Genomic DNA, 236,743 nt, shown 5'->3' on the forward strand with positions numbered 1-236,743 from the left:
GGCCTAGGGCCCTTTTGAGAATATAGAGGGGGTGTGCCTTTAAAATATCTACATGGAGTTTCAAAGTAATCGATAGAGGTTTAAAACATCCTGATATAAAACTATGAAAGGAAATGATCTGAGATAAGAAAAGAAAAAGAACGAGTCCACTGATATATATCCTCAATATGCAAAAAATAATATTGGGTGGGAAACCTACAAATGTATCGAAATAATAATCCCACGACGTATCTATTAGTTCTCTACGAGGACTTCCTTTTACTTTTTTTTTGCATATCTCTGTGATCTTGAAGGGGTTTTTTTTCGGTTTTTGTTCGTGGCGTGACGTCTGGAAAATAAATAAAATAAATAAATAAATAAATCCGCAGCGCGAGAGAGTTCATTGGATGAGGGAGTCAAAAGTCGAAAAGTTATCATCTTATTTTGTTTCGGATTCAAAGTAGTTTGACCTGATTGCTCTAGATTTTCTTTTTTCCTTTCTTCCTAAATACGCAAACTTTGCGTGGGCAAGGGTAGGTGGATATCGGCGTTTATATACCTCACGGTGGTCACTCATCTGTTACACCGCTGACCAGCACTCATCTGCGATACATCGCTGTGACTGGTATACCATACCATACGTACCTGTTGTTCGGTAAGTCCAATTTTTTAGTAGTTTTATCTTACATTGAAAAGATGGCATTTTACAAATTCTATGTTTGTGTTGACTTATACGTAAATGTTGATAATTTAGTGGAACCTCCCCTAACGGACACTTCTCTGATCCCCGGTCCAGTGGAATTGGACTTTAATGTATTTCACTCCCCGTTAGCGGACAGTAATCAGGCAAACTCTAATTTATTAATTTTCGGTAAGAAAAACTAGAATTTATCGTATTCAACTAAGATTGTTCCTAGCTCTCTCTCTCGTGTTGGTAAATATGATAAATCGTCAATTAATTACTTAGTTAACTGAGCATAACTATTAACCATAGTTAATGGTCCAGGATAGTGAATTTGAACGGTAATGTTGGTTTTGGTTTTTTGATATGTATTCAGACAGCTAACGTTACAAGATTGATAATGTTGATATTAAAATTTTTATCTTTTTTTACACTTACTTTAAATTCAGTTCAATTTTCATTGAAAAATGTGTATGGTGCACGTATCATGTACGGGTAAAAATAATTAATTGGTTTAATGAACAGAAGAAAGTTTTTTTCTAACAAAAACAAATGGACAAATAGTATTTGTCCATATTTATCAGACTTTATTTGGGAATTATGCACAATCGCTGATAAAAGTGATAAATGTAGTGAAATTTGATCAAAATCAAACTTTTTCTTTATCGAGACGATTGGTGATTATGCATAACCACTGGCGTATCACTTTTACACACACACAGTAGCATATACGGTTTAACATTAAAATGTGTAGGAACCAGTTCGTACCGAAGCCACGCGTCGTATAATGCGAAAGTCGTATAAACGAGGTTATGTTATTTATCGTACCTCCCCATTAGCGGACACAATTTTTGGTCCTATGGGTGCCCGTTGTCGAGAGATCCTACTGTATACCATACTTTATAATTGACACAACTCTATTGTAAAATAGGACATCTGATCTGATAACCACGATGCGCTACAATAATTGACGTTAAAAACTGTATCATAATTAACATTACTCGTATGACAATTTTTTTCGTATTGTACTAAGTCGTCGGCTTAATTTAGGATGCAGTCTTTTTTATAGTTATTTGCCTATTTTATCAAAATCGATACGCTTTTATTTTCATAAACTTTAAATGTCCAAATGTTTGCTCCAAATGCTCAATTTAAGTAATAGTAGAAACTATCACATCAATGGAGGAAGTTTCAAATTAACCATTGAGGGGAATCAAAAGTTTGGAGATATCATGAGCGTTCATGCGATTTACCATATATGGCTTAGAGGGTGGGTCGCAATGAATTTATTAAAGATATATTTTGAGTTCATAGCCTTCAAATAGCATTGAAGTTAATAAATTGATTATAATAACATATAAAGGTATTTTCTTCCGAAATTTCAATTAAAAATGTATTTTTTGCATTAAAAAAATAAATTTTTGATCGTCGGGGGGTGGCACAAATCCCCCTATGCCCGCCCCCCCCCGTGTACGTCTCTGATCCCACCAATGTGCGTTAGGAGGTAAGGGGCAGTGCTGACGAAATTTCGCTGACAAGGGGGAGAGTCAAAAATGGCTAAAAATTTGCTGACGTAATACTTGAAGGGCCCCTTGAACGACTTTTTTTGTCCTCTGAAATACGGAACTGGTTTTTTCCGCACATATGATGTAACCTTGTACGTGAAGTGGTTAAATGCAAAGATTATACTCACCAAGCCGCGAGAATAAGAAAAAATGCACCATTTTCCACACCACCCAAGAGGTATGGTGCCAGGCGCGTTACCCCTTTGTATACGGCGGGTTCCCACGTAGGCATATTTCCGTCTTCATCCTGCGCAACCCATCGAAGATCTTCTCTCGACGGGCCCCAGAGCAGCAACCGTAAGTTGGTTGGGTGCCCTGGTAGAGGCCTCGCCCGTACACCACGTTTCGGCCGAGCCCCGGACCCGGTTAAGGTCGTATGGCTCGGCCCAACGATGGAAAGAAGCCTTTCGACATGGGCTGCTTCCTCTGCCCCGACTTCCTTGACAGTCGACCATCTCGCGCGCGATAAAAATGGCGACCGACCAGCTGCACACGGGGCAAACTGGGGATTGGTCATCCAAACTCGTCGTCTCCGAAGATGGGACGGGCAAAAGCCGTGGAGCGCTCCTCAGAGGGGATGGATAAGAATGAAGCAATTTGTGAAAACATCATGTTTCCAATCAAAACAATGGAATTACATTTTTTAAGAAATTCGCTCCAAAAGCTTCGACAATTAAACTTCATAGCTCATTGTTTGATTTCTAAACGCAGGAAATACTCTGAGGGGGGGCTTCAACATACCTACGCTAGGGTTTCTTAACCTTCGTATCATCGCGGGGCTTTCATATGGGTCGTAGAAATTCTCTTACAATGCCAAAGATTCTGAGCTACGGGTCGCGATTCAAACTTGACTAGCAGGGTCTTCCGACATTATCGTTCAAATCAACTAACGGCCTGTGTATCTTGACACGTATCGCGACCAGGGCCACAACTAAGGGGAGAGAAGGTGGGTCTGGTGCTCCAGGAGCCGGACCGGGAAAGGACTCAAATTTCATCCTTTAACCTCACCTTCAATATTACAAGGGGGCATCAGAATGCATGCTTCCCGCCAGCTGGCCAAGCATCTAGTTTCGGCCTGCCTACGGATAGCTTTTTAAAAGCAAATCGGATTATAACTCAATTAGTATGGCAGTAAAGGATTAAAAGCGACCAGTACAGTACAAAAATTCACAATTCTGTGAATATTGTTCAAATTACCGAAACTGAATATTTACAAACTCTAATATTAAATAACTAAAAAATATTACCTTCTGCAATTTGAAGGCATTCGTGTTAAGCTAAATCAATTGTTTCAATCCAACTTCAAGAAGAGTGCGGGCTACTTCATTGATTTGAAAAAGTGTCGCGGGCTAGACTTGAGCGATGTGTAGATGTGCCGCAGATCACTGCAATGATTGATCTGTAAATGTGCCGTGGAACGTTTAAGTGCTGCGGAACTGTGTGGTAGATCACTTAAATGATCTGTAAAACAGGGTCGCTTTTTTCAGTTTTACAAAATTTGGTTTGAGGTCTCGGGCATACTCAGGTGACCCCAAGAGCCGCAAATTTCCCGCGCTTCAGATATAAATAAAATTTACAAATTAGAACCATCAAATTTTTTGAGTTGCCCTCAATTGAGCTGGGAAGCTGGCCTAAAGTAGTAAATTAACTCGCTTCATGTATTGAGCGTATATGGCATAGACTAGTGGTTCTCAAAGTGTGGGTCGTGATCCCACAGGTGGTCGCATCAATGAACTGGGGGGTTCGCGAGCGATTCTCCAAAATAAAAATGTCCAAGAAATTCATTTTTATTTTAAAAATATGTAAAAACTAAAAAATTCCTTCACTCAGCTGAGCTAATCACTATGTATCATGCAATGTTATTTTATCGAATTCTACTTGGTTCAATAATCTCAATATATCAAGTTAATACTTATACAGAGTGATTCTTCAGAGAGAATCATCCGATTTCCAAATTGCATATTTCTTAAAAATTAAGAACACGGAATGATAAGTAATGTTTATGCATATAAGGGTGATAGTTGATATCACATTCTATGTAAAAAGCTTTAATGGCCGATTTCAAGCATAGAATCATTTTGAGATAGGATTATTCTTTCTTAACGACCTTGTGTACGAAAATCGAGAAGCGTTCACCTATAGCTACACTCCCACTTTGCATAAGGAACACAATGTGAATCAAAAAACAAAATAAATATTTATAAATATTTAAAAACGTTAAAAGTCGATATATCGTTTAATTAAAGCCGTCACCAGGAATTCCGAAAAATTCTTTCTGGACAACACATTTACAGACAACAAATCAGAATGTGCCGGTTTTCCGGGACATATGTCAGCATATGTAGGGGAGTCGCCGATAAATTTTTTCGTCAAATTGGGGTCCAGCTTCAAAAAGTGTAGGAACCACTGGTAGAGACTATTTTCTTTCGATGTAATTGATCTCACGCACGGGGGTTGAGAAACTATTTTAAGGCATCGCATTCAGCTAGTGGTATGAATATCTGTATGATCTGTCTTACTTCATATCGTATTCTGTCTATAGGGATTTTTTTTATGGATTTTGACATCGGAAAAAATCCAGCTTCGAAACACATGTTTGTGACAATGAAATTTATATTCCATTTGGGACACAGTGTGTGACCCAGGGTCGTAACTAAGATTTTTACCGTCCAGGGCAAACATTATTTTGCCGCCCCCACAACTTTAAAATTCGATAATTTTGTAATGGTGCTCTTTGTTCCCATCTAAAACTGCCGCCCAGGGCAGTTGCCCTCCCCTCTAGTTGTGGCTCTGGGCATGTCCGTATTCTTGATCAGAACCACATTTCCCATCTTCAAACAGTCTTCAGCTGCTGGAACTATAAAATAGGGACCAGTGCGTCAGAAGACTTCTCTGGATGCAGGTGTGCATTAGACTCTCAACCATTTGATTCCATAAGTTGAAGATTTGATTGGAACAGGGCCGTCTTTAGAGCACCATGGGCCCCGGGCTAAATGGTTTTTTCTGAGGCCCTACCAAAAAAATGTACACGCACACTCCTCGAAAATTTCAACTATATCTCTTTTTGTGAGTCTCCCTCTTCTCTTGAGGCCCTCGGGCCATGCCCGTGTGGGCCCGGGATTAAGACGGCACTGGGTTTTCATCTTAATCTTTATGTAGAGAATTTTGATTTCTTAATATTAGTGGATGCTCAGACCCATGCCATAAATTACCGTGGGTGCTCGGGAACTCACGGCAACCCGGCACCAACGCTACGGCCAGGAACACATGATGGCTTTTCTAGAATAAATATATTCCTTGATCACGAATCTCTTTACTTTGATCACTGTTCCCGTAGCCGTAATCGTCTGAGGGCCATCTTAAGAACAACATGAGTTCCCCCCCCCCCCGGACTAAGTGATTTTTCTGAAGCCATACCTGACAAATTCTCGAAAATTTCAACCAGTTCCCATTTTTGCGAGGCACCCGGAAACGGCCCGGGTAGGTCCATGCGTTAAGATGGCAATTTCATTTGCTATCAAGATTTCGCCTATTTCGTCCAAGAAGTTGTATCAATTCTCATAAAACAAGCCGCACTCCTGAATTTCAGGATAACTTTAACTTTAATTTTTCAGGAGAAAAAAAAATGTGCATGTTACATTATAATGAGTTTTTGTTATAATTTATTTTCTAGGAGAACGAAACCTTCTGTTTCAAAGATGAATACGAGTATCCTCTTGCTTTTCCCGTGGCTGGTCGCCGCGTCTGCAATACTAGCTGTTACAGGTCAGAGAGGGTATCCGTATGCAGGATTCAAGCCACATCCGTCAACCGTCGGGCGACTGTCTTTCGGATTCGGCTCGAGCCCGTACCGAATATCGTCACCATTCAGCCTGCCACCATCACAACCGTTCGGTCCGCCTCTGATCAAGAGCCCGTCGTTTCCTTCGTTCACGTCTTCTGGGCCATCATCGTTCGGTGGATACCCTTACGGGGACCTCGGAAGCCTCGGTTCGTCTTTCGATACTTCTATCCACCATGGAGGAGACTCGCTGGAACATTTGCTCGACGTCGGGGATTTCGGCGGTGGTAGTTCTTATCCATCCGGGTTCTTAAAGGATTTCACTTTTGGTGGATCGCACAACAGCGAGTGAGTATTTTTGTCTCTTTTTATGTAGTGATGACTCTCAACTTGTCTTTGTGATTAATTAGTTCACTGTGTTATCTATTTTTCAAGCCGGTTTTGACATTGAAACGAGTAAGTGCTTGAATATATGTGAAAATATACATAAATTTCACTGCAGTCACGGTTTTTGTTTTCATAGACAGTATTTAATCCGGTACTAGTAGCAAACCTCCAAAGCTTAATTTATTAAGAATTATTTTTATGAATGCAAAGCTAATATAGTCATAGTATTATACATCGTACTGCCCTTTTGCATCGAAGATAAATAAATTTTCCATATATTGCAGTTCAATTTTCTATATAGTCAAAATATTTTAAAACGTCGTGTTTCGTGGGAGGGCACATTCTGAAACTGATCCTTCAGGCTGGGATCTTTTGCAGGTTTCAGGCCAGAATTTTTCATAGCCCTTTCCCGTCATCACCGCATCCAGGGTAAGGGGAGGCGATGGAGTGACTCCCCATTCAGTAAAAAAATTGGCTTTTCTTCGCATAGGTGATAGGGTGAAGGTGAACATTGGTTTCTCCTCCCCCCTTCCACTATACAAAAACTTGGTGATTTATTCCCCTTCTTCTCCGAAGAGCCTGTATCTGCTTATGCCCTCTGTAGTAAATTTATAATTAATAATAATAATGGAGTATACTAATTATATTGTTCATGTCGAGTGTAGTTCACTTTAGTCTAAATATTGTACAGTAAAATATACGTTATATAAGTTATACAGGTTGTTTCGAAAAAAATCACCTAAACGAAAGGGCAATTTAGGCATACGATAGCGATCCAAAATGACATAGAAACATAGGTGCGCAAACGCGATCTAGAAGGAGCAGACGTCATTTGGAATAATGCGTAATACAAGGAGGACGACGACTACAATAACTTATTTAGGAACAATACAACTACACAGCAAATGCTCAAATGTTTTGCCAGATGCACCGACACACGCATTACATCAACGCTGCGTGGACTGCCGCACCTTCTCAGAAATACCAGTTGTACGACGCAACCAGGTGTATTTACAAGTGTGTGACGCAACAACTCTGTAGCGGTTTCGGATGACGTTTGAGCGCCTATGTTCCTATATGGATTTGGATTGTCATCGTATATGCCCTTTCATTTAGACCAGTGATTCCCAACGTGGGCATTAACACCCCCTGGGGGGGGCGGTAGAAGCTACAGGTATATCATAGGATACTATGGGTTAGATTGCGTTGGAGGGCGATGGGAGAAAAAAAATTCTGAAGAGGGAGCGATGGGACGAAAAGGTTGGGAAACTATGATTTAGACCAGTGGTTCTCAACCTGGGCTCCGTGTGCACTTCCCAGGAGCTCCGCGGTGACTAGGGGAAAATAAAATAAATCAGTAAATTTGATAGATAAGTAAAAAAAAAGAGGTCTACACACACAAACAGGGGTCCGCCATAAACATTATATACAAAAAGGGCTCCGCCAGTCAAAAAAGGTTGAGAACCGCTGATTTAGACGATGTCTTTTAGAAACACCCTATATGAGATATTATATTGTATAATACAGTGTAATATTATTGTTATAGTCCATACTCTGAGCTAAAGCCCTGTCGGTATTTTCTTTACGAGGACCACGATTTATCAAATTTAACGAGTAAAGCAAAGTGTTTAAATGTTCTTGATACGCCGACTCAACGCATATTGATCAAAATATAGAAGAATAATTATTAAACAAATTTTTTGGATAAATATTCGAATTTTTATCTCTCATGCTCTCTCTCTCTCTCACATGCTCTGTCTTATGCTTTCTTATGCTCTCTCTCTCTCTCTCTCTCTCTCTCTCTCTCTCTCTCTCTCTCTCTCACATGCTCTGTCTTATGCTTTCTTTCTTATGCTCTCTCTCTCTCTCTCTCTCTCTCTCTCTCTCTCTCTCTCTCTCTCTCTCACATGCTTTGTCTTATGCTTTCTTTCTTATGCTCTCTCTCTCTCTCTCTCCCTCACATGCTCTGTCTTATGTTCTCTTTCTTATGCTCTCTCTCTCTCTCACATGCTCTGTCTTATGATTTCTTTCTTATGCTCTCTCTCTCTCTCACATGCTCTGTCTTATGCTCTCTTTCTTAATCTCTCTCTCTCTCTCTCACATGCTCTTTCTTATGCTCTTTCTCTCTCTCTCATGCTCTCTCTCTCTCTCTCACATGCTCTGTCTTATGCTCTCTCTCTCTCTCTCTCTCTCTCTCATGCTCTTTCTCTTGCTCTCTCAATGATTATATTTAAGTCGTATATATGAGTGATTTGGAATTATTTTATTATTTTATAGAAGCTGAAAGGGCATTAATCTCTAAGATATACGAATAATAATAATAAATGATGCAAAAAAAGTGGGTGTCCTCATGGGAGGGTCAACGGAGCCTATATATATATATATATATATATATATAGACCCAAGGTTCCCTAATCAAACAGGTCCAGGTTTCAATTTATATTGCATTTTACATGAACTAGAAACATTTACAATTTCTTCCCATATAAAAATTACGAAAATTTCTTCACAATAAGTTTTTCAAATGGATATCACGGTCCATGTCCGAAGTTTGATGCCTTCACGAAGTGGACAGTGAATTGAGTCTGTTCGGTGTGCCAGAAGACACCAGTTCAATGTGCCACACACTCATCCAGACTTAGGGGACTGTAACATACGCACATGCTTCATCTCAACCGTACATGCACTTTGTACACATTCCTCTGTGGAATTCCTAACGAATCGATGCATGCCGGAATATGCGTTCCGAGTGTATGTGCGGATTCTAACGTATTTGTGTTGTCAGAGTTGTGCTTGTTTCGTGCTCTGCTGAAAACAAGCATACGTACACCACTAATTCACTCATGAAATTGAATTTTAGGAGGTCCGACAAATGCTTGAGCTTCGTTCTCCCAAACCTTTTTAAGACGGCCCCGTACAGACGAGAAACGGTGATCAATGTCATTTACTTTGTTCCATGTCATTAGAGCGATCTTGTGAACGTTGTTTTTTCATAACATTAACTATTCATCTTCCTTCTGCGTTATTAGGTTGCTTCTCAGTCCAGTGTACGGTGACGAATACCAATACTTGAAACGCTCGGCCAGCGATTGAAAACGATTCACGCCATGTAAAATTGTGTAAATAGGATTCATGAATTCATTGTATTCATAAGGTTGTTGCCGACTTCAACGAAAGACTTCTTTCTTATTTGTATATATGAGGAAAAACATAAATAAATGTTGTTTATATACATCTAGGCTTTCTTATTTCATGATAGAGTGGAACATTCCTTAAAGAACACTCCCCGTTAGCGGACACCACCCGTTAACATACACTGATACACGGTCATTGGAATAGGGCTTTAATGTATTTCACTCCCCGTTAGCGGACACTCTCGATAGCGGACAGTAAAATCAGGCAAACTCTAAATCTTTTTCCAAACTCTTTGTGAATTTTGTGAAAAATTTTGTGAATTTTTATTTATAAATCCAGATTTTTATCATATTCAACGGTGATTATGTATAATCCCAAGCTCGTATTGGTAAATATGAAAATATCCGTCAATTAATTACTTGATTAACTGAACATAACTATGGTCCAGGATGTTGATTCCGAATGGTAATGTTGGTTTTGTTTGCACGTGTGAAGAAAGCCAACATAACTGATAATGTTCTTATGAACGTTTATTTCTTCTTCGCGCTTACTTTAATTTAATTTTTATTGCGAAATATGTGTAGTGAACGTATCATGTACGGGGAAAATAATTAATTGGTTTAATGAAGAGGAGAAAGGTTATAAATTTTTCTATATTTATCAGACTTTCCAACTTTATTTGGGAATTATGCATAATCGCCAGTAAAAGTGATAAATGTAGTGAAATTTAATGAAACTTAGTTTATCGAGACGATTGATAACTATGCATAACCACCGGTGTATCATTTTTACATAAAGTAACATATAGGAACCAATTGCAACCGTATGCAAATGTCGTATAAACGAGGTTCTACTGTACATCGTACCTTCCCAATAGCGGACACTCCCCGTTAGAGGACGAAAGTTTTGGTCCCATGGGTGTTCGTTATCGACAGGTTCTGCTGTATTTTTGTTAGCTGTTAATCTGTGATAGCTGAAGTAAAATCACGCCATCAATGAAATGATTTTCAGATACAAGCCGTTAACGATACCATCTTATTACCGTGAACCCATATTCCTCTTTCGCGACTGGGACATCTAGATTCATCAAGGCAGACAATTAAGAACAATAGCAATCGGTATATATTTCACATCTTCAGTGGGTTTTTCCGGATCGGTGAGAGCTCCAGGAATCAACGGCAATGGCTGACAAGGAGAAGAAAGACGGGAAGATGAGCGACGCGTACGCCGAAGAACTACCTCCGTCTTTCCCGGTCCAAGGTATCCGCTACATGCTGATGAGAGAAGGGGCCAAAGTAGACCCTTCGGCTGCGAGTTACCTGGCGGGAGTCGAAGAATACCTGGTGGCCGAGATCATCGAAGCCGTCTCGGGTGTCGCCAGTAGAGACAGGGAGATCTCAAAAGACGATATCATCAAGGGCATCGAGAAAGACCCGCAGTTGGTTGAAGTATTCGGCAAATCGATCGAAAGATGGAGGCGTGAGACACCTCCGTAGGTGCTCTGTCAAAGTCCCGAAAGCTCCAGAAAAAAAGCCATCTTCTTCTTCATCTCTCAGCTCAGATGCCATCGAAATTATTTTCATGTAAGAAAACAATATGTATTCGCTCCGCTAAATCCGCAAATCAGAATCAGTACCAGAATTCAAATTTTTTTTTGCTCCTTTTCTTATGATTGCTCAGTAAATACGGATTATAGAGATTAATATCTTCCGGTTCTTTCAATCATTATCCAGAGCAGGGGTTCACAACCCACGGCCGCGGGCCAAATGTAGCCCACCAAAGGGTTTCATCCGAATGCCGTTCCTGTAGAAAAGTATCAGTACACACAATACGATGTAATTATCCGTAGGCTGACCATATTACCCCTCATAAAATTACGGAAAGCCGATATCTATTCAGAACATCTCCAATTACAGCCAAATAACTGTCAAAGCTAATAAAAGTTTATGACTCAAAAAGATTGTCGAAGGCAAGTAAAGTTGCCAACTGTCGCTACACTTACTGAAAAATGGCAGAAAAATCTCAATGAAATTGAGAGCTACTGCAAGCATGGTCCTCGCATCCCACAGAACGACCCTTAAGATGAGATCTTTGGCTGGCCAGACTTATCACGTATCCACTCTATAGTGAATTTATACTGCGAAAAAAAATTGTCAGAATCACATTGGGCTGGAGCCCTGTCAGCCTCCCCCACCTTCGTGGGGGCCATTAACGGAAATACGGGAACAAATGGAGCATTTATAAAAATAAAAATAAATAATTAGGACGGCCAAAATAACAGGAATATGCCGTTAAATACGGGTCATATGGTCATCCTATATATTCCAGTTTCTGGCCCGTGAGCGGAAAAAATACCGCATATCTGTCCCGCGGACTGCAAAAGTTGTGTAACCCTGCTCCAGAACATTTTTATGCGTGAAACTCCTTTGCTGATTATTATCAATGTGCAGTTTGAATGAACGTCCTTTGAATAGACAGGGCCGTAAGTACCAGGCGAGTATGGTGCAGCAGGTACCGCAACAGAGGGGGGCTGCTATAACTGAAACTTTATCTACACAAGCACCTCCTAAAAATATCCATCTAAGGAACTTCAAGCGAATTGGTGCATGTCGGAATGTGTTGTGTATGTACGTATTCAGTCCCTGACGTGAAATTTGTTTCTGAAGAATGCCTGTTATATGACATGAATGTCGCTCTCCACTTGTTAATACAAGATATATAGAAGACTGGATGTTGTGAAGATATTTATTATTTGAGATGTTAATTTTTTTTTTTTAAGGAAGGAAAAAAAAAAAAAAAAAAAAAAAAAAGCTCTAGCGAAGGAAAATCTCTATCTCCTCTGTAGCTTAGTGGTCAGAGCACTCGTCCGGCAATCGAGGGACCCGGGTTCGACTCCCGGTAGAGGCAGAGATGAGTTTAAAAAAAAAAAAAATTAACATCTCAAATAATAAATATCTTCACAACATCCAGTCTTCTATATATCTTGAATGCCTGTTATGTTTGTATTACTGCCATCTGTCCTCCGCATTTGGAAGCAAACAACTCGGCAGGTTATTTTGCCTGTTGTGTTGTGTTTTAATTTTAAATGTTGTTGATCTGATCAGCTTTCTGTAGAGAGACTTTCAAATAGGCGATCGGGCTCACATTCGTACCCTGAGGTTGGAAAACCATAAGCAGAGGGACTACTAGATTAGAACCTCTTGATAACGGAAACCCTTGGGACGGAAGATTTTGTCCGCTAACAGAGTACGTTAGTGTACGTTAATTGACACACACACACATCGTAAACATTCTTCCAAGGACTTTCTAACGATTCGGCGAATGCCGGCACGTGTTGAATGCGTATATATGTGTGTAACCTTAACGTATTTATGCTGTCTCAATTATTTGTGTTCCAGTGGTACTGTCATCTGTCTTCAATATTAAAAGTGACAGTAGCAGATGCATGAATTTTCATGCCATGAAATTATTGTGTCGAACAATAATCTGCTTGCTCTCCGCGCAGAGACTTTTCAAATGGGAGACCAGCTAGCATTCGCTGGTCGTGCCAAAATACGTGAGAAGTTGCGCCAAAATACGTGCGAAATTGCGCCAAAATACGTGTTTACTCAGCTGACGAATTGCCTAGTTGAGACTGTCAGTTAATCACGCATGAGAAATAATTCTAATCTCACATCAGCATCAAAAATTCCTGGATAACGATCAAATCGAATAATAAATGATGGAACGTCGACTTTTCCCCCTTAGGCCTAAAGGCAATCGCTCTACAGAGGTAATTTTCTACCATTTATTCACAACAAAGCTGTGGCTGTGTCGGAACGAGATTAATTACTGTGTATTGCAGAACCTAACTGCGCGTTAATGAAATTTCCATTGATGTATGTGAGTGAAAAAATAATGAACATAATTAAAAACCTGATAAGGTTAGTATCTGTGCTGAAGAAGATGAGAAAAAGAAAAAAGAAGTGAATACTCTCGATGACAGACATCGTGAGACCAAAAGTTTTGTCCGCTAATGGGGGATTGTCAGTAAATACAGTGGAACCTTCCGTTACCGGACACTTTTTTTTTAATTTGCGTAGACGGAATTCACAGTGGATTTCAGTATCCATTAGCAGACCGCTCCTCGTTAGCGGACAAAATTTTTTGGTGTCATTGGTGCCCGTTATCGACAGCGTATAATGTATGTGGCGAAATACATTGAGGCCCTGTTTCAAAGATTTCAAAAATGTCGGGTTAACGACAGATGTGCGCTAACGTAGAGTGTCCATTATGGAGGTTCCACTCTATGTAAGGTTCGTGAATGAGTGTTTTTCCTGCCATCCATCTTCTAAAGACGAAAGTGACGATAAATGAATGTTATCAGTGAGATTCAAAAGTTCTAAGTGTCTATTACTCGGTATATATACACTACATGGCGATTTTTGTAGAAGAGGAGACCGGTTCCGATTTGCGCAATGAAAAACAACTTCAGCCGACCACCGCTCTGAACGCCTGGGGGATTAAATCTGGAATTGAGTCTATCACCATTGGGTAGGAGTTACCATATTTGATAGCTGAGAAAAGAGAACGTTTAATGGTGCACCCTGGATGACGTCACTTTCCCAAATTTCCACAACAGATGGATGGCCGCTATACCGACAAAAAAAAACTGGCCCAATAGAGCCGCTAAAAAAACAAAAAAGAACAACTAACCATCCATCTCCCCCCATTTATAAAGAATTTTGCACACAGCCTGGTCAGTTTTATTACTCTGCCTGGAGCAACGTCAGAGCTTTTCTTTCTTCTACCCTTCATAAGGGATTGTTTTCGTTTTAGTAGCGTTGCTTTTTTTTTTGCCGTAGTCAATTTCGCCATAGGAACTAGCATTGATTGTTGTTTGCATCCTATTTTCCTTTTTCCTGGTTGGAAGATTCCCCCCTCCCTACACATATGCAGTTCAGTACACGGCATTACCTGTTGGGGAAGCAAACAGTGGTATCCTTGAAATGGATGTTGCGGTTTTGTTCTTCCAGAGCTGTTTTTGGAGTTTTTCATACTACGTATCCTGGAGCAAGCTGGGCCGTGCTTAGAATGTAGTAGCGTCTGCCCTGCTTGGAAGCAACTTGGGTTCTGGTGTTCTGGGAATTTTTCGACGGCGATAGATGAAAGGGTGTAAAAATGCTTGGAAGAAGGAGAAAAAAAACAAGAGATATATATTTCACAATGAGAAAAAAAAAGTTCTCCAGGAAAAAAGTGAAAAATCATTCCGGAAAACTGAAAAGGAGGGCAAAAGGTCAATTTTTCTAAAACGTAGGATGAGACGCTTAAAATTACATCATAAAAGAGGACGTCTGGTAACCCTACCATTGGGTAATTTACTAAATTTTTATTTCTATTCAGTGGAAAGTGGGTATTCACGGAAGTGTGTGTGTTTGTAACAAAGCTCTCTCTCTCTCTCTATAGTGTAGTTCTAGTATAGTATGTGTGGTGCTGGCATCAATGTTTCAGTGAATGTAGTCTATACGTTATGTGAAGTGTAATGGCCAAATATTTGTTCCGTTGTACAGTTTGTTGCTATGTGGTCCTTCAATCATTAAGTCAGCATCGATGGGGGTGGGGGGGGGTCCAATTTGCTTTGATGACGGAGGGGAGGGGTTTGGATAATGCTTACGTCACCCTTTATGAAAATATGAAATATTCTAAATGGGATCTTAATGGGTGCGACAAAACCAAAAAAAAACCTTTTCCTAGTTTCTGGGCACCTGAACTAACGTTGCCCCTATCGATAAGTCCCCTATAGAGCCACTTTAGTGATCTCTAAATGATTCGCGGAAATGGCTAAAAATTTGCTGACGTAACACTTGCTGCGGTGAGACTTTTCATTAGGAGGGGATCAGCTCGCGATCGCACATTGAAGTTGGGAAATCACCTTTAATTGACCACCACTGTATCCCCCAACCGAGTCCGGACCTGAATCCTCGTGACCGTAATGTGGCCCGACATCCATCATGATGCCCACCCGACCGCATAGCAGCGAAATAACGACTATCTGATGAATTGGAAGACGTCGCAACGCGTGTTCTGAATGCATGAGTGATCCCTGTCATTGTCACAGCATGCGTGTTCTAATTTTTCTGCCGTCTGCCTTCCATATTTTGAAGTGAAAATGACAGGTAAATGAATTTGCGTGTTATGTAAATATCGTGTTGAAGATAATAGAAATAACCGACTGCTTCTAAAAACGCAAAGCTTGTCGTAAATATTCCTTTTAGGAAACTTCTAACAAATCATGGTGCATGTGAAATGTACTGCATATGTGTTGTATACATAACGGGAATTGCGTCTGATAAATGATTGTCACGTGTTCGATGAGTTCTGCCATCTGTCTTTCCGAAGAAGTGGTCGATTTCCTTATATGTCTTTCGAACCGAGAACATCTCCAGTTTGTCCCATGGACAATTTATTAATACACAATGACGTCTGCCATAAGTGTGTTACCTCCTGAATGCGTAGCCGGTTTTGTTTTTGATTTTCGGTGCTGCCATCTATGTTTCAAATCGTTAGCGGAGTGTGATGATTGAATATATTTGTACCATTTAGGCCAATTGCTCTCTCTATCTCTCTCTCTAGCGAGCCTTTTCAACAGGGAGATCGGTCAGTAATCGCGACTCGAAATTGGACCCATAGAAAACGAACTTCACCCGTCCACCAACTGTGTCGCCACTCGTTATAACGACTCTTCCCCCTCCCATCGTTCCGTCGATAACAGGTGTTATATCGAGTGATCGTCGTATCGAAAGAAAATCGTATAATCGTATACGTAAAAATTTGGGACTTATCCTTCCGTTCCTTGTAATGAAATAGTCGCTATAACGTGCTGTCGTAATAAAGCGAGCGTCTACTGTACTGCTAAAAAGGGTCAAAACTAGAGGGGGGGGGCAAGTACCGCAGGCGGGAAATATTTATGGGACGGCAATTTTAAGTTGTGGGGGCGGCAAAAACCTTAATTACGACCCTGCTACTAAACCGAACATGCAACCCGCCTAGTCGGAATGTGCGTGTATGTGCTCTGAACCTAACGTGAAGTACCGTTTCCCAGGAATGCTTATGATGTGTTGCTCATCAAGTGCTGCCATCTACCTTCTGGAGCACACAACTCAGCTTTTTTTTTTTTTGGTCGTTGTGCATGAATGAATGAACGCCAGGGGCTCTGCCACCGGACTTATCCCGTTGCCGAGATCTCTTCCAGCCCAGCTTCGTGGCAGAGTCTGGAACAAAGAGAGTGCACCTAACTAGTGAGTGTAGCTAGTATTGTGCTTAATATTTCAGTGCTGCCATCTATACTTCAAATTGTGAATGATGTGTAATGATTGAATATTTGTTACGTTGTAGGCCTGTTGCTCTCTGTGGCGAGACTTTTTAACGGGAAGATCGGCTCGCATTCGCGCCTTGAAGTTGGGAACCACAGAAAACTAACTTCAGCCGACCACCACTGTGGCGCCGGTGGTTCTCGAACCCGGATCCTCGCAATGCGAGTCCGTCACTATGACCACTCGACCACCACAGCGGCTTGCTCGTTGTGCAGGTGATCGACTGATTACTGTTCTCATTGTGAAGATGCCAGACATGGACTAAATACGCTGCAGCATGGCAATATGTATGCGTTGGTGAAAGTTGGCGAGGTGTGAAATTTTATTGGAAATCTTCACAGACCGGATTGTCTGCCGGAAATATGGTCCAGCAAAGCTCTTCTTGATACGGAATGATAGGTCAACGACGGAGCATTCCTTACTAGAAAATTATACATTCCCAACAACACGTCGCCTCTAGCTCAGCTATTTAAATTTTTCGCAAGTATGAGCAGAACTTCTACGGAAAGCAGACGGTGTGTCAATGTCGTGGCTGTGATGTAGAAGTCTCTACCGCTGATTGTGTGCGTGTGTTTGGCTCCATTTCATGGTCTCAGTTTCTCGTTGCAGACTCTTCGTGGTGTCGTGAAAAAAAACAAAACATGGACATTGTGTTGTTGTTATGATAACATGGCCGATTATTGTTTGTTGTTGTTGTTGTTTCTTCTTTCGGTCGTCGGCGTGTGTCACGTCGTCGTTGGAACGGATCCAGAATTCGTTTTGCCATCCGAGAGTCGAGTCAGGATCCAAATAAACTGGCCCGGGCCTACCTCGCTTCAAGAGAATGAGGTGAATCGCCGTTTAAATCATACTCAATGTAATGCATGTTTATCATCAGTTTGTGTGATTTTAACTGACAACAATTCGATAAGTATCTGAGCATCAATTGAAACTTGACATATATTTATGGACAATAATCAAATCACTCACGGAAGTTGCAATTGATGAAATACAATAACACGCTACACTTCCCACCCAGTATTATTAAAACATAGCTGATGCGAAGATAAACCCAAGAAAGAAAATTCAACTATCCTTGCGGGGGAAATCTTTCTTTCCCGGATTTATCTTTGTATCGGTCAACTGTCACAACCTTCGTAGTAACAGGCTCATCTTTAAATAAGTCTCCATCTGGTGGCAGTGTCAGGAATTCCTAGCTTTTTCCTGAGTTAGGTTTGACTGTCTGTGTATGGGCCATTCAGTGCACGTGAGCTCTAACGAAAGAGGATTCTGTAGTCTTCAGCGCTCATGTGGCAAGTAAGAGGACGTAGGTTTGATTCTCCGCAAGGCTTGTTGGATTTTTTAAAATTAAGAATATAACACTTGTGCCATGGAAACAAAGTCCTGTTAAGTATTTGTGTGCAATGCTTGAAGGAATTTTGGAATTTCCCTCCAATCTTTCCTCATAATTCTCGCCACAGAGACCAACTGGCCTACAATGGTGCAATTAATCAATCATTATACTCTTGGTGAGAAAAATTGATGACAGATGGCAGCATAAGCAGTACACAAAAACAAACTTCATATTAGGTTCGAAACACACATTTTGGCATGTACTAAATTGGCCCAAATTCTGTAGAGGAAGTGTACGAGGTACATGTATATGGTTAAGTAGTAATAGTAGTCTTTTGTCATATGAGTAAGCTGATAACTGGCACATTTGGGGAATGGATGTCCTGAAACCATATATGTTTCGGACAAATGTCCTGTAAAGACAGCTACTCCTGCATCTCGAAAATTTTAGAAATTCTAGTAGTTTTCCATGGGATCCTGTAACTGCTGTTTGAATTTGAAATTCCAACTTTATCCAATTTTTGTTTATCAAATTTTGAAATAATAGATTGAGATATGTCATATTTTGACACCACATTGTTTTTATTTAATCCAGCGGCAACTTGAAAATGATCTTGAGCTTTCCTTTTTTCAAAAACTGTTTCCTTTCGAAGCCGCTCATTTTGAAACAGAAGAAATATGAAACATTCTTAATGTGAAGCGGTGCCTTTTATGACCTCGAGTCCACCCCGAATTCTTTGGGTTCAATAAAAATATGATGGTGGGATCGAATCAAGGTACACCAGCTAGTATACAAAAAAGTAATGAAAATATCAAATGTAGACCACAGACAGACAGACATGACCACTGACCGCCCAGAGAGGCCATCTTGGGAATGTAGACCACATTTTTTTCACGCACTGTATTGTTTAAAATTTCATGCAGCAGGTGTGAAAATTCAGCTCACGAAGGGACTAATTTCTTACAAGACATTTTTCCTTCCTTAAAAAAAAGAAAAGAAATCAACATCTCAAATAATAAATATCTTCACAACGTATTGACAAGTGGAGAGCGACATTCATGTCATACTAATTTCATAGTTAACGTGTGCATTCATATCAATGGAAATAAAAATCACAAAAATGAAAAGATCGTAATTTGAGGCATTCATTAACCAAGGTATCACTGTAATAACAATATCTAAGTTATGAAGAAAACTGTGATTCAGGAGTTAAAAAACTCAAAAACATGATTCCAGAACAAAACACTGGGACTCTTACAAATATTACAATGACCCTTTTTTTTACGTTGAGTCCACCCAGAATTCTTTGGGTTCAATAAAAATAGTGATTGTGGGATTGAATCAAGGTACACCAGCTAGGATTCAAAAAAAGTAATAAAAATGAAAATATGAAATGTAGACCTACAACCTCAGAGAAAACGAGTTCAGAAATGTGGTATTCGAATGTGAGAAAAACGAAGGTAACATACTATGTATAAACAGTATAATGAAGACAAATAAAACAAGCTTTAAAATTCTAACCACATTTCAAACGGTACGCTCATCAGCACAAAAGCTGATTATTACTAGTGACCTCTAGTTATGACTTCACTTCAAGTTATACGACCTCTAGTTATGACTTCACGATTCCAAAGCAGAACAACTGTGAAAAAAAAGGGGGAAATGAAAATCTGCAGGCTTAAAGAACTAGTTGCCCAATGAAAAAAATACCAAACAAAGGTTAATTTAAGGTTTAATTAAAGGTTAAAGGTCCTTAAAAAATGGTTAATAGAAAAAAAATTTTAATGAAACTCATTTTATCATGATACCTCGCATTGATCTACCTCCCACATGAAATGCGAACATGTAAGGTCAAAAATGTCACTTTTTCCATATCTGAAGGTTTGCTTTCAGTCTGGTTTTGCTGTAGCAGGGCTGGCTTCATTGTATTTAATTGAATTCTTTTTTTCTTTTTCTAGGAGCAAGGAAATGTTTTATATTTGACATCAGTTGACCATGAGCGATATAAATGTTTTTTACCATCTTCAGAGGAAAAGGATGAAAGGAACGTAAGTAATATCTGTTACACTGTAAATGTGATAAATCCAGTCATTATGCATAATAAACAGTTATTATGCATAATCTCCAAGTATTTTGGTAAAATTGATAAATTTCCATAAATTTATCACTTTTATTGGCAATTATGAAGTGTACCCAAGTGTCGTTGGTGAATTAAGTAGGCCTACTAAAAAAATTATCACTTTTACTTTTGGTTATGCATAATACCCAAGTGTTGCATCATTTGTAAACATGATAAATCTTACTATATGATATACTAGTCATGCTAATTCATACATGTATTGTTACAATAATGGTACAATACTTTATATCGGAGTCCAACTCTATTCATCACACATCCTAAATTCATGTGGAATTCTTTCATATTTATAAAATTCACCAATTACACTAAGGCAGAGGTTCTCAAACTGTGCGCCCTGGTCTGCCTCGAACCTTTGTCAGAGGTGTTAGCGAGCAGTGACTCTGACAAAGGTTTTTCAAAAAGATTCTTTGTTAAATGGTTCTAAGGAGCCGGCGAAGCTCGCGGATGAGCATTGAATGGGAGAAAAAGGGCACTGGATGGAAAAAAATGTTTGAGAACCCCTGCACTAAGGTAATTATGCATAATCCGTAAATTTACCATAACATTGGGATGTTAAATTGACACCAGTGTTGTCACATTCATTTGTTATGGTTGATTAAATCATATTAAAAAATTTATCAGAATTTATTATAAATTTTCAGATATACATTGCGAAATACGTAATTTTGATACACTGTAAAATTCTAGAACAAACTTTTAAAATCATGCACCTCCTTCTACACGGGTTCTCAAACTTTTTCCACTTGCGGCACCCCCTTATCATAATCAACGCTTATCTGCAGCTCACCAGATTAGTTTAACAAAGGATCTCTTCAAAAAATCTTTCGACCACTGCTGCACAGTGCACATTTTCAGAACCCCTGCCCAGAGGTGGAGATAGATTTGGAAGTCTGGGGAGCATGTCAATCATCTGATGATGATGTCAATTCATATATACATTCGATCAGTCGACTCCACCTTTGATGCTGCCCCCCCCCGCATCTCTTCCCATGCCCTGCCTTAAAATACTATGCGCCACACAAATCATTGCCACCAGGTATGAAAAAATATAATTTTTCTAAAAAAAACCATTTATGTCTCAAAGTTATTTTCCCATTCATTCAAAGTACACCCCCAAATTACATTAGTGCTTTGTTCCAAGTCAGATGACGTAAGTGGAAAAAAGATGCAAAATTAAATTACACTTTCCACTGTAATGCTCCTAGGGGCAAGGGAAATAAATTTGCATATTTTAATAAATTTCAAATTCTCTATATTTGTCCTTTGTTTATGTGACTTTCTCTCCAAAAATGCAAAAAACCTTCAAGCTTTGTTGAAAATGCATCTAATCGAGAAAAAAACCATTGTTTGTATGAGACAATATAAATAGGGGTGACGCAAGTCTTAGTATTACTGTACTTAAAATTCCATATTTATTTTAAATCTTTTTTTGCTTTAAGCCTTTGTGCGTGTGTTAAATATCCCTTTCAGACCCTGGTGCTACAAATGTGAATTGCTTTTTCCTCACTGCAAAATGTTTTTCTTTTGACCTCAGGGATTTAAGCCCTGACTTAAAGGATTGTGTAAGCTGTCAGTCGGGAACATGTACTTTCATATAGGTGAGTATGAACTTTCAGGGGGGCTTTCATTAGAGGGCAGCACTTGAAATTAAACTTTCAGGGGGTTTTTAAGATGGATTCCAGGAGAAAGTGCCTCCCTGAAAAGTGTGAGGTATTGTATAAAATTTAGCAATAGAATTCTGGACAAAACTGTATGTGAAGATGAATATACCCTTCATCATCTTGGCTGAAAAAATTTGAACATAGTGAATTATTTCTTCACAAGAAAATGTAAATTTAAAAAATAAATGAAAAAATAATGATTTTTCTGACATTTTGTATTTTTAATGCATTTCTTGAGTATCAAAAAATGAATGCTTGGGTCTGAAAGGTATATAGTGCACCCCCTTCCCCCCAAAATAAACATGAATCTATTGTGGCCAATAACTTACCATATTTTTTGTTCCCATACAATTTCTTTTCTTTCTTTTGTGTATTTTTGTTTATGTATTATGCTAAAATCATGCACATTTCATTTTATTGAATTTTCTATCTATTTCTGTTGTCCCCCATAGGCATCATCTGACAAGTACAAAGGAGAATCTCCTCTTCAATTATTAAAACCAATTTTTTCTCAAATTGTGTGTGCACTCAAGGCAAGTTACTATTTCTCTAGTTCAATATCATGTTCAGGGACAATTTTATTTCTCACATTCTCTAATTGTTATCATTAATTCAAATGATTTCTTTCGTGTTTAAGGCCTGACATAAACATGCTACTTTTTCGTGCTGCTAAGTAGCGTGTATCGTGGGCCTAATTCGTAATGGAAAATGTTATTAAGTAGCATATTTTAGAATAAATGCTGAAATAGGTAGGCGTATAGAAGACACACAAAATGCATTAGGTACTATGCAAAGCTCATTATTCATGATTTTGAGTTCATTTGACTAGAATTTCTTTTAATGATAAACAGAAGAAAGAAAAAAGCACAACTTTTATATAATTATAGTTACGTGAGGATTTATTGATACTGATACAGCTTTATATGCTAAGATTTTTTTCTAATGTGCAAATTATAAATCCCAGGCTTGTAACTCCTCCTTCCCAATATTTGATTCCATGAAATAATACTAAAGCACAATAGAAAAAAAAACTAAATCCTACAAAAAAAGCTGGTTAAATTTTTAAGTTAAATGCTAATATTGCTGAATTACCATATTTTAATGCATATAAGAAAACCCCCCTAATTTTTTTCAGCTTAAAAATTTGCAAAAAAGCTTTTAAGATGCATGTGTAATACTGCTATGCATGTATAAGAAACCTCCTCCTATATTTTTGGGACCTAATTTTTGGGAAAAAGGGGTTGTACAAGTTAAAATATGATATATTGAGAACCTTATATTTTTCAAATGTATTTTCAATAAACAACAAAATGTTTATGCTGCTCCTTATATTTTTGATATTTAAAAAAAAATTCATGTAGAAATTTTTTTTTCAAGATTAGATTGAATCATTTTGGATTTATGAACTGTGCCATGGTCATTACATAACACAATTTCACGAAGAAAATTCGGGTAAAGGTGTAAGTAACTCTTATTATTCTATAACTAAGTAAACATTTATAGTACTGTTTGGAATCATTTCTCTTCTGAATTCAGAATTTTTTCAATTTTTAATTTTCAGAAAGTCAGGCTGGAGTACTTTTTAGGGAAATTTGATCTTGAAGCTGCTTTTGCAGAAGGTAAATTTTTGTTTATTTTGTATAAATAGATCATTTGCATGTATATACATTTTTTTGTTATGAATTTCATGAACATTTGTTATTGTAAAAATCTGTTAATGGTGGAACTCATTTGAAAAATCAAACTGTAACTATATATAATAACCCCTCCCCCCTTTCTTTCAGATCGCTTGAAAGATGAAAATGAACAACTAAATGTAAGAAAAGAAAATTTTGTTTTTCATGTTTTCACCTTGAATGCATTACATGTAGCGGTATCATTGGTGCATCATCTCAAACACATTTCTTGTATAGTCTTGATCAATCATTAACACTCTATCAATATGTAGATAAAAATGTCATTTCTACTGATTCATATACAGTAGAACCTTTCAAATTCCTTGAACTAGGTGTTTCCATAATATAGATCAAATTTAATTTTGAACCACAATTTCTAAATTAAAGTAGAACATCCCAAATCTGGACGGATCTATAATCTGGATATTTCAGCCAAATATTTTTTTTTTGCTGCAAACTGGAACTTTTGATTTTTTTCCCTAAATTCTGTTTTGGATTTTTCTAATACATTGGCTAATTTATTTCTTTTTTATACCACTTATTATTGGTGTCCACTGTGATTTTCAGGTTTCTGGGAAACAATGATGGCACCTGTGCATCTCAATAAATGTGATTAGTCAGAATTCAGTTTTGACCAAAAGAACTTTTTTCATTGCATTTCTCTGTGTTGTACAGTTAACCTTAGTGTGTTCTATTACTTTTCTAGCAATCTATTATTTTCTGTGATTATTTAAGCACATTTTCAAACGTGTCTCAAAACATCAGGTGATGTAGCAGGCACATGATACAAACGAAAACATGATGCTTTAAGTATACGTGAGAAAACTGAGCTTTTAAAAAAACTAGAACATGAAACACCAAGTACAATATTGTACACACAAGCACTGATATTCAGTTGGAAACATGGAATCTGGAAAATCTACTGTTTGCAATCTTCATAAGCAAAAAAGAAAAATATTCTTTCAGTTTTTTAGGATCCGAGCAATGACTGCAAAAAAGTGTTTAAGAAATAAGGATTTTCTTTTCTGTGAATAACTAGTAATGTGATATGTAATTTAGAAACTATGGTTTTTAAATTAAATTATCTGTTGCTATACCCATATATAGGCCTATTGCTTTATTTATTTTTTCAAGAAAAATAGGAATCAGTTCTCAGAGAGGCAGATTACTACTTTAGATATGAAACATGGGAAATGAATATATATGAAATTGATCCATAATCCAGAAGATTCCTTTATCTGGAATCACCTAGATCCAGAGAAGTCTGGATTTGTGAGGTCACACTGTACATAACACTACTAGTAAAAAATATATTTAGTATTGCATGCATCCAAATTTTTTTTTATTCTTCTGAAGATCATTAAAGGTAGATTTTCTGATTCCATATTTGTCACACAACATTTGCACTGGTTTTCTATGTTCTAGCTTTTTCAAAAATGTAACTTTCTCACATATACTCAAAAGCATTGTTTTTTCATTTGCATTTTGTATCTTCCACATCAATTTACATTTGCTGCATGTTTGGAAAGTCACTTAGATAATGACGGGAAATAATTAAACCCTATACAAGGTCTAAAACACTAAATGTAACTACTGTACAGCGCAGAGAAATGAAATGAGGAAAGAAAATTTCTTTTTACCAAATCTAACGTTGATTAAATCCCATTCATCGAGACATGGAGGTGTTATCATTGTTTCTCAGAAGCGTGCTACCTGCTGCCGACACAGTACATAAAGAAAATGTGTTACAAGAAAAAGTATAAATCAGCTGATATATAATTGAAAAAGCCTCAACAGAATTTTAAATAAAAAAAGTCATTCCCTGGTTGAGAAAACATTCTCAGCAGAAGTGTCCAACATTGGAGAGGTTATACTACTATACCACACATGCACCTCATCCATATTCCTCTGCTGGAGAGATTCTACTGTATGAGGTCTTGAATTTAATTTTTTTTAAATGCGTGTATGTATGTAACCCATATTATTTTGCTGTCTGAACCATGTTTTCCAAGTGAATAATTGATCATTTGTCATTATCCAGTTGGAAAACATTGTATGCTTTGTGTTTTATTAACAACTCATTTTTGCTGCTCCTCCAGTTTGTAACTGAATTGTGCAATATGCAGAGTTGCCAACTACTATGGATTGTCCATAGTTTCTACGAACAGCCGTAATGAACTACGGAGCTAGGGGAGACACTCTCTCCCCTAGCTCCTTCTTTATTTCCTAGTACATTCTTTGAGTTTCTTGTGGTGTTTTATTTATTTTTATAAAATTTCATCAATCTTTACTCTAACGATGAATTCCTATACGCATGTGAGAGTTCAAGAGAAGACAAACTCAAAGCCAATTCATTTTGTCGGTGCATGGAAGATAATACAACCTCTGACAATAAAGTTCGGTGAATGAAGTCAGAATGGCCGATCTGGCGATCACTGGCGAAGCAAAATGCTGCACATGCGTAGCGGCAGGTGTTGACCATCTGCCGCCACCGTTGTTCAGTTGAGCGTCATTTGTGTCCCATGAAAGACTTGTTTTACAAAGTGCTTGTTTAGTGCATTGGTTTTTAACTGATGTCTCAGGTACGACCCTGAAACGAAACGGCAAAGCATGGAATGGTGTTCTCCTGCATCACCTCGTCGGAAAAAGGTCAGAGCAGAAAAAACACTCATCAAAACGATGCTAATCGCCTTTTTTGATAGTCAAAGCATTATCCACAAGGAATTTCTACCTGAGATCGGAATTCATCGGGAACGACGATGAATGCTGCAAGGTACATTGAAATTTTGACCCGTTTCATGAAATGTCCACGCAGGGTACAACCTCAGTACGCACAACAAGGTTCATGGTTTCTTGTTCACGACAATGCTCGCCCTCACACAGCCAATATTGTCAAACAGTTCCTGGCAAAAAGGGGGGGGTGCAAATTGAGCATCCACCATACTCGCCAGATCTCAATCCTCCAGACTTCTTCCTATTTCCATGATCAAACTCGCTTTGAAAGAAAAGAGATTTGACGATATTCCTGACATCCAACGAAACGTGACGAGGCTTTTGAACTCCATCCCAAAAGAAGACTTCTTGCAAAGTTTCCAGGACATGTATAGGAGATCTCAGCTGTGCATAGTAATGGGAGGTGACTATTTCGAAGGACAGTAAGGTAAGTTTTGTTAACATTTCATCTACATTAATGTTACAGGACTATTCACCGAACTTTATTGTCAGAGGTTGTATGTAAAGCGGCATCTAAACCCGCCACTCAACCAACACCTTCTATGGCAGAAAGCCTCCTTGCGAAGCTTCAGTGCTGTCACTAAAGTCACCCATTTCACATAAGGTGCCTTCATATACATATATCATATATAGGCCTATAAAGGGCTTCTAATTTCTCTCTCTCACCTATAGTCATTGCATATACTGCAAAAAAAGGTTTAATTCTGGTGACGAACAAAAAGTAAAAATAATTCTTGATCAAAAATCAGGATAATTTTTTTTTTTTTAATTATAAATTTATGTTACGAATAAATTTTTAAAAATGCTGTGATACACACTCGTAAGACCTTTGTAATTTCCAAAACTGATTGTTCCATAGAAAAATATGAAAAAAATATTGAAAATTTGTTGAGCAAATGCAACATCATTCAAAATGGGTTAACTATGTATAATGAGAGTATATGTGATTACCTTCGAAAATGTTGAACATTTGATTCTAATATTAACATTGAAATGATTTTTTTGTTTCCAGCTGCCTACAGTGCAAGTAGAAGATGCTCAACTTCCTTATTTTGCCATTAATATGACAGATGGGACATTCTGTGAAATTAGTGGTAAAAAGAGATTTGCTCGAATACTGTATGTTTGTCACCAGAAGGGAAATAACATTATTTTCTCGCTGAAAGAGACATCCTCCTGTGAATATGAGATCATTGTACTGACCACAGTTCTATGTGTACATCCTGCATTCAGGTAATGATTTCACTGAGACAAATTATGGTTGTTTTAATCAAATGAACATTCATTGTTGAGTTTTATTTAGTATATTTTGTACTGTGAAACCTTTATATAATAATATCCAAGGGACCCGAGAAAAGAATAATTTAAACAGGATTTTTCATTATAAATGAAATGGAATACATAAATAGTTTGAGAAGTGTGCCATGATTGGAAAATGATAATTATGAATGGTGATTATCATTATAGATGGTATTGTTAAACATGATTTTTCTGTAATAGTATTTTACTTAGAATCATGAGATTAAGCCTTTCTTGGAATCATGTTAAAGTGATCTGTGCAAAATAAAATTAAACTATCATAATAGGAAGATGGGGGGGGGGGGGGAAATCAGTATCATAATGCACTGAAGATACCAAGATTACAGAATATACAGTACTAAGATTTCAGATTTATCTATGAAATGCAGTAAAACCCCCTCTTAATGATCACCCTGTTTTTTATAGTGAAATAACCATTTCCCTTCTATAATAAAAGTATGCATTTCAAACCCCCTAATTAGCTGTCACTTTTTTTATGGACAGTTTTTTTTCTGTCCCACGGGTGTTTGCAAAAGAGGAGTTTCATTGTATTGTAGTTCTGTAATCCAAATCTGATAGTGTTGAGTCTGTACAGTCAAAGATTATTGGAAAAAAAGAATAAAATATTTGTATGAAAAGGTAAATGAACATCATTTTATACCAAAATTTTTGTCATTATAAAATCATCTTATGAAAGAGTTATCGTCTAGGAAAAAGTACTTCTCTGAAACAGCAGTGTATTGTCATCCTGTTGATTCATCTCCAGCAAAGCCAAAACGTCTAGAAAAGATGGAGACTTCGATGAAACATGAAATGTTCAAACCATTATTGGTGAGTTTTTCTCAAGAAAGAATCTTATGGGCTTGACTCTACTTATCACTTGCTACATGATAAAGTGTGTGGATAATAATTTGCTATGCACAAAACATTATAAAGTGTCGTTAGTTTATACAACAAGAGTTTTTTGTGGGGAAGGAGTGGTTTTTGTAGGCAATTAATTTTTCTTATCTTGCAGGGAACTGCTATTCTGGAGGAGGAGGTTGAAACAAAACCAAAATCACAATCGTTGAAAGAGGATGCAAAAGTATTACAAGAAAGAGCCAAGGTAGCCAAAGTAAAAATGCAAGATATAGCTGCAGTCAAAGTGTCTGAAAAGACAGCTGAACCTCCACATGACGACCAGTTGATAGATGATTTACTTATGGGGAAATACTGTCTACGAGGTGTAAGGCTTTATTTTAATTTCACATAAGTCATAGTCTTGAATTTCAAGTGTTGTCTCTCATCACTGTGTTAAACACACCCAACAAATATTTTATGACTGTTTTAGCAAGTCTTTACTTTGATTGGGTTAGTGAATGGTAAATAATATATATATATTTATTATTGTGTCATTGTCAAAGTTATAAAATTAATGCTGATTGTGTATACTAATCCTGACACATGGTTCCTGTCAGACACTTCCTAGCTGTCCAGCAGACATAAATAGTGCCACTGTGCTGTCATGTAGATCCAGGTTCGAACCCCATTGGCGTCACGGTGTTGGTTGGATGAATTTTTTTTCCTGTGATTTCCCAACTTCAAGATCTGCATGCAAGCCTGTGTTTGATTTGAAAAGTCTCTCTCTCCAAAGAGCAAACAGAGCTCCCAACATGATTCTTACATAACACGAAAATTCATGTGTTTGTCATTTTCACTTATAAGTATGGAAGCTAGTAGGGTAGCCTCACTCTAACAAAACGCATATAATTCTGACCACATAAATGTGTTAGGGTCACACATACACACACAACTTGTTCCAGCATGTAACAGTTCATTAGAAATCCCCAGAGATGCGTGTGTAGGATTACACATAAGTAGTATTAGGTAAGAGAGAAAATACAGCATCTCATCTGATTGAGTTTAAAAAATTTAAATTTGAAAATTGATTGTTTTTTTAGTAATATGAATTCAATTGATTGAGAGCATGTTCTTTTGGGCTTGACTTAATATGTTTTTCAAACTTTCTGTACATTTATTTTTGAAAATTATCCACATCCATATGTTTAAAAAAACCTAGAATTTGTCAAATAAAACTGAAGTTTTCAATTCTCAAACTTATTTATCACATTTCATTGCCTTCCTCCCAGTAGTGAAAAATTATGTGGTTGATATATCTTTTACTATTGTTTCCTTGAATAGATGTTAAATGAGAGTAACTTTCATTGATCATCTAGTTTGTGCCATGTAACGATGAGAACAATAGTTGCAAGCAATATATCTATTTATATCCTATTAAATTTGAATTTATAAATGTTTAATTGGTTTTTTTTTTCATTTTGTCAACTCATCTTTTGATAATATAAGAGTTGAAATCAAAAGAAAAAATATGGTAAATTCAGTTTAGTTATTTATTACCTTGTTATTTAATGTACTAAATGCTTAAGGATATTAGATATACAGTTATTGTTAATCAAAAAGAAAAATTCATAAATTTGCAGAATGTAGCCTACAGGGTTCATAGCTTATGTTTTATGCATCTGTTTTTTTAACAGGGCGGTGGTTGGTGGCGTTATGAGTTCTGCTATGGAAAGCAAGTCAATCAGTATCACATAGTAAGTTATGTACTGGTCATGTGATTTTTCATGTAAAATTTGAGAATCATGGTTGTTACTTCAGTCACAAAATTGTATAATTTAAGTGAGGTTTCGTGCAAAATTAGCAACTCATTAAAACTGTAGTTGTCACTTCTGAATTGAACTCATTTGATTATAGTCATTTCATGAGAGAATTGCATTAGTCATGAGAAATCTCTATTGATAAGCACTTGGTTAGTTCCATCAAATAATATTATGCACATAATTTATGATCCTGCGAGAGCTTTGATCTTCAAGTTATTCATGTATTTCCTACAGTTATCTTGTTAAAATTTATTTTTTCCATCACGTAAATCTCAAAAGTTAGCCTCTCGAGAGATATAATCAACGAAATTCAAATATCAAAATAATTGCCCTAATTTTTGTGCTCAAGGGCACATTTATTTATTTTCTTAATATGCTGTCAAACCTTGTTAGGAAAGTTTTAGAAAAAAATACTTCATGCTAACTGAAAATATATCAATTTTTTATTATGCCTAAGGGGCCGTTCAAGTATTATGTAAGAAAATTTTTAACCATTTTTGACCCCCCCCCCCCCCGCAGCAAAACTCTGACCCCCTTGTCAGCAAAATTTTGTCATCACTGCCCCCCACCTCCTAACGCATGTTATTGGTGGAATCAGAAATGTACGAGGGAGGGGGCTCGTGTGCCTCCCACCCAGACGGAAATTTCTTTTTTTTAATTCAAAAAATATTTAAAAATCTCCGTCCATGTCTGTGTTATACTGAAAGTCTTGCTTCTTGCTCTGCTTGTGTTATAGTAGACCAACTCTTCCCTCTTGCAGTCTTCCTCTATTTTTGTCATATTCTTTCTAACCTTAAAGCAGAATTTCTCATTATAAATTATAATAATTGCTATGGCAAATACAGTGAAACTTGTCCATAATGATACTGTAGAGACCTAGAAAAAATATTGTTATAGACAGGCTATCATTGTATACAGTTTAAGTATTTGTGCTCTTTTCTATTGGATAGGAATTTTGCCAGGGCCAAAGAAAATATTGTTATATGCAGTATCATATTCACACACACATAGGTTTCATTGTAGTTCTAGCAATTTCTAGAATTGCATCTGTTCCTTTGGTTATGAATATTATTTAAAAGGTGTGTGTGCGCGCGCGTTTCCGTCCTATTCCAAGTTTTGCTCTGATTTATTTCACTGTCACACTTGTTTTTTCTTGAATATCATACGAACTTATTGAGTTCAGTCAGTGTTTTCCAAAACACATCTAGATGTGTGATTCACACATTGAAATATGATTTTACTGCACCAAATTTTGTTGAGCAGTCCTTTAAATTTAAGCTATTTTTTAATAGAATAATTTCTCTGTTTTTCATTAGAATAAATATGGCATTTTTTCTAATGAAAAACAAGTATCCCTCTTTTTGCAAAACTACCCTTCAAAATTTTGGGGAGGAGCAAGAATGTTCTTCAAAATTATTTTCTTCTCTGATAACAGTGTTTAGTGCAAGCAGTGTGAGTGTAACTGCTATGGCATTTATCTTTGAAACTAGTTTGCCCATTTCTAAAATGATTCACCTAGTCCCCAAATTCTAACCCATTCATTAATTTCCATATTATGGGTGGAGATACAGGAGGGGGGGGGGTTGCCACAGCATTGAAGTTAAAGCCGGCTGATCTAATGTATTTGCATATATATGAATTGACATCATCATCATGCCCTTCCCGCACACTTTCGAGTCTATTTCTGCCTATGCTCCATATGCATAGTGAAGTTTTCATGGATTTGTGCAGCAGTGATTTTCTATTTTGTATATTTTACAAAATTTAACACCATTTTATGTCATCCACTTTGTCATTTACAGAATGAGGGGCAAATATGGCATTGCAATACTTCACCATGAAGTATGAAGTCTGTACATTTTGAGATTTTAAAGCACTCTCTCACATTTAGTAAATTTTGAATAAAAAAACCTCTTGCTCATTAATTTCAGTGAGTTTTACATATATTTATGTTTCTGTGCTAAAACAAAATTTCCTTAAATAAAGTTAAAATAAGAAACTTCTTCCTTTTTAATGTTTCAGAATGATGATGGGAGCAAACTGACAGTAAATCTTGGTAAGTGGAATATGAAGAAGCATCTCAAATGGATAGAGGAGCATCCAACAAAGAAACCTAAAGTTGGAACAGATATCAAGTAAGTTGAGTTGCATCAAATATTTTCTTATGCATATATCTTTACCAAAACATACATGTTCTAGGCATCTCTTCACATTCACTTTTTCGTATTAAATTTCTCAAATATTTTATCTCATACTTTTTATTTAAAAATCATGCCTATAAAACTCCCAGTGTTCCACAGAATATGCTATTAAACCATCGCTATCTTTAAAACGAAAATTATTAAGTGATAAAAATTGTTTTTTCGGGTTCGAAGACCGTCGTCCGTTTGAGTTTGTTCTCAACGTTTCCCCAACACTAGTGGTTGGCATCATCAGGAGAATTGATAAACTGGATCAAAGTCAAGTTTTCCGGAGTCTCAGGTTGTATTTATGCACATAAGTGGCTTGAACTACACTATTGTTTTGTGATTGGTCAGTTGATTCTATGGCTGGCAGCGTATTGTAAACAGTTGTTATGCTGGTAGAACCTGATTGGCCGAGAGATGTGGAGTTATCTGATTGGCTGTTGTCATCATTCTGTTAAATTATTAACCTTAAAATTATTAACCCTTTAACATAAAGAGAAATGGGCTTGAAAGGCGAGGAGTGTATAGGATTATAAAGGTGTATCATATATACACACTACATCAGTGATACATTCCAAGATTAATGCCAGTGAAGGAAACAAAGTTGAGGTAAATTTTTCTACTGATAATAAGCTAAGTTCCTTGTCAAATGTTGCTACCAGGGTTGTTGATTTTTTTGATTATTTAAAAAAAAAATTGATTTAAATCAGATTTTTTTTTATTTTATTGATTTTTAAAATATATATATTACTAACACACTAGTCACTAATCTATGTTTTCTTTAAAGAATGTAACATTTAAGAAATTTAAACTTACAAAAATAATGGCTATTTAAAAAATATTTGCAAACTAAAGATAAAAAATCATACTTGTGAAATATTTCAGAACGTTTTATTAAGAAAAGGGGGAAAAAACACTTCTTGAATAGATATCTTACATCAAGTATTAAATAATTTTACCCTGTGTGAATTTCATTTGTTTTCCTGTGTGTTCATTTATTTCATTAGAAACACTAGTTTGGGATGCTTTGTCTACTCTTAATCTGTTTCGCTATTTGGAATGAACTGCACCCTTGAAAAAATCCTTTCAACACAGGCATCAGTGATTTGACTATAGTTAGCATGTTTACGAATATCATATTGCTCTCTGTAATTGTATTTTTACCCAAAACATTATAAAAACTATTCCACCACTCAAAATCAGACATTGTATCAACAACCTTAGGGTGAAAAAAATTATTTTTTTTTTAGCATGAAATGATTCTAACTTTCCCAAAAACTTTAGTGTAATTGCCAAGAACCCAGAGCCACATTTTTGTTTGATAAATTCAAGACCATTAATTCCCTATTAGAAATTAACACTGATGAACTTAGGATAAATCTGCAAAGTGTGCATCTGTTAATGATTGTTCATACATATTTTTATACTCTGATGACAAAACGTCTTTATTGTTTGATGTTGATGCTTCTTTTTATCTTCAATTCCAGCTTTTTCCATGCCAATACACATTCAGCTATGGAGCAGTTGTGTGTGTTCATTTGTACAAAATCGTTAATTTTGGCTATTGGTTTCAAAATTGCAATTATGTCCTTGACATTTCTTTTTGAATCAATATTTAAGATTTCACTAGAGATGTTACTGAGATCTGTGATCTTCACAAACTTTGGTAACAACTGACAAATTTTTAACATAAGATTCAAGAGAATCACAATAAGTATTCCGTCATACCTCTGCAGGAAGACCAATGCACTTCCACTTTACACACGATACCATGCTTTTGAGAGATGATTGCAGAAGTATCTAAATATACTTGTAAAATGCTTTGTTACATCAGTTTTAACCAAATCTTCAGCTAACAAGTTTAAAATGTGGGCAATGTACCAATATGCAAGTCCTAAAAGCTACACTTTTGAAACCATATTTGCAGTAACAAAACTTGGTATGTTACATTTGAAGTTTTGTTCTGTTTTCACTGAACTAAAAACCACATTTACTAAATAATTTCCAACATGTGATAAACCGGATGTGTCAATAGTATCAATATGGGTGGCTTTACCACACCATTTGATAATGAATAAGTTCTGTGTGTTATGTATATCTATCCATCGCTATGCAATTTTTGATTTTCTAAGTCTACTTTACATCCTCTAACTTCATTATTGTAAATCTTGGGTAACCATTTGTCAGCTAAATTGGTACGACTATGGTATCTCTGATATACATATTAATATATATATATTATAATATAAAAATATTTGAAAATATATTTAAATTAATTTTTTAAATAATTTAATAAAAATTTAAATCATTTTAGAGCTGCATAAATAATTTTATTCAATTACAAAAGATAATTTTTCATATCTGAAAAAAATTGATTTAAATCAATGGGATTTTTTTAAAAAATCAGTTGATTTAAATCACAAATCATCACTACAACCCTGGTTGCTACTTTAATGTATATTCTTGCTAAAAAGTTCACCGAAGATAGGTGAATATAATTTTGCCCACACACACACACAGAAGTTGGTTTTGTGTTTCCTGTTTCCCCTGAAATTTCTGCCATCTCAAGAGTCCTGCTGGGGGACAACTACTCCCACAAATACCGTATGCAGTATTATCTCAAGGAGGGAGGATTTTCACTCCTTTCTTCTCTTTTTAAAATGGGTCCATTTCTAATTCAACAAGGAGCTTAGTAAAACTGCTGAATGGCTTATTGATTTGTGACTTACTGTAAAAAGGGAGAAATTTTCCACCTTTTTGATTATTTGCACAGTTTAATGAAATGTTTTGAGTTTTACTTTTTTTTGAATTTGCTTTAGCAATTTCTTTTCTTAGTTTTCATTTACAAGTTTGTATTTATTATTTGCAGACAAGTTTCTCATTTCTACTTTGATGGGGAATTTTGCGAGGAGGCTGAGAAACCTAGAGAAGTTGAAGTCAAACTCAGGTTAATATGAAAATTCTTTTTGGCACGTAAAAATATACAAATGTCTTCTTTTATCTTTTTGATATATTTAAGAATTCATTTTAATCCATGTCTTTTTTTTTTTTGGTGTCTTCAGATGCAAAGAAGACCTTGGGCATCCCGATTCAGTGTCTATGTATTTGATGGAACCTAAAATATGTGAATACATATTGACTGTAAGTATATGCATTTTATGCCAGAGAGAAATGTATGCTTGAAGTTATTGATGTTATATTTAACAACATAAGTTGAGGTAAAGGTCTTCAATGATAATTGGTCCTTCTAAGGAGGAGGGGTAGATTTTCTTTATTCTTTCTAAATGTAGTTGTCATTTCAGTGTAACTGGAGTGTAGAAACAATTCCCTATTGGATATGCTTCTAGACCAGTGTTTCCCAATCTTTGGATGTTGTGGACCATCTATAGTGAAGGTCAATGCTCTGCTTACTCCCTTTAGCATTGGAATACTAATTTCAATGCCATCCCTCCCATAAAATGTTTTGTTTTTTTTAATGTATAATTTGCAGGTGATAAAAATTGAATAAGTTGCAATTTCATCATACAAAATGTGTCATTCATTGGAATGGTAACAAATGAAAATGAACCTGCAGACCCCATACTCACAAACCACAGGTTGGGAAAAAATGCTCTAGACATTTGCATGAATGCAAATTAACATAATTTTTTGTCTTTTAAGGGAAAGTTTATTCAATAAACTTCTTGAACTTGCGATGCACTTTTATATCATGCATGTTCTTCAGACAGGACTGTAAAAACCTGGCGAGAAAATTTGCGTTTGTATTTTGTGTCGTATTGAAACATGCTGGTTATGATCTATCGTAATAGAATTTGCATAACCTACTATGCCAGGGATGTCCAATTTTTTGGGTACTTTGCCACATTCAAAGAGGATAAAACCTGTTTGGACCTCATTGGGGAAAAAAAGTAAAATTTGCCTTGCCACAACACTCAAAATGCACGCAATAGCTGATGAAGCTGATTTTTCCAAGTCTAATAAAATAAGCATATGGTCTGTGCTTATCATTTCAGTGGCGGAATGTACTTAAAATCTTGAAACACAGGGCCATAACTAAAGGGAAGCAAGCAGGTTTGGTGCACCAGGCATTGGACTAGAGAGGGTGCCAAATTCACTCTATAACTGCTTCTACATTACACTGGGGCTAGCGGAGATAGACATGAGAGGCTGAGAGGCATGATGCCTATTCATATATATGTATATGTGGGCTTCCTAATTGACGATATCCCCCATATCTCAGTCTATTCACTGGGGTGCCAAAATGTATGCTTGCCCCAGCTGACAAAAAATCTAGTTGAAGCCCTGTTGAAAGTTTTAAAATATTTATTTATACAAATTCTATGTTAGGCCGTATGTTCTGGGTCACATATGTGCAGCAGGTTGAACATCCCTACCCTTTGCCATGTATGAATGGCAGATAACATGTAGAAACATTTTCAATATATACATGTATATACATATTTTTTTGTTCATGTTATAGATGTTGGCTGCTAATTTGTTTTATTTTTATCCGCAGGTTGAATCACCGGTTTTCTGTTATTTGTTGAAGGAAGTATACAAAACTGAGTGGCCCTGGCCCTCGCTTTGATCTTGTTGCCACATTTGTTCAAGGATTTGATTCATTTGCCTTGCGTTGGACCTTGAGCTTGACAATCTGTCAACAATACAGGAGGGAATTCTTGAATATTCTGTGATATAATAAGCTGAAGTCATTTTAATTTTTTTTTTTTGATATTTCGAGAATGTTACAGCTTTAACATTCCATAAAGAAATATTTCCTTAACGCACTTCCTTTTTTTTCCCTTCCAAGATTCAATTCCCGACATAGGATTTTCAAATATATAATTAATTACTTCAGGCTACTTAAGTAATCTAATTAAAGCAATTTTTCTCCGGTATATTTATCACAACTTGTATTTTTGATAGTCTGAGCTACTTTGCGTATCTACTACTTTGTATAGGATGAAATCGTTTGTACATAATCCACCTCCATGGATTCTAAAAAAGTGTTGCGATATTTCTTGTATCACACAGAAAAAATGTAAATTACCTAAGTGAAATACCACCAATGTTATTTTTTACATTAAAAGCACATATAAATCACTGGTCACCTTCTCATTGTGAATCTTATATGTATGTCTTGGTTGATGGGAAATAAAAACGAAGGTTTTTTCCAATTGATGGTTACACGAGGACAGGCTTGAATCCAAAGAGCGAGACGATGGGAAGGTGGGGAGGGGCGATTGCACAAGAGCTTGGAAGCAAAAATAAAACCTTATGATTTACCTGCCTTAGTTTTCAGTAAATAAGTTGCAATTAAAAAATGAGACAAAGTTGATATAGTAGTTGCTAAAAGCTTGTACCTTTGGCTTTATTGTGATGGCTGTAGACACAGGTTGTCACTGCAGCTAGGTGTGGTGTGATGATAAAAAGATGGTTTCTGACACTGAATAACTATACACTTGAATAACTATTTTGCATTAATTTACAGTTAACACATCTGTGTCACATGGTTAGAGGCAAAATATCAGGACGAGCGAGTGACAAATTGAAGAGAATGAGCAGGAAAACTGTTCTTTTTCCTTTTTTTTTTCATACTGACGTCATGTGTCAGGTGGGTGCATGGAAAAGGTTGAGTGACACCACAACTTCTCTTCCCATTCAATACAAGATTCAACCATAGGCATTTTTATAAGTGGACCAACTGAGTTGAAACTATTGAAGATGTTTTATCGATATTTGGATTTGCAACATTTTTGATACAATATTTTGAAATTAGTTTCGAAATTTTGTAATGAAAACTTGGTCCCCAATAATACTGCCCTTGGATTCAGTGATATATTATTCGTAATAGGCTATCAATATCTCCAGCCTATAAAAAGCCATTATAAAATAAACACTTTTGTTAAAATGACTGGACCGTTTATAGAATATACGGGGGGGAAATAATTCAGTCCCATGAAGACGAATGACTTACCTGACACACAGATCTGGAGGGTTTCCCTTAGTCGATCTCTGTTTTGTTTATTTTAATGTGATATTAAGGATTTTCTGCTGTCAGTAAGTGCAAAAATCATGTTGATTATATACAGGAGAGAGTTACCGTCTCTGAATAAATACTTAACAACCCCAAAATTTGGCCTTTAACCAGTATGCCTATTTCCACTGATCTGACTTATAAAGCCCTGTTCACATAGGGAAATAGAAAAATTGGGTTTAAAACCCACTTCAAGAATTTTCACCAATGACTGCTCTCCATTTCTTTCGTTAGGGATCATTCAAGTATTATGTCAGCATCAGGATAGGAGATTTCCAATTTGTTGATTGGGGTGGGGGGAGGTTGGATGATGCTTATGTCATCAACCACCGTTTATAAAAATATAAAATATTCTTAATGGAATCTTACTCGGTGCGCCAAAAACAAGAAAACTCTTTCACTAGTTTGTGGGCACCTATACTAACATTCTCCCTAATGATAAATACCTTATAGAGCCACTTCAGCGATATCTAAATGTTTCACGGATCCTTCCAGTGCTCAGGAAATGTCTGGGCCACTTAAGTGAACGAGAACTGTGCAATGCATCACTCAAGTAATCTGTAATTATGTATGTATTTAAGATCACTCAAAATAATCTGGGAATGTCCCATGGGTAACTTGAGTGATGTAAAACCGCACTGGGGGGATGCTTAAGTGCTCTAAAATTGTGCCACATGCCACTCAAGGGATCTCTAAATGTGCCACAGATTGTTTAAGTGTTCTGGAACTGTGTCGCTGGTTACTTAAGTGATTTGTAAATGTAGCGCTTAGTTCATTGTTATGAAATTGGGTTTGAGGAGGACAAGCCACATCAAAAAACCTTTACGGCCACATTTGGTCTGCGGGTCAAGGGTTTACCATATATGGCTGAAAGGGTGGGTTGCAATGAATTTTTGAAAGACAAATTTTGAGTTCTTACTCTTTGAATAGCATTGAAATTAACAGAAATTGATTATAATGACATATAAAAGAATTTTCTTTCGAAATTTTAATTTTTTTTTAAAAGTTTTTTACATTAAAAAATATTTTTTTATTCATTTGGGGGGAGGCTCACAAGCCCTCTATGCTTCCCTCAGGTACGTTTCTGATCCTACCAATATGTGTTAGGAGGTGGGGGCAGTGCTGACGAAATTTTGCTGACAAGGGTAAAAAATGGTTTAAAATTTGCTGACGCAATACTTGAACGACCCCTTATGAAGAAAAAAAGTCAAGTAGGTTTTAGAACTCCCAATGCACAATATTTACACATGTGAACAAGCTTTCGTGGCACATCTTTCTTCAAGAAGGTTCCCCCTCCAACTCTGGAAACAATAAACCCAGAAGAGAAATATGCATACAGAGAGGTATATCACTGATTACAGTGATACCTTGGCTATTGAATGCCTTTGTTTATGAACTTTTTGGCTAACAAAAGATTTTTTGTGATTTTTCTGCCTCGGCTAATGAACATTTTTGTTGATATGGATGCTTGCACTTACATACAATAGCCTCTTCGTGAGCTGAATTTCAATGGCAATCATCATCAAAATTATTATTACTGCCATTCAAGCCTGATTAACTCATGTTCGCCTTGGAATATTTTTCCACTTGTACCTCCACTTCTGTCTTTTCAATTCGTGCACAAGATTTAGCTAATAGAGAATGCATTTGATTAAGAAAAAGAAAGGAGCCTGTGTTTTTTCACCCGCTGTTTCAGTGCAACTCTTAGCTTAGAGTCTGCCATTCTGGTCTTAAACTGAGATTATCTTTCCATCCATATGTATCTGACAGAAATGAGCTGACCAAAACACAAACGGATGGGGACACCTACAAACTCGAGTGGGTTGTGTCAACAAGTTTTAATAGACTAAAGCTGGTGTTGGATGTGTACAAATACAATGTAAAATACAAGGATCTCTCTTCAGTAACTCATTTTCCTGTAAATCAGGAAAATGGAAGTCAGTTACCCAATTTTAAAGCAGTTCATATAGCCTTTAGTAAATTTCTATAATATATTGGCATTATCTGAAACGAATTAAGGAGTTTTCTCATAGGATCAGGCCCGTCTTGGACATTGGACCCTGGCCAAGTGATTTTTTTGAGGTCTTACCTGGAAAATTCTCAAAAAATTCAACTGCTCTTGAGGCCCAGATGAGCCCATGCGTTAAGACGGCACTGAATAGGAAAAAGGTATCAAGCTGGATCGACGGTACTTCATAATTTACTGCTCAATATTCAATAAAAAATAATTAACCCATAAAAACTTTTATTTAGAGAGAAGTTGTGAAATATTCAGGGAAAAGCCTATTATTGATCAATGCAACCAACTTAATTTGGTCACTCATTCGTGACAAACTTTTGTCAGTGATTTTTCTGTTGAATTGCAGTGGCAGTGAATTTTTTATGAATTTCCCATAAATCCCCAACAGCATAGCTCATCCCCCCACTTCCACAAATCAAGGTAGTAACGAGGGGGGACCTTGGGGGTCCAGTTCCCCACCCCGAAATGTGAGAAAATGACTGGAAAAAGATGGCCAAATCTATTGTTTTATCACTAGTCCCTGAATGAAATTTCTGCCTGCTACATATGGGAGTAATTTCATTGTTTAAAAGTGACAACATCTAATAGTCCACCTTCATCATCAGATAATTATCAGTACCACTAGGTTGATCGGTCGATTCTCTTTTGTCTCTGCAACAGAATGCAAATTATCTCAAACTTGAAGAATAATAATAGCAACACTAATTCAGATTAAAAGAATGCAAACGATATAAGATGGACAACATACTGTGTTATTTCGCATGAAAATTACAGACACATTTCGCACACACATATATATATATCATATTACGCACATCAATCGGCTCTCACAAAGCAATTATCAACATTTGATAAAGCATCTTATTTATATAATAAGTGAAACACACCATCACAACAATTCTTTCAAGAATGATATCGATTGGCATCAAACTAAATAATAATAAAATATGACACTTTCATATTTGTACACATCAGGTGGAAAATTGAAACAACACAAATTCTCTGCTGCTTAAAAAAAAACAGGTAGGCCTATTGCGAGCGAGCAGCTACTTTCAAAACATATCTTAAATTTTGCATATCTGGGCGCATGTATGTTTTTTTGGCCACCAAACACATGACGGATAGGAATGTTTTTGGACTCCAAGGAATGAATCTATATTGGGCATGTAAGAAAGAATGGAATGTTCATGGTATTCAAGACACTCTGGCAACGATTACAAGCGGGTCAAGAACCAGGCTTGACAAATCACAAAAATATCTAGGCACCAAACATTTTTTCTCACAAAGAACAGATAAATGTTTCCTCATGTGTGATTTTCTACGGCGCAGTTATGACTCTCGATATTGATGATAAATACACTAATATAAATTCCAAAAATCTTGTACTGCCCTCAGAATCCAAAATTTAATAACTACACACAGAAAATTTTAGGCGTCACTACTAATTTCTTAGTTGACTGAGATTTATCGAGTTCTGCTCAAAAGGCATGAGCTGTGTTCATTTAATGATTACTCTATTTCACTGATGCAAGAGTAGCAACCGTATTTTACTTTGCAAATAAAACATGAAATTATTTTACTTGAACTAGAGTGGCACATTCATTCCCAAGAATCCTTAACTAAAGGTATAACGAGAGATTCATGATATTGAACTTTTACACTTCCCACCGCCGAAAATTCAAGTATTTCATATGCTATTATTGCATGTTTGATGCAATCAAAAAGTTCTTGGGCTGACATTACAAAGCTTTCACTACAATGTTTAACTTATCGTAAAGATTTGTCTTTTGAACATTTAGTAACGGTACTAAGAGAATGCCAGCATTTCTGCCACTGATTAAAGGCTAGTTGGTGATGGGGCAGTTTGAACAGTATCATGAGGCTCGGAAGAAAGTGATATTCTGGCAGTGCTCTATCCTGCACTGAAAGGACTAGCTGGCCACCCATTAGCTATCCAAATTGATAGTTCCATGTCCCGTTACTGTGTTATAAGGTGCTACGGCGAGTCCATCAGGCACAGATCCGAAGTAGTACTGTAAAAGTAAAATTGATCTGTCCAATAAAATGCAGGACAGAGAGAGCCTACAATTACTCACCTATCCTGACACATTGCCCTGGATATGCATGTCTTTTGGCAGTGTTTAACCATAATAAAATCCCTGTGGTAATTTGATTTACAGTTAACCCCCCACTTATCAACCAACTCTCTTTTACTGTAATATTTCCCTTATACAACAATAATACACATTTCAAATTCCCCGACTAATGGTCATCCCCCTTATATTATGGACAAATTTTTATTTTTGTCTGTAAAAGAGAGGTTATCATTACACGTTGTGGAAAATGATTGCAACTGTGGTGAAAAGGCAAGTAAAGAATTAGATGCAGTACCGCTTGTTGGTTTGTGGGATAAATTAAACTCCTGTAGGTCCCGTTCCAAACTCTTTACACCTACAAAAAATGAAAACGGCAGTTTGCAAAAAATCGGAAATTACAGCGAATCCGTTCAAGATAAACAATGGCCCTATAGAGAATCACAAGCGGCAGAGATGAAATGCCTTCCAAACTGTGAGCTTTAGTTTTCTGCATGCACGTACACTAGGGTAAAATATGTTGTATAAACACTTGATAAATCTAAAAAATTTTCAGGCACCAAGAATAATTTTAACCTGAAGAAAAACTGTAGTAAATAATGTTTTTCGACTTTTCCCACGACTTTAATTTCTTTTCTTATAATAAAAGACACTGTCCTGAAGTCAGAAAATTTTGCGTCATTCAAAGATAAAGGTGACACATTTTTTTAGCAAATCACATTCAACAGAATGTAAAAATAAAAATCTAATTGATTTCTCTTATCCAAGCTCAAGGAACCCCCTTGGTTAACACCCACTAACATGTTATACACTATTTTACCAAACACCAACTCCAGTCTTATATCGCCATACAGTAATTTCCAACCAGTGGAGTTTGGATGAGAAATGAAGGTGGCATCTATCGATGGTCGCCTCAGGCTTGGTAGGTAAAGAACTTGTTTCTGATGTGCCCAGATAAAAACCCGTGGACTTTGATAGTAAACTTCATAGTGAAAGACAAACATTTCACTCGGGCTACCATACACACTGGTTTATTTGTCAAAATTGATTGAAATTTGAAAGAAATAAAAAAAATGGTACCAATGTGAATTTTCTTAGTTGTCATAGCACTTGAGGAAAACATTAATGGAAGCTTTCGCAACCATTTCTGAAGGACCAGGGCTCGCCACGCAACTAGAAAACCAGTATTGGCACCCAAAATTCTGTCCATGTGATTGCTGAATCCAGTCTAGGGCAGGCATCTTCAACACGGTGCTCCATGAAGCACGCAGAGTGCTCAATGCCAGTGTCCAATTTCATGATAGCGAGCACTTGATTAACGTTCCAATTAAATTCCTTGAACTAATTTTGTTCTAGGATTGAAATTATCCTGATTTCATGCATCCGTTAGTCAAATTTGCCGAAAAGGATACTCTTCTTTTGATGACTGTTACAGGGAGTGCTCGTGACTAGAAGAAGGTTGAAGACCTCTGGTCTTGGGGTGGATCAAGATTTTCTGATTTCATAATAAGCTGTCTTCCAATATGGGAAAGGGTCCATCAAGTCCCCTAGAGGGAAAAAATTATTCAGGACACTGTCTTTCTTCCATGCTTGGCTCCTACTAAATTTGGCTGGCAACGCTGCTTTAGACATTTTCTGAGGCTTGAACTAGTTAAAGGAAACATAAAATATGTAAAGTCAAAACTAGTGGGGGGGGGGGAGCAACTGCCCTGGACTCTCAAGTTCTCTCTCAATATTTCCATTATTTGTTTTCCCATTTTACGAACACAGCATGCAGAACCAGTGACAAGAAACTAAACCATGCACTGAGGCGTTAACTTTTCTCAACTCCTATACTTCTTCGTGAGGATCAGCAATGCAAGAACTCTACAATCGCACCTTGCAAATGGAGCTGTTCAATTAGTTTACAAGAGATACCAAAATAATCCCTGATAGAATTACTTAAGATGACCCAAGGAAATCATTTTAGCAACAGAGTAAAATGTGTCAAAAAGATCCACCTGAAAAATTACACCTAAGACTCGTTTCGAGCTACAAAGAAAAAAAAAACTTGAGCTGCAGATTATAAAAATAATAATAACGGGGATAGAGGGAGCAGACACACAGAAAATTAAAGAAAGAAATATATGTATATCAACTAACAACACTGAAAGAAATGTTCAATCGCAAAAAAAAACACTGCAATTAATCAGTTCTTGGGATGAGGCCATTCTTCTGCGGTTCCATCCACTCTTCAATGATCAGCGCCACTATATCTCTGAGCTCTGCTTCAATATTCGGCCATTCGTCTTCGGGAGTGTTGTGGCGACGCAGCTCAGTATAGTACTTGACTTTGGGCTCGGTACCACTGGTCCGCAGAGTAGCGACGCAACCGTTCTCAAAATAGAACGTTATCATCTGACTAGAACTGCTCGACGGTAGGATAGCTTTACCGTCTTCCTGTAAGCTGTCGTAGCCCTTCGTGAGGTCTCGCACACCCTTGATTTTATATTTACCCAGAGTGACTGGGTATGAGGTTTCCCTCCCAAAGTTCCGCAGCCTGTCAAACATCTTACGGATAACCTCTTGGTCGCTGCATATGTAATACGAGGTATTACAAACGTGATAGCCATACATGTTGTATATTTTCCGGAGCTGCTGGTAGAGGCTCAAGCCCTGGGCCTGCACATAAGCCGCCAACTGAGCGAGCTGCATCGCAGCACTAACCCCATCCTTATCCAGAACAGTAGACCCACACATGTAACCTATGGCTTCCTCGTAAGCGAGCAAAACCGTTTTGCCATTCTGGATCAGTTCGTGAGACTTGTTTCCCATCCACTTGAAACCGGTCAGCGTCTCAATGAAGTTGAAGCCTTCCTTCTCGGCGATGGACTGCAAAATCTTAGATGAAACTGTGCTACATATCATGTAGACGTTCGAAGCAGGTGTCTTGGGATTCCTGTGTCTGTAGCAGAACCACAGCCACCATCCTAACAGGGCCCCAGTCTCATTGCCGGTGAAAACTTTCCATTCCCCACTAGGAAGTTTCTCGGCGACCGCTAAACGGTCAGCATCGGGATCATTCGCCAAGATTATCGGGCTGTCATTGGCATCCGCCGTCTTCATGGACAGCTCCAAGGCACATTTCCCTTCCTCTGGGTTGGGAAACTTCACTGTCGGAAAATCTGGATCGGGTTCCATCTGTTCTTCGACCGGAACGTAATGCTGGAAACCGCAAACTTTGAAAGCCTTCAACATGTACCTATGAGAAACGCCATGCATGGCGGTGAATGTGAAAGTTATGGGACAACGGATATTGGTCTCCCTGTCGAAGATGTTATCGCTCATGCTGTCATAGAAGAGCGCTTCAACATTTTGCAACGGGTCGACGCAGAGCGAGGTGGCCGTGTAGAAACTGGCATCCCACGCGTGGGGCCACGGCTCCAGGTTCTGGATTATTGCTTTCTGTATACCTTTGTCATGAGGGGAGATGATCTGCGCCCCGTTGCTCCAGTACACCTTGTAGCCGTTGTCTTCCTTGGGATTATGGGAAGCCGTCACCATCACGCCAGCGACGCAGCGCGTCTTCAACACCGCGAACGGCACGAAAGGCGTCGGCGTCATCTTCGAGAAAAGATACACGGGTATGTCTTTCTGCAGGAAAGCCGTGGCGGACAGTTTGGCGAACTTCTCGCTGTTGTGGCGGCCGTCGAAGCCGATGACCACACCCCTCTTCTTGGCGTCGGTTTCGTTCGCGAGGATGTAGGAAGCGAGGCCCTGGGACGTCTGGATGATGACCAGGTCGTTCATGGCGGCGTACCCGGGACCCATGGCCCCGCGCAGGCCCGCGGTGCCGAACGTCAGCCTCTTGAGGAGAAGTTTTTCCAACTGGTCGATGTCCTTCTCGGCGACGAGGTCTTTAATCGCCGCCAGCGACTTCTCGTTCTTGTCCCAGTCCAACCATTCCTTGACTTTGCCGTCTAAAGCTTTATCTCCAGTTCCGATCTCCATTTCTTCTGTCAGATTATCGATCTCGTTAAGCAATTACCCTGAAATTAAACTCGATCACTTTTGTTTACAAAATGATAACCGCCGTTTCCACAGTCACGGTTACGGGATTCAACGTCATTAGTAGTAGTAGTTTTTTGGCAGCGATTTAGACGACTAGAACGATTGTCTTGACCATGCATCCCGTGTTATCAGAGTAAAAAAAAATATTCATTTCATGGAGTTCAATTTACTCATCATTTCAGTGTAAAAACTCTTCTTTAAAATGTGTTGAGAATGTTTAGTTTAAAGTTTTGCTTGAATTTGTTGTTTGACCCAAGTCGTGTATCATCATTTTGTCCCGTGTTCCTACGATATGGTCAATCATTAAAAACATTTGAAATGATATAAAATTAGGTCTTCAAATCACGACACTCTCTGATATGATTCGAAAACATATGAATATAGTACTTTAAAGTTTTAATTTGAGCAAACATCCTTGAATTACCAGACCATCAGATAGTTGAATAACTTTCAGACTTTTGTTGCCATCTGTTGATCACGACTAAAACCTGTCCAGTATGTCATAAAAAAAAACCGTTAAACTTTAGAGATGTAGAATGCGTGCTGTCATCTAGCGACAAGTCAAAATAATAGAGATTTTTGTAGATCTTCAAAAATTTGATAGATGACAGCACAAGTTCTATTTTGAGTTAAAAAAACAAAAATAGATGCGCGAAGTTTAAATCGAAAATTATAGGACAAAAAATTTTTACTGTGCTCAAAATAGCACAGTAAAAGTTTTTTCTTTCGTTCGAAGTACCTAGGCGAGCATAAGGAAACTTGATGTCTACTTTTATTTGACATGAATGTCGCTCAAGATATACGGAAGACTGGATGTTGTGAAGATATTTATTATTTCAGATGTTTATTTTTTAAGGAAGGAAAAAACTCATCTCTGCCTCCACCGGGAGTCGAACCCGGGTCCCTCGATTGCCGGACGAGTGCTCTGACCACTAAGCTACAGAGGAGATAGAGATTTTCCTTCGCTAGAGCGTATATATGCCGAACGGAACCGTGCAATGGACGGTGAAACCGATCAGCTAATAGCTCATTGACGACGAGCCACCAGAGGGCTATATATATGACATGAATGTCGCTCTCCACTTGTTAATACAAGATATACGGAAGACTGGATGTTGTGAAGATATTTATTATTTCAGATGTTTATTTTTTAAGGAAGGAAAAAACTCATCTCTGCCTCCACCGGGAGTCGAACCCGGGTCCCTCGATTGCCGGACGAGTGCTCAAATATATAGCCCTCTGGTGGCTCGTCGTCAATGAGCTATTAGCTGATCGGTTTCACCGTCCATTGCACGGTTCCGTTCGGCATATATACGCTCTAGCGAAGGAAAATCTCTATCTCCTCTGTAGCTTAGTGGTCAGAGCACTCGTCCGGCAATCGAGGGACCCGGGTTCGACTCCCGGTGGAGGCAGAGATGAGTTTTTTCCTTCCTTAAAAAATAAACATCTGAAATAATAAATATCTTCACAACATCCAGTCTTCCGTATATCTACTTTTATTGTTAATTGTTCGGCTCTTGATGGGAAGATCACCAGGGCCTGCACTTCATAAGTTCGGGATCTGGGCAAATATAAATTCTCTGAGCCCCTCTTATCAGGACCGTAGCGTGCCTTCTCGAGGCCCCAGGGCAGACTTTTTCCAGAAAGCCCCTGGAAAATGTTATTATTTTGAAAAATATAAGTTTACATTTTCTGTGTGGGGGCCCATTTAGCGAAGGTTCTTTACATTTCACCAACAACTCTGGCTATATCGCAATTTACTGCCATAAATGAGACGAGTTGGTAATGCAGGTGCTATCTATTGGCGGTCGCCTGAAGTTCATTAGAGAAAATATCTTATCTATATATAGTTCTTCCCTCGGGTTTGAACCCGGGGCTGTGACAGAAACCTTCATGGTGGTAGACGAGCATTTTACCATCAGGCCACTTGTGCGTATGCTTTCGGCTTGGGGCAATGTCCCAGAGCCCCGGTTACCCCAGAACAATTACGGGCCTGCCCCACATTTGGTGTTCTTTGAGGTAGAGACATACGCAGGGGGGAGGGAGACACGTGAACCCGTACTTAAAATACCAAAGGTAGACCGTTTTGGAGCCGTTTCGACTGGGCACGTGACCCCGTTCGCCCATGGGAGAGACAGGCCGCCTGGCGATCATCTCTCGCTGGATCCACTCCTGCCATTTTCATTGGGCTTGCCTGGCGATTTAAAACTCCCACTGGGAATTCAGCGTCTTTATATTTTGCTATACGTATTATTAAAGGAATATTTTGTGGTTGCTTAGATGGTTTGGGGCCATCGGCATTACGATTTCTGAATCTTTCAAAGAGTTGTTCTTAGAGGATCAATTTTCCTTCCGCCATTTCACGTTTCTTGAGGATGGGCCTTCCACTTAAGGCCCGTTTGCATGCATTAAGTGATTAAATATAGTTAACAAAATTTCAAGTTGAAGTACTTTAAAATGCATGCAGATGATGAGCGCCGTTAAAACACAGTGGGCGGGGTGTATGTGTGGTGTAGTAGTAGTAGGTAGGGCCTCCAAAAAATGGCTCGGGGATCCATGATGTTCTTAGGTCAGCCACCTCGTTGGGCAGTTTGCCTGTTGTGGCGTTGTATTTGTATATTTGTAAGAGGGGAAAATGCACGTCAAAATATACGCCTCAAGGTGGAAAATGCTCACTGGAATGAAAGAAAAATTCGGTATACAGCCCAACTTTGTAGGTATCATCACGTCCCTTACATATTCGCGCTCTCTCTGCCCATAAATTCTTCTCCTATTTTTTTTTTAAATAGGTCAGGATTAGGGTTACCAGATTCGAAAATTGAGAAAGGAGGACGCTTTCTCACGCACATAGGCGGAGATTGACTTGGAAGTCTGGGGGGGGGGGCAAGGTCATTATTGCTGGGGAGGCAAGATGATGATGATGCCAGCTCATATATACATATATACATTAGATCAGTCGACTCCACCTGTGACTCCCCCCTCCCCGTATCTCCGCCCATGCTCACGCATCCTTAATAATGTCACTTACCCTAATTCCCACAGCAGGTGGAGCCCTCTATGATAAACAATAACACCCTACACACAACAATTATTTTGGCGTACTGAAACGAAACTTGCTGAAAAAATAAGCAAAAGCAGAAAGAAATTTTGGGAATTTTTATAGGTATTGGTCAATGCGTGTGGGAAAAAAACATAAAAAACACTCATATCAATGAAGAGATGCATGTTTCCGAGCAGAAAAAAAAAATTTCAGAAAAAAGGGAAAATAATTCTGAAAATCGGAAAAAGCGTACAAAAGGGCAAATTTTCTAAAACGTAGGAGGCGGCTTCAAGTGTCATCAAAACAGGAGGGCATGTCTGGTAACCGTAGTTAGGATAGATGAGAAGAAACATAATGAAACAACGGTTAGACGTAGGCCTATAAAATTTCTTTTGTGCTCGTTTTTTACGGTGACGGAGCCTTGAAGTAAGATGATTTTGTGTAGAAAAATTACTCAGCCGTCGAATTTTATTCTGCCCAAGTGCCCCCTACAGGTGGTACCCCTACACGGTGCGGTCTTGATTTCTGGAATAAGGTTATAAAAGAGGTTTAAAAAAACATACCATTGTATTTTCCACAAAGCATCAAAAATACCGATACGCATAGGATTATACTTTATAGGAGATTATATATATATAGTCATCTTCACTTACAATTTTTTTTCAGAATTTTACTGATAAATTTCATGGAATAAACCACACTTTTCCAGCAGGCACTTTCTTTTGTGGAAGCCATCCTAAAAAAAAACCCATGAAAATTCAACTATATGTGCTGCCCTCTGATCAGGGGCGACTTGACCTTACCTGCCGCCCATAAAGGTGACCCTGGTGGGAGGCTGGCAGGGCTTCAAACAAGAAAACCTCTAGATAAACCTGATATTTTTTTTTCAGAAGAAAGCCGCACACCATTGTTTACCGTGCAAAATGGTGGTGACCATACGTTCCGCTTTCGAAGCAGATTTTTCTGTTTTTTTGATGCAGCATTATTTTACCGTTCTCAATAATGCCGCAACAGATAATTTAACTCTTAAAACAGCACCTAATTTGAACAGCCATCATCATTTATCCTGTAAAAATGCTTTATAACGAGGTTATTTTTTTTCTTATGAAATTTATTTCAAAAAGATGTTTCTGGTACTCCAGGGACAGGACAAGTGAGAAGCCGAATTTTTCCTTTGTTTCCGGACCATTCTGGAAAAAATGCTTGGTGAGGGAACCAAAATGTGTACGCCAGCGCCACCTATCAGCTGTTTTCGATTTTTTTTTCCCCAACATTTTTACTAAAAAAAATTCATTTATTTATTTATTAAATCTTAATCTATAGGAACCCTGTGTTTGTATTTATTTATTTTTACTTGAACAACAGAAACTTTTTCTCTTTAATACATGAAGTCCGTTACAACAGGGGGTTCTTGATCAGAGGCGTACTCAGGAAGGGGGGGTGAATGAGGGGTTCCAGTGTCCCTCCCAAGCTGCAAAAAACAATGTAAAAGAAATTTTAAAAAACTAAAAAAAAAAATTAAAACAGTGGAAGAAAATACTTTTTTACATTCCATTTTAATCAATTTCTGTTAATTTAAACGCTTCTTGAAGGTCGTTAAGTTTAAAGGCCGAACCACACTACACTGACGTGACGTGATAATCGCGTCACGTCAGAGACATTGTGAATTCCGATTCGTGAAAATTCTGTGACGTTGAAATTATATGACGTGAAATTCCCACGTCACAGAATTTCCACAAATCAGAATTTACAATGTCTCTGACGTGACGTGGAATCACGTCGCATCAGTGTAGTGTGTTTCAGACTTAAAGGTCGATCCTGCGTATGCCCAGAGGCACATTTACGGTTCTTTCCCCTGTGTTTGAGCTACACCGCATTTTAGCCCCTTTCTATCCTAGTCTAATTTTCATGAATAGGTCCTACTCTTTCCTCGAATGTACGTACACCTGTGTTAAAGTCACTTATAATCATTCCCATGTGTGTGCACACGCTATAGGCAGTGCTATCTTAACGCAATGGCCCGCCCGGGTCAATGGCCCGGGTGGGCCATTGACTCAAGTTCATGGCCTTTAACAGAGCATCATGTGGGCCCGGGAATTTCATTTTTCTGAGGCCCCTTGGATGGTTATAAATGTGTGCTTACCGATTTACAAGCTTAATCTCGAAAATCTTAACCAGGTGGAATTATCATGAAGCCCTCTCTCACTTGAGCCCTATAGGCTATGCCTGGTTGGGCCCTTGAGTTAAGACGGCACTGCTCAAGTGCAGGGGGGGGGGACACCTCGCGAAAATGAGATGTGTTTAAAATTTTCGAAAGTAAACATTTCTCGTCAGGTATGGGGGCCTCAGAAAAATCACTTTGTCCGAGGACGCAGGATGCTCTTAAGATGACCCCGGCTCTATGCCACTCACTGATCCTAGCTCTGTAGGTCACTCATTTGGTCATTCACATGTTTACTCACGCGCTAAGTCAATCCTTTGCTCACTCAGGTGCTTGCAAACTCTATAGATCACTCTGTAGATCACTCCATAGATCACTCTGTAGATCACTCCATAGATCACTCTGTAGATCACTCCATAGATCACTCTTGTGCTTGCAAACTCCACAGGTCACTAAATGCTCACTCACTAACCTAGACCCCGGCTGTCTAAGCAGAGGCAGATTTATTGAAGTTTATACTAATATTTAGCTGGCCCTTCTCCCATTCTACTAACTTTCATTCTCATCCACTCATTGCTGAAATTCGCCGTCCCTCTGAGCTTACCTCCCTGGGCTATAGCCCGCTTAGCCCCCCCCCCCCCCCAGTAAATACACCACTGCGTACGCCCCTGTTCATGATGAGAATTCATCTTTCAAAAAATAATTGAGAGAAAACAAAAACTTTTTTCTTTTTTTTTTGCGCGTAAGAAGTAGGGTTGTAACTCCATCTTTCGGCATTCCGGACGACTAAAATATCGATCCCTTTCGTGGGAAAATCGCCGCCACATCAGCAATTCTGTCTCGCACACAGCGCAGCCTTTTTCCTTTTTTTTCCCCTCTTCCTTCGAGATAAATACGGGAAAAAAAACAGTGCTTTGAAACGCACATGAAAATGGCGACCGAAGAAATAAGGAAACGACGAGTTATTTGGCAAGCATATTTTTGCAAATTGTTGCAGAGACATCCGATGTTTACTGTCATAAATCTACGCCGCTAAGAGACACGCCGATATCAGAGTCGTGTAATCGATCAGCGGTGACTGCTGCGGCCCGTCCAGCAGAAATGAGCGGAGGCTGAAAAAGTTTATCAGTTCCCTTAAATATGTATTCATTTTGTTTAATTTTCGTTAGTTTGTTTCACGTCCGAACGACGACGGAAAGATCGAGATGCGCTCATAACATGCACGAAAACATGGCCTCATCACATTTTTAGACCATGATATCTTCCTTCCGCGTGGTTATATGGTCGGTTAATTTCCTTGCTGTTGCCATACAAGCTTCGTTGTCTCAAGGTAAGTGTCGGTTCAAATTTCTCTTAATTAACCCTCTAATTTGCAAGCATTGAAATGTCCAGAGGAGTGAAATTTTGAGGGATTATGTGTTACCAGACGAGGTTCCCTGAATGCTATTACATTAGAAAATATATATATATTGTCAGCATTTAAAAAACTGTGGGAATGTTGTCTTTTTTCAGCGAACGCACTGTATTTATGTGATTTACATTTATTGCTTGCAGAGGCGTATTTATGGTTTTGCCGCCCGTGGGAGCTACACAAATTTTACCGCCCTTCTCCCATTCCAACCTAATTTTTTTGTACCGCTCATTCCCTGAATTTGCCGCCATGGGCTGTCTCCCCCACACTGTCTCCAAGTCACTCTTTTGATCATTCACATATTCGCTCGCACTCTAGGCAGGGCCGTCTTAAGAGCATCATGGGCCCCCGGGCCAAGTGATTTTTCTGAGGCCCCACAAGGCAAATTCTTGAAAACTTCAACTAGATCTCATTTTTGTGAGGCCCCTTCTTCGCTTGAGGGCCTCCGGGCCGTGCGCATGCCTTAAGACGGCACTGACTCTATGTCACTCTTTTGATCATTCACATATTCGGTCGCACTCTAGGTCACTTTTTTTGATCGCGCACTTGCCTGGTGCCTCGCTCTGTATCTCATTCTTTTGGTCAGTGACATGCTTTCGAATCCTCTAGGTCCGTTTTATGGTCACTGACATGTTTGCATAAATATTAGGTCACACTTTGGCTCATTCACATGCTTGCAAACTCTTTAAGTCAGTCTTTTGGTCTCTTACCGACCTAATGCCTCGCTCTGTATATCACTGTTTTGGCTTGCAAACTCTCTAGGTCGCTCACATGAATGCAAACATTCTAAGCCACTTGGTTGTTCACTGATCCGGTCTTTTGCTTTTTAAGTCACTCTTTTGGTTGCTCACGGATTTGGCCCCTCGTACTCTAGGCAAAGGCGGGTTTATGCCGCCTGTGGGCGCTGTCCACATTTTACCACCTCACACCCATTCTATTCATTTTTTTTACCACTAATTCCTCAAATTCGCCGTCCCTTCCAATTTGCCGCCCTGTGTTACAGGGTAAGGGATTACTTACTAGGTTACAACCTGGTAAGCTCCCCCCCCCCCCCCCCCCACCGGAAATATGCTTCTGATTGCTACCCAACTTTCTTATCATTGTTGAAGAATGCGCAGCAATGTGTCTCTTCCACACATGGTATTTCTCTCCAGAATGCAAGGGTCAAAATTCGTCGTTGCTTAGCTTGTCAAGAAATAGGAGACATGTGCACCTTTAAGCCTTTTTTTTTTAGTTGTAGAAACTTCACAAAGAACTAACGAGTAAAAATCGGATGTTTAACAGTTGCTTAGAAACATCAATGCCGAAACGAGCTCTCAAAATACATAATGCCTTCACTTGAAAAGTACAAGAAAACCACGTTGTGCTTCTGAGCGCAACATCATCAAATAAAAGGGTTAAGGCCGTGATATGAAACATATTGTTTTTGCATTTGCATATTAGACCAGGGCTGGACAAATCTCGATGCCAAAAAAAAAAAATTTCCTGAACAAAAAGGTAATTAATGCTTCTTTTGACTTTTTCAGTATATACTGACCCTCTTTCAACCTGCAATTTAGTAACTACACAAAGAAAAGTTTAGACGCCAGAAACAATTTTTTTTAGTTGCCGTGGCGCCTGGGATTTGTTCAGCCCTATATTAGAGACGTTATATTAGGCTATATATATTATTATCTTATAATGTCATACCTCGCTACAACATCAACATAAGACACTCGATAATAACACAGACTTCAAAGAGCTAACTGATTTGGTATTAGGATGTAAAATTCAGCTGTAGGATACTTTTCTTCCTTTCTTTCAAACCGAGCGCGATTCCGGTCTATTGCCCCATGGACAATTTACTACCGATTGAGTTGTGCCGGAAGTGTGTGTGTGTGTGTGTGTGTACCAGTCTGAATACGTATATAGTATTGTATCGGAATTTTTAGTGGTGCCATCTATATTTCAAATTTCGATTGAAGTGTAATGATTGAATATTTGTGCCGTTGTAGTAGGTCTGTTGCTCTCTGTGATGAGACTTTTTAACAGGGAGATCGGCTTGTGCATTCGCTCCTTGTAGTTGAGAACCATTGAAAACTAACTTCACCCGGCCACCATTGTGGCGGCGGCTGTAGGATACTAAGAGACTTGGCAAATTGTCACCATAAAACAAGCATCTTCAACCCGTTGCTCGCGAGCACCATGGTGCTCTCTGAACTACCCAGAGTGTTCGATGCTCGTGTCCGATTTCGTGTTTCCCGAGCACTTGATTAACGTCTCCCGTAAACAAAGTTGTACAAATTGCATTGAAGGGTTGAAATCATCCTGATTTCATGCATTGGTATGTCAAACTTTTGACACATTGTCGTGTTTTTCGACGTGTTCGAGAAGTGCTGCCACCTGCCTTCCGTATTGGAAACGGCAGATACCTGAGTTTTCTTGTTTGTATCGTGTTGATGAGTCCACCTTAAAATTAGAGGAATGATTTTTCCAGTCGGGTAGGGACCTCCTATTCACTTTGCTCGAGGGCTAATGATGCTGTTGAGACGGCACTGTTTATATTCTTGAGTAGGACCCTCCGGTTAAATCTTTCTGCGGGAATTTTTTATTGATTTTCTAATATATTTTAATTAAAGAATATAAAATCAATCTTCGGGACCCTAGGCTAGAGCTCTGTTACCCCTCACTTATCCTCGTAGGTGCCATGATATGAATCGAAATACGTGAAGTCAGTAACGATCATACTAACAGAACATACTAACATACAGCTGAAACATACTAACAGAGTCTGAAGTCAGTAACGATCATACTATGTATAGTCGACGCTCGTTATAACGACCCCACGCTATAGCTACCATTCCACTGCAACGACCGGCAGGGTAAGTCCCAAAAAGTTTTCATAGAACGACTATCATATGTATTTTACATTCGATATAACGATCCTTCCAATATGACGTCCGTTTTCGACAGAACGAAGAGGGGTCGTTATATCGACGTTGATTGTAGTAACAATGCCGGTCATGCGGAATAATGTATTTTAAAATAAAAGAAAATCACACTAGTCGAATGTATCTAAACTCTTTACGTTTGGTGTGCGTGAGGTCCCGGATAATCAATTAATTCATTCATTTTATTGCATTATGTGTAAGAATAAAGTGCACGAAGAATGTAACCTGTCACTACATTTTTAATTACAAATTATAATGACAGCGTTAATTTTTTAACCCTCATTCATGATAGAAATTAACTTGTTTCTTGTTAGTGCCGCCTAAGTTAGCGCCGTTGCCGAGAGATTTAGAGTTCAAACGAGGGGAAAGGTTTCAACTTGTGTGTTCTTGTCGGGAAGGTGATCCGCCGCTGACGTTCAACTGGGTCAAGGATGGACAACCTCTGCTCGAGTCCGTCGAGCTCAACATCAGGAGATTCGACGAGTTCTCTTCGTCTATAACGATAACCGCCGTACGCGAAGACAACGCCGGCAATTACACGTGCATCGTCTCCAATCTCGGAGGGACGGACAGCTCTACGGTCAGGCTCCGTGTGCTTGGTGAGTCTATTTTTGGAGTCTAACTAGCTCCTTGTTTTCTAGAGATGCCATTCAGATATATTCTTCTTGAATTGAGCGTATAATTACGTCTATTTTTCCTAGTACCTCCAACATGGCTGAGGCAGCCTTATGACATGTCAGTTCTGTCTGGAGCGAAAGTGACTCTGAACTGTGAGACATCGGGGACACCGAAACCCACTGTGACATGGAGAAGAAATAGAGGTACGTCTAAAAAAAACGAAAATTTCCTTTCACAGATGATTTCAAAAAATTCTTGTTGCTGTAGTTTTGGTGACATCATATCCCGCAATTTCCGGCACAGGTTTCAACTTACAGCAGATGGAGCCCCTAGTAGCGAATCATTGGAGAACGGGCGATGACGGGAGCTTGACCACGACCAACATCCTTAAGGAGGACGAGGGTTTCTATTCCTGCGAAGCGACCAACGGTGTAGGCGATGGCCTCAAAAAGACCGTTAGGATAGAAGTCCAAGGTAGGTTTGAGAAAAATTCCACTGATATGGTAATAGTACACGTGCAATGGGGCATTAATGACGATGGCAATTCACGTTATCCAATTTGTTATCTACAGTTCCGCCATCTGTTTCGTCCTCCCAACCGCTACAGACAGTGAAGAAAGGCGAACCAGCTATGTTAGCGTGCCAAATAACCGGTGACAAGCCTCTGACAATCACATGGACAAAAGCCAATCTTCCGCTTCCACTTGGGAACGAAGACAGGTAAGTACATAAAATTATCGATTACATTAAGAAATATCACCACCTTCGATATCAGGTCTAGATCTAGGGCAACGTGTCAAGAAAGTGGTGGGAGAGGGTGACTGGTGACTCTAATCTCCTCATAAGACTACTGATCTTTCCCACCATTGATGGGCAAACTTTTTTAGGAGCGGGCCATAAAACAAAAAAAGAAATATTTCGGCGGGCCGGACAAATTCTGACATCGATTCTTAAGTGTGATTTTTATGCTTAGAGATGAAGTGGCGGAATGTGCTGTATACTTTGAAGACTGTCACGGTTTCATTGCAAATGAGAGTCAATACTGTTTATCCTTTACATTTATGGGGGGAAAAAATTTACATATTTTGATAACTTTATGCATATTTATTGCATTTATTATTTGTTATATTATTTGTTATTATTTATTATTTATTTGTTCCATTGTTTTGCATATGCAAAACTTTTAAAATAAATTCCTATTTGGGTGGGGAATCATACCCTTTAAATGAATTTTTTTTAAACGCTGAAATTGAAAATTTCTATATTTTGAAGTCTGCGGCGGGGCGGATAGAACCTGTAACCACGCTGCATCTATCCCGCAGGCCGTAGTTTGCCCATCGCTATCCTAGACCTCGCCCTTTCCCTTCTCTCCGGAAATCAAATTTATTCATGAAATTTGAGATTTATTTTGGAAAATATGAAAGGAAACATTAATTTTATCCATATCATTCACACCAGTGATTCTTCATCCAACTTATAATAATATTCACGTTGTATGATCATTATGGCTGAAACTCAATTAAAATATTTAGAATGAATTTTGACTGACTAATTAATTGTATCTATTTTCAGAGTCAAAATAGAAGAGGACAATGCTGGTGGAAACACCTCGGCCCTGGTGATATTCGAAAAAACCGCTGCAGCTGATACAGGATTGTATTTTTGTTCTGCGAGGAATTCTTACGGGCAAAGCCAAGCTGCTGTTAGGCTTAGGATAATAGGTAGGATCAAGAAGATGACTTCCTCTCAGAGAATCTTTTTATTTAACCCTGAAAAAAAAAATGTATTTATATATACTTTTATTTGCGTAATTTATAGAAAAACCGAGTCCACCCATAGAGTTTCGGGTCGACGAGGTATGGTGCCGATCCGCTCGGTTCAGCTGGAGTCAGTCCTACAACGGCAATAGTCCCTTGAAAAGTTACATCGTGAGATATAAGAAGCGAGATTGTAAGTGTTGATGTGAAAAACGTATAGTAACATGCATTTTACCATGCGGAGGCTAATACTAATTGTTTACTTAAGGTATCCGACTACGTGCGAGAGCACTTTTCTATGAAATGGTGCTGGAGTGAACTTTAATAACATTTTTTGATAGAAACTGTCCTAAACTGATGAAAACAATAATAAATTTTGGACTACCTATGTCATTTTTGTCAAATTTTAAGTAAAGTTCATATAGTCTTCGAAACACGATTGCAAAAATTCTATAAATCGAATGTTTTGCTATTTTCACAGTACATTTGACTAGTGATGGTGTAGATTAGTAATGAACAAAAAATTTGACGGATTGTATGGTTTTCTCATAAATTACACTCAAATCTATTAATGTGAATTTTTTGAAGTTTCATTTTACATATCGTGCATACTAAACACTGTAATAATGATACAAATACATGCGACAGGCCTTAGATTTCGGTTCATAAACTTGACAATAATATGGCAAAATATCGTGTTTAAATTTTGAGATGATATAGTGAATAGACTTTTCGAAATCGTGTTTCAAACTCAATTAAATTGTCAAAAATAGCATTCTTCGTATAAAACGCTTTTAAAATTTTTATTCACAGATTACTTGTGTGTAAAAACGTAACACTAAAGTAGACGTAACTTCGTTTCTAGGCGTCATATAAACAAAACAGAGCTTGTTTGGAGAATCGCAACAAATAATGCTTTCATAAAAACATAAAAATCTATATTTCCTTCTCCAAAATGACGTTTTCAACGTAGTGGGATACCTTAAACAGTGATTTGATCCGAATATGATTGAATTTTCAATTTTCCATTATGTTCCCGTTTGAAGCTCCCTCAAAACCGACAGAAATGGTTGTGTCCGACTCCCTGAGATCTGTCGTGGTGCGGGACTTGAAGCCGCGGACAACTTACGAGTTCCATCTCGTAGCTGCGAACGATGTTGGAAGAAGCGAACAGTCGTCCGAGATCACCATCACTACTAGACAAGAAGGTGCTTTGCTTTTTCATGCTGATTCAAATCGTAAAATATATATATATATATATATATATATATATATATATCATTATATCATTAATCAAACATTATCAATTATTATTCTGGTATCATTCGTAATGGTAACTGAATCATATCTCGAGTTCACGCCATTCGGTGAATGGTATTTATCCTCTTAATCGTTGCAAATTTGTTTTCGTTTTTTAAATATAAATCAAACATATAGGGGATGTCTGTAATTGAAGTTGACTTGTTCTAAGATGCCCTTGTAATACGATGTTTTGGTACTGTGTCTGTAGAGCTTGAATTGCTTATTGCGTTATTGTTCGATGAGTGTTGATTGCTGTGATTGCCAGATCGTCCACGGAGTTGTCTTTGCTTGAATGGGCGTTGAGGAAGGGGTAGAGCATGCAGTGAAAATTCAAAGATACGTTGCTCATCCTCCAATTCCCCGATAGTCTTTTTCATTTTTTTCGTCTGTCTCAACAGCTCGTAACTAACCACCAGAAAATTTCGAAACTTTACGAATATCTTGGAGAATTTTCGAAGCCCCTTCGAAGAAAGCATCCTCTTGTATAGGCCCCAGGGCCAACAATATTGTATAAATAAATAAATAAGACCAAAAATCTCCGCATAGTCCGGGTGCCTGGAGACCGAAGGAGATCTCGTGATAACGGTATTTGGTACTATGGTTTTGAAGCGTAACAATGTGACTTGGTCTGGTGCTAGTCCGCTAGGTAGAGTCTCAGAATATCACTTTTTCTCGGGAGCCCCCCCCCCCCCCCGCATGCATAGCTTTTGCGTGTTCGTAAAACAGTAAATCTTCAATATTCCTCTGAGATGTGAAGCGGTATGTGTCCTCCTATTAAAAAAAATAATGGCCCACCGTTCTGTTTCAATGAAGAGATATAAGTAGGTGTGGTAGAAGGAGACATGGGCCATGCCGGAAAATGTGCGTGTATGTGTTGTGAACCTAACGTGAAGCTTGTTTTTATTTAACTCTTGTTATAGTTCTGCCATCTGTCATCAATTTTTCAGACTATGAGCGGCGTGTAACAATTGAGTAATTGTACCGTTGCAGGCCTGTTGCTCTCTGCGGTGATACTTTCTAACGGGGAGATCGGCTTGGATTCGCGCCTCGAAGTTGCACAGAAAACCAACTTCAGTCGACTACCACCTTGGTGACGGTGGGGTTCGGATCCGAGTCCTCGCTATGCGAGTCCGTCACTATGACCACTCGGAAATCACGTCAGACATCGACCGGTGTGTCCAGTCCCTCAATGTTCAATTACTTCGTAAAACAAGGTAGTTCACCAAACTATTTAGTGAAGAAATGGGAATAGGAATGGCTCTGCTGGAGATGTTTAAATATCCTGCCATGAAGCTTGAGCAGTCTAATCCCATGTTTGCAACAAAATAACATGTGCACCACAATATTAATAAGAAGCCTTCCCCCACCGGTGAATGTCGGAAATAATTCTCTCTTCTCTAAATTATCTCCGTATCTTCATTGAAGTATTTCCAAAGCTTCATAATTTTCTGATGAATAGTTAGCGCTAAAGGAAGCTCTAAATAGGTGACCATTAAATATGTACACCCTTGTACTTTCCATATATCTTTGATTTGAGATGTGATTATTTTTCCCATTTTTCTTGCAGAGCCAGAAGCACCACCAATGCACGCTCATGTGAAAACTAAAGATTCGAACGGGTTTCTATTATCCTGGAAAGTAAGCGCCTTGAATACAAGTTACATAAGAAGAAATACCCCCCACGCCAATTACGTACCAATTAAATCCGTACATGATGTTTGATAACAATTTGTAGTGACTATTCTTTCTTTTCTATCGGGCAGCCTCCTCCAGAGGATAAGTGGAACGGAGACTTATTGGGTTTCTATGTCGGCTACAAGCGTGTCACGCACGGTTCCACGGAATCGATTCCATTCACTTACAAAGTCATACCTTACGACGGCAGTGAATCGTCGCAGGTCATAGAGTATTACGTCAGTGGCCTGTTGCAATCGTCTAGCTACACGGCTGTCGTCCGGGCTTTCAACAAAGCTGGTATTGGTCCACCCTCTGAACAAATGCTGGTGAAAACCTCGTACGGAGGTACTATATTCCATAACAAATTTGAATGTTTTTATGAAAAAATTATCATTTAATAAATATCCGAAAATGAGAGAAAATTGTTGTTAAACTGAATACCCGTACTTCGGTAACGCTTTGATATCTCTCTGAGATGGTAAGTGGGGAGTGTGTGTGTCCAGTCTTTCAATGTTTATTGTTAAACTGAATAAAAACGCAGAAATAAATTGACTGCGTATTTTGATGAATTTGTTGAATCATTTCAGAATCGGCGCAAGTTCCTACAGTCGATGTAATTTCAACACAGCAGTCTTTGGTAACGTTGAAAATTGAAGCAATGGGAAGAGAAAAGGCACCTATAACACGTTAGATCCTCATTTATTGAAATAATTTGCTAATTCATGTGGACATGTAGATTTTAAAAATTACTCAAATGCATATTTCTATACATAAATAATATACAGCATATCCTGTAAGTCCTAATGCGGTCTTTATTTCACTAGCCGTTCGTCGTAGAGGTAAGATTCCATCTTAAAAAATGTTCAAAATGTGTTCAGAAATCGCTCTGGACCAATTTCGAGAGTGCAAATACAGTGAGTCATGAAATTGACCTATGAAATTTGGTTCGTAAGTCCCTTCTTCTAGGAGGCTTAACCCAGGCTGAGGGGAGCTGCTCTCGCCAACCCTATAAAGACTGGACCTTAGTTCCTCTGGCACCAATGGCGGATTATAAAGAGGAACTGGTCTTGGTCTCCAATAGAAAATAAACAGAAACCAAACCCGACGGGCGGGAATCGCATTTCCCATCGTCTAATGACGTCCTGAAGCCATTCCCTTACTACGAACAGTACATATCACATACACAGATCATATACACTCCAGCACAAGCCAGCGAATGTTCAGCACGGTATCGTCAAAGTTATCCATAGACTTCCCGCGCCACGACGTCAACGAACGCTTCTGAAGGACAATATTCAACCTTTGCAGAACTACTCTAAATTTTAATACGGTCTCTAGTCCCCTAACTTCCAATTAGAAAGTAGTTGCCTTGTCTCTCCTGAGGACAAGAAATAAACTCCATGTTTCTAAGTGCAACATTCACTGAGATATTCGAATTCGAAAATCGGGTAGAAGTGGGAGAAAATGGCATAAGCTGTGCTTCTTCCCCTCATTTATGCTGGTCCCCCCCCCCACCAAAGTTTTCCCGATTTTTTAATTAGAATATCTCAGTGAATATCACGCTTAAAGCATGAATTTTTTTTTGTTGTTGGCCTCAGGTGAGACAAGGCAGCAACTTCGTAAATGGGTTTTGAGGACGAGGGCGTGTATAAAAATTTAGATTTTTTGCTTTGTGGCACAGTATATTTTCACTCTCACAATTGGTCCAGAGCGATTTCTGAACACATTTTGAGCATTTTTCAAATGGTATTATTCTTCTACGACGAACGAGGAAAGTTGATGAAATAAAGGCCACACTATAGGATTTGCAGGACAATCTGTACATGGACCTTGTTTTGCATATATTGTACGCACTTGCTTATGAGTGCGTGAGATGTGTGTGTGTGATGTCAAAAGAGATATAAAATCATTAAAAATAATTATGACTTTTTCTCTGTACTTATTCCAGAATATGTTCTGCATATTCGTGAAGGCAGCGCCCACTGGTTGAAAATCCCGTTGGAACCTAATAAAGACGTGCATACGATCGGTGGCTTAAATCCTGGCGGTCATTACAAAGTATACGTCACGTCGAAGAACAAATTCGGTGACAGTGGTCCATCAGAAGTCATCACCTTCCGTACTGAGCCCGAAAGTGAGTCATCATCACTACTTCGAAATCAATCAATATATATACTGTATATATACACAGACAATGAATATTCATAATTATTTTATCTATGGGCATCTTTTTCAGACACCTCGTTGTGTATATCAACGCGAGTCACGCACAGCATTTTCTGTACAGTATTTTAATTTTTTTAGTCGATTTGCACGTCATGATGATTCATGTTATTTCCAAATGTTGTTGATTTTACGTGTGATTTTATCTGTGTATATTTATGCTATTTGTAAATTGTGAGAATGAATACAATTTTTCCGACACGGCCACGTCCTCCTGGGCAATGGGCTTAAATTGCGCAAGCGGTAGAGCCCGGCCGTGTTCGATAAGTAAGCAAGTAAGAAAGCCATTTCGTTGGGCTTTTGTATATTGTGGCCATTGAATTTGTATTTGAGTAGTTTTTGGACAATTTCGAAATAACTAAATGGATTCTCATTAGGTATCAGTGGATCAGTATTCCAGTATGAAGAAGAAGATATCGCCATACCATTCTTCCAGAGGCTATCCTTCATTATTCCAGTCGCTGTTTCATCCACTATAATTCTCGTTGTCCCTCTGACAGCCTGTTGTTGCTTCAGGAAACTTAGCAGTCTACCAACGACGAGGACGGGTAATTGATACTAGTTTATTTACACTTTCGAAGTTTTATTTCCGCTTAACCAGTTCACATCCAATGACCATAAATTTTGAGTTGTTTCTCAACCGAGTTACATAGAATTTTCATTTTCATCATTTGTTCATTTGTTCATTTTCGCCTTATTGAAAAAGTTGAATAATTTTGAGTTGTATTTGATGTCTTTTTTTTTCCAGAGGGAGTCGAGTCCAGGGGATTCACATACACTCCAGCGCAAGCCGGCGAATGTTCAGCACAGTATCGTCAAAGTTATCCATCTACTTCCCACGCCACGACGTCAACGAACGCTTCTGAAGGACAATATTCAACTTTGCAGAACTATGGAAGTGTCTTACCGCCAGGTGATCCAAGATTCGTTCAATTCGCCGAAGAAGCTAGGAGAGCTTCGATGATAGTTATACCGTAAGTTATCATCACGATCAAAATTCTATCTACCCGTAGGTGCATTTGTGGTTTTGCTGCCTGTAGGCTACACGAACTTTGCCGCCCTTCTCCAATTCTAGTCTAATATTCTTGACTACACTTTCCTCGAATTCGCCACCTAGTGCGCCGCTTGGTCCCCCCCCCCCCCAATTATACCACACACATTTGGTCACTCTCTACTGCTGCAAGTACACTTATGTTACTCTTTTAGTCATTCACATGCTTGCACACCGTTTTTGTCACTCACATGCTTGCACACCGTTTTTGTGTCTGAAATGCTTGCACACCGTTTTTGTCACTGAAATGCTTGAATACCGTTTTTGTCACTCACATGCTTGCACATTATCCATTGGATAGATTATACAACTATCAATTGTGCAATAATTTCTATCACAAATTAAGAAAATATTTCTCTTATCATAAACTGTTTCTCTATTTATAAGTTTTTTTTTCACTAACTCTGAAATTACTTCTTTCGAAACTTCTGAATTTTCTCTCTCTCTCTCTCTCTCTCTCTCTCTCTCTCATCAGTTCTGAAATTTAATTTCACTAAAAAAATCCAAATTTTTCTGAATTTATTTTATAATAATTTCTTTCAATTAATTCCGAAATTCTTTCAACTAATTATAAAATTTACCGTCTTTCAATATTTTCACCCATTTTCTAAAATTGTCAGCTGCTCACGACAGACAACTCCGAGAGCCAAATGTGGCCCCACGGGCCATATGTTGAAAACAACTGGCTTAGATAGATTTGACTATATTTTTCTTTCAAAAAGTATGTATATAAAAACCCTGTCCAAATTACTAATTTCTCTATTTTTCCAGGGCGAAATCAAATTTCTGACACTGTGACTACGACTCCATCTTCGTATGAAGAACGGGCCTTCTCGAAAGTTGGAGCACAAGAAAATGGATGATATTCTATTTTAAAAAAGCTTCTTCTTTTTAAAGATTACACGAAGCTTATTTTATCACTTGAATTAGTTCATAATTTGAAGATGCCATAATAATAGTTATCGCGCATAAAATTTCTTGATGTCAGCTGCCACTTTCGATTATTTCTAACCCCATTCACAAAATAAATATAAAAATTTCTAAACATCAAACTGATTTTTTCAATGTTTAAAAAGTGTTTATTTTTCCGAGAAAGTTAATTTAATTCAAAATAATAATAAACTAATATGAATTTTGGAAGTCAGTAAATGCAGGGTGAGTGATCATAATTAAAGTTCCCGATGTACTGAATAGTTTTTTTCAAAAAACTATTCATCCGAATACAGCCAAATTTGCCGGATATCTCAATGAGACATTGGAAGAGAGATTTATGCAATAAAAAAAGTCCAATTTTTAACCACAAGGTGAATAAGTGGCGCTTTTTTACATTGAATTTTTTTTTTCATGGAATACGTCCACCAGAACGGGCAGTGCATAGGTCTGTGAGTGGTGTCAGTATACTAACACTGCTCTCAGACCAATGTAGCACCCGTCAGTATACTGATACTTCTCCGATCAATATAATTCCCGTTCTGGTGGGGATGCATTCCATTGAAACTTGGTATATACGCTTTATGGACCATAGAAAAAAAAAGAAAATGCAATAAAAAAAGCACCACTTTTTCACCTGGTGGTGAAAATTTTAACTTTTTTCCGCATAAGTCTTTCTCCCATGGTCTCATTAAGAATCTTGAAAATTTTTCTTTGTTCAGATGAGTGGTTTTTGAGAAAAACTATTCAGAGTACACGAGAACTTTAATTGTAATCACTCTGTATATAACGCATTTACCAAACAGCAATTTAATTCAGGAATATTTAGAATTGACTGAAATAACTCAAATCAATCCGAATAATTAATCGAAAATTCATTGAAATTTACATTTATAAGCTCTTATTAATATTCAGTTCCTTTGTTTAAACCAGGATTTTTCGCCCTTTTCGAGCGAGTTGGGAGCACTGTTTTATGCGCAGCATTAGAAGAGCATCCACTTGAGGATTCTGACATATGCTTAAAGCAGAGGTGCACAACCTTTTCAGTCTGCGGGCCAGATATGTGGTATTTCTGCTGCTCGCCGAGCCGACCAGAAACTCGAATACAGGCTATACTTTAAACATATGACCCTATTTCACGGGACCTTCTCGTTATTTTGGCTGTCCCAGTTGTCTATAAAATGTTCCGTGTTTTCCGATTTTCAACGAATTTTACTTGAATTTATATATTTTTTACTGAAATCAAGGACTGAGATTATAAATTGTATGATTATAATTATCACTCCAATTATCGTAATTAATAAGTTAGATAAAAATACATAAATTGAAGATATTTTCCAAACATGTATGTTTATATTTCATTTTTTGGTGAATTACATTTTAAGTGAGTTGCAGTAAATCTCTATTTCAGACCGTTGGTGATTTTTTGGCACTTTCAAACGATAGTTGGCAACTTTACTCACCTCTGACAATATTTTTGGCTATAGATAGTAACTTCACTTGCCTTTGGCAATTTCTTCGACTATACTTTACTTTCCCTTGAAAAATGTTTTGGAGACTTTACTTCCCTTTGACAATTTTTTTTTTTGCTATAATTTGCAAAACTTTTCTCTTCGGAAACATTATCGGCTATGATTAGCAACTTTACTTCCCCTTGACAATTTCTTTGGCTATAATGAACAACTTTACTTGTTTTTGACAATTTTCCTGGCTATATATAACCCGTATGTGCGTGTGGTTAACCTTATATTACTGATACTTTTTCACCGCAACATGTCCGCGGACCGGATGAAACCCCTTGGTGGGCCGAATTTTGACCGCGAGCTGGAGGTTGTGCACTCCTGTCTTGAACTAAGACCGGGCTAATGTGAATTATACGGAATGAAACTGATGTAAATCAAGACCATACGAACACGAAATCATACACAAGCATTCAGCACTCTTAGATTTTTCAAGGAGCATTGAAGTGCTCACGAGCAACAGGTTGAAGATGCCTAATCTGAATCATTCACTATTATGCCATGATATCTCCTCTGTGTATACGATAAATAAATTCACAGTATTATTAAAAATGCAAAATCGTATAACAAAAAAAAATGAATGTGATAATCGTCTACTGTATACAAAAAAATCTGTACAAATATTGTACATAATGATGATCATGTGATGGTGCAAATAATGTAAATACAAAATTACTTTATTTATTTGAAATTTATTATCAGTGAGTTGGAAATACTCGAAATAATGGAACTCATATTCAGCTATGTATATTCTCCACCATGTTCAAGTAAACATGTACAAAATTAGTGTCACTGAAATAAAGTTCAGTACTATTATAGTTCCATCATTTTGATTGATTAATTTAAAAACAAGAAGAGTTAATTATAATTCATTGATAAAAAAAAAAATTTAATCTTAAATTTCCTCAAAGTGAAATCAATGTGCATCAACACACCATGTTGCTTTAGTTCCTATGCTTATAAACACGTAAGCTTACATCTAACTTGCACATAAGCTTTAATGTTTACACAAAGCATTAAAACTTCAAAGTGTGCGCACACGAATGGCACTAGAGACTACGGAAATGATCAAATAAAATTTAAATTATTGGATTTTAAAATTTTATTTATTAAATTTCTCTTTATGAAATTATTAAAAAAATATTTTTAAAGCTAAAATAATTTCGAAATTGAAATTTTGTAAAATTAAAATTATTTCTAAATTGAAATTTCATAAAAATTTATTCATCATTGATTCTAATACATGAGCAAAATAATTTAAAAGTTAGAACCATTAAAGAAATATAATCAAAAGTATTGGAATTATTAAAATATTAAAGTTACATAAAAATATGGAAGTTACTCAAAAAAATGAAATTATCAAAAAACAAAATTGTGTAATGTATGAAATTTAATAATAGTAATTAAAAAATGAACTTGCACAAAAATTGAGATTATATAAAATCAGAATTATTAAAGTAATAAAATTTATTCGAAAATTAAAATTAAGAAATAAAAATTTCCTAAAGTTAAAATCATGAAGAAATTTATTTTATTTAAAAAATGAAATCATTTAAATGTTGAAAAAATGAACTTGATTTAAAAGTTAAAATTGTTTGAAAATTAAAATTATATGAAAATTGAAGTTCCTTAAAAAAGAAATGATTTAAAATTATGAAAGGATAACAATTTTGAAAGGATATATAAATTAAAGAGAGGATTTTCAAAATCAATTATGTACTGATATGTAAATGTATGAGTGTGTTTTATAATATTTTCTTGCCAAAGTTCCTTAAGAATTATTTGTCTTTAATGAGTACCTGAATATTTTCAAAGTTATTATTATTATAGCACAATCAATTGTTTTCCAGAGAGAAGTTTTTGTAAGGACTGTTACAATGTATGAAAGAGAGGTATGTCAAAGACTGTTGTTTACATGTTTTATGAAGTATGTTGGAGAGTTTGATGTATATATAATGTCGGAAATTTTGTTCAAACTGAGAAAAATTCCTAGAAAATGCAAAAAATTCGGTTTTAAAAAAAAAATGGTCATGTATGATGATGATGATGATGATGTAAAAATGATCATTTTTGTAGAAAATATGTGATCCAAATATATATTACAAAAATAAAAATATTTCTTTTTGAGGAATGAAATTTATTCATTATTTATTATAATTACAGATTTTTTTTTTTTCATTTGCATTCCAAATTGTAATCAGAATTGAGATTTGAAGAAAAATTTTATCTCATCAATAGATCTGATATCCTCGGGATACAGTCACACCTCGATAAGTCGAATGTGGAGCAGCCAACAAAAAACTTCGAGTTATCGTTAATTCGACTTATTGAAAATTCCGATTTCAGAATGGGAAAAATAAAGATTTAGTAAAATAACAGCACTATTTACGAATATCGTATTTTTTTTATACAAAAATTGCCACGTTTTTAAGACAAATAAATTACACTGGTCGAATGGTCGACGCGTTTCGGCTCTTCAATGGAGAGCCGAAACGCGTCGACCATTCGACCAGTGTAATTTATTTGTCTTAAAAACGTGGCAATTTTTGTATAAATTAAAACCAGGCAAAGTTACTCATTTTTTTGTGAGAATATCGTATTATTAAAACACGTAAAACTACTTGAGATGAAGAAATTCGAAAAGATAAGTTTATTAGTTAGTTAGATAATATTTAATTATTGAATTAGAATTTTCAGAAATAAACTAATCATACATACATATATTATAGAAACAGACGCATACATGATACTCGTATAAATGAAACGAATTATAAATAACGTGTCTAAATTACGGTAAATGTATAATAACCGGTTAATATGCGTACTTGACAATCGTCTTGGTAAGTTTGATAAATTTATCACTTTTACCGGGAAATATACATAATACCCAAGCATCGTTTGTCAATTTGATAAATGCTAAAAAAAATTATCACTCCTATCAGTGATTATGTATAGTAACCAAGTGTCATTGGTAAATTTCATGAATACTTAAAGTTGATTGCCATCTTATCTGTGATTGTACATATTATCCAAGAATAATTAATGAATTTGATAAATGTGAAAAAAAATTAAAATGAGTCTAGTGTGTGTGATGATTATAGTCGGACACCGATATAATAAATTTTACGACCGTCCCCCGATATAATGATAACAAATTTTACTATCTTACCTCGATATAATGATAACAAATTTTACTATCTTACCTCGATATAATGATAAATTTTACTATCTTACCTCGATATAATGATAAATTTTTCGATCGTACCCCGATATAATGATAACAAATTTTACATATTACCCGATATAATGATACAATACATGCATGAATTATACATGTATATAAAGTACGATTCATAGCGTTTACGAACGACGCGATGCTTAGATATTATGCATAATCGCTGTTAAAAGAGAATTCTTTAGTACTGATAAATTTACCAACTATGTATAATCGCCGGGAAAAGTGATAAATTTAGGGAAATTTATTAAACTTACCAAAATGCTTGGTAAGTATGCATAATAACCGGTTATTATGTATAATAGCAGCATTAATCACGTTTACCACAACGTATACAAGATACGTTATGGTAATTTTTCTGTCAAAAAAAATGCAGTGTATCTCTATTTTTTGTCTTTCTTTCGTGAGAAAGTCATTCACTTTTGCAAGCAGACAAATGAATCGGCAAAGAGTAATACATACGATAACGATATAAATTGTCATACATTGCACAATTAGACAGCTATACATTTACAGACTTTTTTTTTCAATTTATTGGATTGAGCACAACACATAAAACATACAATCAAAACAACGGAGAAAGACACAAAAAATGACATTACGATGACACAGACACTCTGTGATCCCAAGGGACTACAAGTCCTTTCAGAGGGTCAATATAAATAAGATTGAAGAATAAATTGGATTATGCAACAGCCTTGTTAATGTACTAATTGGTTAAATATTTTATAAAGTCGTATATATATTTTTATAAGAAAACACACACACACACACACACACATATATATATATGAATTTTTTAGTTGATTAACAGGAATGGTTATATTTTAGAGGGTTTTTTGTTAGAATGATGTATTGTGTGTTGTTTTATGATCGATTATTGTTGTAGTATGGATTCTAGGTTAGTTTTTATTGAGAATATACATAGATATATTGTGATTGAATCTTATGTTATTATTTGTTTGATCAATTGCATGGTATAGGTTCATTATTTTTGGAGCGGTATATCTATAACTCTTTTGGAATAACGTTTTATTTGTTTTCGGCACTTGATATATGTTATTCAATCTAGGTGAGGTTCTATTTTGTTTTGTTTCTAGCCATTTATTGTTTAAGAATGAAAATTTTATTAGTCTATATAAATATAGTTTTGTCTTATTGTGACATTCTGTTACATAATTGTTTGCTGTGGTGTTTGTTATTCGGGATCTTATTTTATTACATATATTATCTGGTTTTTGGTTTATTTGTTTGACAAGCACCTCCACAAGCAGTGATTCCATATGTTACTATTGAGTATATCCAGGCATAAAATTTGTAAATTTAAAAATAAAAAGACATAAATTTTGTGTTCAAAAACAATAATTGGTTAAAGGAGAAAGCAAACATAACTTCGGCAAGAATTGAACATGAATTTGAAGTTCCAAAAATAAATAAACACCTTTCTCAAAAATGTTTCTCGTTTACTGCTCCATAAATTATGAATTCATTTCAATCGACAGCTCATAATCGTAACAATAAATATGACGTTTTCATGTATGCACAAAAAGCGTACAGAATATATTTTAAGATTGTTGTTATAGAAATAGAATACAATGTAAATAACGAAATCAATGCGAAATATTGGGATAATTTAATCGCAGCTGAAACAGACATTTTTTACATTGTCATGGTACAAAAAAAAGGTATATATATATATATGTATATATATGTGTATAGCATATACGTATTTATATGTGCATATATGAATAGTATTGTGAAACGAAAAGGTATATTTATTAAACACTCATTACTTATACAAGAAATATCGTAAATCAACAATTCAGATCTGATAATTCAAATTTTCACACTGCATATATTTTTGAAATATTCATATCTTATTACGTGACATTTATTAACATAACATAAATTCATGGGGCTGCCTGGAAAGACATTATGTTCCTTGGGGCCCAATATGATTATTGTTTTCATGTCTTGTCCTTTCTATGTGGTTTTTGTTTTGTCTTTTATATGTATTCTGTGTTTGTTTTTTGCAAATAAAAAAAAAAATTATTAAGTGCTATTTTTTAAATTTCTCTCATTCCCGAAAACTTCGACTTAAAGGAAGAAAACTTCACTTTAAGGGAAATGTTTAACACTAAAATACGGAAAAAATTTCCGAAATGAGTGAAAACTTTGACTTGAACAGACATTCGAGTTATCGTGTTCCAAAATTTATAAATAACTGAAAGGTCAAAAGTAATTAAAGAAATACTTTCGTTAATTTAGAAAAGTAATATTGCAATTAAATGAAAATTTATAATTAATGAAAATTAATTTCAGAATTGATGAAAAATATTTATTCGGTGAAAAACAATTATTTTTGGTAAAAAGTAATTTGAAAATTTTGTGAAAATAATTTAAAATTTTGTGAAAACTATTTTTAGAGAACAATAAAAAAAATTGACTAAAAATTCAGAATTAATGAAAAATAATTTCAGAACCAGTGAAAATTGACAGCTAATGAAATATAATGTCACAATTATTAAAAGTTGGAGAGACAAACCATTTCATAATTATCAAAAAAATAACGTCAGAATTAATTGAAATTGTAAATTTAGTGGAACAAATAATTTCATAATTCATGAAAATTCGAAATTAATGAAAAAAAAAAATCAAAATCAGAAAAAAAATTTTAAGTCGGCGAAAGAAATAATTTCAGAATTAATGGAAATTACGTATTTAGTGTGAGAGAAATAATTCCAAATAATGAAAAATCAAAATGAATGAAAATCTTCAGTAATTGGGGCGAACTGTTTATAATCGACGTTTCCGCCTCACAGTAAAATGTTAATGCTTATTTAGCATAACAACCGCTTAACAATTATAACACTATAATTAAGTTCAATATAATTTTATCCCAGATATATATTCACTACCCTATGGTGCCACGGCACACTACTTGGGATTTAGACATAACCGCTGCCACAGATCACCGAATGAAAAACAAAAATTCACAATATATTCACTATACCGAATCAATCAAACCCCGCAACCAGACGCGTCACTGATCCAATCACTCTGATTTGTTATCGCAAGGGCGCGCGCTCCATGGAAGGAACCAATCCCCTCCGGTTTTACATTCGCCACGAGCACGAGGGGCCAGACGGCTGTTCCGGCCGAGTCCATTTCGAAAGAGTCTGGCAGGGAGGAGGAGAGTCTCGCCGTAACAGCAGGGGTGAGATTTTGTGCAGGGAGTCTCTCTGACTCATGGCTTTGGATCAGGACAATAAAAGATGGATACCGGCTAGGCACGAAACTGATACATTCATGATGGAGCAAAATCGCGTCTTCCGAACTTGCAATGAATGATTGATCTCGTTATAAATCGGTATTGGCGTCTAAAGATGTTGCCCGTTCAGCGTCTGGTGAAGGCTCTTGTGTGCTTCTTCTCCCTTTTGGATATCGCTTTGATGCTCGCAATAGGTAAGTTAGGGAAGTGGGGGTCACACCCTTAGCTCCATATCATGATCATTTTAATTTTGTTGTTTTTCTACCTTGCTAATGCATTTTCAACACGAACTTACTTCAGTATTCTGACGTGTTTAGCATGGAAAGATGCTTGCGTGAGTTGACAATCGCGAAGAGTGCAAAATAACTCATTGAATTCATTAATCGGAAGATGGTATGTTGGACTATTCTGTGAATTAATTTAGGAATTAACCTTATCAGACAAACCGCAAGTTCAAACATATTTTTCAAAAAAAAATTTTTGGAGACAATTATTGCGTTTGAATTACTATACGTAATTTGCAAAGATTCATAAAGCGCATTCATTGACATCAAAAGCAATTTTTAATGTAAGAAGAATGGAAAGAGTAAACTTTTAGAAATAGGAAAATAAATTTACGCCAACTGATTTTATTGAACATGTAGTGTTTTGTGTTTCAATACTGACAGTCAGAGATGATATTTAATTGTTTAATAATAATTTAAAAAGTTGAGATGTGTATGACAATATTTTTTAATTTAAATGAAAAGTTATTATCGTCATTCAAAAAATCTTCTTAGTCTCATTTATGCGTTAATTTTTTTCACAATTTATATTGATGAATTGTTATATGCTCATCGTCATGTGTTATGTAAGTATCAACCCCCTAAGCGTAAACTTGTATCCGACACCATCAACATTTGCCACCCCATCTCCATAGTAACCTATGGAAATATAAGATTTAAGGCCCACCCCCCCCCCCCCAATAATTCTGAGCTCTCCCAATATTTCCGATAAATTTACGCCAATGGTATCAACATGATATTTACAGCACACGAAAATTCAGACATCTGCCATTTTCTCTTCAAAGTATTAAAAGCAGATGGCAGCACCAGTATAACACGAAACAAGCATAACTCACAACATAAATTAGAGCCACGCATATATATATATATATATATATACACACACACACATACAGAACGTTCTGCATGCACCAATTCGTTAAAATTCTCCACAGGAATGTGTACCAGGTACATATATGATTCAAATTATGTGGGGTTAAATAGTAGTAGGTTCATGTACGATTAAGTAGTATATTTTTTAGCATCAAAACAATGGGTCATAACCATACCACTCCCAAGGAGTAGATAGACAGGGCTATAACTTGATGTGTGTGGATCGGACCTGAAATCAACCTTTACTTTGTTTTTCTAAATTTTTTATAATATTATATATAAAAAGCCCAAGTAAAAAATCCGTTAGAATTCCTAACTCAGGTATACGCCAGAAAATCTAGAAGAATTCCAAACACGACAATGTATCATTGTTATATACGGTGAAATGTCGATATAACCATACTCTCCGAACAATGAAAAAAATGTCGTTGTAGACGGATTCAACGTTATATCGAGTACCGTTGTAGTGAGGTATCACTGTATTTTCATGTCTTGTTATCTTATCATAATTATCTTATGACCATATTGTAAACAAGAGAATTAAATCTAACATAAAATATGAGATTTGCACTTGGAAGTGATTATCCATCACAACTGAAGTTGTTTTCACTGCATACTAAGCTATATTGCAAGGAAAGCAACCAGTCGAGCTATTCTTACAGTACCAGTTGTACCAGTTGGTATGTTGTATGAGAAATCTAGTAGCAATATTGTCAGTCATTTGGATTGAAACAACTATAATTATATTTGGTCATTATTAATGATGAGTAAATATTAATAATTATAAATAGAGAGTTTATTGATAAGGCATTATTGTTAATTTTCAAGAATTTTTTCAATTGAAGAAGCAGAGAAAAAATTTGATCAAAAATTGTTATTTTCTTAGTCTCATCAATCCATTCTTTATCAATGAAATGGTGTTTTTCTTATTGAAAACCCTAAATTGTTTTGCAATATAGAAAACTTTTGAATTTTCAATTTGGTTTAATGGTACATAATAAAAATTAAGCTTTTTTTTTTTTCGTTTTTAAAATCTGTAGTAAGATTAATTATTACAATGTTGTTTTGCTTGTGTGTTTTGTGATGTGTAGTGCCACCGAAACTCATTCCGTTATCAAGAGTCGCCCAACTGCATAAAGGTGAGAGGTACCACGTGACATGCAGCACGAGTGACGGCTCTCCTCCTCTGACGCTTTCTTGGTCGAAAGATGGCGAGAGCATCGATTCGGACAGTAGTTCCAAGAGCCCGTCCATATCGAACATAGTCGTCAAAAAACTCGATGATTTCTCATCATCTCTGGTAGTCGAGAACGTCCAGGAAGATCATGGCGGGAATTACACTTGCACTGCTTCCAACGCCGCTGGAAGGGACTCTGGGACGACTAGCCTTCTTGTTCTTTGTGAGTGGAATCATTTTTTTATATGTTGTTTTTTTTAACATTTTCAATACTACATTATGAAAAATTAGTCATGAAAAATTTATGGTAGGCCATTTTAGTTCTATTTAAGGCCTAAAAACAAAAAATATTCAGAAAGTTATTTAGTAAGCAATGAATTGACTAACTTGGTACTTGAAAGTTTCGTCAACACTATACGCTTACAATAAAAATAAAAGCTATCAGTTCAAATATGTTGAATAATATATAATAATGCATTTTTTTTGTACAATATACCAACATCCAACTACGTATGTGAAAAATGTTACTGGGGTTAAAAGAAAGCGGTACTTTGAAGTACCATTAGTACTGAAAGGGTTAAATTAAATTAATTGTTTTATTGTTATCGTCGTAAAAATACAAAATATGAGAAAAGACAAAGAATAATTTAATAAGGAGTCAAGAAAAAAAATGAGCCGTGCCGGTAAATGCTATTAAAATTAATATGGACAACAAAATAATGCAACCATGAGTATTCTTTATGGGGATTGTATAATATTTTATCACGTGTATATATTGTTTATAATTTTTATTAATTGCATTTTTAATTGGATTGCTGTATTTTTGAAATATATGACATCCATATTTTTATGGGCATCTTTTTCTCAGCCACCTCGTTGGGCATTTTGCCTGTTGTGGTGTCGTATTTATAAATAAAACACAATGAACAGATAAAATTACATAAATATATGTTATATGTAGAAAAAATTACAGCAGCAGAGGAGCGCTTTTCATATAAAAGTTATACGGCATAGTATATCATTTAAGACATTTAGCATGTTCGAAAAACACCTAAAAGATGCAACATGCGAATAAAACTAAACTATAAATTATTTTCAAAAATTACATGACGAAAAACTGAAACAAATCGATATTATAAATAAGCATCGGTAATTCACTTATAAAAAAAGGTTATCACTTTTGATATTCCAGAAATATTCTAATGCGATTAACTTTCTCATATTAACCTATGATATTTTATTCGATGAAAGAAAAAAAAATTCTTAGGAAGAAAAATATATTTTTTTTCAATATAAAATGAATGATGGGAATGAATAAGGAATAACGTCATGCTGTGTTGAAATATAACATTTAAATTAAGCATACGAATTTCAGAATGTAAATTCATGGTAAGAAAAATGCTAGGCTGCATATATGTAAAATTAAATGTAAATTGGGAACATGAATTATTTAAGATTATAAATTCATAGCACAGGGTGAGTATAATTGAAGTTTCCGTACTCTGAGTAGCGTTTTGAAATATATGACATCAATATTTGTTATGGGCAACTTTTTCTTAGCCACCTCGTTGGGCATTTTGCCCGTTGTGGCGTTGTATTTGTATTATCTTTCTCAAAAACTGCTTATTCGAGTACAACCAAACTTGATGAGACCATGGGAGGGAGATTTAAGAAGAAAAATAGTTTAATTTTCGACCACCAGATGAAAAAAAAAGTGCGAGCTTTTTTATATTGCATTTTACATTTTCCCATGGATTCATATAGCGTATATATTTCAAGTTTCTGAAGCGTATATATATCAAGCACTAAAGGGTGCTACATTGGTCTGAGCAGTGTCAGCATATTGAAACTTGGTACATACGCTATAAGGTCCATGCAGAAAATGTAAAATTCAATAAAAAGCTCCACTTTTTCACGTGGTAGTAGGAAGTTAAACCATTTTCTTTAATTTCATAAATCTCTCTCGTGGTTTCATTAAGATATCCTGAAATTTTGCTTATATTCGGATAAGCAGTTTTTGAGGAAAAACCACTCAGAGTACACGGGTACTTCAATTGTACTCACCCTGTATGAAAAAACCTGTCTTGTGTTTTTTTTTTTTTTGAAGGAGGTAGAGCTTGAATGCGAAAAAGATTGAGAAGTAAAATATTTGTGTGCCAAATTTGTGTCTTGTTATTGTAACAATATGGATATAATACAGATACGATAAATCTACTTTCAGAAAATCATTAGATCATCACAGCAAGACACGAGATTGCCTTCATCAAATAATTTTATTAATCAAGAATGTTTTCAATAGCTTAGTTTTTGTTTGATTATGTTAAATGCTTTAGTTATTAGACGGATATTTGCTTTCAGATCCACCAAGTTGGATGCGTGCACCGACTGACGTTTCAGTTACGTCAGGTAAGAAAATATCTCTATCCTGTGAAGCAAATGGATCCCCGAAACCCACTATCACATGGAGGAGAAATACGGGTAAGCAATGCATTTCTGAGCACAACTTATACTTATAGCGGTCAGAAACTAAAAGATGAGGTTCATAAAATTTCATCAAGTCTATGAATCTAATAACATATATATATATATATATATATATGTATGTTATTTTCAACAGATTTCTCAGCCATGAATTTCGAGGTCATCAATTCAGACGGCCGTTTGAGGATATCGGAAGACGGTCAGAGCCTACAAATTACAGAATCCAAGAAACAAGATGAAGGGTTCTACGAATGTCATGTCACTAATGGCGTCGGCGACCAACTGCGCAAAACTGTCAGAGTTGAAGTTCAAGGTAATGACTATATATGAGATACATAATGTATGAGAATCGCATTCCATTTCCTATTAACCAACTACTAAATTTTTATAACTTAATGTGCTTTTATTTCAATCTTATGTTTTACTGAATTCCTGGCATGTAGCTTGTAGCGAATGAACTTTAACTGACATTAACCATAACTGCGAAATGTACGTCATCGCAAAAGTATAAATGCTACAGAATTTTATTGTACATTCTCGCATTGCATTCGTTTATCTGTATAACCTTCAATCAATAGTTCACCCGCAAATTAATAATTTGACTTAATTATGAATCTTTAACCTTCTGATAAGTTAAATGCAATAAATAAAAATTGTTGATTATATATGTCCTCTCTTCATGTGAAAAAAATGATAAAGTATATATATTTTTTTAAATTTCAGTTCCACCATTTGTGAACCCAGGAGCGAGCGAGATAATAGTCGAAAAAGGAAAAGACGTGACGTTACAGTGCAACATGAGTGGTGATCCACCCTTGACAATGACCTGGGAGAGGAATGGCAAAAAGCTAGAATCACAAGAAAAGTATGTTAACAAAATCACGTACTATGTATAAATCTGGTATTGGAATGTGTGTTCACAAATTTCAATCTCCTCTCCAAGTCGAACATTTGTTACCCAACAAACCGTTACCGTAAATCGTTAATTGAAGTATCGAGCATGCCCTTAACTATGGCATTTATAAGAGGAAGAATATACATCCATCTCTAATGGAGCAGCATCGAACAGGGAAGCTTATGGAAGTCTATAGACTCGGTACGCCCTGAGAAAATGCATCTACCTGTCAGTCAGTCAGTTAAGAGGAAGTTTCTTTTAAAAATGTTTTCTTGAAATTTAAGGAGAGTGAGAGAGAGAGGTTCAAATTTCATCAATTACAATTTTTTTTGGTTCGTTTGTCTCAACAATCTCATCACACTCAATGTACTTTAATTTTTTTTTTTTTAATTGTATCGATGTCTATACTGAAGTGGCTAGAATGAATGGAAAATAATTGTTTTGTGTAAATCAATTCAGGTCCAAAATCCAGGAATTTCCAACCGATTCCGGAGTTGCAACGACACTAATGTTGACCGGAGTCGACAGAGAAACAAGCGGCCTGTATACTTGCAAAGTTCGCAATTCGTATGGTGAAAGCCATAGAGTAATTAATTTAGACATAGTGGGTAAGTACCACAACATTAATGTCATTTCTCTTCCATTTTTTTCACATTGATGCTATAATATTTCACCATAAATATCTGAGAGTTAAATTTAATTAGGAATGCTGAACAGATAAACTACTTATAGTGCTTATTATACGTTGATACTACAAAATCATGGCTACATATACTGCATATCAGAATGTATGAATCCTTTGATACCCTATCGAAACACTTGAAATAATATACATACATGTTTTAGGAACACCCTCTACATCAAAAGAGGTTCTGTAGGTCATTGCCAGAATTATTTCTCACTGATATTTATGGCTGTTTCTCCTGGAATCCTTTGCAATGCCTCTAGTAACTTTTATGCTTCAAGGAACCCTTTAAAAACGTAGATATAGGCCTATACTAAGATAATTATGACAAAGATCATAGATATGAGAAGAAACTGATTTTAAAATAAAAATGCTTATTTTATATCAAGTACATTAAATTAAAATAATTATATAGTCTCTGTATAGATAATATATAATGCATTTTGCATGTAATAAAATTACGATAAAAATGATTGTAAAATATGTATTGCCATTCAAAGTTCGATCAGAAAAAAAATATGGAAAATTTAAGAAAATAATATTTTTTTAATCATTTTTCCCCCAGAACATCCCGGTCCTCCTGCTGACGTCAGTGTGTCCCAAGTGTGGAGTCGCAGCTTTCAACTGACGTGGGTACCTTCGTATAGTGGGAATCGACCCATTACCGCTTACGTAATACATTACTGGAGAACAGAAGGTGATATAAAAAATTTCCTCAATATCATACTTAAATGCATAGTATTAGAAAATACTTTCACTAGCCAAAAAAAGATTTTTGAAACAAAACTAAAAATATTTAAAACAAAAGAATAAATAAAAATTGTTTTTATCAATCACTTGAACTTCATTTTAAATTTAATCTCACCTTAAAAACAATTGAAAAAATTATGCTTTCATATTCTCTTCACCTCAAAGGTACAAATATGTGTACCTCATTTTTTTATGGTTTAAAATGGTTTTTACATAATGATTCTTTTTCCAAGTCAAGACCTGAGGAACAAATATGTGTACCTAACTCAAATGGTCCTAGTAAAAATATCAGCCCAAATTAATTAATTTTTTAAAGGGCACTTTGACATACAATAAACATAAATAAATTTTTAAAAAAATTGTAAATGTCAGTTTTGAGTTAGGCGCGAAGAGAATAGCTTTAGAAATATTTGTCATTCTAATAACTTATTTTAACGCAGGTAAATCCGAGCCACCCCCTGATCTTCCGAAAGAATTGCGCTTGACCACTTTACAGACGACTGCCGTTGTACCCGATCTACTTCCAAATACCATATACAGCGTTTACATGTTGGCTGAAAACGAAGTTGGTAGAAGTACACCATCCGTCACTGTTATGGCTACTACCAGAGAAGAAGGTAATAGGAGAAAAACTTTTTTTAGTTCAAAATTTAATGCTTAAAGAAAAAAATATACTGTAAAGGGGAAGACGCATCTATACCTTACAGACATGGCTGGCGAAATTTAAATTTTCTATGGGGCCGGTGGGGCCACTGAATCATATGCGGTATTCAGAATTACAAGATAATATCCAGATCCACAAATACTTAGTAGTTTAATGTAATGTACAGTGAGAGGTGTTCATAGACTTACTTGTTTTGAAATTATTTCACTTATTACGAGCAAATTTTCATCACAACAAAAATTATTTCATTATGAATTTCTGAATTTTTTTTTATTCTATCAATTTTGAAATTTTGAAAATCAAAACAAAATCTGTACTTTTACGGATTCTGAAATTATTTTTCATCCATTTAGAATTTTCACCAATTTTGAATTTTCACTAATTCTGAAATTATTTTTCACTAATTCTGAAATTATTTTTCACTAATTCTGAAATTATTTTTCACTAATTCTGAAATTATTTTTCACTAATTCTGAAATTATTTTTCACTAATTCTGAAATTATTTTTCATTAATTCCATTTTTTCTAATTTTGAAACCGTTTTTGAAAAAATGCAATTGTGAACTTATTTCTTTCATTAAGGTACTTTTCAGCATTTTATAAAAAAACACGTATGGTTTTTGGGAAAGATGCCGATTTTTTCTTCTCGAAATATATGAAATCTGGAGGCTCCAAAAATATTTTCATCATGTCTGTACCTACCACGCGATCAAGATAAAATGACGTATTCACGTCAAAACTTGAAGCCGTGTGTCTATAACACAGCCTACTCCTTTTTCAACACTAATATACAACGTCGATCCGTCATTTATACATATATGCCAATATGTTAAAAGATAATTGATCACACAAATCGATACAAAAATATCTTTAGCTTGTCGTAAATAATAAAAGGAGCTGCTCTCCGGAAAAAATCAGTGGTTTATAATTATTTGCAGATTGATAATTTCCTTAACAACTGAAATCAGCAATATCTGATACAATAGGAAAAACTTTGATGCATCCCCTAAGTTAAATGTCAAGTTTATAACCAACCTTTTATTGATTACAAATAATGAAAAATTGAACTGCATATTCTTAATTAGCTGCTGCCATCTAGTGAGGAAATAATTTATTGTTTCTCAATTTACAAATTCATTAGTAAAAGATATACATATTCAACTGTATCGTGGTAATTATATATATATATATACTGAATTTTTATTAAAGAAAAATGTACAAAAAAATCATTATACTTATCAAACTAAAAATAATCAAATACATTTTCGATATGAAATTTCAATGTTTCAATTATGTATATGCTATGTATTCATTGATTCCTACATTCGAAATTCCACTACAAACTATATAGAAGATTCACGAACGAAACAAATTTGTTAACTTTGACATCATAAATTCGTTGTGACATATGTGATGTACACGCGCAAAGATGATTTTCCGACATGAATCAATTAGTAAAAATTCCCCAAGGCTAATTACTAGTTGAATTTACAGTTTAGTAGTAGTAGTATTAAGTTTTAAAAGTTTAGACTTAATAGAAAAATTTGCAATGAGCAGAAAAATATATAACGGAGCAAAAAAAAAAAATCTTCAGTATTATATACACAAGCAAGGCTGCATATGAGTTGCAACATATCACATTTCGAAAGACAGAAATATATATTTACAGGGTGCACACCAAAACAACTCTGCACAGTTTCAACACAAATCGAACAACGTCTCCATGTAACCAGACACAAAAATTTTTCACACGTTTATAAAGTCATCTTAGCATCTGATCACTGCAAACATTATTTTTTCCCGACAGAACATGATTTTGGAAAGTTTTTTACACGATAAAAATACTGACTCCCCCATATATAGCTGTGTCAGCTCCGCAGAAATTCTGTACCCTTTCTCATTTGATTGGGTGAAGACAGGGATTGGAAAATTCCAGGAGACTGGTCGCCATCGGACTAAAACATTGCTATTGGCGCCTAAAATTTTCTATATATGATAAGTTGCTTGCTATTGCAATAGTATGCTAATCTTTCTCTTCAATGCAAAATAAAGAATCTAAGCTCCAGGGGCACAAAATTTCTGCTCGCGAGATGTTAATGGTGCTTTCTGGGGTAGGATGTATATATTACAGCTACTTTCTTCAAATTATCAGCGAACCACGGCGAAAAATCTCCATGCAAGGCTGAAACTAGAAACTTGCTCTGTCATCCGGGGCCTGCATCCATTTTAGCTCTGTAATTTTGAATGGAAAAAGTAAACCCAACGCACGAGGCCCAGACTCACCTCCCGCCCTCCTAGCACGGCCGACTAGACATTCAATAATTGTTTAGTGGGCTATGCTCCTAGTCGCTGCCCCTGTCTCCAGGGGGGCGTTCAAAACCCTTGCTGTAAAACCTTGACAAATAGTCAACATAAAATGGGAGGGGGGAGATTTGCATCAAGATAAATTTATGTGTAAAAAACTGATTAATCTATTATACGTTCGATTTCAGAGCCTGATTGGAGTCCCTCGGAGGTGTACGTGATCGAAAAGTACGCAACATCAATAAAACTCAAGTGGAAGGTACAGAAACCTAAAAACGTGATTATTATTTACTCCCATGTTCGTGCCATGTTTCATGTACACATTACTATTACCGAAAAATGATTTCTATCATGAAGGGAAACAAAAATTATTGTTAATAACCTGAGTTATAATATTGACTATAAATGGGTATTTTATTATTTTTAGTGTCCACAAGGCCGCGATTGGTCAGCGCCTCTGAAGGGTTATTACGTCGGCTACAGAAGAAAGAGCTCAAAGACGACTTTCACGTACAGGACTTTGGAAGCGGATAAGTGCTTGAAACACCAGGAGTATCTACTCCATGGACTTCAAAGGGCTTCCACGTATGTCGTCGTCGTGAAGGCTTATAACAGTGTCGGTATCGGACCTCCATCGGAACAAGTCATTGTTCAAACTGCAGATGGAGGTAAGGTTCAATTTATACATACGATTTGCTAATTACATATCTATATTTAATAACTTCTTATGTACCTCTTCCCTATACCGATTTCATGGCTTCTCAAGGGTGTGGCTGAGAGTGGGGCAATTCTTATCATTTTCTTGTTTCGCACACCATAAATTCATTGTAGTGGAACCCGCGAAATCTGATCAGAAGGCACACCAAAAATCCTAGCCATGGACTCCGATGCAGTATGTGGAGAGGGGGCGGGGCATGAAACACTTACAATTTCGCAAGAAAACAAACCTCCTAAGGAGAGTATCTCCTTAAACAATGACCCAAGTGAGATATGATAGAAATTTACAGAAAATTTGAACCCTGACAACTAGAACTAGAGAAGCCACGATGAGCCATTGTTGACGATATATCTCGTTAATGTCAACTAAAGGGTTAAATTTTATGCGCATAAACCATTAATTTTCAATAATTTATTCATTAACACGATTATTCAAAATTCATTGATTGCAGTTTCTAAAATGCGTGCTCCTAGTGACAAAAATTTCTTACGCATGTCTAATTCAGCACAGAAATGTGATCTGGTTCGATCTTATTTTTCTGCCAAGATCCCGGGAAATGAATTCAGATTCCCGGTTGCATTTTATGGTATGGGATCCCGGGAAAGGAAACCCTATTTGTGATCTAGGAATTCAAGGCTGAGCAGGTTGGTAAGCTCTAGTTTGTCCAATGGACAAAGAATGTCTCTTGCATCGAGACATCGAGAACGGAATCGAAACTCCTCCTCTACTCGGAATTCCAATTGCTCGTCTTACTTTGATGTACTGGCAGGAATGTAGCGGAATTCACTAATGTACTAGTATGGACTCAATAGTCTTGGTCTGGGGGATTCAATTGAATAATACTGTCTTGAAAAAAATCCAAAACAGTCTTCAGATGCTTAAAGAAGAGGGGGAAAGGAGGCAAAATCAAATACCCATTCAGTGTTTTTACATCTCATTTATATATATATATTGAAGCAATTATAATTAATATTTCTCGATATTTTAAAGAATCCAAATGCTTTTGTTATAATTCACTTCAAATGATCCGGATGCGACATAACAAAATTAAATTTTGCTTCCAATTGTTGTGTAGGTCCTCCGAGATCTCCTTTGGTGAAACTTCTGAATACTGCTGGCGTTACGTGCACTTTGAAGATATGGCCGAAAGAAAACAGCAGAAATCTTCCAACCAGTGAGAAAAAACAAATTCAATAATTACTTTAAAAAAAAAAAAATTCTTCCAGTATAATGCGTATATTACAGTATAACCATCTTTATCCAGAGGGATCGGGAAAATTTCGTCTCCGACATTTCGTCCACGGTATATTTCGCACCCGGAATTTCGCCCCGGTACGTTTCATCACCGGAAATTTCGCACCTGACATTTCGCTTGTCCTGATCGTATGAGTGACTGACTGACTGTGTGAGTGACCTAGTGATTAGGGGAATGCCCATATAACGGGGTGAGTGACTGTATGAGTGACCTAGTGATTAAGCGAGTGGCCGCATGAGTGAGTGAGTGACTGCATGAGGGACCAAGTGAGTGTGTAAATGACTGAATGAGTGAGTGACTGGATGAGGGACCAAGTGAGTGTGTAAATGACTGAATGAGTGAGTGACTGGATGAGGGACCAAGTGAGTGTGTAAATGACTGAATGAGTGAGTGACAGTATGAGTGACCGCATGACTAAATGTCAGGGGTTAAATACCCAACTCAATTGATCACTCATATGGTCACTCACTCTGTCGCTCATACGGTCAGGGCAGGAGAAATGTCAGGGGCGAAATGTAAGGTGTGAAATATACCGGGGACGAAACGTGCTAGAGAGGGGCGAAATGTCGGAAGCAAAAAAAGTTGCCGAAAATCATATCCGCAAACTAAAACACATTTTTACATAAGTCATATTCAAAAATGCGAGCCAATCAGCGAGTATGCACGCAAAATCTGTGACCATAGAAATAATGCAAATAAATTTTTCAGGTAATTTTTTATATTAATAAAAAGTTTTTGACATGAAAAAAAAACCAAATTTCTACAACTTTAAACCCTTCATCACATTCAAAGCATTATACTTTAGCCCTTCTACAGCTCTAGGATATTTATTCATACTTTGTTTATTATTTTGGATGAAGGTGGTTCTAATATAATATTTTGGATGAGAGAAGTTATTTTGTCGTATACAGTGAATTATTGACTCTTTATGATATCTAATTTGTTTCTTCATTTTTGTAGCTTATGCATTATATATAAAGGAGTCCGAAGGTGAAAGACAGAAGATATTCTCCACCGTGACGCCATCCAAAAACTATTCAGTTGGTGGATTAAAACCCCAGACACAGTACGAGATTTTTGTGGCTGCCAGGAACGAGTTCGGGGAGAGCGCTCCGTCACCCACCCTCAAGATTGTCACAGATCGAGGAGGTAAATGTCTTGTCAATATGCTCTAATGCATTTTCTATCACGCACACACACACATGCTCAGCCCATAGCCTGCGGACCAAATGTGGCCCTCGGAGTCATCTGATGTGGCCCGTGACCTCAAACCTAATTTTGTGAAAATGAACTAAGAGGTATATTTTGCCAGATCCCAGATCACTTAAGTGACCCATGGTGCAGTTCCAGAGCACTCACCTCGCACGCGGTACATTTTCAGATAACTCAAGCGACCCGTGACAAATTCTTAGATTACTTAAGTGACCCGCAGCGCAGTTCCAGAGCACTTCCGTGGCACATTTACTGATCACATAAGTGACCCGAGTAGCACGGTTTTATATCACTTTATTGGCCCGCAGCACAGTTCCAGAGCACTTAAGTGGCCCGTGACACATTTACTGATCACATAAGTGACCCGGACCCGTGTGGCACGGTTTTATATCACTTGAGTGACCCGCAGCACATTTACAAATCACTTGAGTCACCAAAGAGACTGTTCCGTACCACTTAATTGACCCGCGGAAAAGTTTTAGATTACTTACAGTTCGAGATCACTCACGTGACCCGTAACAGAGTTCCTTACCATTAAATTGGCCCGCGGCACAGTTTTAGATCACTCAAGTGCCCCGCGGCACATTTTAAATCAATGAAGTGGACTGCACTCTCCTAAAGGTTGAGCACCCTTGATCTATCGAGATCGATGGAAAATTCATTTTTGATACCACTTTTATATATCTCTCTGATATTAATCTTCTGCATAACCATAATTATTTTCCATGTTTCATTTGGTTGTAAGTAAATGTCTTAATTTCATTCTAGATCCGTACCTCTTGGACATACCGATAGAGCATAACTACGAAAAAATGTATTTCATCTTGCCGGTAGTCCTCTCTGCAATAACAATTATTGTCTTGCCTGTGGTCGCGTGCTACTGCCTCCAGAAGTCTACGGCGAGACAAATGCAAGCAGGTGAGTCTGTAATGAATTACGGATGAAAAAAACGTAACCACAATATTTTTATAGTCTGATATAACACTGGACAACAATGAAATTGCGTCCGACGTGAAAATATACAATTCCGAATGGTTTTGATCTGCTGAACATGAATATCGCCATGAAAAAGTTTTATTCGCTCTTGTTTTTGACCCTGTTAATAGCTAAAGGGGGGCTTTACGAGCGATATTACATGGTGGAAAAAAGTGGCAAGTACCACGGAACAACGTTACCAGAGAAAAATGGTCAACGTTGATGTTGGCTGACTATTGTTGGGCATGTATTGTAAGACATGCTCTTTACGTTCAATATGAGCACAATGCAAAGCGCTGTTCGTGTCAGACGCCCATAAATGAAATATTATGCTGCAATACACTTACGATTTATGTTGTGTGTTTCCATGTATTTTTGTTGTGTTCTGTTCTTATACATTTGTGTTCTGTTCTTATACATTTGTGTTCGGTTCTTATACATATCTGTTTAGTTCCTATGCATTTGTGTTGTGTTTCTATTCATTTGTGTTTTGTTCTTATACATTAGTGTTGTGTGTTCCTATGCATTTGTGTTTACTTCCTATGCATTTGTGTTTACTTCCTATGCATTTGTGTTTACTTCCTATATGCATTTGTGTTTACTTCCTATGCATTTGTGTTGTGTTTTTATTCATTTGTGGTTAGTTCCTATATGCATTTGTGTTGCGTTTCTATGCATTATTTTGTGTTGTGCTTTATGTATATTGATGCTCTGCCTATATATTGGTGTTGTTTTTCTGAACATTTATTTTTTCATATATACATACTTATGCTGGGTTTCAATGCATTGTATTGTGTCATTATATATGTATTAAATGTGTAATCTCAGAGAAAAAAAAACGGTAGCCAATCTAGTTTTTTTTATTATTATTATTATGGTTGAATTCATGTTCAGCACACGGAATTAGATAAGAAATAACTATTTTTGTCTCGGACGCAGAAACTTTGTCAAAATTTGTTGCTCAGCGTGATTATATAACAAACCTCTCTTTCACTTTCAGACAGCATAGAAGTTCGTGATTTCATCTACAACGCGGCGACTATAGCAAGGATGGACGCCACACTTCGCAGGGCGTCGATAAATGCCACTCTAGCGAGGCAGGCCCGGTTGGCGGGGACGATGCCGAGGCCGCCCAGGACGGGAACCGTCGAGACGACGGAACTGCCACAGCCCGATCCACCCCAGCAGGTCGTCGTGGAACCCGCGCCGACTTTGCCGACGTCGTACTCGACTTTGCAGAACTATGGCACGGCGGCTGCGGTCGCCGTCGCCGAAGTCGAGAGCAGTCCCAGTCCTGTCGAACCGACGGCGGAGGACAAGAGCAAAACTCCTCAACAACCAGCACCGGTAGCGGTTCCGGCTATTGCTGACGATGCGAGGTACGACTCTGTCGTCGAAGAGATGAGGACGCTTATCAAAGAAGGTGTCACGAGGTATGATCTAAAACTGTACACGTAATATATAATAACTCACATAGGTGTTTGTAATGGCCCGTTTTACACGCGTCAAATAATTTGGTAGTCAAGTGATTTAGTCATTCAGTGGATAAGTCGTCAAGTACTAAAATCTGTTCTAACGTAAGTAATCAAGTAGTGAATGCTCTAGGAGGCCAAAATAGCGCTAAAGACGCCAAAAAGGAAAGCGCCGTTGCTAATGCGCTATTCTCGATGGGCAGTTGCTTTACCTAAAAGTAAATAATAGAATCGTCCAACGTGACGTAACATGACGTAGCCAGTGTTCTTCTCGTGATCGGTGGACTATACTAAAATCTGTTCTACGTAAGTAATCAAGTAGTGAATGTGCTCATTGGATAATACGAGGACACGCTCACTGGTGCATGCGCGGAGGGCTCCATTTAACCACAACAAAAATAAATGACCCAGATTCTGTCCTATTTGTTTACTTGACACATAAATCACTAGGCAACTTAACAGAACCCTAGTGAACGACCCTTAACGTCTGCATACATTTTAAAGTATTTGACTTAAAAATTTATAAAACAACTAAATATCGTCCTGGGTCGAAGTATGCCGTTAGGTTTTGGAGACCATAGAGCACTTACTATAGGCCACAGACAACTTACAGAGGGACATTGAATTGGTCGAGATGGGGGTGAGAGCAGGGCCACCACTAGATGCTTGATTACCCGGGACAAGCGCGCATTTTGACGCCCGCTTGAAATATTGAAGGAGAAGTTTCAGAATGGAATTTGCGTCCCCTCGGGTCTAGCACCCGGGGCATAAGACCAGCCTGCTCTCCCCCCCCCCCTAGTTGCGACCCTGGGTGAGAGAGAGAAGCCATTCATGATTTTGATGGCACACAGGATATTTTCAACGGGATGGATAAAATGGCCCATGAGTTATTAACACACCGTCAATCAACTGCTTCGACAGGGGGGCCACTAGTATCGATTGGCAAGGAACAATTCTCTCGCAGGAAGTGTTCTTCTCTTATAGGGTTGTGAATAAATAGGAATAGCTTACCTCTAGGGAGTCGTGAATTCTAACACGATTGACAAATTTTTAAAAGGAATACGATAAACATATTGGGATAAATCGAGAAGCTATCCATACTTAGATGAAAAAAAAAAAAAAATTTATGGGCAGTATGCATTTTTATATTTTATCATAATAATTGGTTTTTATTGGTATTATTGGGTTGCTGTATTTCGGTTATGATTAAAATATATACTCGACAATCATATTTTTATGGGCGACAACGGTACAATTATTCAATCATCACACTTCAGTCATAGAAAAACTGATGGCAGATAAGTACTACACATAACAAGCATTACACAGGAACAAACTTCACGAACTCCACGTTAGGTTCCACTCTCCACATACACGCACATTTCAACATGTACCAATTCCTTAGAAGTCCCACAGAGGAAATGTGTGGTTTAGTAGTAGTCTTTCAGATAGCAGTCTACTAAACTACACATGCACCTCGTCCATATTCTTTCTAGTATGAAGCTAGTGGATATAAAAAAAATTTAATCTTAGCTCCAATTCTGAATTAAATTACTATTAAAAAAATTGAAAACAATGAATTTTAATGTATACAAATCCTTGTTACTTTGACAGGCCAAAAAAAGCTGTGGCAGAAGATTCATCCACAGACGAATCTTCGTGATATGAACGTTGTGACGTAAAACTTGGTGAAACATGTGGAGAAGAAGCAGCTGAAAAATGTGAGAGAATAAAAAGCCCTCCTCTGTCATAGATAAGAAAATGTTCACATTCACATCCTGCTCTTTATCTTCAACGGTTTTTCTTTTTCACGTCTTTAAAAAAGAAACCATGAAATCTTCGTGCTGTTAATTTCACATGAAAGACCATCAAAGAGAAAATCAGATATCCACATCAAAGAAGTATAACAGGAAGTATTAATCACGAATGAAAATGTGCTTGGCGAGAACATTGCTTCTTTATTGAATTGAACAATCTAACAAAGATGGATTATGTTTAGATCCATATCATTCCAAAATTATATTTCAATAAATTCAGTCAGATATACAGTAAATCCAGCCAAGTTAGGCACCTTCTTATATAGGGTGATTCCGTAATTTCCCCCCTTGCTACATGTTAATGGTAAACCGTTGATCCTAGAAGTATACTTTCAATTAGGAAAAGTATCCAAATGACGTGTTGAATGCGGATACAGTATTCATGTTGCAAAGGGCTGCATGGTTATTAAAATATAAAAATTAACTTTTTATATCGGCAGCCTGTCCTCAAAAACCCAATTAGAAAGTTGTTGCCCCGTTTCTGCTGAGGCCAACAAAAGTAGATTCCACCTTTCAAAGTGCAATATTCACTGAGGTATTTGATTCAAAAAACGAAAGAAAGTTGGGAAAAAAAACAGCATTAAATGCGGGGGGAAAGCTTATACGTTAGTTTTTATGCTGTTCTTTCCAAACTTTTCTTCGATTTTGAACTCAGAGAATATTACACTTGGAAACGTGGAATCTTTCTCTGTTGGCCTGTGGAAAGACAGGGCAACAACTTTCTAATTGGGTTTTCGAGAACAGGGTGTCCATGTAAAAAGTTAATTTTTATATTTTAATACTTATACAAAACCCCCATACAACCTGAATGATGTATCTAAGTTCTGCACTTTATCTGGAAACTTTTTCTAATTGGAATTATGTGTCTAGGATCAATGGTTAATCAGTAAAATGCGGCAAGGGGAATTATGGAATCACCATGTATATAAGACTGTTTTGAATTGGAAACGATTAAAATATTGAAATCCTAAGCCAGTTTGGACAAATTTTAATTTAATCATTGGTATCAAATTTAGATTTCACTATCCTAATACTTACAAATTTAATTTTCCTCCAGGTGCTAATTGCAAAGTAAATCATGATTATAATACTTAAATATATCATAATAATTAACACACTTAATCCTGAATTTATTTCCTCTAATTGAAATAACCCAAACATCACACTTTGTGATATGTTTTACGGATATTGTACATTTATTTTAATTTGTATAAATAAATTTCCCATTTTTCTCAATGCGACTGTAAAACAATTTTCTGTTTTGTATGGAGGGACAGCCCATTTTATAACGAACATTTTGTAATTATTTATAATTGTGTATATATATACATCATGGTATTATACTGTAAATACTATTTTCAAAGGAGGAAAATATAAATGAATTGCACTTTCCATTTCCTTCCTTTTATGTATTTATCGTGGGAAATTTCGCAAATTTAAAGCTTTCCAAGGAACGGAGAGTACGCCATTTTTTTATTTATATGAAAATTTTGTAATTAAATTATAGAGAATTCTCAGTATACAATTTCATATTACAAGTGTAAATGTTTACAACTTGTGAAACAATTTTTTTTAAGACCTTTTAAAAATGTTTTCGAGTTTTTTGGTTTTTTTTGTGTTCGACTCGGTTTGTAATTTGTTCTGTTTTTTATATATATAAGATGTCTTGATAAAAAGTGTAATAGAAGATATACACAAAAAATGATATATACATTCTAAAAAAAAACTGATTTGATCTCAATGTGCGTTGAATTGAAGATGAATATCTTTCACGAGACTTTCATGTACGTGTACGTGCTGCTTGTGTGCTGATGATGATGTAAAATAAGTTGAGAAGAGTGTACATATAAACGATGGTGTCTTTCTTTTTGTATTTGTGATGAATGTGTAATCAGCTTTCTATGCAATTAAAATGAAAAAAAGTTTTTTTTTTTTCAATTGTATAAATTTGTTTCTAGTCATTATTCTATGTCTAATGCAGTAATTATTAGGGCTGGGAATCGATTAAAATTTTTAACTGGTTAATCAAAAAATTTTAATCGATTGACTGATTAATTGGTTAAAAATCAATGGTGGACTGGTAAGATGCTTGTCTACTACCATGAAGGTTACTGTCAGGTCCCTTACGGAAATTTACTCATAGCAGCCCATGAGTAAGTCATTGATTTACATTCTTTCCCTGCTGAACCTGAGGCCACCACCGATAGATGGCACCTTCATTTCCGACACAGCTCTCAATCGGTATTAAAATGCTGTATGGTGATATGACCGGAATTGGTGCGCAGTAAAATAGTAATAGTAGATGGCACCACTTCTTGAAGACGTAGCACGCATAACTGACATCATTAGGGCCAGACATACACACACACACACACACATTATGGCAGACACGACTTTGCTTTCCCCCACACAATTCCTTTTGTTAAACACATTTTCCAGCAATGACACAGTCACCTGAAGCCAATAAATAGACACATGACATAAAACTCTTACATTTATTGTAACTAAAGGTCCCACAGCCACAAACCACAAGAGAATTCAATAGTGTTTTTTCAATTCAAATTTTATATTAAATTTGAACCTCATAACGTATGATAAGTATAAATCTTAACAAATTTATAAAAAAACATCTCTATAATGAAATAATAGGTGGAACTTCGTTTCGACTAGTTATAAAAAATATTTCAGAAAGGTCAGCTATGATATATTCATTAGTTTGGGCAATATTTTGAGAAGTTATGAGACAATATCAGCACACTATATGAGGTGAACACAAAAAAATACATATATGTTGTATTTATTTATACTATAATTGAAAACTCAGCTTTAGAAAAAAAAAATTATCTCAAGATAATTCCAATACTGAATTATTCATGACTAGAATCTAAAAAGAAATGCAATGTAAATGGTTAAAGAAAAAGTTTCTCTCCAACTTAAAAAATAAATTGCAAATACTCAAACACATTTGTTATTTCTGTATGCAGTAAAAACTCATATGTAAGGAACTTAAAAAAAAAATGTTCACAAACACATATTAAAACATGTACCCAGCTAATGAGGGTATAACTAGGGTTACTAGACATCCTCCTTTTTGATGTAATTTCAAGCGCCTCCTACAAATTTAAAAATTTTCTCTTTTCGGGTTTCCAGCATTTTTCTTTTCTTCGGGAGAAATTTTTTCCACTCGAAAACACATCTCTTCATTGATGTGTTTGTGTGTGTTTTATACAAATACAATGCCACAGCAGGCAAAATGTCCAATGACGTGGTTCTACTCACTTGTACATGCTTTGAGCGATCGCCAGCAGAATTCCCAGAATCATTGTTGCAAACATATATACTGCATTGGGGGAGAAAGAGAAAGAAAGGGAGGTGGTGTTACCTCTTCCATTCAGAAATAAAGAAAATGGGATGCAAACAACACTCAATGCTGGTGCCTTTGGCAAAAAAAAAACAAAAAAAAACAACGCTTCCGAAGAAAAAACTTTTTGTGGGTAGAAGCTTAATAAGGCTGTGGAAGTTTTTAGAAATGTCAATAAATGTAACAAAATACAAGGTTTTTTGACAAGGAAAACTTCTCACTCCAAGTAAAGCAATAAAACTGACCAGATAGTAGGAGCAATTCCATATGACCAATCTTTTTCTTATTTTTTAAGCGACTCTGTTTTAATTGGGAAAAATTGTGGTAGCCGGTTTTTGGTCAGTATATTTGCATCATCCATTTTGAAAATTAGGAAAAGTGACATTATAAAAAGAGAGCACGCCATAACCCTAGGTGTAACCGCAGTTAGAGAAAAAAGAATAGTGCAAATATTTTACAAGATGATATTTTTAGTTTTATGTAAAATTGCTTCAAATAAAACAAGCTACATTGCCTTTAATCAGCTTCCTTGATGCCTCCTTATTTTAGCCCCTCCCCCCCCCTTTTCAACTCATATAATGGATATTTAAAAATGGAAAATGGCTGGAAATCACTATAATATCTATCCCTAAGATATTGGTATTCCAATTCCTTTGATCATTAGTGTTGCCATTGCTAACCATAATAACAAATGACCATAATTATTACAAAGGAATAAGCCAAGTTGGGCAAGGACCACGGATCATACCTTTTCTTTGGCCAGGGATCTCCAGCCACTTCATAAACAGGCTGGCCAATGCCCTAAACTTAGACATCACCAGGTCAATCAGGTGGGCAGTTCGCGAAGTGGTCAATTTCAGGCTTTGGCCCTAACATATACAACATCATAATAAAAAAAAGTGATATTACTCAGGAATGTTTCTTGACTAGAATATTCTAAAAGTAAGGTGATGATGAACATTCTTTGTAGTAATTTCAATACAAACAACATAAATGAGTTTACATTGCATTATATCATAGGGTGTGTACAACACTACAACAAGGTACTGTAATCTCATGTGTATAATCAACACAAGCAAATTTTGCTACTTTGAAAAAAAATTTCATCCAATCATTCACACAGGCATTTAATCAACGCATGCAAATTTCTTTTACTCATAACGAAAGAAATGGAAGGAACTGGTGGTCAACTTTTTTTAAATTTTTCTTATTTTATCCACACCTATACACCATCTGTTATCCTAAAAGAAAAGATTAATTTTTACAAATTATTAAAAATATATTTACTTTTATTCCCACCTCTCCGAAAAAAAAGCTGCAGATTTGATAAATATGCAGCATTCGATAATTTGCTCTAAGAAATTTCATTTCTTTACGCATAGTCAGAAGATTATACACATGCAACTACAGTAACTCGAAAACTTGTTTTTTTGGTAAGTAAAAAAAAAATCAAAGCAATTTACAAACAGCCTCAATATATTATTGCACCTAGACAACTCATAACACCTCCCCGTGCAGTTTTTTTTTTTGTGTGTGTTTCAATATTGAAAATGATGTGAAATATACATTACATTCAGAGAGTGCATGCACATTTTTCTCACAATATCTAAAACCAAATCACCTAGTGTTATATTATTCACAGCAATATATATGCAATTTTTCATTTATATCTTCATGTAACTAAATTCATAATAATAATAATGCATATCAGAACTTGGTAATCACTGAATAAGACAATGAAAGTAAAGGGGGGTTTAACATTTTTTGAGGAAGAAAAGTGAAAAGCACAGTAGATAAGTATTGTATCGTAGTGAATAAAACACTCAAAATATTTCAACACTCAACATAAAAAACAATAACAATTACATCAAGTGAAAAATAAATTTCAATCATTAACACAGTGAATCAACACCCCCCATTTGCGTAAACGCAGAGAGGAGCAGACTATGCAAATCACAAAGTATATCGTCTCCCATCATGCCAGAAACATGAATGTGCATATTTCAAAAACTTTGGAAATGAAATTTTTGAATGTTTACTCTACCCATGTTACTCTATAGATGTAATTTTCCTAAAATGCTTTGTAACATTTTTTTCAAGAGGGGATACATATTCGTGTTTCTGGAAAATTTTAGCGAAATAAGTTACCCAGCCAGATGATAAACCAACAAAGTAAAAATTTGCATATTCATGCTTCCCGCAATGGGGGGGGGGGGGGATTTATATATTCCAAGAATATTTTCTTCAATTTCCAACTTGCATTTGAACCGATCACCACAGATGAATATTCTCTTGAAAATACATTATAAATAATAGATTCCTACGATATAGATTTCAATCATTCAAAATGTTGTGAGAAATTCATTAGAAATATTTTTCATAGATTCAGCAGTTTTTGATACTCTTGATTAATAAGATCTGTCTCTTGTGAGTTATTGACATATTGTGGAAAAGTATTTTTCATTTGTCAAACTGCGCCCATGGTAAACATGATCAGGACAGGGACCCTTGCATTATAACCTAACCACAATACAATAAGAGTATATAAATTTTTTTTAAATTAATTTAATAAGAAATAACAGAGGTATTTCAAAGTATCCTGATTCCATAGCATATTTAGGTTCAGCATGCAAACCAAAAATGTGTGGGAACTGGGGATCTATTCATTTCGTAGCATATCACCAACAATGTGTTAATTTATATTATTGTTTTAATAACTTCAAAATTAGAGACAGCACAACATCATGTACACATCAAATTGTGATTGAATTACAGCTACATCATTTTATTATTACACTCGGGCAATTAGGAACAAAGCAGCTGCGAATAAAAGAATTTCAAGGGTAGAAGGACAAACAGGTAATAAAAGAAGTAAGTTCAGAGCAAGGGAGCCACAGATACAAAAAATTCAAGAACCACTAACCTGATTTAGTGCCATATTTAACTTTGTGTTCAGTTTTTACAAGATTAATCCAATGTGATTCACAACATTAATAATACATTTTAAAGATGATACATGCTAGTTCATCAAGTGGTTTAATTCATACACCACGTACATTCACCACTAGATCTATAAACATATTTCTCATCACATATTGTATTCTACACAGAATAAATCATAACTATGAAATCGAGAACTTGATTCAGTAGCAATTAAATCACAATGTTTCTTCATGAAGAACACATTTAGTCTGTACATTTGACACAAAGTGAGATCATACACATATCTGATACGCTTGGTTTTTTCTCATGATTTTTTTAATTAATTACACTGGTATGAAAAGCGCACATATCTACTAATGATCATTCATATTTCAAACAATATAATAAAGTTAGAAAATGACAACTTCTCTCTATTTACCACACAAATATTTAGTATTTATTGCCAAGATAATTTGATGAATGATACTTCAAATGATTACATATTTTGCACCAAGTATACCTGCAGCAGCATAGTAAATATAAGCCTTTCAAAAGAAAACTACTTTAAAAAAGAAAGAACTTAATATTTTAAGGTTCCAAAAATGATCCTAAAAATTAACCAAGGTCATTATTTTGCTTATTTGCATAGTCTTTTTACCTTCATTTACACAAGTAGGAAGGAGAATCTTGGATTTCTGCAATAATTTTTACTCACTGCTGTAGAAAAACCTATGTTAGTTAACAGAGTTTGCAAAAAATTGTCAGTTATAATTGAGGCTATACTTGTAGCCCCTCACAAAGGTGTAGCTGACAGGGCTCAAACCCTGGGGCCTGGGACAATTCCCATACGTTTATTTTTTCTCACTATAAATTTATTATAGAGGGGCCCCTGTTGCAGGAGATGTCGGGGGCCATGGCTCTACTGTATATGAAATTAGATTATGTAGAGTTGGGATATCCCAAATAAGTTAATGCATTTCCAAGATATCCCATCTTGGTTCAATATCATTAAAGGCTTTTCAGCATTATTTATTATGAAATTTTAAATTTTAACTGTACTTATTCAAGGTTATGAACATGACTAGTTAACACTGTTATGATATCTCACCAAACCACACTGAACACACACATTTCCTAATATACTATATATATTTGACCGATTTGATTTGTCAAAAGCTTTTTTTTTTTAATTGATTTTTCGGCTCCTGATTCCAAGTTCTTGATATACCTTTTTTGCTATTTGACCAGGATATAACAAATTGAGGAGCTCTTAATATCAGAGCTGGAAGGGAAAAAGAAATTTATGACTTATGATAAGTTATCATGCTGACTGAGTTGTTGAATACTCAGTGGGGGGAGTAATTTGAATTTAGACGAAGAACACAACTGTTCTTAAAGTTATGGTACATATAATTGCTATAACACAAGATCATGGAATAATTGCAACCATCAAAATTTAAATGTATTATACCAGAACATACAAAATAGCACCAAATTCATAACTATTTAACAAACAATAAAAATTTAAAGACTACCATGAAAATTATAAATAAACAGTTATTTTTATTTAAGTTAACAAAAGTAATATATGAACACAATAAGTAAGCAAATCAAAACTGATAAGTCAAATAAGACGAATATCACACAAATTCAAAACTTTTTCCTGAAAGTTATAAGCACAAGCTGGTTTAACCCTTTACCGCCCCTAGATGACCCAGACAGGGAGTGAGTATGTTCTAGAGGATTTTGTGAATGATGGGAGAAAATGAAAGCTCTTTGCCAAAAGTGGAAACCGGAAAAACAGGTTGAAGTCCCACAGGAGGGTGGGGAGAAAGACAGAGTGTCAAAACTTGGAAGAGACCATTTTGAGAGGAAATATCTGAGCCTTAAAGAGTTAATAAAACCTTGAAACCCATAAAACGACATACCATAATTCCCTGTTTTTAATATGGGATGTCATACAGTGAAACCTGTCTAAGACATTTTACAAGACCGAAATCTGTTTTAAAGAGAATTAAAAGGTAGTTCCCATTGATGATTTGTGCTTTAATGTGATCCTCTATGAAAGAGAAACCTGTCTAAAATAGAATAATATGTAAGTCTTTTGTATGTTCTGTTTCATACAAGTTTCACTGCATAATGAAACGGAACATCAAGAGACAAATATTTGATACAATTTTCACTGTATAATGCAGCGCTTTACAAATCCTAGGTGCCAGGTCACCATTTCGACTGTGAAATCTGTATTGGTGCCTAAAAATGTTTATATTTGATTGCTGAATTGGAGTCCATGAATGATGTAAAATTTTCTGATTTCACGACATACTGTCATGAAATCAGACCCATTTAATATGGGAAAAGAATGTAAAATCCTGGAAAGGTTGAAAAAGCATTATTTAGGACCTTTTTAGGACCTAATTTCTCTTGAGAAAAAAAACATTCTTGGCTCTTAAGGAATTTGACTAGCATCTAAAATAATTTTCGATTTGTTGAGTATAAGGTTCGCATAAAGTTTGCGAGTTTGAGGAAAAATAGTCATCCAATAATATATATATATATGCAATTTCTGGTTGTTACCTTTACCAAAATCAAATGGCATGTAAAGGAATGGAAGAGGTTGCCAGTCTTTGTGAATTATTTTGAGAAATATTTATTGTTATTCCAACCATTCAGAAAAAAAAATTGCATGTTATTCGCAGATGTTCATACTAATGACCGTATATCCTAATGGATGGGTCGGGCGTATGATGTTTTGTATACTAAGAAATTCAGATGATTTTTTAAATATTAAGTAATTTTTTTTTAATTAACAGATTATGTGCAGGAAATGATGGTAGCAGAAATAGACAAATTATTAAGAAATTAAATATGATCATTTGTCTAAAAAAAAGTAAAAAACTGACAAAATTATCTTGATAATCTTCTTTTATATACTGTATACCACCTTATTGTGCCGCCATAAACACACTATTTTAAACTTTGTACAAAGTTTGGAATCAGGATATACAGTCAAACCCACTAACAATTAACTTCAAGGAGGGAGTGAAAATCAGTTTTAATACATCAAATCTAATTAGAGAGCATCATGTGGGGTTGGGACAAAAATGTTTATTATAAGCCTGGTTCGACTACTTCTATATAAAGAAAAGTTTACTGTTTTCAGTTTAAATAATGCTTTGTGTGGAACAGTTGATATATTCATGTATATACAAACTATATTTATAAACTTTTTTGTACAAAGACAGTTTGAATGTTTACTTTGAAACAAATCTGAGTATAACAGCAATGTTGGCATATGACAAAATTTTTTTTTTTTGTTTTAGCAAAATCCATAGATTTTCTACAAAAGACACGTAAAAAAAGGAAATATGCCTTTTAATATTAAGAAATGAGGCAATTTGAACTCCACTGAAAATACTAAAAACAAATGCTCGAAACATGGCACATACAAGGAGAAAAAAGGAAGAAAAGTAAGTAAAAAATGACACCTTTTGCTTTAATTAAAACATGACACCGCACTGATTTGATTACAAAAAATTCACGAAAAAAAAGACACTTGAAAGAGTCATGTGTTAACTATCCAACAAAGTAAGATTGCCAAAGTTCTGACTTAATTGTGAAGACAAGTCCAAAGATAACAGATCATCTGACACTTGCTTTGAAGGTAATTTCAAAGGCACTCTAATTTTAGGTCGCACAGATGGGCCAGGACAATCGAGAGATACCAAGTTGTCTTCAACTGCTTCTTTAGCAACAGGAATTTCCATTTCTTTTTCTTCTTCAACTTCATCCTGATCTTCTTCCTCCTCTTCATCTCGGTATGGTTTTGGTTTGCTAGGAGCTTCTACACCAGCATACTCAAAAGTAGTTTGAGGCAAGTCCAATTCGATGGGAAAGACTTTCAGGCTGTCCATTAAATCAACACATTCTGTATGGTAAGCAGCCAGAGCTGACAATAGTCGGTTCATTTGAAATACTATGTCTTGCACTAGAAGAAAGAAAGAAAAGTTTCAAAAGCCTGTGCTTAACCCCTTAACTGTGGAATATGTTTCTGAAAAATGTCTTTTTTTTCCTACAGGGGAAAAAATATTGTTTCTTATTTGATATTGTGTATTATATAAATAAAAAAAAAACAAACTCAATTTGGTTGTTAAGGGGAAAAGAAAAACCAATTTTTCTTGTCACAAAAAAAAGTGTCATCACAGAGATTGTACGTTTCAGTTTTCTGAACCCAGTACAGGCGACATAGGTAAGGAGTTAAGCAGCCAGTTTTGGTGTGTTATATGATTATTTGTACAGGCTTTAACAACCATATCAATGTAATACATCAATAATTCAGCTATGATGGAAATTTCTCCATGCTTGAATATTATTGGTAGCGAAGATTTATAGAAACAGGAAAAACTGTTTTATATACAAGTGAGGTATCTATTATATAAAAAATTAACAACACAAAATTATACACCTCAAAGACATTATATGCTAAGGCAGTATTTCTCAAACATTCTTTTCCACAAAAATTCTCTCTTTTTCACAAAAAGAAACTCTTTTCCACAAAAAGAAACTCTTTTCAACAAAAATTTTTATTGGCAGTTCATTGCTTACCATGTTTCTGATCCAAAAGTTCGAGTTTTTCTAGGACATCTGACCTCAAGTTTAGAAAACGAGTTCTTGCATCTTGGCGGCATCTCAAAATAAGCCTTCAAAAACAAAAAGTTTATCAATGGAAGTTGAATATGCAAAGCTTGTGCAGATTTTTTGTTTCAAATGAAAAATGTTACTGAATGAAAAGGGGATTACAGGAGATGTCTGTTTTATCTAACAACAATTAAACACAAAAAGTTTATTTCAATGAAATCAAAAAATAACATTCAATCAAGTCAGCTTTTGATTTGGTTTTCTGTGACATAGATCACTTGCAATTTAAAAATTGTAATTCAACAATAAATAATAATAATAACGTGATTTTCACTTATTCCCAAGGGATCAGTATGATTCGTCCAGGGAATTCGTTAGTGTTGGGTTAGTAGACATCCATGCCCGAACTGGGATTCGAACCCAAACCTGTACAGTGAAAAGCTAGTTTCCTAACCACTCGACTGCCAGGTGGCAACTCAAAATATCTTAATTTTTTGTGTTCTCAGGCACAAAGTAACCAAGCAAAGAAAACCTTGAGGGAAAAAAAATATTTTCGATTAAAAGTTTTTTTAACACCTGGTTGATGCGAAGATATATTCAGGAAAGAAAGAAAATTCAACTGCCTTGTGGGGGAATCAAACCCACATCCTTTCACTTGCCGGATGAGCGCCCTAAACCACTCGACTAAAAAGGCAACAAATATCTCGATTTTTCTGTGGAGCTTGTGTGCACTGAACGGGACAGTACATGGACGGTCAGACCTAATTCAGGCCAAAGCTCACAATTGCTGACACTGTCACAAGATGGCGACTTATCTTGAGCTTTGGCCTGAATTGGATCCTACCGTCCATGTATGGTCCCGTTCAGTGCACATGAGCTCCAAGGAAAGATCGAGATATTCATTGTCTTTGTAGTCTAGTGCGCTCACCCGGTAAGTGAGAGAATGTGGGTTTGATTCATCGCAAGGGCAGTTGAATTTTCTTTCTTTCCTAAATATATCTTCGCATCAGCCAGCTGTTGAAAAACCTTTGCATGGATAGTGAAAAGTGACATCATCCTTTAATGTATAAGTATGCTATGAAAATTACCTGTATTCATAATTGCCAGTTTCCACTCTATACAAAGGCTCTTGTAAAGCTTGGTAGGCATATTCTTCTTCATCCATTTCCTTAACTTTTAAGCAGTATGACTTGAGAGGAAAAAGAAGATATAAGCATTTCACATTGATAAATGATTTCAATAAGTTTCAAAATATATCATGTGGAACATGGCAATTAATGAAGCATTCCTATAATATAAAGCTATTTCGAAGAACCTCTTTATTAATCTTGCAATGGCATTAAATAAGTCAAAATTGATTCTTAGTTATATTATTCTTGATAATGTTGTTGTGCCTATACTACATGACAACAAAATAGGAGCATATTACCTTTGCGTCATGAAATTTTATGTGCGTGTGTGGAAAGGGGGTGTTATTCCATCAATATTCTGTGATTAGTTTATTATTTTCTGTGTTCTTTTGCAAAATTGAGACTTTCAAGAAATTATATTTTCCTGGGGTGAAATGTGAGAAATGCAAAAGATTCATGCGTTTGAAGGGTGAAAAAGCATGCCCTACATGACCGCAAATTTTTAAGGTAATATCAACATTAATGCTCTGTAAATAAAAACATTTTCTTATGTTTTTCAGTGAATTTAAGATACTTGTAATTTCATTCAGTTTTGGGATACATCTGTATGCCAGGGTAGCATTTACAATCAACAAAAGATGGGTAACGTTAAAGAAATTACAATGTCGCAACATAATTATTAACTTCAAAATACTTTGAGGAAACTTCAATGCAAAAGAAAGCTCTAAAAATGGGGTATTATAATTATATTATTAAATATTTGAAAGAAGAAAAAAATCTAAGTATTAAATGCATGGAATCACTCACCAAGTATTCAAATTTCACATCAGCATATTTTTTGATAGTCAATTTCGTGTCAGGAATAGCTTTAGTTAAGTATGTTCCTAAATCTGTCAGCATCTGAAAAGAGACAATAGGGAAAAAAATGTAACATATTTTAGTTAAAATATTATGAGCGTTTCATATACATTTTCAGAGATTTGTAACACTTGAAATAAGAGTGTCTTTCATTATTAAAAGAAAACCTAATCAATTATTAAAAGAAAATCTAATCAATTATTAAAGAATTCCTTATCATTTTCCAAGTAATTTAAAGCTTTCTTCTTTTAAAATGGCAGAATATTATTACCATTATTCATATAGATAAAACTAAAAATTGATTGCAAATTTTATTTCATATTTATTTTTACTAGATAGTTTATTTGCCAATTAATGGTAATATGATTATTAATTTATCAAAAGACTATAAACTGGACTCACAGGTTTGACAGATTTGAGAAATCTAATCCCATATCTTTCCATATTACGATGACCTTCTCCAAACTGAGTGAAAGCTTCACTTGCTCTGGGTTGTGGTTCTCGGACTCCAATTTGAGAGAAAACATCACCAAATGCTACAAGGGTGATCAAATTAAGTTTATGAAAACATACAAAAAACTTTGAAGGATTGAGCTGCACCATGTCATTATGGAAAAACATCAAAAGATAGTAGCATCACCAAGCACAAAATGAAGAGATAGTTTCATCATTAAATGCAAAAAATGCTAAAAGTTGTACGAGTCGAAAAACCTTCATAAATACATAATATCCTGTGAATCAGTTTTATTAAGATGCAGTGAAATCTTGATGTAACAACATTCTGCAATCCAGGAAATAACATCATTGTAGAGAGATTGTCATTACACCAAGAGAAGCATCATCATAACACACCATCAAATTTGTGCTGTTGTTGGGACATCTTTTCTAAATTGGTATCGTTAATACCACTGGATATAGCATTTATAAAAATTTACTGGCTACAAAAAATTATGAATATCATAATTACTTACATATTCTCTTTCATAATTCCCTTATATATATATTTTTTCCCAATAAACCTTTCTAAAATAAGCACGTTCAAACAAAACAAGTCAAAGCAACAAAAATGTACGGGTTTTTTTTATATATTTTCAATCGATTTAATAATGCCTATGCGTAGAAAAACTTTCATCTAAAAAAAATTAAATTAAAAATAAATTATAAAGTAATATTTTGACTAATGATGTTTCAGCAGTGTTTCAGCAGTAGCCAACAATGCATATAGAAAACTCTGCAAAAAAAAACAACTTCTGAAACATATGCAGACAATATAAATATTTAATAAAATATCTATTGAAGAATTGAGCAACGTGTAAATTGCCAAACATAAAGTGTATAAACATGTAAAACCATACCAACCTCTGTATACTTGGCACATATCAAAAAAAGCCTTGAGCATTCTTTTTGTGTGTTCCACAAGTCCTCTGTATACAAATTCATTACGTTCTAGTTCCTGAAGTTTCTTGACCAATGTATCTAAAAAGAAGGAAAATATACAGAGCAATTGCAGTTTAAGAGCTCGATGTAAAAACAAGACAGCTCTATTTTTTGTAATTTTTCAGGTAAACACAGAATCACAAAGCACTAATGAATGAGGCAATATTTCTATCAAAAAGAAATAAAAAGTTAAGAAAAAAAATGCAGCTGTTTGGTTATACACAGTAAGACTTTTCTCTGATCCGATTATTATTATTTTTTTTAATTTTAGTTAGGAGAAACACTTTTAACGTGGAATTTTTTTTCTATGATATATAGAAAAGAATCTCAAATCCCTTTTTCAATCCCTCAACATAACCTTGTGAGCACATAATAAATTATACATATTAATCATCAATAGCAGCATAATAGAATGCAAAATATTCAATTTAAAAAAACACTTAGAGTTATCTGCAAAATATTTGACTATTTCAGAACATAAAAAATGCATAAATATATTTTTCATTTTCTTTTACCTTTTTGAAGAATTGCTCTACTGAGTCCTAAAGCATCTGCAGTAGATGAGCTCATATTTTCAACAATTCTGTGTTTCACTTTTTTCAAAACTGAAAAGCAGAAGAATAAAGCATGTCTAACCAACAGTCTAATGCTTACAATTTTTATACTGGAAATAAATAATAGACATTACAGGTTGCATCAATACATGTTACTGTAATTAGCATTGATTTAAAAACCATAACCTGGACTTTAATTCAATAACTTATATTGTTACATCATCATCATTTTAGATGCCCTAATGGGCTAATTAAACTTAGACTAACTGCTCATGGCCATTCCTGAATAGCTGGGTGAAAACAGTTATTGTTCAAATGTTATATTTATTCACCGTTTCTCTACCAAAACATAAACTGTATTGTATGAAAACATCAAAAACATGAAATTGTTAATGTCATCAATTTTTCCCTTATTGAGTAAGAAAAACATGAAAATATAACAAAATACTGGATGCAGAGAAAAAGAAAAATGAAAAAGGCAGAAATAAAGGACAACACCATTAGTTTTATCAACCTTTTTCATCAAGTATGGAACAGGTTGAAAATGTAGTGATGTATTTCTCTATAAATATGCAAAATATGAAAGAAAAATTCTAATTATTTACTGCAAATAACTATTTGTAATGACATTGGCTGACAAATGAAATGAAAAATATACCATAAATTAAGTTCAAAATTAAGAGACATGACTTACCAATGTCCAAAGTTTTCCCCTGTTTAGGATCAGCATGGAGTTTATTGTAAGTAATGATTACTTCTTCCTGAAATATTGAAAATATTATTTTTAATAATTTTGAAAATTAAATAAATATACACGTCTCATTCATTTTCATAACTTCTATAACAGGGACTGACAAATCAAAAAAAATTTTAGAGGGAAGCCAAAGTTTTTAGGAGCCAAGAATGATTTTAATCTCAAGAAAAATGGTTCTAAATAACATTTTTTTTTCTGTGACTTTTTAATATTTTTCTATGTTAAAAGACACTGGCACGAAATCAGAAACTTTTGTGTGTCATAGACTCCAATTTAGCAATCAGATACAGAAAATTTTAGGTGCTAATGCCAATTTTATAGTCACCATGACAACCTGACACCTGGGATTTGTCAAGACCTATTCTATAACATATTTTTTTATTTATGAAAATCTGAATGAGTTGACTTTTACCATATTATATGTCTGCTAAAGTAACTGACAGCATTAGGCTGTCTCATTGACTCATTACTAGAAAATTAATTAAAACATAATAAATCATCACTATTTGCTAAAGATATTAAATTTTTATTCACACAGAAAATAATTAACATATTTTTAAGACAAATGAATTTTTTTCATTTTTTTATTGATTAACACATTTTGTCTCTCCATTGCACAGCTGTCATCAGAACCTCGTAAATTTAAATTTACTGAAAATTATTAACACGTTTTTAAAACAGATGAATTTTTTTTTTCTTTTTCACTGGTTTGTGTGTTTTGTCTCTCCATTGCAGAGCAGAAATGCGTAAACCAGTGAACTTAAATTTATGGGGTTCTAATGACGGCTCTGCGATGGAGAGATGAAATGTGTAAACGAGTAAAAAAGGGAAAAATGCATTCATCTGAAAAACATGCTAATAATTTTCTGTGAATTTAAATTTTCAAAGTACTGTTAAAATTTGTACAATTATTTGTCAAAATTGTCGAACTTTACATTTATCATATTTATTTCGGGAATTTCACATTTATCGCAGTTATTTCGTAAATACAAAATTTACGTATCCCTAGTCATTGTGCAGCTGAGATCTTTTTCAGGCTGGTTTATATGGCAGAGCTGGAAAAAACTCAATAGCTTAAATAGCCACCTTAAATACCAACCCCACTCCCTTTGTCAGGGTGTGGGTATTGGAAATTCTAAGCAAGGGAGTTGTGAGCAAGATAGGGAAGGGGAACACCCTAAAATATGTGTGCAGGTCCTGCAAGATTGACCCAGAGCCAACAAGATCCGGTGCCAAACACAGTAGTTCAGAGGGAAAAACCTCACTGACAAAAAGTTCCTGATTTTTAGTGAGGGATTTTGCAAAAGATCAAGTACACTTATTCCCTCAGAATACAGTTTCATAAATGTACTTCAGAGCCCCATCAACTTCGGCCGACTTCGCCAGCTGATCCAATTCCTGGACAAAAATCTTCATCATATCCATACCAAATGGTTTGGCACGAAGCGTAAACGAGGTGCTGATGACGACTATGTACCAGCTAGGTGCTTTCGCCCGGACCCTACTAGAATATACGATCTGCGGCCTCGTCGCTGAAACTCATCTACTGAGAGCCAAGCGACGTTGTGCCTATCGACATTTTGTACTGACGAATGTCTAATCAAATTGTAAATTGAGATTATATTCCAGAGACAATCAATCTTAATTAGTCTTGGCGATACTACGATTATTCAAATCAACTCTTTACTATAAGATGAGCGTGATCTGGCGGTTATACCTTTTGGAGTTCTTTAATTTCTTCCTCCGTATATTATGATACGTCCATTGACGAACATTCATTATAAGTGAATTTATATGTGCAATCTATATGTAATATTTTTATTTATTATCCAATACCGCTGTGGTGGTCGAGTGGCTATAGTGACGGACTCGCGATGCAAGGATCCGGGTTCGAACCCCACAGTGGTGGTCGGCTGAAGTTGATTTTCTGTGGTTCCCAACTTCAAGGCGCAAATGTGAGCTGATCTCCCTGTTAAAAAGTCTCGCCACAGAGAGCAACAGTCCTACAACAATAAATCATTCAATCATAACACTTCACTCATAGTTAGAAAAACTGGTGGCAGATGGCAGCACTACACATAACAAGCATTACAGAGAAACAAAAACTTCACGTCAGGTTTCACTACACGTACACGCACATTCCCGCATGTACCGATTCGTTGGGGGTTCCGCGGGGGGGGGGGGGGTGTGGGCAGGGTGCATGTGTGGTACAGCAGTAGTGGGTGGGGCCTCCAAAAAATGGCTCGGGGATCCATGATGTTCTTAAGTCAGCCACCTCGTTGGGCAATTTGCCTGTTGTGGCATTGTATTTGTATTTGTACTTGTATAAGATATTTAATAAAATTTCCAGACACACCCATCCTCCAGGAACGCTTCGATATCTCAATGAGATGGGAAGCGGGGTGTGTTTGGCTTTCAAAGGTCAAATTTTCATAAATGAAAAATAAATATAGCCCTCTAATCACGAGATAAGACTTGGCTGCGTCACGCCACTTGGGACAACTCTTATCAGGTAAAACAATTACCCATCAACAATAGCTCCACAGTAATTGAACTTTGAGGTTTGACTTCTAAAAAAAAACAGAATCATATGGTATGAAGTGGCAAACTGCAGCCAAGTCTCAACCCGTGGTTAGAGGACTTCATCTATCAGATTAAAAAAAATTGAGATACTATATCCGCAATAAATCATCGACACTTGTTGTAATGACTGTTATAACAGTTCCCAATTTTTGTCATGTCATTTTCATCATCCAATGTAGCGACCAGTACATACCATTCAATCCATTTCTCAATGCGGAAATATACAGACAAGTGAACTCATGTTTTCATTCTGGAAATTATTCGACACGGCTATCTCAAATAAATGGAGCACTATATCTTCAGATCTCAAATTGAAAAGTTTGGTAGTTGACAAAAAATTGATGTCGAAAACCAAACTAGCTGAATCACTCAACATTCCAGAGAGCATCTTGTTCATCATAATTAAAAACTGTGATTCAATTATGAGAGCAGAAGAGTTGGGGTTTCGTTCTTTATGTAGTCGATCATAGAGGGTAAATTCCAACAGTTAGAAAAAGCAGCAAAGTTTAATTTTAAGATTTTTTGATAATGACATAACAACTTCTTAATATAACGTTTTTCTGTGAAACTAAAGTGGGGGGGGGGGGTCATTACAACAAGCATAGACTGCACTATTATTTGTTTTTGCAAAAAAAGTTTACCTTTGCACTTTGAATCAGTTTTGCTACTTCAACTTTCGTCCTTCCTTTAACAGATTCCCCATTGACAGCTAATATCTCATCACCAGATTGAAGAGTACCTTCTCTCGCTACAGGTGTGTTATCAAAAACTTGAACAATGTAAACACAAATGCAATTTGGTGCACCTCCTCCTATGCTTATTCCTATAAGGTTGCTCTCATCTTTCTGGATCTTCACATTTCCAGCCGTCACCTTCATTCCCCTATTGTATCAAAAACATTAAGGTATTAATAATTGATGGATTTTTGTTATCTAGAACAAAATTTATATATATATATATATATATATATATATATATATATATATATATATATATATATATATATATATATATATATATATTCATTCATATATATTCTAAGAAAATGTTTATTGCAAACTAAAGGCTGTAGTCATTAGGAACATTTATTGTCAATTATATTATTAAAAAAAATTTTGTTGTTACAAATAAGTGTTACAGACATGATTTTTCTAGTTGTTACAATCAAAATTACAGCTCGTCATGTTGACAGATATTATCACTGATCAATATGCAAAATTAATAGAATAAAGAGGTTATACAAAGTATAGTGAGAGCAACATAGGAGAGGATTAGACAAAGAACAGAGGCAGACAATTGTGATGCCAACTGGAGGCGAAAAAGAAATAAGAGCCAAAAAATTGTTAGTTATTGCTGAAATTTTTTAAAAATTGTCAATGGGAAGCAAATAAATGGCTGCAATAAATCTGCAGGGAATTATAATGTATTTTATAAAACTAAAACATGACAGATGTGTGAAATGAATATTTGTACACTGTATTTAGTCACAATCAACATATTATAACTTACGAGTAGTAAAAATTATCGCTATCCTCAAAATTTAACTTATGATTTTGAAATAAAGTAAACTTCATGGAAAAATGGTGAAAAAACTATAATTTTCACAAAAAGGCTGAACTACTAAAAATGTGAAATGTCTGTAAAATATGGGTTGTATTATCACCCCTAGGCAGGCATCTTATTTACAATACGCCAATAGGCTTAGGGGAGAGGTACATGTAAACATAGAGCACATGTGACCTTGATGTATTTTTGCCTCAGTTAACTTTCTTGGAGGAAGAGTGATCAACAACCTTAGATATGCTGATGGCAGAATCTGAAAAGGACCTGAAAAACATTATATCAAGAGTAAAAACAGAAAGTGAGAAGCTCGGACTCTACCTAAATACGAAAAAAACAAAGATCATGACTACAGCAGATATTCCCAGTTTTCAACTAGATGGCAAAAGTTTTGAGATTGTAGACAGATTTGATTTCCTAGGATCAAGAATTGGAAAAGAGGGAACTTGCACAGAAGAAATAAAAAGACGAGTAGTTCTGGGTAAAACAGCCATGAGAAAAGCTTAATATAATAATGAAAGACAAAGATGTATCAATGAAAACAAAAATTAGAATTATAAATGCGTTGGTCTTTCCTGTCTTTACGTATGAATGTGAGAGCTGGACACTACGGAAAGCAGATAAGAAAATAACTGATTCCTTCAAACTTTGGTCTGGAGGAGGATGCTGAGAATTCCATGGACAGCTAAAAGGACTAACAAATCGGTTATCAAAGAAGTCAACGTTGACTATTTTTTAGAAGCAACAATCATTAAACAGAAACTCTCTTACTTTGGCCATGTAATGTGCACAGAAGGCTCACTAGAAAAAATGGTAATGCTTGGAAGAATGGAGGGAACGAGAGGGAAGGCAGACCAAGCACCAGATGGATAGAAGTGTTGCAAAGCACTGGAATGAAGCTAGCACAACTGAGGCATGCTGTGAATGACAGACTAGCTTGGAAAGCCATGATCTATAGTGTCACCAAAAGTCGAAATCGACTCAATGGTTTCTAACAACAACAAACTTTATTGAAAAATTCAAAACAAAGTATTAATAGATGAGAATACTGGTACCATGTGATGACTAAAATTTCAGAGCACTTAGCCATTTTGTATTTCGGTTAGAGTAAATTAGTACTTCCAAGTCCATGTCAGAAAAAAAGTGATATCAAAACAGTATTCAAATATGGAGATAACCAATGGAATTTATAACATGTTATTAAGGTAAGTTTAGGAAATATTTTTATGTTTTTATTTCAATTGAAAAAGCTTTATTTTTCAAAATTAGTCTTAAATGGGAGGATGGGGGGGGGGGAAGGGGGCTCTTGTGAACAAAGCTTTACGGGCAGATGTAAACAGTTCACAAGAGCCTCTTCTAAATCTGTTTATTTGAATTTTATACTTTATTTTGCAAATGTTATGCGATTTAACACATTTACTGCCAAGCCCATGAATCCCATCTATCAACTATCTCATCTATCCAATTTATCAACACAATCTAACATGACCCACAGTGAATATATTAACTATAAATAAAAACCCAGTCAGAATTTCTGACAATGAATAATAAAAAAATTTGAGATTTAAAATGAAAAAATTTGATTCTAGCTGAGCAATAGTGATCATAATTGCACATTGTGCATTGCAAAGAGATACCTTTTAGCAAAGTAGATTATGTGCTCATTCTGATAAATATGGGAAATTAGGTTATTATTTTACTTTTTAGATTGCATAACTGACAAGTACCATGAGAAATCACAAAAGACAGAAAAGACTCATTTCAGGGAAAAAAAAATGTAGCAGATGTCATACAGGCTGTTATTAAAGAACGAAATGCCTATAAGAACTGTGCAAAAACTTTTGATCTAAAACTGACAAAAATATTCAAGTGGGAAATTTAGAATTGAAAGTGATCCTGATGAAATAATGTCAATGGGAGAATAATTTTTGCAGCAAGTACACCGTTAGACAAATAGAATAGAGAAGAACAACATGATTTTTGAGAATGTGAGAACTTTGAACAGAGTGTGTTCTGTTCTAAATGAATGTAGAAAATGAGCTCTGTAAGTATTAACTCTAAGCGATAGCATTGAAGAAATGTAGCAGTAAATAAAAAAAAGTATAGCGATGAAAAACAGTCTGTTTTTATGAGTACTTATGCTTATTCACAAGTGCCCCAGGCATGTTCACAACTAGCCCCTTAATGGGGGCCCATGTGAACAATTTTGGCCATTCTTCAAATTCTTTTAAAAACAAAGAAATCAATTTTCATACACAATTTAAAAAATTCCTAAAAGGCAGTAAAAATGGAAATATTGTTATGTGAATCATTTTTTGATCATTTTGTTTACAAAAGCATTGTGGAAACAGCCCAAGATTTTAGAAAAGTGTTTACATGTCTCCTTCCCCCCCCCCCCCCTTCCTAATTTTGGAGACTAAAATTAAGGCTGGGAAAAAAAAGTCTTAGAGAGTGGGTGAATACAGTATTTTCGATGTTTCATGAGGTCTTTAAAACAGAAGCAAAATATCACTTTCATCACTAAAATTATAGTGCTATTATTACAGCCCTAAACAATAGTATAACAACATTGTACGGCAAACATAATCATCATTACTTTTCAAGACTACTTAAATGAAAAAGTTTATAAACGGCATTTATATATAACTTCACAAATGACGCACATGATAAGAACCATTTTAATTTTCCTGCAAATTTCTGAGAGAGAGAGAGAACGCTCACATTACCCTGCAAATTTATCAAATAAATAATCAAGAAAGAGATAGGGAGAAAGCGCATTGCTTTCTCTATCTCACTGTTGAGATATAGTCAATAGCAAGGGTTCTTATCCCGATGCAGGGATTTACAGACTCCTAAAAGGTTTTTGGAAAGATTTTGAGGGTCACTGGAACTGGAACATTTCTATTTTTATAATTATGTAATTCATTATTTAATGTGCCAAAAAAACATACATTACTGTATGTTGTTCATTTTAAAATAAATGACTACCACTTGGCAATTTTTTTTAAATATTCAAAATACCAGTCTGAAGAAGAGGGTTTATAGCCTTTAATTTACTATTGCATATGGTCTGCCTATTTTACCTTACTGGTGCAAGGGGTATGTGCCCCAAAGCAGAATGTGCCAAAATCTGCGACATACGTCGCAGAACAATTAGCGCTACTGCAGAACAATTTGGGAGAATTTTAAGGAAAAAAAAAACTTTATTATATATATGGGGATTTTTACAGCAGTACATTTCCAGTCAGCTGAGGGCTCGTCTCAGATCAGTGCTAAACATTCTGCTTTGGGGGTATGTGGAACATGAAAGGTTAAGAACCCCTGGCCTACATCAAATGCTGTGGTATCACTCATTCAAACTAATCAAAGTATAAATCATTAGAAACCAAACAAAAAGTTATTTTCAATGAAGAATATTTGCTTTTCGTTCATACATGCGGTCTTCCATCATATTTAGATAAATGAGATCACTGTAATCATCACCATCACTGTCATCAGACGTGGGTACAGCCCTGTACTTTCTACCAAGCATCATGTCTACAAAATAATATTGCATGCAACCAAAATAAATAAGAAGCAAAACTTATTGAGAACTAAAACAAAATAAGCAGAATAAGCAACTTAAAGAACCACAAAATTTTCAAAACTGTTTTTTTATGCAGCCAGACCTCTGTAAGTGGATACTAGATAAAAATATCATTTTGCGTACTTCAGGGGTTGACAAATCGCTAAAAAAATTTTTTTACGAGTGAAAAGTTTTTCACTTGAGAAAAACAGGTCCAAAACCAAAATAACATTTTTTTCCCCAGGGCATAGAGAAACCTCCTTCCATGTTAGCAGATATGCTGATATAACATTTCCAGACATTTTGCGCTATCCTCATACACAAATATTTAGCAACTACACACAGAAAATTTTAGGTGCTAATAAGAATTTTTTAGTAACCATGGTGACCTGGCGCCTGGAATTTGTCTAGCCCTGGCATATGGTCCTATCCAATTTCCAATGGTAAATCATATAAGTGAAGAAAACCAATTAGATTAACCCCTTATTTGTCATCCAAAATCTTCAAACATAATGTAAATAACACTCCCTTAGGAATTTTTCCATGAACGCCCATGAAATTTTTCTACTATTTTTTGTATAAATGTTCACACAGAATGTGTAGAAAGTGTGTGTGTGAGCAGTACAAATTTATGCACAAAAAGCTATGTATAAATGCATTATTTTGTGGTAGAATAGTAAAATTTTACATGACTGGATCAGTGAATGAACCACAAAAACAGTGCCGTCTTAATGGGCTCATCCGGGCATGGCTCTGGGACCTCAAGAGAAGTGAGGTTTCAGCGCAATGAGAACTAGCTGAATTTTTCATTGATATTCCAAGTACGGTCTCAGCAAAACCACTTGGCCCAGGGGCCCAAGATGCTCTTAAGATGGCCCTGTCACCAAAATGACTATTTTTTTCATAGTTCTGCGTGTATTCACTTATAGTAGCTTGACTGTACAAAAAAATAAAATAATAACAATTTAATAACTGTGCAAGCGGAAAGCAAAAGAAAAGGCTAAAATTCTCTACTAGTGGCAAAATAAAAATTTAGCAAAAAAGTGATTGTGTTAATTTAAACAAAGAATGCTGAATAAGAATGCAGTGGAACAGAACACAATCTGCTCGATTACCAATACGAATGGTACAAATATAAAAAACAAGTGATCAGACTATTTGTAAACTCTTCAATGTGATCTAGAGCAGTGTTTCCTCAACCTTTTTGATATCACGGACCCCTCATAGTAAAGGTCAATGCACTGCTGACCCCCTGTCATGGAGGTTAATGCTTAAAACCCCCTCCCTAAAGTGTCTGAAAGTAAATTCCGATGTCACCCTCCCATAAAATCCAAAATGTAGTCCAATTGTTTTATTTGTTTATTTATTTTGTAATTTGCATATCACAAAAAAATATAGAATATGTTACGATTTCTCAACACAACACATAATGTGTGACACATTCATCATAATGTGTCATTCATGTAATGGTAGTAAATGAAAAAAATGATTCAGAGGAGACTCTTACAAAGTACTCGTGCCCCCCTCCCCCTCCCCTCCTGAGGGTCTGCAGTTTGGAAGAGATATCGACAACAGGATGTCTGGTGGTCTGTGGTTCTCAACTCCGTGATCATCTTTGCGAGCCAATCTCTCTGCTCAAAAAGTTTCGCCACAGAGAACAAGCCTACAACAGTACAATTTTTAGTTATTACATTTCGTTTAGTTATATTAGAAACAAAATTCTCCTTAGGTTCACAACACACACTCACAGCTTCCAGCATGACTCAAGTCTTATACCTGCTTATATCTTTTCACTGAGACAGCTGTAGGTCATGAACTCGTTGAGGTGGGGGGTCCATTGAAAAACACGGCTCTAGAGAGGATGACCAATTTCAACAAAAAAATGACAGAAATATGCAACAAAATTTCAAGAAAGCAACCATGATGCTTTGTGAAGAATGTTTGCACATAAACATGCAACTGCATATCAATATAGGTCTCTTTACCTAGCGTACAACTTTCAAGTGCAGAACAGCTTTGGTATAATCTGCCACTTTCTTTGGCGACTTTTTACTGACAATACATCACCAAGACCAGCATAATGGAACTGAATTGTTGTATCTCTCACATTCTTCCTACATTTTTCTATGCAGGGGATGCTAGTTCCGTGTTGATTTTGAACAAGTTCCTTTGTTCGACAGCATCTTTTGAAATTTGAAACAGATGTTCAATTTCATTGGTTTTTTTTCCAGTGTGTTAGTTGCCGTGGAACATTTTCTTCTCCTGCAGACAGGTCAGATTAGGTTGTATCGTTCAGTTACTTTTTGTTACCATTTGTTGTATATATGTAAATATTTATTTATTTACCTAGAAATCAAAGAGTATTTATTTTTCACCACTGGAATTATTTATAGTCCAGAGTTTATCTATGTTTATACTGTCATATTTTTCTTGTGCTTTGTCTGGAATGTGATATTTTTATTTATTATTATTATGCTTGTTGGTTTTCATCATCATTATGTTTTCTAGGCTATGCTGGGGATGTTTTCTTTTGTGTCTGTAGTATCAGTAGATGGCCTTGGCGACTTTTTGTCAGGTCGTCTGTGAAAGGTGGTGCAAAAAAAATGCCAAACGGGAAGGTTATACCGAAGCTGTTCCTCAAGTGCTCTGTCAACTACCATTTAAGTTTCCATGTACTGAACAAAATATAATTCTATTGTTATGAATTGTGATGAATATTTTTACGTTACCTACCTCTAATCAAACTTTTAGTCATGTCAGATATTTTGGCCAGAATTAATTTAACAGTTTAGTTCATTTCCCTTGTACTTGCTTTATTCCCAGTTATACAATAAACCCTCTCTTTTACAGACACTGGTGGGGCAAAAAAATTTGTCCGTAAAAAGAGGGGTAACCATTAATCAGGGGGTTTGAAAGGCATACTTTTATTATACGGAAGGGAAATTATTATTTAGCTGTAAAAGAGGGGCGACAGCATCTGAGAGGTGTCCGTTAAGCGGGGTTTTACTGTACTTCTCTTGGACCAGAGAAAATCAGACTTTCATCATTAAAAAAAATCGTTTTGAAGTCAAAGAAGTATGAATCTTACTGCAATTAAATAAGAAGAAGCATAGGTATCAGACATATGGCTCAGAGTACTTGAGTCCCCCCCCCCCAGTAATTATTTATGAACATATATTGCAATGCACCCACACTCCATCATGGTGTACGCTCTTCAATCCTGTATATACAGGATATCTGACAATCAATAATCCAATCCTGATGCACCATTGTGGTGCACTCCATTGCATTACATTGTAAGTTAGCAATTTTGCACTATATTTCCACTGCACAAGGGTTTTGCAAATTTCTGGGATTTAATTAATGGATTCTGTGTTATGCCCAGGTTTTAACAACAAATTCCGAGATTTGTAACAATTTTGCAGGAACCTCATCTGGTCATTATAAACTTGACTACAACCTCGTTAATAATTTCAAAGTGCAGATAGCACAAAATACTGATGTTACTAAGCACCCTCGAAGAACAAACACTGGTAAGGAATTGAAAAATACATTAAGCACTTAACAGTTTTGCCCAAAACACCATTTTAGTGCTGCAAAAATGTCTTTTTCTGATTTGCATGTATGCCACTTGGGCAGCATATTTTTCTATGCCAATCCTCTGATTTGCCTGGCTTTTTGTCTGTTTTTGGTTTGCAGTATTTCTAATAGATGGCTATAGTTGTCCAATAAAGTTTGTATTACAAATCCAGTGTAAACTGGTTTCAAGGTCAGGTTTTACTGCTTTTCGTTGAGCTAGTTGTTCGGAAAAAGCCAACTTTAAGTAAAAATGTAATTTTCTTCACTGTAATTAAAAATTGGCATGAATTAATAAATACAATACTTGTAACAGTTTTTGACTGCAGATTTGAATTTATGTAATCAGTTTTAATACAAAATTATTCATCAAAAATATGTTTGTTTTTTAACACAATATGGCGAAAAACGAAACTATTAAGTGGTTAAAGGTGATTCTGAGAGAAATATAACATAGGACATTGTAGAAGTTTTGAAATCTACTGGTTGTAAAGGGATTTATCATTTATTGTATTGAGTATCATTATAGCAAGGTTTCACTGGTATTAATTGTAGAGATAGTGGGTAAATACAAGTTTACGCTTATGAGAAATCATAGGTGTGTATATCATGGCAATCATTATAAATTTGAAGCAGGTACACGCAAGCCTTCAATCCCTTTCTAAAGAGCATGAAACATTGAACAAAGCTTCATATTCATATATACAAGATTTCTAGAGGGCACTCCGAGCACTCCAGGCAAAAGGTTGCGAACAAATGATGTAGGGAATAGCTGAAACTAGTGTTTTAAAGGTAGCTGTGTGAGGGAAATGTAAAACAGTAAAAATTTAACAAAAGTAACAGTGGAGGATGGTAAATTTTTCTCATTGAAAGCCTCTGGGATATGATCTTTAATAGGCATGTCTCATCACCCACTTCTCAGGAATCCCATGTTGTATCTGTAAACTCCACCAACCCCCCTCCCCGAGGGAAAGTCACCCAAGGGGCGATATCGCCCATACAGGGGAAACACTGCTCAAGGACGTCTACTTATACATGCGAATTTTTCCTCCACACACGATAAATACACGTCATAAATCAGGAACAGATGTAAATGTCGCACATGAATAAAAATTACAATACATCTCTTATCTTACATCTTATCTTCGTCAAAATAGCAGCCCAAGTCATATTCCAACATCTTGGAGAGCTTTTTCTTTTGTTTCTTCCGAGTTTCTTCGCCTAAAATATAAATCGGAATTTGTTTACATACCGGATGCTTGGCGGAGCTTCCCAACAAAACACGAAGCCCAGCATCAGCATCAACGTGGCAATAAAGAGTATTCGGGCGAAGGAGAGGGGGAAAAAAATAGAAATGCAAAATAAATTTAATATTTTATGCACTGAAATTCAACTGTTAAGCAAGTAAGATACCAAAGTATAGATTTTAAAATAAAAATTTTCACAAATTAATTTTATCATATCTTATTTTCCCACGTAGGCGAAAAGTCCGAAAACTCAGTCATCAACTAAATCACGTCAGGAGTTTGTGATTTCCTAATCCTAGATAGTAGGAAATAATGGCAAAGTTACATCTGTGACGTCATGCAGGAGGCGTGGCTTATCCATATTGGACAATGTTATTTTCTTGCTTAATATGTTTCTACGATCTAGGATTAAGATCACCGTCAGCCCTGATCATCTCGATAAACACGATCGCCGATGAATAAATTTTGAATTAAGATCTTCGCAGTGATCTACAGTTAAATATCAATATGGGTATACTGGAGAAAATCAGCGAGATCGAGAGAGAAATTTCTCGTACTCAAAAAAATAAAGGTAAGCATTTGGGGGGTTAAAAAGTTAATATTTTTTCTTATCAAAAATTAGTTCAGCTAATTTTTGTTGTTCATTAATGGCTTGATAACAGCAAATTTGTTTAAAAAAATTTCATTGGAGCCCTAAGTAGCTTACTAAGCTTCTAATATCGTGCCTACGAATTGGTGCACATTTGCTTATTCACATACATTTCACCCAATTTTTGACAAACACATCTTCAATTTCAACATATTGTGATACTGTGATGAAACAGTCACTCATAAGCGTATTTACAGGGGAGCGCTCTAAGATCAAAGGGTGTCAAAATTTGCATACAGCCTACGGGGGTAAAGCAATAAATCCACCTATGCCTATAGAGAATGAGGGACCGGGTCAGTGAGTGACCGAAAAGAGTGATTCACAGGTGCTATCTTAAGAGCATCATGGGGTCCCAGGCCAATTGATTTTTCTGAGGCTTTTTCTGAAATGCTTGCCTACATTTACGTGTACACTTTGAAAATTTTAAGCAAATATAATTTTTGTGAGGCCCCCAGGCCATGCCCAGGTAATCCCATGCTAACCGACCCATGCTTTAAGACAGCACTAGAGTTTGCAAGCATGTAAATAACCAAAATGGTGTGTAAGCACGTAAATGACCAGAAAAGTATGTAAACACATGAGTGATCTAAAGAGCAAGAATAAAAATCAGCGAGCAGCCATATGAATGATCTAAAGAGTTTACAAGCGTGTGAGTGACCAGGGCCGGTTCTGGACATTTTTAAGTGTAAGTGAATAATATTTTTGGTGATAAAAAACGTCCATCTATTTCAGTTAGTTGGCACCTTCTGTGGCAGCATAGTTTGCAGGATTTAAGGTCTGCAAGGACGTTAGTGACCGAAACAATATAGGCCTACAAGCACATGAGTGACTAAACAAATAATTTGGAGAGCAAGAGTACAGGTCATTGATGAGCCAAAAGAGTGACCTAATGAATTTGTAAACATGTGGGTGACCTAATGAATTTGTAAACATGTGAGCGACCTAATGAATTTGTAAACATGTGAGTGACCTAATGAATTTGTAAACATGTGAGTGACCTAATGAATTTGTAAACATGTGAGTGACCAAAACAGTGTGCGAGTGACCATGTAAAGAGTGACCTAGATAGTGAGAGACATCAGTGAGTGGCCAAAAGAGTGATGTAGAAGAGTGTGTGAGCAAGGTGACCAAAGGAGTAACCTAGAGAGAGATGGACTTTGTAAATGCATGACAGAAAGTGTGCAAGCATATGAGTGAATTTTGCAAAGCATGTAAAATGATCAAAACAGTGTGTAATCTTGTGAGTGGCCTATAAAGCAAGGATACAGGTCAGTGAACATCCAAAAGAGTGATCTAAAGAGTTTACAAGCACATGAATGATCAAGTGTGGAAGCATGTAAGGTGATGGGGGGCTATAGCCCAGGGTGGGAAATTCGAGGAATGAGTGCTCAAGAAAATTAAACTAGAAACGGTTTCTTGACCAGTTTCTCAAGTTGCATTCTTGGTGAACGTTGATTCACATTCTAAGTAAGCTCGCATTAACATTCTCGCATCCTCATTAAACTTCAGTTAATGTTCTTACATCCTTGAATAACCAATATGCCGTGAATCATTTCATCAGCTCATACCACCATCCATGGTGACTTGGCTCCTAGGATTTGTTAAGCTTTGCTTAAACAGTTTGTATTTTTTCGTGAGGGTTATATTATGCAATGTCTAGATCAAGATGTTCATTGCAGAAAGGTTTTTCCCCAAGGTTACATTGAAAAAAACAAATTATATAGCTCTTTTAGTTTTATTAACGTGTTCTCTGACAAACTATTATGTGTTGATTACTCATAATAGTTTGTCAGAGAGAGTATAGGCCTATTGAGAGAATACAACTGTTTTCTTTCCTTCCATTTGTTTTATTTGGCTTGTGTTTTACATTCCAAAGTGATTTCACTTAGTGGATTATAAGTTATTTAAAGAAATGACAAGAAAAACTCCTATGCGCCTCTCTCTCAACCTGCATCACAGGATCACTGGTGTTTTATTGTTCTTATTGTGTTGCTGTATTGCAGATATAGTTTAGACATATATTTGACAACCATATTTTTATGGGCACTTTTTTCAGCCAACTTATTTGGAATTTCATCTGTTGTGGCCTTTGTATTTGTATCTATAATCTTTCATTTTTTTTTCTTTCAGCCACTGAGTATCATTTAGGTCTTTTGAAAGCAAAGCTTGCAAAGTATCGATCACAGTTATTGGAGCCATCTGGTAAAAAAGATAAAGTAAGTATTCCTCTTGCATGAATCAAAGAATAGAAACGGAGGAGGGGGGGAATAGCACCAATACACCAATTTACACTATAAAAGTTTGATAAAATATATTTTTCAAAACTTGAAAAAAACAAGCAAGAAACATATTGGTTAAATTTGCTAGAATGTAAGATGCACTTATTGGTTGAATTTTTCAAGTTTTATACAAATACAACATCACAACAGGCAAAATGCCCAACGAGTTGGCTCAGAAAAAGATGCCCATAATTTGAGAAAAGAAATTTTTTTTCCCTTCATTTTTACACCTTCTCACTTATACATTTATCTCAGTTATAAGATGATTTTCTGCAATCCCATCAAAGATATAGCATTAATTATCTAGATCTCTGACCTGGAGTGTGGAAAATTATCGTATAACTCAGAAAATGTATAAGTGAGAGATTATTGTATTTTTAAATAGCAATATGAATTGGTTTTTTTGCCATTTTGTAAATTAATTCAAAACTGCGCTATTGCCTAGATACAGTTTTTCTTTCTTTTACTGTAGCAGATTGTCATGCTATTCAAACAAATTAAATATTAGAACAAAAATCATGCACAGACTGAACCTCAAAAATGAAATAAAACACCAAACATCTGTTTTGAGGCCTAAAGTGGCTCTTCCTTCAGTGAAACAAAGAAAGAAGAAAATAGTCTGATAAAGTGTAGACGTCTTGCTTGAAATGCTTTAATTCACTAAGAAGGGAGGATATTTAATATTTTTCTATCGGAAATTGTCATATAGAAAGTTAGAAAACGTGTTAAATTTTTATAAAATGAAATGGTTTGTAAGGAAAAGACTTTCTGGGTATTATGCCGAGGCAATCTTGGGGAAAGAAACTTTGTTTCTTGGAAAAAAAAACCTGAAGTTCACCTTGGCATAATATCTAGGGCCTACAAACTCTTTTTCCTAGATGTGTTATAAGCTGAGAAAATGGTTATTATGCTTCTCTTTTATGCATGTTCAATTATTTAAGTTGTTTTTTGATTTGAAAATTTCATCTTGATGCTTTGTTACTTTTTTCTACATTATTCTAAGTCACGATGTGTGCAAATATTTGCAGGGCGAAGGTTTCGATGTCATGAAATCTGGAGATGCACGTGTTGCTCTCATTGGCTTTCCTTCCGTTGGCAAAGTAATTTTTTTTTAGTTTGTCTCAATAGATTTCTTAAATCAATAAAAAAAATCATGAATTTTTGTCCTTACAAGTACAATTTTTTTTTTTTCTGCTGAAACCTATTTATTATTAGCATTTTTTGTCATTGTTGAATTAATGTGTGTAACTGCACTTACACTGTGTGAACTTTTTATTTTTATAGTCCACATTGCTGAACATCCTGACTGATACACACAGTGAATCTGCTGCCTATGAATTTACCACTCTCACATGCATACCAGGTGTTATATCTGTAAGTAAACATATCTTATAAAAAGATATACTGATTTATTAAAAATATAGTGAAAATCAATTTTTCCATGATAGTCAAACTTTTAAAAAAAAGTATTTAAAAAGTAAAACAAATATATAAATAAACGTCAAATTCATATTCATTGTAACAGATGCTTATCCTTACATACATACAACCAGGTGTGAATCCAGGGTGATGTGTTGAGAGGGTCCACTGTATATGTCTACTGCATTTTATGGGACAGACCTATTTTCCACCTATTCAGTTTTTGAAAGGGGCAAACACCCCTTCCCAAATCTGCACCTGCATACAGTTGTTAAAATAATTATAACCCCACATAGACAGAAATAAAAAAGGTTAATTGCACAAACAAAAGTTCTGTGATGTGCTACTAATCCACTAAAGAGGAATAGTTCCTTCAACATGATACTTATATAACATGAAAAGTCATGCATCTGCCACTTCCACTTCAAATATAAGAGACAGATAGCGGCACTAAAACAAGTAACATGTATAAACTCTAAAATATCGTAAATATATTGGGTACACATACACTCACACAACATGTTCCAGCATACACCAATTCATTAGAAATTCCATAGAGCAGTGGTTATTAACCGGTGCTCTGTGTGAACTCCCAGGAGCTCCACGGCCACTCGAGAAAAATAAAAATATAAATCAGTAAATTTGAAAAAATGACTAATAATAAAGCAAGTCAGTAACTTCGATGATTAAATAAAAAATATTCCTACGGAGCTCCCATCATAGAAATTATATACTGGAAAGGGTTCCATGGGTCAAAAAAGGTTAGGAACCACTGTCATAAAGAAGTGTTTGTGAGATGTGTGTACAGTTGAGTAGTACAGTAGTTCGGTGAGCCTCTGTAGTGGTCGAGCAGTCATAGTGATGGGCTCGCATTGCGAGGACCCAGGTTCAAGCCCTGCTGTTGCTACAGTGGTGATCGACTGAAGTTGGTTTCCTGTGGCTTCCCAACTTCAAGGCTTGAATACGAGCCAGTCTCCCCATTAAAAAGTCTTACCATAGAGAGCAACAGTCCTAAAATGGTACAAATAATCCATCTTCACACTTCACTTATGAAACATAGATGGCAGCACTGAAAAATCTGGCACAACCATAGATAAACACTCAGAATGTAGGTACACACACTTATACTTCCGACACAACTCACTAGGTAGTAAATTGCCCATGGCGATAGACCTGCATTGCGGTTGTGTTTGAAAGAAAGGAATTTTAGTAGTAGTTGATACTAATGAGATAGACATACAAAGAGTACTCTGTTGTCTTTCAGCATTTTCCCAGTAATTCTAATGGATGGGATAAGAATTTAAACGCTAAGGTTTAACTTTTTTGTTCTTTGGTGCATATTTAGTCTTTATTAAATGCACTGTGATCATTTGTTTTCTATTTTTTATAGTATAAAGGGGCTAATATCCAACTTCTTGATCTGCCTGGTATCATAGAAGGAGCAGCTGCAGGTTTGTTTGTCACTGTGTTCTACTTTTTAATGGTATTAACATTCATTTTGCATTTATGTTCACATGAAATTAATATTACATTCATCTTATGTCTATCATAATAATAAATATTTCAGATTTATTTTATATCATTAGGTATAATGGTGATTCTGATTGCATTCACAAATAACTATTTTCTTACGTATAATCTACAGATGTGAATTTCACTACTTTGGGGTAAAAATTTCATCATATAGTCTGCAGCAGTATATAATACACATATGCAAGATTCTTTCACTGATAATGAAGTTTTAAGGAATGGAAAGGTTTACTGTGGTCACATTTTTGCAAGGAAAAAGAAATTCTACTTGCATGTCAACTATTAAATCTTAAAGTCCAATCGGTGTCAATCCTCCTATCTAAAAAATGTGTTTATAGTTTAAACAATGTCAGTGTATACAACCCTAAGAAATTAGTTTTTTTTTTTTAAATGTATAACCATAGATCATACACAAGAAAGCATATATGGTAGATAGTAAAAAATGCTGTAGAGATATTATTTAGTTGTATTCATAGAAAATGCTCAATTCATGTTGTGTGGTATTATTTTTCAGGTAAAGGTCGTGGTCGTCAAGTTATTGCTGTTGCGCGCACCGCAGACTTGGTTCTCATGATGTTGGATATTACGAAAGGTGATATACAAAAGTAAATAATTGTTTTTTTTAATTGAAACTTTTTGATTTTATGAAAAATTTATAATTCTTGAGCAGTGACTAAATTCAAATTGAAATTTTTTTATCATGAAATTATATAGTTTATTATATTTTTTGTCTGTAAGTCTTAGCTATGATTTCCAACTTTGTATGACATACTAATCAGTATAATTTTGAATCATTTTTGTTAAAATCAACTACTTCAACTAAGCAATATCTTTCTGAAAAGGCTAGCAATTAGTCCAAAGCCTTTTTCTTTCATCGGTGAAAGAAAAAATTGCCCTTCTAAATGCTAAATATGATACATTAATTTTTTTTTTGTTGGAAAATAGTCACAGAAAAATTAAATTTTGTTGAGAGTTATTTGACCACTAATGTGAGGAAACATATACACATAACTGGTGGGAATTATGTTTGAAGACTGACAGTTTGATATAATGAGCAAACATTTAATTACTGTTTATTTGGCAAAACAAATTTTATATTTGATGTGAATTATATATAACTTGATGAAAATAGCTTCCCACATAACTCACCTTATCAATTGAAAATGTCTGAAAATTGTTGATGAAATTCTGTAAATTTTTTCTTTTAGGCAGCTATTAGAAAAAGAGCTGGAGACAGTTGGGATTCGATTGAACAAACAGAAGCCTAATATATATTTCAGGGTTTGTATATATTAAGACATACATTCACATAAGAGTTATGTATTTATAATCCAAGTGTGTTCATAATCCCAAATTCACAAGTTCTTTAACAAATACCTCAAACACGTAACAACACCAAAAAAGCATCAGAGTGACCACTGATACTTATTCAATATGTAGTTTCGCTCATGTTTTATTTTTAATTTATGTTCAATTTTTTTATAAAATAATTAAAGAATGTTATGCTTTATATAGTTGTAGCTCAAGGAAAAAAAACATGAAATCTGACATTTAAGTAATTATTTTTACGTACACTAAAGTGCAAAAAAACAAAAAATTGGTGAAGGCAATTCCTAGCAAATTTCATTACAGTGTCACCTAGGGACATCATTGGCTGTATTTGCCTAGTGTGTATACAGTATGATGTCACAGACATTAGTATGAGGAATGTGTGATGTTCCCTACATGTCGCTGGTTTCAACAGCTGAAATTCAAGCTCTTGCTGAATGCATAACACAGAGCTTCTAAGATTTGTTTCTCATGTGCTCAGAAAATTTTTTTTTAATTATAATAAATATGTGTGGGGCATATAATTTGACAGATTTTTTTCACTATTTCAGATCAGGAAAGGAGGCGGCATATCTTTTAATGCTATGTGTAACTTGACAAAATGTGATGAAAAAATGGTTCAGATGATCTTGCATGAATACAGTATCCTTCTTTGATCAAATCTCATCATTACGTGAATGATGTCTTGCTCTTAATTCAGCTGTTGTTCTCATTCACAATACAGTAGACTCTTTCTAATCCGTCACACATCAGACCAAGGTGTGTCAAATTGCTAGACATTTATTGAGAAAAGCCTGTTTAAATAATATGAACTTTGTTCTCAGACATGCAGTGACATGTCATGCTTGAAGGAAGCCTGCCTAAAAGCGTTGGGTTACTGGACAGGCCAGACTAGCACAAGGCTGCATTATCGAGAGTCTACTATTAGAGCCTTCATTATTTGCTGTTGGGGCACAAAAATATTTTTTGTGAGAATTTTTGGATGCATGTAAAACTTGTATTAAAATTATTCTGTTTGTTTTATGGCATTAATTGATCTGTATTTTTGTGCTTAAATGAAAAATATATTTAAAGTATAGGCCTAATGGCTTTTTGGTTGTTCTTGTTTGTCTTATATGCACCTTATTTAACTTTTTTGCCAATGCTTTTATTTATTCAGCTGGCATAAATGTCTGATATGCACTAATTGATTGAATTATGCTTTTTGAAAAGGGAGGAATTTTTTTCCCCCTCTACCTCCAGAATAACCATAAATCTAAATTGAAGCTTGGGAATTTAATATTTCTAGCTTTTAAAAAAATCAGTTAAGAAAAATTCATTCAATTTCTCATGTTCTTTAACTAAGAAACCTAGAAATTTTCAATGCAGAAGTGTTATTCAGAGAAGATTGTTCTCCAGATGAACTTATAGATGTCATAAATAGAAACAGGGTATATCTTCCTTGCCTTTATGTATACAACAAGATCGATCAAGTCTCTATGGAAGAAGTGGATCGATTGGCCAGGCAGCCTCATTCAATTGTTGTTAGGTAACATTCAGTTGATGTTTGTATTTCACAATGACATAGATTTAATAATAAAATTTACAAAATCAAATAACTCAATGTATTCATGCATCTGAATCTAATGTGCATGGGAACATCATTGTATCAGCTAAAACCGTTATTCTATAGTCCCCACCTATTATTTGTCTGTATATGCTTATTAATGATGAGAAGATTGCCTACCTCCCCTACATTTGCCTATGTCTTGCATACACAAATTTGCTGGAGAGGAGTTCATCAAGAAATTTTTTTCATTAATTTGAATTTTTTGAATGCATTTTAACTCTATAAAAATAATTATTTTGATAATTTTATAAAAAATTTTCTGTTAAACTTTTATATTTCAGTTGTAATATGAAGCTAAATCTTGACTATTTATTGGAACAGTTATGGGAACACCTTGCTCTCATTAGGGTTTATACAAAGAAGCAGGGCTGTAAGTATATAATTATTATGTTTGTATCAATTCGATTTAAGAAATTTTATGTATTATGTACTGAGCAGGAATGTAGCATCAGATTTACTAAATATCCTGTATACCCTTAAGGGTGGGTCAGAGGGTGCATCAATGAGATTACCATACATCCCATTTGACTAAATGGGATGTATGGTGACCAAACTTGCAAATGGAATATTTTTCGGACATAATTATCATTTGGTTATTGTTATCAGAAACCATGAGTCCCAATGTGATTACAATAAGGGGATATACAGTATTTGAAATTGATATTAATTTTTTTATGGTGAGAATGAAAGCATACGTTACATGGAGCTTCATTTTATTATAAAAAAGGTGGAGCTGAGATAAGCTAATGTAACTTTTACCCTATTTTCCTGCATGTAATCCACATACTATATGTTTAAAAAAACCTCTGAATTTTTTAGTGAAGGTTGAACAGCTTGTGTATAATGTGCAGTCTTTTTGGAGGGGGGAAGGGGGGGTTGGAATTGAAATTAATATATTTTTTTTTAATTTACAAAAAATAACCTATTAAACTGTAATCAGAGATGAGGTATAGATGCAGGTAAAACAATTATAATTTTTTCTAAAGAATCATGTCCAAACACTTCTTCCATTTCTTAAAATTCTTTAATTAGTAAATCAAATTTGGCATCATGAATTATTTGACAAAAAAAAAAAATCTTCAAAAGTTGAGAAATTTGTGTATTTTCAGATTACATGCAGGAAATTTTTCAGTGCTTCAGGCTCTTAATTATTTTTTGAAGTTCTCCTATTATATTTCTCTTTTGCTTACAGTTAGCATCTTCAAGATATGTTTTGAGATCTTTAGGTGTTACACAAATTATTGCAGAAAAAAAAAGGAATTAAGAAAAATATTCTGAGAAAAATTTTATTGAGTATTAAAAAAAGTAAAGATAATTTTTCCCCTGTGTAATTTTGTAGCACCACCTGATTTTGAAGGAGGTCTTATTTTAAGGAGAGGAAGTTCTATAGAACATGTGGTGAGTTTTTTTCAAATATTTTCTAATACTAGAATGCATAATACAGGTTAATTCAAAATTTGTGGTGCAAACATGGGGGAAGATAGAACTTAACTATACAAGCAGAGACCATGTATGCATCCATTTCATTGATAATCCACAACACAAATAACATCTGCTTGAACAGCATATTTTCATTGCGTTTGCTGGGAAGTGTCTTCCAGTTCTTTGCCACTTTAGTTCTAAATTTGTATTGTAGGATGATTTGTCCCATGCTACTTGCATTCTATCACCCCCCTAACGTTTGTACCATTGATTTGGAAACTATCTATAGCCCAGTTTAAAAAAAGCAACAACTCAGAAAATTGTATCTTTGAATTATGCAAGCCATGAGAATAGTGTAAAATGCCTCTATACATTGCAAAACAGCAACCTCTCCCAACTCTGCTTATATGCTCCCTACTGTAATAAAATCTGAGTCGAATCCTATTCAATCCTGCACAAGGTGAATCTTTAAAATGCAGATATCTCAAAACACAGAATTCCGAGTTGTTGTTTTTGTACTGGGTCGTCTATATGTTTTGCGTTTACATGGCACAACAGGTTTCAAAATCCAATCACTTAATTAAATTTTTCAAATAAGTTTGGTTTTAAAAGCTTTTTTGATGGTATAATATTGTTTTTTCCTCAATTATTATTTTTTTAGTATTTACGGAAGATCTTTTTCTTTTCCAGTGCCATGCTATTCATAGGTCAATTGTACATGTATTCAAATATGCTCTAGTTTGGGTAAGTTTTTTTAAAATCACCTTTATATATTTATTATGAAACTAAAAATCATCCCTGAAATAAAAAAAAGTCACTTTAAATTGAAAAATTTTATACCTTAAATTTATGCTGTTCCATTAATTACTTGCTTACTGAACATGGCTAGACTCTGTCACTTGTGCAATTTAATCACATTGCCTCAGAGGGCATTGGTCATGTTGGAAAAATTTTATTCATTCTCTCAAATTAGTATATCTTATAATACTATATCTTATTTTTTTTATTAGTAGAATAATAAAAAATATAAGATATTGTACAAAATATTTGGGGGGCGGGCAGATAGAGAGGGGGTACCATTAAGGAATCCTTAGACAGTAATCAATTGACGGTTCCACAGAACATGTGCTAGTTAGAATTGGAGTTTTCAGCAAGAAGGAGCTGTCATTTCTCCTTCAGTCTGGCTGATCGTCTAGGCTCTACTGAAATGGTGCTGCAATGTCTCGTCATTCAGGGAGGTGAATTGGCTTTGGTAATTGAGACATTACTTCTTAATTTAAAAATATAACTTTTTATTTACATCTTCAGATACTAACCGCATGCAGGCCTAATGGACGTTTACATGCTTCAGTGTTTAGCAATCAACTCACTTCTTTTTTTCCCTTCTCCTGCATGCACACACACTGATCGTTCTGTGACATCACAGCTATCAATTTTTATTTGTTGGAGGCGGCACCGCAGTGCCATGCCCTTTCGGTCTAGATCTGGTTCAATAATCTTTGCTTTCTACAGGTTATCTTCCAGAAATTTCACCGGTCTTATAAGTTTTCCATTAATTACTGCAAAAATGTTCTTTATTTACAAATTTGATTTATTTCTGTAACATAGCATCTGCACTAAAGCTATTGTATGTGCATGTTATTGGTTCCAGACCTGTTCAGAGATACCATTTATAATAAAGAGCAGTTTTTGTGATATGAGTTGTTGGGTATCTACAAAGCATTGGTTTAGGAAACTACCATGTAAGCTAATCCTATCCAACTGAACTTTATCTGGCTTGCAAGCAAATTTATGAAATGTTTCATCATATTAAATATGACATGGGAGGCGCGGGTGTCAGCACTTACACACACACACACCCATCCCAGACAGCAAACGTATACTTGTACTTCTGAGAGGTTCTGTAGAACAATCTGAGCCATCAAGGATTCTGTATAAACTAAAATGTTCGAAACTGCCGGTGGATCTATCTCTATGAAGTAGGATTAGATAAATTAAGAATGTTGGTTGAAGTTGAGTTGAAAAATTCTGCACCAGCCAATATTGTTCATTCATATTTGGCTATCAAACAAAGTTATTCACTTTTTATCGCTTAGACAAAAGCAATCCTGGATGAAATGTGGCCAAAAAAGTTGGTCCATCCAGTGCTGACTTAACACATGACCTGGGAGCTTCTTGAGAGGAGGGGCCTGTTGTTAAAATTCTGAGAATTCACCAGGTAGGGTCTCAGAAAAATTAGTTGGCCCAAGGGCCCACAAAGCCCTTAAGATAGAATTGGGTCCACTTTTTTGCATTGTAAGTGATGCAGGAAAAAATTAAAGATAACTGTTTCCACTTGTTTAAAAGGAAAAAATATATATAATAAAAATAGTTTATTCATCTTCCGAGTCTGGATGTTATAGAAGACAATATTAATTTGAACAACTCTGTATTGTAATCAAACTAATTATTATACACATGTTTTACTTTTAAAGGGAACCAGCACGAAATATAGTCCTCAAAGGGTTGGACTTTCTCATATTGTCCATCATGAAGATGTTGTACAAGTTGTAAAGAAATAAATGTATGTTTTGATATTACTTTTAATCTTTGTGTTTTTCATTTTTAGCAAGTGTTTTTTTTTAATGAAATATACTGGATTTTTCTTGCTGAAAAATTTTTTAATTTGCATATGCTATTGGTATGTTTTTAATGCAAAAAGCACAGCAGTATTTTTATTTTTTTAAAACTTCCCAAAAATGATTTTTTTTACATCCTTTGTAACCTTACTATAGAAATGGAAAACAAATGGAATATCGTTCTCCCTCGTGAAAGAAGGATGAATGTGCAAATTTTCACACACTTTTTAGGTTTATTAGCTTATTGGATCCTTTATTTTTCTATCTAAGTGTTAGCGAAAACACGAATGTTTAACTCCAATTGCATGTTTGTCCCCCCAAAACACGCACGTTTTAAAGAATTTTAGGAAAATGGCACTCACGTAGAGTAACGGGGGGGGGGGGGGGAGTATACATTCAAACGTCATTTACCCTTACCCACACATGGAAATTTGCATATTCATGCTTCTGGCATGACGGGGACGATATGTTTTACCATTATTTCATTTACTGATGAATTTCACCCATTTTTGTTCACCTCTTTGTGGAAAAAGTATTTAAAAAAATACTATAAACCAGCATATGCAGCCCTCTTACCAGTGTGAGCTATATATTTAATTTTTTGATTTCAGTGTGTATTTTCTCTCCTTCGGACTGAAATTGTATGTTATTTCAAAAGAATAAAATTTTGTGTGTTTTCTCATCAGTTTGAGAAAAAAATTATTTTGCATAAATAGTCGGAAAAAAGTTTTAACCCTTAAATACTCTTTTCTTTTCAAGCTGATAATGTTTTTATAGTTAATGACACGTATTGAAAGCTGGAAAATTCATTTTAAGCAATCTATTTCAAACTGTACTGTTATACCATTGCCATCTTAACGCATGGCCTGAGGGCCTCAAGAGTAGAGGGGCCTCTAAAAATGAGATCTGATTAAAACATTTACTAGAATTTACCAGGTAGAGCCTCAGAAAAACCAACTGGCCCGGGGGACCTATGATGCTCTTAAAATGACCCTGGGTTATACTGGGCCTCATTGAAGATGTATAAAGCCTCAAAAATTTCACATAAAATATGTAATGTAAAATTTATTGAAGAAATATTGCTTTCCAAGTATGTAGCTACCTTTTCTTTGTGATTCAAACTATAGTAAGGAAAAAAAAAGGTTGCAAACTTCAAGATGAAAAAAAAATGCAAATAACAAAGCATTTTAACAAATTACCAAAATAAGTTACCCATGCTTTTCAATAAAACAAAGAGTTTTTGTCATTAATTGGGACATCTACGATATCTACCAGCAAATTGGAGATATAAAATGGAAAGAATGTAACTTCACTTTATGTGCAAAGCAAATTCTGAATTTTATCTTCTAACTGACTGTGCAGTAATGAAGTTTGAGAAGAACCTTTTGCACATACACAAAGCTTAAGGATTTAAGGATTAATCAATCAAATCTGGAGGGAAAAAATTACCAGACTGGAAAGTTTTTATCCAGCATTTAAATTGTTAGTTTTTTGCAGTATCATTTCCCCCCATATCTCTTACCTGCTCTTCTTATAAACATATACCAAATACACATACAAATAGCAACATACCGATTACGAAAACAATTCTCAAGAAGGTCAAACAGCTGACTGGAGCCATGGGTCCGGTCAACCAGGGTTACATCCATTGTTGCAGCATCATTTGGTAAGACAATATTTGACAGTACTGTATGTCGGCCACTGTGGTTGTCTAGTGGTCATAGTGACGGATTCGCATCGCAAGGATCTGGGTTAAAACCCCACGATCACCGCAGTGGTGGTTGGCTGAAGTTGGTTTTCTGCTGTTTCCAACTTAGAGGTGCGAATGCGATACATTCACACACATTCTGACATGTACTACTTCATTAGAAGTTCCACCGAGGAATATGGACGAGGTGCATGTCTGCTTTAGTAGTAGTAGTACTGTGTGCTGAAAGCTCCACGTGAAGGGACTATGCACGCTAGTATCACAGTTTGAAAATAAATCTGATGGTAAAATACAAAGACTATTTTACAGTGAATTAATTTATAAGCTCTCAGCTCCAGTCAGAATCTTTCTTGCCATAGAGTTACTACACACCTCAAAGCAATTAAGGAAATATGTATAACTCATTTAAATTTGTTAAATTTATTTAAATTCAGTTGTTGACTATTGTGATGCAACTCTTTGTGAATACATAACAATGTTCTTTGTCAATTTTTTATCAATTCAAATGTTGAAAAATCACAAATGAAAACTGAATTTCCCCTAATTCTTTTGATCAGTGTATTTCCTCTTATGAAAGAGATGTGGCCACCACAGAAACAGTTTTATGCTGATTCGTTAGTGTGAGAAACATGAAAGAAAAGATATTTAAAATTTGCTACATCTCCCAGTCTAATTATCTTAAATCAGCCATCTTCAACCTGTTGCTTGTGAGGCTTGTGATCACCATGGTGCTCCTCAAAGCACTAAGAATGGTAAGTGCTCATGCCCGATTTCATGCTCACGAGCACTTGATCAATATTTCAATTTAACAAAAATTTCAAAGATTACAATTTTGCAGATTTCAGGCATACCTTAGTCAAATTTTCCATTAGGGGTGCATTTCATTTGATGATGGACATATGCAGCGCTCAGGACTCGAGAAAGGTTGAAGAGACTCCCATCTTACGTGCATAAATGAAGTTATGACATTTTAGTGAAAATGTAAGGTACCATTGGAATATCAAATGTGTTTCTGATTTCCTACTTTCTTGAAGGTTTGAAATTCAAATAAAATCCAAAACAGGTGAGAAAATGATCATCAAAGTGGTAATAAAAATTCAAAAATTTTCACAAAAATAGGTGAAGTGTACCCCCCACCCCACCTCTAACTCTTGCATGAGCTTGATTAAATATTGATCTCTAGCATTTCTTTCACGTGATTTGATCAAGGATGTATGCAGGGAGAGAGACCCTCAAGGGAAATGAACATTAAAAATAATATTTAAAAATATATTTTTTCTACGAAATCTTACATTTGAAAGGCATGAAGTCTGTCAATTGTTTGCAGAACAAAACTTTTATACGTATGAAAACGTCACCTCCTGATTCATCAGCTCTAGAAGGTATTGGTCCTGCACATGCCTCCCCCCCCCCCCCTGAATTTCATCACTTCATAGTCCAAACACTGAGAAGCCAGAAAAACTGGTCCAGACGATCGTATGCAAACAAGGGAGGAAATGCAACCAATCAACTCGTGCGGTCAGCAGCACCTATATAAGACAACAGGTAGCTATATAGTAGCTGTTAGATCGGTTTGCAATGGCAGGTTATCACGATTTGACTTCGAACGTGGCAAGAGTGGGTCGTGAATATAAGGAATCCTGAAAACATCAGATCTTCGACAAAGATGCGGGCGGATAAAGACCCCGAAGGAATGGGATCATCATCGCTTCACGTGCACAGATGTGCACAACACTGCTTCAAATCACTACAGATTTCATTGTTCGGGCGTCAAACAAGTGTAAGCGTGTGAACTGTATAGCGGACCTTGATATGGGCTTTCGCATCCGAAGGCCTACTCGAGTACTTTTGATAACTAACTTTGATAGTAACGTACCTTTGACAACAAACCGAGCAGTTATCTGGGCTATCGCCATGTTTGTTTTACTACCGAGTGAGTTGTGCCGGAAGTGTGTGTACCTAACAATCTGAATGCGTATCTAAAATTATATTATAGAGTTGTCTGATTTTTTTTTCAATGCTGTCATCTATATTTCAAAGTGTGCGTGAAGTGTAATGATTGAATATTTGTGCAGTTGTATGCCTGTTGCTCTCTGTATCGAGACCTTTTAATGGTGGGCTCGCCAGCACCGCCATTGGACTGTTGACGACTGGAAACACGTTGCCAGGTCTGTCGAGCAGTGCCGTCTTAACGCATGAGCCCACCCGTGCACGGCCCGGGGGCCTCAAGAGAAGAGGGGCCTCACTAAAAGGAGATCAGGTTGAAATTTTCTAGAATTCACCAGGTAGGGCCTCAGAAAAAACAGCTTATCCCGGGGGTCCATGATGCTCTTAAGACGGCCCTGTTGTCGAGTCGCATTTTTTAGTTGTATCTGATTGATGGACGTGTGGGTATGAAGAAAACTCCATGAAGTCATGGACCTCGCATGTCGAGAGGGGACTGTTCATGCTGGAGGAAGCTCTGTCATGGTGTGGGACCCCTGATAAAGCTACAGGCTACCGGTGCGTAAACATCCTTTCCGATCACTTACACCCATTCATGTCTTGTGTATATTCCGACGGGCTTGGAAAATTCTAACAGGACAATGTGACACTACACACGCCCGTAGTTGCTACCGCGTGGCTCCAGGACCACTCTTTTGGCTTCAGCATCCTCCATTGACCAACTCAATTCCAGACATGAACATTATTGAACGTATATGGAATACCTTGCAACGTGCTGTACGAAATAAATATCCATCACTTCGCACCGTTATGTAATTGTGTACCGCCCTGCAAGAATCGTGGTGTTAATTGCTTCCAGAATACCCTCCACATTAATGGAGTCCACACCACGTCCTGTTGCGAAAGTTCTGTGGGTTCGAGGGAAACGTACCAGTTTTTCTGATACTTCAGTGTACATGCTTTGCATTGAAATGTGTTCCAAAGAAAGGAAAAGGAAGAGAAGTCATCATAATCAAAACTTGTATTGGTTTCACTTAATAAACACTTTGATTGGTGTTTTTTATTGGAAGTACTGACGAATCTCATCAGCTCTCTGCATATGCTTTCCAATAAAAAAAACCAACCTCCTTTGACAAAAACTTCTCTCCTTGTCTGAAGAAAAAAAAGAAAAAACATGGACAGAGAGACAGACCCATCAGAACACTGTCCGGTTGGACATGACTTTTTTTTTCCCCCTCGGAGAATGGCATATCTTGGTCCAATCGATTTTTTGTTCTCGTTCAATTATTCCTAAATATCGATTGGATGGCGGATGAACAAAAGGAATGAGGCTGAAAAGAGAACCACCCCCTCACTCTCTCTCTCACACACTGCACTTTATTACATCTCCGCCATATTCATGTATATTCCAACTACCCGTGCGTTTCAGCTCAATAATGTTCGCCATGGAAACATGATGGTGCGTTATAGCGATGTAGAAAAGAAAAAAAAAAGAGATACGGCGAATGTCCTGGAAAAGCCAATAGTTTCAGCGTCACTGGAATTGCTTGAAGCCTTTGCCTGCCACGATTACATTATATTTACGGAGTTGCAGGAATGGACATATTTTTATGGGAGTGCATAATTTATAACAGTAACAAGCCAATGAAATTACTTATAAACTAGCCTACCAGTCCAATTACTTGTATAGAAATAAAAAATAATGACGCGCCTTGCATTTGCCATGTTTCAGATTTGTTTCCTGATAGACCTGAAATGTAACTTATCGTTTGAATGCAATTGATCTCGCATCATCGGTAGGGGAGCTCGGTAGCCTCTCGAAGCTGCAATGCACAACCAAAATCAGTTTGGTGCGATCGGACCTCGGTACAACAGCACTAGATCAAGATCCTGCCTGTATTAGCAGCTTATCGGACGATCGTTAAGTCACCTCACTTATGAAGTCATTTTTATTCTGATCCTAGAGGTGACGTTCTACCGAAGTCTGACTGTATTTGTTCTCCACAAGGTAGTCGTAACACCATAAGCGAATACGGACTCCTCGATCGGGAGTGGGGGGGGGGGGGCAAGTGTATACCTTCGCCTACGCTAATAATAAAAAAATTTCACTGAATGCGATCGCCCCACTTCAGCCCCCCTCCCGTATCTGCCAATGAATTCAGGCTGATGGTTATTTCACAAGTTTTAGTCCCAAAAATGTGTCCCATGATGAACCAATGGGACCCCTTTTCAGTAGGCTTATTTTCTGAATTATCTTCGAGTCCAAAATAACTCTGGACTTGGACAACTCTTTATCTTTGGACAAAATATTACTTTTCTTCTTCTTTTTTCTTTTCCCCTTCTTCTTTTTTCTAAGGTGCGGTTAGATTAGGACAAGTTTACCAGATTTATCGCCAATTCGTCGAATGGAGATGATCTAAATTTGTAGTCAAAAGCTTGTACGTGAAGTGGTTAACGGACCACTAGCTTATTTTGAATTAACAACAGCTCCAACTCACACTTTTCTCTCGCAAATGATAGAAATTTGCTTAGATCAGCGGTTCCCAAACCGTGGGTCGTGACCCTCCTGGGGGGCCGCGCAAATAACTCTCAAATTAAATTTACTTTCTTTTTTCGCAGCGTTAACAAATTTTATTCACGTTGCGAAAAAAGAAAGCAATGTACTGCATGTCCAGTGCCGTCTAATGCATGGGCTCACCTGGACACGGCCTGGGGGGCCTCAGATGCAGAGGATTTCTGAGCTTCAGGAAAAAAATATTTGGTTAATATCTACGAAATTAAACATGCCTCGCATGTTAGGGGCCGCAGAACAATTACTTTTGCCGGTAGGGGAGAAGCTAGGATGCCCTTAAGACGACCCTGTGTATGTCAAATATAAATCTCTCCTTAACTTTCTAAGCTAGTTATTATCATGAACGCCATTTACTAGTCAAAAGTAAAGCGCATGACTAATAAATTAGAAACTGCAGGGTGTCTGGAAAAGAGGACTTGGGCATTAAAATTGAAAATCTTGAAAACGGTATATGGAAAAAAATCGTGTAAAATTTTAAATTTTAATCAGGTTTGACGAAATCATCTAAAAAAATTATTGTGGCCGATTTCGACGATAGGAAGCCCCACCCCAACCGTTCAACTTTCATTGATTGCCAGAAACAGGTTGATGTGCCTGCTAAATACACGCACAAGCACTCACGTCAAAATGTCACCTTTTCAAAAAATTCACAAACTGCACAGTTGATTATGTACACATCACATATGAATAGTGTCGGTATAGATTGTCACCTAAAAAAACTGTTGCCAGAAAGGGGGTCACCCTTCATAAAGTTTGGGAACCACTGGCATGGGAAACCTTTTTTTTCAATAATTTGATTCACACGATAAGTCAAAAATTTATTTTTCCTTAGTTATCGATATTTATTCAATGAAGATCTCGTACTACCATCAAGATCATAGCAATAGTCATATACATGTAGGGTGTCCTGTAAGCGCTAATGCGGCCTTTATCTCACCAATCGTCGTCGTAGAGATATAATTCCAATTTAAAAAAATGGTCAGAAAGGCGTTCAAAAATTACCTTGCACCAGTTTTGAGAGTGAAAATACAGTGTATCACAAAATTAGAAATATATAAATTTTTATACCGTCCCCTTGTCCTCTAACTTCCAATTAGAAAATTGTTGCCCTGTCTCTCCAGAGGACGAAAGAAAAAATTTCATTTCTAAGTGCAATATTCGCTACGGTATTTGAATTGAAAAACTGTAGAGAGAGAAAAGTTATGAAAGAAAAGCAAACACACAACTAACGGAAAAACGCTCCTTTTCTTTATTTATGCTGTCCTTTGCCAATTTTTCTCCAATTTTTGAATTCGAATACATGAGTGAATTCTTAGAAACTTGAAAGTGGCTTTTTTTTTTCCTCAGGAGAGACAGGGTAACAATTTTCTACTTGGAAGTTAGTGGACACGTGTACAAATTTAGATTTCTTATTTTTTGAAAAACTCTATTTTCACTCTCAAAGCTGGTGCAGGGTAATTTTGAAATGCCTGTTGACATAGGCGTACGCAGAATTTTCTCAAGGGGGGGGGGGGGTGTTAAATTTTTTTTTCTTCTCGAGGGGGTTTACGTTTTTTCTTGCAAAATAACAATATAATCTCGGTTTGAGGGGGGGGGGCTTTTGCGTACGCCAATGCCTGTTGAGCATTTTTTAAACTGGAATCATACCTCTACGACGAACAGTTGATGAGATAAAGGCCACATTAGCACTTTTTTGGACACCCTGTAAAGCAAATCTATAATTAAAAATCCGAATTTCAACTGCTCCTAAACGACTTCTTTAAAACGGATAAATGATATAAAAAATCTATGATTAAAACATTTCTCTGGGATCTCGATAAACTACATTGATTTAATGTAAAGATACTGTACTTTTGGCAAAATCTCCAAACCATCTACTTCTGTGTAAGTAGTTTAAGGAGGGGAAAAAATCTAAATATTAAGAATCACATGTGGAACGACAAATATTTTGATTTGCTCTCTTTATTTCTCTTCTATATTTTAAACGACAGTTAATACATTTAAATAGAAATTACACTTTGACTAGCATCGTCTAATAACTCGAGAGAGGAAAAAAAAACAATAATATCGTCGATATTTAATGTGAAAAGAAACAATATTTCAATTTTTCTTTGTTTACTCAAAAACACAGTAATGATAGAACACGTTAATTTATTATCTAAAAGAAACAAATGTTATAATCACAATATTTGATTGATGAAGGGAAAATACTCGAATTACAATGAAGTGTGCTAAAGTGCATGATAATACTACATCAGTCAAATCTCTCATTCCGTAGCATGTAATTGACTTTAAAACATGATTTGTGTGTGTGTGTGTGTGTTTTCGATGAAGATTATAAATCATATTATGACATTTTACCAAATGTTATACAAGCCGATGTTTCAATAAATTTCGAATAAAACACTTGTATATATTCCGGAGAAAGTTTTGAGCAAAAATCGTTTCAAATTCCCATTTTGAAAATGTTTTCTATGATCGATAAATTATTTTCATATAATATATGTGACTTATATGTTCATAAGTATGGTTATCTGTCTTCCATTCCAAAATAATTGTCAAATCTTGTTTTAATGTTCTTGGACGGTTTGATGATGCAGTATAGCATTTGTGAATGTAGACCTCATCCAAGATGCCAAGTACTGTCAAACTCGGTTGTAACGACACCGCGGCTATAACGTGAATAGTTGGTGGTTCCGGCTGATTCCCATAGAGAACAATATTAATGAACCTGGCTTATATAATATACAACGACACATTTTTCGTCACTTTTGATTGACTGTTAATGGCGTTTTCCTTAAGCCGGGTTTTCCTAGGCACAGGTTTCTACAGCGCGTGCAGCGTGAAGAAATTCTACTCCTAGGAAAACCCGGCTTTAGAAATTCTTGGTATGAATATTGATCACATTCAGGAAATATTCACCTGTTCCAAGGCCGTAGGCGGGGGGGGGGAGGACTTGGGGGGGTCTGGTCTCCCCCTCCCGAAATGAGAGAAATTGCCTCAAAAGAGGGAAAAAGATGGCCAACTCTATTATTTCACTTTGATCCCCTTCCCCCCCCCCCCGAAATGCAAGTGGTCCCCATCCGAACGAAATTTTTGGCTACGGGCCTGACCTGTTCATTCTATTGATACTTAACGACGGAAAATTTATTGTAACCCGTATGAACGGGGCATCCCCTAATTTCTCTGCAATTTTGATTTTGCCCTTCTCCGTTCTTTAATAAAATATCCCGTTTTCTCCGTTTTTTTTAACGTAGCTTATTTTAATTTATAATATTCATTAAAATCGGGATGAAGATAATTCATATAATTTATAAATTACATTAAAATTCATGTAACTATCCATAAATTTTCATCACACATGTTCAAAAAAATTTTTTTTTTTTGTGAATAAATTTCAATTTACTATTACTACCCAACCGTATATGCACCTCATGCCGGGGAACTGGCTCGCATTCCTGCCTTGAATGACGAAAACCACAGAAAACCAACCAACTTCAGCTGACCACCACTGTGCCGTCAATCGAGTTCGAAATTGGACCCTCATGATGAGAGTCCAATTTCAATTCACTGCAGATTTGCTGTGGGACTTCATAGTTTCAGTCTGAAATTACCTAGAATAGGACTACAACTGCTACTACATACTGACCCACACATGAATAGGGACTGAGTCGTTTCGAATGTTTACTAGATCGGTTAGAATGTAGGACTTCATTTACCAAAAAGGACTGTTTATAAGCAATAATTGGCAATTTCGCCAATAATTAGTAACATTTTTTGGTGAGAATGTGTGATGTTAGGTGTGTATGTTCCACTTTACCGCATTTTTCCTCTATAGAATATGGTTATTCTAATCGTTATGAAAAATTTCAACTTGATATATAGTAATTTATAGTATCTGATAATATTTTTTACATTTAATAGGTAGCGAAAACGTCGACACGTCTACGGTATTGTAATGGCACTTCGGTTACAACGACGAAATCCCACAGAATCTCCGATATCGTTATATAGACCGAGTTTGACTGCACGTAACTGCATATCCAGTATGGATCGTAAGTTCATATTAATCAAGCACAATGGAAATTTCGTTTCGGCTCAATTTGGGGACGGATTTCGAATAGCACTTGTGAAATACGCTTCATTATTTTTTTGTAATGTGCGGAAAATTTATAATTTATTTTCTGATAATAATATATCATTGATATTCCAGGTAATCGAACTTTCCAAGAACGTTTTCCTCGCTCTTCGGTTCGGTACATGATAATGGACGTTTGAAATTTCTGTAAATTTATCACATGAAAGCTTGACGATGTCAAAATTGATACGCATGGACGGAAAAATACCGAATAGAGCAAAACAGATAAATTCTTCTTTTTCTTGTCAAGGGAGATGCTCACGATCTGTAGGTTATTCATGAAGGAATATATTTTCCGCTCGAACTTAAGCCACTTGGGTGGTGGGGAGCGTTACTCATCCCTACCACAGGCTTACAGCCGGTATTCAAGACAAAAAAAATTATGATTACATATTCAATAATTGACGTATACACATAATAATTTAATTTAGCTGCGAATAATGTCGAAAACTGGTCATTTGACAATGTTTAGGAATTCACCCGATATTTTATCAAATTACACCAATACATTTAGTGTTGTTTCTCCACATTTTAATAACAAGAGCTCGGAAATTCATTAGCAATGCTCTATAAATTAGTTTTTTTCCACCTATTTTTTAAAATAAAAATGCCTCTTTTTTAAATTTTTATTGGCATTTTTCTGTCGCAAAAGCCTATTTCGACATTGTTTTATGTTTATCGGCGAATTTTAGGGGCCACACATTCTGTATAAAATTGATAAGGTTCTTAATATAATTAAGAACTTGTTCTTTGTGAAAATATTCTAATTCCTAGTATTGATTCTTATTAAAAAGCCCCATCCGTGTCTCTGCAAAATCTTAATGCAAATAGACGTAAGTGCCTGAGAGATACACATCTGACAAAAAGTGTTGTCAGGCACAGAAGTGACAAAGATTTTTCACTTCTGCTATGTGTACATAGTTTACAGATAGCAATTAATATACTTTCAAACTAACATTGATTCTATAAGAGTTTTAATTAAAATATAATTTTATATACAGGGTATCCTGTAAAAACTGATTCTCCCTTTACATCATCAACTGTACGTCGCAGAGGTATGATTCCAATTTAAAAAATGCTCAAAATGAGTTCAGAAAATCCATATATTGCAGTTTTGAGAGTGAAAATACAGTGTCGCAAAATCTCGGTTTTTATACGGTTCCCCCTGTCGTCTAACCTCCAATTAGAAAGTTATTTCCTATCTCTTCTGAGCCCAACAATAAAAATAACATGTTTTGAAGTGCGATATTCGCTGAGATATTTAAATTCTAATTTCTGTAGAAGTAACAATAAAATTTCTCCGCGAATATTTCACTTAGAAACATGAATTTTTTTTGTTCGTCTCAAGAGAGCGCAATTATGAGCAACAACTTTCTATAATAGGGTTTTTTAGCAGAAGGTGTTCATATAAAATTTAATTTTTTTACTTTGGTACATAGTGACAGTCCTCAAAACTGACACACGTTGATTTCTGAACGCATTTTGAGAATTTTTCAAATTGGAATCATACCTTTACGACAAACGACTGATGAGATCAAGCAATACCAAGCCGAATTAGGACTTACAGGACACCCTGTATATTATTCTCTAATTTTAGCTTGTATTATATTGCATGTTAGCTAATTGCTTATTTTGAATAATTCACCTGTGACCTAAGCATGAAGTGTCTCAAACACTTCTCTTTGGCATGAGGGTATCAATTAGGCTCGATTTATAATGCAATCATAAACTAATATGGAACATAGACGTCATCCAATATTTTAGTCAATATTTAGACCCTTGATATCTTAATTTTTTGGTCATTTTTTCTTTTTTTTTCCAATTAATTATAAATGTTTTTTTAGTGCCCAAACTTCCGGTCTCTATTAATAACGGAAGAATTAAGAGTTTAATTACCGCTGCGGGAAGGAGCAGTGGCTCTGTCAATGTTCCCTGTAATGTAAGCGCAATCTTTGAGTGATGGATCCCTTTACTATATCATTAAAGTACGGTATTCACTCCCTTCGATGTCTCGGAAAGGTACCACGCATAGTTCTTTACCTAAGCTCCACAGAAGAATAAAAGGTCTAAAAAAATTTGTCAACGTAAGCCGATCATCAGCGTATCCGTCGCACCTTCCAAGGAAAAAATTTAAATTCCATGCATTTAAACATTTTCGAACAAACTCTGAACAGTCGAAATGCGATTTAATTTGGTGATGTTTCATAGTTATACAGAGTGGTTCTGAATTCACTGGTGTAAGACACCTAAACAAGCATTTTTGATCGTAGAATGTGCGGTCGAATCGCAATCGCAAAAGCGGTAGAGGGTGTTTTTAGAGACGGCTCAACAGTACTTCACCGGAAGCAAATATATTTTTCCGATGGATTTGCTGCAATAAGTGTAATCAAGCATTCGAGGCTGCAGGGTATTGTATTTTGGGAGTAGGCCCTTCTCATGGTGCGACCTGGTAACGCATATTCTACCACGAGTCAAATTCTACCACTTCTTGATTATTGTTCGGCGCAGCATAACCTTGATGAGCCTTGCACCAATAAAAAAACAAACCCCAATCCAGTCCGAAGGTGTATATGCACCCCTCGAATGGTTGATAGTGCGTGTCGCAGCATATGCACCTTCGGAATAGAGTTTGTTTTTTGTTTTTTATTGGTGCAAGGATCATCAAGGTTATGCTAGCTAATCAATGATCAAGCGGTATAATGATTTGTGGTAGAATGTGCGTTACCAGGTTGCACCAGAAGGGCTTACCTCCAAATTACAATACCTTGCAGCCTCGAATGCTTGATTACACTTATTGAAGCAAATTCGCCGAAAAAATATGATATTCGTTTTTGGTGAAGCGCTGTTGTACACTATCTAAAAATACCCTCTACCACTTTTTCTGTACCGGTTCGACCGCACATTCTATGACCAAAAATGCTTGTTTAAGTCTTACATATATCAGCTCTTAAAATTTGTCCCATGAATTTAAAACCATCCTCTATGCTATATATTCCAGTCAATTCTTCGAGGTTTGATTCGAAACTTTGAACCCATTCTAAGTCAGTTTGGTGGCAACAGACATTTAAAATATACCCGAAATAGTGTTTAGAGATTGTTAAAATATATATGTTCATTGGGAATCGATGTTGAGGCGCATTAATAGCTGTTCTGGGCAGCACATGGCCGTCCAGTTGGACTCTCCCGATTACATATTCCGTTCCAATGTCTTTGATATGATCAAGCTTAGATATTGGGCCGGGACAAGTTTTCTGAGCAATATTCGGTATAAACATTATATTGAATAATTTATGGTAACAATGAAAAGAAAATCTATTATGTATCGTGATAATCCACTCCCATTTCAAGATATTACGATAGAGAAGTGAATTTCTAACAAAGACTTAACGGATCAATTCACAGTATAACGGTAATCGATTCAGCGTATAATTATTGCTCGTATTCTTTCTTTTTATATTTTGTAATAGGGAAACGTATTGAATTTTTCGTGATGTTTTCTCTTTTAAAAATGGGTCTGTAATGCTCGTAAGAGTGAGATAATCGATTGATCGGAAAAACATTCTCTTGGTGCATCAAAAAAGTTACAAAAACATTTTTTTTTTTTTTTTCGTGCCTTTTTTTTCCCTTTCGAAACGAAATTTTTGGAAAAAATCGGTTTTTGGACGGAGAAACTGATAAGAGGCACATTTAGGAAATATCTTCATACATACACTATATACATAAATATATGTGGTATACATAATTTATTATGTAATTTATTACAAGGTCATCAACGGTTTCACACGTATGGATTATTTTTTATAAAATTATTGAGTAATTTTCATCAATAAAAGGCATGCATTACAGTTATTTTTCTGCGTTATACGGTATTGCAGTGGTTCCCAAACTTTTTGAAACGCGACCCCCTTTTGATCAGAATTTTAATGGCAACCCTATTTGTTTTTAAACTTTAGTTAAAATTTAATTGATTGCGCTGCACAGTTGCTAGTAATATGTGCATAATCAACTCTGTATTTAATAAGGCCCTGATTGGTTTCTTGCGAAATGGAGCTATCTGGTTGGTCTATGCGAATTTTCTTACAATTCCTGTTCGTGATGAACTTTAGCCATGCAATGCGGTTCTAGGCAACGATTATGGCAAAGTTTACCTACTCTTTCAGAATTGGCACATGTTGGAATGTGTGTATACGTGTTGTGAACCTGATTAGTTAATTATGTGCAATGCTTGTTATAGTGCTGCCATCTATTTTTCGAACTATGAGTGAAGTTTGATGATTGAAGATCTGTACCGTTGTTTATAGGGTTGTCTGCACTGCACAACCATAAGAAAAAAAAGAATTTTTTCTTCATTTGTTTGTGTGTAAGATTTTCTATTTTAATGGGAGTTTACCAGACGCACTATATCCTGTAGTTTCTAATTTATAAGTTGAGTGCTTTACTTTTTTGACTAGTGAGTGAGTACATGAATATAATAGCTAAGACTTAAGGTGTGTTTTAAGTTTAGCATATATATATTTACGTTAAGAATAAAATTTATTTTAAGATGTTTAAATTTTGGAAAATCTTTATCGCCCACCTCCCCCCCCCCGCCCCAAGCTCCTTTAAGCGTTCCCCCAGGGGTAGTCGTGACCGACAGTTTGGGAACCACTATGGTATTGTATATCCTACTTTTTTATGGTGAAAAAAGGGTAATTTTTAAATATACCACTAAATTTTGAAAAGAAAAAAAAATCACTATGTTTAATGTTATGGTAGTACCGTTACCGTTAGCTCCGTGGGGCTTGCACAGAAGCCGAGTTTAATTTTTTTGTGTCTACAGGGTCTCAAACTGAATTGACTCTTCTAACTCTGGTCATATCTGGCTATTGGGCAATTGATTTGGGTAGGAAATCTTTCTCGTATAGAGAAAGTATTTCTTGAGATCGGTGATTTTGCAAGGTGAAATGGTAATTTCTTAACATTTGTAAAAGAAAATTTGAAATAAAATTTATCATTAATGCCATGGAAGCGCCGGTGTGGTCATCAGTTGACTGGCTGGAGTTGAGCTTGTGCCACACTCACGTCCAGTCTAGTTCAATAGTCATTCGCAAGTATTTGCTTCCAATATTTGCCTTCCCCCCGCTACAATGAAGCACCAGCGTAGGTTAAGAATTGAAACCACAGAAAAGCAACTTCTGCTGACCACGTGCTCTCACGAGGATCGGAAAAAAGGCTTTTGACAACGTGAAGCCATCACGGCATCCAAACACTCTATTTATATGTATTTTTTTTAGTGCAAACTGATTTAATAGTTATTAGATAAATAAAATCCGTAAAAATGTGTAAAAAAATCCTTGATATGACAATCCCTTAATTTGCATAATGACTGAATCACGTAAAAGAAAATTATCCAGCGAAACCGTTGAAGCCTTCTGATGATACAATTTTTCAATCAAAATTTTCCAAACAATATTGAAAGAATTGTCTCCATAAACGATTGCAGCTAGAGTAAACAAAAATATCTGAAAAAAAATGAGATAATTTATATGTACATATTTTATACGAAATAATTACCATAATTTGGACGAATTACGATTGTCATTAACTTAATACATATATATATCTCAATATTTCGAAGGAAAAATAATCATTATTGATATTAATTAATTGCTGCATACTGAAAACCTCATGCGTCACAAATATCTATTTTCTCTTAATTACTACACTGTATACACGACGTACTGCTAATTAGAAATCGAAATATGCTAATGATGGTAATAATAATAATAATAATAATAATATTAATAATAAAAGGAGTCTTGTGAGCCGGTAGGGAGGGGACAGGGTTAAGTGTGTGGGGATTTTTGTTTGTTGTCAAACAAACATTTGGAAGCCTCCTACATGTTCCACCACGTACAGTGTTGAATTTTTATAATTAGTGTATAGGTAATATATTCATATTTACATGTTAAAGCTAAAGAGATAACAATCGACGGGGGGGACAGTTTTGAGGGGTCGGGGGCAGGGGGAATAAATATCTGTATATAGTTCATAATACTAGAAAGATGCTTTCTTTCAGTAGGCATGTACGGCGTCGAGATCCCCGAGATCATCGAGGTCGAGCGCCGACACGTCCAGGACCGACTTGCAATCCGACCAGCCCTGATGAACGACGACACTGTCTTCTATTGGCTGCAGATGATGTTGTTGTTGCTGCTGCTGTTGTGATTGCTGATGGTGTTGTTGTCTGTCGGTCATGTTGAATCCTTGAGGACATATGGAATTTTGAGTGGTTGTGGTGGTGGTGTAGATACCATTCGTGACTATCCCGTTGTTGTTGCTGACCATAACACCTCCGCTGAGCGCGTTGCCACCCGTAGATGCTGTTGTCATTGAAGCCTGAGGATTGTTGTTGAAAGGTACGGAAATACTGAGCAGTGGGGTCAGGGCCACATCCAGAGGTGTGTTCGGGAAGCAAGCCCACCAGTCGTTGGTTGCGGCCTGGAGTGTGTTGTTGGCGTTGTTGCCACCGTTCCCACCAACGCCGTTGCTTCCGGTGGCTCCGGTCATTTCGAGTTGTTCTGTGCACGCCAAGTCCAGTTCGTTTGGCAATTCGGGACTGCCACCGTCCGAGCTGAAGAAATCGTCGTTCAGTGCCAGGGCCGTGTTCACGACCGTGGAGATGGAGTCCTCCGTTCTGTACTTGTACAGACTATCGAGTTCCAGGTCCTGCTCTAAGACTTCGTTCCAGCAGACGGTGCCCGGATAGATCCCGTTTGGATTGTTGCCTGCAGCACCGCCACCGCCAATGCCATCCGGTGTCACGACGTGGTCTTGTCGGATTTCGCCTGCTGTTAGTTCATGAGCCAGCGGTTCGAGTGAGATCATATCTTCTTGGTGGGGAACCAGATGGTGCTGTTGATGTTGGTGGACCTGGGAATCTGCCCTCTCGGGCTGCTGCGTTTGGCCTCCGTGGCTGATGATGATTTCGTTCGAATACTCGCATATGCCAGTGGCGACAGCCGCGTACGCGAACTGCTGCTGAGACGGTGAGGACACGACAGGTATGGATTTCATGTCGTTTATGAGGTCCATCTCTCCGTTGCTGCTGATGATGGACTCGGCACTGCTCGGTGGGGTGTCGTGTTGGAAAGAGTCCAGGACACGCGGGATCATGTCGTGGACTTCTTTGACTTTCTCCTTTCGGCTTTTCTTGGACGCACTGCCGCCACCGTTGCCACCCATCTGTCGTTGAGCCGGCCTCCTTTTCTTAAATATACCGTCGACGAGGGATTCGGCATATTTTGGATCGAGCCTCCAAAATCCTCCTTTCCCCGGCTCGTCTTTGCTCCTGGGAATCTTTATGAAACATTTGTTGAGCGATAAATTGTGGCGTATTGAGTTCTGCAAAGAATGAGAAACATATAAATCATTTTTTTAGAACGAACACATAACAAAACTTTTTTGAGAAGATTAAAAACAAATAAATATTTCACTTCATGCAATAAAATGTCCGACCTTGAATCTCTCGTTCATTTTTCAAATTCGAGATCAAGAAAAACACTGGTTCAAACACTGTTACGTAGATTACGTAGACGGGAGTTTTCGATTTCAGAGTCGCATAACATGGATATAGTTATGTCATCTGTCATAGCAATTCTGTTTTTTGCATAGACTGGGAAGAGGGCACTAACCAGATGAGTTATCGAATTCTAGTAAGATGAGCATTCCGAGACGCTATGTGAATTCGACTATGCCAGGGGATCTCCAAAGAATATGGCCCGCTGGCTGAATTTTGTCCTTGACGCTTTTTTTGTCGTGGCCCGTCGATCATTTTCAGAAAATGTTTGAAAACATTGAAAAACGATTAATTCTAGAATTAATGAAAGAAATAATTCTAGAATAAAAAAAATAATTCTAGAATAAAAAAATAATTCTAGAATAAAAAAAATAATTCTAGAATAAAAAAAATAATTCTAGAAGAAATGAAAGAAATAATTCTGGAGTAAATATATAATTAATTCTGGAGTAAATATATAAATAATTCTGGAGAAAATATATAATTGAAAGAAATGATTCTGGAATAAATGAAAGAAATGATTCTGGAATAAATGAAAGAAATGATTCTGGAATAAATGAAAGAAATGATTCTGGAATAAATGAAAGAAATGATTCTGGAATAAATGAAAGAAATGATTCTGGAATAAATGAAAGAAAATATTCTAGAATAAATAGAAGAAATAATTTCGGAACAAATTGAAAAAAACTCAGAATTAATGAAAGAAGTAATTTTAAAATTTTTGTGACAAATAATTTCATAATCAGTCAAAAAAATAACATAAATTGACATTGGGTGACCATGGTGACGCAAAAAATAATTAACCTTTATTTTCATGGGCCGCTTTGGTGACCCTACAACCCTCGTAAATGTTTTGCTAAATTCTTGTCTGAAGACACCAGCCTGTTCAACTGGACGAGAACTTGTTAAGGGAAAGATTTTGAGGAAAATCCGTGTCAGTTACTTAAAGAATTGTATTTCTTTTTCGAACCCGTTCATACATTCATTTTTTGGATCGTAGTCACGTGTCGAAACTGGAAAATGGTCACTTCATGACAACACAGCAGAAAAAGCGCGTTTCTTCTGCTACGTTTGTTGTCTAAGATGTGTAGTTTCATAAACTACAGTAAAAACCCAGTCCCATAAGTTCGTAAACAATTTAAAAGTTCATTAAAGTTGAAGGAACTGGTATATTTGAATGCAGTTTGCGAACAAATTATTCTCAAAATAAGAGGGGATTTTTTTTTTTTTTTGGTATAGGAAAAAAAATTGAAATTTTTGTCGATAGAGAGCGTTGCATGAGGGCATAATTAAAGAATTCTGGACCCGAACCTTGCTTCCGAAATTTCTTTTACGTCCGAAACGTTCGTAAAGCGTCAGCCGGCGATTCTTCAACGATACTAATTTGCCCACTGATGCCAACATCCCTATGGAAACCTTATGTAATTGTCAGTAACAGGAAAATTAAGAAATATGCTATTAATCGTTCGCGCTGATTTGCACATTTCCAGTGATTTGCTTTCGTGTAGTGTCTGCTATCGACAAAAGTTTAAACAAATATTCTTTTACCTATTCCAAAACTAACGTTATCGCAAACTGCATTAAAATATACCAATTCCTTGAATTTTTGTGACTTTTTTAATTATTCACGGATTTATGGGACACCCTGTACAAAAAAAAGCCATCCTAAGACGACCACATTTCTTCGAGAAGGGTACGACACATCGTATTTTGCATGTCAGCAAAGTTGCCAATTATTGCAAAAATATTCATTACAAAAAATTCAATGGTCACAAATAAAACGACACCGGGAATCGAAGTGTATTTGAGGAAAAAAGAAAGTTAAAAATGACAATATTTTTGGCACAAATATTCATATTTATAGTCTTGTAATTATAATAATATATTTTATAAAAATTACCTGTTATGCACTATTTCAGCGAAGATTGCACATTCAAGTACGTGTTTTATTGGAAAAATTAAACATTTTTATTGAAACGTCGGAATAGCCAAAAAATATAGAAGTGCCCGTAAAATGCTACACTGCGTCCAGTCAAATCAGTCAGTGTACCTCCTCGCGTTGCCCCTGGTAACTCGGCCATAGATTAGTCCAAAAAAAGTACATGAGAGGTTACATCTCCTGCAGTGCAACTAGGGGGAGAGAAGGCGGGGTCTGGTGTCTCGGACCAAAGGGAGCGCAAATTTTACCCTTTAACCTCTTCAAAATTATATGGGTGCCAAAATGCATACTTATCCCTAAGGGCTGCAATTAGTGGAGGGGGGGGGAGGTGGATCTGGTGCCCTGTAGCGGGACTAGAAGAGGCGCCTAAACTCGAATTTCACTATCGATTCGGGGTATAATGCCCATTTTGCCTCGTCAGATCCATTCTGGCAGGATTTGCAGCGATGGGCTCCTAGGCCCAGGTGCACTGCGTCACAACCTGAAGCATTAATAAGGGCAAGCAATAGTGCCATCAAGCCCCCTTCACCACTATAAAGTCGTTATGAAATGGACCCTGCTTAGAAGTATTATTTTTATTTTTTATCTAAAATTAATTAATTTAAAAAACTATTGATTGGTAAAAATGAGATGTATTGAAAGAAAATTCATGAAAATTTGGTCATCAGTAAATTTGATGAATGCACGTGCATTTTTTACTCGATGCCGAATTTCCGTAATTCAGCTTAATTATGCTTAATACATTGCATGTCAACGCCATCTATTGTAGATTTTTGAAACTGTGTTCAAAAATAAAAAATGTAGTTCCAAAAGTTTAGTTTTTTTCCGGAAAAAAGAAACTGGAGAAGGGGGGGGGGGGAGAGAGAGAGCGAGAGAAGAGAGAGAAACCCGAACTTTTCTTCAATCCCTTCTGTGTCCGAAACGTTCATAAAGATGCATTCGTATCTTTATGGTGATTCGTGGCTGAAGTAAAACAACTTCACCAATAGTGCTTGATCCACCAATGTTAACATCACAATGAAAACCTTATGTAAGAGCCAGTAACAGCCGAATTCAGAAATGAACTGTTAACCTTGCACCCTGCATTTTGCAGGACAGCTTTGCATATTTCCAGTGATTTGTTTTCGTGCTAGGCCCTCTATTGACAAAAAAATTGAACTTTTATTTTTCTGTAAATCCCCCCCCCCTCTCCGTGAGAATAACTTTTTTTTCAAAAACTGCATTCAACTATGCTAATTTAGTACTTCAATTCTCACGAATTTTCAAACTATTTAGGAACTTATGGAACAGCCTTGAAATGGTTACTCGAAAATTTTCTCTCGTAATATTCATACAGCCCCCCCCCCCACTAACGATTAAAAAAATAAAATCGTAATCCAGGTCTTCAAGGTACGAGTTATTATGAGTCTACTAACGGTTCGTAACCCAATGCTAAAGTATAACAATGTTCGTAGTTCGTGCGTCCCATTTCAACGAGATACGAGGGTGACGTTAAATACGTACGTCATTGGCATTCCTTCGGTATTAGCCATGCTTAGGAAGTATTAAAATATATATAAATGAGTTGGAGAAATGGACAGAATAGAGACGAGGCGGGGATAAAACACGTCATACTATACTGGTTTCAGTCCTGGCAAATCGCGTGATTTCAGCCAGAAATGGCAATGCCCTTGCGATGGGCGTTGCCTGAGAAATAGCGAAGGAGAAATGATGAGATGTAGGGATAGGGAACAAGGACCCGCGTTTCACCACAACCAATCTCCCCTTATACTCTTGCAAGTAGGTATACATATATCCTGATTTCGGAATATGTGTACATACAGTTCTTTCATCTCAAGGAGGAAGATTAACATTTAATCCAACGAAAGGGCTTCGACAAGTTACTATGAACCGAGTCTTTACGTTGTATCTAAGAAATGAACTCGGAATCAAAATAATGGTAGCTTAGCAAAGTAATTTATGTTCTCCAAAATGGGTTCTATCTTCTCTCGCGCACAGAAAGAGGATTTTTGAAATCCGATATAAGAAATTTAAACATTGTTTCGAGAGTATGAAAGATAGAAAAAAAACTTTAGCTGAAGTTCTTTTTAGTTCGAGGATTCAATAGTTCATGTTTTATTTGAGCGTTTCAAATTTGTGACGAGACATACAGTATACCCCGCTTAAACGGATATCAACTGTCCCGGCTCATACAGTAAAAGTCCGTTATAACGAATACGGCATGTAACAAGAATCTCATAAAAACGAGTAACTGGTAAGTGATTGTCGAAAGCTAATGTTAAAGATACAGAAAAATATTCGAGTATAACGAGCCATTAATGAATGAAAATCAAACACATTCACTATAACGACAACAGAAATTCTCGAAAATATGTTTTTCTTTCCCATTCTTTAAGAATTATACATAAAATGGACTGAAAGTGGCATTTTTTGCCTCTTCATCCTTATTCATTGCTTTTTCATAAACGGGGCATGCCAGTACCTCCCTATAGATAAGAAGACCACATGTGTGCATGATAGCTTCTTGTTATAAATATAGTAGGTGGAAAAACACATTTTTATCTGTAGATGTCTTGGTTGGTCCGGTGGGGGTAGGACCTCTTGTTTTGGCATCGTATTGCTTCCCTTGGGAAATCCTTCACCCCCCTCCCTTTCTTGGGATCTTCCAAAACCGGATACTGGGAAAATAGGTCAATCTCACCTCTGCCTCAAATATCATTGGACACTTTTGTACTGCAATGAATACTCCATTTGCAGAAGCTACTGCATTTTATAAAGTGCAAAATTTTGTTATAAAATCCAACATTGTATATGCATAAGCGCCAACCTTATAAAAATTATAAGCCCCCGATTTTTTTTTTTGGGCTTAAAATTTCTAAAAAAGTTCAAAGGTATCATAATACTCTTCATGTTTAACAAACCCCCTCCTATTTTAGGGGCCCCAATTTTTTGCAAAGAGGGATTCTCTTACACGTTAAAATACGGTAAATATACTGAAGACAGCTTGACACTTCGTGCCCCCCCCCCCTAAACTCTAGGTTTTTATAAGTCATAGCTAAATCCTCTTGCCGCAAATTACTGACGAACCGTTGATCCTAGAGGCACACTTCCAATTAGGACAAAAGTGTCCAAATAACGTCAGATACGTCATTCATATTGCAAAGGGCATAGTTCTAAAAATATAAAAATTAACTTTTCATACGGACACCCTCTCTTAAAAAAAATCAAATTAGAAAGTTGTTGACCTGTCTTGCCTGAGGCCAACAAAAGAAATTCTACGTTTGTAAGTGCAATATTAAAATGATATCTATGTAGAGGTATTTATCATTATATCGTTGTAGAGAGGTTTCACCGTATTTCTGATCTCTCTCTTAGGCCTCTCCTATTAGCCCTCTCGATAGGTACCGCAGAACGGCCTAGTTACTACGGTATCGTCGAAAACCGTTCTATTTAGGTCGGGTTATACTTCTGATATCATTTGTGCGAACTAATTTTTTATCATCATCAAGTTGGTGTCCGTGTCTCGAAATTTTGAGGGACAGCAGTTTCATGTGTATAATCCGCAGATGCGAAATTCGCTATTTGGAAGAAAAAAAATTATCATCATATAGTCTACAACGATTTACAATCCACATGCGAATATTCCATTATTCAATAATGAAATTTTAACTCATAGAAGGGTTCTCTCTGGATATTGTAGTGAGGTGAATTCATAAACAATAGTCATCTTGACTCCGCCGGGACTCAAACCCAGGCCCTCTTGATATCTTCGGATGAGAAGAAAGCCGTCTATCTCTCTCTATCGTCCCACCTGGAGAGGAGGGAGGGTATTTCCTGAAGTTAAGAGAGGCTATTAATGCCTCAACTTCAGCGTCTCACGCCACAGTGCGTGAGATAAGGAAGGCAGGGTCACGTCTCTAGTGATTTAGATGGTGGCGTGCTTGCCCGGTATGCAAAAGGGCCTGGGTTCGTGTCCCGGTGGCGACAAGCTGCCTTTTTTCTTTCCGAATTCACCTCAGAAAATATCCAGAAAATATGTTTCCTTGAATGGAAGGGTTGTTTGTCACTCTTTTCTGTTGAAAAAAATATTTTTCTACTCATATCTATAATGCTATCAATAAATCTCCAAATATTATTTTTCATCAAATTATAATTTCTCATCTATTTGTTTCTATCCCAACTGTTTAGGGCAAAAAAAAAACGGCAGAGATGATACGCAGTAGCGTATAAACCCCATCAAGATATATACAGTATATTCCGATGTTTTTTTAACGTATTATATGTAATATCCTCGGGTTATACACAGGAAAACACCAAGTTAGCCAAACAAGAAGTGTATATTACTACTATGGACTGTCACTACATCAAAACGAATTCATAACGAACTGGTGCATGCCAGGAAGTGTTGCGTGTGTAATACCACGCGTGGTTCTAGCATGGTTCATGTTATTCGTTTCGTGTTCGAGAAGTGCTGCCATCTGTACGGTAAAATCTGTCATCAAAATGTACAGTTCACTGCAAGCGTCTTCAAAAGAAATATTGATATGAGTAGTGTTTCTGTTTAGTTGAACAGTGGTCAGAAGTACTGCCAATCAATAACATAATATCAACTAAGTCTCCTAGAGTACTTATTGGCCACCCATAGATATCCTTCAATATAAATTTTATTTATTTTTCTATGCATTAATTTTACAATTAGTAGTTTTTTGAATTCTCTCGTGAAAATATTAAGAGAATTATTGTGACTGTACCATAGCGTACGGTCGCACAGTTTCATTTCTATGTTTCAGATGCCAGCTCTCTCCAGGGAGTCAAAAAAATATTACGGTGCCCACTTAAGATCTTAAAATAAGTTAAGTCGAATTACGAATTGATTACTCTCTCTCATGCGCGACAGACTTATCGGATAAGTCGCCATCTGATAGCAGTGTGAGCTTTGGCCTGAGTTAAGACTGGCTGTCCATGTGTACGGCCCCGTTCAGCTCACACGATTTCTAAGGTTAAGAGAATTCATTGGCTTTCTAGTTTAATGGTCTAGGGTGCTCACCCGGCAAGTGAGAGGTAAGGGTTCGATTTCCCCGGTAGGCTAATTTTCTTTCTTGGATTTATCTAGCATCAGCCAGCTGCCGAAACCTTCGAAGTAATAACGGAGAGTGACGCTACACGCACACCTTCGGATAAGCTGATTAAACTTCATTTGTCAACACTTATCAAGATTGCGAGATGCAATAGATATATACTTTCCACTGAAAATTTCGACTGGGTTGTCTCACCATTTGATTCCGCAGAGAGTGCGGAGGAGAAAGATTTCACTACTTGTGAGCGAGGTGAAGTTATCGATCGATTCCGCACTCAAAAGTAAGGTCACCAAGAGTGAGGCATCGGTAGCTGCTTTTTGGCTTGGACTGAGAGAGGAGTACCCTAATCTAATGAAGAAAGCAATTAATGCATATCTATGCGAGCAAGCCTACTCTCTGCTATGGCGACAATAAAATACAAAGCAGAAAATGAACTACTTACACTACTGAACCGCACATGCACCTCGTACACATTCCTCTATGGAATTTCTTACGAATTGGTGCGTGCATATGTTGCGAACCTAACGTGACGTTTGTTTCTGCGTAATGCTTGTTATGTGTAGCGCTGCCATCTGCAAGCCTGTGATTTCAAGAGTACCTGCTCTCTAAGCATCAATCACAAGTTTCGCTTTAATGATTAATCGAACAAAACTTTACTGACGTATTTTACTCAGTAATTTTTGTTGCAGTAAACTGCATTCTGTTTTCAAGGAAGGGTGATCCCAAGTTTTTAATGTTATTCCCAAGGGTGCCGTGAACTTCAAAAGGTTGGGAAACGCTAATTTAGAGTATGCTCAAACGGGTGGTTTACCACCGACCTGGATTAACTTCACGCGTCGTGAGAAGTGTGGACCGGTTGAACTCTGCTTATGCGTCTCCAGTGACGGTTCCAAACTTATGCTGGGTGTTAGATCTACCACGGATGCTCGGGGTCGAACCAGACCGTGGGCGTTCAACTCCAGGGATAAGTCTTTGTTTTCAGAGCGCCCCTTCACTGTCCGTGTTCGGATACGGCGTCCATAGCCGAAATTTTGGCCTTTCGCCTTTTGCCCGAAACCTTTGTTAATAATGAGTGTTCTGATTTTGAGACACTAAAGGAAAAATTTATGCCATGGATAACTAAAATTCACGATCAAGGCAACGATGGTTTACATGACGTATGTTTAGTTGTAAATGAGCTAGAATTGTTATTGACGGATTTTGTTGAACATAAAGTGTTCCCGAATGACGAGTCAATATTTTTCAACAACCTCATTGGTAATGGTATGCTTTTCTTTGGTAATCTAGATGGTATGGACCAGTGTTTCTCAACCTTTCTTAACCCAAGGACCAGTAAAATGCCTGAAACAATTCGACGGACTACTTGCGTCCCGTACTACGGGACATTTCTGTATTTTTAGTTGTTCTGAATTGCTTTTTTTATACGCTTGTCCCGTTTTTTCAATGATGTTTATTTAAATTTATAATGTTCACTAAAATCGTTCATAAACACCGTTTTTATAACATGATAATTTCGGGTATAAATACGAGTTTCCGTCTAGTCATGAACATTATTTCACGTCCCTTTTAGAATTTCTGTAAAAACAACCTCTCGCGGTATAAACTACCAACATCAAAAATTTGAAACACTGAAAAAAAAAAAACCTCCAATGAAATTAAAATGCTGATCCAATAAAAAATTCAATAATTACGGCGGACTTATTGGGTTGCCGTTTTTGAACGGTGACCACCACCGATCCTTGTGCTTATTACAAATTTTCATTGTAATATTCATGAGAAATTTCGAGAGTCCCGCGATCGTATACTAAGTGGCCAGCGAGCTCATCAAAATTTTGAGCACCCCTTGATCTAAAACGGGGGGGGGGGGTGTTTTTATGCATGGCCCGCGGATTACATGTGGCTCTGGAAGTTTTTTGCAGTGGCCCGCTAACAAAAATGCTTACATAGTTACATAATTTACAGAGATGCTGAAAAAAAATATGTATTTCGGAATTGGTGAAAGGAGTAATTTCGAAAGCACTTTAAGAAAACATTTCAGAACTAATGAGAAAGATGATTTCACAATTGTATTGAAAGAAAATGTTTTCAAAATTGGTGGAAAAAAATTATACCGCAGTTCATGAAAATTTGTAATTAATGAAAATATTCCAGAATTATTGAAATATTTTCATAATTAATGAATGTCATAGTTAAGGGAAAAATAATCTCAGAATAAATGAAATTTCCCATTGGACACACCCATTTTACGAATCTAGATACCCCAGTAATGTTGGCGCTTGGGCTATAGTTGATATTTTTTTCTTTTGGCCAGTAATATCTGAATGGTTGAAGAGCCGTGATCTAAAACAATTCGACGGACCACTAATTTACAGTATGCGAGTCTAATCTTTTATTTTCAATCTATGTAAATATTACTGGTATTTATGGCATACAATTAAATTATACGTGATTTTAGTAATTGATTATTGAATAGTATAACTGTCTTAATTTCAAGGACTTTCTCTGGCCCCACATAAGTTGAGAAACACTGCTTAACCAATTTTTGAGCGCTCCTCCAATTTATGACCAAGTTGTACAATTTTTCATATGTGAGTGTGTGTGATAATTTGTTTTATACTTAAATAACAGATTTGAGAAGTTTGAAAAATTATTATTTAATCAAATTATATTAATTAATATATATTAATCAAAAAAGTTAATAAATTAGAAATTTACATTTATTACAAAGAAAAAATGCTAAAACTTTGCAAATGTATTATTTAAGTAACCAGTTAACATTTGTAAAAAAATTGTGCAGTTTGTTGGTTATCGTAATTTTACATAACTATGGTCCTAGGCCACAACTATGGTCCAAACACCCGTGCTCACTAAAACATCGATAATCGAAATGCTAACAATATCTAGTGAGCTATTTAATTACTAAAGCAAAGAGCATAGTGTAATATGGAGGTGTAGTTAGGCTTCTCTCCGAATCCGCGAATCAGCTGTTACTTGGGGGTTATGTTTTTCATGTTATCTTGTCAGCTACAAACTTTCTCGTCTACAAGTTACTATAACAAGCTGTTCTGCGATTTTGATGTTCTATATTGCAGGTAATTTAGTATTTAATGATTTAGTATAATTATTTAGTATATGAGTATGTTTAATAAACATATTCACTGTAGCGTGCGTGTATAAAAATAATTATAGGAAAAATAATAGAAAATTGTACTTTGCTTTCAATTATGGTCCAACCATGTTTATGGACCACAAGCTGTTACCCTCGGCATCACTCGCTTGGATTTGGTAATCTGAAAATTACTCATCGATGATTCCCCATTGTGACATTTGAACCCCTTATGACCCCCTTGGGGGGATGAATTTTTAGAAATCCCATCTTGGGGTGGGGGTACATTATAAAATACAATATTGACTAAATTTCATATTTATGGCGTCAGCGATTTCGGCTCAGTGACGATCACTCCATATAACCTTTCAACCTTTGAATTTTGAAAAATCCCTTCTCAGTGAATCTCTACATTACAATACAAATATACTGACAAAATTAATACTACCTTCCCCCCCCCCCATTGAATCCCCTTATGGCCCCCTTAGCGATCGAATTTCGAAAAAAAAACCCTCTCATAATCATGAAACGAAACTTCTAACCGAATTTGATGATTAAGTTTCAGCGGGTTTTTGGCTCGGCGTGATTTCTCTATGAACCCCCTTTTTTGAATCCCTTATGGGTCGAATTAAGAAAAACCCTTCTACCAAAGAAGATAAAGATGGATATATGATATAGGTGAAATATCTATTCTCTCAACTGTGGTTCGTAAGCGATTTATAACACAAAATGTTCGATGGGACTTCATAACACAACTATGGTCCAAAACTTAATTTTTAAAACATCCATATTTGAACTACCTAAGGAACAAAAAAATTTTTTTAATATTAATGCTTGATCTTTCTACAGGTAATATCAGCAAAAAAAAATTGAATAGCTTGAATACAGAAGTTATGATGATCTAGAAAATGGTGTTATTTTTGACCATAGTCGTGTGAAATTATGGTATGATATAGAAAGGCGGTCGTTTTTTTTAAGGAGATTCTACATGTTGTTTTCACTGCAATAAATTCCTTTCTGCAGTGAAGCCCAACACTGGTTAATTTTACTTATTAGAAATTCAAAGTTTACGCGGATTATCCATCACTTATGACTTACAAATGGAATCCGAAATGTAGAATAACCCCGAAACATCAAGGAACTTGGAATATTAAAAATTCAACACCATTCTTGATACCCGAGAAAAAATATATCGAGGTAATGATATGGATAATAATTACCTGCCAACTTGGATCGGCATTCTTGTAATACATGAAGTTTTCTTTGATCCATTTGTAGATGGAAGAGAGGGTCATTTTGTTCTTGTTTGCCTTCATGGCCATGCAGATTAACGTTGCGTAAGAGTACGGCGGCTTAACTGATCCGTTAGTTTTGTAATCGACGTCTTCTAAAATGGCTTTGGAAGCGTTCGCTTTGGACTTAGAGTGGCTGACGGAGGTGCTCATGTAAACTTTGTCCCCGTTGTAATAAGCTTTCCCGGAGAAATCCGGTGACGAAACGGGACTAGCCGGCGGAGTTTCTGGAGTCGGCCCGCCTAATTTGGTCATGATGTTTAGGTTCTGCAACCAATTTAAGTTCGTCAGACAATCGTCGACGGAACCGTCCGGTAGACAGTTGTCATCCGGGTTCTGTTCCCTCCAGTTCTGGTGGAATCGCTGCGCCATTTCGTCCTTGGACACTATTGGCATTTTGAATGTCATCTGTAACCAGAATTTCGTTTTTTTTTGTCTTTCTACTTTGTAGTTTTCTCGGTGCTGGACGTCAAATCATCATAAAATCAAATCTTTCTGCTTTGTCTGTATCGCAAACGACACCTATCAGTTAAAAGAAAATAACACATGTTAGGCTAACGTAAAACAAATATACGAATATGCGGCATAAATACCAAAACATCAAAGACAACTGATATTATTGAAGTAAGTCAACAGCTCTGCATTAGTTGCTTACGAGCATGGTTTGTGGCATGTATGCGATGTGACAAAGTTAATAGAAAGTTTTTCATATTATAGTCGATTGGACTGTAGCACAACTCAAAACATCTTGTTATGCAAAAAGGTGAATGAATACAGCTGATTACAGCAGCAAGTGATTCAAGATATTTCGCTCAAGTTGGAGAACCCCAACGATAAGCCAAGGTAGGCCGTGCCAAAACTGTGGATTGGAGGTAATTTCACTGATTAGCGCTCGAATATTATCAAGTGAACTTGGCATTTCCCATTCCAATGCGGTTCATAACCTTCACTACTTAAGCGGAGCTACGACCAGGCTCTGTCGCTATAGACCTTACATTACAATAACGAAAGAGCTTGCTCGTGCTTGATTCGTTCAGTTCAGCAGAGCTACCGTATGTACCTCTTAACCTGCCATGCTGCAAAAATACCCGGTATTTATTAACAGAAACAGAGCCCTATATATGTACTATAGCAAGATAATACACTACCTCATACTTCTTGGACGATCAAGGGCTAAACTCAAGGAATTTATAAATCGAAGTTATCCCAGAACCTGCAATAATCAAGTAGTAATACCCTCTTGGATTATTACTTGTTGCGATCCATGGTTCACTTCACTTTCGGCTCCTATGGGCAGTTCCAATGTATTCTGAAAGTTACCACAGTTTTTTCCCTTAGCATATCGCATTTAAAAGCTTTGAGAATTCTTTTCTTATGTTTTTTCATGGCTATCTGTGGCTGCCGTAACCACCTGTCATGACTCTTTGTCCACTTGATTTTCACCTTGGTCTTCTTAGAATATCCCAGGGCTGCAAGTTGGGCCTTGAGGCTCAAAGTTAAGGAAAACCTGATCCAGAGAACGTGAAAAGGCGTTCGTAACCTCTTTCAGCCGCGACCCAAAATCAACAAGATTAGCTTTGCGACCCAAAATCAACAAGATTAGCTTTGCGACCCAAAATCAGTGATATCAGTAACGCAATAACTGCATTTATAACAGGTCTTTAATTAGATTTGTATGAACTATCTCGGAAGCCCCTGCGAATCAAGTTTGGATTGAGGCCCATAGCTCAAGAGACATTGGCTGTTAGTGGATTTGAACGACCCATCTGGAAAGCCCCCTTCGACCCATAGGTTAAGAACTCGCCCATCATAGAAGCTGATTCTTTGCCTCAAAGGACAATAACTGGTATCAGCCGAGGATCATAAAAATTGGCAGAAAGATGACTTCAGACTGTGTGACATAACGGCCTCTATTTTGGATATTCCAGTATTATTGGATGAATGAACTGAGTAACAGAAAAATATACAAAAATTTTGACCCACCTCAGTATTTATAAAATGCACTTACATTCCCCCGATATTCCAGTTACCAGACTAACTCCGATCATAAGTCTGAACATATTTAGTCTCAATGGATAAAAACATTATTCTGCCATCCCTCGTTCTCATTCCCGTGATCATTTCAACAAGACTCACTCCATCTCTTATCCGGAAAATCTCATCCCCATCCCAACCATCCATATATATTATATTCCTCCACCCGATTCATGAGAATCGACATCGCACGCAATTTCCTCCGAACGATTCCCACGGATTTCGTACGGGAAAGCCGATTAGAACGGCTAAATTAGTGGTTGAAGCCAATTTTCGACAACGTCTATTAATCGCGTGTAAATGCTCCCTTAATTAAACCTAGACGAAAAGTGTGTTGTATGCAGTTTTGATAGGCGAACGTGCCAACGGGAACGGAAGCTGTCCGAGTGTTACGTCACCGCGGTTAGAAAAGCTCTCCCCCATTTTCTTTTTGTTTCCCAGCATTATTATATTGCCTTGATGTCCTCTCACGTTGAGTAACTCGAACCGGAAGAGCCAAGGAAATGGAATCGTGACCGAAAACGCGATGCCTTTCCCAACTCCTAGTAATAAACGGTCCATCGATAGATACAGCAATGAATAAATAAGTGTTAGACCCTTTCGTTCTTATACCAGAGCTTCCTGTTCCAGGAAGTGAAATATTTCGACCATTATTTAGTATCCACTCGTGTATAATCTCGTTCTTTTGTTCATGACCGACGCGATACACTCGAAAAAGCGAATGTTTTAGGGATAGTTAATTAGTTGATTGCGAACACAAAAAATGTCTCCACCTTGTGTTATTGTTGCCACTGAAATGCCATACAGAAGTGGTTCTCAAACCTTTGTTACCGACGTCTCCCTTGCCCGATTTATGGTTCATATGCGGCTGCTGAGAAGAGTTTGGTAAAAACTTTAAAAAGGTTTTCTTAACCTAAAGCAGGGTGATGGAGGATTCCAAGGTGGGTCGTACAAATTCACTTACATTCATTCTTGAGCCATCGGTCACGACATAAACGTGATTCGCAGTGGATTCCGAGAAGGGTAGTGCAAATTCACTTATAGCCAGGAATTCTTCAGGTACGACTACTATTTCACATACATGCAGCACCTCGTACACATTCCTCTGCGGAATTTCTAACGAATTGATACGTGTCGGAATGTGTGTTCTAAGTGTATGTGTGGCGTGATGTGTTTACATTGTCAGAATCGGAATTGTTTTGTGTTCTGTTGGTGACACCATCTGTCTTCCATATATTAAAGTAAAGATAGTAAATGTTTAAATTTTCGTGTTATGAAAGTACCGTGTTGCAGGTCTGCCTGCTCATGGGTCACGACTCAAACTTGATTATCCATAACTCCCAAGATGGGCCGTATAAATTCATTTGCAACCAGGGATTCTCGAGCTATGGGACCTGACCCAGACTTGATCAGCAGGAACTTTCTAGATGAATCGTACAAATCCACTTACAGTCCTGTAATAAATGCACTTATTGCGTTATGGATTTACTGATTTCGAAAAAAAAACTGATCCCGTGGGTCGCAAAGCTGATCTTTTTGTTTATTTTGGGTCAAGGCTGAAAAAGTTTAAGAATCCCTGGTTTAGTAGATATTTTCCCTACAAAAGAACCATTTCTCTCCAAGCATAAATAGGCACATGAATCAATATCTCCAGCTCACCGCGACGCACACACTTTGAGAAACACTTCCTTACAGGATGTTCCAAATTCTTTACACAGCAGATAGCTCTGCAACTGATGACTTTAGAATCATACTTCCAATTAAAAAAAAATTTCCACATGACGTGCAGCTATAATTAAAATTTCAAAATTTGTTGAGGGTATACAAAAAAAATGAAGAAATTGAATTTTTTTGCAGTCCCCGTGTGCCAATACTTCCAATTATTGAGACGTAGATCCCGCTCTGAAAGGTCACATACGAAAAACTCACATTTTCAAATGCAATATTTATCAAGATAATAGAAATATAAAATCACTATGTTTGGGCAACTTATCACTGTGTTGGCAAGTTTTCATTAGCTCAGATGTTGTTATTTTTAAGTACTGTACACGAATAGAATGAACTCAACACACACACCATTTCATTTATTTTTATTCTCAATAAATAAAGTTTTTGTAATTAAAAGTATATTTCTGAAGTCGACAGTTGCATAAATATCCGCTGTGCAAACAATTTGGCACAGCCTCTGTATAACAGCGTTTCTCAACCTTTCTGAACCAAAGAACTAGGAAAATATCTGAAAACATTCGACGGACCGGTAACTTACATCATTGGTAAGATGCTCTTCTACCACCGTGAAGGTTGCTGTCACGGTTCAAACCCGCGGGAGGGGATATAGGTAAGCTATTTTCCCTAACGAGCTTGAGGCGGCCACCGATAGATGTCACCTTCATTTTCAACCCATCTCATTAATGGCAGTAAATTGCAATATAGCGATATGGTCAGAGTGGTGTCTGGTGAAATATCATGGGTGAGTGACTTTTTTACTGAGTGACTACGTACAGGGTCCGGTAGTTTACAGGTTACTGTATTTTTGTCGACTTTTTTTTAACACAATCATAGTGGTTTTTTTCACCGAAACTCATTCGAATTTGTAATTTTCACTAAAAACGTCAATGAAGATGCACGGCATAACTTTCAATATTGATCATGTTATGATAAATATGACTGGAAACATTAAATACTCATCTCAAATATTGGTCATCAATTATACAAATATTTTTCATTTTTCCCCCCTGTGAACTACATTTCAATTCATTGAGAGTTTCCGTAACAATTTATTTTTCGCTAATTCATGATTTTCAGCCATTTCAGCCACAATTGCTCATTTTTTTTCCAATTTATTAGAACGTCTTTGGTGATAACTGGTGATTTCCTTTCCTCAATGTAATATGGTTGCCTAGTCATGAGAAAAAGTATTTGGTTAGATTTTTTTGTTTGCTGTGATTTTCTCAGACTCTTATTTGCTCCCCTCCCCCCAGCTGTTTAGAAATTTCAGCAATAATGAGCAAATATTTCGTAGTTGCCAAAAAATGACTACAATTATCCGATACTCAATTAATATCACAATTTACTGCAATTTTCTTGATGACAATTAGTTACTCAATTATGGAGGTTTAACTTGTATAAGAGAGAACCCGTAAGGACTAATATCAAAATCACAGCCATTGAATTTTTTTTTTTCATTAAGTTAGAATTTAAATGATCACAATACAGCTTAAGGACCACTCTGGTCCGCGGACTGTAGATTGAAAAACAACGCCAAATAGGATCTACTTCCTCGTTGCTTTTAGAAAATTATGCAAATATGTGAATTGCAAGGGTATTGCATAACTTCATTAGGTGACACTGACGAGAAAATGATGGCAGTACGCAAATATCTAATGACGTGTCCGATTGGGATTTATTATGCTAATTGATATTAAGTTCATTGCCTTGAATGTTACTTTTACTTATTCATTTTAGCTATTTGAATTCATAAATTTATCACAGATAATTCCGCCCGCGAAAAATTTTCTGGAATGGGGGCGAACCAATCAACCAGGCCTAAGTAACGAGTTCCCAGATATGAAGGGGGCGATCCCTGTTGCTCTACTGAGTTCAGATGTTATCCCAGTTTTATCGTTGTGCGAAGTACGGAGCACTGACTCTCGTCTTCTTTGTCTTGGTTTTTCGACTTAGAGATATTGATCATCAGTCAATGGCAAAATAGTTGCTTAAAAACAACCATCGGTGATTTTTTTCTTATGTTATATAAAACCCTTACAAAAAATATTGTCACTACTACAATGCAATATTAGTATACTTATTTACAATTGTCAAAAATTTGCAGGGGATAAAACATCTTTTACTACATCAGATTATTCATATTTTTAAAAATAAATCTCGAAAAGATTGCAAATATTCTTAATATATACAGTATTAAACAATTCAATTTCACTAAAGTGACCCACTTTGCCACAAATTGCAAAAACTACCAATCTTTTAGAATATAAGTTAACAACATCTTTTACAGTATATTTTCATTCAGAGAAATGTGATATGTGTATATACATGAAAACTCTGCCATCGGAACCATTTCAGTTGGTGCACGCAAATTTTCCAAAAAAAACGCATTTTCTAATTTTTTTAACACTGAAATTTTCAAGTTGGAAAATGTGTTTTTTACAAAATTTGCGTGTATATACCAACCCCCTTAATGTGGCTTTTAAAAATCTGATAAACACATAAGGAAAATAATGAACTAAAAGTTGAAAATTACTACAAAGCTTTCACTGCCACTGGAGTTTCTCAGTCGATCTCCAGAGTTTAAAAAAATTAAATAACAGAATTTAATTTTTCTCGTCGCTGCCCAGCCCAAAGGGGCTGCCTGGCGACTTACAGACTGCTCTTGAAGTTTCACGGTAACACGATTTTAAAATTCATATTTTTAAAACTATTACACATAGTGAAGGGTGAGCAAAAAGTCCTTAGAAATTTAAAAATTCATAAAAATCAAAAAATAACGAAATATAAAAAATGGTTTGCAGAGTTAATAGCGCTAGGTTGCAAGAATTTTTTCAAGAGAGGGAAAAAGTTCTCAAAAACAGCCGATAGGTAGCGCTGACGTACACAAGTCAAAGAAAAGATACGCAAATAACGAACAGAATGCTTCCAAATCGTTTACTACAGAAGTATGTGTTTCACATGACCAACACCACAGGGAATAACACATTGCAGGCGAGTCACAAATTCAGCAACGGCAGAGTGCAGAAAGTCCGGATGTCACCTTTCGGCGAATCGAATCTTTCAGTTCCGACAGATTGGATGGACCGGATCGATGCACATTTCTTTGACTTGTGTACGTCAGTGCCACTGCTGTTTTTTGAGTTATCCCCCCCCCCCACAAGGCCCGTCATTTGGGGAGGCCCCGGCTTTTGAAAATACACTAAAAATGGTATATATATATATATATATATAAAATTGTAAATACATTGAGTACATGTTTTTGTCCACCCCCTGGAAAAAGTTGAAATGCCGGCCCTGTGTTATTCCCCTCCCCCCTCCCCGTTTCAAACAAAAATTCCCGTGATTTGGTGATGCTAATTCTGCAAACTATTTTTTATTTCGGTTATTTTTCCGGTTTTTATACATTTTTACAGTTTCTACAGACTTTTTGCCCACCCTGTATAATATGTGATACATGAAAATAAAGAAAACATTCAAAGGTTTTTTGAATCGCTCAACGGATGGCAGCACTTCCGTAGAACGTAGCGTCCGAAATTGACTCTGAACCATTCTTTTGCTTTTCTTTTCCTTCACAAATTTCTAAATACACGCTGCACAGGGAAAAAACACCCTTGCACATTCCATTTCCTATCACACAAAAAACTTTTTTCTCTTATTGTAACCATTTTAAATTTCAGACAATGCGTTTTACGAAAGTGCCGCCATCTATTGAGCGATATTGAAAAAAAAATTATTTATTTTTATTTTTATTTATAATATAAATATATTATAATTAGATTATATTTTTTACGTGTAAAGTTTCGAAACATAAATTTTTGAAATCGTGCTATCCGTTTGTGTAAACCCTGTATATCTTTACAAATTATACAGACGAAAAAGTATCTCAATAATCGAAAAATAGCTGTATAATCATACTACTCTCAATCCCCACTGAAAATGCCCACAACGCTAAAACAGAAATACTCAAGAGTCTCAACATTATATTTCCCTAAACTTGATGATGCATCATACGTGATTAAGATCAATATTTATAAGGCAATAAAATTAATACTTATAGTAAGTTTTCAACTTCATTCAGGAATAATAATAATGTGCATAAGTTATGAAAAGAATTGTCTATCATTACATTGGCGTCTGTATAATGGTGAACAAATACGTGCATGTTTTCTTATAGCCCGGTAAAGACAATTATTGGTACCACCGCGAATACCTTTATTTGATAATAATGTCATCTAGATGAAAACTGAGTAAATCGGAATTGTAATAGGTGTTTGTTTGGCGCCAAATCGTTGACTATGACAATCTACGACTCAGTGAAATCCATCAGTGTAATAACCCGTCCATGAAAATATCAATTCCACCATATAGTTTTATTGCCATCGTAGTTGTTCGTAATGATGCCTATAAAATACTCGTACTAATCGAATAACGATGGTAGTCATGCTATCTATTAAGCGCATGCAATATTTTAAACATAAGGAAACTTCAAACATATGGTTGTTTCAACTTTACTGGCATCGTTTCCAATGGGCCGGCGTATACACACATAATCAAAAAACATGCAATAAAAGCATTTCTGTAATGTGTTAACATGCAAATTTTTCACGGTTTGTTTCTTCCTGAAATTTTAATCATAAATCTACGTATTGTTAATTACAACTCACAGAGATAATTAATGAGCGTCATCAATCAGAAATTCGTTAGAGTGGATTAGAAACATGTTTATGCCCGTATCTGGGGTTCCGAATGTTGTTTGCCGCAGGCTATTACTCTAGTGCAAGGGGCCATTCTAGTTTCTTGCTGAACAGAAAGCCTAGAAGTTATTACTAACAAATGCCAAAAAAAAAAAAAATGTTCTCCCGAACATTGTCAATAAATGCATGCAGCATTCATTGTTAGTAAATGCACTAAGAAAGCACACTGTCATCAAATGTGCATTTTTGAACAGTTTTTGACAAATTTACTTATAGAGACCATTACCACCACATGCGCGTATAGAAATTATTGTTAGGGAATGCGTATATTTTAAAGAAATCATTTTCAACAAATGTACATCTGGAGAAATTTATTAAGAAATGTACATCATGAGAAAATGATTAAGAAATGGACATCTATAGATACCATTATGAACAAATTTCTACTAGAAGCTATTGTTTATAATATTTATTTATTATATTATTATATTTTTACAATAAACGTTTTTTAACCATTGTTAACAGATTTGTGGGGGAAACCATTGCATCAGATGTGTATAGAAATAAATTATTGTTACTGAATGAACTCTCTCTTTTAAAGAACCATTCTCAACAAATGTACGTCTACAAACCATTTTTAACAAATGCCCGTCCACAAACCACAGTCAACAATATCCTCTCTAACAAACCAATGTCAGCGAATGCTAGTCTAGAGGAAACCATTGTTTATCAATTATAGTCTGAAGGAACAATTGCCAGAAAAAACTTTACTTTATGTAACATATGTACCGTGCAAATGTAATATATACCGTATCAACGGATTGTAGCGACATCATTTAGCTGTACATGAAATGAACTGAATAATTTAACATCATTACGAATATATATGTACAATTACTGAATACTAATCAATTCTTGAATAAAGTAAATTTAAAAAAAATCTTTTATAATGCCTTACTTAACTCCTTTTTATTTCAATTAACGAATTTAGATTCAAAATAAGGAGGAATTGAAGAATTTGAAAAACAGTCAATCAGAGCAATCAGTTTCAGTGAATCGATTGATTCGCATCCCGAAGAAACCCTCTTTCAGATCAATCCATTTGATTCTTAAAAATTCAGAATTTCATCAAAAGTATGCAAAAAAAAATTTATCACACAACATCAAGATGATTAAAAGACACCAAAGAACAAAATGGACCGTCTGTAAGCGTTAAAATAAATACAAAAGCCAAAAAGTGATTTACATAAATTACTCAGTTAATTAACTATAGCTAACCTCCTCATTGTGTCATTTGAGACATTATAATTATAATCCACCAGTACCTACAGTCATACACCAGATGTCTCTCGAGACAGCTTTGACAGATGTAATCTATTCGCGCATTTAAATGACCAAACGCCGTCAAAAATTATATAGAGCAAATAACAAAGAAAATGTAAAAACGAAAAAAAAAAAGCCATATCAAATCATGGTTATTACAATGACTACGATACAAAATGTATGAAAAACACAAAGTGGATATGATATTATTCCCTGGATATTCACTTTTAACATAAAATGGGAAAAAAAATTTCGTGAAAAGTTTTTGCCTCTTAAATATATACTAAAAAGAGAAAAAAATTCATTTTTTTTTTTTCTTTGGATGCAAATTTCATTGGCACACGCGAGAAAGCTATGCGTGACGGTCCGGTATGGCACGATATTTGCGCATTCATATGCAAAATGAGTCCAATGACTAGCACGAAGATCAATCCTCGTATTATGTGTGTCCGGCGCTCGGTCAAGAGAGAGAGACTGAGGGGTTGGGAAAAAAGGCACGTTAAATCGACCCGGGAATGAAAGAGGTTCTCTCCTTTTTTTCCCTATAATGTTGGCTAGACAAGCTTTTCACGTTGAAAAAATAAGAAATAATAAATGCTATACGTATAAGTACTGCACTATAGCTCATATTCACCGAATATTCTACGAAATGAAAGGTCAAAAGATGAAGTCGAAAAAATGTAGAGCCACCCCGAACCGGAAAAAATGTATTGACGATTTCAAATTTGGCTTCTGTGATGGTAATAATGTTTTATAAACCATATTTCTAAACCGATATTTTGTAAATCATATACAGGGTGATTGTAATTAACGTTCCCGCACTTTGTGAGTAGTTTTTCTCAAAAACTACTCATCCGAACACAGCAAATTTTCATGATATCTTAATAAGACCATGGTAGAAAGATTTATACAATAAAAATAATGTCAAATTTTGGCCACCAGATGAAAAAGTAGAGCTTTTTAATTGCTTTTCCCTTTTTTTTCATGGTCCATAAAGCGTATATACCAAGTTTTAATGGAATACGTTCACAAGAACGGGCGCTACGTTGTCTGAGCAGTGTCAGTATACTGAAACTACTCAAACCTCTGCTGCGTCCGTTCTGGTGAACGTATTCCACTTAAATTCGGTATACACGCTTTATGGACCATGGGAAAAAGGAAAATTTAATTTAAAAAACGCTACTTTTTCTCCTGGTGGCAAAAATTTGAACTGTTTTTATTGTATAAATTTCTCTACCATGGTCTTATCAAGATATTATGAAAATTGGCTATGCTCGAATGAATAGTTTTAACTATTCAGAGTACGGAAACTTTAATTATAATCACCCTTTATATTAGTATGTTATACACATATTTTTAAGTATATCTTTCATTTTTTTTTCTTTATTTGAATTTAGTTATACACAGATCTACGCAATGAATCAGATAATAATCAGACAGGATTAATTTCAAACACGAATCAGATTCTGAACCTAACTCATACCTGTGCCTATCTAATGTGAGGAGGTTATTCAGTTTCTTGCTGATCAAAATGAATGAAAGACTAGAAATTATTATTAATGAATTGTGCATCAAAAGTTGTCAGAAATATTACCAACAAGCTTACGAGCAGAAACTGTTGTGGAAAAATGTAAGTCTGGAAACCATTGTAGGAATTAATGAATAGGGAATGCACATAGTATTCATAATGATAATAATAATAATTAATTATTATAATGATAATAATTAATTCGCAGCATAAATCACTGCGAAAAAATGTGTTTATAAATTAGCTATATTAGTATTCGCTCTATTAGCGAATACACATCTTGAAAACCCATTGTAAATTATTAGTGTATAAATCTAGAAACCATTATCAGTAAATGTTCGTCTAGAAACGATTGTTAACAATTGCACGTCTATTGTTACAAAATATAGGTCTATAACTATTATCACAAAATGTACGTCTAAGAAATCATTGTAAGAAGTGTTCATCTAGAGACCATCATCAAAAACTGTTCATCTGAGGAACAATATTGAAAACTCTTCATTATCAAAAACTGTTCATCTAGAGACCATTTTCAACAGAAAGACGTTTTTAAACCATTGTAAGGGGATGTACTTTTTTTCAAACGTTGTTAGCAAGTGCACGTCTAAAGAGAACATTGTCTAGATTTGATTGGTATGATGACCATTGTTTAGACATGATTGCTACGAAGATCATGGGCAACATATGTATATCTCTAAACCCTTGGTAACAAATATATATGAAGAAGTCATTGTCAAAAACTTTTCCTTTCACTATCCAATGCCAACAGATGTACGCGTGCCGACAAAAACCATTGCTCGCATTAAAAAAACCTTTGATAACGTAGTATAATCACTGGCAGTGTAAACGACACAGCGCCCGAGTGGCGCAGTGATAAGATGCTCGTCTTCTACTATGAAGGATGTCATCAAGGTCCATGGGTTCGAATCCAGCCAAAAGAACATCAGAAGTCTATGACAGATTACCATCCGAGCCTTTGGCGACCACCGACAGAAGGCGCTTTCATTTCCCACCCAACTTCACTCAGAAAGGTAGTTCACCACTGCTTGAAAATTTCCGTATGGCGATGTATGGACCGGAGTTGGTGTATGGTAAAGTAGTATAAACGGCTGCAAACAGTTGTTGACAAACGCTCATCTGGAAAGCATTGCCTATTAATGTGGTGTATCTTAACAAACGATATTCACAAAGAGTGTAAGTTTGAAATAAAAACGCTTTCCAAAACTCTGTACACATTGCCATCTTCAATTTATCATTCTGTTTCATCTGAAACTGTTAGCTTTTATAACTTCTATGCGTAGTATTGCTTTTAATTGACGTCTTCATCGCATGAATCGATCGATTTTTTTGTGAAAATATCCAAAAAAGTTTCCTAAATTAAATTGCGAGATTTTTTACGCAATATTAAATTCAGAAATTTGAACTTCAATTTTTTTTGTTTAAAGAGATAGGGTGATATGCAAAGTTAAAACCACTCTAGATTTCCAACTGTAATCAATATTACATTTTGTGTGATGATATCTAGAATGATAATGATTTCTGCAACAAATTCAACTATTTTTCCTCAAATTTCACCAAAAGTTTTTGGTGAAAAAAAATTATTAATAATTATTTTAAATAAATAATTATTATATTTTTTAGCTAATTTATATAAATACAGATGATAATAAAAAAACAATGAAAAAAAATCAATTTTAAAACTTTATGGGAGCTTTTTTGTTGCTAACAGACTATTCAAGAAATACCGAAAAATAATAGTTAGTTCTATAGACAGTGTTAACGTAACAGATTATGTTATGGTTCAAAATGCAACTGATACTTCGAGCAGCTTTATCAATTTTTAGCTGACTGATTCAGAAATTGTTTGAAAATACTGTGTTACAGGTATCACGTATATCGTTTGAAAAAGCACTGTTTTCGAAAGCGTGTTTTTTAAAAATTGTTGCGATTTATTTTTCACATTTCAGTGTGAAGAAGAAATACTAATGCATGACTTGCTCTTTTTACAATATTATGTCAATATTTCATAACTAACTCTTTCTACAATTATTGCCAGCACATTGTTAACGGGCGACGAGTTAACTCGTGTAAGAAAGTACGATTCAACAATGGGCTAGCAATTAAATTACTTTTAGGGGAGGGGGGTTAGTGCATGCAAATTTTCCAAAAATCACATTTTTCAATTTTTAAGTATTATGAAATTTTCTGCGTCTGTGTTAAATTTTTTTGTTCCACCTATAATAAAAATATATTTTTTAAATATTTCAACCTTTTGCACTCAAAGCCTTTTTCGCTCGGACGAACCAGTAACTCGAGACGATTTTCCGCATATTTCGTGAATTTCTTACAGCTAACTTAAAACGATTTCACCCACCATTCACCGTTTAAAACTTTTGTATTTTAACATTTTATATATCTTTACACTTCAAATAAATGAATAAAAAATAACTTAAAGAAATCTAATGGTTTTTTTTATGTCTGAAGATACTTGCGGTCCTGCGGCTCTTCCGCCGGATACAAACGGCATTCTTTGCGGTATTTCTTCGGATTCTGTGCACGTTATTCATTCTGAATTTTGTCGCTTCTGCGGAATCACTGTCGCTTTGACATTCACTATCTTTTACCCTTATTTTTCGCCTTGTTACACCTCTTACATCATCGCTATCTTCATCAGTTGTTTCCTCCTTTCTATCGTCAAGTAGTCTATGTATAGACGTAATTTTGTTCTTCATCAACGAAAAATCAAACTCATCTTCTCTTGAACTGATTCCTTCATCGCATTCCATGCTTATTGGGCTCCGTAACTTTTAAAATAATATCCCCATTGCACGACTGTCGAGTTCCAACTAACGCAAAGACGAAAATATAACAATAAATCTAAAAAAACATATTTAAGATCAAAGATTGGCGGTTGTTTTATACGCATGTATTGTTTAGCACACTCATGAAGCGATGTTGCGCAAACCAAACATAAATAAACATCGTTACCGCTCGAATTATCGCGTCGAACCAAGTGGTGATCGAGAGTCACCTCTTGAGTGCAAAGGGTTAATATAAGCTGCTGGCAGGCATTACACGTGCTAATGTTTTTCACTAAAATGCTTTTTTCTCTAAACTAAGTTTTTCGTTAGATAAGGAACACTTTTCCGAACACCACTCATTCAAATGCCTTCAAATGTTGTGTGTGTCTCTCAACACACTATGGTGTTACATACTTTAACGAGGGGACTTTTCATTAAAATTATTTTAAAAAGTTTTATGGCACAAAACATGGGTAAATTTGGGTGATTTTTGAAAAAGTTGCATGTTGTTGAATTAAAATTCAAGCAAAAAATAACCAACAATTAAAGTCCTAAAAGCTTATCTTTAAATACGCATAGATAAATTTAGGGTCCGGCAGTCTAGGTCGGTAAGAAACCCGCAACATTTTGATTTAAAAAAATTAGTAACAGAAGAATATTCCGGCATTTTACGATCTCGGAAAAACTGAAGTCTATCTCTCATAATTGTTCGTAACACAGAGTTAGTACTCTCTACTTATGAAAGATAAGAGAGTTCCAAAAGAAATGAACCTCCATCGTTACAAATTCTAGATGCGAATTTTACCTTCGGCTTAGCCTGAGGAGCATTTATGGTTTTGCTGCCTGTGGGCTACGCGAATTTCGCAGCCCTTTCTCCCATTCTAGTCTAATTTTCTTGACTATTTCCCCGAATTCGCGACCATATGCTATAACCCGCTTAGCCTCCTCCCCACTACTGCAAGTACACCTGTGTTAAAGTCAATGATTTAGTCATGCTTGCACACTGCTATGGTCACTCACATACTTGAACACTCTCTAGGTCAGTTGCTGACCTGATCCCTCACACTGCAGGTCACTCGTTTGTTCATTCACATACTTGCTCACGCTCTAAATCACTCTTTTGCTCGCTCGCGTGCTTGCAAACTCTCTAGGCCATACATGTTCAATCCATGTCCCGCGGGCCAGTCGTGGTCCTCGGAGTCATCTGATGTGACCCGCGACCTCTAACCTAATTTTGTAAAAATGAATTAAGCGGCGCATTACCAGATCATTTAAGTGTCCCGCGGTGCAGTTTCCGATCACTTAAGTATCCCGCTGCACATTTTAAGATCACTCATGCAGCACGCGACACAATTCGTAAATTTCAGCCCTTGTCCCGGTTGAATTCTTAACCGGAACAAGGGCTGAAATTGACGAATTTCGACAGAGCCTGGTGGTGTACGGTTTAAAAGTAAAAAAAGCATACAACACATATACAGGTTACTTAAGTGGCCCACGGCACATGTACAGATCACATAAGTGACACGAGGTACATTTACATATCACTTAATTGAACTGGCTCACTGTAACATATCAATGAAGAGGCCCGCGGCACAGTTCCAAGTTACTTGAGCAGCCCGCGACACATTTTCAATCCAATGAAGTGCACTCTCCAAAAGGTTGAGCACCCTTGCTCTAGCTCACTATTTTGGCCACTCACTGACCTAGTCTCTTGTTGCCTGGGTAGAGGTGGATTTATTGAGGGTTATGCAAATTTCGCCACCCTTCTCTCATTCTACTAATTTTCTTGGCCACTCATTCCTCAAATTTGCCACCCTTCTCGCACTATAGCCCCCTCCCCCATAAAAACGCCACTGGGCTTAGATATATTTTTTAGGTTAATGGGGAATCGGTTTCAAACTGCGATCGTCGTACCGAAAAATAACCATGGTGTGACATTCTTTAGAAAGTTACATATGTGAAAATATTAATTTCTCATATCGCTTAATATCTGTCTTATTAAATAACCAATCGCATTTAAATGCATAATTATATAAGAATATGATATTAGAAATATGATATTTACTATATTGGCGAAAAAAAAGAGAGTGTGGGGGGGGGGGGGGCGCTTCTATAGTAATACTGTACATATACCAAGTTGACCGATCGGTCTTCAGTTTTTTCCTCAAGAAAGCTGTCATTTAGACCTGTCACCGTTGACACATGATTTATTTCTTTATTTTCCCCTTCCGAGATTTACTTTTATACTTCCCTCTCCCTCTTCTTTTATATGGCATGCGTGTCTCGTATGTAGAAAAAGAAATGTTAGGAAGTCTGCCACCATCGCACCACAAAAAACTGTTGGTGTTCGGATGCCCCGGATGTTTCACGCGTTCCTGGCAAAGCTCCCACCGATCAATAGTAGTAATAATAAGGGAAAAGGAAAAGAATAAAATACATACATATTCGTATGCGGATAAACCATTTGATGTGAAGTATAGAAACATATATTTGGTTTTTTTTTTACTCCACTGTCCGTACAGCGTGACCAAGTCTTGACCGAAAAGTCGATGGACTCGTAAGATTGATGGACGGCGAATATTTCCCGGATATGAATTTTAGACATGGTTTGCTTATACAGCGCCAGACTAAATAAAAAAAAAATGCATACTTTAATACTTTGTTGGACCCATTCCGCACGCATTGATCGTGACATTACTTTTATGAGGCCGTAAGATATCTCAACGCTTATTTCTAGACTAATTTCCATCTTTGTCTCATCAAGGTCCAAGGTGAATCGAGGAGAGAAACGAATGATTCATCAAATTCTTTTCTAATAAAGATTTATAGGTTCTCGATTAGACTGGGTCAGGGGTGCTTAACCTCTGAAAATTTGAAAAATTTCAATTGTTAGAGGTGTGTAAAACTTCGTACTGACATACGATAGCAATATGTGTAAAACATTTGAAATAAATCAATGATTAAATAACATGCTTAATGATATTTTTACTAGAGCACACATGGTTTTTCACTATGGTGAAAGGTAAAAAAACCCTTAAATACGTCAAGCCTGATACTATAACTTCATTTATTTCATTGCATCTAATTGTATTTTTTATACTTGAAAGGTCTTGAACATTTCAAATTCGGTTGTAATGACATCTCGGTTATAACGACAAAATTCCGTCGAATTTCTTCGGTATCGTTACAACCGAGTTTCACTGTAGTAGTAGTCAATACGTTTGCCGAGAGATTTCATTTGTCATCATTTGTTTACTCACAGTATTGTCTACCTCGATCCAGCCCGAGAGAAACAACTCGGATCTACTCGTATCGGATCAACTCGTCATTTCTTCTAAGACTTACAGTATAATATGCTACGACATTTTTTTATTTTATTTTTTGGCAGTGCAGTCAGGGCTGTCTTGAGAGCATCATGGGCCCCCTCGGGCAAATTGGTTTTTCTGAGGCTCCTACCTGGTAATTTCTAGTAAATTTTGATCAGATCTCATTTTTATGAGGCCCTTTTACTCTTGAAGTCTCTGGGACGTGCTCGGATGGGCCCATGCATTTAGACGGCATGGCATTGCGTGCAGTGTATTATAGTCACAGTGGTGCTCGGCTGAAGAGTTTACTGTGGTTCCCAACTTATCTCCCATTTAAAATCCACAGAGAGCAACAGGAGAATTCAACAATTAACCGATTCAATTAACCGGAGAATTCAATACTTAACCCTTAACTGGCGCTGTGAAAATTCTGTGCGTAACTGGCGTCGTGGGCTCATTTTGACCCCAGCAAGTATTAATGCGTAATACATGACTTTTGAAAAAAAAAAATTTAATTATATATTAAATTTTTTGAACGCAATTTTCATGATTTAAAAACTGAACAAATATGATTAAAATATACTCAGAAAATAAAATTTACAAATTAAAATAATACTTACTGTATTTTCAAAAGCATCAAAATTAGCCTTATTTTAAGTCGGAAACACAGTACTTGCAAACAACACCATGACATGTTGATCACACAGATCTTACTTACAATTCACTAACAACACTATCCTCCTGCTCACCTCGGATATCCGATGTTTCACCATTAATTTGAAACCGTTATCTAGGAAACTAGAGCTCTTCCGAGACGACATTTCGATCTCAACACTACGACCGTCAGACAAAAAATGTCTTACGGTAATAGTGAGGTGGGGTTATTATGACCCCACGGAAACTTTGACAAATGAAATAACGGAAAGAAAAAATAGAACAACCTCATAAATTTGTCAAGAACGCATGAACAACCTGCTTGAAAGGTACTTATAACAGGATGCACCGGATGCATTTCTTTCTCAAGGGAGTGGCATGTTGAGTAATGCGGGGGGTCGAAATGATCCCACCACGCCAGTTGAGGGTTAATTATTACACTCATAATTGGAAAAATTTATGGCAGATGACAGCAGTGAATATAAAAAGATTCTTTTAAAAAAAGCAGAAACAAACTTCACATCAGGTTAACAACATATACACGCACACTATAACACAGCGGTTCTCAACCGGTGCTCGCGGAGCACTTGGGGCTAGGAACTCCCCAGGGGCTCCGCGGCAGCTCGAGAAAAATACTAAAAAAACAGTAAATTTGGAAAAAAATATTTATAAGTATTTTTGAATAATAATAATAAATCAGTAACTTTCATGAATGAATGAAAAATAGGCCTACGGGGCTCCTCCATAGAAATTATATACCAGAAAACGACTCAAAAAATGTTGAGAACCGCTGCTCTAACATATACTAATTCGTTAGAAGTTCCGCAGAGGAATGTGGACGAGGCGCATGCGTGGTTTATTGTAGTAGCGTATCATAACAAACAGGAAAAAGAATTACATTTCAGTCTTGTGTTCAAAGTTCGAATTTTTCGTTTTAAATTGCACTCTTGCGTTTTCTCTTGATAACTTACAGTGTTTCTTTGCAATAGTGCTTTGTATGCAGTGTAACAAACCATCAAGGAGATGAATGGTCATAATTACTAGGGGTATTATATTAATTAATTAGCTGTTGCCATAGAATTTGATTATTATTATTATTATTATTCCTAAATCTTCTTGTTTCCAGTATCGAAAACGTGAATTGCTACCGATATTATCAGGAAAGTTTATTTACGCTTGGGCATTGCTTTGATAACTACACTTACGTTGATCCACAATAAGTGAATTACAGGGGTGGAATAAATAATAAGGCCAGGTAGAAAAATAGCGATAAAAAAAAGTAATAGTCAGAATGCTGTGGAAATTGTTATCACAGATGACGAGTGCAATGGGAAATGATATCTTGACACTGCTTAATAATTTCCAGAAAAACAAAGAATTCAATATTGGATATAAAAGGATGGTTAGGACGCTTTCTTCAATAGATCGGCAGAGGAGAATAGCAATAATTCAAGATGCAAGCAAAAAAAAAATTTGTTTAAGAGAAAATTTCGAACGTTTTAGAACTCTCTTGGATCAGTAAAAATGTCCACAATAGAATGTGGAATATTGGGATGTCCGCATACAGTGTGTTCGAAAAAAAAGGCTTCCTTGACCACCCTTAACCCTTTATACCCTGACGATACTTTAAAGTACCAGGTTAGATAATTTGTTTCGAACTAACTAATTGTTTCAAAAACATTGTTCTTATTTCTTGTTGTCCTTAATTAGAACTAAAATGGCATACCAAATAATTAACATGATAACTATTTGTTCTTGTCATCACATTTATACTTTTATTTTAATTTATTATATAATTTTACTCTTTTTTTACTTTTCACAATGTCAGATACAAAGGGTTAACGAGCACACGCAGTGATTAGACTGGAACTCGGTAAAAAAGTATTAAATTTCAGGGGAATGAACTGTAAAAAAAATGTTATCCTTTCAGATAACATTAAACAGTTATAACAGTCATAATAGTCATAGTCATAACTCATGTAAAGACTATGTTAAACTTAAAATGTTTGTTCCCTTTGAAATTAAGGACTTTTTAGCAAAATCCAATATAATCATTGCGTGTGCTCGTAAATGGAGATCAGGGAAGTCTTTTTTTTGTGATTTTCATTTCTGATTTGAACTCCATCTCTGTAGGCTTATGCGAATTAGAGCAAGCTTCCCTGCGGGACATTTTTATATTAATTTTTTGGGAAACGGAAACAAAAGGACGAAAAAATTATCCTAGGCTGTTGCATTTCAATGACGTTATAAGCAAGAGCCTTATTAGCGTTATTCTTTACAAGAACCAGCCAGGATCGCCAATTATCAACGTTATAGCCGAGATACCGTTACGCCTTGAGTGTGGATGTATTTATCTTTTAGAGAGTTTTAACAAGGTCTTTTTTTTATTAGAGATCAAGTCCGTTTTTAAATTTTATTCTCGGCGTGTGATTTCTGATCTCGATTACAAGTCAGCAGATGAATCTTGTTTTTAAATTAATCATATGGGGTCATTCAAGTATTACATCAACATCGATTGGAGGGGGGGGGGGGGGCTACCAATTTGCTTACTTGCTGGAGGAGGGGGGGTGGGGTTGAATGATGCTTACGTCATTAACCACCCTTTATAAAAATATGAAATATTCCTAATGGCATCCTGACTGAGTGTGCCAAAAACTAGAAAAACCTTCCGCTAGTTTGTGGGCACATGAATAAACATTACCCATATTGATAAGTCCTCTCAGAGCCCCTTTAGTAATCTCCAAATGTTTCGTGGACCTAAATGATCAGGAAATATGTCCGGGCCGCTTAAGTGCCCTAGAAATGTGCCTCGCATCTCTCAAGTGATCAGGAAATATGTCCGGGCCGCTTAAGTGCCCTAGAAATGTGCCTCGCATCTCTCAAGTGATCCGTAGTTATGCCGCGGATCACTCAGGTAATCTGGAAATGTGCTGCGGGTAATTTGAGTGATGTAGAACCACACTGGGGGCCACTTAAGTGCTCTAAAACTGTGCCACATGTCACTCAAGGGATCTCTAAATGTGCCACTTCAGTGTTCTGGAACTGTGTCGCGGGTCACTTGAATAATCTGTGAATGTGCCACGGGCCTCCTTAAGCAATCTGTAAATTAAATGTGCCGCTTAGCGCATTTTTACAAAATTAGGTTTGCATCAGATAACCCCCCCCCCCCCCCGCCCATATTTGATCCAAGGGTTTATCATATATGACTTAAAAGGTGGGGCCACGATGAATTTCTTAAGAAGAAATTTATTGAGTTCTTGGTTTTCAAATAGCATTGAAATTAGCAGAAATCGATTATAATAACGTATAAAAATTTCCGAAATTTTTTTTTTTTTTTTTCAAATTATTTTTGGATTGAAAAAATAAATTTTTGATTGTCTGGGGGAGGAACAAGCTTCCCCATCCCCCCGCGTACGGCTCTGATCCCACCAATATGCGTTAGGAGGAGGGGGGGGGGTCAGAGTTTTGCTGACATTTGCTGACAAGGAGGTGGGTCAAAAATGGCTAAAAACTTGCTGACGCAATACTTGAACAGCCCCTGTATAAACGTTTTTTTTTTTTTTAAATATTCCACGAATACAAGGGGAAAGAAATATTTTTCTTAGACAAAAAGAAGGTTAAGAAAAATCTCACAAAAAAGCATTTTCCGCTTACACAGCAAAAACAACATCGGAATTTCTTTTATTGCGGATTACACGCACGCGCACAGCTGCGTCTTGCCTACTTCTAGGGCAGCGGCTCCCAACCGGTGCTCCGCGGAGCCCTTGGGACACCTTGTGCACTCTCCAGGGGCTCCGCGGCCGCTCGAAGAAAATTAAAAAAAAACTAAAATTTAAAAAAAAATTATTGTAAATATTTTTAAACAGTAAAAATAAATCAGTAACTTTGATGAATAATTAATAAATTGGCCTACATGGCTCCGCCGTAGAATTTTTTTACTTGAAAGGGCTCCGCGCGTGAGTCAAAAAAGGTTGAGAGCCGCTGCTCTAGGGAATTTTTAATGAATCGATACGTGTCGGATATTGTGTTATGCGTTTGTATGCATGGGGGGAAGGCCTAACGCATTTATGTTACCAGAGTTATGATTTTATTTCGTGTTATACTGAGGCAGCCATTTGTCTTCCACTGTTTGAATTGAAAATGGCGAACGCCTGAATTTTATGTAAATATAGTATTTTAGGCTCGTAATACACATGCTACTAAGTAGCACAAAAGCATGCCAGTTTCCAGAATATACACCCAATGAGATTATTGGTAACATTTGCACACGAACGTTACCTACAATTGGCATGATTTCGTTCTACTTAGTAGCATATGTATAACGGGCCTAAAAAGGTCTGCCTGTTCTACGCGGAGAGACTTTTTAAAATGGGAGACCGGCTCACATTCAATGGGTCTAATATTTTACTCAATTCTATGTAAATTCGTTAATATTTGTACACACGTGTATATAATACTCATTTTGATTTTAATTAAATTTTCAAATCTGTCTTAGGATCCCCCTCTAATACGCGGACCATAGGTTGAGAAACGCTGCTTCAAGTGGATTCCTCTCATTAAACTCGAGTATTTATCACGTATCGGTTAAAACGAACTTCGAAAATGAAAATTTGGAATGTTTTTCCCCGTTCCGCTGTTACTTCGTTATATCTGAGCTTAACTGTATTAATGATAACAATTCAAACATGGTAGTTTGTATTGATGTAGAATTTTCTATGCATGATTATTGATAACTCGTATATTTATTATACACATGTATATCGTCCCCCCTCATACTAGAAGCTCGAATGTGCAAATTTTCACCCTTTCTTAACAGCTGGTTGGATACCTTATTTTGCTAAGTTTTGCGTGAAACGCGAAAGTGTATCCCTCTTGAAACATGGGAACAAAGCATGTTACAAGATATATTAGCATGGGTAGACTAAACATTCAAACGTCATTTCCCACGCTCTTTTTCTTCCAAGCAACTTACATATTCGTGCCTCCAACACGAAAGGAACGATATAATTTTGTGTCCGATATCATGTTTTGAAATGGAAAAAACAATCTAATTGCTTTGGAATAGTCAAAATTATCGGCAGGGATTTACTGTCAGACCAGACAGGACACGGGCTCGATCCCTTCCGGGATAATAGCCCTTTACCCATGTGAGTTGAGCCATGCTGGGGGAAATAATTCTTCGCAGTCGGTAGGATTCGGACCTACGCGGGAAGATCCCAATGGATTTCTAGTCCATCGCCTTGACCACTCGGCCACGACTGCATGACAGGGGGCTTCGCTGGCACCGAGGGGCTGAATCATTTTCGAAAGCAATGTACTGATTATTTTCCCGATAATCACAATGTCTGTGACGTTCTATATTTTATAAGATTAGAAAGAACATGAATCCGCGCGCGTTCATTACTTATAGATGATAGTAGCGGTGAAATTCCACGAAGGGAGAACTCGCCAATTGTAGTCACTCCTCGTCTCCAAATAGTGATGCGTTGCTCCGCCTCATCAGTGACGTACGTAAGGATACTGACAAATCTGGAGGGAGAATCCGAGAGGAAATGGGATGTCACATTTCTCATTGGTGTGCTCATTTGCATTACATCTTGCTCATCCGTACCGTGCATGCGCATATCTCACCATACACATACAATCTCTTCTATTTTTTCTCCCTCCTCCTTGTTCTTCGAAAAATTGATCCCGTACCTCTTTTTCTCACATTAAATACTATATACTTATAGTATAACAATAATATATCTTTTTTTTCGATCACAAAACAAAATGTTTCCTCTCTTTGAAATTTCGAAGAGGAAAAGAATTAAAAACTCACGATCAGTATTAAAAATTATTTATTTATCGTTTGTGTGTTCCTGAAATCGCTCATACAAATAATAGCATTCGAATATAGGGCCGGAGGCCGGGATTACACTATAAAAGTTTTGTAAAAACTATTTTATAAAACTTTAAAAATGCAACCAATGAGCGCATCGGTTATAATCGAGCGAATGTAACCAATAAACTTATTGGTTGTATTTTTCAAGTTTCATAAAAGAACTTTTCTAAAACTTTTATAGTGTGATCCCGGCCTAAGTGTTACATTCGAAATTTTAGAACAATTTTATTAGCTCTACCGCCTTGGATTTTTTTCTATATCTGTTACATTAAAGGCGTTACAAACTATTGTCGAGAGATAGAAATGGCAATGCATTGTTGAAAATCGCATTGTAGAGGACATGGAAGTACGGGGATTTTCTCAAAGAGGGAGGGAGTTCAATTACCTTTTTCTTCCAGACGAAAAAACAACACTAAAATCTAGATTCAACCTTCCTCCCTCCCTTTGCAAATGCCAGTTTGTTCCAGACTGTGCCACGAAGTTGGACTGGAAGAGATCTCGGCAACGGGATAAGTCCGGCTGCATAGTTCTGGCGCTCATTTATGCATACGCCAGTTAGGCAACACTAATAGCCGAAATGAGCATTTCGTGTATCATTACTGAAGACGAGAAACCATTATTACCGCTAGATAGTTTTTTCACGACACTCGTCGAGCAGGGACAAATTTTTTTAAAATAACATTTTTCGTTCAGTTATTCAGAGCTTACAGGTGCCGTGACACCGAATATACAGTAAAACAAAAACGAATATAGGTCTACCACACTGAAAAATTTCTTTCTTTTATGCAGTGCACGGTCCTGGCTCTACAAGCAAACTGAAAAATGTCTGCTACATAAACGTTTAAATTAACTGCAATTCAATTATATTCGTTCATTGTCTCAAAAAACAATAAATTAAATATAGGCAACTTAAATTAAGAAAAATTAAAAATTACTTTTAATATGAAATAAAAAAAAAGACCAATGTGCGGCTCCAAACATTGCCATTGAAACACCTCCTGCCCCAGACCTCTGTGGTGAGATGTACTTACACACATTAATAACTAAAAATAACCGATTTTTTAAAAAGAAAGACAAGATTCAAATGAAGAAATTACAGGTTATGGCAATTATGTTCAGCATATTAAAATGCTTGAAGCAGGCAGCCTCAATTTCTTAACCTATTAATTGGTTACATCTATTACCTATATTTGGTTACATCTCGGATATGTGGAAATAATTAATTCTTATTTAATATGAATTTTTGAAGGATTATGCAGAACATATAAGGGGAACTCCAAAACTTAAAAAATATTCAGTGGATATTTTTCGGGAAAGCATGATTAAGGTAAGGGCGAAGTCAAGCTCAAGTGGCAAGTATGATTCTGATATTTCAAGACAGTTCACAATTTTTAGAACCATATTTGATAATCTCGAGAACCAGTAAAAGATAATTTTCTTTGAATACGACCAAAGAAGTCAACAAATAAGATAGAACAATTAAAATGCAAGCAAACAGAGATCCTCGAAATGTCCACTAGGCGAAAAAAACCTGATGAATATAATACAAAACATGGGTTGAATGTGAGTGTATCACTTGCAAACGTTGGCTGAACGTTATGGGCTTATTTAGTCGTCTTCCAAGTGAAAGAAAAAAAATCGTTATTACTTAATTATAGAAGGGCAAGGGGTAGAGGGAGACTTATGTCAATCTCCACATAACAAGAGAAACAATCCAAGGTATGAATAGGTGGAATATAATACACCATATGAGGTAATACAGGCTCTTACAGATGGTTCTAAAGTCTGTTATATATAACGGAATTATTAAGGTATTATAGGTCCTTACTGTTAAGCAAGAAGGCGGAAGTGGGGATATTACGGTGTTGGTACCCTTTACCTTCTGAAAAAATCATAAGGGATCTGTTTCGTGGTAAAAATGTATTTCATAACCATAAGTGGTGCTTTACGACGTGACACATGCAGGTCTTACCGATATTCCAGCACGACAACGACCGTAAATATAGCTCAAAAGTTGTTAAACATCAATTAAAATGCAGTAAAATGAAAGTTTTATGGGTGGTGAAGTCAGAGCCATTACTTGAATACCACCAGGCATTTATGGATTGAATTATATAGACGAGTCGGAGACAGAAATCATGTAAATTCGATATTTTTTTTTACAATTGTGCGAAAACATAATGTAAAAAAGTATTCACTGGGACAAACTCATTGAGTCCATACCAAAACACGACACGTGGTTTTACAATCTAAATTGCTTTCAACAGAATATTGACTTATTCCACTATGCTATGGTGCCCAATGCTCGACTTGATTTGATTATTTAGTAATTGTTTACTTTCTTGTTTATTTGTGTCAAAAGACTTTTGACCCACCATAAAAGTAAATTAATTCTTTTTTATGATTTCAAAAAAATTTATCTACAATTTTTTTTGTTCATGATAGCTTGCAATGCGATTCAGTGTTTACGTTTCATAGGATAGATTTTTCATTTAAAAAATTCAAATACAAATTTTTGCACACACGTTTATGGTTGTCAAAAGACTTTTTTGAGCGCTACTGTAATTGAAATTTTCAATAACACTTTTTTAATACCACGTATAAAATTGTTATAAATTAAAACTTCAAACGATGTTTTTGGCAACAAAAGGGTCTTTGTGTGAGACTTTTTCTTCTCTAGTTTATGCTTTGGTTCACAGAAGCGCGGAAAATGATAGCTCGGGTACGCACACGGCTGTGATTAGCTTCGCCTTTCCTCACTGATGTGGGGAAAAATTCCCGTTATTGCGACAATTTCTGTCCCAAAAAAAGAGTGAGAAATAAATAACATAGAGGAAAGTCAGTGGAGATTTAGGGGGGGAAAAATAAAATAAAAGATGATAACTCTATACTAATGGAAGACTAATTCCCAGTTGCAATACGTTCCCGAACCTCACAGACAGTGACACCTTTTTTCCGGAAATTTGATTGCCCTATGACGTCATACCATCCGTCACACCCACGCCATAAACATCTACCGTTCCATAAAGGATTGGATACACGAGAACCAAAAGAACAAAAAAAAAAAAATGGTGGCTATGCTCAGCCGAGAGAGAAGAAATCGCCGCCTCTCGATGCACGAAAAATGAAAAAAAAAAAAAGAAATCAATGAATTCCTCGAGCGGATCGTTTTTCCCAGAATTGCAACGTCATTGCCAAAGAATTTCGGGATAAGTCGGAGAAAAATAATGACCCACCACAGTCTCGTTGTTTCCTTTTTTTTTTCCTTCCGTTTCGTGGAAAGTTTCAGCCGCAGATGTAAAGGAAAATTGTTTCCTGCGTGAACTTGTGATGTATTAGGCTATTATAACTAGACAATGAAAATATGTTAAAGGTATAATTTTCTCGAATTCAAGTTGGGCTACATTCTCTGAAATACAGTCGTAGGAATCGTTATGAAGTTGATAAAAAAAATTTCGTCTCTCTGGAGAAAAAATACAAATTGTGGCCACACACAGAACATTTTCTGGTGGATAATAAATGCAAGTATGAGATAGAATAATAATAAAACAGTATCATTCGGTTTTTTTACATTATACAACCACGCACACACTGAAATTGACGCAATCAACGATGGTATATCTGTTAAGTTGAGTGTGAAAAGTACATTTTGCTTATATATTGCGTATTTATCAAATTTACCGGCTAACATGCGCAGGGTTTCCCACAAATTCGTAAATAGTTTAAAAAATTCATAAAAATTGACTATTTCTAGTTGAAAACTACTCCCAATTCCCGAAAAAAAGTTATCATGAATGGAGAATTTTTTTGGTATAGGAAAAAAAAGTTGGTTCAAATTTTTGTCGATAGAGAGGCAGGGAAACCAGTCCAGCTGTGGATCTGAAACTTTCTTCAATCTCTTCTGTGTCCGGAGCGTTCGTATAGCTTCAGAAGTTGATTAGCGGCTGAGATAAAACGACTTTAACAATGTCGACATCACAAGGAAAACCTTGTGTAAGCGTCGGTAACAGAAAAATTCAGAAATGAGCAATTGACAGCAAATGAGCGTACACCCTGTATTTTATATTTTTTCCTGAATTGCATATTTCCAGTGATGTGCTTTCGTGCATCGTCCTCTATCTACAGAAATTTGAACTTTTTTTTCCTGTACCAAAAAAAAAAATCCACTTCCGATAGAATAACTGACCTGATAGATATAATTAGTGACCTGCAGAAATCAAATATACCAGTTCCTTCAATTTTTATGAATTTTTAAACTACAGTAAAACCCCCTCTTAATGGACAACCTTCTATTACGGCCAAGGGGACATTCAAGAATTACGTAAGCATATTTTAAGCCATTTTTGACCCCTCCCCCCCCCCCACGTCAGCAAAAGTCGGCAAAACACTGACGCCCCCTCCCCCCTCCGGTCAGTGCGCCATCGGATAATGGTTATAAGGTAAATGGATTTACATTCAGGGTACTGAAGTCTTTTTTTTATGCATCGAAATTTCTTTAGAATAAAAAAATGCTGATCTTTGATTCAGTTTTGGTGAACAAACTTTTACATTGTAGGATTGCATACGGACAGGATGAGAGATACCTCAAAAATTAAAAACTATAGCACTTAACTTTACTTCCACAGAATGTGTATGGTCATCGATGTTTCAAAGAAATGAAACATCAGATACAGATGTGTGTCACATACGTGATTTTGTTTTGTTTCAAATTTTTGACTCGAATACTTCTTATAAATTGGGAAAAGTTGAGCGCGATGCAAATAGGTTACACTTTAAATCAAAATAACTTCTAGACAACACGTATGAACACAATGTTCAATATCTCGTTGCAAGCATCTAGAAGATTCAATGCGTCCATTAATGGGAGTCTGATTTTTTTAACGAATACTAACGAATACTATTTACGAAATACTAAAATTGTCCCGTCACGTAACGAAACAAATATAGCTTGGAACTCCGACATGCCATCATGTTATGTGAAGTTTCGTTCAATCCGCCTTAGCAATTTCTGAAAGTATGTAGTAACAGAAAAGCTTGCATTAAGGTTAAGACCACATCTAATATGATCCCGAGGAACTACATCCAGTTTATGACAATGGTAAATGTATATTCACTAGTATTTAGAGCCCGGCTTGTTTTATTTATTTATTCACGTCTCAACAGGCAAGGATTGCCCAATTACAGAGATGGACAAGAGAAGAAAAATACAAAAACGCAAATACAACATAGTACAAAAACAAAACAATAGAAGTGGAACAATAGAAATACATACGGAAAAGCATAATAACATGTATATTCTATACTCACATATAACTTTTAAGAAATTCTCTTATAGTTGAATTGAACATATCGGGTTTCACATCGCACTGGTTATATATATTGCACATCTCAAAAATAGGGGACCGTCGTAAAATATTTGTTCGGGGTTTAGGGAGGCGAAAAGTTCGCCGAACAGGCCTATTTCCAATTGGCACAGAAAAATCAACAAGTTGAAGAAGGTAGCAGTCATCAATTATATTATTGACAATTTTATACAAAAAGCGAAGGTAACTTCTTCTTCGGCATTCCAATGATTGGAAATGGAAAAAACGTCGCAGTTCAGTTGTACTTACGTCATTGATGTAGACGTGAAATTGCCTGTAAAACATGTAACGTAGAAATCTGTTCTGGACTCTTTCTAGTATCAATGAGTCTAGATTGTTGTGAGGACTCCATATAATAGTGCAGTACTCTAGTTTCGGGAGTACATAAGTCCTGAAAAGTGCCGCGATTGTTGCGATTGATTTGAAATTATTGCTGCTCCTCACAACAAATCCTAGCAGTTTTAAGCATTTATTGGTAAGATCATGTGTATGATCGGTAAATGCAAGCTTGGAGTCAAAGAAAACCCCAAGGTCTTTGATTACGGAAACACGACTGATCGAGACAGCATCAATGGTGTAGTCGAATTCGGTCGATGACAATTTTCTTGTATAGCTGATAACGTGGCATTTTTGAACATTGAGCTGGAAGAAATTAGCCCCACACCAATCATGGAGAGACTGTAGGTCTCTTTGTAGAGCCATGCAATCTTCTAGACTCCCAACTTCGCGATAAATTTTCACGTCATCAGCGCATCATTCAGTGCATCAGACACTTTGATGCACTGAAGCACCGAGGAAGGTCATTCACGAATATTAAGAAAAGCAATGGTCCAAGATTCGAACCCTGGGGAACACCTGATCCACTGACATACTTTGTTGAAATTGCGTTATGAAATAAAACTTGGGATGTTCTCAAATTTAAGTAGCTGGTGAACCACATGATAGAGTTCTCGGACACATTGAAAGAACTGAGTTTGTAAAGTAGTGTCTGGTGATTTATTTTGTCGAAAGCCTTAGTGAAATCCGTGTAAATGACGTCTGTTTGCTTGCTGGCGTCGATTGACTTAGCAAGATCGTGAGTGAGATGAACAAGATTTGTTTCAGTAGACCGATTCGGCAAAAACCCATGTTGAGATGGAGATAATTCTAGACGGATATGGTTGTACAATTTGCAATATACGATGTGCTCGAAGAGTTTAGACACTGCGGATAAAATAGAAATGGGTCTATAGTTGGTGACTTCGGATACTAGACCGCTTTTTAAAACCGGAATGACATTTGCGAGCTTCCAAAAAGATGGGAAAACATTTTTACGCAAGGAGAGATTAAAGAGAATTACGAGCGGTTCTGAAAAAATATCTCCACATGCTTTGATTATGTAGGCTGGAATACCATCTGGGCCTATGGATTTGACAGATTTCATATGCCGTATAGCGCCGATACTTTCAGTTATTTCACCAATGTCAAAAATATCAAGTCTATTAGCTATCTGATGTTCACTACTGTAGTCTTCCCAAGATGTACTTTGAACCTGAGAAGAGAATACAGACTGGAAGTACTCGGCGAATTTGTTTGCAATTTCCTCATCCTCCGAAAAACTCATTCCTTCATAATTGAAGTTACTCGGTGTAAGTTTTCGTCGTTGAGATTTCATAAAGTTCCAAAATGTAGAATATCATCTTCAATGCGGCGATAATACGCGTCCCGTGCACTTCGGATCAGGGATTTAACGAGTCTACGTTGGTCACGAAAATTGTTAAGATGCAAATGACCATTACTAGATAGAAGTTTATTTCTAATTGAATTTTTCTTGCGTATTGCCTTGATTACATTAGTGTCGAGATAACGAGGAAAAGATTTTTTGGAGTCACTTTTTCGAGGGACAGCAGAGTCAAATGCAGCGAAGATTAAACTATAGAAGCAAGTAAGAGTATCGTCTATTTCATAGTGAGCTCGAAGGCAAGACCAGTCTGTTTGATCTAGAAGATTATATAATAAGAAGAAGTCCGCCTTACGAAAGTTGTATTCACTGCTAACGTACTTTGTAGCAACACCCCGAGAACTATTTTTTACACACTTACTACTGTAATGCACTTTATAGAAATTTGAAAAAATATAAAAAATATTTTGTCATTTATAGAAATTTTCGAATGATTTCAATAATGCATTTCGTCTATTTTGATAAACTGAATAAGAACTTGACATCCATCGAGGCAATCAATCCTCCGCCATTTGCGTAAATTTCGCGGTTTTCGTATCCGCGGGTTCCTTCCCAGTTTTTTGCGAGAAATTGCAGTGCTAATTGTCGTATCGGAAAAAAATATAAATTGCACGTGATAGATACTTTAAAAACCCCTCCTGAAGTTTTTGTTAGTGCTTAAGTCTTCTACATGCCTTCTAGCTCCACATCTAGCATTCAGCTGCTTGTTCGGATGTTATTTGGACATTTATGGCTATACACATTACTCAATGATGATTGTGCAGACATTCGAAGAAGATGCAAATCCAAGAAACGGCTTAAATTCATGGATGAATTTCACCGATGTCATCAGAGCCATTGCTAGAACTGTGAAAGCTATAAAGATGGAAACATCTCGTATTGGAAGAACTTTTGTCCGAAATGTGTGCCGTCTATTTCTACGGAGCCAGCTGAAAAGGTTATGAAAGATATTGTTACGTTAGCAAAGCAGGTGGGTGGAGAAGGGTTCAATGAAGTGGACATGGGAGAAATTTGAGAATTAATTAACAGCAATTCAGAAATAGACAGGGGAAGGATTTACTGACTGGTGCTCCTGAAACCGAAACGATATGCCATGATGATCAAGATTAAGAAGTGGAAGACAAATTCATTATGAGCGACACAGCACAAGGGCTTCGTAAGTTTCAATCGGCAAAGGATTGTTTCCATGACATAGACCCATTTATGGTACGTTTTTACACTTGTAGAAAAATTTTAAATGGAGCCTTGCTATCATACCCTTTCTTTCTTTCAAACGGAACATAGTCAAAGCTCTATCGTCTTTAGCCAGTTTTAATCATTGCCCCTGTCGAAGGAAGGAACCGTGTTGGAAGTCACCATGCCCTAACAAATTAACTGAAACAAAGAAGAAAGGCTAATAGACATTATAATATTCTTTCAGAAAACATTGCCGAAAATCATTGGACACCCCCCCCCCCACTTCTGCTGCACAAAGCAGATATATATATAAACGAGATGTCTAAAAATGCTAATTTCATGGTTTATGTTATTCTCGGATTTTCGGTATTTATGGTCACCCCAGAACGTAACCCCCGAGGGATGACAGTATTTTCATTTTATCATATCCTTTCAGCAAAAAAAAAAAATAATAATACCATACCCAGTGTGTAAATTGCCACAAGACTGGGATTGTGAACCGTTACCACATCATTAATGAACGAAAACTACGAAACGAATACTCGGGCCTCACGAAATCTCCAGTAATGTCAGCTAACGAGAGAATTACATCATTGAAATCGGAATGCTAGCATGATTTGCAAGATTGAATCATTGCTCCTCAAGAATATATTCGAGAATTTTAATCAGTATGTGTATATTCATAGCCACCGGACATTATTAATCTATAATGACAAGAGTGTGAATTCGCCTTTATTTCCGTTTCGCTGAATTACGTCAATTCCTGCCGTTTCCTATAATTATACTTCAGTTGCTATTATTCGCCATATGGACGACAGCTGCGAATAGCAACACATCTGCCAGCGAGATGTTGGCCATTTTTTTATTACTCTATTATTCATAATGATATCCCGAATGGATTTAGAAAAAAAAAATGTGTCGGTGCTATGCAGAATATTTTACCAAAAGTCACAAACCGTAAATTTCCATACGTTTAGTTTAATACGGAAATATACAATAAGGAATTGAAGACATCGAAGGAAATTGATAGAATACATGAAGAATTTCACGGCGAGTGTCCAAAAGGAATGCAGATTGTCGTTTGATTATGAAATTCGAGTAAGATAGTAGAATAAGTAGAATAAAATAAGCGTGAAATTTATAATGAAATTTGATACTGAACTAAAGACGGTCCCTTATTAGCGTTAACTTTTTTTGGGAATCGAGAGTAGTTTTCAACTAGAAATAGTCAATTTTTCTGAATTTTTTTAAACTATTTACGAATTTGTGGGAAACTCTGCGCATGATAACCGGTAAATTTCATAAATACGCAATATATAAGCAAAATGTACTTTTCACACTCAACTTAACTCACATACTCCCGTTGATTGCGTCGACTTCTGTGAGTGGTTGTATGATGTAAAAAAACCGAATGTGATATTGTTATTATTATTCTACTAGCTATAATACCCGGCGCTGCCCGGGTTTTCTTAGAATGGGTCATAGAAATGAATATATACTTTTCTTTCCTTTTTAAGGGGCGCTCTGTATTTCATTCCCAGCCCCCCCCCCCCCCCCTGAACTTCAAGTTATCCATCTCTGCCTGTTTCAGCTTTCAAAAATGCTTAATTAAAGCTGTGGAATTTTTTCGACGTACTTTTTATGGGCCCATAATTAATTTTAAAACAACCTAAACTATATGTGAATTTATGCAGTTCAATGTTAAAAGACAATACGGAGACATTAGTTTTCATCCTTGAGAAGATGTAAATAAAAAGTTGAAATCAATGTTATTACATGAATACCCAACTCAAAAGTAGGTCCGGCTAATTACTTCATATTCAATCTCCTGGGCTTCGTATATCTCTAAGCAAACACAATATTTCAGAAATCGGGAATTCTATACAATTTTTAAAATTATTGATGTGGCGGAAAACCCCACCAAATTTCAGCATTTCTACAGTAAAATCGGCAATTTTAACAGTGATTTGTATGAGTCTCACCCTTTTCCTGACGCTCAAAGCGATGCTGATGATGATTATGACGTCTATTCAAAAAGCCTCACTACTGAGAGTATTCAAATGTAATTGTATTGAATAGTAGTATTGTGTAGTATTGAAAGTATTGGCAAACCATTATAAAGGCATAAACTATTATACATATACTAACAGGATTAAAGAAGTGACAAACCATTGTAAAGGCATATACACGTCTGAAACGCATTGCTAGGGAACCACGGTAACCAAAGTAAACGTTCGGAAAGTGATTGTTGAGGCCCAAAAACCATTGTTGCCGGACAGTTTTTTGCCCATTTGGGGCATTTGCCCTGGTCTGACGAAATTTTAAAGTAGCCTATCGTTCAAGTCGGGTCCCATTTGGTATATATGCAAAATTTGGCGACGATCGATCTAAAATTGTAGATTTGTATAGAGAACATACACACACACACACAGAAAATCAATTTTATATATATAGATAGATTTCATACTTGCATTTATTATCCACTAGAAAATGTTCTGTGTGTGATCACACATTTTTTATTTTTTCTCAGATAGACGAAATTTTTTTATCAACTTTACTCGTATTTAACGAGTTCGCTATACAGGGTGCATAGGGGGAAACCCCCCCCCCCCCCCCATCCTGCAATAACTCGATAACCTTTGAACTTAGAAACAGACTTTCCATTGGGGAAAAAGTATCCAAATAATGTGTAGACTATTGAAGAATACCCCTTGAAGTATAAATGACGTATCAATAGTACTGTTACTGTAATAAACAGTACTGTTACAGTTACAGTAACTGTAATAACTAGTAACTGTATTATAGTTATTAAAATAAAAAGAAGTTAACTTTTTGTTTTCTCACCCTGTCCTAAAAAACCCAATAAGAAAGTTGTTGCCCCCGAGAAAAAAAAATTTAAAAATTAAGTTCAATATTCTCTGAGATATTTGAATTCGAGAACCACTGAAAAAATGACGAAAAGAAATCGGAAAATATGAAGCGTAGAATGAGCTTCTCTGTTTATGCGGTAGCCCACTTTCTTCCATTGGGAAACTTACTTCAGAATAGTGTGCCCCCCCCCACCCCATTGTTCTGAACGACAGAAAGAACTCGTTTAATGCGGTTCCGAAATAGGAATGGATAGAAATTACTGAAATGAAATTTATTCCATGAATCATTCGTCACTGCTAGCTATCAGTCTACCCTCGTTTGCCCAAAGTGACGAAACTCATAAATCCACAGGTACATATAGAGCGAGGGGGGGACTAGAAAGGTCAGTGAGTGACCAAACGAGTGTCCAGAGAATTTTCACGGATGTGAGTGACAAAAAGAGTGACCTAGAGAGCAAGGGACCAGATCAGTGAGATAACGAGCGTGAAAGCATGTAAATGACAAATAGTGACCTAGAAAGCGAGAGAGACAAGGTTGGTGAATGATCGCAGGAGTGTGCAAGTATGTGAAAGAACAAGAATGGCCTATAGAGCGAGGGGGACCAGGTCTGTGAATGACCAAAAGAGTGACCTAGAGAGCGTAAGACTCGGACGGTGAGGTGTATTTGAAGGGACTAAGGCTTATTCACTAAGCGATCCCAGGGCTGAAAATTTGAGAAACGACTGGTTTACAAAAATTATACAAGAATAAGAGAAGGACGGCAACATCCGTGTAGCCCACAAGCGGTAAAGCCACAAATCTACCACTGTCAATGGTAAATACACAAACATTCTTGGTAGGCTTTCACCCGCGCACACTATGATAATACTCATAATAATAATAATAAACACCGAGCGAAATGGAGTCAAAAACTCGGTTCGCCACGGCGGCGCGACGCGGAGCTTTCCTAAATGCACTGTAATTATCTCGCTGTCACAGTCCAGCACCGCTGCCACCCACACCGCTTCTTCCAATATGTACACTGTGTGTGTGTGTGTGTGTGTGTGTGTGCATACGTTTCTTTTCTCTCTATGAGTTTGAAGCAGAATGAATGCGGATCACCATTCCCCCCATTTCAACTCTCATCCATTAAGGTTGATTGCGAAGCACTTGCTTTCTCCGGGGCTGCGAGTCACAGATCACTCATTTAGGTGGCTCTTTCGTCCGTCCTTTCCCACCTCTAGGGACCACTTCACAGGTCAACAGAGCGTGGCACCCCTTCCAAAAAAAAAAAAAAAAACTATGCGCTACTTATCGATACGCAAATACGTTTATTCTGGTTTTCATTATCCACGAGCGGTCATGCTTACTCATACACTTCCACTGTACAGCCGAAGCTGTGGTGCAATTAATTAAAAAGCGAGGTGGAAGAAATTCAACCCATTCACCACACAAACAATTTGAACAGAATCAGTATATATGTATCGGATTCTCTGTAATTATCCTATACCACAGTGTTTCTCAAAGTGTGCGTCCCCAACCTCTGTCAGGGATTGATGAAAATATTTATTTGTGAACTTATTTGTACTTTGAAGTTGTTCTTTTTTATATGAAGAAAATATCTGCCAAACTATTTTGTGGGAACCGCATATGAACCATGAATCGGGTAAGGGAGCCGCTGGGAACTAACGTATAAGAACCACTGCTGTACCATATCAGTCATAGGGTGTGTTCTAGTATAAGGAACCTCCTAAGTGGTGGAGTGGTAAGATGCTTGTCTTCCACTATGAAGATCATTGTCATGGTCAATGGGTTGGAATCCGGGCAAGATCAGAAAAAAGTTCATTACCTACCGAGCCTGGGACGACCGCCGTTAGATGGCGCTTTCATTCCCTACCCAACTCCACTTTTGGAAATCGCCGTACGACGATATATGACCGGAATCGGTGTGAGGTAAATTAGCACATAGGTAACCTATACGCAGTGGATCCCGCTTATAGCATTTTTCAAAAAACTGTCATGAAAAAACGTTGTAAACACTTTAAGCGGGTAATCTTAATGAGAATTACTTAGAGTTGAGGCCACGAAAACGTGTCGTAGTAAGCGGGAAAACGTTATAAGTGGGAACTTTATAAGCGGGATTGACTGTGGACCCTCTCATTAGAGGAAAGCAATGGTGACCCGAATTATTTTTCCGTTATAAATTGAAAGCCAGACCTTTTCGAAAACGTAAGATCATGTAAATATTTAATACATTCCGCTGAAACATTTCGACCCCAGGGGTCCTTAACCTTTTTTCAGGGCGACCCAAATTTGACGACACGATCAACATCGCGATCATTCGGCCTATTTTTAATTTAAAAAAATTCTCATTCAACATACTCTCCCCCCCCCCTCCCCCGATTAGCAAAATCTCATGCTTTCGAAATTATTCAAAACAACTACATGGCTTCTTAATGGGTGAGCCGGAGGGGCAACAGGGCCTGAGTTCACGGACCTTCGAATAGAACAGGGCCCCCGAAATTATTGAAAGTTCTCACTTATTTCAAAATTATATCTGTCATAAATTATTTCGTTCATGCATTCTGGGATTATTATCTTTTTTTTTATAACGCGACCATCACGCATTCTCAAGAGATCTGTCCAGGGAATTCGTTAGTATACATACGTGCCCGAATCGGGATTCGAACCCAAACCTGCGCCGTCAGAAGCTAGCTCCCTAACCACTGGACTGTCAGGCGACAAACATTGCTTCTTTAATTCTAGAATCACGAATTTTTATTAACTTAGGAAGTATTTCATTAATCTCACCGACTTTTGTTTAGTGAATATTCATATTGTTCTATATATATAAATATTTCTCATCATTCTCCTGTGTGCGCATTCTATAATAATAACAATTAGGTTGTTTTTTTGGTTGCCGTTTTCTCCGCAAAAATACCATGTGTAAAACAATTTACTCAAGAGCCCCGCATTTAGACCCATCGCATCGATGAACAAACGATAGTTTTATATAGCCCGCAAATTAACTAGATTTCAGAATGAGATCAGTGAAATTTATTATGCACACAACTAAGGATAGCTTCGCGTAAAAAAGACCTCACCATTATATATAATTAAAGCAGATATGTTTAAATATATTTCATCGATGTACATCATCGAAAGAGTTATCCAGCCTATACATTGCATAAGGACCCAAAATTAATTCTAGATGAAATTTGATGTGCAAGTTGAAAAGATTTTGCACCTATTTAGAATTTGAATAACAATGAATGGGGTGACGGTAAACAATTAATGAAGACTATATAGTAGAATGTGAAATTGGGGGGGGGGGCGGAAACACAAGAGAAAGACTAAGCTATGAAATTTCACATGATCCTCCCAAGGTCAGGAAAGGCTTATGGCAGAGAACCCACGTGACAAGTAAACACTGCTATGAATTTACACAAATTTGAATTAATGTTCGTACAAACTAAATAATTTTTTTTGCCATTACAAGGCAATATTGTAGTCACAAAAAGGTCAACAAAATATTGAAAGCCGTTTGATTTCTTGCCAAAAAATTTTCTTTTCTTTTTCAATTAAAACAAAAGGAATTTGTATGGTGTATTTCGAACTGAACGTGAAGCTGTGATACAATCGGCCCCGCTCGATCGGGTAACAGATAATCCCTTCTCTCATTCCCAGCTTATACTGATATAATATCCTCTGGAACAATAACTTCTCCCATAGAGGCAACGTTGACATGGTTTACCGATGTCAAATGTAATATTTTTTTTTGCTTAATTTAATATCAAAATTAATAACTGTAATTTCATATCAACCACTATGCACATAATTTTTTCATGGAATAAAGCAAAAATTTAGTAAAAAATGTAAGCATGTAAAATTTATGAAAAATTCAGAGTTAATGCCTTGCAATGTTAAAGTTACCTTCAATACATTTAATTATTTTATTTTTATTCTCTGTTTATACCATAGAGAGCGCGAACTTTCAAATAAAAGAAAGAAATCTTGAGAAATCTGCACAAACGCCGTGGCTTCATGCAATGTCTTAAAATTAAAAATTACGTGAAAAGAAAAAGAATTTATGTTTAGGAAACAGATTGAAAGTTTTGGATGCACTAAAAATAATAAGAAGAAATGGAATTTCCAGAGTAAGGAATTTCTCAAGCTCGGGTATCAAGCATTACAAAAAACGTGGATGCAATTGAAGATTTGCGAAGTAACGGAAGCTCTATCTGAAAATGAGACAGAAAATCTAATTTCAACGGTGTCCACTAATTTTTATTGCGATGGTTTTATACTGAAAAGCCGAAAATTGCATCAACCAACCTCGCCATGATTAATCAAGTAAAAAAAAACCCCCATAAAATTACCAAAGATTTTGAAAATTCCGAAATGTAAAAACATATAAAATGATATACAATTGACTTATTTCAAATTTGTTTTGCTCATAGTTTTGTTTGTATGCACTATCGTATGTTGGTATAAAGCTTAACATATCTTAGATGTATACATATATATATATACACAGTATGTGAATAGTATTTTTAATTATAGTTCTATTAGAGCATATTTTTCACCGTGTAAACAGGTATGGGACCTTCTAAGGCATTTGTAGGATTCTGGGAATGTTTAAAAATAGTTATCGTGAATATCTCTGATCCTGTATTTACGATTATTTTCTGTATTTACAATAATTAATAATTTATACTTGCGAGCACGGGGCAAGGAGGCCACTACTATTAATCTTTGCTAATTTTTCCGACACACCCCTGCCTCTTTTGAGGTAACGGAAATAAGTTGCTTTTTGCATCAGTCCGGGGTTGTACGCGGTTCTACCTATCTGTCTACCTACGGTAATTTCCACGTATAATAATTCCGCGTAACATTTGCCGTTTATTATCTGTAGCGATTTTTTGGTTTTCTCAGTGTTTTTGAATTAAAAATAATTTTCCCCAAGATATAACAAACAGATGGCGTATAGATACGATCAGAAGAATTATTTCTTCAACGGAAACCAAAAAAATGCTTTCATTTCTATGAAGATAGCAGCCAATGAAATGTTGTTGATATGAATTGTAAGTCGAAAATTACGGAAATATCTAAAAAAACATTTCTAGAAAAAAATATTGCTATATCGGCGTTTATATAAGGATACACTGTAACTAAATCTATACATCAGCGGTTCTCAACCTTTTCCGACTCGCATAACACTTTTTAGAGTATAGTTTCTGTGGCGGAGCCCTGTTTGACTGGAGGAGCTCTTTTTAGTATATAATTTATATGGCAAAAGCCTTTAGGTCTCTTTTTTTATTTATTTACCAATTTACTGATTTATTTTATTTTCTCCTCGAGTGGCTGCGAAGCCCCTGGGAAGTGCACATGGAATCCCAAGAGCTTATAATTTTACGCGTATGTCTGAAATAAAATTGCATACGTAAGGCATACGACTTAAACATTTATGTATTTTATCACATGTATTACAAATTTTTACATATATAAGTTTCTACTTTAAACCTTAAATTGAGAGAAAAATCAACATAAAATAAAAATTTTAGCATTTAAGAGTCAAGGAATTTCGGAAGGGGTTGGTTGACACGTTTTTGTAGGAAAAAAGACTAATTTTTCTATTCGCTTCTGTATATCTGAATATACTACATGAGAAATACATGGTTAAAAATTCCGCTTTCTATATTTCTTCATTATACCGCTTTCTATAATTCCATTTTGTATATTAGAAATTGCATCTTTTAGTGCCATTTCATTGTAAAATACAGCTACCTTAATACGATACTTTTTTTTTTTATTGAGAAAGAGCAGAAAAGTCTGTGCAGTTTTTTGAAAGCTGCTGAAATTTTACGTGTTCAAAGATTTATAAAATCGCTCCGAATTGAGGGAATTGGAAGTGAAATTCAAGATAAAAACTATTTGACATTGCCATGAAAGATTTGATTCGTTTATAGATAAATATTAAAATCAAAGGCAAACTGTATAATTTTTCCGTTATAATCGACTGTTTTAGATAATCAAAAGAATCTACTTTAATCAATTAAATTGCTGTGCTGATGTATTGTTTCAATAAAAAATATGTTGACATCACCAATTTGCATCCGTTTTTTTAGATTTTTTTTTTCATAGGGATTAAAAAAAATAAAAAAATAATTTTACAAGTAAATTTCGAAAATATTTAGTTCTATTCCAACCGCTCTGAAAAAAAAATCTGGAGATAAGACACCCGCGGTATATAATCCACACTGAGAAATTCATGTATTTTTCAAACGTATACGGATTTATACGCAGGAAAATACAGGGTTAACATGAATGAATGATCCAATTTTAAAAATTTATATTGTCAAAACTGTTACACATCATATAGTCAGTGATACATGAAAATAATAAGAAGCATTACAAGTTTGTTTTTTTTTTTCGTTACAAATGTTCGATGTGTGTGTCGTAACACGACAAATATATAATCTGGTAAAGTTCATTCCTCATACTTTGCAGTTTTGTACTGTCAATGGTTTTTAATGCAGCACCGATGTGTTCTTTAATTTCACTGCTTATAAACCAACATTGTCGAAACCACTTATTGTGAACTTGAAGAACGCATCAGAACCATTAACAGTTGAGAAATGAAAGAATTAAGAACCATTGACAGTGTAAAACTGAAAAGTGTGTGGAATGAGCTTGATTACAGATCAGATTATTGTCGTATTCAGAAAGGTTCACGCATTTCCAACATTTGTCACTGAAAAAAAAAAAATTGAAATGTTTTTCCTTATTTTTATGTAGCTCACTGATTATGTTATGTGTAATACAGTCGATCCAGTTTATAACGTTCCAGCTTAGTAAGACTTATTTCCGTGGTCTCAATTCCAAGTAGTTCCCATTCAGCTTTTTAAAGCGTTTTCCCGCTTACAACGTTTTTCCATGACGGTTTTTTGAAAAAATAAAAAGCGGGATCCACTTGCAGTTTTGAAAATATAAATTTTTAAAATTGGGTCATTCATTTATGTTAGCCTTGTAGCCTATATTAACCTTTTAACCGCCAATGTTCCAAATTTGGAACATCAGTGTTATTAATTAGAAAAAAATATTTCTCGTTGATGAAAGCACTTGATTTCCCCGCCCTCCCCCCCCCCCCCGAACGCGTGAGATTCCGAACTTAGTTCATAAAACAAAAATTTCATGCATTCGAGCAATTCATGCCATAAATTCAATTTTTTTTAAATCACCTCATTTTAAGGAAAGAAAATAAAATTTAATTATTTTGTTTTTAATTTTAATGTTGTTTCTATGGACATGGACAAGTCCAGAAAACATACAGGAAAAATTTTTCTTCGTGAAATTTTTGGTTGGTATGGCTAAACTTAAGGATCCGAAGAGAAAATATAACGGGAAGAACAATAATTAAATTCCAAATCATAGCATACATAACATTATTTGTCCTCAGTCAATCACGAAAACACTATACAAATTAGAGTTTACAATTAAATAACATATTTTACAATTATTTGAAAGAAAATGTTGTAAAATATGTTATTTAATTGTAAACTCTAATTTGTATAGTATCCAGTAAATCTGTATTCGGCCAGTACAAAGTTTTAATCCAACTGAACATGAACAGCATCAAAAATAATAACGTAAATGATAATTCTTACCTTTCAGTGTTATCCCGTGTCGAAGAAAAATCAATCTAAAAAAATCTTTCTGATGCGTCGATATTTGACAAAAATTTCCGATCCCATAATCTTCATCGAACAATTTCCGGGGAAATAATGACTTCTATGCAGTTCATGGTTACGTCATCCGGTTAACATTTAAACGATTTGAAATTGCTAAATTTTAGGAAATTTTTTTTTATTCCTAATGATACATAGCGGAGATATTCCCTTCTCTGGAAAATGATCCTCACCCCCAGATTCAGATGCGGGCTAGGTCGCGCAACCAGCAAAGATCGGATTGGATGGCTCTGGTCCGGAGGCGTTTGGCGAACGATAATCTCCTCCAGGGTTGCTATCGCCGGACAACGACCTGCGCCAACTCCCGCCAACTTTGTGATATCTAGTATAGGATAGTATGGGACAAAAAAGTCGCCAGAATCCGCACCTACTGTAGTGGTTCCGATGGTTCATGGACCTTCATTTAGGGCGGGATGCATCAAGAAGCACTGGAGCGGCATTTCTTTTACCCCCTTTTTTACTTATTTTTGTTTTTTTTTACATGAAATAACATTTTGAAGGGGGGAAAAAACATGAAAAAAAGAACTATCGAATGACTGTCGGTTTTGAGGTGGTAATTAATTTTTCTTTAGGGATAAGCTATAACGAGCGACACCCGTTTGTACTCTCCTCCTCATTCATCTTTTATACGAAATATGACGCGAGAGTTTCGTAATAAAAATTGTTTTGACCATATGTTCTGTCTAACTCATGGCCAGGGCAGCAACTAGATGCTTGGTCACCCGAGGCAAGCGCGCATTTTGACGCCCCCCTTGTAATATTGAAGTTGAGGTTTCGGAATGAAATTTGCGCGTCCCCTCAGGTCCAGCGCCCGGGGCACGAAACCTGCCTGCTCGCCCCTAGTTGCGACCCTGCTCTCATATATGACTGTTTCTTTCTTCTCTTTTAATAATAATTTCCGTCGTAAGTAAGGCCTTACAGTCGAGTGAATTACAGTAGATCCCCTTTACAATGTTTTCCGAAAAGCCTAGTTGAAAAAAAAAATGTTTTAATGCGAGAAAACGCTATAAACGGGAAATCTCGATGAGTATTAGCAAGAGCTGGGAACACAGAAATAAGTCTTAGGACTACTAAACGGGAAAACTTTCTAAGTGGGAACGTTATAAACTGGATTCACAGTAGGGATTTTCAAAATCGGCTATGTGTCTATAGAAATAGTTTTCAAACTATTGTCCCTCACTTGCTCTATTCAACGTTTATCCGCAGCTCTCCAGGATAGTCTAACAGAGAATCACTTCAAAGCACTAAACAGGGGTGTCATGCACTGTGCGATCAAGAAAATATAATCACGTTTTGAGAGATCGAATCCGATTCTCTAACCATTTAAAAGACATTGACGAGATATCTCGCCTCCTTAAAGACCTCTTATTTCAGCATTGACAATCCCAGATATTTTGCAAATATTATTTCTCAATGCAACACCATTTCCTATATCCATTTCTTTGCACCTGCTGAAAATTGGAAGAAAGCCTACTCAATTAAAAAATATATATAATATTTTGTGAGGGAGGGGGTTAGTGATTTCTGTTTTACCGCTTAAAGGGTAAAATGGATAAACCCATGGCCCCCACATGGGGGGGCTGCCAGGGCTCTAGCCCTGGGGCCCGGAACGATTATCATTTTTTTGTTTTTTCACGGTATAAATTAGCTACAGAAGGGGCCCGCAAAATATCCCAGCCTAGGGCCCCCGCTACAGGATGTGGGGGCCATGGATAAATCGTACATATTTCCGACTCAAATTCTGAAGTAGTTCATATAGATCAGTGTTTCCCAAAGTGGGCGATGGAATGATCCAGGGGAGCGATAGAAGCTACGGACTTAACATAGGATTTTATGGGTTCACTTTAGTTGAGGGGGGGGGGGCGATGAGAGGAAGAAAATTGCTGATGAAGGAAGCGAGATGGAACAAAAAGTTTGGGAAACTATGATCTAGATAGACGAAAACGGGAACCTCTCCAGCTTATTATAGTCAATAAACGTCTGGCACAGGGATTTCTGAATAATGTGCCACTGCGCTTTAAGGTACCATGATATCTGATGGATAAATGTTTCAGGAGACATCTTGAGAATGACATCAGATTGGAAATACCAATTAAGACAATAATTTGCAACGGTGTATCGCGTAGCACTTAAGGGTGCCTAGAGATCGTGCTGCGCGTCTTGCAGTGGAATCTTCAATATTCAAAATTAAATTCAGAGCTTAATAACTAACGTTCTACGTTTAATACACGAAGGTACTAACACTATAAGGTAATAACACCGTATTAAGGAAGAAAAAAAAATCTCGAGCCGTTGCGCACATAAATTTTACGAAAAGATTTCTCTATTCACGAAGAGATTTTTCAAGAAAAGAATTTGCCCAACTAAAGAATGGGAAAAGATTTGGTCACCCAAGCACGACTAGATTGATCTAGGTCACACAGCGTACGACACTATTTGGTCAGAATGATCAGCTCTAGTGAGAAAAATGGACTATCAATGAAAATGGGGCAGAGCTGCAGTGCAAGTTTGATGGAAAAATTCATTTGGGGAAACGACAGTTTAACCCATTAATTGGCAAGCAGTGAAATATCCAAAGATGAAATTTTTTTGAGAGGTTATATTATAAACAAATGAGGTAACCTGAATGGTATTACAAGACAAAAAAAAATATCACCCATATTCCAAAAAATAAGGGATCTTTAGGGAATCATCACTGTATTTATGACTTACGTAGATTTGAATAGTATAGAAATGTCATTCATTGTTTACCAACTTTTCCCACCGTTGTCGAAGAATGCACTCCTACGCGTGACATTTCCCTCCAAAATTCAAGGGTAAAATTATCTTTTCTTGTCAAGGAATAGCAGACGTGCAGGCTTTTGAGCCCCTCTGCTGGTAACTATAGGAACTTCATAAACATCTCAAAGCAAAAAACAAATTTCAGGAGTTGCTTAGAAGCATTGATGCCGAAACGAACTCAAAATGTAAATTGTCTTTACTTGAAAAATTTTAGAAAACCAGGTTGCTTCAGAGCAACACTACTAATTAACCGAACATGCACCTCGTACGCATTCCACTGAGGAATTTCTGACGAATCTGTACATGTCGGAACGTGCTGTGTGAGTGCATGTATACGCATGACCCTGACGTATAGTTGTTAGAGTTATGTGTTCCATATTTTGAAGTGAAGATGTCGAATGCTTGAATTTTTCGTGTTATGTAAGTATCATGTTGAAGGTCTGCCTGTTCTCTGCAGAAAAACTTTTTTCAAATGGGAGACTGGCTCGCATTCGCGTCTTGAAGTTGAAAAACCGCAGAAAACCAACTCCAGCCGACCAACACTGTGCGTCAACGGGATCCGACCATAGGGTTTTAAGAGCCACACTTTTTTTTTGAAACCGAGCACAACTCAGGTCTATCGCCATGGACAATTTACTACCTAGTGAGTTGTGCCGGAAATATAAGTGTGTGTAACTAACAGTCTGAGTGCGTAGTGTTGTGTCTTATTTTTCAGTGCTGCCATCTATATTTCAGAAGTGAAGCGAGTGCATTGATTGGATAAGTATACCGTTGTAGGAATGCTGCCGTCTCTGGCGAGACTTTTTTAAACGGGGAGATCGGTTCGCATTTCCGCCTTGAAGTTGGGAGCCACAGAAAACCAACTTCAGCCGACCACCGGCGAGCACAGCCGACTTCCGTTGACGCACAACGTCAACGGAGTTCGAACCTGAGGATTTCAAGAGCAACACTGCCAAATAAAGGGCAAAAAAATAATTTTTTTGAAAGAGGATTCAAGATGAATTTTTTTGTTGCGTTCTTGTTCCTCTATCAGTTAATGTGGGCTCAAATCCTTAAAACTTCGCCAAGATTAACGATGATGCAATCAATCTTCCGAATTTTCATGTTGGTTACCTCCACCAAAGTACAGAGACAAAATAAACATACAGCTTAAATAAATAAGTTTATTTATGCGTGGGGTAATATTGTACATGTCACTTTGAATCACGCCAAGTTAAATTCCACAGTTCCAACAGGTATTCCAGAAAAACCAGTTATTTCCAGCTCCCCCAGAAATGAATATCATCATTTCATATCACAACCTGCCAACTCACTGGTCACTCGCCAGTGTCAATATGCATAATTTTTTTTTTTTTTCGAATTTCCCAAATATTTTCCACGTATATACCAAGGGAAAGGGGGGTTGTGTTCTCCTCATCGATCACTGCACTAATTCACCATCCACACCTTATCTGCGCAAATCCATTGACACATAGAGAGGCCCACACTAATGTTTTTCACCGACGACGCTGCCGCCGTCATTTTCATACATGCTTGAACGTTCGTGGGACATGAGATGAAGGTTGTGGAGGAGGAGGAGAGATGGATAGACGGACATTTCGAGGATTTTAGGTCGTGGCTGTTCCGTATCTTTACTTCGAATATACGGAGAGAGAGAGAGAGAACAGTCCTAGGGTGGTCAGTCAATACAACAAGCACGCACATATACGCATTCATACACATCCACATGCATGCGTTTTGGTTTTTTTTTTATTCGTTTTGTTTTTTGCATTTTACTGACTCCCGTCTGTTCTTGGACGTTTGTGAAAGCAAGGGCGAGCGAAATAATAATAATAATAAAATAAAAAAATGAAAATGTGTGGTCGTGGACCCAGCTAGAAACGCAGTAGGAGCGCTTGGGAGCGAGGTCCGGTAATGAGTTTTATCGATTATAGTGTACAGGCAGTGACAATATAGAAGCAGTGTTGGTTGCTGCTGCTGCTGCTGCTGCACGCCCAGAGGATGGTTGGAAAAGAAATGAGAAAGAGATTGGTGCTGCTGCTGCAATGGTCTTCCATGGTGTCGATTCCACCCACGTCACTTTCGCTGCTTCTGCTCCCCAGTCAATATGTTCCCGAAAATCGTTCCGCTCCATCATATTCCGTCCATCTGGGAGCGGTCAACATACACCTGGTGATGGTGGTTGGGGGGGGGGGGGGGAGGGGGAGACCTATTTTACCGGAATCTTTTTTTCTTCAGTTATTACCTCAAACATTAATGTTTTGAATTTGATTTTACATTTTTCGATTGGATTTATTTATCTCAAGATTTTTTTTATTGTTAAATTTTTTTTTCTTCAACTTTTTAGAGGTACAAGTGTGTACAAAGGTTTTTAACAGCTGACTGTGTGAAGATATATGTTGGAAAGACAGGAAATTCAACTGCCCCAGTGGGGAATCGAACCCACGTCCTTCCACTTTCTTGGTCCACTTGACTACTGAGGCAAAGAATATCCCAACATTTCCTTGGAGCTTGTGTGCATTGAACGGGACCGTACATGGACTGTCTGAACTAACTCAAGCCAAAGCCAGGTACACACATATGTGTACCTTCATTTTTAACGGTGTTTAATGGCTTTAACCCTCTAAGCGGCAGAACGGAAATCACTAAACTCCCGTGAAATGTCTATTTTTATTGCGTGGGGCTTTCTTTCGATTTACATTAGGTGTAAACTAAGGGGCTTTGGGAAAAGTGTTTCATTGGGGAATAAACTTTTCAAAATATCTTTGCTTGTCAATGCTAAAATATGAGGCTTTTAAGGAGGCGAGACATTTCGTCAATGTGCCGCTTAAAGCGTTAAATGATATAATGATTCTTTTTTTTTAAGTTACGACTTTAGGTATGCGTAAAGGTACCTAACTTATGATCCTAGTAAATATATCGACCCAAATTAATTAATTAACTAATTTTAAAAGGCATTTTGGCATAACAATAAGCACAAAACAATCCAAATTTCTTTTTTTCAATAGTCAGTTTTAGTTCTGGTTTGAAGAGGTTATTTACTGCGCATGTTTCATTAGTTGAGTGATCAAATTAATGCAATATTATTCTGAGAAGTTTCATTGAAATCTCAGAATTGAATCTCAATCAATTGAATCTCATTGAAGGTTTTTTTTTTTCCAAAAAAAAACCCCTTTTCAAATGCTGTATCTCGTGAAGCGTGTATTTTATTTTGAGGTAATTTAATGACGCTTTGGAGTAGCGGCCCTCAAAGTGTGCGTTTCATGCGTCATTTTTTGACTGGAGTTGCATTTGTTTGAGAAAAAATTTTCAAATACTTCTTCTCATTCAAATTTCTTTATGAAATGAACATTTTTTGGAACTAAAAGGTCTGAAGAGTGCCATAGTATTATTTTAAAATTTGTTTACAATGAAATTCTATTTCCACGATTTTTCAGAAATGAAATTTTCAGAAATTTTGTTCCGATTTTCTTTATCTGAACTTCTTTCCTGACCTTGAGTAGAAAGAAATTATTTAAAAATATAAAAAAAAATTTTTTCTTTAATTTTTTTTTTTACATGGTACATGAGGTTTCCCAAAATTTTAATTATTAATTATTTTGATTAAACTAAAATAATTAATTTAAGTTTATTTAGAAACACGTTAATTAGAATTTACATGAATTATTAAGAAAAGCATGTTAAATTGATGTCCAATTTTTTGAAGCTTCAAAAATATGTTCTTTGAGTAGCCAGACATTATATATAAAACAAAATTGAGAGATTTGGTCACGAATTGTGAAAGCGGTCAAAAACGGGTTAACAGTACAATTTGGCCCCTCGGTGAACTGATGTTTTTGGCAACTCAAATTATTACTCAGCTCGAAGCATCCCTTTCAGACCCTGGTGCCACAAATGTGTGGATTGCTATTTCTCACTGAAGAATTTTTTCTTTTGACGGCATTTAGTTATGCCCTGACATAAAGGATTGAGTAAGTTTTGGTTTAGAAATATGGTTGAATATAAACTTGTGGGGCTTTCATTAGAGGGCAGCACTTAAAGTTAAACTTTCAGGGGGGGGGGGGTTTAATATGGCTTGCAGGGGGATAAAGTGCCTCCGGGAAAAGTATGATTCATTACTTAAAATTTAGCAATAAAATTCTGGAAATAATTGTATGTGAAGATGAGTATACCTTGCATCATCTTGGCTGAAAAATTGGAGCCAAGTGAACTATTTCTCCACACAAAAAAAAAATTGAAAAAATGAAGATTTGCTGACATTTATATTTCTAATGCATTTTTCGAGTATCAAAAATTCAAAAAATATTTTGAAATTTCCAAAAAATGAATGCTTGCGTCTCTGAAAGGGTGATACACCTACGAATTTCTGTACTTACTATCGAAAACCACAATATAGTACCGATTCTTCCTCCTCCCCAGGCCGTGCCCTTGTAGGCCCATGCGTTGAGACGTCCCTGGTGCCTAAACATAGGGTGTCGCGTGTTCCATTTATATTGATATAGGCGAAATATATGGGTGTCCCATATAAATTCGTAAATAGTTCTAAACTTCATAAAAAATTCAAGGAATTGGTACATTTGTGAATGTGGTTTGCGAAAAGTTATTCTCACGAATGGAGATTATTATTACCATTTATTTATTTTGGTACCGCAAATTGGGGTTACTTGTTGACTGACGCGGTGACTCGGGTATAGGCCGGGCTTGTCATTTTCCGGGAGAGGGGAGGCGTGTGGCAAAGAACACATAATATATGTATGTTGTATTTCTACGTATATTACGTATAAAGAAACGTTCCCTGGTGTACGAGGTGCTGGATGTACCCCCTCCCCCCCATGTTTTCGGATTCTTGGAATGCGCTTGAGAACGGTAGTGTAAATATAGGTCATGTGCTGTTGTTTGGGGGTCACACTGTCTGTGCGTGGGAGTGTATAGAAGAAGCCCATATACTCGCATCAGTTGAGGTTTGTCTTTTGCAAACGGTGTCAGCAGCTCTCATCTGTTCTCACCAATTTAAATAAATTCTCATTTTTCCTGATGTTATGGAATTGCTGCTGAATCTACGTGTCATTATCTTAATTTAAATACTACGCATTTTTAAATATCCCATGTATATATATATTTCACCTTGTTCGTCCATATTGCTTTTGTATATTTTAAAGCAGGAGGGGAGAGGGGGCAACCCCCATCTTGAATCCCCCCCCCCAAATCCCTGGCCTGATATATGCTCCAATTTTTTATTTTATATGGCGAATTTATTTTATATTTGATAGCCCCTTCGATTGAAATAGAGAAGTAATTCCAGGTCAAAGCCACAAAGCCACCAGGTCAAAGCCTGATTAAAAATAGTGCTCAAATCTCTCATAATTATCCCTATTTGACTGTTGCATGTAAACACTGCAAAATTTTGTTACAGCGCTCAGTGGGTTACATCTCATAGTTCATATCATTCTTGATAAAAGTTTTCCAACTTCGAGGCTGTGATTTACAGCCTGTGCATGCGAACCGATCTTAATGTTAGCCTCGCCACACACACACACACACACACTTCAGGCACTACTTACTCTTGAAAGAAAGAAAGAACTCAATATATATATATATATATATATTTCACCTTGTTTGTCCGTTTCTCATTTGATCATTTTTGTCGCACCATGGTCATTTTGGGCACAGGAGGGCTAATTAGACCAGGATCTACAATTTATTACCGATTCCCAACGGCAGCCTTTTCCTTTTTATCATCGCGACGTCGATGCGCTAAACCCCTTCTTGATGTGGGACTCCCTACGGTACCAATTTTTTTCTGTGATCATGTCGCCGTTTGTCCGTTTCCATTGTATTTTTTAATGCCGGGGGTGGGCGGTCTCCTGTATAAAAAGTCTCTGCATAGAGAGCAGGGGGCACACCTACAACACGATACTGGCATAACATGAAAATTCAAGCATTTGCATTACTTCAAAATATGGGACGCAGATGGCAGCATAGGTAAGAACACTAAACAAGCACTCTTATAACAACATGTGTACGTTAGGGCCGCACATACATTCAGATCACACATTCTGGCATGTGCCAATTAGTTGGAAATTCCGAACAGGAATGTGTATGATGTGCACATTTACGGTAAAGTAGTAGTAGTTGTTGTCTTGATGATAGAAGTCTGCTTTAGTAGGCATCTCTGGATGGTGAATAATCTAATTAAATCAGTTTCTTAAAGGTGACTAATGAAATGTTTAATAATTGCGGTGTGACTTGCGAACAATATTTTACGTTTGTTACAGGCACACACAGTTGTGGGGCTAACAACATATAAGAAAATGTTAGGCACCCATGCCCTGTAGAAATCACAAAGAAGATCAGATGAACTTTTTAATTAATATTTAACGCATTAACACCACATTTAAAGATCAACACCTAAACAGGCATCTTCGACGGGTGGCGAATTTTTACATTGTTGACGTAAAAGAATCACAAATACGTTGGGGCAGGCATCGTCACCCCTTTGCTCGCGATCACCCCTGATGTCCCCAGAGTGCTCGTGTTCGATTCCGTGCTCGCGAGCACTTGATCAACGTTCCAAGTAAACACCTTGTACAAATTGCGTTCTTGCCTTGAGTGGTGCTGTTCTTTTGATGACGGATACAGGCAGTGCTCGCGACTAGAAAAAGGATGAAAACCTCTGCGTTAGGGCCACGCATGCACAACACGTTCCTGTATGTACTGATTCGTTAGAAATTCCGCACAGGAATGTGTACGACGTGCCTGTACGATTAAGTAGCAGAGGTAAAAGAGAATATTCCCTTTTGTATTTGTAATAAAAACAAAATTGATGCATTCATATCATTTTTCCTAATTACTTCAAATTGGGTGAAGTGGAAACACTTGGCCCGATACAACAAGGCAACGCAGCAGTCACCTCTGCTTCATTCACTCCCCAAAACACAATAAATGATTTGTAGACATTCTTTTATTTGCATAAAATAATAAACAAAAGTTTCTTTCTGGTAATTCAACTTTTAGTTAAAAATACTAATTAAGGAAATATAATTACTTTATAAAGGAGATAATATAAAATATAAACAAAGTATGTATCCGAATCATCCCAGTTTACGGTACAGAAAAAAAATTAGTTCAAATTTTCGTCAACAGAGATCGCTGCACGAAAGTCCTGCAGGAGCGAATGAACTTGACCTTTCCACATCTCCTCTGTACGAGAAACGTTCGTAAAGTTTCAGCGGACGATTCGTGGCTGAGGTAGAACAATCTCACCAACAGTGCTTTATCCTCCAATTGTCAACATCACAATGAAAATCATATGTAAGCTCCAACAAAAGGATAATCGTGCAAACTGCATCTTATATGAGGCTCTGAGTTGCATATTTCCAGAGATTTGCTTTCGTGTAGCTCCGCCAACAAAATTTTGAAGTATATTTTCTTCTGTACCGCACGTTTTCCGCATTAAAGCACTCCAATTCCTTCAATTTTTTATGGATATTTAAACTATTTACGAATTTATGGGACACCCTGTGTTTGAAATTAGTAAATTTCACAGAAACTGGAAATCTTTACGTAGTTTAACATCAGATGTGGTGATCCCATAAAGACGGGATAGTGACCCATTTTTCTTCATTGTTACGATCCTCATCTCGAGTTTCGCGTGCTCATTGCTAATCCAGGACTTATCCTGGGATATAATCTAATTCTGGTCATGCGCGGTAAGTTGATCCTTTTCAGGAGGAAGGCGTCTCCCATGGAGAGAACCAATCATATCCTTCCTAATATCTCCGGAAAAGGCTTGGGCAGTTTTTTTCCCCCGCTTTGTCCCGGAAAAAAGTGGGGGTGGATGTTTTATCTGAATGCTCCCTCAACTTGTCTCCGCTGCCAATTTCTGCTTTCCTGTTCTGCGATGCGCATAATATATGGCCGAATAAATTATTTATGAAGGGAATCTCTCTGGAATCCTTAATGTGAACGAGACGGAAAATAAAATATAACATGAAGGAACGCTTCATTCTTTATTCATGCGTTCATTCCTTATTAGTCACACGATTTTACAAGAGCAAGGCATGTAAAATATTGAAGAAATACACACATTATATAAAAAGTAAATATATTTTTTTTATACAGTAAGCCTACATAACAGTGTCTGATAAATTCGTAAATAGTTCAGAATTTTGTAAAAACTAAAGAAATTGATTTATTTGTATGCGTTTTAAGAAAAAATTATATCTAGACCAAAGAATAGCTTGGTTACAAATTTTAGAAAGGAATTTTAATTGTCGTAGAACAAGCAATAATGGTTAATCATACTGAAGTTATGATTGAAAAGACTATGTATTTTTATTAATAATGTACCACAGCATAGTATAGATAAATATTACTATAAATAAATTTCATCAAATTTTTGTAAAATGCTGGAAATGATGGAAATGTTAATCACTACCGGTCAATTCCATTTTTAGCATTGGTGGAGTGAGAGTGGTTTATGTAAATACAGTCATTCATAAAATTAAATATTAATTGAAAGGTATATGATATGAACGCTTTGTGAATTATATAACCATTTGTTATGTGACCTAATTAGCATAGATTTTTTGATCTAATATAATTGTCAAATGTTCAAAAGTTACGTAATATGATTCTGATGAGACTATGAGGACTGTATTAATGTTCTGTAAATTCTAATGACCATTGGTAACCTTATACTCTATTTTTCTATTTTATAATTATTTATTTTTAAATATGTTTGTCAAATGTTTAGAAATCATATTGAATAGTTTTGGTGGCATTGTTGGAGTTTTCATGTATATACACATATCATTTTTTGTCTAAATGGAAATATATTGCAAAATATGCTGTAAACTTATGTTGTGTTCATCACTTTGTGAAACTGATTTGTTTACTATTGTAGATATTGAGAATATTTGCAATCGACGAGATTTATTTTTGAAAGTAAGTGTAATGTGATGGGGTAGAAGATGTTTTAACCCCTGAAAACTGTTAACAGTATATTGATATTGTTTTGTATTAGTGAGACTATTTTATACATAAAGGGTTATATATAATTTTAAAAAAAATTACCGGTGGTTGTTTTTAAGAAACCATTTTGCCATTGACTGATCAATATCTCTACCTAAGTAGAGAAACCAAGACGAAGAAGACGAGAGCTCAGTGCTCGGTACTTCGCATCAACTAGCAACGGCAGAAAAAATTATTCTTACGTAGAAGTTTTTTTTTTTTGTTACGGAGAAAAAAAAAATTAGTTTAAATTTTTTCGATAGAGGACGCTGCACGAAAAAAAAATCACTGGAAATATGCAAATCAGAGTCCTGTAAAATGCAGGTTGAGCGATTATCAGCTCATATCTGAATTTTCCTGTTACTTGCGCATGCCTAAGGTTTCCATTGCGGTGTTCACATTGATGGATAAAGAAGCACTATTCGTGAAGTAGTTTTTCCTCAGCCACGAAGTCACCGGCTGTAGCTTTACGGAAGTTCCGGACACAGAAGAGATTGAAGAAAGGTTCTTCCGCGGAATTCGGCGATTTGCTTTCATGAAGCGCCCTCTGACAACAAAAATTTGAACAACCCTTTTTTTTCCTTTTAAAAAAAAATCTCTCTTCGTGAGAATTACTTTTTCACAATCCGCATTCAAATATGCCAGTTCCTTCAATTTTTATGTTTCCGTTAAACCAGGTATTTTCAACCAGTTGCTCGTGAGCACCATGGTGCTTCCCCCGAAGCTCCAAAAGTATTCTATGCTTATGCCTGATTTTCGTGCTCGCGAGCACTTGATCAAAGCTTCAATTAAATTTCCCTGTGAAAATTACATCTCCAAGGATTATAATTAAACAGATACCAGGCAAACACACTGATGTCGAACTTGCCATAAAGGGTGCTCTTCGTTTGACGATGGGCATAGCCAGTGCTCACGGCTCAATAAAGGTTGAACACCCCTGCGTTAAGCTGTATATAATTCAGTTATTTCATCAAATAACTGGTTCAAGTGTTGAATTATTATTCGTTTATTACACACTTTAACTGACTTCAGCTGATCAGTTAGTAAAATATACAGGGTGTCCACTATTATCGTTTTTCAAAACCTATTTCCTGGTTTCATAGGCGTATGCAGAATTTTATCGGGGGGGGGGGGGGGGGAAGCCTTCAATTTTTTTTATTCTCAAGGGGGGGGGGAACACTATAATGTCGGCTGGGGGGGGGGTTAGAACCCCAAACCCCCGCCCCTTTGCGTACGCCAATGCCTGGTTTACAGGTTAACTTTTTGTCTGAAAAGGTTTTTAGAGACAACTTTCAATTAGAAAGAAAAAATGTGTTTCAAATGATGTCGCCCATCATCTTAAATGTCTTCCGAATGAAAAAGAAAAAATTATCAACAAGAAAGTTACAAAAGTTAAATTTTTACATGGTCCCTCTGTCCTCTGACTTCTAATTAGAAAGTAGTTTCCCTGTCTCTCCTGAGGCCAACAAGAAAGCAGAGAAAAAAGGGGGAAATAGCAGAAACTAACGAACAATGCTTCTTTCCCTCATTTATGCTGTCCTTCCCCCCCCCACCTTTTCCCCTCCGTTTTTGAATTCAAATATCTCAGCGATTATTGCGCTTAGAAACATGGATTTTTTTAATATTTTTGTTGGCCTCATGAGAGACAGGGCAACTACTTTCTAATTGGAAGTTAGAGAACAGAGGGACCATATAAAAATTTTAATTTTGTAACTTTTTTGTTGCATCCAGGGGCCGGTCATGGGGGACTATGTAATGATCATATCGGAGCTAGTGAGTGAGTGACACAGGGAGGTGACCCCGTGAGTGAGTGAGCGAGAGCGAGTTAGCTTTAGTGACAGGATGGTTTCACTCAATTTTTCAATAATTTTTCTCATTCGAAAGACATTTAAGATGATGGGCGACATCATTTGAAACACGTTGTTTTCCCATTGAAAGTTGTCTCTAAAACCAACGGTTCATTGGACAACGATAAGAGTGGACACCCTGTTTGATACGTACGTTCGAAGTACAAGTTAGTTATGAAGAAATCCTACTTAAAGATAGTAGGAAAATAGTACTGTAGTTTTTGAGCCCCTCACAAAGTTTATTGGGGACTCAAACCGCCTCAGCCCCCAGGTTCTTGCATCCGGGGGCCGGTCATGGGGGACTATGTAATGATCATATCGGCGCTAGTGAGTGAGTGACACAGGGAGGCGACCCCGTGAGTGAGTGAGCGAGAGCGAGTTAGCTTTAGTGGCAGGCTGGTTTCACTCAATCATTCACTCACTCGCTCGCTCGATCATTTATTCACTCGTTCATTCATTCTCTCTATCGCTCGTTCACTTGCTCGCTCGATCATTCACTCATGTCGAAGTGATGTTGGTGAATTGTTTGTCGGTGAATTCTCCCAGCGATGAATTTTCCATTCGGTGAATTGTTGGTCGATGAATTTTCCGGACACGCTTTCGCACTACGACTGGACAAAACGCGTGCTTCTGAAACGTCATGGATTGCATGGATAAAGAAAGGAAATACATTTTTCTGTAGAGAGAGAGGGAGATGATGATGACTCGCGTTGTGTATATCACGTGACGTAAAACATAATTTAGTCACAAGTATCACGCAAACCTTCATAAATGTACAAAGATGGGAATCCAACCTTCCTTCAGATGGCAAATAAAAAAAGAGATTAGAACAAAAACGAACGTAAAAAGAATATACCAACAGGGTAAACAAAGGACTAATTTATTTATTCATTCGTATGTGTCCGTGTTTTTTTCTCTTCTTTTTACTCTTCTTTTTGCACCATTATTGTTTTTCTATTTGGTAGGAACTTACACAGAAATAATCATAATCGAGCTTTTTTTTTTTGCTTTAACAGATCGAATACAGCAGTGCCCGACCCACTAAATTTTGTTGTTTGTTGCGTTAAAGATCCAAAAACTAGGCCAGTTTCAACAGTGATATTGCATGTAGCAAATTTAAATGTTGTCAGTAATGTTCATAGACATGTTGATGGTCCAAATGCGAGCCGTCTTGCTTGTTGAATCAAGACTCGTGCGGTGGACCAATGAAACTACAAAAATTGTTCATCTGAGTGCTAATTTGAGAGAGGAATGGCAGAACCTGCCTCGGGGTGGCCAGGCTGTGTGGGCTGAGAACTAAATATTTTTACGGGCTCCTTTCGAGGAGCGTTAGAAATTTTTGGAAGTCGGCATCTGAAAGGTAGATGCCGACAGAATGCACAGAAATGCTGAAAAATATTTATACAAAAATATGAACACATTAAACAAATATTAATGTACTCATCAATTTAGTTTTCTGTAAACAAATATTAAAGAAAATTGAATTGATGTGTATTTGAAATTAATGAAAGAAACACGATTCCAGAATTAATTAAAAACATTTTCAGAATCAATAAAATAAATAATTGAAAATTAATGAGAAATAATTCGAGGACCAATGAAAATTGAGAATTTATGAAAGAATTTATTTGGAATTGGTGGAACAAATTATTCACAGAATCAGTGAAAGCTTTCAGCTATTTGGCAACCATGTTTGGTTTCGGACCCTGGGCTTAGGACTTTAAGACACTATTGACTGGCTTCGCAAATTTTGAAAACCAAACACGTCGTAATTCAGGAATATTTTAGACCGTGGGCCATAAAGTTAATCATGTTTCTGATTTTGGGTCGCATTTAAAAAAAGATTAAAAACCTGTGCTTTACGGCATAACATGCCACTTAATATCCCCCACGTGCACGAATTTTCGTACACTGATTTTCTCAATTCCCAACTTTCAAAAGATATAGGTATACGATGCAGGTGTACATGCATTCTGACAGGGTTACCAATTAAAATTTGTACAAACACGCGCCACCCTATGCCGAAAAAGTAGTAAAATTATTTTTCACACACATTTCATATGTATTCGTTAATAATATAATATCAAGGAACTTCAATTTCCCAAGAGTGACCAGAACGCAATTCAATCAACGATATTACTCTGGTAATGTCTACCTTAATATACACTGAAGCGAATGGTGGAACTTCTGGAATGTTCTAAAAACAAGTGAGGAAAAATAGGAATGTTTGTTCCATCAGCTAAAAGCATAGTATGTGTGTGTGGCCTCGTTCGTTTCTCTACACCCCCTTATACGAGAGGATATTGCTTAGATAAAAAAGCCGTACGTGGAAAATTGAGTAATATACCCACACGCACCTACTACGTAGATGCATACCAACGGCTCTCAAGAATATCAGTATACGTGAGAGAACAATGAATGGCGTACAAATAACATAGGAAAGGAAAGAAAATGTTAGACTTTTTTGGAGACAAAAGTTTTGTCACGCTATCATCTCTGTGTTCGAAATGATTGCACACAAACACGGAGGACATTTCACATGACAGCTAACTATGCGACAGCGAAGAGTTCCCTATACGTTTACATCTAAAAAATACAGGAGATGCCTCTATATGTATGTATGTGTATACACAGACACGCCTTCTCACTTCATGTCCGTTTTGTTGCGCTCTCTGTACAAGTATCGGAATCACATAAAATATTCAACTATTTTTTTTTGTCAGGGACGCTGCCGAAATCTGCGAAACTTCCCACGTATACACTCAATCATGTGCCCTCCATTTCTGCTAGCTTATTCCTTTCATTAAAAGAATTTTTGAAACAGAGTTTCTCCTATGATACTCTACTGCACTGGTTTCCGATATTTTATGCTTCAAGCACCCCGGGAAGTGCTTGGAATGATTGCGTACTGCTTGAAATGGCGTAGGATGCTTGCTTATCTATACAAGTGCCCAGGAAGACGACATTACTTGACATGCGAAAGAAAGGAAGCTAGCTTATTTCAAGTCTTGCTTATCGTTCAGCGTGCTCCCATCATCCAGGAATGATGAGCATAGCAGCGTACTCCACCATTTTCAGGATAATCTGGATTTTTTTTTTTTTTTTAAAGAAATTTTTTAACGCGAATTTCTTGAAATGACGTATAGATAGCGTATACATATATATATATATATTCTAGTTTTTTTTATTATTTCTCAATTTTCTATCAGGTTTGCTTGAAGTATGCAGGATGATTGTGCATTGTTGAGTGGTGGTAGAGTGCCTCGATTACTCTCCTGTGGACTATTTTTGATTTCGTCTCATAAAGTTTCCGTCTGAGGAGGTTTCCGCAGGTTTCACTGCAGTGATAGCTCGGCTAACGAACGTGATTCCGGAACGAATTATCTTCGTTAGCTGAGCTATCAATGTATTTTCAACGTATGAGTTCAAGTACCATCTATTTTTCACAAAAGACATTGGAAAAAAATGGTTTTTTTACTTAGCCGTTTTCCAGAGCAGTATTTTCCAGTTTCAAGAGAGGAATTCCTGTAGTCTTCGGACCGCTCGAAGCGTACAGGAGGAATATGGACGAGGTAAATGTGTGGTTTAGTGGAGCAGTAGTTTTGCGACTATTCCCCGTAGCCAGAACAGTCTTAAGAACATCATGGGCCCCCGGGCCAAATGATTTTTCTGAGGATTTTTCTGCCATATCTTTTAACATTTATAATGATATTCATATTTCAAGAACAAGTAAACAACATCATAACCGCAATTACCTGCGTGTAATCCACGGAGTAAAAACTTCATTTGTGAACAATAAAATCTTAACTCTTTATGGTCTCGTATATATTTGAAATATAGACGGCAAATACACATGATAAAAGAAACCCACTATATCAATATTTTTTCTCAACTATTTTGGCATTTCTGAAAGTACATCTTTAAGTGTCATTTCAGAAAAAATTACGTTTCACACTAAATACAATAAAAAAGAATATTCCCTTGTATTTGCAATAAAAACAAAATTTATGTACTCATATATCTTTTCTTATTTGTCCCTAATTAGGTGAAGTGGACACGCTAGCGCTCCAAACGGCGATACAACAGGAAAACACAGTAGTCACCTCTTCTGATGGTGGTGACTTAGATACAACTAAATTTATTCTTAATAATATCATCACTTTTTTTTTTGCATAAAAACATAAATAAAAGTTTCTTTCTAGTAATTCAACTTTTATTAAAAAATACTAATTAAAGGAAAATAATTCTTTTATAAAGGAAATGATGTAAAATATATACAAAGCATGACCCAAATCACCTCAGTTTACGGTACAGAAAAAAAAATTAGTTCAAATTTTCGTCACCAGAGATCGCTGCACGAAAGTCCGGCAGGAGCGAATGAACTTGAACCTTTCCACATCTCCTCTGTATGAGAAACGTTCGTAAAGTTTCAGCGAACGATTCGTGGCTGAGGTAGAACAATCCCACCAACAGTGCTTTATCCTCCAATGGTCAAAATCACAATGAAAATCATTTGTAAGCTCCAACAAAAGGAAAATTTAGAAGTGAACCATTGATCGTACAAACTGCATCTTATAGGGCTCTGAGTTGCATATTTCCAGTGATTTGCTTTTGTGTAGCTCCCTTATCAACAAAATTTTGAAATTTACCATAAGAAAACATTGCATTCTTCTGTACCATAAGAAGACATTGCATTTGAGTACTTCAATTTTTTTTGTCTCGTATACATTTCAGAACAAATTACGTTTCACACTAAATACAATACTTTTTTATGTAGAAAATGGTGATTCCGTGTTGATGTCATTTTTTAAGAGCTGCTGTTTTTTACTTGTTCAGAGATTTATAAAATCGCACGAAGGGATTGGAAATGAAATTCAAGGTGAAAACTATTCAACTTTGCTGAGCAAGATTTTGTCTGTTTATAGAGAATATTAAAATCAATACAAATTGTATATTTCACCCTTAATTAACCATTTTAGCTAATTAAAAAAAATCCACTCTAATTCAATAAATTGATGAGCTTATGTATTGTTTCAATGAAAAATATGCTAACAGGGCCCATTTACAAGCATTATTTTACAAAAAAAAAATTCAATACGTCTTTATGGGAGTGATTCATAGAAAAAGGGGGGGGGGTTGTTTTTTTTAATGTATAAAAATCCGCAGATTATATGGTGGAAGATACTGTGACCATAAATATAATTAGAATTAATTGCATTTAAAAGCTATCCATGAAGAAAACTTGCACCACTTTTACTATGTTTAATTGTACTCTGTTGAATAAAGTGGTTAAGTTAAGGCACCGGTAAAAGTGATGAATACAGCGAAATTTATTAACTTCACCTCTACGATTGGAGATTATTACATTAAGAGACGACCAGAGGACCGACTCTAGATACGGTGTGCGTGTGTGGAGAGAGGGGCTGTGCTAATATCTTATTTTCTGGGAGACGTCTCCTGTATAGATACAGATTCCAGACCACGGAGCAAACTTGTAAGTACAAGCCAGTGCTTTAGCCTTGAGTACCGGCTCATAGCATCTAAGAATATAAACCTCATATCCCCAACTTAAAATCCCCCATGTATTGCACCAGGGGCCACAACTTGGAGGTATCCTGGCTGATTTGTCTTAGTAAGTGTGATTCTCTCAGTATGGTGACCCCCAAAGACCGAATAAAAGAATGATATTTGAAATTTAAAACAGTGAAAGGGTTATCATATACAAGTGATGAAGTACAGAATCGGCCATGCAACTCTCTTAATCATTTTTTTAATGCCGCTTAGTGCACTCGAATTAACTAAAACCTTCACTACACCTGGGAAAAAAAGGGTAGGGAACAAAAGAGATTGGATAAAAAAAAAAAAGCCTCGACCCTTCTGTTCGCTACGAGAAGTGTACCCTGCGCTTCACCTTCTATTTATTTATTTACTCACGTACTCCGTTAATTGCTATTATTTCGACTCCCATTCTCTGCACTAGAGCGATACACGTCACGCAATCGACTGGGGGGAGCACCCTCGAACGAATAGTCGACCACCTCCGGTCTTCGCGAACAGAACCTGCATAGGTACCTTGACGAGTGTGAGGGAGCAGATTGCTTACTGTACAGTATAAAAGGGAGTGGCCACTCACAGGTAAGTAGCCGCGGTAGCTTTATAGCTAGAGAGAGACGGGGGGGGGGGGTAGAGCACACACATGAAAAGGGTATTTTTTGGTAGATCAGCATCACGCAGGTGATACCTTTAATTCGTTGTTCCATAGGAAGTGAGAGAAAGAGAGACGCGTGCCCCCCCACCCCTCGTCCATGATTGCCATGGCCTTGGGGGAGTGAAATAGAGCTTTTTTTGTGGATCGTGGAGGTAGGGATCGATTTAAGGCACTGCTGGATGTTCATCCATATATTTCCACCCGCTCCCTGAATTAACCACCGCGATTTCTTTCTTTCAGTATTCCGCTGCCGACAGCATCGCGTGAATCACGCGGAAAATTGAGATTATTATGGCCGATGTATATTGCATTAGGATGAAAGGAAAAGGCAAAACTAAATGCTCCTGGTATATAACTGCCGTGTGGGGATCGTGGATGGTATGCATGTTATAAGTACCTGGCTGTGATTGAAAAGGGAGGATGTCCTCTATAGTTGATGGCCTTTCATTTAGGTGATGCGTGGATCGAAAATCAAGTGCGTACGACCGCGTATCTCTCAATGATGGAGTATTCTACAGCTATTTCTTAGCATTTGAGTCAAACTAGGTTATAACGATATCGAAGATTCCACAAAATTTTGTCGTTATAACCGAGGTTGATATTTTCAAATATAAAAAAATATCATTAGTCAGATGCAATCAAATTACTATGTATGAAGTCGTTGTTTTCTTATGACTACGATATTCCATCGAGAAAAATACGAGAAATTGGAAGAATAAATACGGGACATCGCCTATCCTCGGTGAAAATGTTTCCAATTTTCGTTAAAAATGGTGCCAATTGTCGGCGAAATTGACAATTTCTGCGAAAAATGATCTGGAAACGGAATAACCCGTGGAATTGTGAGCACCACTTATCACCGACATGCGGAATAATCCGTCAGAACAATACATAACAGGTTTCTTTATCAGAGCATAGTGATATTGGGCATTTATATATATTGAATTCAGAGAGAGAGGATGCAAATCTCAATGGGTTATTTAAACTAGCTACTGTTTGCAGTTTTCTCCTAAATTCCAAAAAAAGTCTACATCGTCTATTTAAATAAATAATTTGAATAATGCTCTTTATATAAAATGCTAGGTATGAGAGCATGTTCTGTATTTTCAGCGGTAGTGAATCGGTGCTAATTTCGGCGATAAATAATAAAAATGTTTACGAAAAATATATTTCCTAAAAGTCGGAATACAGTAAATTACTCTCGGATATATTACGTTATAAGCCCCGTTTACATTACAAATGGAAAAAAGCGGGTTTAATACAAGCTTCAAGGACTTCCACCAAACCCCGTTTACATAGACCTGCACTTTAGCTCCACTTTTCAGATGTCATCAGAGGTCACGTGGGTCGGCTGGTTCAATTCGCCGAGCAACGGATTATTCGAGAGGAGGTTATACTGCCAAAGTATCACCATAGGCAGAGATAAACTTGGAAGTTTGGCATGGTCATTATTTCTGGGGGGAGGGGGCACGATGATGATGATGTCAATTCATATATGCATATATACATTAGATCAGTCAACTTCACCTTTGATGCTGAGGGGACAATGTCCCCCATGTCCCCCCCCCCGTATCTCCGCCCATGAGTATCACCAACAAAAATTGCATAAGCTTCATTACGACTCAAGAAAAGTGTAATACGGAAAAAAAATTTATGACGTAAAGGAAGTGCATCAAGATTTATAAAAATTGTAGAGAAGAACAAAACTGACCCGACTCATAATTTGAAAAACAATTTTTTTTTAATGGAAATACAGGAAATAAATTGGTTTTATAATCGCGACCCCATATAACTTCTTTCTTTGTCATTTTCGTGCAATTTTTAACAATATTTATGGGTTCGAAAGCAACATGTACCGTAATTTATAAGTGAGTAAAAGCCATGCATAATACAGGTCTTTTAAAAAAAATAGATGGACACTTTCTTTTTTATACATAATAAAGATTACATGATACAAAACAAAGTTTTTAAAGTAATTTATGAAGATTGGAATTTCCATTTTAGATTTTTATCTACATTTAAACCAAGTATTTTATACTACTTACTTGAATGGAACCACAATACCAATGAGGTTGCAAATCGCAAACAAGAGTGTTGATTTATTCATGTTGGGATTCATGACACCAGTTTGCAACTGTTTTTTTTTTCTAAAAAAAGGCCTATGTTACCAAAAAAGCTTCCATTAAATTTTTATAATTTTCTATGCATACACGCTTGAAATCATTTTCTTTTTCTGCTAAACTGATTTCATCTAGACTCATATAAAATTGTTTACTTCCTCAAATGTACAACATGAGATGACAGTTTTCTCGATTTTCAGAAAATAAGTTCCTGCGTGAATGTATAGCGGCCCTTCCCGAAGCAGGATAAGAGCTTATCTCACACAAAAAATTTTTATCGAACCGAAAATCTATTAAAATTTTATCTGGAATAAATAATTGAAGTGAGTTTGATATTGTTAAACTAAATTAGGTTACTGCACTATCAATCATGCGTTAGCAAACAATTTGTGGACTATCTAGTACCGTGGGGGATAGTACCTAGTACCATGGAGGGGGGGGGGGTAGCTAAGCTGGCCATAGCCTAGTGTGACGATTTCGGAAGAGCTGCAAATATAAGGAATGGCTGGTCAAGAGGTAGTCAAGTGGGAGAAAGATGGCAAAACCATAAATCCGCTTCTGCCAAGAGATCAAAGAACTAAGTCTGTGAGCAACCAGAAGAGTGTGCAAATGCGTGAGCGACAGTAACGGCGTGCAAGCATGGGAGTGATGAAAAGAATGATCTATGTGGGTGTGTGAGTATGGGAGTGACCTAGAGAGCAAAGAATCGGATGAGTGAGCGACAAAATGAGTTGTCTTGAGAATTATTTGGAAAACAAAAAAACATGTCAGTGAGTGACTAAATAAGCGACCCATTGAGCGAGGGATGAATGAAATGACCTAGAGAGGTGAAAGCATGTGAATAATAAAAATAGTGACATATAGAAAGAGGGATCAGGTCAGTTAGTAACCAAAATAATGTACAAGCATGTGAGTGATGAAAATAATGTACAAGCATGTGAGTGATGAAAATAATGTACAAGCATGTGAGTGATGAAAATAATGTACAAGCATGTGAGTGATGAAAATAATGTACAAGCATGTGAGTGATGAAAATAATGTACAAGCATGTGAGTGATGAAAATAATGTACAAGCATGTGAGTGATGAAAATAATGTACAATCATGTGAGTGACCGAAAGAGTGACATAGAGAGCAAGGAATCAGACGAGTGTGAGCGACAAAAAGGGTTACATTAAGAGTGTGAGCGACAAAAAGGGTTACATTAAGAGTGTGAGCGACAAAAAGGGTTGCATTAAGAGTGTGAGCGACAAAAAGGGTTATATTAAGAGTGCAAGCACGGAAGTGACTTGGAATACGAGGGAAAACATGTCAATAAATGAAAGAGTGGCATAGAAATCAATCACGTGAGTGACCAAAAGAGTGACTTAGAGATAAAGGTGTATTGAGAGGGAAGGGGTGGGGAAACGGCAGATTTCGGGAACGAATGGTCAAGAAAAGGAATTGAAAACAGGAGAAAAAGTAGTTCTACGTATACATCCCGCAGGCGGAAAAATCATAAATCCGCCTCTGACTATCTAGTCACCATACATACTTCGTGCATTCCGTAACCGAATCTGATTGAGCGAATCCTATTTTATATTCCAAAATTCGCAGAAGGAATATTTAAAATTAGTATGCATAGATAGGGAACAAAGAAAGAATTCCAATGGCTGTGACGATATTTGTGATTACGATAGAAATACGTTAAGGAATGGTAGATCCCTCTGGAAGTATTTACACTGTATATGTTGTGGATGTAAGTCTACATATACAGCCGAAATATTTCTCTCTCTTGTTGTATGTTACATCGGTTCTGATCACGAGCTGGATCTGATCGCTCTTCCTCCATTCCTCGCGGACTTGGTCACGCAAAGCAAACAGCAATGGAAGAAATGAATGATAGCTTGCACACGTGGTAAAAAGATGGAGTCATATCAAATCAATGATATATCGTTGGTGGTGGTGACGACGGCGACACTTTTGTGCAGTTCGGAAACCACTGAGATAGACAAAAGATGAGGTAATATCAGAAAAGTAATGAAATATATCTAATGGTATACCAGGAGTATGCCATTATATACTATATATTTATATATTATATCGATTCACATATAATAATCATGGTATAGTGAATTAACTGTAATGCATTGCAATCTGGGGAACTCAGACCATCCTTGTCCTAAAAAATAAAAATTGTCAATGGTGTAATCAGGCCCCCCCCCCCCACCTCCACCAGCACAATAATTTATGAATTTATGGACTCGCACCTCAAGGACCAGGGCTCGAACGGAGCAGGCGATGCAGTGGTGGTCAGCTGAAGGTGATTTTCTAACTGTATTTTTACAAAAAAAAATCTCGCCACGAAGAGCAAGCAACCGCTCAACACTATATAAAGTCTAATCCCGTCTTAACGAATGCCGTTATAGCGAAAAAATCCAGTTTCACAACGAACACTTTTCTGATCCCCCAGATAAAGACGTAAGAATAATGCAAAAACCTGGAATTCCTTTATAACGAAGTGGTTTCTCCGGTCTCTTTGAGTTCGTTATAACGGGATTCGACTGTACTTACGAATACGGTAGAAATAGTGCACAGCAATTCACACATCTGCCATTTTCACTTCGAAAAATAGACGAAAGATGGTCGCACTTGTAGAACAAATACAGTAATACGTGAAATATATATACAGTAGAAGAACCTTAGGTTATCCAGGCTAATGGTGGGGAAAGTGAACACGGATAATCGAAAAACACGAATATACCACCGAAAGTAAAAAATGTCTTAAAATAACACAATTGAAAAACAAAAAAAGTATTTTACCTGTGTAAAATGACTATCCACTGTATATGTTCATATTATCCGTGCGAAAAAAAATCTAATAAAAAATTACTCTTATTGGAGGATAAGCACACTGCAGATATACTGGGTTTCATTGATGGCAGAAATACAGTAAAACCCTGATTATCCAGGTTAATTTTGGGGAAGGTGATCACGAATAATCGAAAAATACGATTTCCCTTCTCCTGTCAGTTATTCTGTCTGCACAGTTATAAAATGTACTTCGAGAATGACACGAACAAGGAATAGCGCTGGTCCAGCCGATGAGCCATGCGGTCACGTGACTGCATCCGAATTACACCATTCTTGTGATTTATCATTCAGTTGCAAAAAAGAACAAAACAATACATCATGGGAGTTTTGGCTCTAACAACTGGGGGGGGGGGGGGGATCAGGACCGTATCGTACCTTCTCGGACCCCTGGGCTGACATTTTCTTAGAAGGACCCCCCTACAAAAAGAAAAAATTGTGCAAAATAAGTAAATTTTTTGTGAGGGTCCCTTTTGGTTCGGGGGAGGCCCTGGTTGTCCCAGCCTCGTTACGGCTCTGTGGGGGGGGGGGGGGGTATTCTGTAAAAGAATGAAGGAATCCAGTTCTACAAAATGGAAATCTTTGTTTTCATCAAAACATTCACAAAATCTGATATAACCAATGAAAAAAAATCAACAACAACAACACTGGGTAAAAAAGAGCTAAACATGAAATTGAAATTTTCATAGCACGGTTAATCCGACACGGACAATCAAGTTTCTACTGTATGCCAGAAATCTACCATTTTCCCTTTTAATAGATAACAGTACTTCTCGAACAAAAAAAAAAAAAAAACACTCATAACTCTGGTGACATGAAAACTTTGGGGCCATAGGCGACACTTTCAGGCATGCACAAATCGGTCAGAAATTCTCCAGAGGAATGTTTACGAGGCGCAGGGCATGTTACTCATACGTTCGAGCCCTGAGCGAACACGATTTTCTGGGGCTCTTTATTCATAGCATTCTTTGAGGCAGAATCGTATGCAGAGGTAGAAGGGCATAGAGAGTCCGTGACCCCTCCCCCCAATACGATCCCCATACAAAATTAAAAAGGATTTTTTAATATTTTTGTAAAGAATTAAAATAGATGATACCAATTTTGGCATCCGAATAACCCCTAAAAATCTATGGGCGGCATCATAAATGTCGCTCAAATGACAAAACTTATTAATAAAAAGTTATAAAATTTGAATTTTTATACGGTCTCCTGTCCTTTGACTTCCAATTAGAAAGCTGTAGTTGCACCGTCTCTCCTGAGTCCAAGAAAAAAATTTGCCTGTTTCTAAATGCAATAAGTAGGTGCTAAAAGTGGACACCCTGTACAATGTTCTTTGAGGCAGGGGCATGGGGGATCCATGCTTTAAATACAAAAAGTGGCCAAATTTCGGCCCTGAAAACTTCAGTTCGCCCATGCGAGAAACAGTCTCTGGTATCATGCATTATGCTGCTCACTTCCAGCTTAAAATAAAATGCATCATACCCATCGAAAAATTTGCTACTAAATCTTTTCTTAAATTTATTCTGTAGAAAGTCATTTATCTCGATACCAAACTGAAATTTCAACTGGATTTCTGGCGAACTTCTGGTAAGCTCGGCGAAAATTTTATTCAGTATAAAACATAGCTTACAGCAGCTGTACGCGTACCATACTCGATCAAAAGTATGCGCTTACTCATAAAATAAAAAACCATTATGAACATTTCGTACCGATTAGTATTTAGTGGTGCAGTAAATAATATTAATGAGCACGGTATGCAGGAAAAAAAAAAACCGCATGCAAGCTCTCCAAGTCTCTAATTGGCTCTTAATTCATCTATGCACCCACATAACATCCGGATGGCGTACCACTATTACTGATCAAATGAGGGTGCGTTGTAGTTTTTCAAAGCAGTGGCATATATTACATGGCGGGCACCATAAATGTAGGAAAAGGGAGAGTCAGAAGAGTACTTATGGCTCTATATAGCCGCAATAATAATGCACTAGAGAGGTAGAAAAAAATAACCCCTCTTGTGTATTTTATGGGTTGAACGTGATTTAGAGTTCATGACCATCGGGTGCGCATCTTGGAGCGTATATTACTACGTACCACCTGACCACACGAGCCGGTCGTTTTCTGTACAACCGAAGATAATCTGTACTTTGGTGCATATTTCAAAAGACTACTGGAACGGTTACTAAAAAATCGTGTATGAGTAAAATCGAGTGTAAACTCTGCCTACCGGAACGGCCGGACAGATATTGTAACGCGAAGTGCATAGATTAAAGGTTGGGGGGGGGGGGGACAACATACGTTCTCTCCGAAAAATTGCGTGATTGTGGTCTCTGACGCCAAAAATATGAGACAATGGATGGACGTGGGAAAGAATGGCGAGAGTGTGGGGACTCCCGTGTCTCCACTCTATCTCTACCGTTACACACACACACACACACCGATACCATGCTCGAAACGTATCAGTATTCGTCACGGAACGACATCTGCTACCATATCCTCAATACCACCAAAAGCCAACAACGGCAATAATGATTATACCTAATTACTACAATCGGAATAGTTTGGATAGTTTTTTTTTTTAAAGTTTCTGTAGAGGAGAAAATATATGCTGAGGGGGGAAAAAATTATGAGCACACACACACATATGGAAAGTGATGGTTGCGGTAATATAGATGGTTCCGTTCTTTTAAATAGTAATGATGAAAGAAGAATCTGTGGAACTTGTGTCGTTATAATGATAGCTTCAAACTGATATGAATTGGAACCGATTCCCTCGGGAAAAATGTCATATTGTCCCAAAAAGTTCCAAAAAAAAAGGGGGGGGGGGAGAATGTAGAACGGGAAAAAAATAATAAAATTTTGCCCAGGAAATATTTCGAATACTATATGCTTTTTTTTTTTCCTTATTGTGACGATTCGTTAATAATTTATTTGTCCATTATGTTCCGTTGTAAAAATGAAGAAGCTGCGGCAAAGGACTGTCGTGTGTTGGGTAATACGTAGGCTATTGTGTACGTGTAATGAGGCTGGTTGTTTTCTGTGGTTGGGGGCGGGGGGGGGGGGAATAAAATATTTTCTACTTTTTTCTTTGGAGACATCGGAAGTAATTGACCATAACTGCAATGCCTTCAATGTCTGGGACTGTACGAAAATTCTCAGAGGAAACGATCTGATTTTGATACTCTGCAGCAGTGGTTCTCTTCTGCAAAACGCAAGAACACACGCAACATATATACGTTAGAATCACACATACACATTTTGGCATTCTGGCTTGTACCAATTCGTTAGAAATTCTGCAGTGGGATGTTTACAAGGTGCATGTACGGTTAAATGGTGGTAGTAGTAGTGGTTCTCTACATCTTTGACATTGCAGCCCGGCAAATTACATTTCCAACAGTCGAGGGCCTAACCTCATCAACCCTTTGTCTACTGACGGTGCTTTGAAGTACTATTTTCTTTTTAACCCCCGTAAAACCCCTGGCATATGGTGTTGGTATTTTGAAGTATAAAGGCTGTAGTTCACGACCACTAGATGATAGAACAAAAATGGGAAAATTAGTTTTCAAATGTGTAAATTAATGAAATTCAGTTAGATATTTCTCCCCTGTAAATGTGTTCATTATTCTTTTTTTGTAATGCAATGAATCACTGCTTCCCACAAAATTATTCCTTAACAAATAATGTGTAAAACAAAGTATGGTTTTCAAATCAAATCAAATTTATTCATTTCCAACATACAGAGATTTAGATTAGTTTAAAAAAACATATTTATCATTCAGAGGTTGTGATGCCTGTACGGATGATTTACATGATAATTAATGAATAAAATATATAAAGCATACGACATGAACAGAAACTTTGAGGTAAAATGAATAAATATTCACGCAAATGTATTAGTTAATATTTTCAATTGGTTTTATTTCTATTGTAAGCTCACAGTGCTGAAAATATCAGGTTAATTAAATCGTCGTGTGCAGGGCCGTCTTAAGAGCATCATAGGTCCTCGGGACAGTTGGTTTTTTCTCAGGCCCTACCTGGAAAATTCTCGAAAATTTCAATTAGTTCTCATTTTTGTGAGGCCCCTCTTATCTTGAGGGCCCCTGGGCCGTGTGAAAGTGGGCCCATGCGTTAAGACGGCACTAGACGTGTGTGCTAAATAATTTTTTTTGAAAAAAGTATTATTTTTATGACCTACCAAAACATTTTTACGTGATAATATTTCATTTTTCTTATAATGTGGTAGATGAAGGGTTAAAGTTTATTTGCTCATTGGACAATAAATAATAATCAACAAACAATAATTACTACTTAATTGCACGCTATTTACCGGGATCTTCACTTAATCCTAAGAAACACATATGATCTGTCCAGGGAATTTATTAGTGTTAGTAGACATCCATGGTAGAACGAGGATTCGGATCCAAACCTGCGCAGTAGAAGGCTATCACACTAAAAACTCGATGACTAAACCACACATGCACCTCGTCCATATTCCTACGGAACTTCTAAGGGGTAATTCAAGTATTACGTCAGCATCGAGGAGGGGGTGTTTCGGATTTGCTGACTTTTGATGACAAGGGGTGAGGGGGTGGGGGGGTTTGAAAGTTGCTTACGTCATCAATCACCCTTTTTGAAGATATGAAATATTCTAAGCTGCTGACGAAATTTTGCTGACAAGTGGGGGGAGGGGGGGTCAGCGTTTTGCTGACTTTTGCTAACAAGGGGGGGGGGGTCAAAAATGGCTAAAAATCTGCTTACGTAATACTTGAATGGCCCCTAACGAATTGGTACATGTTGGAAGGTGTATGCGTTGTGAACCTGACATGAAGTTTGTTTCTGTGTAATGCTTGTTCGCCAATGACCATACCCTGCTCAAAACGCCGGTTCTCGTCAGATCACCGAAGTTTCGCAGCATCGGGCGCGGTTAGTACTTGGGAGGGTGACCACTTGGGAACACCGCGTGCTTTTGGCATCACTTTTAGAGTGGGGGCCATGTTCTAGTTTGTGTGTGTAATACTTGTGCTTTTTTGTTCAGTGCTTTTCTTTCTTTCTTTCAAACCCAATTCTGGTCTATCACCATCTATAGGCGATTTTCTACCTAGTGAGTTGTGCCGGAAGTGTAACTGTGTGTGTGTGTGTACCTAACAGTCTGAGCCAACACCACCTATAGAACAAGGCCTCCGCACGAAGCTTGTGACGTGAATGAAGAAGACCATTTCCCCTATTGCCATTGGATATAGTGCAAAAAAAAGGTACCCCGTGCGTCGGTCTGCTATATCCAATGGCAATAGGTGAAATAGCCTTCTTCAGTGACGTCAAGGGGTTCGTGCGGAGGCCTTGTATAGGTGGTGTTGTCTAAGTGCGTATTGTGTTTGATTTTTCAGTGCTGCCATCTATATTTCAGAAGTGAAGTAAGTGATGTGTTATGATTGAATAACATTTTTACTGTTAGTAGGTCTGTTGCTCTCTGTGGCAAGACTTTTTCAAGAAGAGATCGACTCGCATTCACGCCTTGAAGTTGGGAACCACAGAAAACCAACTTCAGCCGATCACCACTGTGGCATCGCTGGGGTTCGGACTCTGGACCTCGCGATGCGAGTCCGTCACTATGACCACTCGACCACCCCAGTGGATGTTGTTTAGTGTTGCCATCTGCCATCAATTTCCCTAACTATAATTGAAGTATGATGATTGAACAATTGTGTGGTTGACTTTCAGGTTGCTGGATAGTACTTAACTGATCATTAATGATTGAAAACTAATTACAATAATTAATTATATGTTTTTTATTATCCTACGAATTTAACGCGCTGATTATTCTTTTCTAGATGAAAATAGCATTACGTGCGAAGATTCATGTACAATGGGTCCCGCTTATAACGTTTCCAAAAAAACCGTGTGACCTTCGATGCTATTTGCAGTGGCCCGCAGACAAAAAGGCTCACATAGTTACAGAATTTATTTAAATGATAAAAATAAGCCCTATTGAAAAATATACTCCATAATTGGTGAAAGAAGGGATTTTAAAATTACTTTGAGAAAAAAGTCAGAACTAATGAGAAAAATCATTTTTTAAAAATTGAAAAAATACATAATTTTTGTGATTGATGTATGAAATGATTTCAGACTATTTTGGAACTGGTAGGAAAAAAACACTTATATATACTGAAATATTTCCAGAAATAATGAGAATAATCATCAAATTTGATAATTTCAGAATCAAGGAAAATTCATATTTAATGAAATAATAATGTCAGAATAAATAAAATAATTTAACAATTTGGAGTGCCCTGTTTGTGTGATCGGCTGAAGTTGGTTTTCTGTGGTTCTAACTTGGCGCGAATGTGAGCCGAGGGAAAGTTTCGTCACAGAGGAGCAACAGGCCTGATACAAGTATTCAATCACTTCCCTCATAGTTAAAAAAACCGACGGCAGAGGGCAGCACTATAAATAACAAGCATTACTCAGAAACAGACTTCACGTTAGGTTCACAACACATACATGCACAACTTCCAGAGTGGGACAGGTCTTCCTCGACCATTTGCGAAAATCCCTTCATCGAGACAGAGCTGCAGATCATGACCTGTTTAGGGGAAGGGGGGGGGTGCCCTGTTTGAGACTTGGAGTCCTGAGCCATGTTCAGTTCATCCCTCAAGGCCGAACTCATAGTGAGGCGACCACGAGGTACGGGAATGCATAATAGGGAGCGATGACGAAAACAATTGTATTGTTTTGTTTTACACTGCACAGACTTGAGGAGAGGGATAGAAAATAGAATGAGGCCACTCAACGAGGTGTGAGTGTCGAACAAACCAGCGCGTGACGATGGAATCCAGATTTTTTTATATAATCAAGTCAACCTTATCTGTGTGAGCTATACATTTTTTCTGGATCCCAATGTCAGCTACTCGGATGACACCCTATTGATTACTGAAAAAAAAATTTTTGTTTTCACCTCATCTGCTGATTTTCGCTATCTTCTGATTGGTCCGTTTCCCCCTTTTTCTCTTTCCCCCTCATCTGCGTATAGATCATAGATCATCATCATCATCACACCCTTACATTTCACATACACACACAGAAACACCCCCCCCCCCTCTCCCGGCAATTTTTTCTCTATTCTCTTTCTATTTTACTACCTGCTGACATCTCTTTTTTCCTGCACCCTTGCATTTTTTTCTTCCTAGTCGCTATTTTTGGAACTCGTATCTCTTTGCTCCACTATGATCACAGTCGTAGACGTGTATCTCATAGGCGGAGATAAACTTGGAAGTCTGCTGCGGGGGCAC

The 236,743-nt window shown here is 36.4% G+C and overlaps 8 protein-coding genes, 1 non-coding gene and 1 pseudogene across 11 annotated transcripts; 6 read left to right on the plus strand and 4 right to left on the minus strand.

Moving 5' to 3' along the window:
* The first annotated feature begins 482 nt into the window (after positions 1–482).
* Positions 483–9,628, plus strand: LOC149082532 (uncharacterized). The gene is made up of 3 exons (XM_089236880.1): positions 483–634; positions 5,900–6,355; positions 9,424–9,628. The coding sequence occupies exons 2-3, from the start codon at positions 5,925–5,927 to the stop codon at positions 9,485–9,487; spliced, it is 495 nt and encodes a 164-aa protein (XP_089093006.1). The 5' UTR covers positions 483–634; positions 5,900–5,924; the 3' UTR covers positions 9,488–9,628.
* A 7,716-nt stretch (positions 9,629–17,344) lies between these two features.
* Positions 17,345–37,672, plus strand: LOC149082533 (endoplasmic reticulum lectin 1-like). The gene is made up of 14 exons (XM_089235781.1): positions 17,345–17,709; positions 20,173–20,262; positions 22,468–22,548; positions 23,398–23,475; positions 23,577–23,634; positions 23,800–23,831; positions 27,437–27,657; positions 28,434–28,554; positions 28,739–28,948; positions 30,258–30,317; positions 32,406–32,518; positions 35,439–35,516; positions 35,632–35,710; positions 37,086–37,672. The coding sequence occupies exons 1-14, from the start codon at positions 17,551–17,553 to the stop codon at positions 37,155–37,157; spliced, it is 1,452 nt and encodes a 483-aa protein (XP_089091907.1). The 5' UTR covers positions 17,345–17,550; the 3' UTR covers positions 37,158–37,672.
* A 3,685-nt stretch (positions 37,673–41,357) lies between these two features.
* Positions 41,358–46,800, minus strand: Pgm2a (phosphoglucomutase 2). Its single transcript, XM_089235782.1, has one exon. It carries the CDS (start codon positions 46,707–46,709, stop codon positions 44,904–44,906), a length of 1,806 nt encoding a protein of 601 aa, XP_089091908.1. The 5' UTR covers positions 46,710–46,800; the 3' UTR covers positions 41,358–44,903.
* A 6,082-nt stretch (positions 46,801–52,882) lies between these two features.
* LOC149082535 (cell adhesion molecule Dscam1-like) lies at positions 52,883–67,954 on the plus strand. Its single transcript, XM_089235783.1, has 15 exons — positions 52,883–53,300; positions 56,626–56,910; positions 57,013–57,132; positions 57,233–57,403; positions 57,502–57,649; positions 58,502–58,650; positions 58,748–58,879; positions 59,733–59,894; positions 61,556–61,626; positions 61,752–62,010; positions 62,253–62,351; positions 63,614–63,799; positions 64,266–64,436; positions 64,637–64,862; positions 65,711–67,954. The coding sequence occupies exons 1-15, from the start codon at positions 53,225–53,227 to the stop codon at positions 65,727–65,729; spliced, it is 2,274 nt and encodes a 757-aa protein (XP_089091909.1). The 5' UTR covers positions 52,883–53,224; the 3' UTR covers positions 65,730–67,954.
* Positions 67,955–73,814: 5,860 nt separating this feature from the next.
* LOC149082536 (cell adhesion molecule Dscam2-like) lies at positions 73,815–93,404 on the plus strand. 2 transcript variants are annotated; one of them, XM_089235784.1, is made up of 15 exons: positions 73,815–74,089; positions 76,144–76,452; positions 78,588–78,707; positions 78,847–79,023; positions 79,434–79,575; positions 80,065–80,213; positions 80,856–80,987; positions 81,481–81,657; positions 84,197–84,285; positions 84,436–84,676; positions 85,802–85,900; positions 86,942–87,130; positions 87,962–88,111; positions 89,169–89,601; positions 91,255–93,404. In XM_089235784.1, exons 1-15 carry the CDS (start codon positions 73,972–73,974, stop codon positions 91,301–91,303), a joined length of 2,574 nt encoding a protein of 857 aa, XP_089091910.1. In that variant the 5' UTR covers positions 73,815–73,971; the 3' UTR covers positions 91,304–93,404. The 2 variants fall into 2 exon arrangements, with proteins under 2 accessions (XP_089091910.1, XP_089091911.1); XM_089235785.1 differs by having other exon boundaries at positions 84,197–84,267.
* A 7,811-nt stretch (positions 93,405–101,215) lies between these two features.
* Positions 101,216–119,709, minus strand: PICK1 (protein interacting with PRKCA 1). Of its 2 annotated transcripts, XM_089235786.1 has the most exons (11): positions 119,532–119,709; positions 114,689–114,791; positions 110,336–110,576; positions 107,052–107,118; positions 106,319–106,408; positions 105,726–105,842; positions 104,769–104,902; positions 104,316–104,408; positions 103,467–103,567; positions 102,346–102,440; positions 101,216–101,728 (listed from the first exon to the last, which is right to left on the minus strand). In XM_089235786.1, the coding sequence occupies exons 1-11, from the start codon at positions 119,563–119,565 to the stop codon at positions 101,313–101,315; spliced, it is 1,491 nt and encodes a 496-aa protein (XP_089091912.1). In that variant the 5' UTR covers positions 119,566–119,709; the 3' UTR covers positions 101,216–101,312. The 2 variants fall into 2 exon arrangements, with proteins under 2 accessions (XP_089091912.1, XP_089091913.1); XM_089235787.1 differs by lacking the exon at positions 114,689–114,791 and having other exon boundaries at positions 119,532–119,679.
* A 317-nt stretch (positions 119,710–120,026) lies between these two features.
* On the plus strand, positions 120,027–132,465 carry LOC149082538 (developmentally-regulated GTP-binding protein 2). Its single transcript, XM_089235788.1, has 13 exons — positions 120,027–120,213; positions 122,422–122,507; positions 123,599–123,670; positions 123,855–123,944; positions 125,380–125,440; positions 126,034–126,124; positions 126,728–126,800; positions 127,400–127,490; positions 128,202–128,376; positions 128,739–128,827; positions 129,797–129,855; positions 130,570–130,623; positions 132,354–132,465. The coding sequence occupies exons 1-13, from the start codon at positions 120,150–120,152 to the stop codon at positions 132,438–132,440; spliced, it is 1,092 nt and encodes a 363-aa protein (XP_089091914.1). The 5' UTR covers positions 120,027–120,149; the 3' UTR covers positions 132,441–132,465.
* A 16,172-nt stretch (positions 132,466–148,637) lies between these two features.
* Positions 148,638–204,824, minus strand: LOC149082539 (uncharacterized). Its single transcript, XM_089236882.1, has 3 exons — positions 204,560–204,824; positions 161,761–162,354; positions 148,638–150,242 (listed from the first exon to the last, which is right to left on the minus strand). Exons 2-3 carry the CDS (start codon positions 162,238–162,240, stop codon positions 148,914–148,916), a joined length of 1,809 nt encoding a protein of 602 aa, XP_089093008.1. The 5' UTR covers positions 162,241–162,354; positions 204,560–204,824; the 3' UTR covers positions 148,638–148,913.
* On the minus strand, positions 185,080–185,161 carry TRNAS-AGA (transfer RNA serine (anticodon AGA)). Its single transcript has one exon. It is a non-coding gene; the product is annotated as a tRNA-Ser (tRNA).
* Positions 204,825–234,307: 29,483 nt separating the features above from the next.
* On the plus strand, positions 234,308–234,426 carry LOC149082541 (5S ribosomal RNA; annotated as a pseudogene).
* Positions 234,427–236,743: the final 2,317 nt, after the last annotated feature.

Source organism: Pholcus phalangioides, unplaced genomic scaffold (assembly GCF_987345545.1).
Source record: "Pholcus phalangioides strain wild (caught in Gottingen) unplaced genomic scaffold, Ppha-v1.0 ptg000009l_1, whole genome shotgun sequence".
In the NCBI taxonomy this organism is placed as follows: Eukaryota; Metazoa; Arthropoda; class Arachnida; order Araneae; family Pholcidae; genus Pholcus; species Pholcus phalangioides.

What these genes read in the sequence shown, in the direction of transcription:
- PICK1 (XM_089235786.1), bottom strand. Translation starts at nt 119,565, where the DNA reads ATGACTTGGGCTGCTATTTTGACGAAGATAAGAT. An exon ending in TATGTGCCAAGTATACAGAG is followed by an intron (nt 104,903 to 105,725) that starts GTTGGTATGGTT and finishes TCACCCTTGTAG; the next exon opens with CATTTGGTGATGTTTTCTCT. An exon ending in TTCTCAAATCTGTCAAACCT is followed by an intron (nt 104,409 to 104,768) that starts GTGAGTCCAGTT and finishes GTCTCTTTTCAG; the next exon opens with ATGCTGACAGATTTAGGAAC.
- LOC149082539 (XM_089236882.1), bottom strand. Translation starts at nt 162,240, where the DNA reads ATGACATTCAAAATGCCAATAGTGTCCAAGGACGAAATGGCGCAGCGA. An exon ending in ATGCCGATCCAAGTTGGCAG is followed by an intron (nt 150,243 to 161,760) that starts GTAATTATTATC and finishes CATTCTTTGCAG; the next exon opens with AACTCAATACGCCACAATTT.
- LOC149082535 (XM_089235783.1), top strand. Translation starts at nt 53,225, where the DNA reads ATGATATCTTCCTTCCGCGTGGTTATATGGTCGGTTAATTTCCTTGCT. An exon ending in GACATGGAGAAGAAATAGAG is followed by an intron (nt 57,133 to 57,232) that starts GTACGTCTAAAA and finishes TTTCCGGCACAG; the next exon opens with GTTTCAACTTACAGCAGATG. An exon ending in GGTGAAAACCTCGTACGGAG is followed by an intron (nt 62,011 to 62,252) that starts GTACTATATTCC and finishes GAATCATTTCAG; the next exon opens with AATCGGCGCAAGTTCCTACA.
- LOC149082532 (XM_089236880.1), top strand. Translation starts at nt 5,925, where the DNA reads ATGAATACGAGTATCCTCTTGCTTTTCCCGTGGCTGGTCGCCGCGTCT. An exon ending in GGTGGATCGCACAACAGCGA is followed by an intron (nt 6,356 to 9,423) that starts GTGAGTATTTTT and finishes CTGCGTTATTAG; the next exon opens with GTTGCTTCTCAGTCCAGTGT.
- LOC149082538 (XM_089235788.1), top strand. Translation starts at nt 120,150, where the DNA reads ATGGGTATACTGGAGAAAATCAGCGAGATCGAGAGAGAAATTTCTCGT. An exon ending in CATCTGGTAAAAAAGATAAA is followed by an intron (nt 122,508 to 123,598) that starts GTAAGTATTCCT and finishes AAATATTTGCAG; the next exon opens with GGCGAAGGTTTCGATGTCAT. An exon ending in ACGAAAGGTGATATACAAAA is followed by an intron (nt 126,125 to 126,727) that starts GTAAATAATTGT and finishes TTTTTCTTTTAG; the next exon opens with GCAGCTATTAGAAAAAGAGC.
- Pgm2a (XM_089235782.1), bottom strand. Translation starts at nt 46,709, where the DNA reads ATGGAGATCGGAACTGGAGATAAAGCTTTAGACGGCAAAGTCAAGGAA.
- LOC149082536 (XM_089235784.1), top strand. Translation starts at nt 73,972, where the DNA reads ATGATTGATCTCGTTATAAATCGGTATTGGCGTCTAAAGATGTTGCCC. An exon ending in ACATTACTGGAGAACAGAAG is followed by an intron (nt 80,988 to 81,480) that starts GTGATATAAAAA and finishes ATTTTAACGCAG; the next exon opens with GTAAATCCGAGCCACCCCCT. An exon ending in AGGTACAGAAACCTAAAAAC is followed by an intron (nt 84,286 to 84,435) that starts GTGATTATTATT and finishes TATTATTTTTAG; the next exon opens with TGTCCACAAGGCCGCGATTG.
- LOC149082533 (XM_089235781.1), top strand. Translation starts at nt 17,551, where the DNA reads ATGGCCGATTATTGTTTGTTGTTGTTGTTGTTTCTTCTTTCGGTCGTC. An exon ending in AGGAAAAGGATGAAAGGAAC is followed by an intron (nt 20,263 to 22,467) that starts GTAAGTAATATC and finishes TGTCCCCCATAG; the next exon opens with GCATCATCTGACAAGTACAA. An exon ending in AAGAAAATTCGGGTAAAGGT is followed by an intron (nt 23,476 to 23,576) that starts GTAAGTAACTCT and finishes TTTAATTTTCAG; the next exon opens with AAAGTCAGGCTGGAGTACTT.